Here is a 284,913-nt window from a genome sequence, read left to right on the forward strand (position 1 = left end):
GATTGTAAATCTTATCTGAAAATGGTCCAATAAGGGATTTTGAAAACCTCCTCTCCTCTCCTCTCCTCTCCTCTCCTCACCTCCTTTAATGATTCCCTTGGCTCAGCCACTCATATGTCACTACCCAGCAGTCCTCCCCTCTCTGTGTTCTTCTCTGTTCTCCGCTTCAGGCAAGGCCCGTCAGAATTGCTGACGGAGGCAAAAGTGTTGTTGCCTTCTGTGGAATTTACCATCTATTTGCTTCCTCCTCATTCGTTCGGCAGTGTCTCTCTATTCCTCCCCTCTATGGCTGTGTGTGCCAATATCAGTTAGTATCCCGGTGGCCAGTGCACAGGGCTTGCTTAGGATTTTGAACCTCCGCCAGGATATTTGATGTCATATTATTTTGCGTAGATGATGACGCAGTTCTGTTACGTCTTACGTTCTGATTTTGCCTGCAAGTGGGGGATGTGTGCTACATCAGACACCACGGAGTTTGCAGGGCTACCACTCTCTGTCCTTGTGCTTGGCCAGGGTTTTTAATTTTCTGAGTTATAGCTGCTGGGAAGACGAGGATATACAGGAGATAAATACACAGATAGGCATATAGACATATAAAGAATTCTTGGCTGTATTTTCTTCTGTTGTGGTGACTCTGCAGCTGTAAAAAGTTATATGTGCCACTGGATGAGGCTCAGGCTCAGTTTTACACTTACATGACTGCAGTGTCATACTGCTTTGGCTCCTCTCAGAGGGGACCTGCTGTTTTCAATTAAGAGAGTTACTGTGCCCACTGCGCAGGCTATTATTATTTCATAGTCACCAGTATCATAAAGCTCTCAAAGTCATCTTAAACACCCACATAGAATTAGAAAATGAGTGTTGCCTGCTTGGGGCTTCAGTAATGGGCCTATTCTGGTACAAAGAAATTAGGATAAATGTTCACTGCAGCAGTAGTTAGGGCTGGGATACCTTTAAGTTGTCAACCGAAATAACCCAGTATCAAACAAACAATACCTGCATTTGATCCTTTTTGTACCCAGATCTAAAAAAAAGGACTTTTTGTTTGGTTTTGCTTGCAGCCAGTTATTGTAAGCATTCCTCGATTTATTGCGATGTGTGATTGAATCACTACCGTTGCAGCTACAACCCACCCATACAGTCTGTTGTGGTTGATGGAGTTGGCAGTGTCAATATGTCACCAAAACGTTCAAAAGTATGGCTACACTACACGCCTGTGGCGTCTCCTACAAAGAAATGTGTATGCAGTATTCATGCCTTTGTTACATCTAGGCTGGACTATTGTAATGTCCTGTTCTCGGGGCTGCCTAAGAAAAGTCTGCGAGGTCTGCAGATGGTCCAGAATGCTGCAGCACGTATTCTGACTGGATCATCTAAATACATACCTATGACTCCTGTGCTGGCCTCTCTACACTGGCTCCCTGTTCAGGTTAGAGCAGATTTTAAGGTTTTGCTTTTAACGTACAAAATAGTGAATGGCCTTGCACCATTATATCTGTCCGATCTTTTAAATTCCTATGTGCCTTCACGGTTGCTGCGCTCCCACGGGTCAGGACTTCTGACTGCACCAAAGGTTAGGAAGAAAACGGTTGGTGAGCGAGCCTTCTTGTTTTGTGTTCTAACATTATGGAACAGTCTTCCAGCAGATATTAGATTGGCATGTTCAACTGAGGTTTTTAAATCAAAGCTTAAGACTTACTTATTCACTGCTGCTTATAAGTCCTAAATGTTCAATTGTCTTTGTTGTCTTTTTATAGTGGTATTCACTTTTTACTGTAAATTTTGAATGTACTGTTTGTATTTGAATTGTATTCTTTTTGTAAAGCACTTTGATTGAAAGTGCTCTATAAATTGATGTATTTTTATTAGTGTCACTTTAAGGGTATTGGTCCTGGTATTTTAATTCTTTAAACGATACCCAGCCCTAGCAGTTGTGAACCTGGTGATTGCAGAGCTGGCTTTAGCACCCTTGAGCTGCTGCGACAGTAGTGGTACAGACACATTATCAGTTGTGGCCCACAGTAGGGCTGCACGGTATTAGGAAAATATCTAATTGTGATTATTTTTGACTGATATTGCGATTGCAATATAATTCACAATATTGGACGGAATGATCATTTTTGTATCATTGTTTCATTGAAAAATAAAAAAATGATTGAAGATTTTTTTGCGAGGATCTGTACTAAACAAAGATCTTTTTCTTTAGTCTGTAGGATACGATTTGTAAGCCGGGACGTCTCTGCAACACCGCTATACCTCATTTTAAAATGGTTTGACATAGGGCTGGGGGATGTGGAGAAAATCAAATTCACAATGATTTTGACCAAATACCTGGATATCGATATTGTATCGTGTTGTTATTGATATCTTGGTGCTTTTACATAATATTTACAAAATGAGATTTTTGATAAATAATCATCAGCAATGTGAATATAATGACTAAGTGGGTAAAGGCAAATAATAGAACAGTTACAACACTCTGGTGAGTTCCGAAAATTACATCACTTTACTGTAATGCAGCCTTTAAAACCAGGAAAGGACAACACTTATGCCATATTACGATATGACAAGATCCAAAATCTAAGGCAATATCTAGTATCATATCCCAATATCGATACTTTTGATATATTGTCCAGCTCTAGTTGGACACATAGTTTGCCCCACATTAGTTCATATTGCAATTTCGATAAAATTGCAATTAATTGTGCAGCCCTACCACACGGAGGGCCAATGTAGCACTTTTGCCTTACATTAAGAGTGACCTGGGTTCTAGCCTGCCTGTGTTTGCATATTGACCATGTGTCTATGTTGGTTTCCTTCACGCTTCCTTTCACAGTCCAAAAACACGCATGTAGTCAATGTGTTTGTGGATGTGTGTCAGCCCTGTGATAGACTGGTGACCTGTACAGCATGTACCCTGCTTCTCAACAAGTGCATGCTAAGTTAAGCCCCACATAAGCTTTTTAGAAAACTGATTAAAATGATTAACCAACAGGGCAACCTCTAGCTCACCCAGTAAGAGCGTGCGCCCCATGTAGGCTGAGTCCTTTGCAGTGGCCCGGGTTTTTGTCCGACCTGCTGCGTGTCATCCCCCACCTCTCTCCCACCTTTCCTGTCCATCCACTGTCATTATCAAATAAGGGAAAACCCACCAAATAATAATAATAATGATAAAACAATAAAAAATAAAATTTAAATGACTAACTCATTTTCTTTTTTGTAGTCAGTGTGGGACTAGTTGACAGAAATGTGTCTGTGTTGAATTTGTTGCCCTATGGAAGATTTATTAGGTTTTTCCCACCTTTTTATTCCACCTAGACTCATTCTGTACCTACTGTAGTGACGTGCATTTAATTTATTAAATAGGCATACTGACGTAGAAGCATGGAGCTCGTCGCCTGTCATCTGTGAAACAGCTTACATATAGTCAGTAGGCTTCTGTCCTTTATGCGTACAAGGAAAGGTTGTGCAAATAATGAAAGGAGATAAAGCAGGTGCACAGCCATATTAAGGGAAGGTTGTAGTGCACAGTATAGTTTGACCTGCTCACACCTGTTTCCAGATACAGACCTTCCCATAAAACAGAGTAATTATGTAATAAATGTCCAAATCATTTTCCTAATCAGTTCCTTGGCAATAAACACTACTATTCATACTTGACATGACTGATTTCTATTTCTGTATATATTTTATTTTCTGAGCTTGCTGTTCTCAGTGCTGTTTAATCAATGTAATTGTGTTTTTAGGATGTTGCAATTATATATTAGTGAATACATAATTGCTTTAATATAGGCAATTAATGACATGAATATTGTTAACACAAAGTGAAAGAAAGGTGCAGTGCAAATCTTTGGTATTTCTGGCTCTTGTTGTGTTAGTGATGTGCCAAAATCCCATCAGGGTGTGATTAGTGCTTTCATTGCGCAATATGAAAAACTACTTTCTTCACTCACCAGGCTCTCTCCACAGACAGATATATGGTTCCTTCATTTGTTGACATTCTGGGGTCAGCGTGGAGAAGAAGCTTCATTTTCTTCTAAGGTTTTGAGCTAAATCAGCAGCTGCATGCTGTGGCATTTGTTGCATTGTACTTTACCAAAAGGCTAAGGCTGCTGCCTGCCTTTCAGTTTTTCTGTGCGTATTCATAATCTGCGGAAATGATTTCTCTTTAAAACCACAGGCAGTGCCGCCTCAAACTGTGAATAAGAGATAGAGGCAGCTTTCTTTAGCTAGGATGGGGAATGAGTACACCACGTCAAAGTGTCCTTGGGCAAGACAGTGAACCCTGAGTAGCCCCGATGCTGCGCCATCGGAGTATAAATGTGTGTGTATCTGATGAGCAGGTGGTACCTTGTGCAGCAGCCTCGGCCACAGTGTGTGTGAATGGTGAATGGTTCCTGTACTATGTAAAAGCGCTTCGAGTAGTCGAGACTGGAAAAGCTCTATATAAGAACAGTCCATTTCCATTACATTTACACAACAGCCAGATCATCTGCACTCTGTGTCTATTCAGATGGCTGCCTGCAGAGGTGGTCTGTGTGGCGTAGCATTGTCTAAGTTTATGCTACGACATGCTAGCTAATTTCCACCGGTTGCAGAACGGCTGCGGATCGGCCAACTGCGAGTCGGCTCTGTACTCCGCTATCCGTCAAAACCCACCAGCTCCGGATTGTTACGGAACGGCTGCTGCTATGACTGACAGCTGAAGTCACAAGGCCCCACAAGATCTCGCAAATTCATGTAGAATAGAACCACAAAAAACAACAACAGTTTGTTTCCATCCAGAGGAGTAGAGGGTAAACAACTCTGTGCTGTGTTCTCAAGGTGTAGTGCAGGAAGATATGATCCGCCTTGAGCACAGTCTACTTTATTTTGAAAATAAACAGGATGTTTTATTTTGTTTCTGTGCTCGATTTCCTGTCCCCCCATGGTCTTGTCTATATGAAAATGGTACAATTTTCTCAAGCAGTATCGGCGCTGTTGTCCTTTTTTACAGACAGCTTCAAAATTCTCCTGGAAATTTAATTTAGAGTTGATAATTGTCCCTAGATGTCTATAGGATTCTATATGATCCACTAGTTGAGCATTTATAATTGCGGCCTCAAATCCTGGTGTTTTACCAAAATCAATGCATATATCCTTTGTTTTGGATATGTGCAGTTGAAGGGACAAAGTCTTCAAATATTGGTTCAGTTGCCGTCATTTTTATACTGAAGTTGCATAAGAGTTTGAGCACTTTTTTTTCTGGAAGGACTGAGCTGTTTTTAGCTTTGCCCAGAGAACAGGGTTGCTACTACCCTTCAGGAGCAGCAAAACCTCCCTGAGGGATATGACACACACACACTCTCACACACACAAACACACACACACACACACACACACACACACTCTTGGCATACCAATCTAGTGGTATGAAGCCAGGTGAAAGTGTTTAATGCCATTGTGAATATTACTACAACTCTGGCGTGTGGATTTGTACTGAGTCAGACTGCATGTTGACTAACGCCGTGGGCAGGCATCACATTCCCTCCAACACACAAGCAGAGGTCTGCATAGCTGACGGTCAGAAATCGCTGTTATATTGACTAATGGAGGTGTATGCACACGTTTGTGTCACTTTGGTGTGCGTGTGCGTGTGTGCGTGTGTGTAAAAAAACCAGCTACTATCACTCTGGTGCTCATACTATTCTGTCGGGATCTGGCCGAGCTGCTAACAAAACCTCTTTTTGCATCTCTGCGCTTTGAATTTCCATTTCAAAGTCTCCTGAGCTTTCAGACCTCTCTGAGGAAAAATTACACTTTCATACCCACCTGTTCCATTAGTGTGATCCACAGTGTGAAATGAAGCTGTAACTGTCGCAGCCTCTCCTGAACGGCAGGGAGATTCAGGCTTGAGCTCATCGCTTCTGTCAGTAACTGCCAAACCAGTCATTTCATCCACTTCTCATTGTCAGTTAGAATGATAAATAGGTGGATTTGGATGGTGAAGCATACTGGCAGGTGTGTCATTTTAATGATGTTTACATTTTTACCCGAAGATCTTTGTCATCCTTTCACCTCTTTATAAAACAGAAAACAGCCATTCCCTGCAATCATCCGAAATCATCAGAAATAGAGGACTTTACGGTTGCATTCTCCCTAATACTGAGGAGAGCAGAGAAAGACTACAATCCCCAAAATCAGACAGACAGACGGTCTCTAGACATCCACCTGTCCTTGCATTGTTGCCATCTTATCCTAATAATCCAGACAGTTAGTCTAGGGGACTGGGATTAGTGGTAGTAAAGTAATAGTGACTGTGATTGAACTGGATTTGCATCTAGGCTTCGGTCTGCGTGTGTGTCTGTCTGGGTGAACCACACTCAAGCTTGGCCAACTGGAGTTATGGGAGCGAGGGTATCTGTGTGTAGGTTTTCCAGCTCTGAAATGCTGTAAAACTGATAGTTGCTGGTCTGTTTTGGAATAAATTGTGTTGTTTTTTACTGCTCCGCAAAGGTTTGGCATCTTAAGAACATCAGTGGTGCTTGCTCTTTTAGTTTTTCTGATTTAAAGGAAAGGAAAATCAGTACAGTTGCTGAAGTTTCTCACTTGAGAAGCTTTTGTTTAATTTGCATGCAATTGCATCCTAGATCATAAACCATGAAACTTGGGGAATAATCAATCATTCAGTGGCAGCTCAAACTCAATTGTCAATTTTTTGTTTTATTATTTTAATAACAGTCAAAAAACCCAGAGTGTACTTTATCATACAGTAGTACATTGACAAAAGCCAATATTTGTATTGAAAAGCTGTAACAAGCAACTATTACAAATGATCAGGTATCAAAATAGCATTACTTTACTGTTGATAGACAAATTAGTTAATTGGCAAGTCTCTTAACTTGTATAAAGAACATATTATTAGACACCCATTATTTTTTTTAGCTCAGACGGTTAGTTGCTAAATCAATCAATGGATGGATAATCAAGTACTTATTTAATTGCAAAAATCTCTGGATCCAGCTCCTCAGGCTAGCTGCTTTTCTCTGTGTTCTATGAAAGTAAAGTGATATCAATGGGTTTTCCACTGTTGACTAGAGAAAACGAGGAATTTGACGGCATGAGGAAATTTGACAATAAAAACAAATCAACAGATTATTTAATAATGAAAATAATTACTTGCGGCCCTATTGTATATCTCCCTTGTAAATAAAGCTTCTTATTTCGGACCTTGAAGCAGTTTTTTTTCTGCATGCAGACTGTGTTGTGCATTGCTCGTCACGAAGCTCCACGCTAAATGTCTCAAAGGGATGTTTTTTGAGCCAGCAGAAAGCAGGAAGCTTTTCATTAAGCCCGCTTGCTTTTGTCTGATGCCATTGATCTTAATGGATGACTTGGCATAGTGAAAAGCCTTCCTCTCCAGCCCCTGCTTCCGCCACACATTCACTGTATTATACAAGTGTATGACATGCACTGACAGCAGAGGACGGAGCAGCTTTCCCCCCTTTAGTGCACAGCGCTTTGTTTTGTCAATAGGAAGACTGGGAACTTTTCAGGGAGAAGGTTGAGGATGCTTCCCGGCACCTGCACCCCGGCTTAAGATGTGTTAACGTATTTAGAGATGAGTTCAACCATACTTATTACTGTAGTCTGTAAGTGGCAGGCATTACCGAGTGTGTGTGTGTGTGTGTGTGTGTGTGTGTATTTGCCTGTCACTGTGTGTTTGCTTCTATGTGTGTTCATATGCAGAAGCAGTAAGGATAAGCTGTAATTATTTTTGCCAGAGTGTCATATGTGCCTGAAGCCTCTTTGAAAAGCTTAGAATTTGGAAGTCGATGACTCCTTAATTATAAGTGTCGCCTTTCAAGTAGCCCTCTACTGATCGAAGGGGAATGGTCATTTGAGAGGAATTATTGATACACGTAGATAGAGCACATACAGATATCTATACAGGAGTAGAATGACTCACCGAGTATGTTAACATGCGCGGTACTGCCAGGCTTTTAAAATATCCTGTTCATGTGTTTGTGTATGCTAACATCGTGTCCTAGTTCCAGAAACACAACAGGATTTCTCTGAAAGAAACCAGGATATTGTGGCATGTTACATTAATATGTCATCCATGTTTTAGAAGAATATTTTGAAAATACGCTTATTGGCTTTCTTGCCAAGAGTTAGATGAAAAAGGGGATATGTCCTTATTTTGCATTTGTTTTATTTGTACGCTAACAGAATTATATGAATGACAAGTGGTATTACGGGAGTTTGGTGCTGTAACACCTTTTGATGACTTACTCAAGTCTCTGCTTGTTGCCTGGTGACACATTTTTTTGAACGTATAAAACAAACAAGAAATAAAAGTTTAAATTAGTGAGCTTTAGAGATTCCGGTAGGTGGATTTGGTTACTTTACACAGAGCCAGGCTAGTTGTTTCCCCCTGCTTCCAGTCTTTATGCTAAGCTAAGCTAATCATCTAATGGCCCTTACTTCATATTTAATTATTTAATTTAATTATTATTATAACATTAATTAATGTTAAACAATACAAAGATTAAATGTTGAATTGAAAGTGTCACACGATGCTTCTCCAGTACTTCTTAAAGATAAATACATTCTGACCAGCGGACAGTGTTAAAATCATTAAAATGACAATAAAACAAGGGGGTTCATTTCAAATGGTGGTGTGTTGTGTGTGTGTGTGGTGTGTGTGTGTGTGGTGTGTGTGTGTGTGTGGTGTGTGGTGGTGTTGTGTGTGTGTGTGTGTGTGTGTGTGTTGTGTGTGTGTGGTGTTGTGGTGTGTGTGGTGTCAAGAAACATCATATCCTTATTGATAAGACTCATAAGACTACTGTGTCCAAACGTACTCAGTTAGGCCTCTTTACTGGCTCCACTCTTCCATTCTGGGCCAGAGACAGAGGATGAAGACCACACTAACTGAATGGTGTGCTCATGGAAAAACACACAGCCCACTGGCTACTGAGATCAAGGGTGGTATGGCTTGATGACACAGATTTAGGATCAGTTTGCCTTCCCTCGGTCTGAACCACAGCCTTCACTGTTGCACAACTCTCCAGTGTAAAGTGAACTAGGCTGAGGTTAACCATAAATGAACGTAATCTAAAATAAGGAGGTCCTCCAGTCTGTCTGAACTTCAGCAGCATTTAGCACAAAAGAGAACAAATGACTGTGGCCTCTAAAGCCCTTTTTAACACTGCACTGTACGGCCCGGCTCGCTCTAGTTTTTGTTCTTGATTTTCCATTAGCAAAAGGTGTGGAGAGTATCTGGTTTTTGGACCATATTGATTGAGGTTCCAAGTGACCTTATCCAAAATTAGAAACCGTTTAGACCACTGATTGGTCAGGGAGAAAAGTCACTAGCCTTACATGGGACATCTTGCACGTACCCGTGATTTTTAAATAGCCAAGCTACCGTCAATAGCAATAACTTTATTCTCTCGAAACCAGCTTTTAAAAATTGGCAGCCTGCTTCGGTTCTAATCCACAGCAAACAGTTTGCTGTTTACCTTCATTAAACTGCCTGAAAACAACACTAGGCTGCAACAGTATAATCGTACAGACCTCTACACACATTAGCCTGCTCAGTTATAACCTTTTAACTCGGCTCAAACAGATATTTCTCCGTTCTCAGCTGAGATGGACGGCATAGGCTGGTTTTCACTTCATAAATTAGCCAGTGTGAAGCAACCTTCAGCTAGCGTCTAATGCTGACAAAACACCACGGGAAATCTGAGCCCACATGCACGTTGTTTAAACAGAGCAGCTAAAAGGGACGACCACAAGTTAGCGGACTTCCGAGTTGTCACTCCACCGCCTCGGCTCTCCACCGGGTGTGTGTGCAAAGCCCTGCCCCTGATGAAACAAAGCGGAGCAAAATGAGCAAAGAGAAAGACAGTTAAGAGTCTCTCATTGAGCTGAAATTGAATCACTGCGCTGCAGCGCGTGACTTTCATTATAAATATGATTTGTTTTTAAGGATTCTATCATTCTGCAGTACTGGGTGGGGAAAAAGTCAGAATCGCACAATTAAAAACTTACCCAATGAAGAAATAGTTCAATATTAAGGTCCTGCCTAGGGCTGGGCAACATATTAATATTATATCAATATCGATATATGAGGCTAGAAACCGTCTTAAATTTTGGATATCACGATGTGACACAATTGTTGTCTTTTCCTGGTTTTAAAGGCTGCACTACAGTAAAGGGATGTCATTTTCTGAACTTACCAGTTACCAGTTATATTGTATGCCTTTACCCAGTCATTATAGCCACATTACTGATGATGTTTATCTAATTGTGTAAATATTTTGTGGAAGAACAAATTGTCAAGCCCACAATATTGCCGAAATATTGGTATTGAGGAATTTGGTCAAAAATATTGTGATATTTGATCTTCTTCATATTGCCCAGCTTTAGCCAGCCTAAATTTATGCTATCGTGTACAATTGACAAAGTGTGGACATTCCTCTGTTTGGTTGGCGATGAAAGTCTTCAGCGAGATTCGCATTGAAGATGATGTCATGGCAGTTTCACGCGGCGTCTCTATGGGGATCAGCTGAGAATCCCGCCTACACTGAAGGGGTGGAAAACGAAAAGAGAAAAGTACTGGTACCAAAAAAAAAGTGAGTCGAGTTGAGCAGAGTCGCACAATATAGTAGTGGAAAATTATCACCCGTCTCATCCTCACGCCGTTGTCAGAGATAATATTACAATCCCACAGCATTGTTCACCAAGCAAACACTGACAGGAGCTACCCCACTTTTAATTAAGCAGGCTGCCTTGTTAATGTCCCTGCTCTTCAAAATTGACAGTTATGGATTCCTGCTTTCTATAGGTCAAGTCAGATGCCCTTTGATGAGCAATCACTGCTTTGTTGTGTCGTAAAAAAATCAACAGCCCATCAATAGCGGCCCCATCACTTAGCCTCTGCCAAGATAAGACGGCCTCTTACTTAGCTCATCCTCAGGGAGTCCCAGTATTGAATTTGTTCCAATAAGGGTCAGACATTGCCTTCAGTAAGACACATCAATGCTGACTACAGTGTGTAATGATGTGCACATAGGTGACACACCCAAGTCGTTAGTTGTTTTAGTTTAATTTTGTTGCCAAGAGTCACTAAGCTATCATGTCGATCGGCTGTTTTTTTTGTTGATGTAGATTAAAAACACTTTATGTTAATGAGTGGGTCAATAGTTGTAGTCCATATGCATTGTGTATCTGTGAGTTATATCATATACTGTATTGCGGCGCAGCTGTGCTAATCCCCCCTTTAACAGCATCAGTCATACTAATGCCACACCGAGGCAACCGTCGGCCATAGGTCCAAGCTGGGCTGGCGGTGAGGGGTGATATCATCTAGTACAGTGATTCCCAAAGTGGGGGTTGGGACCCACAGCAAGCCAGAGGGGGGGGGGTCGCGAGTTGATTTCCAGAAATAAAACAAAAATTTAAAAACGATTAGACATTGCATGTGTTAGCCATGATTTTAACACAAGATAAAACTAGAGGCTATGTTTAAAATAAAACCAAGCAAATAAATAAAAAGGGAACAGCTCTTTTGATTTTCACGCCTATAGTGCGTGCGCGGTTGCGCGCAATGTTTATATACGTTTATAGTGGGGGGGTCGCAAGTCACTTGCACCGTTACTTTGGGGGTCGTGGGCTGAAAGTTTTGGGAACCCCTGATCTAGTACACATAGAGCTGGAATTAGACCAATTGGAATATCTATTTTTGCACATTTTTTTATGTATTTATTTGATTAGGACAGTGCACATTAATCAACATTTCTGTAAATGTGCCAGTGTTAGCCAATTGGCTATTTTTCAACTTATGTACATTAGGTGGCAAACGTTGGCCTATGGACACCGAGATACATAACTACTTGGTATATTCACTTCAACATAAACATATCTTTTAAAATATCTCTCCATACCTACACATTACAAAATAACTGCTAACTGAGACTACAAGTTTTAAGGCAGTGTGTGTGTGTGTGTGTGTGTGTGTGTGTGTGTGTGTGTGTGTGTGTGTGTGTGTGTGCGCGCGTGTGTGCGCGTGTGTGTGCGTGTTTGTGCGTGTTTGTGCGTGTTTAGATATATTTTTACTGTGTATTGCCCAGGGCCAGGACACAGAATGTAATGCAGGTTATTATAACAGCTCTGTGTCACAGTCAAATGGTTTTAATGAAAGTGTGCCATAAATATTTAAATCCCCTGTAAATGTTTCCCTTGTCAATCATTTAAAAGGGGGACAAGATCCAGAAAAGAAAGCAGAATCCTGAGTTGGCTTGTGATCTCTGTTTTTTTTTTTAGAGTAGGCTTATTTCTGAAGATGGTTTTTACAGTTTTTGCAGGTACTCTGTACCTTCTAAACACCCCGCTTTCTATCCCATGATAACTCCTTCCTCTGATTTTCCTCTATATGACATAATATACTGTCATCATCTTTATGTCTTTCCATTTCTGGCACCGTCAGGCACCGCCTACCAAGAGCCTGGGTCCGTCCGAGGTTTCTTCCTAAGAGGCAGTTTTTCCTCGCCACTGTCGCACTAATTGCTTGCTCTTGGGGGAATTACTAGAATTATTGGGGCTTTGTAAATTATAGAGAGTGGTCTAGACATACTTTATCTGTAAAGTGTCTTGAGATAACTCTTGTGATGATTTGATACTATGAATGAAATTGAATTGAATTTCTGTTAGAAATATCAGCAAGGCATCAAGGTTGTGTCACGTGCACTCACGATTGGTTGCTTTCATAATGTGATTATATTTCAGTCTCGCGCAAACTTAGATTAAGTGGCTAAAATTTAAAATGGTTCTGTGTGGCTGTTACTCCAGTGTTTACACATCTTTCTTCTTTCATGAGTCAGTGCTGTCCCATAATTTAATTTTGTGTCTGTGTTTTACTTTGTGCTTCTGAGGACAGGGCTAATAGATGAATATTAGAATAAATTACCTGAATACACAAAGGACATATAGTGGTAGGCAAAAATACTTATAAATGAATAAGGTTGATATTTTTAGGCTGTGCCAAAATATATAATCCCGATATTTTCATAGCTCACAGCTTGTATGACATTAAAAAGGGCGCTATGCAGTTTTGGCCATTTCTTTGTTGTTTTCTTGATTTTTGCTTGCAGGTTTCTCTATGCCTACAGCGTCAGAATTAGAGATTTGGCAGCTCCTATGGTTAATTGTGTTTGACCCCTCCCTCGGTCAATCTGGCGTTTTTTCTTTCTCTATTCCTTCGACAATCCCTTCCTAGCTTTCTTTTTTTTTGCCGGCTCCCAATAAAGATAGTCAAAAAAAGCTCCCATGATACCTTTTTGGTAAATTGCGAAAAACCTGATTTTTAAAGCGGACTTCCGCGTTGAGGTGGTGTCGCCAACCAAAAGTTGAAAAAGGGGGGGTTTTTCAAGGGGCCAAGTTGCACCAAAAAAAGTTCCTGTAGGCTATTTTGCAGGGGCCCACAGGGTCCCCCCCCGGCCGTGCCTGGACTACCCCAGACCCTCCTTTTTGAAAAAAGGGTTGAAAGGAAAGTTTTTTTATGTATTTTTTTTGATTTTTTATGTTTTTATTTTTTTTCAGGACTGTTTTGGGAAAGGAAATATTTAAATTTAAAACGATACTGTCATCTACCATTTCGCCCCGTACTTTAAATTTGAAAATTTTACAATGCCCCCCAAAAAAGCTAAAAATAAGTACTGCTCTTGCCCCCTTCATTTCAAAGCCCGAAAAATGTGGAAAAAAAAATGGAAGAAAGGGGGAAAAAAATTTGTTAAACCCCTTTATAAATAAGCGGGCAAAGCATCCATTTGAAGCATTCCCAAATTTTTAAAAAATTTGTTTTAAAAACCCTTTTTCACCGGGACATGGGGGGAACGCAAAGGGAAAAAGAACATTTAAAAAAGTTGAAAAAAAATAGTCAAATGAATGATGATAAATTCCTTTTAGGGTTGACTTCAGGGTCCGGGTTTGGGGACCGGTGGCCCCCCTGTCACGCGGGCGGGGTTACGGGAAATTTGGGAAATTAAAACAAAACAATGAGCTTTTTTAATATGAGAAGTCAAAAGTTTTCTGTGAAAACAAAGGCCTATTATGTGGTATCTGCAGCAGTGATTTTAAAGCTGAGTGGGGTGTGTGGGTTATTATATATGAAAAATTCATCCAACCAAAATTATTAATTTTAAACTATTGGGCCCGTTAAAAAAAAAAAATAGGAATATCAAACAATTTGTCTGTAAGAAGAAGTGAAAAAAACAATTTGGGAAAGTAAAAAAACATAAAAAATTGGGTTTTTGCCCCAAAAAATTTTATCTCTTCACCGGTACTTGGTTTTCCCAATTCAGGGTTTTAAAAAGTGAGAAGTTTTAAACCCAAACTGTTTGTGGATTGGTTTTGAAGGGCAAAGAGAGGGGGAATTCATTTGGGCCCAATCTTTTACGTCTAAGCCCTCTTTTCCCCTTTTTTGTCTCGTTTCACTTTTCCCTTTGCTTTATTTTGTGTTCTCTCTTTTTTGGCCCCCCCGAGCCCGGCTCCATTTTATACTGGGTTATGTCATAAAATTTTTAATCTATTTCAGGCCCTTTCCCGGGCAAAACAGTCCTCCATCCTTTACGTCTACATCCCTGTTTTTAAGGGGCTTTTTTAGGGCTAAACCTTTTTGAAACACATTTAAACCAAGAAACAAAATTAGGTTGGAAAAAACCGCAAAAAAGTAAGAGCGTGTGGGTTTTTGCCCCTTTAGCAAAAAGTAGCAGATTTAAAATTTGCAGAGCCGCTTTTCATTTAGTTTAAAAATTTTAAAATCAAAGGGCCAACTTTATAAAAAGGGGGTTTGAGTTTTTTCAGTCCAGGGTAGGGGATGTTCATGTACGCTTAAAACCCCCTTTCAAATTTTAAGTGGTGGCCGGGCCCCCGCGACAGAAATTGGGCCCTCACAGCATGGCTAAAAAAAGGGAATTTAATTTTCCCCAAACCACACCACAAGCACCCCCCAAACAACACCCGCACGCCCACCCAGACAACACAGAAAGGGGGTTGGGGCTCCCGCGGTTCCCCTTTGGACGGCCACTACTTTTGTTTGACACGGGTTTTTACAAATGGGGATGCTGTGTACCCTTTGGGGTTGTCTTGTCAAGAGGCAAAATAATGTGAGTAATGGAGCCTTCAGGGCGACAACAGTAAAATTTTGTTTCTCTCCTCTTTTTTCCTCTCTTAAAATGCTGCGCGGAAAAACCTTTTATCACAGAAAGGGGGCTACCGGCTTCCCTGTGAAACCCTTTCCCCTCTGCAGCTTTCTTTTTAGGTTTCCTTTTTAGCCTTTACATCAAAAAACATGTAGTTTTAGACCTAGTGAAAGCACTAAAACCCCCAAAAAAGGTTTTATCTGAGGAGCTTAGGGAAAATCATTTTTTATGGACCTAATTTTCACAAAGGGGGGGCAATGCAGTGATTCCACAGTTTTATCCAAAACGTTTTTTTGAAAAAAAAAAAAAAACCATATTACAGTTGATTCGTTTTATTTTTCCCTCCGTAAAGATGTATGTGTTTTGTTGGGGGTGGGGTGATGTCTAAAGGTTTCTGGGACCCTTTAATTCCCTTTGGGGGGCCCAAAAAGGATCTATCATGTGGTGGGAGACATACAATGAAAAAAAAAAAAAAAAAGAATCAATTTTGAATCGGTAGAGCTTGAATTGTGAGTACATTTTTTGCGCACCCGTTCTGCAGACTACAAAGTATCAGAAAGTGTTTAAATATTGCTTTTGGTATTTGTTTGTCAAATACAATTTGCCGCACATTATCTTAAAGTACAACTCTCACCAAAATGCAAGGGTCTAGGGTCTTTTTGTGAATGTAGCCGAGTCTTTTGTTTCAAACCATGAAACATGAAGTAAAGAGAAAAGTTTAACGTTGTGTTGAGCCTTTTTAGTGTTTTAAAAATAGTGATTTTGATGCGATCATAGTAGTACCCCTAGCTCTCCCATTCAAAAGGCTATTTGACCAAAAACGAGAACACACTTAATCTTAAAATTGCGCTTTCGTCCCAATTATACTTTTAAATGACAGTTTGATTCTGGTACGTTCACAAAAAGACCATAGGTTGTATTTTGGCCAGGGGTTACGCTTTAATCCTCCTAATTTAGTATATCCCATCCATCTGGCACACACAGCTGCTGTACTGTACATTAAGGTAAACATTAGAAGTAGAAGAATCATTTGAGTCTGCTGAAGCCATATCATTTCTGCTTAAATGCCAATGTAAACCAAAAAACCTTAATGAACATTACACACAACAAGACCAGAAAGATTTACATTGAATGTACGGGTTTGATATCTAAAACATCCACTGCACTTGTTTTAAAAAAAACAGATTAGATTCCAGAGTGTGTTTTCAGACCTCATGATATGCACAGTTCGAGTTAGATTGATTAATAAGGTAAAGATCCACTAATGAAAGAGCCAAAGTTTGCGTTTTGCTTTAAAATGAACCCCGGGTCTGATCCGTGAATGTCAGTTCCTAACGTTAAAAGCTTAAAATTGCTCTCTCATGCATTAATACTGTGAGATTTTCTCCAGTCTCTAGTATTTGAATAATCAATGTTAATGAACAGGTGTAAATCACCCTGTCCCCATTACAAGTCTCTCGCTCTTTTCTTCTCGCCAGATGCCCTCATCCTCAGGCCAGCCTGGTCAGGGAAAGAAGATTGGCCACAGAGGGGTGGATGCATCGGGGGAAACTACCTACAAGAAGGTCCTGAAGACAACACATGCGAAAACGTGCAAAAAATTAAAAAAAAACTGACTGAAAAACGTTTTTTACTTGACTTCTAACAGATTACTAAACTCAACTAAACAGCAATAAACTGTGCTTTACTATGCAAATTGCAATACCATTTATTCATTTCCAAGTGCAATACATTACATAGTCGTATGGACAAATATGCTACTGGAAATGATTTATTCTGTTTTTGAAATATGTTAATGGAGCTCTATTTATTACCCTGTTTTTAATTATTATACAGAGCCATTTTTATGCTCTACATTTCTGTGTTTTGCTGAATGAGAAGAAAAGGAATGTTGAATCTTGAATATATTTAGCATATTTAAGGTGTTAAAATAGTAAAAGCATGATGCTTGTATTTTTTTCTCTTTAAAATGATCTGCTCCAACTAAGAATAGGACTGTTCATTGACTGTGAGGGTTCAAGAAAGGGCAATTATTTCACTGTACACATCTCTCTCTGCCTTGCTCTCCGCAGACCACATCCTCAGCCTTGAAAGGTGCCATCCAGCTGGGCATCGGGTACACAGTGGGCAACCTGAGCTCCAAGCCTGAGAGAGATGTGTTGATGCAGGACTTCTACGTGGTGGAGAGCATCTTTTTCCCCAGGTCTCTTCTGCAACCAGACACTGAAAAAAAGGCATACTGTAAACATGTAGTATGTTTCCAGTACACATATGAATAATACAATATTAATGCATGTTGCTGGTATGTTGTTCTTAACCTACCTGTTAGCAGGGTTCAACAGCCAATAGCTGTTAAAATATTCAAGTGGCTGGTAGATTTGCTTCACTCACCAGCCACAAAAACAATAGTAATCCATTGGGTGGCTGGTCAAATTTAAACATTCACTAGCCATTTGGCTGGTGGATGAATAACAATAATTTGTAACCCTGCCTGTTGGATATTTATGTGAGAAAAATATAAATTGGATTACTCTCTTCTCATCTTCTGTGCTCTGATTGTTTTTTGTACTTTAGTGAAGGAAGCAACCTCACTCCAGCCCACCATTTCCCAGACTTCCGCTTTAAAACATACGCTCCCGTGGCCTTCCGCTACTTCAGAGAACTGTTTGGCATCAGGCCAGATGACTACCTGGTAAGATCTGACTGTGTGTGTCCCTAAATGAATAAAGTGAATTATCACCACATGGTTAGAACTATGTGGTACAAAATAAAATTGAGGTTGCATTGAGCTGGCGAGCTATGGTGGACATTGAACTACTAACCTCAGTACTGTATCAGCTCAAGAGAGAGCAATGGAGAGGGATGTAGGTAGAAAGGGAAGGGAGGCCAGACTGGGAAAAGACAATGAAACACGTGGAGTAAATTAACAGAAAGAGCTGTTGACAGACATTTTTATGAAGGATTTAATAAAGTTGACAACAGCAGGAGTGAGCTGAGAGGGGAAGAATGAGGATGAGAAGCCATGAAACAGCCCAAGAGAGAAGAGAGGGGAGGAGAGAGGATGGTTGAAGGGCGGGGAGGAAGCTCTGCAGCTTGTCACCCTTCATCTGCGTGGAGGACCCGCAGGCTGCGTGATTCACCGCTCGGCCCTGGGCAGCAGTCTAGCAGAATATACATGTATACACTGTATACTGCTTAGTCAGCGTTTCCGCGTGTTCCATGTGCTCTTGCCTTTAATGCATGGGCTCTCCAACCATGTGGAAACATCCTGCCTTGTTTCTGCCTTCTCTTTTAGCCAGCCTGTGTTCACTCATCCCCATATGGGCACATCTGGGAACTTGCATGTTATCACCAGCAGACTCATTTTTAAGATTTTGACTCTAGGTACACTGACGTTACATGTACCTTGGTAAGACACAACAGATCTCTTTCTTCTGTCTTCATTTATTCTGCTTACATCCATTTAAACTTACTGGCTTATTAAGTCTTTAGCCACTTGTACTACCATTGGAAATACTCAATCTTTGGGGGGGCAGGGTGCTCTAATTGGTCTAATTAGAGAACATCCTAAATTAGAGGACTCAGACTCTCTGTGCCAGTGTTTTTAAGGGAGACTCTGAATCTCTTTGAGATCCATGGAAGCTGCCCTCTACCTGATTCTAAATTGAGACCCCTTGTGAAGGTAGACCATTTAAAAATAATAGCCCAGTGCAGTCAATTAAGTATCACATTACAGCATGGCAGTAGAGTAGCTAACGTTCCAGAAGATTAGTCCACCTGTAAGTGTTTTTTGTCAAAGTTTTAATGAGGGGTTTGGGAGGAGCATCTGGGCACTAGAATGTTTTATTTATTCATTTATGTGTAAAATGTTTAACATGCACTTTGTGTGTAAACAAAACAAATGTCATGCACCATTGAGGGCGTATCAGAAGAGATTTCAAGGTGTTAACATAATGGGCCGCGACTAAATATTTTTAATAAATCATTGCAGAATCCGCCAGTTCCATTTTTATTATTTGTTGTGTCTAAAAAGTTAAAAAATGGTGACGAATATCTATTTAATTCCCACAGCCCAAGGTGATATGATAAAGTAAATTGTTGTATTTGACCTGTCTAAAACCCAAAGATGTTCAGTTTAGTACTATATATATCAAATGCTATATCAAATAGGGGAGGCTAATTATTATATTAGCAGGAGTCAGATCTGTGTATTAAAAAAAGCTAGATTTCAAAAGTCATTATTCAACATCTAAACGCATCTAATCTATATTAGAATGTGTATTCATGTGTGCTTCTGCACGTCTCTACATGATTAGTGGTCTTTTGTGTGATACATTTATTTTATTGATTTTGGACTTTCATAGTGTACACGTGTCTCAACATGCGGTCTGTGTTCACCGTCTTTTAAATAAAAAAAAAATTTAGTATTTACATTTTTTTTGAAAGGAGCAAATTGTCAGCACTGCAGGCAACAGTGTTGGGAGAGTGCTACTGCATATGTGTGAAAAGTCAAGTCCAGGCATATTTTAATGGATTGATGTTGACTAATATAAAGCCCATCCTTTCTTTACTGTTCTCTACTGTGCAGCACGTTGCTCCACACTGCGAGCATTTGGCCGCACATGTAAGTGAAAATTAAAGGTTGGAAACGTGCAAAAATATTTGGTCACCTCGTTGATTGCCTTGGTGATAACAGCCGGGTTCGCAAACTCCCAACGGAAACTAAGCTGTTTTCTCTTCAGCAAAGTGCAAAGAATTCATGCAGCAGCTTTTCATTTTTAGCCGGCGCAGGGCATCTCTTTATTTGGGTTGTTAGGTAGTGTTTGGGTTAATATCAGAATATTTTCTACCCTATATTTGCTGAGATTAACAAACGCAGTCTAATCCACAATATTAGATCATTTTTTGGGGTTATCACTTTGTTTAGGATTTTTGATGATTTGCCAAGTACCTTTCTCTTACTTACTGTGTGTGTCCGTTTGTGTGTTGTTTTTGTGTGTTCCTGCAGTACTCCCTCTGTAATGAGCCTCTGATCGAGCTGTCCAATCCTGGAGCGAGCGGCTCGGTCTTCTATCTCACGAGGGACGACGAGTTCATCATCAAGACTGTGATGCACAAGGAGGCTGAATTCTTACAGAAACTACTGCCTGGATACTACATGGTAAGCTGTGTGTGTGCGTGTGTGTACGTGTGTGTGTGTGTGCGTGTGTGTTGTGTGTGGTATTACTGAGCCTTAACAATGACTTTCAGGTTCAGTAGTTTTCGTCTTTTCCATTCATGGTAAGCATCACACATGCAGGGTAATGCATAGAGAAAAAATATTCCTCATGCTTACAAAGCTATGTGCTCAAACAAAACATATACAAATATATGCTGTCGTTATCAAGGCACATGTGCATATAGTGAACACAGATTCATATTGAGAATTATTTATTTAAAATAGGAACAGTGTATTATAGCCTGTGGCTAATTTACATCTTTAGTCCCTTTAGCAGGTTGAAAAATAAAACATGTTTCAACACAACAACATACTGTACAAACTGTACAAAACGGGGAGAAGCCTGTCAGCGTTCACGTATCTTGGTCTGAGCAGTGCACACACATTTTCATTTGAAATGCCGACCTCCCCCTCTGATGTTCTCGTTTTGAGTCTTATTTTATGTAAGAACCTGGAAATCTCTCTTCCGAGCGTGACATCCTTCTCATATAAAGCAAACATAACAGCTCTATCCTCTCCAACTGGAACCTTGGGCCATGCGGTTTCATAAGAGATGGCCGGTGTGTTTTGCATAAGCCTGTGCCAACAGTACCCTCTCCCCACCCACGCCACAGTCTGCAGGCTCATTCTGAATAGATTTAATCAGCAACCGCTCCATGTATGTCCATGCTACTATTCCAGCTTCTTAAGGCTCATGGCCTTCAGCCTTGTGTTTATTCATGTGGCGACAACCGTGGCCAAAGATCCCTGCAGGAATTCATTTAATCATTTATGGAACGTTAAAGGCTCAGTGCATTTACCGTGACCTTTTCCATTGGTCTTAAATGCCCTGAAGCATTTTTGCAGGTGTAATTAGTCTAAAAAATAGGTTTAATGAAAGCAGAGAGATTCAGGGTCATGTATTGGGGCTCTAGCCCGAGGCCAGAACAGATGAACTGGGGATAAGAGACAGAACAGCACAGACGGACGGGGCAAACCGAAACGCATGCCAAGATAACAAAGAGGAAAAACCACACAAAACATAATTATGGATGCAATTAGACTCACAGAAACAACAACTAGAGATGCAAAGAACAAAATAACAAAACAGCAAAGCGCTGCACACGAAACGGCTAAATGTAGTCAAACAGGCTCATGTAGCAAACAGAACAGATAACACGCAGGCCGTCATTGGTGGAGCTCCTCGTGTCTTCCACAGCTGACTGGCTGATGGTGGTGGGCCGGCTGAGGAGTCTGGCTCTGGGCAGCATACAGATCACAGTGACATAACCAACTCCCCTGCTGCCACTTCTCTCCCTTGTGTGTATTCACCCTTCTATTATACGCCTAGTCTTTCCATCTCCTCTCACGTTTTAATGTCTTATCCCTCTCCCCTGCTGCTATGACGCTCAGTGTAATTTATTTCCCTTTATGTCTCACTGTGCCTGCCTCATGTTCTAATCTGCTGTTTCTCCAGCCTTTCTTTCGCACTCATATTCACACTCTTCTCTCTCTTCTCTCCTCTCCCTCACGTGTCTGTGTTGTTGGCTCGACACGGCTCTGCCCTCTTCACATTGACAGAAGGGTCATGTCTGGCTAAGGGCAGAGGATGCTCTCTCTCTCTCTCTCTCTCTCTCTCTCTCTCTCTCTCTCTCTCTCTCTATCTATGCTCTCTCTCTCTGCTCTCTCTACCAGTTTCTCTCATCTGAAGGTCACTTACACAACTGCTGAGCCTTATAGCCATACTTCCATATTCCTTCTTCTATTTTTTCCACCGTCTGTTTCTCCTCCTAAATGCTGTGTGTTATCACTACATGGATATCGTTTGTAGATATACAATATGCAATAGGTCAATGGTTTGAATGGTGTTATTTAGAAATGTTTGGTGACTAGAATGGGATGTCTAATGGAATGCATGTGGTGTCCGATTAGAAGCACGAGGTGAGAGTCCACTCTCCCAAATACTGAAGAGGATCCCCGGTTGTTTTCTGCAGAAAATACCTAAGATCTTTTGTTTGAATAAAGATCTTATTGCACCATCCGGTCTCCCTGAAAATTCCTTCATTTGTAAAATTGGCCGCTAGGAAATCCACAACACCACCGTTTCTTTCTCTTCCCTTTCATTTCTCTAATTTGGATTTAGCTGGCCCAGGTCCGCAGGTCAAAGCGGGTTTTTAACTGAGTACCCACCCCGACTAACCTCATTTGTTTGGATCGACGATTGAAAAATTCAGTACAGATTGGTTATTGAGGTAAGAGACTGTTTGGCACATTTGTTAGGAAAATTACTTTTGCAAATAATCAATGATCAAAACAATTGATGACAGTAGAAATGTAATCACAGTTCTAACGGGACCACGTCCCTGTTTATAGCACAGCGACTTCTCTTCTGTTTGCTCTCTGTTTTGTTAGAATTTCTGATGCGATCAATAATGGACAATTGTGTGTGGACAGTGTGTGTACACTGACAATTGTGTGTTTATTGGTTAACTATTCGCAGAAAATGTATCACCTATCCATGTTTTTTTTAGATATTTAACATGAAAGTGTCAAGCTTATCTCCTCCTGTAAAGTGTCAACCACTTTAGAATTAAATCCTTAAAATGGTTTTCCCCCCACAACTAAATCCCTCAAATCAATTTCCTCCAATGTTAAGTCTTGCCTCGACATGCTGTCAAAGGACAGCAGCAGAAACCAATTTATGAGACCTTTAAAGACCTTTGGCTTTCTCCTTCTCTTACACGCTCTTCTGCAGAACTTGAATCAGAACCCTCGCACTTTGCTGCCCAAGTTTTTCGGCCTCTACTGTGTCCAGTCGGGCGGTAAGAACATCCGCGTGGTGGTGATGAATAACGTCCTTCCCCGCGTAGTTCGCATGCACCTCAAATACGACCTGAAGGGCTCCACCTACAAGAGGCGAGCATCCAAGAAGGAAAGAGAGAAGGCCAGGCCCACTTTCAAGGACCTGGACTTCATGCAAGACCTGCAGGACGGACTGATGCTGGACCAGGACACATACAACGCGCTGGTCAAGACCCTACAGAGAGACTGCCTGGTGAGTTAGATGGAGGGAGGGGATACATTACAGCTCTTATGTGAGAGAGAGAGAGAGAGGATACTAGGCAGGAATGGTTAGAGGGAAGGATTAGAGGGACGTTAGAAGGAAGGATAAAGTGATGCCATGATGCAGAGTCTCATATGGGAATATTGATAAAGAGAAATTGAGTACAAAGTCCACCAAAGGAAATGGAATGGAGTGGGAAAACCAGGATAGTATGGTTCCCTGATTAAAAAAAGAGCATGATGGATGGATGGAGGTGAGACTGAGGAATGCTGAGAGAGAGAAAAGCTATTTATGAGTGTTTGGCTTTCCCAGGATCCCTGGCTGTAAATTAGAGCTTTGTTACGAGCTGCAGGTTTAACAAGGTGTCTGGTTTGGTAGCAGGCCTGCCCTTGTCTTGTAAATCACCACCTCACATTTACTTTTATAGTGCATGCGCTTGGGAGCGCACTTTTTCTTATTCTTACACATTGTTGATTAATGTGTACATCACTGTTCAGTGTTAGCTCAGTGTCTCCTGTATAGCATTCATTTCCCCCAGTGTTACAGTTCACATTCCCTCTGGTGCTGACACTGTTATTGCACCCTTGATACAAGCTGTCACCCAGATTCATACGTCACGTGTCTGTCAGTCACTGCGCATTGAACACCCGTCTGTATATGTCCTTTGCCCAGGTGCTGGAAAGCTTTAAGATCATGGACTACAGTCTGCTGCTCGGAGTTCACAACATGGACCAGGCGGAGAGGGAGAGGCAGATGGAAGGCTCCCAGAGCGAAAGCGATGAGAAGAGGCCCGTGGCCCAGCAGAAGGCCCTGTACTCCACCGCCATGGAGTCCATCCAGGGAGGAGCGGCCTGCGGGGGGTCCATCGACACTGACGACACGTGAGTTGAGACAGAGGGACAACAGGCTGTTGGCAAAAGAACAAAATAACTGGGTGTTGAATGGGACTGCTGGGACTTTAAAAAAAAGGGCAGAGTGCATCTCTCAGACTTGCATATAAAAAAAATAAAGTGCAATATAAATGAAAAGTAATAACCTTTTATTCATCAGCACTTATTTAGTTGCTTTCATCTGTTACTCTTCTGACAGTTCAACTACTTTCAGTGCTAACACTTCACTCTCCTTTTTCGCAAAAAAGCTTCTTATTAAACAATGAACACTTTTTAATGTTTACACTTCAACTGACACTTGAAGTCCTTTCAACGCTTCATTTTTGACTGACTCCCTTTCAGTGCTTATATTTAAACTGCAAATCCCATACAATATTTCACAAGCAAACAATTGACATCTTTAACCTGTTCAATAAAGGGGGGTTATAAAAGTCGACACGGAATCAGGTTGTGCACTTTAAAATGACCCTGATGGTAAACCTGAGCTTTAGCCGTCAAACAGTCAGTAGTACCAGAAGATCTCAGGCTGTGCTTAGGTTCGGTGTGGATTAAAAGGTTGGCAGTATGGCTGTAGGCCAAAACCTGCTAGCTATAAAAAATGGAGACAGGAGCGAAGGACGGTGCTTTAGTCTATGTGAGATTAGTTTGCATGAATAAGTGAACGTAGTCGGAATGACTCCAACTGAAAACCCTAAATTCTTTTTACATTTTAGTGAAAACTGCAGTACTGCAGGCTTTAAACTGTAAATTAAGAGCATCTTATTGCATAGACCTCATGACATTCTTTTAATTCCGGCCCTATTTTGCTCATCATTTCAGGATGGGCGGTATCCCAGCTGTGAATGGAAGAGGGGAAAGACTTCTTCTCTACGTTGGAATTATCGACATCTTGCAATCCTACAGGTGATCAACACAGTAGTCGTATAGTCGTGTGTGTGTGTGTGTGCATGTGTGTATATATATATATATATATATATATACACACACACACAAACACACCTAACATCACTGTGTTAAACTGTGCTTCTCTTTGTTTCTGCAGGCTAATCAAGAAGCTGGAGCACACATGGAAGGCTCTGGTTCATGACGGGGTGAGTTTTTTTTAGCTTTTTACATAGACACTCATTACATATTTTGGACACATCTTTTCTAATCGGGTAATGGAAATAAATCAAATTGTTTTTATCCTAACTCTCTCTTGTATTACATTATCCAACTACAGTAAGTGACTGGTTTTGCCTACAGACAGTCTGGCCCTCTCTTAGGATAGTTTTAGCGACGCCCAGATCCTTCAAACGATTGCCTTAAGCATTTCTCCGGTTCTTTGTGTCTGTGAGGACTTTTATTAGCTTTAAGTCTGGCAAACTTTATTGTTTTTGAAGAACTGTCTGTGTATTTTCTGTCCCTTACCTCTCCATTTTGCTCTCTTCCAACCGGGACAGCTACATCTCCTGGCCCAGTAGCTCTGCCCTCCCTGTACTTACACACACAGTTATTGGAGAAGTAACAGCTCTATCAAGAGACATTATGGTCTATGGTTGTGTTTGAGTATTAACGCTTATTAGACGTCAGCTCTAAGCAGAGCAATGTGTTATTAAAATGAGAATTTTACGCCCATCACCAGCCACAGTTTTCTTTTATTAAGCTAAAATTTAATATAGCTGTGTGCTCTGAGTTTTGCTTGTATTAAATCAGCTTTATGAACAGTCAGCCTTTATTGAACTTGAATATGTTGCACACTCTCCTGATGACATGAGTACATTTTCACTCTTTAATTAAAAGTGTGCGTATATACAATATGTCTTTTTGGTTTCTGAAACAATCTCCTTATACATTTTGAAAAGAAATGTGTGGGCATCAAAATGCCACATATAAAATAAATCATACATAATATTTTAATATCAACAATATCATGATCACATTCAATTTTATTCTACTTCCATGAACAAACCTGAACCATGAGGATTGGCAGCTCATACCAGCCTACATGCAACATTTATTTGTGGTGTGCTGCCAGGGTTACAGGCTTTGTTGCATAAATGTAGCTGAAGCACATCCCCGTGGTGGGATAAGCAAACTGACGATAGAAAAACACCCCACATCTCTTAATCTGCTCTGGGGTTTACACAATCACCAGATATTTCTCAAGATAGAATCCATCCTCTCAACATCTCCTTACTCACTCCACACTCCAACTCTGAAACACACTCATACGCAAGATATATGTGGGCGAGCAAGCAAGCCTGTAACAGCCTCCTGTGCGTCACTGCTGATTATTATAGGTACTGCACACTCTATCTCTGTTACACGCAGTTGCCTCAGTTAGGGGAATGCCTTCAAAGATGTTAATCATAGTAAAGTCCAGTGATGCTGATGCAAAAAAAAAAAAAAAAGAAACTGCTGTCCCTTCACGTCCTTACTCTCCTCCATGCCTCTCTCCTTCCTTCCATCAGTCCAAACCAAACACCAAGTGTCATCTGTCAGTCTGCTGGCAGTTTGATCTCAGTCTGCTGCAACATAAATAATGAAGAGACGTGTCTGTACCCTTGTCTGACTGCGTGTCTGCCTGTCGTTTGTCTTTTTTTTCTGTGTTGGTTTGACCTAGAGAAAAGAATGACTGAAATAGGGAACTAAAGGGACTAATAGACAGTTTAATCTACTCTAAGCACTGGTTTGATCGTTTTATTCATGCCCTGATTGTCTCATTAATCTCTCGGACTCTCCATCAGGACACGGTATCAGTCCACCGGCCAGGCTTCTACGCCGACAGGTTCTTCAAGTTCATGAGCAGCACAGTTTTCAAGAAGAGCTCCTGTGAGTTTAATTTGCATCGGAACAATGCCTTACATAGTCAATACAGAGCCACAGACGCAAATGTCAGATGCCAGGCCTTTGTCTCTATTACTGCCGAGTCTTGACAGGAAAATCAGATGCAGCCGCTAACTGCCTTATTAGGAGCTGCTTTGTGTCAAATGAGAGTTAAACATCCATTTGATCCTTGTGCGGCTTTCTTTTTCATCTCCTTCCACAGAAATAACTCTTTGTAACGATGAGGAGGAGGGCAGATGTGATTTTGAAACCTTTTAGTGTCTACTGCAATTCACTATTTAATTTGCCTTATTATGCTGCAGCCTTACAATGTAGAGATCCTGTGAATCATGTAGCCGGTCAGAATTATTTTGCCACTGATAAACACGTCACATTCATCTGCTGCAACGACAGCTGTAATCAGTCTGATGTTTAGATGATGCTGAGATTTATGTGGATAAACTTGTTTAAAAACTTTGGGATTTTTTTTCAATTTTTTACAACTTGCAAGTTTTATTTTTGAGGTATAACACCAGAACGTAAATCAGAAAAAATATGTAGTTTATTTATAGACGCAGAACTTTCACAGTTCTCCACTCCAACCCAGCCCAAACCCAGAAATAAGAGTGTTCAAACCAAATACAAAGTGGCTTTTTTTTAAAAGAGCAAAAGGAAAAAAGAACCCAACAGACATCTACTAGAACAGGGATTGTTGTAATAGAAAGTTAATTTACTTAGACATAGGTTTAACCTTTTATTGTGGCAGATCAATATATACCATACCACACGTCCCATGTTTTCCCGAGTTGATGTATGTGTTGTTGTGTATTGTCCCTCAGCTCTGAAGTCATCGCCATCCAAGAAGGGCCGTGTGTCGTTGTCAGTGCCTAAGTTTGCTGGTCCTGGTGCAGCCTGGTCAGCTAGCCAGCTCCCCTCGGAGCGAGACGAGAACATCTACGACCTGAGAGGAGCTCGCAGCTTCCCAACGCTGGAGGATGAGGGTAAATAACTCCTGTTTTCACTGTACACAAGATCACCAGACACAGATAATAGAAAACCATCAGTGGTTAGAGTTCTGACTTTGCCTGCAGACAGATAAAGTCCTGTTTTCTGTACAGTTCACTGCTTCTCAGAGTAAAATTCATTTTTTTTAAACCAGGTAAGTTAATAGTGAACAGATTCTTATTTGCAACAACAACCTCTCATTCACACAGTTCCACACTCCTACCTGGAAGCTGCCCGGTACAGCACCAGTCTGATCTGCTTCCCATTGAGCAGCTCCACTGGAGCTCAGGTTGGGGTTAAGAGCATTGCTCACCTCAAATGCCATTTTTCCACTTTCCCCACCCAGATTTTTATCCTGCCGGTCTGGGGATTGAACCTGTGACCTCCCGACCCAAGCTCGCTTCTTTAAACTTGTCTCTCTTGTCCTGCAGGGCGACCAGATCTGCTTTCATGTACTCCTCCGTCGTTTGAAGAGGCCACCACTGCGTCAATTGCCACCACCCTCTCCTCCACCACCTCTCTGTCCATCCCCGAAAGATCCCCCTCTGACACAGCAGAGAACCCCCGCTACAGGTGCCAACACACACACACACACACACACACACACAAACACACACACAGAAACACACTTTGAAACACACACATTGCAATCAAATAGCATAACATTCATTTCATATTTTTATATGTCTAAGAGAGAAAAATGCATTCACTGGCATGTTATATGTACTAAAAAGTACAGTTGACATTTCAATTGATGTTACTGTATTCTTATTGTTTAAGTCTTGATTCATTGACAGAGCACCTTATGCACAATATATTTGCCCTGTCACTGCAAGCGTCTCCTGCTTATACATCCCTTAGTACATTCATGTGGATTCTTTATTCAGGTTATTTAGTATCTTTTCTTTTATTAGTGCAAATGCTGATTTAGCATTCCCCACTATTGTTATTGTCCATATAATTCATGTGTATTTGTTTGTTTTGGGTTTTTATCATCCTCTTATGTATGGTTATGTTATGTGTGATGTCTGTAAGCCACGGGACCTTGAATTTCCCCTTGGGGATCAATAAAGTATCTATCTATCTTTCTATCTATCTTCTCTATCTATCTATCTATCTATCTATCTATCTATCTATGTATTATTGGGCTGAAATTAAACATTTTCTTTTCTCTCTTTCAATTTTATCTTAAAAGGTTCTACCAGTATTTTGTGTTAACAGGTCTCATTTCCATAACAGTAAAAGATTCTTTTATTGTGGTAATCTGTTGTTGCTCATGTGAGTGTTTTAAACAGCCACACCAACATGTTGTCAGCCAGCTGCTTCTGTTGTCATACAACCTACAGCTTGTACTAACACTATGTTCTCTGTCTCCAGGAGGCACACCCAGTCCCTCACCCATGACGGGAGGTGAGTCGGTGGCATGAATGCTACTTTTACTTCATAAACCTTTTTGAAGCAGCTTTTGAGCTGTTTTTACAAAGTTGTGACGCCCGCTAACTTCATGTTTTCACAGCTTTAGACATTTCTGGGTGTGGTGGGTGGATCGAAGAGATGAATGTGAGGTCAGGCTGTTGGTTGGTGTGTTTATGAGAAGGCCCGTTCTTCCTGTTGCTAAGGTGTGGGCCGTGTTTGTTCTTCACGCTTCACACCTCTGTGCGTGTTGTTTCGTGTGTGTTTGTTTGTGTTCAGGACCCAGGAGGAGCTGCGGGTGCGTGAGGAGGATCAGCAGACCATCACAGTGGAGGTGGAGTTGAAGAGACACGACAGTGAGCCCACCCTTTCCGTTCCACAGCCTTCACCTGAAACCAGGTACACAAAGTTGAACCCAGTGAATTTGCACACTAACGTGTGACCACTTCTAGATCCTACAGTGCATCAAAACATGTCATGAAGTCTAATAAATGAGACAAAATTGACATGAAAGAAAGAAATGCACTGCTGTAGATCTGATGCACTTGTTTGTAACGATAGGGTAGATCACTGCCTGGTTTTCAAGGTATTATTTGCCAAAAAAGAACAATACAATTCACAAATGGTATAATACTTCACAGCTCTCTTCTTTAAATCAATAACTTTGAGTCTTAACTATAACTGAACAGACTGAAGAGACAATGTCATCAAATCCTAGAGCTGCTTCTTAGACAATAACTAATGCAAGAAATCCTTAGAAGCTATGACAGCACCCATGATTATTTACTTAAACATGTTCTGATCCACATCTGTAACTGTAACCCATGAATTAAAAACAATTTATTAAATTAAAATAACTCAATTAAATGAAATATCTGAAATATAAACCAAGAGGCCATGAAGACAATGTTATAGAAGTACTACATCAGTTGAGTACTCTCTTCAATCACAATGCTCTGATAACAAGTCAGTCAGTTCAGTTGTCTGTGTTTGTGAATACTGGCTTTACTGCACAAAAATAGAAGCACAGCACCATGCAAATTCTGTTATGTGATGGATTTTTCCTTTAAGGCTCTAGTGCGCAGTTTCTGTCGCCCCCATGAGGAATTCCAAGTAATGACCCTCCCCATCCCCCCCCAATCGATGCATTTGTTAGCAGCTAAGGAGGAAAGGAGAATATTAAAAAAAAAACATGATGGACTGTTCAGAAGAAGTAAAAATCTTCACTTGAGTTTCTGCGCAGGACAGTCACGGGACGCCATAATCTTCTGAACACAGCCATACTGAGAAATACAGAGAGAGTTGTGTGGAGCTGATAGTCTTAATTAGCTTTGTAGTCTCTCTTTTTGAAATTCCTTGAATGTAACAGATGTTTATTAATATCAAAAAGTTACGCACCAAAGCTTTAGAGCTTTTAATGGCTCAATACAAATAATTAAATTAAAATATACACATTTTCTGTGCATACTTCTGGAACACATGCGGACATGAGACGGTAGTAACAACAGTATCAGATCCTTCTTGTCATGACAGAAATTCAAACTAACCAAAATTACTTACTACTAAAAATATATTTAAATGAAAATGATGTCTCTTTGTCTCCATAATGTTAAATATATAGTATGTCCATATACACTAAATAGATCATAATATAAACCAATAACACACATGTCTGCATCCTTTTCACTGTATAGTCAGCGCTGTATCTGAGAGATATATGAGCCCTACACGACCTCGATCACCAACATGACTCAGTTTGACACTGAACTATGAATAACCTGCTGTCTCATCTGGGCCCAGCCAGCTGTTAGATAAGCACATCACATACACCCCCCCCCCCCACACACACACACCACACACACACACACACACACACACACAGTTCCTGACATATTACACATAAACGCTGAAAGCAGTTTTATTGGACTCTGGGGTCCTCTGCTATGGACAGAAACATGCTGCAGGCATCTACTTTACAGTAATTAGGTCATGAGACATGCAAATGCATGTAAATATTTGCGTTGTACCAGCAGTGCGTGTTTATTTATGGGGCAACACTGCAAGGCAGACACGGGGCCGAGGAGGACATGGGGGAACCAGACAGTAGAAGTAGGGCATTGGGGCGGGATGCCTGCAGGCCCTGGGCTGCTCCCATGAAGTTGGGATGACCTGATCTAACCTGCTTTTATAATTAAAGTTAGTTGGTTTGGCATTTTATATTTTTTTAAAAGTGAAACTGCACCAGACAAAGAAAACACTACATAACACAACAAACCTTTGCATGAAATAAACTGAATTCAAACAGATGGGAACATGGCAGTGGGTTTCACATGTTACGCTGGGGTTGGGTCAGGGTCAGGGTGTGATTGGCGAGGGAAACCAAGGGAATAATTGGGTCTGATGGTGAGAAGGCAGTGGCTAGACATATGGCCGGGGGGTCTAGAAGGAGCTGGCGGGGAGGGGGGGGGGGGCTCAACTGAATTTGACTGAGCCAACTCCTCTGAGCTGCCTCATCTACTGCTGGAAGAACTGGTTGTATGGGTGTGAGGAGAAGGAGATGGAGCTTAGAAAAGGAAATGGGAGGACTGACTGGAAGAGAAAGACAAAAAGAGAAGATTAGACAGAAAGACCGACGTGTGAAGTAAGACTAGGGGGGTGAGAAAGACAAAAATAGTCTTTGTAAATGAGAGAGAAAAACTAAATATAGAGAAAGGGAACAGCAGCAAATGAAATATGGGGAGTGTGATATACAAAGAGACAAAGGTACGGTGTTATGTACAGTTTTAAAGATATGTCTAAATAAAATGAGAGATGGTGAAAGGGACATTCTGGATTGCAACCCCCATCGTGTCCCCTTCAATTATTCAGCCAATCAGTTTTCTCTTTGAGACGCCAACTCAGCTTGTTTGCCTCATTGAGCAACTGCGGGGCTTTTCCTCTGGTGGAGCTGAGCTCAAACTCAGAAGCTGAGAAGCTTTCTAATTGTGGATGATCTGGCCAGGAACAATAAAGGCTTGTGGCAGCACGAACCCAGTTGGCAAATCTTTGAGCTTAAACCACAAACACCCACACACACATCTGTTGAATTTTAGCTCTGATAGCTTGGTCCTGTTCCTCTGTCCTGCTGCAGGTAAGTGGCTTATGTTAAGTGACCCAATTAATGGCTGTCAGTGTTGGCAACTGCTGTATGTGTGTCTGTGTGTAGGCAACCTTGTATATTTTGTCCTTATACTACACAGAGCCATTGTAAGAATGACTACACAATAGTTCTATATAATATTCACAGTATTATTTTTGAAGGAATTAAGGAATGTGCACAGGAATATGGACAGGTGCATGTGTTCTCAAAACAACAGGAAGCTAGTTATTGTAGTTTGGCCTACTTATCAATACAGTCAACATTTGCAGCAGTGGCCGTGACACAGGTCATGGGGACAATTAACGTAACTTAAAGGTCCCATGATATGGTGCTCTTTGGATGCTTTTATATAGACTTGTGGTCCCCTAATACCATATCGGAAGTCTTTTTCACAAAGTTTAGCCTTGGTGCAGAATTACAGCCACTAGAGCCAGTCCCACAATGAGGTTTCCTTAGTATGTGCCATTTCTGAGTCTGTAGCTTTTGAGGAGGAGAAGGGGGGGGGGGGCTTGACCAACTGCCACTTTGCTCGTTTGAAAGCCATGATGTCTCTCCTCTCTCTGGGTGGGGCAAAACTCTCTGGGCGGGCAAAGCTGAGAAAGGGGAGGTAACCTTGCCCATTATGACCTAAAAAGGGGCAAGATTCCAGATCGGCCCATCTGAGCTTTCATTTTCTCAAAGGCAGAGCAGGATACCCAGGGCTCGGTTTACACCTATCACCATTTCTAGTCCACTGGGGACCATAGGCAGGCTGGGGGAACTCATATTAATGTAAAAAACCTCTTAAAGTAAACATTTTGCCATGCCATAGGACCTTTGAAACCCTAGCATGGGCACCTGGGTAGCTCACCTGGTACAGCAGGCGCCCATATATAGAGGTTTAATTCTCGATGCAGCGGTCACATGTTCGACTCTGCCCTGCCTCCCTTTGCTGCATGTCATTCTCCCCTTTCATGTCTTCAGCTGTCCTGTTTGAATAAAGGGTTAAAAATGCCCCACAAATAATCTTGAAAAGAACTAAAAACTTTAGCATCCGTGATTGGAACAATTTCCCCCACAAATCACACTCCTTTTCAGAGTCTTGACTCAGTCTAGTCTGGACACACAGAGATGATACACATACACATATGATAGATTCATTGTGACTTGCACTTACCGGAAATGTCATTATCTCTGATGTTAATTCTGAATAAACATCCATAAAAACGTTTTTAAATCATAGGAAAAATGCACTCCTTAGACCTACAAAACTTGCCTGAGAAGTCAAGCTTTTAAGTTTTCTTCAGTATCAAAGAAATCCGCTGACTGTGTGTACACTTATGCTTGTATTGCAGACAGGAACTGCTAATAGCTATTTCTGATTACTTTTGATGGTGCTAATTTGCCAAATGTAAATAAAACTTAAAAAAACAACTTGTAGCCCAAAGTGTAACTGAATCCTTGGTAATATTACACCCACTGTTTACAGCCCCAAAGCATTATTACAGGGTGTCTCAATTTTGTCTAAGGGGGGTCCCACAATGTCAGACTTTAAAAAAACAAAACAGGGCAACACTAACTCAATCCCATTTCCAGTGAGGTCGAGGAAGGAGCCGGCGCAGAGGCTGCTGATGCTGCTGCAGCAGCACCACCCTCCAGCTCTTCACCAGCACCTGAGGCAGCCTCCTCCTCCTCCTCGTCTGCCCCGGCTGCTCCGTCTTGTTCAGGGGCGGCCAGTGAAGCCCCGTCCAGTCCCAAGGTAGTGATGGAGGCCGACAGGGCCAGCCAGATGTCCGGTTCAGGGTGCACCAGCCAGGCTTCTGTCGATGATGAAGATGACGTGCCAATCACAGATATCTACTTTGTAAGTAAAGTAAAACCCTCAACACACACATACACACACACACACACACACACACACACACACACACACACACACACACATACAGACACACATTGCACATTGCAGTGCATGTACACACACACACGTACACTTTAAGATTCTTTTAAATCCCTGTTAGACAGTAAGCACATCTAGCTCCATCACTTCTCATCTGTTTTTTCTTTAGCCATCCAAACATCCTTCAATGTCAATGTGTATTGGCTGATATAAGATATATTTTTAATAATCAATGTATTTATGATCATAAAGTTAAGGACTCAGCTATATGATCTCCCACAGAGGCGTTAACAGAAGGACCGCAGAAGGGGACTAGCAACTGAGGCTGGTATGGGAACAACAGTGTGTGCAGTTATTGCTTGCAGTGTGTGGTGTATTCAGTTAAAGGAACAGTTTGTCATTTTGAGATATATGCTTATTTGCTTTTTTGCAAAGAGTTACATGTGAACATTGACACCATTTTAATTAGCTTAGCTTAGCTTGTTATAAAAGTGTGAAAGCAGGGAGGACTATGTGCTTGACTATTTGTTGGCTGGGTCTTTGCTGGTTGCCTGGTAACCTCACATTGATGACAAGTGTCCAGGAAGTTACTGCGTCTGGCCAAGAAATATCTGGCACATCCATCCTTCTTGCACTTAGCTTTCTGCTGGTTTTAGTTTGTAATGATGAAACAAACAAATCAAACATGTTAGTTAGCTTTAGAGGTGCTAGTAAGGCCGGTTTTCTTACTTTTGGACAGACCCAGGCTAGCCGTTTCTCCTTGTTTTTAGTCTTTATGCTAAGCTAAGCTAATGCCTGCTGGTTCTAGCTTCATATGTAGCGTACAAACATGAGCGTTGTATCAATCTTCCCATCTAACTCAGAGCAAAAAAGAATAAGAATAGAAAAAGCATATTTCCCAAAATGTGTAATTATTTAGTTAAAAACAGTGTATTGCAGGGTCGCACTATGGTTTGGAGTGATTGCAGAGCATGTCAGCCTGTCAATATCTCTTTGGAGTTCCTGTCTAATATGATCTCCAACAGAACAGAGAAACACTCAGCAGCTCATTTCGTGTGGAAAAACTTTGCAGTTTGCATATGTTCAGTCCAAAAACGTGCTTCTTAAAGCAACTGGCTACCATCAGTTGTGTTGGCAGCTCTTAATGTGCCCAAAGCCACAGCTATAAATGAATGTATGGGTGTCAGGTGGAGGATAGAGAGGGCCAGTGATCGCAGTTACAGATAGAAACATTCCCACCTTGCCGCACTCCTATTGGGTTTCTCTTATCAGGAATCAAACACCCTCTCACCCTGTGGATGAGAAATCTTAATGGCCAACAGATTAGTCAAAAAGCTCCCTTAGTTATCTACGAGCCCTCTCGTCTGACTGTCTCTGGCTGATGCCTAGTTCATGCTTCAAAAGCCAGACACTCTCTGTTGCAGCAGGAGCTGGATGAGGGGAAGTGACACTGTGCACACCCTGACCTCCAAGTGAAAGTAAGTTGTTTCATCAGCTGTTAACTCGCTGCCGTGGATCCAAACTGAGGTTGAAAGCTTCACACGTCTTGCATATGGATTATGGACAGGTACATTTAAACCTTTAGGATCTCTGTGGCTTCACTCAGCAGCTCAGTCAGTCAGCCATCTGATCATCCATGTCTGTTTCTGCTATCTTCATGATCATCATCACTTTTGACCCACACAAATCACATTTCTGCATGGCCGCTCAACCTCGGGTTTTTCCATTACTAAATGCTTTATGTGCGGATCCTCAACTTTCACGTGGAAAAAGCAAGAACCACTGGACAATTTCAGTGTTGTTGTAAAACAAAAAGTATTATTGTGAACTGTCAGTATTTTCTCAAGGCAAAAATCCATTGCTTACATAATTGCTGCTGGTACATTTAAGTCTATTATGATTGGAAAAGAGAGGAAATCAAATTGCACACAATACTGCAAAAGAAAACAGACTGAAGAGTACAATCACATTTAATATGCTTTAACTTGACTCTGATAATAAATCAGATATCCGTCCTCATTATGGCGAGCAACTTGCATTTATTATATACATAACAAAATGATGCTGTGCCACATGTGCAAAACTCTAACTACAGTCTGCACTACCAACAGTCATCTGAGCTAAACGGTTCTCATCAGCTGCAAAACTCATTCACAACAACACAACTCTAAACACGTACCTCAAAACTGGCTCAGCGCACCGAACACTATGAAAAACCCCACACTGAGATAACACACACTGAGATGACACACACTGAGATAACACGCACTGTCACTCAGAACACGCTGAGAGTAAAAACACTAGCGTCAAACACCAGTTGGAACAATTTGAGTGACTTCACACTACTCAATAGTTTCTTTAAAGAAAAGAAATCGATTTTATAATATACAAACTTCTAAGTAAGGTAAACAAGAAGGAATGAAAATCAGCAGTTTGCTTCAATATAGTATTTTGTCTCTTATGGAATTACTGGATAAAACTAAAGTTACATTACAGTGACAGAATAGCGTGACTGATCCTGCCTCTCTCCAGCTTCATGCAGCAAGTTTTCTTCACACTGGATGTCTGCATCATCTCTAAATACTAATTTATGTGGTGTTTCCATTTCTTTCACCTCCATTACTTTCTGAAACACAGTCAGAACGCATATTTACTATTGTAAAGATATAGTGTTTTTCACTTCTTCTTTTCTTACAGCTATATATGTAATCTGACCTAAAATATTGGTATCTTTGCTCTTTTACTTGTTTCTCTCAAACGGATAATAGTTTCATTCTTATTTGGTGTTTGTATACAAAAAAAGGCTTTTGGGGCTTTCTCTCTCTATGTGTTCACTAACTAGTCTAAAACAAGACACCTGTTTAGGCTTTCACATAAAATTGCAATCAGCAGAGTTTGATAGGCACCAGACTAAATCCATTCTGTTTTGAATGTGTGGTTAACCATTTTGACAGCAGTGTGTTAGCATTTGAACAAAGGGCTGTAATTCCACAGTATTGTGCAAGTTGGGGTTAAGACATGGCATAAGTGTGTAGAGTTTTGAAAACTGTGTTCAAGCAATGAAAAGGAACTAGAGTTTGGTCCACATGAACTGCTGCTGTGCAGACTGTAGTTTTGCACATGTGACTCCAGTTTGCGCCCACTGTTGTCTAGCAATCGGGGGGGGGAAGAAAAAAACTGTATATTACACAGTAAGTGTACAAGGAAGTGTCAGTGAAAATGTTTCCCTTTTCATATAAAACATGGCAGCATTTTTGATCATGTAACTCCTTGGGGAAAACACAGCCCATCATTCAGCTGTGAGATTGCTCACGTCACAGAGTGGCACAGGTGTGCGTGTGTGTGTTGTCACTTTACAGATTCCTCAGAGTGGCTCGTGACTAAATTATTCAACCAGCAGTCTCCAGATTCACTTTCTACGATTCTCGGTCTGCCTTCTTTCACCTCTGTCCTCCACATCTTATTTTTTTTCTGCTTTAGTCCGCTCTCCCTCATTGTGTCTTCTTCACCTCCATCATCTATCCTGCTCTACACACAGAATGATCTGGCAGCAATGACTCATCCAGTGTATCTCTGCTGGGTTACACACATTCAGAATAATCCAATTTCCATTTTCACCTCAGCGTGCTTCTTTATTTTCCACTTTTCTCACTCCACCTCACTTCCTGTCTCTCTTCATCGCTTTTTGTTTGTCCCTGTCCCACAAACACCCATGTGGTTGTCAGTTTCCTGATGGGAGGACCTGGGTGGTTTCTCCTTTCCGACAGAGGAGGAAATGCCAGTCCAGTTTACCAGTAAGTGAGAACTGAGTTAGATGGTGCTAGTCTTATAGGTGGGTGCTGTCTTGGTATTAGACTAGATTAATCCAATGCACAGCTGTTGGTTTTACAAAACATATAAATTTCAGTGTTTCTGCGGCTTCTCATGGTTTGTGTGATGTATTCCCTACTGTTTTTTTTGTGAAAACATAATACCTACTCTCCACATTGTGATGTGTGGGAGGCAGGTAAACACAATACATCTTATTTCCCAGTTATTCCATTATTCTTGTATTCATCTTCTTTGTAATCTCTATTTGATTCCTCGCACGCAGACAGCTTCCCTCTTCCCCTCCATTGCACCTGTGTGGATAGACTGTTAGCTCCAACGTGCTGAGCTGTGTGTGGTGTGTGTGTGTGTGTGTGTGTGTGTGTTGTGTGTGTGTGTGTGTGTGTGTGTGTGTGTGAGTGTGAGTGTGAGTGTGAAAAAGAAACTGTGTGTGTGACATCAACCCATCTCCATCCCTATCAACAACATTCCGTGTTACAGCTGCCTCCCTCTCTTAAAGGGACGGTAACTAAAGTAAGAAGAAACCTACTTTCAGAGACATTATGCAAAGAGCACATGTGCTTGTAGGGAAGGGGGGTGGGGGCTTTGACTGAGGATGCTCTCTGTGTCTTACTGTCCTGGCATCCTGGCTCTCTTCCCATTCCCACCGCCTCCTCCCCGCTCCCCATCCTCCCCGTTTGGCTGATGCAGCGACTCATTCCTCGCTCTGCACACTTCACCTTGCTTCCCAAGAGTTATTCCAAATAGGGCAAACACTAAGAAATCAAATTTAAACACGTCAGTAAGACCCATCCTATTATTTACTCACTGCTTACAGCACTTCTCCTTACCGCTACAACCTGTTATTTGCCAAATTTTTCATCTGTGTGTTCAAGTCGGCTAACCTCCAAAAGGATTAACACATCCTTTTACACTCTTAACATTTTTACTTGATATGTCAAATTCACACTTTCCGATGTCTCTCAGCAACATTTCCTCCTATTTGCATCCCTAATTTTCATTTCCTGTCTTGTCTTTTCTTCTCTTGTGATCTCCTGTGTCTTTTCTCCTGCCTGCCCCTGCTGCTTGTCTCTGTGCCTCTGGCCTTTCCTCTGTCCCTCTGGCCCCCTCTGCTGTGGTGGGTGTGTAAAAACAGCCTCAAGACGACAGGACCTGGGTGTACTCTCCGCTACACTATGGCTCAGAGTCTAAGGCCCTGCCAGATGGGGATTGGGAAAGAGAGACAGTAAGTGAGAAGCATCAGACTAAAATATAAAGGACAGGAAGAATTCCTTAGACCAGGAAAAAAAGTCAGTTGTGTTCAGTCTTCACTTGTGGTGACAAGGTTGGAAAGGATCAGTTGTAGCTTTACCTGCGTGAGAAGCTTCTACAGTAAATGTAAAACAAGCTTCTCATGTTCAAAAGTGCTAACTCTGCATCCAGAAACCCGTGCCAACATTACAGCATCCATTCCTCATTACTAAGTGGGTGGAAATGGTCACTTGCAGCTCGCTTGACCATTTAGTCCCCGACCAGCCATCCTGTTCATCGGCCCGCGTGAAGCCGCTACACTCATGCATCACCACATTCCCACAGCTCATGCTGCTAGATGGTCCCACTAAAGATATGTACATTAAACTCGCAGAGGAGTCACGGTTTACAGAATGTGGACATCATTTTGTTCAATCGTAGGCAAAGTGGGTGACTTTTTTTATGCAATTATATATTAATTTAAGTATTTATTTAGTAATTTAAGTTTACTTAAAGAGTTCATTTTCAGTATTACGATTTAAGTGTTAAATGTTCTCACCCCAGATAGAGTTATCTGCTTATGAGACAAAGTGATAAAAACGTGGCGTCAAATGAGTGAGCTCTGACTGTTTTCCTTTAGAGGTTTTGTGTGGGGTTTTGTCTACTCTGTTCAGCATAGCAGCGTAGCACACACTGTGCTCTGATAAGGTGTCATTGACCATTGAATTTTACCCCTTCTCTTTTTATTATTCACCTTCTCACACACATCTTTACACCAGGAATGTCCCTTGCAAGTTTTGTGCCAACATTCCTGATCAAGTCATTTAATAACCAATTCAGTTTTGGTAAACGTGTGTGACAACAGATTTTAGAAAATATTTATATAAACATTAGAAAAACATGCCTAACTTAATTCCTGTTTGATAAAAAACATGACGCCTTATCATATCGGTCATGATGACAGGAACTGGCTGTTGGGCTTCTTTCATGTTTTGTTTTTTTCATTCTTTTATTTTTCTGTTTCCCCTTTTACATTATAAATGCATTCTTATTATACGGCTCACTGTTACACTATCAATTGCAAGTAACGCATGAAAAGAAACACATTTTATACCCTGGGGAAATAAAAACGTGTACACTCTGCCTAACACATGCACTCTGTCTGTCTCCAACAGTAAGCCCTGTTCTCTGGCAGAGAGGAGCGAACGTCTCATTGGAGAGGACTCATCGGTCTGAAGTCCAGACCTCAGCGGTAGCAGCAGGATCTCTGTCTGAACCAGGATTTTAAACATGCATACAGAAACCGAACACACTAAGGGGGAAAGTGACTTGCGTACCAGAAAGTGGGGGAAAATCCTGACAGTGGTGAACATCACTGATTTCCAACCAACCCTGCCTTTCACCCTTGACAAATGACAAATAATATAAATTCAATAATAATGTGTATGTGTGACATACAGTAGTGCGTGTACGGCTGTAGTCTTATATGTTTGACATACAAGAAAGGCCATAGTAACTTACTGTGCCTATGAGAAGTATTCACCCCACTTGGAAGTTTTCATGGCCACATTAAATCCTCTTCAATTCAATGTCATAAAACAATAAATCATGCTAACTTCCAAGTGGGGTGAATACTTTTTTTTAATAGGCATTGATACAAGATGTTCTAGTTCACACAGGCACAGCGCTCCACAGGCTCTACAGGCTTGGTCGCTCACTGCCGCTCACCTGGAAAGCAGTTTAAACATCTGAAAGACATTTTGACAACACAAAAAGATAGATGATAACTTTCATGATATCTGGTGACCTTTGGGTCCAGATTGGCCTCGTCTCTCGCACTGCTGCTGCTCGTCCTGCTCAGGTCTCCTTGCTGCCTGTGACGTCCATCTGAGAGTTTAGGACATGCGGCCACATGTAGGCAGCAGTGTGCTGAGTAAGGAGTGAGTGTTGGGGCCTGTGGTGTTGGAGGGCTCTGCTTGTGCTCGTAGAACTGGAGTTACACCGATAACCATCGTTTGGTCAAAAGAAGCTTTTCTTCTTTCACTACATGTCCCTTCTATTTATTTGTCCGTTTGTATTTTATTCCAAACTTAGTGTTTTCTGTTACTTTTGTAATTTTTTTTATTTGCATCCAAAGAATGTTCTCTTTTTGTTTTCTATACTCCCATCTCTGCAGCTTTTTATTTTCCCAGTTGTAAACTTTAAACTACTTTTTTCACTACATCTCCTGTGTGGAAACGGCTGAGGCTTGTAACTCCTGCCTTCATAACAGAAGGCTTTAGTTGCAACACTAAGGCAACAGACATTGTCAATCATTATAGTAACCTTCACATCATTGCAATGTCTTCCAGTGTTGCCCTATTTTTGGACAGATGCACACAAATCACAATATAAATTCATATTTTATTTTAAGTGGAAAAATAATGAGCATATCAGTGACTGTTGCTATATCTGGTCGCCCTCACCCCATGACAAGAAATCCATTGACTGGACATTTCAAGTGTTTGTAGATGTAGAGCATCAGATGTAGTATTTGCAGTTGATATTGTACCTGTATTCTGTATATTTGGATGAACACACAGTGTTGACTTGGTGAGACACAGCAGTTTGTTAATGGGTTGAATGTTGTTTGCACTTATTAAGAGGACCTGAAAATGAACTAGTGATAGAGGCCAAATAAACATAAATTAGGTTTTCTTTGTTTCCGCTCACACGGGCTGATATTATGGCAGCATTTCTTTTAGGATTATTGTGTGTGGGTGTGGGTGTGGGTGAAGTCAATCAGTCATTGTTAGTGTTTACTGTAGTCTCTCTGTGGCTGACATCTTATGACTCTCAAGTAAGACATGTTAAAGTTCAACAAACTGATTTTTTAAAATCTAACTTACAGAAACCGTATCTTCAGTTGGTTGGTACGTTTCTGAGTGTGTTAGTGTGTAACGGAGGAAACGTCAATGTCAGACATTGTGAAATAGAAATCAATTTGTTCCCATGACGTGCAGTGGCCAATTGTAATCAGTTTGCTGTTGTTCATCAGATGGAGACCATAGCAGCAATATGTTGTACAGTCTAGCTTTTAAGTTTATTTTTATTGCCTTATTGAGAAATCTTACATGTAGGCCTATCGTTTATATTTTTTTTCACTTGTGCTGTTGTATCTATTTTTCTTTCTCATAGTTGTGCTCCTGAGAATGTGTACATACAATTATAAATACATATATAAAGATATACAAATATATTTTCCATTTGAATCGGAGAATATTATTTTTATTTGGTTTTATTTTTGCTGCTGGGCAAGAAATGATTGCAATCTTCATAATTTACTGTACCGTTGTCTTCAGTGTGTTTATTGAGATGCAGCTGCTGTATATTTATGGTCTAAACCACAGCTGTGTCTTCATAAGATATCCAACATTGAACGATTTGTGGGTTTTACTGTACATGCAAATCAATAGGAATTCTTCCAACTGTTTCAGCTGTTTTGTGTATGTGTTTTCAAATCGCTGTGTGCCCTCATCCAATAGGGAGAGTCCTTGACAGAGACATAGCATGATTTCAAAATGAATATGCATATCAGAAATGTGTATTTATGTATATCTGTGTATATTCATCTATTTATACATGAGGATAAATAGATGGCTGTATGTGTGTGCGTGTTTGGACTCAATCAGAATGAATACAAAATAAAGCAGTTCTATGAATTGTTCATGGAGATAATGTCATACCATGTTTTATTGATTCCTTGTTGAAATCATCTAGTCGGAAATGGAAATGAGTCGTTTGTACCCGTATTACATACAAGTACATGACAAACAAAAGCAGTGTTTTGAAGGATTTAGTTTGACTGTATTTTAGGGATCAATTTAGCTCTATTTGTGATCGTATTACAAATCAATAAACTATAAATTATGTAATTCATACGACTAGATGTACATGTATATGTAACAAAGTAGAATTAAATAAGGGAAAAATATAAGCTCAATACTAAACAATGACACATAATACATTGTTTCACTATCAGTTGTCCACACAGCCACTGCTGTATGTGGTTTTCACTTTCTCAGTCGTATTTGTCATTCTAGGTTCAGTTCCAAGAAACACCATAGTACTTTGGGATGTTAATGAACATGACAATCTGTCTATTAGATTTAGAAATGTTGACCTGATGGTGGTGCCACATTAAAGGTCTAGAAAAATGATGAAGTCCTTTCATGTTCATTTGGCCACTAGCTGTTAAGCTATCTTGCTCTCGCCCAAAGTGTTGGACAGATGATTGCTATCCAGACCCGTTCTAATATCTGGAAAATGTGGCTGTGGGAGTTGGTAAGGTCGGATCATTTGAGGCCATTTGGAACCATTCAAGATAAAGTTACTTTTCTCTAGCACAGCCAGAGACCATCAAGTGTCCATTCCTACCAGTAGAGGGTAGCTCTACCATACATCAGATAACCAGCATGCCTGAGGAGGAATCTCAAATCCAGCCTTCCCCTGTAAATTGAGGAATACCGAAATTACCTCATCAACGGTTCCACTCATTTAACAGTGACCGCAACCTGCAAATATGACAATCTACTCGGTCTGTATGTGTTAAGAATTTGATCACAGTAAAAAAAAAGGTGGAAATACAAAGTAAACAGTACTACATGACTTAACTGCTAGTTAATAGCGTGCTTTATTAACAGTGGGATTGTTGTATACTTAGGGGCAATTAATACATAATATAGCCTATCGTATTGGTTGGATGTACAGTATATTATCTCATATTTCCAAATAATACCATATCATTTGTTTGGAGATTGGCTATGTTCCTAAGTAAAATTTAAAGAAAAGAAAAGAACGCACAATGCTGAAATAAATTCTAACTGTACTGAATCTGGTGTTTCCTCACCTTTTGGTCAACATTGTGAAACAGTCAGCATGCTAGAAATATTTTTAGGCTGCTTTGGTTAATACTGCTCAATCTACAGGAAGACACAGGGCGTCAAAGTTTGGAGAACAAAGGGTGTAATGCCTCACCTTGTTCTCTTCTGTGCGCGAGGATTGGACTGCATTGTCAAAGAAAGCAGATGATTGGTTAATTTTTGTGTCAGTCAACTTGTTAACATTTTTGATTGGTCGAAAACGACGTTCCTAAACTCACGTGCTTGTTCTCTTACTCGAAGGCGGTGTCCTTTAGCTGCCGGTGAGGAGGAGTGTTGTTGTTTGTGGGGAAAGTACTTAAAAAGTGCAAAAACTAGTCTTCTACAATGGGAACCCGAGATGACGAATACGACTATTTGTTCAAAGGTAATTTCTATTTTAATTGTGGATAAATGACAGCGTGGTAGTCATCTTTATAAAAGTTCGACGACAGCAACTGAGGAAGTCAACTTAGCCAGCGTTAATGCTAAAGTTAGCTCTACTAGTAGCAAAGTGGCATTCGATAACCTGAAACCTGTAATGCAAAACCTGTACTCGCTATTATAAGTACACGCTATCATAGCATTGTGTAATGCCACTAAAACACTTGGTCTTAAGTAGCTAAGCGCTGTATTTACTCGCCAATAGGCGAATCCAGTGATGGCAGTTAACGCTAGTGACTTGCTAACATTAGGCAAATAAGTAGCTATGTAAGTAAGCTAACGTTAGCTTGCTAACAGGGTAGCTAATGTTACTCAGCCTTGTTAAAATCATTTGTGACGACCTCAAGTGTACTTAAAACCACAAGCTCTTCAACAGCCGCCCTCTGTTGTGAAAGACAGAAGCTTTATTTTAAAATTGGTTCCCTTTACAAGTCTTCTAGCTAACTTTAAAGCTAAGACTGACGTCATTCCGCTATCTTGCTGACGTCGTCAAACAGTGAGCATAATAAATGTTGCTTGAAATATTGATCGAAGCTGCTCCTGCTCACACTATGAGCTGTCATGCACTACTTTAAACATGTAAGTAAGCATATCAAAATACATGTTTTACTTTTCATCTTTAATCAGTATTTTTTACAGCAGAGATGGATAGATACTTTATTAATCCCTTAGGGTAATTTAAGTCTCATACCGTTCATTCACTCAGCAAAAAAGACAACAACACTCAATGAAACAACATCCAATGAAAGCCATAAAAAATAGTCAAGAAAGTCAGAAAAGGAACTAAACTCAAACTAAGACCTACTGTAAGTTAGTACTAAATGTGTGCACCGTACTTTAGTGGGCAAGTAGGTAATATCATGTGCTGTAGAGCAAGCAATCATGATTGCTATCTATCATCAGTGCTGTCATAAAATACTGATTGAAGGTTAAAAGCACCGCTTACTGTTTATGGTTCGTCAAACTAATGTATGGCTAATGCGCAATGTTTTTATTTATTTTTTTTGCTGTGTGTATTTTGGTTCTAGTCGTACTAATCGGAGACTCTGGCGTGGGGAAGAGTAACCTGCTGTCCCGCTTCACAAGGAATGAGTTCAACCTGGAGAGCAAGAGCACCATCGGGGTGGAGTTCGCCACCCGCAGTATCCAGGTGGACGGCAAGACGATAAAGGCTCAAATCTGGGACACAGCTGGACAGGAACGCTACAGAGCAATCACCTCAGCGTGAGTATTATTATTATTATTATTATTTTTATTATTTATTTATTTATTTTTGACTGCAATATCTGCTGGTTTTGAGATAGTCTGGTTTGTCAAAGGCTAGGGCTGTTTCAGCCCATTAGGATATTGAATTTCATGCACATAGTATCCTTTTTTCAATCCCGCCTTGAAACTTTAATTCTAATAAATTAAACATAAAATGACTTTAATTAGTTTATTTTATGTAACATAGTATATAGTAGCATAACATGTGTTGGATTATCTACAGATATATTTCAATTAAATTAGTTTTTCAATTAAATTAGTTTTTTTATATTATATATATATATATATATATATATATTATATAAATCATACATATTGCTAATTTTCACATTTACTATAGCAGTATACAAGCAGATAAAGTTAATTGATTTGAGAAACTGCCATTTTAATTGTTTCTACCTGAAATTATTTGAAAAATGTATGTTTTCATTATAAACGGATCAAATTTGCACATTGCCGTTTTTGATTCATCAATTTCTTTACTCTGCGGTCACCAGGTATTACCGGGGTGCAGTTGGAGCTCTCCTGGTTTACGACATCGCCAAGCACCTGACATACGAAAACGTTGAGCGCTGGCTGAAGGAGCTGAGGGACCACGCTGACAACAACATCGTCATCATGCAGGTCGGAAACAAGAGCGACCTGCGCCACCTCAGGGCGGTGCCCACTGACGAGGCTCGAGCCTTTGCAGGTAAATTATTATTAATGGTTTCTATTACTGAAAAGCATTGCATTTAAAATAGTCATGCAATTTAAGTGTAATATTTTGTCTGAAGCTGAAGCTGCCTGTTGTTAACATGCATTCAAATTGCTTTAATGTGTGAAACACTCCATTCTGTCCTCCAGAAAAGAACGCTATCTCATTCATTGAAACCTCCGCCTTGGATTCCACTAATGTGGAAGAAGCCTTTAAGAACATTCTCACAGGTAGGCAAAGTCATAAAATCAAGATCAAGATAACTTTATTGTCCCCTGAGGGAAATTTGTCTTGGGCATCAGTACTACATTATGCTGCTGTAAACATCATTAAACACAGACTTTACACTCGCATACGAGATACAATCCACCCTACATTGCAGACAATGCACAAGTAACCAATGACCCTCGCCTGTCAATTGATAACCAAGTATATACAACCTGAATAATAAAAACAGATAATTCAGTATAAATTGCACTAGAGCACATATAAAAGAAAACAATATGACAGAAACAAAATACAACCGCCACAATACTATATAACAAAATCACATAAGATCAGGAACAAACCGCTTACTGTGAATCTCCTGGTAATGTAACATTAGGTTTTATTTAACAGTTACTGTTTTCTTTCACAGAAATCTATCGTATTGTATCTCAGAAGCAAATATCGGACAGATCTGCAAATGATGAGTCTCCAGGCAACAACGTAGTAGACATAAGCCTCCCCCCAACCTCAGACGGGCAGAGGGGCAGCAAACTCCCTTGCTGCCAAAGCCTGTGATGCTCTTATCTTCTTTTCCTGTCTGACTCTCTCAGTTTTTCCTCTCTTCACCTCTGGTTTACTTCAGATGTCATGCTGCTGTCATCATAATACCTTCATGGGTATTTAACATTCCTTTTTTGCTGGTTTCTTCTTGTTTGTTTGTCTTCCTCTGGATTCAGAAGAACCTGTCTGCAATCATTTACAGCCTCATAATAACCTGCAGAAGGAGAGAGAGTAAAGCTCTTATGATGTTGATCTTGAAGCTAACTTCTTTTTAATTAACTAGCCTTTATGGTCCCATTGACCTGTTCCTGTAGAAGGAGTGGTGAGGGATCAGTAGACCTGTGTATTACGGGGTTTCTACTTGCTTCCTTTTCTCGGCTTTCAATGAAACAGACTTTTGCCATGATCTGCTACAGTGGAATCCCAATTTGATGTCTGGTTGACCTGATTCTGCCTATCATGCAATACAGGTGTAGAAGAGGAGACGCAAAGACGGTACCACTGGTATATGGATGTGTACTCTGTCTGGAGTTTCTATTTGCCTCTTTAATTTTCCTCTTTGAGCCATGTGTCCACCGTGGCATGATATTAGCATGAGCCAGGTAACAGGCTGGCTGTGACTGTCTGACTTAATATGGGCAAGTGTGAAACAAATTGAGTGTTTTTATTTGTTTGGGAGTGAGTGAGTGTCTCTGTGTGTGTGTGTGTGTGTGTGTGTGTGTGTCTGTGTCTATCAAAGATACCAAAGGAGATGGATGCAATTGTTATCAGTTTTGGGTTTTCTTAAGCATGTTCAAAGCTGCTGAGGTTGCATTTCATTGCTGTATTTGGTAAACCAATCCAGGCTTTTCAAAACAATGTATAATGCTATATAGCAAAAAGTAATGTTCTAAATTGTGGTGTATGATTTATTATTATTGATATTGTGTAATGATAGTATCAGCCTGGATCAAGCCTTGTGTTCCTCACTTTTAAACAGGCTGTCTAAAAATGAAAATGTCTTTTGCACTTATGGCCAATCATTTCAGTGGAACAAATCCCATATATTTTTAAAATACTCCTCAACATCTTTATTGGTAACATTTTCCTGTTGGTTGTAAAGAGAAAACAAAGCACTCCATCTGGTGTGTTTTTTTTTTTTGTGTACATCATTTTCCTCTCATGCACTTACCCTTAGCTGTCATATTAATGTGTTATCTGGTAAAGGGAAATGGAGAAAGATGTAATCTGAAAACTTTTACATGGAAAATTAACTTTAAAATTAAAAATGAAAAACTTACACTCTAGCTAGTTAAGAAAGTGGAACTGAAAATCAGAAATGCAAATTGTTAATATGGTTGGCTGAAATGCCTCCCTTTTAACTCATCTGCGAGAAATGCTTTCATGTGGGATTGTTTCGATGCATTGTTGCGTGATATTTCACATTTCTTCAGAAGTACTGTATGTAAAGGTGGCAAAGGTAAACTTGTTTCTCTACTTTCACATTACACAGAAAATACTGAAGCATAAATAAACCAAATCCACATGACCATATAGGAGACTGACTTATTTTTGAATACATTACTCACTCAGTGTACCCATAACTTAATGCTGTGTTCACCACTATGGTTTAGCAACTCAGGTGTCACCAACCTTTGTAAATCTACACCTATGAGGCTAGGTGCTACAAGTTTTAGTAGTAGTAGTTTTACAGGATCTAATCAATGCCCTTGTGCAATCGCGGCAGGCAAAATCTAATAAAATATTAGATATTTGTTTTTAGAATTCTTTATCCGTTATTCAAAAAAATCTTGTCAATGTGAATGCATATTAGCAATAAATGTGTAAAATGTAAAAAAAGAAAGAAAAGAAACTATATCTAAATTGCTTGTTCAATTCAACATGGTCGGCATTTCTAAAAAGAGTTGATTAAGTAGCTCTCTATAATTAAGTAATCACTATGCAGTTGTAAATTGTCATTTCCAGGACTGTAAAATAAAATGTGGGAAGAAATGACACATTGGCGCTTTCAAGCGTCTGTCTGTGCTGTCAGTCTTTGAAAGTTTTCAGTGTTTTAAATTGTAAATTCTTTGCAGAAATCATCTGGTCCTGTCTGTTTATGGCTTTTGGCGAGTTGCGAATGAGATGTTTTCGGTGTGCGCCCCGCCCTTTGACAAGCTGTTGTTATTCCCAATCACTTTTTAACCCGTCCGGTTTTTGTTTTTGCACTCCTCTGCCCTGTCTCCACCGCAGAGGCAGACAGCTGAGGATGAGCCTCAGGGGGATATTTAAAGCTCTGGGAAAGCGGAAGCCTGGTCTGCTGTGTTATCATCAGCTGAGAACTGTTAGCTAGCACAGCGCCGAATAGCATATCACTGGCTAGCGCGTGGCACTTTATTCAGCGCTGTTTCCTCACACATTCAGCAAAAAATGAAACGAGAATGAAACACGAGGTTGTTCGGGTGGTATTGCCTGCAGCAGTGAAACGTCTTAAGAAGAAGACACGGGGTGAGTAGACATTTAAATGTTACACCAGGCGGGCGGCCAGCGGGCGGTACTGACAGCTGGCAGCTAGCTAGCAAACAACACAACTGGGCAATTGACATTCATTTAAGAAACCAATTGAAATGGAAAGAACTGGATAATTGCTGCTAATGTCTCAAATATGTCACTGTAACATTGCTAATGTATGCAGCTACTGCATGCCGCCGCCACGTCAATCGCATTGACATGATACAAGCCTGTTCCAGACAATAGTCTGGATCACAGCTGGATGCAGTGATGACAAAACCATGAACATTAAAACGAAATTAATTTGTTAGTAGTAAATGTATCATAGCATTATGTAGCTGCACTTATTAACTGAATTAGAAAACCAGGCTACAGTCACATTCACATGGAGAAAAAAAATTACATGAATATATGTTTCTTCACGGACTTCTGAAAATACGTTGGTCTGTTTAATTCCTGTGTTTACACACAGTACGCCACTCAGAAACATTAACTTAATAGATTTAGTTGTTGTCTTGGTTTTTGGGCTACCCTTTTGTTTATCTGGGTCAGGGATTGTGCCTCTTAATCGTGCCCCCACGACGTGTCAGTATCAGTATGCATACTTAATTATACCGAGCCGTGGTAATACTGAAATGTATGGGCTCAGAGGTAATCTGACCAGGGACCTGTGTAATGAAGTTCAGGCCTTCAGGCTTCACCAAACATCTGCAGTCCTTGCTTTGTCAATGTAAAGTGTGACCCAGATATATTTGGGATTTGTTGCAAACAGTCAATGTTTTACACTTTTATTTTGAGTATTAGATCATTGTTTTTTTTTAGAATGGTGAAAAATAACCATATGACTAGTTTATAAGGAGTAGAAATGTTACAACATGTACGGACCAAGTGTGGGAATTTCTATATAGTTTCAACAATATAGAACATTATTTCCTTCACAAGTATGTATAATGTATTTAAATTGCATCTATTGCCCAAGCAAAATTTCCCCATTGAGACAATAAAGTATATCTTATCTTATAATAATCATTGCAGGTCTGTTTTTGTGGATTTAATTGGATCAGATGTTATGTTAAAATGATTGTAGAGTGTAAAATCTTGCATTTATTCATAAGGAAATAGAATAAAGACACAAAATCCCATAAATGAACACAAATTTCTGCACCATCCGCCATGTTAAACCCCCCCGTTTAAAAACAACACAACAGTGTTGAGTACATAGGATTATAGATTTATTATGTTAGTTTGGCTGCAATGCTATGGTTTAATAGTGATGTGTACACAGCCACTGGCCAACTATGAGCACCAGTGATCCAAGATGAAGGATCAAATGGAGGCTCAGTCAGTACGTGAACACAATAAGTTTGTGTGTTAAAGTTACTCACTTAAATGTAGTTCAATCATTGGAATTTGTGAAAAAAATGAGAATCTCATAATTGCTTCAAGAGGAAAGAAGCTACTTCTATGTCATGACATACTTTTTAGAATTTCTTTTAGAATGTCTTGTCATGTAATAACTCATAACTGTATTTTTTTTCATCAAAATGAAAGAATTTCACGAAGAAAAAAAAACCCATTTCCATTTGCCATTGGTCTGTCACTGTACAGGATAATTTCCGAAAAGCAAGACAAATGTACTGTAGTAAATTTAGCAGTGTGCCTATTATCTTTAGTCAGGGGTTATCTGAGTGGAGACAGCTGTTTATCAGTCTGCTGCACATCACACGCGCTGCCTCTGACGATCACAGTTGCTTTTATAATGGATTTGCAGCTGCTTTTGCAAATTGGCCCACATCCAAACTCACAGCATTCTTGTTAATGACATCTTTCTAGATCACCTTAGTATTCTCACATGGCAGGAATTGAATAGTACATGAAGCACTTCCAGATGAGTACTGTCCTAACATAAGATAAGTTTACCTAGAACTAGACTGTATTGACAACATCCATATGTATTTTTACAGTACTGTTGTACTGCTGACAATATGACTGTTGGTCCAACTTTTATTGCTTTCACGCGATATAAAATTTCACTCATCTTGGAACAGCTGAACAGGATATTGTAATGTAATGCTATGTTACTATCACACAATTGTGTTGACCCAAAATGACAGACATTCGGTCAATCTAGTGTCACTTCACATATCTCTACTATATATGGATACATGTCATGTCAGCATGCTTCAGCTGAACGGTATTATTCTGCATTATTTATGTAAATAAAAAGAGTACTTTCTTGTTTTATGTATGAAGAGAATGCGAGTAGAAGCAGCAGTGCTGTGTGTTTGACCAATCAGCGACGCTCATCTGTGGAAACCCCACCCCCGACGGTTCCTGTACTATCGGGAATGCTACAGGGACTTTTTGGGGAAGAAATAAAGCCCCCAGATTAGACCCTTGTCCCTGTTGTCAAAAACACACATCCTGTATTATTGTATTGTTTGCATTTCAGAATAATATACCGGATTATGTATGGATGCATTAGTGTGAAAGGCTCTATTTAATTTTGTAGCTGGTAAAGGCATGGCTAATTTATATACCGCTGGGTAGCATTAGATAGATAGATAGATAGATAGATAGATAGATAGATAGATAGATAGATGAATATAGGAAACATACATCATAGTTTATTTATGAATCTTCAAAGTAACTAAAGCTGTAATAAACATAGCATGGCTCTATAATATAGTGAAGTATAAAGTAGCGTAAAATGGAATTACTTACATCCAAGTCTCTCAAAATTCTAAAATACAGTGTTTTAATTCTCCATCTGTCTGTCTCTACTTGTAGAAACTAACTCCTCCCAACCTGTGGAGAGCAGAGTTTGTGCTTCCTGCTCCTGAAGTCTTCCGTCGCCCCTGACCCTTTTATAGCCTCACCTCCACTGTAACCATGACGACAGGGGGGTGTTGCCACCTGCCTGGCTCTCTGTGTGACTGTGCGGGCAGCACTGGCCTGTGGAAGAGCGTGGAGGAAGCAGGTGGTGACGGGTGCCAAGCGCTCTACGTCACCCAGGTCACCGCCATGGATGGACGGTTGCTCTCCTCTGTGCTCAAACCCATGAGCGTGCAAAGGTAAGACTCACTTGCACTCATGTTGTTAAACAGAAATATGCAAGAAAAGACAGATGTTACTAATAACATTAACGATGGCTCGGTTCTATTCAAGTGTTCCAGTTAGCCGTGACACTGTGACATTGATCCATCACACACAATATCAGGGCCCTGAAGCTGAAGCAGCTAAATTAGGAGATTTATTTATGCATTTTTCTACAGTGACATGTCAGAAATCATGTCTGTGAAAAGGCCTTGTGCTTGTATTATATATGTATTTATTGAATTTTATTTTTGAGGTACACTTTGGATTTTTTTGAATGTTATTGTAGTTATTGTAGCCTCCCTATTTGGTCATCTGATCTACATGTGTTTCCATGTTTGATGTTTCTGCATTCCCTGCAATTTTAACGGAGTTGTGATTCGGGTCCCCTGTAACACACCTGTGTTCTGCTGATTGACAAAGCAAACCAAACGAAGAAGATAGTTAATGTGTATATGTTCTGAGCTGGTCCACAGTTTAGTGTCTTTGGGGTGTTGCAAACCCCTTTTTAGCATTTTTTTCGTATTCTACCTGCATTTTGGCAAAACTATATTTTATTTTGTCTCAGTGATGGTCCCATCTGCCGTATTTGCCACGAAGGAGGCAGCAGCGAGGGTCTCCTGTCTCCGTGCAACTGCGCAGGCACCTTGGGCACGGTGCACAGGAGCTGCTTGGAGAAGTGGCTGTCGTCCTCCAACACCAGCTACTGTGAGCTCTGCCACGCTGAGTTCAGCATCGAGCGCCGGCCGAGGGCTCTCACAGAGGTAACAAAGGTCAATACCCTTTGCTCGTCTGCAACAATCTTTCTGCTTGCCTTTTTTTTAACTTTCAGTTCATTCAACTTGGGTTGAGCTGCTGTTTGTGAATGACTGTGCATATATAAATGTGTAGAGGAGAAGTAGTAGTGTGTTTTTTTTTCTTCTTATCTTTCTGCTTGCTTGCTATTGTCTTTTCTGTACTTGATTGACTTAAGATCTCTCTTCCACCTGTCCACCTACCTCTCTCCCTTCCCTCTTTTTTTGCTTGTTTATTTTCTCCCTCTTCTCCATTTGTCTGTCTCCTACTTCTGATGCCACAGTGGCTGCAGGACCCCGGCCCTCGTAATGAGAAGAGGACGCTGTTCTGTGACATGGTGTGCTTTCTCTTCATCACGCCCCTAGCAGCCATTTCGGGCTGGTTGTGCCTGAGGGGCGCTCAGGACCACCTTCAACTGGGGAGCTGGCTGCAGGCCGTGGGCCTCATCGCCCTCACCATCGCCCTCTTCACCATCTATGTTCTGTGGACCCTGGTAAAAATGAACTCACATACAGATTAGACTGCAGGAATATTGTAATGCACATCTTGTTATCAAATAAAATAAAAAAGAACCTAATTTTTCCCTGTGAGGGAACTTCCTTTGTGATCAGGCCCATTCAGTCACCACATTCAACAATACATACTCAATACAAATACATGAAAATAAATAAACACTTTAAATACTAAGAACTAAAAGCCATGTGGGTAGGAGTAGAGTGGTGGGTTGGGAAAATTGTTCAAAGTCTGGAACGATTGGGGTTCATTGTCTGGATGATGGCACGAAGGTGGACATGGCTCATTTTGACCTTAGGGGCTAAATGCCTGCTATTATTATTATTATTATTATTATTATTATGTAGTAGTAGTAGTACTAGTAGTAGTAGTAGTAGTAGTTGTAGTAGTACTAGTTAGCTAAAAAGTAATGTGTATAATTGACCTATTGTCTTCCGTGGTTGTCTGTGCAGGTATCTTTCCGCTACCACTGTCAGCTGTACTCTGAGTGGAGAAGAACAAACCAGAAAGTGCGTCTGCTCATTCCTGAAGCCAAGGAGTCTAACTCTTCCCAGCATTCCTTGCTTTCTACCAAACTGATGAAGAAGTCTGCCAATGAGAGTATAGTATGAGACCAAATGGAGACGCTTGGTGATCATGGTGTCTTTTCTGTGCAAGGGGCTGAATGTCACCTGCCAACAAGCCTTTAAAGAAGCACTTGTGGGCTTTTTTTGTTGTTGCTTTTCACACAAAAAATGTCTTTGCCCCATCAGAACTTGCATCACATTACTTTTTAAAAGAAAAATGCCCTCCTGTGGGTGCAGAAATCAGCACATTTAAATGGAGTCTGGGTGACCAAGCTTATGCAAAGGCACTGAGGAACGGAGCCGCACATGGCAATGTGCAGAGACATGGGACATCGTCATGGACATAACATGAATAAGACATGACCAAACTAACTTGTTTAGTGGACTGTGAAATGTTTTATTGTTTTTCGGCTTGGTTTCAACAAACCCATCGATGGTCCACAGATGACTGCGGAGTGTAGCAGCTCCATTCAATGTTGTGCTGCAATGATGAAAGTGTATACTGCTCTATACAGTACATGTCATACCTTGGCATGCCCTTACCTACATAGGCCTTGCATTCTTTTAAAACGTTGCCCCTTGGGGAGCGCTTTCAAGCGATTGTGTGATGCCATATTAATCTGGGAAAAAGCATACCTCTTTGATTTATTCACAATTCAGATGCCAATATGCTGTCTGAGATGACACTTTAAATTTGGCACAAGCCTACTGGACTTCTTTCAAGGTTTTATTTTTTATCTTTTATCTGTTTTTACATCCCATTCAAGAATGGGTGGCGGCACAGCATTGGTAAAACCAGAGATTGTGCAATAGAACACTGTGGACTCGAGGTCTTCACCGTACATGAAGAGACCTTTCCCAACATGCACAGTTACGCATGCAAGCACTGTTAATCGTTTAGGGGGGATTTATTTATTTTTATTTTGTTAGTGTGTTGTAAAGTTCCTTTGTGGGTTAACAAAAACAAAAACATTTGTTTAACCACTGAATAATGAAAAGATTCCTACTGAAGTAGGGTTTAACAGTGTCCTCGTAGAGGTTCTCGTATTATTAGCACTATTTTATTATTATTATTAGGTCTTGTATAGATCGATGCAAAACTTCATCAAAATTTCCACAAGAGTTTGTTGGCTAATGCAGTGTACATCATTTTGTTAAAGTACCTAAAGCTTTAGTGCGTAACTTTTTGATAATAATGACCGTCTGTTACATTGACGCCATTGCCAAATGAGTTGCTGTAGAGCTAATTAAGACCATCAGCGCCACACAACTCGCTCTGGATTTCTCAGTATGGCTGTGTTCAGAAGATTGTGGCGTCTGGTGACTTTCAGTTTTGTTGTCATTACTGAGAATTCCTCATGGGGGGGAGGGCGGTAGAAACTACATACACCATAGCTTTAATTCATGCTATTTAATCCTGTTAACAAATTGTTTTTAAACCATACACATTGCTGCATGTGTGGTTTCCATAATCTCACTCAGAATCAGGAAGACTTCCTGCAAGCATTATCATCGACGCTATGGTCAAACATCATCGTCTCTGACCTTGTTGAGGAAAAACACGTTTTCTGTGCTGGTGTTTTGGGCGTCTGCCCGTCGACACTTTACCCACCAACGATGACTGTCATGTTGGGTACATTATGCAAGCACCACTAAGGCTTAATCTGACTTTATCTTAGTTTTCTCGTTTCTTTCAAGGAAGCCATGTGCGTATGTGCTTTTCTACATCCATTTTATGGATGTCAATGTTTTTTGGGTGCAAACCTGCCCTCCTTATGTTTTGGTGTTACTGACGAGACTCATTTGGGTCTGTATTGGTTGTTTGGGAGAGTAGACAAACTTCTCTCTCCGGTGTATATAGTTTGCTGCAGTTTCTAATCAAGTCACTCACAGTGGCTGTTTATCAGTCGGAAAACACAAAGGTGTCTGTCTGGTTTCCAGTTTCCTGGGTCATAACATGGTCCAGTTGTGAACATGGTTTATTACTCACTTAATTTGGATCACAGAGAGACGGTTAATTGACATGTGAACACACTGTGGCCTGTTAAAAGAGAGATTTGAAAAGTGTTGTTAAAACCAAGCAAAGGCCATGGGCTGAAACACAATGCCTTCTGGGTGTTCAGTATTATTGTGCAGATCTTACTACCTGTGTTTCCTCTTTAACTGTGCAAAATAACCTTAGCATAGAAAGCTTTAAGACAAACTTTAAAACCAGTCTAAAGCTTGACTGGTTGATTATTATTCATTTTGAGACTAAACGTCACTCTCCAAGAAAATGATTGGCTTTGGGGTTTTCTCTATTCAGTGGAATGACATTTGTATTTTTAATAATGATTCATGTTGATTAACATACTGATCATGATTTGCTCTTCCAATATGCTTTTTGTTGACCTTCTAGATGTCAAGATGAAGGCATTGGTCCAGTATTGACATTCAGTATTGTCACATTGTAAACACATGCAGTACGTTGCCTGAAGTGTGCAGAGGCCAAAATTCTGGATTTTATGCGCAAATGTGTTATTAATCTTGTTTTTATGTTATATGTATTTACTTTGTAACAATCAGGCTTAACCAAACAGTATTTTACTAAAACTGGTGTATGTTGGTGTGGCATTGTCACAAAAGAATCATCAAAGACCATTTCATACCTGTCCAAAGCAGATTTCTGTTATTGGCTGACAATAATCATCAATTCAAATTACTTTTCTCCCCCCCGCTCTCTGTGTACTTTCCTGCCACGAAACCCCGTGATCTGAAATGACAATACAGGTTTAATGTCTCATAGGCTTGTTATAAAACATTAGTCATAGGAACAGCATCTCAGTAGCACTGCTTGGTGGGAAATTGACACCATACAGTGAGCCATTGTGCAACAATCTTTCTTCTTTTTCTTTTCTATTATCTGTTCTTATCTGACTGCTGACACTGTGGCTTAACTTTTCCACCCTGGTAGTTTCCTTGCCCTGGCCAACATTACACTTTGGTACTTTAGCTCGTGGTGGGTTGTCCCACATACTGTTAGTAGTTTGTTTTTAACCGATCCCAGAACAAAGGATTATATCCTGCAATATTGCGACGCATCCGTGGCGCCTTACAAGCTTATGAGTCATTGGATCATCCATGTGTTTACTGTTTGTCATGAACGAGGCTTTTCTCCACGTACCGGGATCTGATTTGGGGCAACGCAAAGAGCTGAGGTGCAGTTATTCAACAAACAACTACAAACAGAACAGAAGTTGTAGGTTAATGCGATGTGATGTATGCAACACTGCTCCTCCTTTGGCTCCCTGCAGATCCTCGTATCTCCAAAGAGTTGTTACTCCTTCACCACAATGAAAATACTTACTATATATAGTCTCCGCAATTCAAATCCAAAAAGGGATTTTACATTGTTTTCTTTGCTGTTTATTACACCAATGAACACGTAAATAATGTTCTTTTTTTTCCTAAATGTCTTTTTTGGAGGGTATGTTGATATGCATTATTTGCAATTTCATGTAACAATTCTTCAGTATTTAAATTTTTAATACCACAATGTTGATAGTGTGCTGTGGAAAAAAGAAAGATGTCTTCACCAAACTACTGGTTCCTGCAATCAGCCAAGAATTGTTTGCAAAGCAAATAAAACATGATAACTTATGGGGGGGACATTAATCAAGGTGATTTGTTGTTTTGTTTACATGGCTGCGTTAATGCTAATCACTATTGTCTGTTTTCTGCTCATGTAGAGACATCTGTGCTCTAACCTCAACATTCCAGTATACATGCTACTATATGGCTGTTTACAGATCATCCTCTTATTCCAGACAGGATGGGGTGTTATTACTATAAATCTGTTGTTGACCACAGCTGTACATGTACCCCTTAATCCTGACGGAATAACAACTGCTGATGTCAAGTTTTGCTCCGGTAGAGGCTTTTAGAATCTCCTCTTCCCACCCCCTGCATTTGGAGAATATAAGCAGCTTAGTTAGAAAAACACTCGTCCAAAATATTCCATAGTGAACAAACAGGCAGTCGGTTTCTGCTCCTCGGAAGGAAAACAACACAAACTATTTCAGTGGGTCTTGATTAGTGATAAAAAATGATTGTGGTTACCCTGATATTGTCACTGGAATGCTCATGTTCCAGATTTAGGGACATTTCCCAGTTTTTTTTCCATCAAAGTTACAAGTTCAAATCTTAACTTTGGGGGGGGGGGAACAAAAAACAAACTACAATGGAGCTTTACACAACTTGACATTGAAGACGTAGTGAGTCTTTTTAATGAAGTAGCTAAACAACAGTAAAAATGTACTCTATTACGAGTAAAAAGAGCCCACAGTTGTCACCAAAATGAACTTTAATAAGTACTTTTAAAAGTAAATGCTGCATTCAAAACATACCTCATTGGATTCTCATTACTTGTTACTGCTGATGTATTAACAGGTAAGCAGCATTTTAGTGTTGTAAAGCTGGAGCTCATTTAGTAAACAATTGACTAGTTTAATCTAATACACTCACTCATTGTATAAACTGATCACATTTTAATGGTAAAAATTGATCTGAAAAGTAGAGTAACTACAGCTGTCACAAATGTAGTGGAGTAATAATATTTTCCTCCAATGTAGTGGACAAAATACAAGTACCTCAAAATTGGATTCTGGTACAGTAATTGAGTATATGTATTAACTTTCCAGGAATTTGATGAAATGACTAATACTTTTCCTAAAAATCATTAAAACAATTTCAGCAAGAATACATCAATTCAACAGTTAACTTTTGTTAAGGATTTTATTGTAAATGTTTACAGTTTTCAAATTTAAAGTAAAACAATGACAACTTAAGCCAAATATTCTTCAATAAATACATAATGAGGATATTTTTGGCATGATAACTTATCCGATGTAAGAAGAAAGTTGGAGGAACCACGCTGTTAACGCATAATACTGCTTCACCAGGTTGGACTAACTGCCTGTATATTTAAACAGCACCATCTAGTGGTAACCATTGAAATGTATTTTAAAACCTCGCTGTACACGACAGAGTTTCAGTTCAAACAACTTCCCAGGCATTATTAAGACAGCAACGACTGCCCAGGTCCCTGCATTGCAGAAACCTTCACATTTCATTCACAACTCGACAAACCAAGTGACATAAAGGCTTCTGGAAGTGTTCTGTCATGGCAGAAGAGAAGAGCACGAGTGAGTTCAAAAGTCTATATAAGACAGAATGAAAGGTAGAAAGAAAAACAAAAAAAGAGGATAGAGTGACTAGGGAGTTGGCCGTGAACAGAGCAACGGGAACAAAAAGTGCACGGGTGATGTGGAGAGCTGGAGGATGAGTGTCATGGGGTTGAGCATCACAGGCTCTGGCAGCACTGGAGTTCGTTGCCCCTCTGCCCGTCAGTGGTCGGGGGGACACTTATGTCCACTACATTGTTGCCCGGAGACTCGTCGTGGGCAGATCTGTCCGCTATCTGCTTCTGTGAAACGATGCGGTAGATTTCTGCAGAGGGGAATTCAAGAATGAAAAACACAGCAATGTTCTTAATTTGGTCAAAGATTCTTAGAAATGATCTAATGTCTCAGCATATGTAGTTGTGGCACTGGTATTGATCCCTGTTTGTACCAAAATAAAATGGTTCAGTCCCGTATCAAAATAGTACAACATTAAAGTGCCCATATTTGGGGATTTGGGGTACTATTTTGTGTCTCTGGTGCTTCCACACAAACTACAAACTATCCATTCTGTTTTGAGTGAGATCTAGTTTCTGAATGTCCTCCGCCTTCAGTCTCAGGGTGAGCTGTTCAACATCTCCACGGCTTTCTATGTCACTAGCCGAGACGAGGTGGCTAAACGTAGCGTGCTAGCTCGTTCTCAACAGCAAAACACTGCTACAACACACACTAGTTGACCATAATGTCCTAAAGAACTACTTCCATAAGAAGTAAAAACACAGAGACCCAAACACACAGGGTGAAAACAGGACCTGCAGCAATGTGCAGTACAACAACAACATGGCGCTTACAATAAATAAATAAAATGAAACCATGTAATCTGGTATAACCTCAAATTACAATTATGAACCTGAAAATGGGCATAATGTGGGCGCTCTAAGCTAATGTGTAAAAAGTACACAAGATATTTTTGTGAGGTGATGGTACAAAAATAATGGTACAGTGAGTCAGCATCATACTCTGTTTCTAGGGGTGGAAAGACAACAATATTTTGAATGAATGATAATGTTGCTGCGTGACTGCTGGGTGTGTTAACAGGCAACTGTTTAGAAAGGTGTGTCATAACTTAAATGGCGAGGATATAAAGAGAAATTACTTGTGTAAAAATCTACTTAACAAAACTTAAAAATCTGGCCCGATAAAATGTAGACCATAGTTGTTTTTTTCAATCCTGACAAAATATATTTATATGATCTCTCGCCTAATGCATAACAAATGGAAAAATATACATGTATAGCTATTAAATGAAAGAATACTTGAAATAAAAAAATACTAAAGTAAAAGCAAAATTTTTGAAAATACTCAAATATATAGCAATTACAAAAATATTACTTTGTTCCAAAAATGACAGTTAGATGGTTACTTCCATCCTGTCTGTCACTCAATCCCCACCATCAAGTAAACCGCAGGCAGGCTTCAGATAACCTGGTGAAGTTAGTTGACAATGTCAAACTTTAAGCTGGAACCTCTTGTTTCTCTGTTACATGAACAATACCAACCTTCTCTCATTGAACCAAACCCTAAATGACCTAATGATATTATACTGAAAACGATAGATGTGCAACATTGATCTCTTCAGAGTACATCACATGAGATTACCGCTTGCTCTTCCTACCTGTTAAAATGTTCTTGAATGCCTCTTCTACATTTGTGGAGTCCAACGCTGATGTCTCAATAAATGAGATACTGTTCTTTTCTAATGTTGGAAGAGAAGAAACATGTACAAAGTCAAGTATTTTGCAGATTAGAAGACTGGCTTGGACTGCTTCCTTACCACCGTGCTTGGTGATTTACCTGCGAAGGCTCGAGCCTCGTCAGTGGGCACCGCCCTGAGGTGGCGCAGGTCGCTCTTGTTTCCGACCTGCATGATGACGATGTTGTTGTCAGCGTGGTCCCTCAGCTCCTTCAGCCAGCGCTCAACGTTTTCGTATGTCAGGTGCTTGGCGATGTCGTAAACCAGGAGAGCTCCAACTGCACCCCGGTAATACCTGGTGACACCAGATGAATACAATAACTATATCATCTTTATTCAAGGTAGGGGCGCACACAATATCAACTTAATATCGTTTTTGCAACATCACGTTGTTGTCCAGAAGAGTATGCGATATTCCGTTTATATTGTGGAGAGATGCGCCGGTGGCTGTATGTTGTGATCAATTTAGAGCCCGCATACTTCACTGGCCAGTGTCCCTGTCACACGTGCACACTTCGACAGCGTGAGTGAAGAGGGTGAGAGAGACAGCGAAAGAAGCAGGAAGCGAAAGGACAGGAAGAGAGAGTGCAAACTGCAAAGCGAGAGTGTGTGGAGCGAAAGGAAAGAAGAGACCGAAGAGTAAAAACATAAGTGTGGCTTAGGAAGACGATGAAATTATGGAGATTGAAGAGGAAACGTTAGTAGCCAAAATATAATGTCTCCATGGAAGTACTTTGGCTTTAAGCCGACGGATGTTGCTGAAGTTAATGCACTATGCAAAACATGTTGGTACAGCATGTAAGAGGAAATACAATCAACCATTTTTCTTACCTTAAAAAACACCAGAAGACAGTGTGCATAGTGATATCCCGAAAAATAAATCTTTATTTATTTATTCAGGTTCTACTGTAGGTTTAAATAAACCCTTGAGTTGTACAAAAACCTTGATATTCTCTTCATCTATTTTGATGTTTCATCCCATAACTTTATGTTGGTGTATATGTTTATGAATATCAAAATTAATTTTGATATTGCAATATTAAAGCTCAATATTGCAATATCACATTTTGTCAGTATCGTGCAACTCGCTTACGCTAGTTTACACACAGAGGGAATACTCACGCTGAGGTGATTGCTCTGTAGCGTTCCTGTCCAGCTGTGTCCCAGATTTGAGCCTTTATCGTCTTGCCGTCCACCTGGATACTGCGGGTGGCGAACTCCACCCCGATGGTGCTCTTGCTCTCCAGGTTGAACTCATTCCTTGTGAAGCGGGACAGCAGGTTACTCTTCCCCACGCCAGAGTCTCCGATTAGTACGACTGTAAACAAAAAAACACCTTTTAAACCACTTATCAGGGTAATTGAGCAAGGAAAATGTGGTGCACTCAAACTGCCTTCTTTTAATATTTATCTATAAATGCAAATGGAAATAAATGTGCTACATTTAGCCAAATGGATTTTTTTTACTGCAGATTTACAGACATTGATGCTGACAGTTACACAAAATGTACTGAAGAACTATCATTAAAAGTTTGCACTATAGTCAGGTTATCCTTCGGCCATGGCTATTTTCAGGCAAAGTGAAAGTGCTGACTTGTTTTGCTGCTTTCCTTTTCATACTGAAAAAACCTTATCAGACTGGGAGTCATGCAGGAAGAAGCTGACAAAAGCCTGTACTTTGGGAAATCTGACTCAACAGTTTCTCAAGGCCTCTGATCCTGTGTATTTGTAACGAGTCGTCAGTACACAATATGTAATCAGTTTTCCAGCTGTCACACTGGTGGCCTGGGCCTCATTTACTACCATACCATACTTACTACAGTAGATCCATGTGATAAACCCTATGAATATGTACCCTCTTCAGTAAACTCTTTTACATCCCTGCATCTAAACTTTAGTCAACGATTCTGCATAAAATGACACTTGTAACCCTCTCTCTCTCCTTCCCTTCCCTGTTTACTACGGCACTTATTGTTACTAAAACTTGCCTGTAAATCAGTCTTAGAGCAAGTTCTTGGAGCAGATGGTTACTGGAAATTACCTCTGCAAGCTGAAAATGACAGTTAGGTTCTCATCTTTTGAGATCCAACACAGTATGTATAGTATACAGTAGTCCAGTATAACTTAGTTAAACGCCATCATGTGATGTATGTTGTGGAGAGATTGCTTCGACATAACAACACAATAATAAGCTGTTTCTTATTCAGAAGAATACCAGTTCGTCAGCAACATGTTATCAGGAAACTCAACTCCAAGGTGTAAAAGAACCACTGTGACGATCAGTACTCCAATCAGGCCAAATCTACAATTGTTTGGTAGGGAAATATGCCCTTTGCCATCAAACGCAAAATGGTGGTTGGGAAAGTAATACATAACGATACCTGAAGCAGCTCCAGAAAACCAAAGCCATACACGAGTGTCCTCTCCCTTCCTATTAGAAGGAGCGAGTTTCCTCCTCAGGAGAGACAGGTTTAGACCACTGAATAGTCCGCCACAAAGGGAACTCTTGTTTCCATTTCTAATTAATGTATCGGGTTTCAGCCCGCCTGAAGAAAATACGCCACTGTTGGTGCTTTTAGTTAGGGACAACTTATCTCAAATTACAATAAACTAGAACTGAAAAACGTTATTACAATAGTAATAGCTAGCACCATCCGTTTGACTAGCTAGCTACTAGCTTGCAGGGCTAACGTTAACTCACCAAACGCCCTACTTTCTTTAAGATATATTGAGCAAAACAAGTGATTTGTGACAAACCTTGACACTAATATTCGGTAACACACCTTAAGAAAAAGTAAACGTTAGGTTTATTTGGAATGACGAGTCCGAAAAAAACGTTACTAGCTAGCAACAGTGAGCTGCCATCACCAGCTGAAATTAAAACTGACCACTGACGTTTAGCACAGTTAGCATCCATGCTAACCTCAGCTCGGCCAGTTTCCCTGCTAAATGACATCAAACAAGGTTATCTAAAAGCAGTTTTTCTTCCGCTTACCTTTGAATAAGAAATCATACTCGTCGTCTCTGTTCCCCATTGTTTGATACGATCCCCTTTTAAATATTACGGTGATGACAGAAAATATGTTCCCTGCCCTAACCAGGGTGCTGTGCCAAGATGACAGAAGATAATACCATAGACAGTGAAAGAAGTACGCACATTGCGTAGGAAGATCAATGTCGCTGGGAGGGAGAGTTGCGTTAGTGACGTACCGGTACGTTACGGAATGCCATTTTATTCAATATTAAATAAAGAAATGTGTCTGTGAATTAGCTAGCTACTTCCAGAAATAAATAAATATGGCAAAAATACATAATCAAAAACAAATACAAACTAAATAAATGTAAATAAATTAACATAGTTAAATAGCCTAAATAAATAGGATTTACTATTATTTTATTTTAGCAGACTTGCAGTCTGCGTTGGGGATGAATTTAAAGGTGTAAAAGGACAAAGAAACACAGCACTAAACACACACTATACAGCAATCTGGGCCAGAAAGACAAAAAAACATATATATTAATATAATTATATACAGCATATATACTGTATACTGTACATATATGTATAATATATATATATATATATATATATATATATATATATATATATCAGAATCAGAATCAGAAATACTTTATTGATCCCCGAAGGAAAACTCTGTGTTACAGTTGCTCAGATATTAGGAATATAAGAAATATAAATAAAGAAATAAAGAAATATAAGGAGTGTTGATATTTACAGTTAAAGGAATATTATGATACAGTATTTACATAAATAACATAATTAAGGTGTTGCAATGGTGAAAAGTAATAATAATAATAATAATAATAATAATAATAGTAGCAGTTGAGTATTGCACACATTACAAGCCAGTGTTATTGCACAAAACAGATAATATTGTCCAGTTTCAACCTCTCTAAGTGTCTGTGTGCCAGACACTTAGAGGGAGGAGTTATAAAGTTTGATGGCCACAGGCAGGAATGACTTCCTGTGGCGCTCTGTGGTGCATTTTGGGAGAATGAGTCTATCACTGAAAGTGCTCCTGTGATTGAGCAGCAAGCCATGGAGTGGGTGCGAGACATTGTCCAAGATGGCATGTAGTTTGGACAGCGTTATATGGGGGGTGTTGGCTGAGATCTAATTAGATTTGATGATAATAAAACTGAGTAAAATGCGTTTACCCCTGCGATCATTCAGTCTTGCAAGAAGGTCTTCAAATGAGGCAGTGTCTGTCATCAACTTCAGCCAGTCTGTAAAACTAGGCCTTGCTTGGCTTTTTCCAGTGTCTAAGAATGATTTGTGTAGTGATAAACCCAGCTAGTGTCAGAGCAGACTCTGCTTTAGAAATCTCTGGCGGAAAAAGGGACCTATCACCAAGTAGACACAGCTGGGGAGACTCTGGCAATGGTGTGGCTAACCAATCGGCAATAGTTTATATGATTTGTTTCCAAAAAGGAAAGACCAGGGGGAAATCCCACAAAAGATGAAGGTAGGATCCTATGGCATTCATACACTTTTCGCAATTCAAACACGGATTGTCCTGCATTTATCCCATTTTCTGATGCTTGGCTGGTGTATAATAGCCTAATAACAGTGAACAACCTTATAATGTGTGAATTTGCTAATCACATCCCTCACCGGCCACCCTGTATTGGAAACCTTATCCCATGCCTCTTCCTCAATGGTTGAGTTCAAGTCCCTCTCCCATATTAACCTTTAGTGTTTATTTTCCCCCATAAAGGTTGATCAGTTTTCTACTTATCCAGGTTAAGCTGAAATAATGGAGAAAAATAGCAAATTGTTGATAGCTGGAGTAAGACAAATCCCAAAATACTGCATACCTAATTCTATCCACTTAAACTGAAATGCATTATTTATTGTTGGAAGACAGGTTGTAGACACTGGCATTACTTCAGACTTCAGAGAAGGTTTCCATGAGCTCCAAGAGCCTGGGAGCTGGGGAGCCAGGATCTACAGACAGCCAAAGGATGTCGTCTGCATATAGAAACAGGTTTTGCCCCCCCCCCCCATGCTTGTATTTGATCTGAATGCCATTATAAGTGACTAAAGAAATAAGATAAACAATAGTGGAAAAAGAGGGTCTCCTTGTTTGGCGCCTCTTGATATATTGAGAAAAGATGAAACTACTTCATTGGTAGAGACAGTAAAATTAAGTTTTAGATTATATTATATTAGTTTACGTTGATAGCGCCACCAGAAATTCCTCCAGCAGAGGGAGCCACCATCTCTTCATCTTGACATTAATGTCAAGGACTCTTGCCTATCCAGGTAATTATGCACTATGCACTGTCCTTTACGAAAAGCAGGTTTCTACAGTGGTGAGATTGATAAACTGTCATATACAGTTAGGAGGATTTTTAGGGCGGAAGCGGGTATAGACCTGTCAGTGTGTTGCTTCCTTTAAATGTAGAAACTGTCTTCTCCACATATTCACAGTTCTGGTGGTCGACCTATATATATATATATATATATATACAGCCTACATTATAATGTATAAAAACCCTAACAAGCCAGATACATGGCCAGATAGTTTGTTATGTGTATAGGTTATTTGACCTCGCGATAACACATCCATGAAGCCACGCAACACAGTGCAATGATCTATAGTAGCCTAGCCTTGTATCCTACTTTCCTCACATAATAATTTACTGCACTTTTGCATTTTGGTAAGCTAACAAAACATGTGTTGCAAACGACAACATGAGGACGCCATTCCTAATATTTTGTGGAAAACACACTTGCGTGCCTGCTGGTATATCTGTCTTTTTTTCAGATCGGTCTTTACGCATAAACTTGTTCAGCCAGTTCATTTTAAAAGGAACACAGAAAGGACAGACTACTGATCTGAGTTTCAGTGAGGGCTGGAGGTGATTTCCAAATCTTGAGAAATAGGTCGACCACGTCAGAAGTAGGCTAGTCCTGCTGTCTATGCAGCCTATGGGCCATGTAGTTTTATGATCCCACCCAGACCGTAAAACGTTCCCACAATATTTATAGTCTCTGAAAACACCCGCCCACTCCACACATGGACCAATCGGCGGCAAGGACGCTCCCGCCTACCTGCGACACAGGTTGCCTCTCACTTTATAAAAGCAAGAGGGCTTTACTGCAGATGAAGCAGAAGCTAGATGTTATGTTGCTGGTATCTTAATCAGTTTATGAATTCGGATTTGTTGTAAACATTGAGACCGTCGTGATGGCACTGCGAACAGCGCGACAGAGGAGCCAGCTACCATCCTGCTACTATGAGGGATACCTGGAGAAGAGGTCCTTCAAAGATAAGGTAATTTATTAGATCGTGTTGTGTGAGAGACAAGTTTGTCTTTTTTGTCTGCAACAGGTGAAATTGAATTGCCAACAGTTCTAATTCTTATGATTCTTTTGTCTAGGTTTTTTATTTGTTACCAAAATGTGTCAGAAATAGAAAATAATCTCACCAAACCAGTTCTGTCTGTGTGTGTGTGTGGTGTGTGTGTGTGTGTGTGTGTGTGTGTGTGTGTGTGTGTGTGTGGTGTCGTGTGTGTTCATGTGTTAACTTTGCATGTGACATTATAAAGGGCTTAGGCATTCTTGTGAATAACAGAGCCCCAAAAGTCCTACTGATAATTTATGGTAAATGTCTTATTTATAGCCAACGTTTTTTTGTTGTTGTTATTATTATTACTGTTATTACTGTTATATACTCCTCTTTTTTCTCTCTATACTGTATAGTTCTTGCTAAAAACTGCTGCTGGAAATCTCAATTTCCTTGCTGGAGTCATCCCAAAAGCATTTATAGTGAGAAGTCTAAGTCTGAAAAACTGAAGGAGTAGCCTCCACATCCAGTTTGAAGATGTTACAAGAAAGAAACCATCATGATAGTTTATCCAGAGGGCTTTAGGGGGGCTGAATGAGTACTCTACACAGTATGGGTCCTTCACCTATGTGGGGAGAAATACAAAAGCAAGTTCCAATAAAAACCTCATAATTGTTGTTTTTAGGGTTGCACGATGTAAGGAAAATATGCAATAACGTTGTTGAGTATCACAATACCGATATTACTTGCAACAACACATTCAAAATGTACTCAATTCTGCCTTTTTGCTGCTTTCTGTATAATGCTTTAATGCAAGAAATAGCTTTTTGAGTAAAAAATACTGAAAGGAAAGTAACAAATTACAAAGTACAAATTGAACATTATTAACTGAACAGAAAAGGCCCCATTAAAAAAAAAAAAAAAAATTAAAGTGCAGTTTTCTATTGATACTCTCTTTTAACTAACTAATGAAAACCCTTAGTGTCTTTCGAGATGTGTCGCAGTCCTTCACATTGGGTTTATTGCGCAAGTTGATATCATGATGACAATAATATAACCCTAGTCATCAAGTCCTGTTAAGATGGGGTGGATGATATGTCTTAGTGCTGATGATAATAATGTGCCATTGGCGTGAACTGTGTATGTGCGCTGTAAATCCTGTTGAGGTACAGGTGGATTTAGTTATTGTGCACTCTTAATGCACAGCGCCAGGTAAAGGCAGGTTATGTGTTCGGGTTCTCTGTGGGTGGAGTTGCCTGTCATATAGTTTTATGTATATTGTGAGGACTTTGACTCTCAGCACTATCCATCTGGTCTGACTGCTATTCTGCGTATTGTGCCATAAAGATTAGAAGAGGCCAGGGACTGACGGGAAAGTAACGTTGCTAACTGGAAAGGCAGGCTTTGCAGACAATGAATCATGTGCGCTGATCTGTCAGGGCCTACCTGACAAGAGAGTGAATGCACTCCAATGAGAGCATATGAAATCAAAGGTGAAACTTTTTTCTGAAGACACTTTAAATCTATCCCAGTCTTGGATAAAATGTAGTTTGCTCAGTTACATCAAAGTCCCAGTTTTACAGATCAGTACTTATAGTTTGGCTGTTTTGAGTTCAGTGGGGGTGGGGGGGTTTAACCTGAAACTGCCCTACAAACATCTGAATTATTCAACACTCACAAATCAGGTCCGACCAATCCTAACGCTAAACAACAGCTGACAACATCCCACATTGCTTTAGGTTTCTTTGGTTACAAAAGCTGGACCCATAAAGTCTGATCCAAGAATGTCACCTACGCAGACAGTTCATTTCCTTGTTTTGTTAATTTTGTATCTTTTTACTTTACATTCTGTTTAACACAAATGAAAAACCTGTGTTCTTCTTTAATGTTCATCTCCATATCTGTTCTTCTTCCCTGCTTGGCGTGTTTGTGCAGGCGTCCCGAAAACTGTGGACCAGCCTGTGTGGAAACACGCTGTTCTTCTTCAACGACATGAGAGACACTGATGTGAGTTATCTCAAAGATTTGGATTAATACAAGCCGGATATTTGGATGATTCTTGATCAAAACCAACAGGAATTATATGTCACTCCATGTGTCTTTGTGTGTTCAGTACATAGAAAAAGTGGATCTCAGTGGATTTATCTCAGTAACGGATGACGGCAGCCAGGATTGTAACTTGGATGCAGCCAGATTCATCCTCCAGATAAAGGATATAAATTTCAAATTCACTGTGAGGAAATTAACCTAACCTATTTAAAGCAACCTCATTTTTTTCAGAGTAATTCCTAATTTTACAGTTTTTCTCTCCTTCGTTGTGGCTACAGGCTTCTAGCGCAGAGACTCGGGAGTTGTGGAAGGGCTATATCCAATCTGTGGCTGAGGTCAGTGGTGTATAACATTTGGCCAACTTTATGGACAGAACAATACCGTTTTTTTTTTTTTATTATTGTTTAAATTTAAGATGGCCAATGTTTGGTAGTTAACATCAGGCCCTCATTTGCACAGATATTTTAAAGCAGAAACTGTGTCTCCTTGCAGCTGTCGGTACCATCCTCCCTCAACCTGCTGCCAGGCCAGATCCACAGGCTGAAAGAGGCAGTAGAAAAGGAAAAGGAAAGAAAAATAGATGTCTCTCAACCTGCTGTACTCAACAACTGTGCTTACATCAGCGTCCAAGCAGACATGCCACCGTGAGTACAAACAAGACGATTTACTATTGAAACTCACGCTCAAGTAAAATACTTGATATTCCTAATGTAGCTAAAAGAAAGGGCTGAAACCATGATACACATGACCAAAATTCCTATTTAGCAAGAGCATTTTGGAGCACATTAAAAAAGTCTTTTATTAGATCTAATAATATTTAATGATTCAATTCTGTAACTTTTACCACTGCAAAACAGGTAAAGGGCTACAGTATTATCAGAATCCAGAACAAAACAGGCACTATGTATCGACCTTGAAGCATTCTGGTGAAAAGAAAATGGAATATCTAAATTCATCTTAGAATCTTCTGTTTCTTATGAAAAGAGACACCTACCTTTCAGTCTCTGCACCTTTACAGTCGCGTGGTCCCATTTTTTCATAGCAATGCTGTACATGGAAGACTCATGTTTGATGATTTCTTTTTAGGTTTTCAGATAAACTGAAGCATTAAATGCTATTTTATGTGTTCAGAAATCTCAGACAAGACTTTGTGCATTTTAATCCACCCTTTCTCCTATATACAAACTCTGTGTCACTACTAAAATCAGTTTGAGATGAGTGATGGCTGAAGTTTTTCCTTTTGTCTAATGTCGGTGTTTTTTTGTGACGTCATGCAGGTGTTACCACCGCGTGTCCCGTCTGGAGGCAGAGCTGCTGCTTGTGAAAGAGGCCAAGAGGGGAAACCTCCTGCTGAGGCCCGGGAGTAACGGAACCTCTTTCGCTGTCAGCACCAGACAGGACCTTGAAGGGTACACACACCCAAAGTATAAACACATCATCAAAATATGTCATCTTGAACAATGTATAATCTGTTTGTTCACTGGATCTGTGTCCTGATTGCATGCCTTACTCTTCCTGCATCAGCTCTGTATTCAGACACTACCGTGTGACTCGTAAACATGAAGGAGGCTTCGCCATAGACGTAGACAATCCGGTGAGTATTAGAAATCACGCTTAAGGTACTTTTGCACTGTATGTGCCACATAAAAAGGTCTGAGGGCTGGTCTTTGCAGTGTTAGGCAGGTACACATATCAGTAATAAAACAAGAATCTTTTTTCATTAACATAATCCAGGACAAAACAGGTATTATGTATTGGCCTTAAAGAAAAATATTTTTATGCTTTTTTCCTTTTATTACAACAGCTGAAGAGAGACAGGCAATGGGGGGGGGGGGGGGTGACAAGGGCTTGGCACAAGAAAACCAACAGTGCTATTTATTGCTTGATCAGATCAGCTTCAATAAGCTTTGCCTGCGAGTAATGTGAGTCATGACTTTACATGGCAGTGAAGAACAGGATGTGAGATAGATAGAGTTGTTCTTTAATAGAAGTAAATACTGGAATTGGCTCATTACATTTTGTACAGTCACATTTGCTCTGTACCTGGCCTATGTTCTGTGGAATTTTATTCCGCTGCCAGTGACACGGCTCACGTGTGTGTGTGTTTTACCAGTTTCCTTCTCAGCACTAATGACATCTAATGACAATAATTAAACTCATTTTGTTCCGAGAATAACATTGATATTGTGGTAATTGATGTTGAGTCAAGCCCAATCGGAAAACACAATACGTTTTATTTCCTTTGTGTATTTTATTGTGCTTAAGTTGCTAAAGAAAAGCTGTTGTCGCTGCAGGTCCCATGCCCCACGTTACACGATGTGGTCAACTATTTAGTGGAAAAAACGGACGGAGTTCTGATTCCTCTGATCATTGAGGAAGCCTATGACAAAAACATCAGTATGTACAAAAACAGAGACTTTTTTAAATCGTATTTATTCTTCTCTGTGTTCGCTTTCTTTTGCTCACTTTGTATTTAAGGTCACCTTTTAAGCTTTGTGATTATTATTCCATATACCAAACATATACATTTACCATAAGGTATACATGACTAATTGAAGTTATGGCTTTTTCACAGCTTTTATCAAGACTGATAATGACAACGGAGAGACGAGCGTTCAGTGTGCCTCGTCAAACCTCATTCTACCAAGTTTACCCACTAAACCAGGTACTGCCGTTGTTGCAGAAAGTCCCAAACATGAACAGTACAGGCTAGCCAATAAACTGTCGGCACTTCATGCCACTCCCTTTGACGCATGCAGTTGTCGGAAAATTCCATTACACGTAATTAATCTTGGACTTTTTCCAACAAGTCAAAGTCACACAAAAATGGACTTTAAGTTGATAGTTGTAAACACTTTGTCAATAATTAAAACTATTAAATAATTCTTTAATATTGTATTATATATTGTAAACCTACTAAATGGATTTTCTGGATGAGCAACATATCTTGAGTGGTTGTCATGTTTACCTTTATTATCAGAATTATTGTCTCTATTATCATTGTAAATACACACACCAACTTAAAAGTGCTACTCTACGGTATGGTGCAAACATAAAAACATACATATTCAACTAAGACATTGGAACATAGAATGTGAAGATGATAAAAATAATGAAAACTAGAGTAAATAGTAAAATAGTGAAATTATTACGTAATTGTAGTGTACACGTTTTATTTTCAAAACCTGCACACAACCAGTGTTAATTACTGGGACTGTAATGTTGTTGTCATTATAGCAACCCTGTAATGACTATAATTACCTGTTTTGTTTAGCAGTCGCTCCGAGAGTACCGAAAACTAAACCAGTGGCGGTACCAATTGAAGAAAAGCATTTGTATCAGAATGAAAAACGTGAGTACAACTCTCCTGACAAAAACCCCATCAAACATCCTCTCATTCCTGCTTTGCAAGGACAAACTGGTGTGACTTCATTTTTCCATTGTCATTCATCCAACAGAGGAGGACAAAGACAAAGAGACAGAGGATGCCCCAGCTGTTCCAGTTGCACGTAAGTCACCCCTGTCTTATCTTTTCATCTCAGGAAGTCGTCTGTTCCCTTTATGAACGTGAAACATTGTGTGTTTTTGGTCTTCCACAGAAGCGGAAACAAAAAAAACAAAGAAAGCAGTAATGCCTCCAACTCCTGTTCCTCGCAAATTGACCTTTTCTACATCACCCCCGTCCTCCACCACCACCACCACCACCACCACCGAGGCTGTTTGTATCTCCAAAAACAACCTGGATGTGAGGATGAGCAACTCCACAGACCCTCTAGGACAGAGTAAGTCAATCAATCAATCAATCAATCAATCTTTATTTCTAGAGCACATTTAAAAACAACCTGGTTGACCAAAGTGCTGTACATAGAACTGGAACAATAAATAGACAGAATACAACACCAGACAAATACAACATACAGTTCTCATGCTGTATTAAAAGCCAGGGAATAAAAATGTGTTTTAAGTCGCGATTTAAAAAAAAAAACGGAAGGCTGGGGGCCAGTTTGACATGTAGAGGCAGCTCATTCCAAAGTCTCGGGGCTGCGGCTGAGTCCACACTGCTTCACTGACAACAAACCCTGCCTCGAGACATTATTTAAATAGCAGCTTGTGCAGATATATTTCTCTGTTATGCATTATTTTAGTGTCTGTTGTGCCAATAATATTAAAGCTTATTGTCTGGTCACTTGCAGCAATATCGGAGCTGAAACTCAAACTTCAACAAAAGGCCAGGTGTTGAGAGTGTCCTCTGCTGCTGGGAACCTCTCAAGGCGTCTGAAAAAAATCTACGACAACCAATGACTCACACCAGTACAGACGGAAGATTTACCAGTCTGTCCCAGCAAGATGAACCAACACATGGCAGCTTTCCACACAAACAACCTCTTTCCTCCTCGTCAGCTGGCTGTTGGCAGTAAAGCCTCTCCCAAGATTAACACTTCATTGATTCAGACACTCAATAGCAAATTAATCTAGTGTAACGAGGAGTGTACATGTCACATTATCCTCGCCCTGTTTGTATTGCATATATTTACATAGCTAATTTATATACTGTGTATATATTTATATATTGTAAAACACGTATTACTGCCCATCTATACAGTGAAGTATGAATGAAAGAAAAGAGTGGGCTTGGGGTTTCTGTACCTATTGTATTCAAATATAGTTTCTTTTGCTTTTGTCACATCCAATCAAATACATGGGACCAAGCAACATTTATGTATGTGCCATGCACTGCAACAGTTAGAAATCAATCAGTATCAGTTTTATGATGTTCTGTACAAGTCTATTTCTTGCGTTACAACTGTTTTTTTAATTAAATTGAGATTTGTTTCTTATTTTGTTTTATTATTTGTTGAAGCAGAAAATTCATAATAAAAATGCTCTCGCTCTTTTATGACTCATAAATACTCAATGACTGGTAGACTATAGTGGAAAAATGTAATTATTTACAATAAAATTGTGACATTATCAGTCAGCATGTAAAATATATTGAGGAGCCTGACTGTCAGATTAAACGCCACACCAAGCACTGACTCGGTTTTAAAACTAACAAAACTTCAGCAGAAGGCTTAATGATCTTGCACGCAAAGTGTGGGACCCGTCAACAAAAAGGGAAAGTTTGCATGCCTTGGCAAAAAAATACAACATCCATGAGATGTGTTGTTCTCATGATCCATTAGTTCCTGGCAAAGTAGAGTTGAATAAATCCTGATTTAATGAACTGCCTTCTATTCAGCAGCACTGTCTAGGAGCAGGTTTTTATTTGGGTTAAATAGGTTGGTTGATAGGTAGAGGGCAGATTCAGTAGGTGATCATTTACCAATTAGTCTTGTTACAACCAGGTTATAATGACACTGATACAATAGTATCAGTGTCAGTAGAACCTTGGTTTTTATCAGATTGGATGTGAACAACCAAAAAACTACCGTGGAAAGAGTCCGGGTCTGTCCGAGGTTTCTGCCTAAGAGGGAGTTTTTCCTTGCCACTGTTGCTTGCTCTGGAGGGAAACTACTAGAACTGTTGGGTCCTTGTAAATTTTGGAGTGTGGTCTAGACCTACTCTATCTGTAAAGTGTCTTGAGATAACACTTGGTATGAATTGATACTATAAATGAAATTGAATTGAAATTGAATTGAAAGCAACTCAAGTATTCTTGACTATTCCTCAAATTTGCTTTTCAAGAGATGGAGGACAAAAACCGAAGATGCAATATCCGAATCATTGGGTTGAAAAAGGGGTTAGAAGGTGCTAATGCGATCCAGTATCTTTTGTTCTTCCTGGCTAAGTGGTTCCCGAATCTAGCAGATGTTCAGATATAGATTATGAGAGCCCACCGAATTTACAGTGATAGCCCAAAGAAAAATACCACTACTTTGCTACACAACCAGGCAGACGGTTCTACAGGCTGCGCAGACATCTCTGCTCATTATTGAGGGTGGGAAAATTTTCTTCTCCCCGGATTACAGCAACTTCCCGGTCAAGCGACGCCAGGCTTTCTATCGAACCACGGATTCAGCATGACGGTGAAGTTGCTGTAACAGAAACAAGGGTCTGGATTTTTTCTGCTTTATACGGCAACACTGAAGATCCGGGAAGGCGCGCAGTTCAGAGCATTCCCCTCCGCCAGGGATGCTGGGGACTATGTAAACCGGGCTGCCCCCCGTCCTCCTGCTGCGGTGACCCACCATGGATTCTGGCACTGAGGGCACCCTGGAGGTGGATCAGGACTGACACAACTGCCTGATGAACATGAACCATTGGTAAGTCTTGCTCTCTTATTTGATTACAGAGTGTTTCTGTATGCTATGTCAACCTGGTTTAATATGGTCTACATTATGTTGGCTGGGCCACTGCTAGGTTAGAGTTTCCTTTCCAAGGTGCTTGCTATCTTGTGCATTTTGTTTCTTGTTTTTATTGATTAGAAATGGGGAACCATACTGTTTTCAACCATGTATTTTGGCTGTGTTCCTTTGCTGGCCCCCTACCAATCTTGATCACGGACCACCTTTAAGTGTTAGCCTTCGGGCTATGTTTTCCCCCTTTCTCTCGTTTCCCCCTTTTGTGTCCTGTTTTATGTTTTTTCTGTGTTTTCCGTTTGTGTTGAGTGATTAATTTTTGATGATTTTGTTAGGTTTTAAAAAGAAAGGCAGTACAATTAAAAAGCTTTCATTTAGAACGCACTTTTTTGATAGGGGTGATTTATTTTCTTTTGGAATTGTGACGAGAATACACGAAAAAAAGGCCGAGCCCCTGAGTTTTATAAAAAGCAAAAGGGTGCATTGCTTATTAAAGGAGGACTTGCCGATGCCCCCCCCGTATCCCAAATCTAAAAAAACAATTGCATTCCCCAGCATGTTCTAAAAAAAATTTACCCCCGAGACGGAAAACTCATTTTTCGGTTCCGAACAGTTTCATTCGCAAATTTCTTGTCGCACTGTTTTCTTTCTTGGAGGGAAAAATATAGAATGTGGGCTTGTAAAATTTTGGAGGTGGTCTATCTGTAAGTGTCTTTGGGTACTTGTTTTGAATGTACTATAAAAAAATGAATTGTGAAATTTCCCCTGCCCTGACAGACCCCGTTGTGTGGTTTTGTTTGGGTAGTTTCTAATTTCCTTTTCAGCTTGAAAAATTTGGAAAGGAAAATTGGGAAAATCTAAATTCATTGAGAATCTCTGTTTCTTTGAAAAGGACACCTTTGGTCTCGACTTTTTCGCGCGGGTAAATTTTGTAGCAATGCTGTAATGGAAAATCTTTTTTGATTTTTTTAGGTTTTAGATAAATGGCATTAAGTATTTTAGTCGAAATCCAGACAAGACTTTGTGCATTTTAAATCCACCCCTTTTTCCCCATATCAAAAACGGGTCACACTAAAACTTTTTGATGATGAGGCTGGTTTTTTCCCTTTTTTTAATGTCGGTTTTTTTTTTAATGTCATGCAGGGGTTTTCCCCGGTGCCCGTCTGGGGCGACTGCGCTTAGAAAAAGGCAAGAGGGGAAACCTCCTGCTGAGGCCCGGGAGTAACGGAACCTCCTTGCTGTCAGCACCAGACAGGACTTTGAAGGTACAGTCACTTACTCACACACAGATCTAATACATAAGTGAACATACATATCAGAAACTTGGACATGCTAAAACACAACTTCTGTGTCTTCATTTAACGCAAGACTCAATAGTTTTACTTTAAAAAAACATGACAAATAACCAAATGACAGTTTAAACACAGTGAGTCTGTGTGAATGTGTTGTTTCATACTGTCATCTTGTACAATTTATAGTCTGTTTGTTCATTTTATCTGTGTCCAGATTGGGTTGGATTTTAACCCGTTGCAAAGGACTATGCCTAAGTGGGGTGCAATCTTTACTGCAGTCTCTTACTGTATAATGCATTAGAATAAAACCAACGTTGCTTTTTATTGATCAAAATCGGCTTCAATGAGCTTTGCCTGCAAATATTGTGAGTAATGGCTTTACATGGCATTGAAGAAGAAAACCTGAGAAGGAACAAGTTGTATTTAATAGCGGCTAAATACTGGTACACGGGGTTGGCAATAGAAATGGCCCAAATGGTTCTGTACATTTGTAAGTACAATCACATTTGCTCTCTACCTGGCCTATGTTCTGTGGAATTATATTCCGCTGCCAGTGACACGGCTTGTGTGTGTGTGTGTTTTACCAGTTTCCTTCTCAGCACTAATGACATCTAATGACAATAATTAAACTCAATTCGTTCAGAGAATAACATTGATATTGTGGTAATTGAGGTTGAGTCAAGCCCAATCGGAAAACACAATACGTTTTATTTCCTATGTGTATTTTATTGTGCTTAAGTTGCTAAAGACTATTTAGTGGAAAAAACGGACGGAGTTCTGATTCCTCTGATCATTGAGGAAGCCTATGACAAAAACATCAGTATGTACAAAAACAGAGACTTTTTTAAATCTTATTTATTCTTGTCTGTGTTCGCCTTTCTTTTGCTCACTTTGTATTTAAGTTCATCTTTTAAGCTTGCCGGGAACCATCACCTTATCGTGGTGGAGAGGTTTGTGTGTCCCTATGAACCCGAGGGCTGTGTTGTCTGGAGCTTTGTGCTCCTGGTAGGGTCTCCCATGGCAAAGTGGTCTCAGGGGAGGGGCCAGACAAAGAATGGTTCAAAAACCTCATGGAAAGTCAAGGAAGGGGTCGAGGGACCCTGCCCGGTGGAAGCCCGGGGCCCCCGTCTGGAGCCAGGCCCAGACGGCGGGCTCGTAAGCGAGCGCCTGGTGGCCGGGTCTGCCATGGAGCCCGGCCGGGCACAGCCCAAAAAAGCTACGTGGCACCTCTTCCTCCAGCCCATGGGCCCACCACCTGTGGGAGGAACCAATGGGGTCGGGTGCGTTGCCGTAAGGGTGGCAACGAAGGTCACGGGCTTCGACAGACCAGACCCGGGCGGCAGAGGCTGGCTCTGGGGACGTGGAATGTCACCTCTCTGTGGGAGAAGGAGCCGGAACTTGTGCGGGAGGTGGAACGCTACCAGTTAGATCTGGTGGGGCTTACCTCTACGCACAGTCTCGGTTCTGGAACCGTACTCCTGGATAGGGGTTGGACTCTGTCCTACTCTGGAGTTGCCCAGGGTGTGAGGCGCCGGGCGGCTGTGGGGATACTCACAAGCCCCCGGCTGAGCGCTATGTTGGAGTTTACCCCGGTGGACGAGAGGGTCGCCTCCCTACGCCTGCGGGTGATGGGGGGGAAAACTTTGACTGTTGTTTGTGCATTTGCACCAAACAGGAGTTCGGAGTATTCGGCCTTCTTGGAGACCTTGAATGGAGTCCTGTATGGGGCTCCAGTAGGGGACTCCATTATTCTGCTGGGGGACTTCAACGCACACGTGGGTGATGATGGAGATACTTGGAGAGGCGTGAATGGGAGGAACGGCCTCCCTGATCTAAACCAGAGTGGTTGTCTGTTGTTGGACTTCTGTGCTAGTCATGGATTGTCCATAACAAACACCATGTTCGAACATAGGGATGCTCATAAGTGTACTTGGTACCAGAGCACCCTAGGCCAAAGGTCAATGATCGATTTTATAATTGTTTCATCTGATCTGAGGCCGTATGTTTTGGACACTCGGGTGAAGAGAGGGGCAGAGCTGTCAACTGATCACCATCTGGTGGTGAGTTGGGTCAGGGGGTGGGGGAAGACTCTGGACAGACCTGGTAAGCCCAAACGGATAGTGCAGGTAAATTGGGAACGTCTGGAGGAGGCCCCTGTCCGACGGACTTTCAACTCACACCTCCGGCGGAGTATTTTGTGCATCCCTATGGAGGCGGGGGCATTGAACCTGAGTGGACAATGTTCAAAGTTTCCATTGTTGAAGCTGCGGCGGCAAGCTGTGGTCTTAAGGTCTTAAGTGCCTCAAGGGGCGGTAACCCACGAACACCCTGGTGGACACCGGTGGTCAGGGAAGCCGTCCAACTGAAGAAGGAGTCCTTTCCGGGATATGTTATCCCGGAGGACTCCGGAGGCAGTTGCAAGGTACCGACGGGCCCGAAGGGCTGCGGCCTCTGCCGTGACAGAGGCAAAGCAGCGGTTGTGGGAGAAGTTCGGAGAAGACATGGAGAAGGACTTTCGGTCGGCACCAAGGTGCTTCTGGAAAACCGTTCGCCACCTCAGGAGGGGGAAGCGGGGAATCATCCAAGCTGTATACAGTAAGGATGGGACGTTGTTGACCTCAACTGGGGAGGTAATAGAGCGGTGGAAGGAGCACTTTGAGGAACTCCTAAATCCAGCTGACACGCCCTCTTTGGTGGAGGCAGAGCTGGAGGATGATGGGGGATTGTCGTCAATTTCCCTGGTGGAAGTCGCTGAGGTAGTCAAACAACTCCACAGCGGCAAAGCCCCAGGCATTGATGAGATCCGTCCAGAAATGCTGAAAGCTTTGTGTGTGGAGGGGCTGTCTTGGTTGACACGCCTCTTTAACATTGCGTGGAAGTCTGGGACAGTGCCTAAGGAGTGGCCGACCGGGGTGGTGGTTCCCCTCTTCAAAAAGGGGAACCAGAGGGTGTGTGCCAATTACATGGGTATCACACTTCTCAGCCTCCCTGGTAAAGTCTACTCCAGGGTGCTGGAAAGGAGGGTTCGGCCGATAGTCGAACCTCGGATTGAAGAGGAACAATGCGGATCCCGTCCTGGCCGTGGAACAACGGATCAGATCTTTACTCTCGCAAAGATCTTGGAGGGGGCCTGGGAGTATGCCCAACCAGTCTACATGTGTTTTGTGGATCTGGAGAAGTTGCAGTTCGGTGGGCTTGGGATCTCATCGCTGCTTTTTGCAGATGATGTGGTCCTGATGGCGTCATCGGTCTGTGACCTTCAGCACTCACTGGATCGGTTCGCAGCCGAGTGTGAAGCGGCTGGGATGAGGATCAGCACCTCTAAATCTGAGGCCATGGTTCTCAGCAGGAAACCGATGGAGTGCTTTCTTCAAGTAGGGAGTGAGTCCTTACCCCAAGTGAAGGAGTTTAAGTACCTTGGGGACTTGCGAGTGAGGGGACCATGGAGCGTGAGATTGGTCAGAGAATTGGAGCAGCCGGTGCGGTATTACATTCAGTTTATCGCACCAATGTGACGAAAAGAGAGCTGAGCCAGAAGGCAAAGCTCTCGATCTACCGGGCAATTTTCGTTCCTACCCTCATCTATGGTCATGAAGGCTGGGTCATGACCGAAAGAACGAGATCCAGGGTACAAGCGGCCGAAATGGGTTTCCTCAGGAGGGTGGCTGGCGTCTCCCTTAGAGATAGGGTGAGAAGCTCAGTCATCCGAGAGGAGCTCGGAGTAGAGCCGCTGCTCCTTCGTGTCGAAAGGAGCCAGTTGAGGTGGTTTTGGCATCTGGTAAGGATGCCTTCTGGGCGCCTCCCTAGGGAGGTGTTCCAGGCACGTCCAGCTGGGAGGAGGCCTCGGGGAAGACCCAGGACTAGGTGGAGAGATTATATCTCCAACCTGGCCTGGGAACGCCTCGGGATCCCCCAGTCGGAGCTGGTTGATGTGGCTCGGGAAAGGGAAGTTTGGGATCCCCTACTGGAGCTGCTGCCCCCGCGACCCGATACTGGATAAGCGGATGAAGATGGATGGATGGATGGATGGATTTTAAGCTTTGTGATTATTATTCCATATACCAAACATATACATTTACCATAAGGTATACATGACTAATTGAAGTTATGGCTTTTTCACAGCTTTTATTCGGACTGATAATGACAACGGAGCGACGAGCGTTCAGTGGGCCTCGTCAAACCTCATTCTACCAAGTTTACCCACTAAACCAGGTACTGCCGTTGTTGCAGAAAGTCCCAAACATGAACAGTACAGGCTAGCCAATAAACTGTCGGCACTTCATGCCACTCCCTTTGACGCATGCAGTTGTCGGAAAATTCCATTACACGTAATTAATCTTGGACTTTTTCCAACAAGTCAAAGTCACACAAAAAAGAACTTTAAGTTGAGTCTTTTAAACACTTTGACAATAATTAAAACTAATAAATAATTATTTAATATTGTATTATATATTATAAACCTACTAAATGGATTTTCTGGATGAGCAACATATCTTCCTCTGATCATTGAGGAAGCCTATGAGAAAAACATCAGTATGTACAAACACCAGAACTAAACCCAGCTGAATTAGCACAACTTTCATGCATTTCTTTCACAGAGTCACTGTGTTCACTCGGAAGGAATCACGTCACATGGGCAGGCACTTGTAATGACATTTTGAACATGTTTAGAGGCTAAAACACGTTTAAAATTTGCCCTGTTTAAGCCCGTTGGGTGCTAACTCTATCAGGAGGATAACACGGTGTAGGCAGGACCGATTGGTTCATTTTCCTCTCTACTGACAGACCTCCAAATTTACAAACAACAGTTACGTGTTCGTAATCGACCGGAATTCTCCTTTAGGTGTCCTCTGCTGCCGGGAACCTCTGAAAAAAAAATCTGTGGCTCACATCAGTACAGACGGAAGATTTACCAGTCTGCCTCAGCAAGATGAACCAACACATGGCAGCTTTCCACACAAACAACCTCTTTGCTCCTCGTCAGCTGGCTGTTGGCAGTAAAGCCTCTCCCAAGATTAACACTTCATTGATTCACCCATCTCAGACACTCAATAGCAAATTAATTAAGTGTAACGAGAAGTGTACCTGTCACATTATCCTCACCCTGTTTCTATTGTATATACTGTATTTACATAGCTAATTTATATACTGTGTATATAAAAGTGAGCAAACAAAGTAAAATCACATCAATATTTGACCGTTACTACCTTTTGCCTTCAAACCAGCATCAATTCTTATAGGTACACTTGCAAAAAGTCGGGCAACGTTGAGGATTGTAGACGCAGCGGTCGGCCAAGGAAACTTAGTGCAGCAGATGAAAAACACATCAAGCTTATTTCCCTTTGAAATCGGAAGATGTCCAGCAGCGACATCAGCTCAGAACTGGCAGAAACCAGCGGGACCCAGGTACACCCATCTACTGTCTGGAGAAGTCTGGCCAGAAGTGGAAGAGTTGTAGCCAAAAAGCCAGACTTCCAACATGGAAACAAGGCCAAACGACTCAACAATGCACGAAAACGTAACTTCTTTTTTTTTATTAAGTCGACATGTGTTTCTTACTTTGTTTTATTATTTGTTGAAGCAGAAATCCAAGAACAAAATGCTTTTGCTCCTTTATTACCTCAATGACTGATACACTATAGTGGAAAAATGTAATTATTTACAATAAAATTGTGACATTATCAGTCAGCATGTAAAATAAAGTTAACATTAATCTCAGTTTCTTCAAAGCATTGCAGGCTACAGTTATTCATGAGATACATACAGAGGGAGCAACGTGGCAAAACAAAACTGTTACCATGTGTAACTTAGACACAGACGCTACTCAAAAGGTTGGGTTGTGCACAAATAAGGACTCCATAACATCAGTTTCCAGAGTTTCTCCAAACTGGAGAACACTCATCATACAATTTGTTAGCTGAGGCTACTTGCTAGCTATTGGTTATATTTGGACTATAGACGGTCCACTACTCGTAATGGGATTCCTCTTTAGCAATTAAAGTGATGTTATTACTGTACAGTGGCTTGAGAAAGTTTACACACTCTGGCTAAAGTTGATTAAAAAGAAGAGTAAAAAAAACATCTTTTGGAAATTGATCTTAATGCCTTACTGAAATAATTTTAGGAAAATCCAACCCTTTAAGGACACAAATCTTCTTTGTGAATGAATAACGTATTGTAAATGAATAAATGTTCTTTCTTAAAATACAGGGAGCATAAGTATACACACCCCTATGTTAAATTCCCATAGAGGCAGGCAGATTTTGATTTTTAAAGGCCAGTTATATCATGGATCAGGATACTATGCATCCTGATAAAGTTCCCTTGGCCTTTGGAATTAAAATAGCCCCCCACATCATCACATACCCTTCACCATACATAGAGATAGGCATGGGGAACTTTCCATAAGATCATCTCTTAATGCAAATCAAACCAGCTATTAGGCTAACTGAAATAAAACCATGCCAAGAAAGAACATTTATTTATGTACAATACATTATTCATTCACAAAAAAAAAAATTGGTGTTGGATTTTCCTGTTTCTTTTTAATTCAGGCATTAAGATCAATTTCCAAAGATGTTTTTTTTCTCCTCTTTTTAATCCCCTTTAGCCTGGGTGTGTAAACTTTCCCAAACCCCTGTAGGTAAAGACACATACATACTGTACAAACAGGCATGAGGGTGTAGTCAGGTGAATAGAATGAATACAGTACAGCCATTTCCAAAATTCCAGCCATTTCTAATGACCTACATCTATATGGAGTTACACTGATTAAAAACTCCCTTCTAAATTTCTGAGCAGAGCCTGGCTGTCAGATTAAACTCCACACCAAACACTGACTTGGATTTAAAACTAACAAAACTTTAGGAGGAGGCTTAATGATCTTGCACGCAAAGTGTGGGACCCGTCTACAAAAAGTGAAATTCAGTAAACACTATTAAGTTTGCATGCCTTGGCATGAAATACAACATCCATGATATGTGTTGTTCTTATGATCCATTAGTTCCTGGCAAAGTAAAGTTGAATAAATCCTATAAATTTAATGAAAATCTGGATTTAAACAAACTTTAATGAGCCTTCTATTCAGTAGCATTGACTAGGAGCAGGTTTTTATTTGGGTTAAATAGGTTGGTTGATAGGTAGAGGGCAGATTCAGTAGGTGATCATTTACCAATAAGCTACGTTACAACCAGGTTATAATGACACTGACACAATACGTTGTTTTTTTTAAATGGAAATGGGGAGACAATATTGGTACGGATCACCCGATTTGGCCTATCGGTTTGGAAATGAGAAGAAGGCACAGGGAGAGAGCAGACAGGACAGGCATTGACCAGGACAGGCCTTGACCCAGCACCTGCAGCAGGCTGCGTTGACAGTACGACTGACAGTTTTAGTAATGGCAAGGAAGGGAGGGCAGCGGCCAGCGCTAAATCTTTGCTCTAGCAGCAGTGGGACAGTGCTAAATGATATGTGAAGGGAGAGGAAAAACTAGAAAGACTAATGCGTCCCAATCAACAACAACAACAACAACATTAACAGCCGGAGTCATACACCTGTCACTGTCACTGACAGCACGATGACTCACTCACGTTTTTTGTTGTTATGCAACACAGACACTGGACCAGGTTAGACCATCATACTCCAGGGAGGTAACTTTTGCATGGTATGGCTTGGACTGCAGCCAGGGCAGAGGCAGATGTTTTGCAGCGGTGACTGTGGTGGGGCAGAGCTGAGTGGATGGGTCTAGGTGAGGCTGGCGTTGGAGCTGCTGGTGCCGCTGTTCTTCCTCTGGCCGCTTTGCACCAAACTGGGAACCTGTAGGCCCGTCAGTACTGAAAAACTGCCGTTCCACACCTGCAGGGAGCACCACATAATCCCCAAGTTTAAAAACTAAAAACGTCACGGGAAAAATAGAGCAGTCCTTTAGATAACAGATGTATAACGTAGGATCTTAAAAGGAAGGTTTCTCACCATGAAAGCTGGTATTACCGGCTGCTGGAACTTGGTTTTAAAGGTGTGCATCAGCTGTTTAGTTTTGGAGTTGTAGAAAGACAAAACACCTGGAGAGAATAAAGAGGGAAAATCACACATACGCACTATATTTAAAAAGTAAAACCCATGTCCATTGTTGATTGTGCTTAAATATCAAAGACATATATAACAAAATTGTTCAGTTTATAAAAAGTCTTAAAATTGCTTGTTTACATTGGTCAACATTCCAAAACCCAAAGATATGAAAATTACAATTTAATGTTTTAGCTTTAGTATTGCTTTTGTAGCGGAGTTAATAATTCCACTTGCCATTACAAGGTAACTTTTCATTTGGCTAGTAGTTTCCATATGAGACAGGCTTTGGTCTGTAACACAGGCGCCATCTATTGGTGCTATTCTACAGACTTTAGGGTAAGTTCTTATACACCATCATCAGTCTGGAGCCTTTTCATGGTAAGTCGCATATTCTGAGCTCCACTGTTATAGTTAGGGAAACGTTTTCATTGAGATAATGCGTTAGTACGCATGCAGTACACTCAGAGAGGGAGGTCTCTAATTTTATATTAGAGACTATGTTTGTTTTGTTTCTTTGTTTTAGCTTAAATGGAAGTTTGACACATTGTGCTAGCTTGCTAGTCTGGTTGGGGCCAAGCTTGATAGCCTAACTTTTACGATACATTTCTGTTTTCATTTAGCTAACTGGAGCTCTTTATAGCGACAAACGTGATTGTGAAACACTAATCTGCTGTTTATCAGGTACAGTTTCATACTGGTAATTTGTTAATGTCATGTGTAATACTGTTAACCAGTCTGACGTAGCCTGTTTTGTGCTAACTGGAGCTCTTTATAGCATTGAACATGATTGTGAAACACTATTCTGCTCTGTATCAGAATAAACGGTTGTGATAGCCAACAAAGAGAGACGGCTTCATCTGTAATACAACAACACAAGAGAGAGAGAGTACACACCCGCTACACTTTGAATGCAATGTTTTTTGTTGGTTTTCTGGCAGGGTTTTCCATTCAAAAGATGTTTCTATCCTTACATCTGAGAAGATGGAGCCCTGGATTGTTTGCCAATTTTGATTGATAAATGAATCATTTATTCATTTGTTGATTCATTTCCGACCACTGACTTCATTGTTTCAGCACAAAAAAACATTTAAAAGTACTATTGTCACGACTTCCGGTTAAGTGGCCATGAGGTCAGCAGCGTACCTTTTGGCAATATAACGCCGTCCTTCAAAGGCTTAAAACATTCAAAGAAATATGTGATATTGATTTGGTCTAAATGTTATGAAAGGGAGATGTAATATTGCCGTTCAGGTGAAAAAACAAGCTCCTCCAATCAAAGAAAAGTCCATGGACAAAACAGCTCTCGTTGGCGGCTGCCGTATTTACCTGAGGAATCATTGCAACAGGTAACTGACTTCATGGCTGATTTACAAATGATACTTCAAGAACTGAGAGACTTTTGCCAGGAAAACGGCGATGCTTTCCAAGAAATTAAAGAGGACAGTAAAATAACCAACAGCAGAGTCAACAAGGCCAAAAAACGGATCTCTGAAGCAGAAGAGAGAGTACACGTGGTGGAAGAAGCTGAAACTAGGCTACAGGAGAAACTGGAGGCCAGGCTCACGGATCAGGAGGGTCGGTCAAGAAGGAAGAACATACAGATTCATGGTATAGTAGAGAGGGCTGAAAATAATTCCACAACAATTCATGGAAAATTTACTGAAAGAAAAACTCACCGAGCTTAAGATTGAAAGATAACTGGATTGGGACAGTGGTAGTAGAGCAGGCACACGCGGTCCAGGGTTTAAATCCAACATGTGACAATTTCCTGCATTCCCCCTCTCACTCCCTTTTCTTGCATAGCTGTCCTTTTGAGAATTAAAGGTGGAAAGCCCAAAAAATAATCAGACAGGATTAAATCCTTGATGTGACATCCTCAGCCAAACTCTCCCAGCTCACTGTGCCAGCCTCCACCTTTCAGTGGATCACAAACTTCCTGACTGACAGGAGTCAGCACATGAGGCTGAGGAACATTTAGACTATTAGTACTGGCGCTCCCCAGGGGTGTGTGCTCTCCCCACTGCTCGTCTTCATCCTACACCAATGACTGCACCTCAGGAGACCCATCTGTTAAACTCCTGTTCAAGTTCATTGACGACACAACAGTCATCGGCCTCAACAGCCCTGTGTCTGCTGTGGAATCCTCCAGCTTTCTGGGATACACTATATCCAAGGACCTAAAGTGGGAGCCCAACACTGACACCATCATCGAGAAGGCCCAGCAGAGGATGTACTTCCTGCGCTAGGCCAGGAAGCTCAACCTGCCTAAGGAGCTGCTGATCCACTTCTAAAGTCTGTCCTCTGCACGTCCATCACTGTCTGGTTTGGGTCTGCCACCAAAAAGGACAGGAGCAGACTACAACAGATCAGTTACGACTGCAGAAAAGATCAAAACCTGCCCTCCATTAATGACTTATACACTTCTAGAGTCAGGAAACGGGCAGGAAACATCACTGCAGACCCATCTCACCCCGGACACAACCTGTTCCAGCTTCTCCCCTCTGGTAGGCGCTACAAAGCACTGTACGCCAAAACCAACAGACTCAGGAGCAGTTTTTTTCTAGAAGGCATCACTCTGATGAACAGCTGACTTCTGAGATAAATCCTCAACACTTAACAGACCAACAGTGATTCTATCTGGGATCATTCAAACAGTGACTCTAGGGTCCTATCTTGCAACCAGCCCAGCGCAAAGCCCTGTCTTTGCTAGTTTAAGACCAACGCAGTTGTCAGTTTCCCATCTTCTTTAAATAGCCAATGCACCAGCGCTCATCTTTGCACCCATGGGTGTGCTGGTCTTACGGTAAGGTGTGTTCAGGTGCATTCTTGATGTATTACTATCTTGAGGCAGCGGGAAGTAATCGTGCCATTGACCAACAAAAAACAGGTCTAACGTCAATGACGCAGCATTTCATTGTTATATTAACATCAAATTAGTAAAATGTGTCTAGGCTTATGCATCTCACACGCACACGCACACGCACACGCACACACACACACACACATAAAAGATTACAAATATAAATATTACGGTGCAATTCCGCCATCATAACAGCAATGCGCCAAGGGACACGCCTGGCTTTAAATGCAAATGAGAGGGACGGCCTCTAGCTCACCCAGTAAGAGCATTCGCCCCATGTTGGCTGAGTCCTGCAGCGGCCTGGGTTCGAATCCGACCTGAGGCCCTTTGCTTGGTGTCATCCCCCATCTTTATCCCCCTTTCATGTCTATCCACTGTCATTAAAAAAATAAAAGGGACACGCCCCAAAAAATAATCTTAAAAATGAATGAGAGATGACACTCTGATTGGTTTATTGCATGTAACGCCCAAATCACACCTATGAATTAATGAAGACACTTAATACAACCCTTTTGAACCATGTTTTGAGACCCTTTTTTCCTTTGCCAAACTAGCAAAAGTGGATTTGGACACACCCTGATTGCACCTGCGCTTAACACCGTGCGCTTGGATCATTAAAATAGGGCCCTATGTGTGTTTAATCGTACCTTCGTCATAGTTGACGTAGACTCCTATAGTGTTTGGGATGGCACAGTCCAGTGTTCGAGCCTTGTTGTTGTGCTTTGCTGTGAGGCTCTGCTGCAGCCAGTTGTTCAGATGGATGCACCAGGAAGCGCTGCTTTTCCCCAACTGGTCAAATTTTCCGAGGCTCCGCAGGGCTACACCCACAGCGAAGGCTTTGCTCTCCTTGTCAAACCGTACCTCCCAGTACTGTTGGCCAGAGTCGATCATCGTGTCAGCTGTCATGAGACATAAACCCAGATAATGTGTTGTTTGGTAGTTGAGGTTACATGTTTGTTTTTTAGTAAGTATTTTGGAAAGAGACAATCAGACTTCAGTTCTGTGAAAACATTTTGTGTTGGCAGTTTTACAGAAGAAACATCCAATGAAAATCATGAGTTGGGTTTGACATGTACAAAATCGTTGAATGGCAACAACAAACAATATGTTCCATACAGGTTAGAAGGAATATGGAAGGTGCAAAAGTGGGAGAGAGTCGGGTTTAAGACTAGGGATGCAGCAATTAACCGATTTCACCATTAACCGCGCGATAAAATGTCACGATTAATTAATCGTAAAGGCTCCGAGCTACAATTTTAACTGACTGCATGTTATGTGTGCAGTTCTTATTAAACCTTGACAACATAAACGCTGGTGTGCGCACACGCGCTACACACAGGAAATCAGACGCCAGTCAGCGCGAGTGTTGACTGTCACGCTAGGTTTCCACCATGGACAGTTAAAGAAGGTTTCCACACAGCAAAACACCTCGCAAATGTCGGCCAGCAAAATTTTGCCTGGGGGCGTGGTCGCAAAAACAACACGCAAAACCGCAACAGAACATCGGCTGCTGGGCTCTACTCCGAACATGCTAGCAATTGGCCCGTCGGCTAGCTGAAAAGAGTGTTTAAACTAACATCTTCACTGGTCTATTTAGTGGTGTATTTGCCCTGTTTAAGTTTGTGTGACATATTGTACCAGCAAAATCTATTTAATCGTTGCATCCCTAGTTTAAACGTGGATAAACATTATGAATACAAACAACTATTTCTCCCTATCTATTGAGTGAAACATTCATTTTGGAAGCTAAGCAGGCTAGCTAACCAGCCTACCTGGGTAGCAAAAGGCTAGTGTAGCAAGGCTAATAAGCTAGCCTGCAAACCTAGTAAGGTGAGATGCATTTAAAGTGTACAAGGGCTCATAGTATTAAAGGTATCTCTTTTAACGTTGTCCCATTTTTACTGAGTAGTGGATGAAGGCCTAATGCTATTTAGTTACTTGTTCCACCCACTGAGGTTGAACCTAAAGCAATGAAATAATTCATGCTGCCAGAACGGCTCAGTTTCAGTAACTGTGCAGCTACAACTCCAGTCTGTTGGCGTTTAACGCTATAGTTTTAATCCTAGAGATGTAGAAATACATGTATTGTGCTGTGTTTTTTTGTGTGTGTTCTCTCACCCAGCACTGTGTAGGACTCAGCTGTGAATCGGTCTCTGCCGGGCCGGGCTGTCGGCGCTCTCTTAGGTGACATCAGGGCTGACCTGATTACAGATGAGACAGATGGTAGGCAACAAACACTAAAAAGCATATTATATAAATAAATAAATATAAATTCATTCTTAACGACAGTAAGTACAAGCCCAGGTTTAAAGACATTGCAGTTCACAATAATACACACCTGGCTGGAGAGTGCATTGGGGAGTTGGTTCGGGTCTTTTCTTTGCGGATGTCCTGTATCTTTCCTCCACAGCTGTCCCACTCCACACTCAAGTCCTCCACCTTCAGGTTCTGGTGGGAAGAAGCAGCATCCAGTTTGAAGGTGAAGGCTGTAAATAGAAAATGAGTCAGGTCTTTATATTAGAAACCTGATCCAACAATCACATTTCTATCAACTTTTGTGCGTTGTCAATCATAGTGAAATAAGAATACAACCTTACATAAAACCTTGTTTGTGTATTCTCACCGTGGGTTTCTAGTGTGACCGGCTCAGAGAACTCTCCTGCAACGGCCTTGTTACACGCTCTCACTCTGAAAGTCATGAACCGGGTGTCAAAGCGCAGACCTGAGAATAAAAACACAAGTATCCTTTATGAGTCTTCTTCATCAAAGTTCAGACAACAAAATGTCAAACACCTCCTTTCAATGCTCCTCCTACCGGTGAGTGTGTGCTCCAGCTCTCGTATCCCCTCTACAACCATCCAGGGGTAGTCCTCTCTGATGCGCGGCGGACCCTCGTGGTTTGTGCGTCGATGCTCCAGAATGTAGTGGTCTATCTTGGTGTCGGGCTCCGGTAAGGTCCAAACTACTGTCACCGTGTTGTCGCAGACCTGGCACTCTGAGACCTGGATCTCTGGAGTGGCTGGAACTGAAGAGAAAAGACAGTTTAATTTTCCAAAATCCTCTCCTTCTACTCTTGCACAACACTCTTAATCTTTTTTTCACTACAGAATCAGCTTATTGGTGAAATATTATATAATGAAACATGAGCAGGTTCAAAATGATTTTAAATCAAATTATTTTACAAAAATGTTTTTATTATTATTTTCTTTTTAAATAGTGGATTAAGTTTAGAATTTATCATGACGTGAGGTTGTTAGATGGGAATAATGTTACAGCTGCATCAATTTTTTAAAGCAAGCTGTCAGAGCACAGCCCAGCACATACATTAGCTTTAGTTAGCAAACAATTTTATATTTGCACAATTGAAAGTAAGCACAATATTCACTCTCGGGGAGGTAATTATCCGTCTCTTTAGCTGCTAAATGTTAAAAAGTCTAAAGCCAGACGCTAATTTCTCTCTCTTTAGCAGTTTGGTGCTAAACAGGCGGCGTACAGTGGCTGCATGAGAGCTTTTTTGCTTAAAACAGCTGCTAGCGAGGAGACTGAGCCCTACAGTAAATATGTAGGCTGCAAAACCACACCAGTGCCTTGAAAAGGGTTCAAAGGCCTCACACAGCTGCAGCGTTGGCTGATAATTCTCTGTGGTTTCATCGCTGTGTGCGACCCCTTTTCACATTACATGTATATAAAATAATGATAAGGAGTTTATTGAAACCAATGCAACATGCAACTCGTTTCACACGGTCATTGTTTTTGATGTGATTAGACAGTGTGACAGTGTGTGGTTTGAAACAAAGGCCCAGAGTCACTGCTCAAAGTTAATGCCTGCGGAGATACTACTGATTTTTCCGTTTCTACTAATTTGTCTATATAAGAGGACATTTCCCAGCATTTGTTGACCACTATTTTTGTGTCGCAATCATCAAAATTAACATTAAGTATCAAAGGTATAAGTATATACAGGTATATTCAGGTGCGTTTGGCAGTTTAATCTGTAACTGTGCAAAACCCCCAATTTTAAAAAGACAATTCTGGCTTTAATAGGAGCCTTAAACCTTTTTTTTCTCAAAACATGTGAAAATATATGTTAATACAGTAAGAATAGTTTTGATTCAAACAAAATCTGTCCAAAGAACAGATTGGAGCTTGAAACAACAAAACTATGTGGGTACCGGAAGCAAATTGATTTGCATTGCAAACAGGCTGGTATACTTTTACTGTAAGTATACCAGCCTGTAACTAGTAACTACAACTTTTAAATAAATGTAGTGGAGCAAAAAGTATGATAACTGAATATGAAGCAGCATGAAATGGAGATTTAAATGTACTTGTTTACATTACACCCCTGCTGTAGTCACCGTCTGTATTTCTTTGTATTAAAAGTGGAGCAGACCTGGGAGAAACTTGAGGCCCTGCAACACCCCCCTCTCCTGGCTGAAATCCACCATCAAGTGACTCATGTTGTCACTGGCTTTAGCCTTCAGGGAGAGGCGAAAGGCTGGAGCCATTGTCACGCTGCGGACAAAGAGAGACACACAAAAACACACAAACACACGGAGTGGAAACAAGCGTTGTCCATTATTTAACTGGATCGGAGGGAAAAACAGGAGATTCTAATACAGCTCACTAAGGAAAGGCCACTAACTAGACTTCTGGTACTACTGGGACCTCATCAACCTAATCAAGGTTTAAAGCAAAGCTAGAGAGGGAGTTCATCCAGGGAGGAGAGGAGGAGGGGGGGGGGGGGGGGGGCTGACACAGGATGACACAGTGGGAAACAAAAGGCCCTTGAGTGGAAAGTTTTCTATGGTACTTATTGTCTACGACATGGGTGTGGTACTGGCTACTGTGTTTTGAAAGCATGCATGCCACATTATGAGTTGGCTCAATGCTTACAGGACACTATGACAAAAGGAAAGCAATGGATGGCTGAGTACTATACCTATCCTTAATGTCTTTGGCCGCCTGGAGACGAGAAGCAGGAAAAAAGACAGGAGAGAGATACGGAGCGAAGAGAAAACTGAGTTGTAGCCCATCATGTTGTTAACACAAAATGTTACTGGTGGCTGTTAAAATAGCCGCAGGAAAGACAGATTCAATCATATGCATAATATGGACACTGAAATTCACCATCAGTCATTAAAAATAGAGTTATGAACAGACAACAGCAGATGGAACAGTGCGACATTACAACATCAGCTGTGGAGTGAGTCAGTTACCTGATTGAAACCGTCCGTCGTGGAGGAGCAGAGCGTCTGATTGGCCAGCTCCAGCAGCTCCTCTGAACTCTCCAGGGCTTTGGAGCAGGCACTCAGCTGACTCTGAAAAATGACCAACACACACAGTCGTCTTTAATATAATGGGATTACTGTGCTCCCTGCAAAGGAGTTTGCTACATCATTTGAGAGTCATGGCTTGGTCCTGAGGCTGAGAACTTTAAGAATTAGAGAACACCTTGTTTACAGTGCATGTGAGCTGGAATAGTTGCTGTAAAAAACTACTGCAAAAACTGGATCAACTCAAAATCAGCTGTTTGGTGACAGAACTTTAATTTGATAATTAGATCTCTTTCTAAATGGCCTGGAACTTAAAAGCTCCTTTTGTGATCTCAAGAATTTGAAGAAATAGACTAACATTTATCAGGCATCTTTCCTTTGGTAGTCTGGATCAACAGAAGTACATTTTCAAGGATCCCCTCACCTACCGCTCTGTGTTGCCTATAAAAAAAACCTTTGATGCTGGAAACAACAAACTTTGAGCTAGCAAGCTACACGCTGAAAATGACAAGCTTTAAAGAAGATTGGGATTCTGCTTGGTTCTCTCAGGGTACAGTTGTAAAGATTTACAAAGAATATGTTTACGGCATTTACTAAGTAATTTACTAACTGGGATTTTTGGGACTGATTAGCGGGAACAGCAGTGCACAAAATACACACATCGATATACTGGTAAAATAAAAAATATGTTTAACCATAATCCAGCTAATTTAAATAGCTTGTTACTATATTAAGTGAATATTGTATGTGGGATTTTCTTTTGCAAATGTTCCACCAAAACAGGTTCCTTCACAAGACTATTTTGCAGAGCCACAGTTGCTGAGACCAGGGCTTAGCGACAATTGTGATTGGTTTAAAGAAATTCAAACAACCCAGAGCGTTTTTTTTTCCTCATATCCCAGAATGTGTGTGTGGTGTAGCCAGGCCTCACTCCACAGCTCTGTGGACATAGGTCTGGCTATGCCACACTATACACTAAGATATGGCAAGAAATGATGTACAGAGAGAGAATGTCAATTAAATTACATAAATGTGTTATTCATTTGTTAGTCCAAGAAAAATACAAAGACAACAGCAGCTACCTGTAGCTCATATGTGCGGCTGGCTCTCTCCTGTTTGATGCGTGTCACCATGTTTTCCTTCATCTCGTCCAGGACAGAATGGAGAGAGGCGAACTCAGACTCCAAGTCCTCCTGGACTCGGCTGGAGTTTGCCTGGTGGCGTCACAACAAAAATGAGTGAATACAGGACGTAACCTTTTTTGTGTAGCTGGATGAATATACCTTGTGCAGCCATGTGCGGTTTTTTTTTACCTCTAAGTTGTCGAGGCTCTGTTTGAGAGTGCAAACAAAGTTTGAAATCTCCTCATTCTTCATGGCCAGCGTGTGGGTGATCTTACGCAGAGATTCCTGAAGAAAAGGCAAAACCTGATTTTTGAGTATTTAACATTTCGTCATGCCTGAAAAAAGACCAAATCTGCTCCTTTTAGGCCGTTCAAAGCAAAGCCTATACAGAATACGTGAATTGACCAGCTCATATTGGGGCTTAGGTGCATCCTCATGGTGGAGGTTGTGCTAGTCAGTGTTTGGATGGAGAGGACACAAGGAGCTTAAGGCTTTGAGCTCCCTTTTAAACATGATTAGCATTAGTTATTGAGTACTGGATGGGATCAGAGAGGGACCTAGCCTCAGTGCACAGAGTGGGAGGACACTTCACGGGCGGAAGGATGCGCATTTATAATTTAATAATGCAGCTCCACAACCATTGAACAGCCGACTTCAAAGGACTGGCTACACACTAGGTCGACTGTTATACTGTTCATTCCTCTCCTATGTTACCACTCCCGTTAGGCTATATTTCATCTAGTTGATCATTCATGTGGAAGACTGTGTAATGTTTGTTGATGCGAGAGGAACTGCGCCAAGGCCCCCCGTCCCTGACTATACACCGATACATCGATAACAAAGTCAACGATGGCATGCTCAAGATAAACCTCACCTTGAACCGGAAAAAAACACTGATTCAAATATAAAACATCACTGGGGAATACGACTCCGTACTGCATCCACAAACTCCCCAATTCTGCAGCTTGTCCCCCTCCTTCCTTTGTACACTAACGTTACGCCCTGAAACGGCTTCCCCCATCAGAGACACCTGTTCCTCCGGCTCCGGCTCACCTTCTGGTCTCCCATCTCGCCGCTCAGATGCACCGGCGCCGCTCGAGCCGCAAACACCGCCGGTATTTCTCCTCCGTCCGCCGCTGTTGTATTTATTGGCACGCCGGAGCTGGTACTGATGCTGCCGGCGGAGTGCAACGCATCTTCGGACGGACACTAACCACCAACGCCTTTGGGCCGTAGTGCGTAGCGCGCATGCGGCAGAAGAGGATTGTGGGTACTGATGTTTCTGTTGCGCGGGTGAGTGATGCTGCCTTCATGTACTGTCGGAGAAAAGTAGATTTCATGATTTCATGTTATGTTTTTGCAAACTACCAACCGTGGGGTTTGATAATCAGTGTATATCTAAATCAGTCAAAAAAATCGCAGATACAGTATCATATTGAGAATAAATATTTGTGTACTGGCAATGGGCTTCTAAAAACTTCAAATTGTCATTAACGTTTTGTAAGCGAAAATGACCAATGTCATACTAAAGGGAATTAGGGTGTAAAATGATTGATTGATAATTGATGATAATTAAGACCAAGGATGCCCCCACCGGGTGCAGTGCACACAGCACACTCTAGATGTTAGCTTCACTGTATTTTGTAGAACCCAACCAACACTTCTACACTAATAGCCTACATTGCCCCAAGTATCTTTGACAGTCAGTTTGTGGTAGATTGATGAATTATACATGTATATCTTATAAACTAGGGAATAACAATAATATTATGTTATATTATATTATTATAGAAAAATGTACCCTGAGAATAATATGTAAACTTTGTCATTATAGTAACTATTTATGTAGAACTCAGTCAATATTTTAGTCTACTTTAGTGGTGCAACTCCCTAACAAGTTTACTAATTAACAAAAAGCAACTAGCAATCAGGGTCTTTTTTTTCTTTTTTAATTCTGGGGCTTTCCTTGGTTCTTATTTCAGACTTGCTGATATGAATTTGTTTACAAGTTTGTCAAATCATAGCTTGACTAAAAAAGTTCTATGAATGTTGAAAATGTGTACATTTATATTTTTTTGACTAGGAAACTTTGTAACCACTGCATCCTTAGCAGCATTATGAATAAAATTGTGTTAAATTAGTTTGTAACATATTGATACTTTATTTCATTATGGTTACATAAAACAAACTACCCCAAAATACCTTTGCTTGACACACAGCTGTAAACAAATTACAACCAAAAGAAAAGATAAAATACCAGAACACACAAGGAGATGGATCTCTGTAGGCCTGCCTTTTAGTCCACCAACAGTATAATGATGGGAATGTTCGATATTTTCAATTTAATTGAAAAACAGATGAGCTACATTTCAAACACAGCGTCCACTCAAATCTCAACTACTGTCCCACTAAACAAATGATTTATGATCATTTTTCTGATCATTTCTCTGATTACATCACAGGCAGGACCTACTTTCAGTCTCTTTGTGAAAAAGAAGTTCACATGGTTGATGTTAGAAGTTTCTTCTTGTGGCCTTTTGTCTTCACTGTCACGAACAGATAAAACCCAGACACTTACTATCACGCTGCATCCTTTGACATTGAGTGAACTAAAGTTACGTTCTAGATATCATAGTATGTCATCGCTAAATAGATATCATATTTTAACCCTAACTGTAAAATGTCACAAACCCCTCACACATTATTCTTGCTTGGCACTAGACTTTCCATTGGACCTGTTAATATCTTACAACCACAAGTGAATATAATGTAACACATGTTTTTATTTCTGATAATGTTTCTTGCCTGTTACACTGTTTTCATTTCATTTTTCATTTAACGTTCATTTGAATTTGGATGCTTAGACATAGACATTTGAGCAAAAAATCTTCAATATACAAACATCACAGCATTTGTAGCTTTTGCTAGTTTCCAATGCCTGTCAGGCTTATAACTAACTAACTAACTAACTAACTAACTAACTAACTAACTAACTGTATGGCAAAACAAATGTAATACATCTTGACTCTTACAGTATTTCTGTTTTCATGTCAACTCTCTTCCATGAAACTATACTCTGAGAATGTTGTCACCTACTTTATAACCTCTCATCTTTGTTGTCTCTCTTGCAATTATCTTCTAGCTTGTGGTTTGAGATTGAATCAGAAAGTTTATCTACCCCATAATACTCAGTTGTGTCTGTCACAGGAAGCCAAGCACTCCTGTTCTTGTACACCGCTGTGGGGACAAGGTAAAATGCGTTTTAGCACCCTTGCACCAAAAACCACCAGGGTTTCACAAACCCCTGGTATCATCGTTGGGTGCCCTGTTCTTACTTTTATTCAGCCAGGCGGCGCCTGCACAATATCTCACTGAGCGACTCCCTGTCTGCCTCTAATCTGCAGAAGTGTGCCCCCCCCCAGCAGGATGTACATGTTTAGCAGTGAGGTAGCAGTAGCAGCCTGCTTTGATGTTTTTTTTAAAAAGCAATTGAAACAATGGTGTCAGGTTAGAATTCTCTTTTTAAAGCCTACACTATTTTCCATCTTCAGTTGTTGTTTATGCAACCTCCACTACAGTCAGTAACCTCACCATAGACTGTATGAAACCATTCCCTCCCCAGTCAGCACAATTACAAATTTCTCAGTAGAAGAAGAAAAAAACGAAAACTCCTCCCTCCCACCCACACAGACAGTTTTTTTGTGTCTAGCTCTGTCATATGTGGAGAAATACAGCAGAGACATGAGGAGTCTGAGGCGAAGGAGACCACCTCTTTTATGAAACAATGGAAATGTGGTTGACTCTGCTGTTACTCACAGGTAAGGCCCTTAAAAAACAGATAAACCATATATGCAAACCATATAGATGTAAAATGAGGCTGTTTAATAGAATATTGAATGAACAGACTGAAACGTAATGTGTGCAGAGCGACTGAAAAATGAAACACATTTGCCTGTATGTAGTTTTTTCTTTCTCGCTAACTGATACTGCAAAGCATAAGACTGACATCTATCCATCTATCTATCTATCTATCTATCTATCTATCTATCTATCTATCTATCTATCTATCTATCTATCTATCTATCTATCTATCTATCTATCTATCTATCTTTTGCAGCCCTGGTGATATCTGATCAAGCATTTGTGATTCTGGATGGATTGCGGAACAGTGTGAACGTTTCTTTTGGTGGCTCTGTGATTTTTGAATGCGGTTTGAAGACTGAGACCAAAAGCAGATTTAGTGTAAAATGGTATTTCAACCCGTCTGGATCTTCGTTCAATGGATCAAAGCCATTCTGTGAAGAGATCATTAACAAATCTGCAAAGTTCTCCACCCTGGGGTCTAATCAGACAACGCAGGACCCGAGTAACAAAGAGCGAGACGCTCAACGTTGCAATATATCAAATGTAACGGAGCAGAACGACGGATGGTACTTTTGCGAAGTCACAATAGATATTCCCATATTAACCTATAATCACAGCAACGGAACGAAATTAATTATTTGTAAGTATTGTGTGTAACTGATAAAGATGGTAACCCTTTACTTTAAGTCCTCCTGTGTAGAAGTAGTCTACAAACATTTCATGAATGGTTTAAATTACAATACAGTTTTTGTTGTTGTATTTGTCAGAAATCATACTTCCTCCCATGGAGACATGTTTTACATGATTACAAATGTGTTTTTACTATATTGTTTTCCATTATCGGTTTTTACACCAGCCTCTACTTATTAGTACCTATAGCAGGGGTTAATAATAAACTACGTATCTGCTTACAACCACTTTTAAGAAGCTTTCAAACCATTTATTATTTATTTGCTATGCTTATTACTGCTAAATGTAAAGCGTAATATGATGAAACATTACATCCTGAAGGGATTCATGTTCTGGCTAAATGAAAGTATCATTCTGTTTCCTTTGTGACAGCAAAGAGCAAGGAACATACAACGCACCCGTCACTACCCCTAGTGACAGGCAAACAAGGTGTGTGTGCATGTGTGTGCGCGCATGTATGAATGTGTGCATGCATGTGTGTACCTAGCTCTTAGAATATTGCACCTTGCCTTTTTACTACTCAGCACAGTCTGAGGTGTTAAGCGAGGACTTTTCGGTGGCCGCTCTGAAGTGACAAGTTTTCACATATAGAGACCTTAGGAGTGAGAGGTCAAAACTATTCAAGGTGTCGTACTTCCTTCAGTGAGGTGTGAACCTGATCGCTTGACAAATACACGTTTAAAGTGCTCACACAAACTATTTTACATTAGTCTTATTGTTGCACATTGGTCATTGTGATAATGATTCAACGTCTATTATAAAGAACTATTGTGTGCACACACATTGGCCTACCTATTCACACTCTGATATGGTTAATTAATTGACATAATTGGGATCACATTTCAAGATAAAACTTTTCTCTCCCACAGCTACCGTGTCTCCCACAGACAACTTCTCGCTGGATGGCCACTGGATGTGGATCCTGTTGGGGGTATCTACTTTCATCCTGATTGTCCTGCTGGTCCTGTGTGTCTTGCTGAGAAGAAGACTCCGCAGAAGCAGAGGTACCAGTCTTCCGTTTTTAGCAGGAAGGTTTAGATAATCATCTCGACCTACTGGTGAAGCTGCAGTGAAAATCTATAGATTTGAGACAAGCTCTGTAGACAAGAGAAGCCGCACGACTGTGATGAAAGATGATGAGAGACAATCACTCTCACAGAAAAGTTCAGTCAGGTCAAACACCACTGCTGGTTTCCTTTTGTAAATTTGAATTTTACAGAAGAAATGATTTGATGAGATAATGTGTTGCTTTGTGTCTCTGTAGTTTGAGTGAGAGAACAAAAGAAGCATGAACTGTACATCTGTCCAACTCGTGGCTGGTGAATGCAAACTGAATGAGCAAGTGGTTTGTGTGGTTTAAACTGCACAGTGTGTGACAATCTAAAATGGCTATGTAGGACACACGTCTACTGCTGTGTGGTTTAAGTAAAGATGTAGAAAGATTTTAATTTCTAAAACAGCCCACAGTCTTCGAAGACAAGGCCCCTTATCTTGCAGGCAGAGCTCAGTGCACGAAGAACAAAAAGTAATTGCCATCAAAACGCCATTTGTCCTTTGGCTTAGGCCGCGCCTTAGGAGCCTATATACCGCACTACCCCACCTCCCCAAAATATTTTTTTTCTAAAGGCAATAATGACTATAATGTTAAATTAAAATTTTAATGTTGAAAAATTTGGGATGCACCTGTTTCAGCCACATTTATGCCCATTGAAAATGAACGCATTTTAGTACAATGCAAGTGCATTAAAGAACCTTAAATGGATGCATTAACATGTGTTTCATGGAGCGGAAGTTGCTTATAAGTATTGTAATGGTGCAAAAAAATCAAACTTATAGGCATGTCATCAATAGCCTTTATTGGAATATAAATGTACTGTACATCCAAGCTTAGCTGCAGGAATCTGTGAGGGCAACGGGTTCATTCTATCTGGATGGCGGCATTTTTTTGTGTTCTTTGTGTGTTTTGATGACCAGCCGGAATAAAACAAGCCAAACTGAAATAGGAGAAGCTAACTAAGACTATTTTTTTTTTTTAAATATAAGGAGTAGAAAGTACAGATAAATGTGTGGAAATGTAAGAAGTAGAAGTAAAAATTCTGCTGTCAAATAATTACTCAAAGATACTCAAAATTTCTACTTAAGTAAGGAAACAAAGTATTTGTACTTCGTTACTTGACACCTCTGATAATACATTTCTACGTAGACTGTCACTAAAGAGTTGCTTTCTCACTGGGAGATGTTTCTTCTTCTTTATTAAATATCCCTTTCAGTAGAAACCAACATTTACAAAATTAAGACACCCACTATTAGCGTTTTTTCTTAGTTGCTTTTGCACGATCGTCAAATGAAAATTATTATTGTCAAAATGTTGTGTGAAATCTCACATCTTTCATTAATTTTGCCCAGAGGTGAAACTATGAGTCGGTAAATTGCTCGACTGACAGCAACTATTTCACAAATTGACTGATTGTTTGAGTCATTTCATCAAACAAAAACGACAATAAGTATCTGTTAGTTTTTATGTCATTGTAAACAGAATATTGTGGGTAGTGGAGTGCTAGTCGGACAAAACAAGACATTACAAGACATCAGCTTGTACCCCGAGAAACTAAGGAAACCATTTTATAAACGGTTAATCCACGAATAAATGAATGGATGGTCAGATTCATTTATTCACCACTCACGGCCTTTTTCAAACACACACACTTTTCAAAATTTTTCCCCAGTTCCTATAATGTCATTATGCCAAAAGAATTAGGGACAGGTGTCTTTTGAAATTCAGTTACCTTGTTATTATCTTGATATTTAGCTTACATGTGTAACGCTGTTACATGTCATCCACATTTAAAACATCTTTCACTTTGATACAATAGTCACATCTCAAAGCGGCCACTGGACGCTCATTCAGTGGGAAAGATGTGTGAGCAAGCAGCTTTAAATGTGATGGTTTGGTCACAGCGGATGAAGCAGTTCGAAATAGGACAGAGGTTGCATGCTGCCTATATACAGGGGATGTCGTGTCATGCCACAAGATTTCTTTGGTGTGAGTATTATAAGTGTGAATATCTGATGCACAGCAGGACAGGAGTATTATTTGTTTGTGTATTTTACATTACAGTTACTGTAGGCAGGGGACACACTGGAAAACTGTGTTTGTTTGATGGACAGATTTCAGCGTACTATAGGAGGATTGGATACTTAAGAGTACCATATTTGTGTTGCTGAACGTAACCTTTTAGGGGGAGAAATGAAACATAGACATTTCAGCAGTGACTAAGTTTTTTTTATATTTGGAGCATCTTGACTATAAAAAGATTTTATTTTTATTTTGGTGGCATTGATGCCCTTATTGATTCATTGTTTTACTTATGGAACATCAGTGAAATATTTTGAGTGAGTGACAGGGTTGTGCTGCAGAATGTTACTGATGTGGTTTTTTCGCTTCGTGTTTTGAGAATGTTAGAACAACTGGACAGGAAAGGTTGTTAAGGGGTTCCAGTGTAGTCACTGTCGGTGTGTCTGTTTGTGTGTGTGTGTGTGTGCGTGCATGCGTGTATGGGGGTGGGCTGGATAGGGTGATTAATGTGTGTGGGGAAAATGTTTGGAACCACAAGCCAAACTGTATTTATTAAACTAAATTAGACTAAACAGATGACAGACCATTCAGTTTAAAATGTTCAAATCTCTCCACAAAAAGAAACAGCTTATGAAATGACCCAGGTTTTAATTTTGTGTATGATTTTGGAATAATTTGCTAAAAGTTAGAAATAGAGCTACATTAGTTTTAGAACATTCTGTCTGCAGTGTGACGGAATAGAATAGTAGCCTATATATATGTATATATATATATATATATATATATATATATATGTATGTATATATATGTATTATATATATATATATATATATATGTATATATATATATATATATATATATGTATATATATATATATATATGAGGTTAACATGATATTTTAGGTGTGTGCGGTTTATGGATGTGAGAATTACAGCACGTGCGTGTAAAGGTGTGTGTGTGTGTGTGTGTGTGTGTGTGTGTGTGTGTGTGTGTGTGTGTGTGTGTGTGTGTTTGTGTGTGTGTGTGTGTCTCTTCCAGACATAGATAAATAGATAGTGCCTGATTTTAAATAGAAATAAAATAAAACTAATAACCAGGAAAATTACATGATGTTTTATTTAAGTCAAAAGGATATCATTCTTATTATATCATGTATTTCATAACTGGTTTTTTCTTAGAAGTAAATGGCTTATATTATATCATTATATTAAGACAATCTACCTTCTACTAATGTCAGGATCCAACTGTATTTTCTTTTTCAATTTTTACCCAGAACACATTCTGTCTATATTCAAAGCAAATGTTCAGTGCTGTATTTTTTTTAAATTTATCTTCAATCTTTATCTAGTCCCACTGAGGAGTGATTCATCTATTCTGAGGGAGATTTGGTTGAGACAGCGTCATAAACATAAAGAAATAACAAAATAAACAGACCAGACAAAGAATAAATAGGCTACTAAAACCAATATCATTATTGATTCTGTTTTGCAATTTAATTGTAATATTCAAAACATAAGGAATAGTAAATTCATCCTATCAACTGAAATGAATCCTGTTTTTGCTTCCTGTTGCAGGAGAAGATCCCATCTATGCAAACACTCGTCCTGTGGCCAACAAACAGCCTTCACCTCGGCCGGCGATGCTGGTGGGCAACCTGAAGACGGCTTCTTCCTCTCAAAACCTCCACAACCCGAGTCCAGGCCGGAGATACCACGATGGCAAACAGAGATACAAACAATGAAGATGTCATGGACCTCACAACACCTCCTCACATTTAGCCATGGCCTTTACCTGCAGTCTATTCACTGCGGTGCAGGTTCAATGAACAGTCTTTTTATTGTTATAATGATTTAGATTCAGATGATGATGATTCAGACAGAAGTGGAAATGTGTATACAGCCTTCTTCTCAAATCTTTGCTGTAAAATAATTAGCTATGAGCCACTAGGTGGCAGATTGAGGCTATCAATAGGTACTTTCAAAATGTTGTTACCCTTTTATCTTTTCTTTTTAGTTTGTATTTCAATTCCTAAAAGTATTAGAAAATGTCGCCAACAGCAGCCTTTGTATGGTGAACAAGCAAAAAGTGCTGTTGCAAATTGTTATTTCTAGTATGACTTTCATATGGGAGTGACATGTTAATGGTTTTTTTCAACTGTGTGCATATTATAGATTTTATATTAAAATGTTAAAATATTAAGATTCTCACAATGCAGTTTGTAATATGTAGAATGTTAGAGCCCTCAATGGGGACATTCTGTCGTGATATCACAATTCAATTTTGCACTTCAACGTGGGGTTATACCTTGGATGGGATTAATACACATCACAAAGAAAACAAGTGCACAAGTCGTTCAAATCAAAGGGAACATTAATATAGTTTTAAGGTTACAGCTGATTGGCTGTTTATTTTATTTTTTTATTTAGAAAAAAAAAAGAAGGTGTAATCTAACGTCACGTGACTGCGCGCTGCCTACCGCTGCGCTCCCTGCAGGATTCAGATGCGGAGTGAACGTTACAGGTGGCGCACGGAGCGCCGAGCTAGATCCAAGACAGAAATAACAGCAGCAATCTCAACGGTTTCTCATGTAGATCCTGAAAACTCCAGGTGAGTCTGATTCGGAAATCTGACATGTGACTTTATTAACTTGTTTGTGCGCAGTCCCCCCCCCCCCCAAAAAAAAATGCTTATTGTTTTTTTTTTTCCGCGGACCTCGGGCTGGTTGTGGGAATTGGTCTGGCAACCTGTTGGGGTTGAGAGGCGCACACACTGTAACTTCTCTGTCTTATCTAAGATTATAGGATATATCTAATAATAGCAGGCGAAACTAGACTAAGCAGTAGTTGGATACGCGTTTAGGCTGCCGTGCAAACACTTCCCCACCGCAGACAGACCGGGAGAGACACTTGAAGGGTTGCTGCTGGTAAAGCTTCAGGGCAAGTGGCAAAGCAGCGGATAATGTGGTTAAATCCTGTGGGGAAAATGCTTGGAACCACAAGCCAAACTGTATTTATTAAGCTTAATTAGACTACACAGATTTTTTTCCATTTAAAAAACAGTAACAGTGTACTATGCAGTTTATTGTGTGCACATCTCTTAGTAAATAGTCCACAAAACGAAACAGCTTGTGCATGTAGAAATGATCCAGGTTTTAATTTTGTGTATCATTTTTAGAATTATTTGCTAAAAGTCAATAGAGCTACATTATTTATTCACCAACAGAACATTCTGTCTGCAGTGGGACTGAATCCAACCGAATAGCATATGTATGAGGTTAACCAGATATTTTAGGGTGTGCAGTTTTATGGTGAGAATTACAGAACATGATGCGTTTGTGGCTAGAGGATATACTACTTATTGTCAGTGCACTTGCTCAGCTGTCATACTGCAGCTCGGTGGGGTCGCTGGGTGTCGAGGCAGGGCTGCACACTGCTACACCACACAATACACTGGAACTCTGTGGTCTCTGAGCTAGACTTGATGCTTGTTTCCTTTGTGTTTTTACTGTAAGCTACACACACACACACACACACACACACACACACACACACACACACACACACACACACACTCTATTTGCAATGACTACAAAGGTGAAAAGAAAACTAATTAGTTTCCCCTTGATATTAAGTGATAAACCAAGTCCAAAACTCACTGGATGTTAACTGAACTCCTGCTTCATGTCAACCAGCAACAGTGGGAAAAAAAAACAGCTTTGCGGCATCTCCTGGCAAGTGACAACGTTTTTCACAGGTCTTCTACACAGGTAACACAGTGCATTTAAATTTGCAGCATCGCTGACGCTCATGTTACATAAAGTGTGTAACTGCTGTTATTGAACACACATAAGAAGGCTCATAATCAGATGGACTAACATGGTCAGTAAAGTGACTTTTACAGATTTGATAAGTTTGGAGAACCACAGCAGGAAAAAGCAGTTTAATGTCGGTACACACACACACACACACACACACCACCACACACACACACACACACACCACACACACACACACACACACACACACACACACACACACACACACACACACACATACATACATACATACATACACATATATATATTTTATATATATATATATATATAGGTCAAAGTTTGGACACGCCTTCTCATTCAATGCGTTTTCTTTATTTTCATTACTTTTTACATTGTAGATTCTCACTGAAGGCATCAAAACTAAGAATGAACACATGTGGAATTATGTACTTAACAAAAAAGTGTGAAATAACTGAAAACATGTCTTATTTTCTAGTTTCTTCAAAGTAGCCACCCTTTGCTTTTTTGATTGCGCTTTAAACCCTTGGTGTTTTTTCAATGAGCTTCATAAGGTAGTCACCTGAAATGGTTTTAACTTCACAGGTGTGCCTTGTCAGGGTTAATTAGTGGAATTTCTTGCCTTATTAATGGAATTGGGACCATCAGTTGTGTTGTGCAGAAGTCAGGTTGAACACACAGCCGACGGCCCTGTTGGACAGCTGTTAGAATTCATATTAGGGCAAGAACCAATCAGCTAAGTAAAGAGCAACGAGTGGCCATCATTACTTTAAGAAATAATGGTCAGTCAGCCCGGAAAATTGCAAAAACTTTGAATGTGTCCCCAAGTGCAGTCACAAAAACCATCAAGCGCTACAGGCTCAGGTTTATATAATTGTACAGTGAATATCTTTTGTTATAGACTGCTGCTCAGACAAAATGAGAAATCTGAAGACGTCATCTTGGTCACTTTGTACTGTTTTCTGACATTTTATAGACTATTAAAATGATGGTTATTGCAGCAGCCGGGGTATTGACTCTATGAAGTTGGATACAAAGACATTCATTAAATCGGTTCATTGGTTTTGATTTCAAATCCAAACTGAAGTGCTCACCTCATTTAGTTTTCTTGGGTATTCCCATGTGTCAGTGAACTTGTCACAGAACACAGGTAGAGCAGGCAGAGATGTTTGTGTGTTCATATTTTTCTTTTGTGCTCCAGCTCCTGCTGAGACTTGCTTGGGTGTGTTTTTTTTTTCTGTGTGTATGTGTGTGTTCAAGCGTGCATTTACACTCAACCAGACTTGTCTCATTAATGACAAGTAATTTGTCAGAGCAGAGAGCATAGATTGTCTATCTAACTATCTATCTGTCTATCCAGCCATTAGCATAACGATGAATGTGGTAATAGACTAAAAAACTCTACACACACAGCATTGTTTTTGAAGTATTGTTTTCACCTAATTACAACTCTCCTGAACATTGCATGCAAACAAAAGCTGGCCAAGCACTGTCATTATGATAAAGTAATGGGTTTGTTTGACCCATCTGAGCTTGCAAAAATATAACTCGCTGCTGAACTGGGGTGTGTTTTCCAATGAGTGTTTCACAACACAGTCTGTGACACAACAAGGAGTGTCAGAGGTGAGCAGCCTCCCACAACCAGTTTCCTGTTTAGGTCAGTGTGATGGAATAGTGTATTACAGCACGCTCACCAGCCAGCCTGTCAGTGGGCCACTCGGCATACGTCTTGACTGGCACCAAGGCTGAACGATTAATCGGTTTCAAGCCATGGCTCTGTCCGGCGCTTAGCGCCACCTATGACAATTGTGATTGGTTTAAAGAAATGCCAATAAACAAGAGCACTGTTTCGTCCCATCCCGGAATGCTGTGTGGACTGCAACGCTGCAACGCTTGGAGGAGGGTCTGGCAATGCAAGAATAAAAACATTTTTCATTCTTCTTTGTATTATATTTACTGTTTTTTCACAAGATAAATGCTGGAATAAGGTTACATATCACAGATTGTTTACAGAAATGTCCAATTTTCAGTGAATTTCTCATTTATTTTTGTTACTTTATTAAACATGATTGTAGAAGGTGCAATATGTAGATGCTGCTATTGAAAAGAGGCATATCAAAAATTTCAGTTTACGGGAATTGTTTTTGTACTATAACTATAGCTTTTGTGATAAATGTTCTGTGTTTGACTGTTCAATGTTCCATGCTTATTTAAAGAATAACACTTGATGTTCTCATGCTTGCATAAGAATATAGAGCAGTTTTGATGAGGTATAATGTTAATATGCCCCATGACATGTTTTATCTGTTACACAGTGAATTTTGCAAATCGAAATCGCAATATCTGTCTGGAAATTTGCTTTTTTTTTTTCTATCAATTCCCCCCCCCCCCCCCCCCCCCCCCCCCCCCCAAGGGAAAAAAAATCGTTTTGCCCAAACAGGCACACAGGCTGGAAAACAGGCGCACTGGCAACAAACCAGTTGGCCAGTGATTCAAACAGCATCAAACCTGTAGACCAGTTAGTCAGCCACTCAGGTAAATCCGGATTTAAACCAGCCGTTTGACTGTTCACATGACTTTTTGGATTTGGATTTGTTATGATTCACAGTAATGACAACAGTGTGCAAGTCTGTGCACGTTTCAGACACCGCTGTTTGGAGGTTGTAATGTGTACTCATCAAGTGAGAACCCATCATAGAGAATTGTAGAGATGGTGAATGCTCCTGAACAGGCTATAAATATCCTCATGCTTCAAGTGGTTGGAGTGTTTGGAGATACCGCTGGAGGGCTTCTCGGACGTATTGTAATAGTTTGTGTGCAGCCTTTGCAACCCACGGTTGTTTATAAGTGAAAACCCACTGCCACAGCGCTAACCTTTTCAGGATTCTGCTTGGCGTAAAGGTGCATGTGGGAGATGTAAAGAGAAACTATTCACGTCACACTGTTGTTGTTCTTGTTTTTGTAGAAGCTCATTATCCCTGACGCTGACTTTGTGGCTGCTGTATATACATGCAACCACGTAGACAATGTTTCATAATTTTCTTCATTGTATGCAGTTACGGTACTATTTTTGTCATAAACAATGCCCTTCATAAATATTACACTTCTTTTATACTGTGCCTGTCATGTGTAATGACAGCCCTACAGGTTTTGCTGGCTGTACAGGAATCAGCATTGATTCCCCATAAACAAAAGACAGAGCTGGATTTCACAACATCCCATTAGCTTCAGTGGAGAGCAAACCTAACTTGATGGTGGTTTATGATTATTATTATTATGGTCACTAGTACTGAAAGAGAAAACAAATATGTTCTAAACTTCAATGGTTAATGAATCATTCATGTGTGAAACATAATGTAAGGACCCTTTATACACAATGTGCTGAAATCCACCAGCCTTCTTTAATGATTTACTTCTATTAATAAAGGTGTGTGTGGTTAATAAAAGTTAGGGTCATAAGCCACTTTGTAAAATGCCATCAAGTCTGCAGCTATTAATGCTAGTGCGCCATTAACAAATAAATTAGATTTTGGCGATGACGTTGTGAGCCTTCCTCCATCAGGTAAGGAGGTCAAATGGTCCATGGGATGGTCCTTCCTGATTAATTAAAAAGAACAAAGAAGCAGCAAAGGTGGAGGACATAGACAAATAAATATGGGATCATAATCTTACTGTCCAAAAGTAACTTTTAGCCATGAATTTATTTCATCCAATGCATTAGTGTTGTTTTATAGGGATAGTCCTTTGGTTTCACCCACCATGTCCCACCCTCAACACTATGTGACTATCTAGAACACAGAGGTCGGCAACGTCCCCCAGCTCTATGGAGAGTTTTGGCTTCTTTTAGGTAGTTTGGTTTTCTGGCCCTTGTTGCTAGGCGGTCGCACCATGCAGCTTTTATTCAGTAAATACATTCTAATAGCATTAGAGCATTTAGTAGTGCGGCAGAATATGAGGAAAATATTCAATGTATTAAATATGTCAATAACTATATTACTTGCAATAAAGAGATATTAGTGTACCTAGTTCTTTAGTTATGCACAGTACCTGTGCTTGTTCCATGACATCTCTTCTGTATTCAAAATATGACAGCTAGATGGCTTATGTGCTATTTGTTTTAGGCACCAGTTGCGTCTCCCCTCATCTTGTCACACTTTTCTCCTTCAACAATGCAATGTAGTACTGCAGCACTAGATTGTTATATTATATACATTAATAAATATACAGTCTATGACTGCAGTACTAGTTTAATAAACCTCACTCACATACATGCAGATTCTGACAACAAAATAGTGCCTACAGACAGTATGTAACTTAATACGTTGCTACTATATATTTTTTTACTTTCACGGTGTATTTATTGTGCAAGTTAACATGTCGATGGCGATGAAAAACCTAATATATTGTCCACCCCTAGCGTTTAGCAGCTAAAGAGACACCTTTTTCCCTGTGGAGAAAAATATTTGACTTTGACATTTGTCAGGTGGTCAAACTTAGAACTCTAAATGTAAATGTATTGTTGCTCGGTGTCTGCTGGATGTGTCCATAGGCTGCTAAAATGTTCCCCATTCACCAATACATTTACAGTGTAAAGTGATAGATAATATGTCATGTGTCGTTTCCTTCAACATTAAATGTCTTTAAATGGCGTGAAAGAGGTTACGATTTTTAAATGTTCATACTAAAAAAAGACTAGAAAAGAAAAAGCAGCTGTGTAAAAGCCTCAGCTGTGCATACCCCCCCGAACCCTCAAACACACACACATATCCACGTGTCAGTGTGTAAGTGTGACCATGGATAAACAAGGAGAGAAACAGGAACAACTGTGGCACTATTTTATTGTTATAGCCATACCTGTCTGTCTGCACTGTTTGGAAGTATCTGTCAAATGCTGTGAAAAACAACCTGCAGTCATTTCATTCAGCTGTAGCGCTCACCCTACAGCCCCCAACCCCTCACAGCCTGAGGGGCAAAGTATGCAAGACATCGGGGCTCTGACAACAGATGAGCAGTCCTATGCATGCAGCAGCTCGTCCCACTGTGTCAAGTAACAACAAGGTGGGAGAATGGCAGTTTGTTGCGAAATGCACATTAAAAACTGAGGTTGTTCAGCGGCACAAGGGAGCAAGTGCCTGACTGTCTCTCGAGGAAATTTGGATGCTGTCATTTTTGCCGTCTGTCAACAGGCAAGGACTTTGTGGTGTGTATCTCAAAGGATCTGTGCGTCTCTGTGAAATCTGATGTATTTTCTCCTCTACGAGCTAAAAAATCTAAACAACATTTGCACAGAAGCTGTGTGGTGCGGCTGCTTTATGAGCAGTGTGCACTAAAAAAAGATAAAAGTAGAGTTTTACCTTGTGAGTCTGCTCTTAAGTATGCTTTGTGTGTTATTCTGAGGAAAAAGTGCCTTGATGAATTTTGAATGAGGCCGCGCTGCTCAGTTAGTCAAAACAGAAAGAAACTCGCCAAAGAAATGGTAGGTCTCAATTCAGCTTGAATCCCAGGGTAGGGAAGGAGCGTTAAAGTAATGAATTGTTGTGATCTGCATACATGCCCCAACTTGAACTGATCCCCTCTGCCACGTGAACCCCCGCCGAGCCCAGAGGAAGCAGGTTCTTATCAGGGAGGAGGACAGGAAGAGACAGAGAGTGAAGGAGGAAGAGAGAGTGGGGGTTGGTGGGCAGCATGGCAGCATTGCACTTGACATTAGTTTCCTCTGTGAAATTTACAGTTATGACTTTTCAAAGTTCTGGCTAAGTGGTGCTAGACTTCTCTGATGTAACAACGAGGTCATATTTGTCAATGGTTTGCATACCATGTCTTTTTGACATCTGAAAATCTAACTACTATTTTTAACAGTAAGCCAAACAAAATTGGGTGAACTCTGGAGTTTGAAAGATACATATCAGACGGGGAGAGTCTAATGAAAGCTGATTTAAGTTGCTTCATGGGAATTGTAGGATCCAGTGTTGTTGGCTTCACACAATGCATTGAAATTCAGGATATTTTGGTCGATTTTGATCGTTCTGGGTTTTCATCTGCTTCTTGTGAGTCCCCCATTCTAATGTAAGTGCAATGCTAATTTGCTGCAGTGGCCCTTTTAGGAGGAAGCTTATGGTCAGTTCTCTTGTGAAAGATCGGAATGATCATCTGATGTCTCTTTCATTCCTGCTTACTGTCAATTAACTGCATAGATTTTCATTTTGATAATTATATGATGTATTTCTTTTAAAGTTATTATGTTATCCACTTTGCCCACTTTTAATGTATACATCATTCCAAGTTTTTGCATTAAAGTCAGTCTTTTCATGTCATGGGTATCTTTAATAATTTAATGCATAGATGTTTTCATATCTTTCCTAGAGATGTCCATTAGGATGATCTCCTCCAGTATTCCTCACCAGTAGCTGGACAGCATGGCTTCTGCTCCTCCTTCCAGAGAGGACACCAGTAGCTCATTAGCACTGCGCTGGAGGCTAACGCCGACATAGAACCACAACCCCCAGGACACCGACTTCAAACTGAACCGAAATCAAGCTGAGCTACGCCCCCCCACAGACCTGGTTAAACGTGCTTATGAACTGCCTTCAGAGGATGACTCGTGCCAGAGAAGCACATGTCCAGGACAGTGACGTCACCACAGTGTAACAGCAACAACATCTGGACTGAGACCCTGGACCATGTTCTGTCTCTGATTGGGTGCTTTGGTGGCAGAGCTGGACTGTGCAGCTCTTCCACACTTAGACAAACCTGGACTCTGAGCCATGTCTTTTCTCTCAGCCCTGAGCATCATCTGTGGATTGATGCTTCATGTTTCATTAAGTACACTCAACAATCAATACTGTGTCCCACGAAAGACTGTCCCTTACCAGAGTAAGTCACAAATTCTAAATGCTTCTCCACTAATATGTCATGGGATGTTTGAATGTGTCGGTACAGTGTTTTAGGGCGTTTCTGGAATTTTTACTCCTTGGTTCGGGAATATATACACTACCGGTCAAAAGTTTGGGGTCACTTCAAAATTTCCATTGCACTCCATTATAGACAGAATACCAGTTGAGATCAGTTGCATTGTTTTTTTAACCAGCGCAGCAGTTTTCATATTACATTATGTGCTTACATAATTGCAAAAGGGTTCTCCAATGTTTTCTCAGTTAGTTTTTTTTAAATGATATCAGATTAGTGAACAGAATATGCCTTTGTAACATTGGATGAATGGTTGCTGATAATGGGCAATGTAGATATTGCATTAAAGATCAGCCCCCCACTCAGATCAGCTGGTATTCTGTCTAACATCGAGTGGAATGGAAATTTGTAAGTGGCCCCATACTTTTGACCGGTAGTGTGTGTGTGTGTGTGTATATATATATATATATATATATATATATATATATATATATATATATATATATATATATATTATATATATATATATATATATATAAATAAATAAATTAATTGTTAGACCACACCACTGGTTAGAAGCTTGTCCCAGACAGCACTCCCAGTTTCACTGCTTGTTCACATACAGTGGTTAAAATACTCAAATGCATACTTAAACTGACTATGTGTGTTTGTCTGTGTGTCAGAATCTGCCTTTGGGGAAGGGGGGGCATATCATAGTGGGGGGTCTGGGTGTCTTCCCTCAGGCAAGTTTTGAGCCTCAACAACTTCATTTTATGTATTTGGATACTAGGCCTACACGATTAATCATTATAAAATCGCACTCTCAATTCACCCTTGTTCCGATTTTTTGTTTTTTTGTTTTTTTTTTAAATGACTTTGATTCTCATTTAATTTCAAACGCTACTACTTTCTTCTGTAAGTTTTAAACATAGACGTATAAAATAGGTTTTAAAGCACTCCCAAGCGCTGCAATGCTCTCCCTTCACTTCATTGAAGCCGCTGTAGTGTCAGGCTTGTGGTGATGTGCTATAGGTGCCAAAAAAAATCAGTTTGGTACTGCCAACATGTTTTGTTTTGTCATGGTTCATGTGTGCAATAAACATTACGTTTTGTGAGGAATCGTGACAGAGAATCATGATATCAGTTCTGAGCTAAAGAAAAAAATCATGATTCATATTTTTTTCCCCGAATCGTGCAGGCCTACAAGATACACGTTTATGCACCAATTTACGGTGGTAATACCTCTATTAAGCTGATGTGAAGAAAAAGAACACAGATGCCAGTTCAAAATATATATAAATATAATGGAAAGTATGTTGTTGTGTGTCATGGGCATTTTTAAGTGGGTATATGGAAAACCTGGAGCTTTCTTGGGTATACTGTGTATACCTGCGTATCACGCAGACTACACCACTGCTTATTAAATTTCAATGAGTTTGCATTTGGGTTTTGCTGTTGGAACATTTTTCCAACTGCAGAGAGTCACAGCAGTTAAATCTAGAAAGTAATGCAGATGCTTATCTTTTTAGACGAGCTGAAGTTCTTCAAAGAAGAGGGGATCTTCAACTACTCCACAATGCTAATGAGAGACGACTTGGGTGTGCTGCTGCTGGGGGCCAGAGAGGCCGTCTATGCTCTGGACATCGACAACGTCTCGGTCAAAAAGGCTGCGGTAAGAACATGTGAAAGATCTGTTTGTACAACGTGAAGGTCTGCCACTCTGTTCTGATCAACTGTGTTCAGTTTTGAAGCTATTGTAAAATAACGCATAAACACACACACCTGCAGAACCGTTACTTATTAACATGCAGATTCTCTTTTGCTAGATTAAATTGCTATTCATGAGCTTTTAATTATTGCGGATTACACATTGTGACGGAGTGCGTGGCTGCCCGTCACGGTAGCGATGCGCTACCTATTTTATCTCTCAAGGACTGAGTCTAAAGGTTGTCTGTATGTTTGTTTAGCGTGTCGATATGTTCTGTTACTAATCACATGGGTTTCAAATTATCTGTTACCATTCCTCAAAATCCCCACAGTAATCCCGTAGCTTTCTTGCGCACATATTTAACATCCAGTACTGCAGTGATTTTTATGCTATATAGCGACATCCATCAATACATCTTTCTCCATTGTTTAAACCCATATAATTTATTTCCCAAACATGACCAGTTATAATACTCACGCAACACTTATGTCTTTAACTATGTGTCAGTTTAAAAGGGTAACAGAAGTTAACAAGTAGTCTTTGTGTCTTACCAGCGTCTGCTGCTTTGTGTGTAAAGGAAAGTTGGTGTCACTCCCCGATGTAAGTCGAGGGCAGATTTTAGTTGCTCATGCTCAGATTTTAACGCTTTACGGCATAACGTGTCATGCTGAAATTTGTGAAATCCATGATATAATAAACCTCTCTCATTACAAACAATAACAGAAGATAGGAGTTGTTTCAGAAACGTTTTAGCTATTTATGATTGTTTGATTGCTAACATTAGCTCAAAACGTCATTCAACTCACAGCCTTTGTTGTGTTTGATTGCTGACTTGTAGCCAGTAGTGAACGAACCTCGTTAAGTTGGTCCATTTGTATTGTATTGACATTACAGAAGTCTCTGGTTAGCTTTTTCTAGGCTACTCGCAAAGTGACGCATGCGCGACTCAAATCTGACAGTTGTGACCGTAAGGCCGTGCACGGAGTGTTTAAATGATGCTAGGATATCCGGGGGTAACAGGATGTGACTTGGAATTTGGAGTAATTTTTTTATTGGCTGTCAAGTTATCTTGGGTCTTTGTGAAATGTTTCTGTGAATATGTAGATAATGTTTGGTAAATTTCCAGCTTTATTAGGTTTGGCTGTTTTGAGTTTTGTTTTCTACTCACCTGAGCCACCCCTGTATTGTACTTTTGTGTTGGTATGTTCCAATCCCATGGTCTCGCTTCAGGTATATAGACTGACAGTTTCAGTTGTTTGGAGAGCTAGAGGAGGGAGGACGTGTGTTGAACACTCTGAGTTAGAAGACACAACTTGTATACAGCTGTATTTTTGTTTAATTCAACCATTTTTGACTCTCATGACAATTTATTTTATTTTGTTAAAGTAATGTTTTTTTCTTCATCTCTTTAATTTTGGTTTTGTGAATGATTCATTTTGCATGTAGGCCTTAATTGGGAAACAAATAAATATCCCATCCTTTCAACTTCATCTTCAACTCATTCTGAGTGTTTTTCACCTGCTCACGACTACTCAGTTACATCTACCCTCAACAAACATTGAAGATTTATTGAACATTAATGATATATTATGGTGGTTCAATTCAATTTATAGTATCAATTCATAACAAGAGTTATCTCGAGACCCTTTACAGGTAGAGTAGGTCTAGACCACACTCCAGTGGTTAAAGGCATTTCATCAAACAACCAGTAAGCCACTCAAGGCCGGAAGTGTCTTTCCCTGTCATGGATTATATCAGATGTTCCTATACGTTTTTTTGGTTCATAATTTCTTAAAATGAAGTCAAGTCTATTTGTGATCCCACATAACATGTGGGCGTGGTGGCTTACGACTTTTCCCTCAGCATGTCTAATATGAAGGATTATTTGAAGACTGACAAAGTGAGTGTATCCTGTATTTCACAAGAAATCAAGCAAAAATTGAAGAAAGTTAGAAAACAAAAATTGTGCAACAGAAGTTAAAATAAATTACATTCTTGTACCTTTTTGATCAGTTTATGACCCCTCAGATTTATCTTGGTCACAAGAACATTTCACTAACATTTCATAATCAGTTCCAGTGATTCTTTCTCTGTCCCCTTTCACTATTGAGTGTATTTTGGCTGAAGATCGCTAACAGAAACGCATTCGATTGCGTAATGAACTGCTCTCACATCAGCAGACAGTTCAACACTGTTTTGTATTTGGAAATTTGCATGAGGAATTTGATTGACTATTGACCTTGTTGAACTTGAGAGATAGTGGTGTGTTGACTTTAAATTGTAGTTAGACAGCCAACAGTCACAAGTAAAGAGGGACTTGTTGTCCCAGCCTGCAGGTAGTCCCTGACTGAACTGACTGGCCTTGACGTTGGATTAAACAGTGAGATGTGTTAAGGTAAACGCGCTACAGCTTCACTGCCGTGCTGTGGGTTTCAACACTCCTATGTGCCTCATATTCCTGTGTGCTTTGACAAGACATTTTCCCCTCTGTTGTTGATGCAGGTGTATTGGCGAGTTACTGAGGAGAAGCAGAGGGAGTGCACGTACAAAGGAAAACATGCTGAGGTTTGTCTTTCGAAACAGAGCTTGCATACGCTAACTTTTACATCTTTAAAGGATGGCTGAAAGCAGTTTACTCCCCCATGCAGTTTATATCTCTGCATTTGTAAATCATTTATATGGGAGTCTTTTTCCTTTTCAAGTCTTTACACAGAACTTTCTTTGAAGTGCTTTGCTTACAGCTTTATACTGAATGTCCAAATAAAGGCAGTAGAAAATGTACACAGCCTTGACCTTTCGTCCTGTCACCAACTCAACCCCCGTTAGCCAGTGCAGTCGGTGTACATGTGCGGCGTGTTTGTGTTTTTGTGGCTGAACTAACAAAGCTCTGACCTTGCCATTCTCTCTGCTGGATCTTGTTGCAGGTGGAATGCCGTAACTACATTCGAACCCTGCACAAAGTGAATGACACCACAATGTATGTTTGTGGCACAAATGCTTTCAGTCCCTCCTGTGATTATATGGTGAGTAAACTGTAGAAATGTGAGTTGGCTTAAAAGATTTTGGTATGCAGGATCTCTGTTGATTAGCTGAGGCAGTGGCGGTGGTTTGAGTCATTCCAATCATTTGCAAACCCTTTTCCTTTACTTTGATTATAAACTCCTCATTGGCTTCAGTGCCCCCATTTAAAGGGATAGTTTGGATCTTTTGAAGTGGGGTTGTTGTTGATAGATGGATAGATAGATCGATGGATAGATGGATTTTCATTGATCCCAAAAATGGGAAATTACAGTGATACAGCAGCAACATATCAAACACACAGCACACACAAAGAATATACATGAAATAATAGGATAAAATATGCATGAAAGAATAAGTAGGATAGAATATAAGAACAAATATTTTAAAAAATGAAGATAAACTAAATTTACATATATACAAGTTATTATAACAGTCTTCAACTACTTAAATAGTATTAATAAAGATGTAAGGAAACCTGTGCAAGTTGCAGTTATGATAGTGACTTATATGAGTCTCATCTAACACTCAGTAATGAAGTGTTAAAAAGTTTTATTGCCTGTAATAGGAATGATTTCTTGTAGCAGTCAGTGCGACACTGAAGCTGTCGGAGCCTTTTATGGCGTTTTTACACTGCATGGTACCTCCTCAGCTCGCCTTGACTTTACTTGCCTCATTTGAGGTTTCGAGCGAGCTGAGGCGATACCAAAAGGTGACGTGAAAACCTGCAGACTACTGATTGGTCGGAGAAAATTGTCACTATTCACTGCATCATCATTGCTACCGCCAGCAGTGTTCTTTTGCTGCCTCCAGCTTCTTTTAAAACTAAATTTGTCTTCTGGCTGTGGCAACAGCCAAATGCAGAGAATCAAAAACAACACACATTCAATGTTCTGTGTGTGTTGCGTTATGTCACGGCAGTTTCCTGCTATGACGACCAGCCACACGCATGAGGCGGTGCTAATCTGCAGTGGAAAAAGGAGGACGGGGCACCATGGTTGAGGCGAGTCGAGCAGGTACCATGTAATGGAAAAAAACCATTAGAGAAGGTGCCCGTCTGTAGGACCAGTGTGGGGTGGAGAGGGTGGTCGGGGTTATCCATGATAGACAACAGTTTGTTCAGTGACCTCCTCTCCATCATAGCATCAAATATCTCCTGTTTGCAGTCGATCACGGAGCCAGCCTTCCTGATCAGTTTGTTCAATCGGTTTGTGTTGCTGGCTCCAATGCTGCTGCCCCAGCAGACTGTGAAGGAGAACAAAGCGCTGGCCACAACAGACAGGTAGAACATCTCCAACATTCTGCGGCACACGTTGAAGCATCTCAGCTTTCTCAGGAAACAGATTGTGCTTAACCCCTTCTTGTAAACAGCAGTGCTGTTGCTTTTCCAGTTTGGCCTGTTGTCGATGTCGACACCCAGGTATCTTCACTCCTCAACCATGTCCACATCTCCACCCAGAATGCAAAGGGTGGGGCGACCTCTAGCTCACCCAGTAAGAGGGTGCGCCCCATGTAGGCTGTAGGCCCGGGTTCTTATCTGACCTGCGGGCCTTTGTTGCCTGTCATCCCGGAAAATCCCGCCAAAAAATAAGCTTTAAGAATGCAAAGGGGCTGCGGAGTTGTTCCCTTCCTGCTGAAATTGATCACCATCTCTCTGATTTTATCCACATTCAGCTGCAGGGTATTCTTACCAGACCACTCCACAAAGTCATCCACCAGCACCCTGTACTCTCCCTTCTGTCCAACCCTTATACACCCAACAACTGCAGAGTCAGCAGAAAACTTCTGGAGGTGACGTGACTGAGTTGTATTGAAAGTCTTTGGTGTATAAGGTGAACAAAATAGAAAACAGCACAGTCCCCTGTGGAGCCCCCGTACCACTCACCACCACATCAGGCAGAACACGGTCCAGACGGAAAAAACTGTGGGCTGCCTGCCAAGTAGTCAGGGATCCAGGAGACTGTTGACATACCGACACCCATCAGCTGCAGCTTCTCACCTGGTAGCAGTGGCTGGATAGAGTTGAATGCACTTGAGAAATAAAAAAAAATGTGATTCTCACAGTACCACCATCAGCTTTCAAGTGCAAATTAGCTTGCTGCTGAAGAAGGATGACAGCGTCATCCACTCCCAGACGAGGCTGGTAGGCAAACTGTAGAGGGTCCCAAGAAGAGCTCAACTGCGGCCTCAGGTAGGCCAAGACCAGCCTCTCTCCAGCACTATCATCACATGGGATGTGAGAGCCACTGGGCTGTAGTCATTGAGGCCATATGAAGTTGACTTCTTGGGCACCAGGACAGGGCAGGATCTCTCCCACAGGAGCGGCACACTCTGGAGGCTTATGCTCAGGTTGAAGAGATGCTGGAGAACAGCAGACATCTGGCTGGCTGTCTTCAGGACCCTGGGGCTGATGCCGTCCGGGCTGACAGCCTTGCGCTGGTGAAGCCTTTCCAGCTGTCTCATCACCTGGCCAGGTGTGATTGAAAAGCAGGGGGGATTGGTTGAATTGCTGTGGGGGGAGAGGAAATGTGCTGTAGTGGTGTGGGGGGTTGGTGGAGTAGTAGAGGAGGCAGGGGATGCCTGTGAGCTAAACCTGCAACAGTTTACTCTCTCACGGCTGCCTGGTGTTTGTCTTCTTCTCCCCCCTCACCCGGTGATCTCTTTCATCCCTGTCACACCTCCCGGATATTATTCTGTGGCAGTCTGGCCTCCAGCTTCCTCCTATAGGAGTCTTTACACTCCCTTGGTTTCTCCCGTAGTTTGTGCTGTACTTCCCTTAGCTCTTGTCTGTCTATATGAGGTACGTATCCATAGTCAGTGTTTTATCTACAGTAGATGGCGTTTGGAGAAGCAGACAGCGCTTCGATATGGGAGCTAAGCAATTTACTGCTGTCAACAGAGCCACACAGTAAAACATACTTTAGTTACCTAGACAAATCAGTATATGTTTTCAGTGTGCACTATATTTCACCACTTTGCCAACGACGGGGAACTGAAGCTGTTCTATTGCTCTTTTCGAAGTTAGACTCCTACTGTACTAACCAATCAAGGCAGCAGTAGACCAGCAACTCCAGTGTTCTTCAAGGTAAAGTTGCTAAATGTCAAAGGAGTCTGGTGGCTTTGAAGAGAGCATAGATGGATATGGATGGATTCTAAATATAGCATATACTAGGGCTGCACGATTATGGACAAAATGATAATCACAATTATTTTGATCAATATTGTGATCATGATTAATTATCACAATTATTTGTTGATTTTAACCAAAACATATTTTATTGTCACAAAGGCTATTTATAACTGCTTTCATGTCCATGTAATGCTAAATTCTTCTTATGATGAAGTTGTATGTTGTATAGACATACAGCTGCAACACATGTAAATGAAAATTAGCTATCTGAAATAAGTACGTAGTATATTTTTTTTAAATGTATCTCTGAGAAAGCTCTTTCACTTGTTTTCAACAATAACTGATTAAAAGAGTTACGGCTGACTTATTATGAATGGGTCCAGCACGGGTTGAATGGTCTGTATCGTCACTGCAGCGGTAGACATGAACTATGGTATTCTGGCCATGTGTCACATCTCTTGCAGGTCCAGCAGGCTCCATCTCACACAGTATTGCTTTTGACATTCATTACATTCAACAACTTCTTCTGTGTTTTTTGCCGTGGCGGCCGCGATAGCAGAGTTACCCACGGAAACACTGGTACAAAAACAGGTTAGCCTCTCCGGCTTAACAATATACAGCTGTGTTAATAACAATTAAAACTGTGGACAAATGTCAGAAGTGTGGACCTGCGCTGTGTGACGGGGCTGCGCGGAGAGTAAGAGGAGAGAGAGTATAGGAGAGATGTGATTAAAATTGGATTAATTGTGCAGCCCTAGCATATACTTAAACAGATATAGATTTTTGTCGGTGGGTAAAATATGTTTAGCCATGTTTAGCTGCTGCCCCTGTGAACAGCAGTACATTCTCTGCTTCTCCAAACTGGGGGCGTGCCGACTGCCATCTACTGTAGGTAACACATGGACTATGAAAAGGTACTTCATACAACCCCACTTCAAAAGATCCAAACTATTTCTTTAAACTAATGGTAGTAATGCTTATTTAAGGTCCATACAGGTGGTTTTGCATGATTAAAGGATGAGGTTGGCATTCTATATTTTTGTCAGCATTTGTCAGCAAATCCATTGACGTGTCAGTCTATACTTCCCTACCTCACTACCCTGTATGTGGGATTCCAAGCACATTTGTTCCTACTGAAAAAAGTCTATAGAAACGGATTACAAAGTATAGTTTCATTACTTTTTCTTAGTGATTTTCTAAAATGGCTACTGTAGTTTTTAGCAGACATTTCTCGTACAGGGTAAATTTGTCGGGGACTATTTTATACATAAATATAATTGGTGCTTTAGTGAGTATTCACAGCTGCGGGACAGCGTATGTAGGATTGACTCAAAATAAACTACACTGGCCCATGTTTAATGCAATGTCAACCAATGCAACAGTGTGGCTCATTGATGCATTTTGGCCAACAATGGAGGTCTGTGGCACACAGGAATAAGCTAAATCATATTTTTCATGGAATTAGTTTACAAAAAGAGAAATATAGAACATCACCTCACTCATCCTTTTAAGGCAAACAGCAATAATTGTGGTTGAATATTGTAGGTAATATACAAAAGCCTTAAGATGCAGTTCCTTTAATGACAACTGTGCTTGTCATGAAAAACGCCAATTGCATAAAATTAAGAAAAGTCCCCTTCTCTGTCTTGTAATACTGGGTCAACCCATCTTACTCAGCAAGAGGCCGTGGTTCCCATTTTCTTCTTCTAATGTGAGTCTTCCTTGCGATAAAAAAGAAAAAGTATACCCCTTCATAATGGTGTTGTTTGCTTATTTATTGTCTTTGTTGAGTTTGATTGTTCAGCAACACCCATTAGCTTATGAATGCAGTGTATTTTGCCAAGGAACTCAAATCTCAGAGGGCTGAGTCTTCTCAAATGGTTTCTATGTGCAGAACCACAACACAACAACCTAACTTTTATATAATTCAATTCAATTTTATTTATAGTATCAATTCATAACAAGAGTTATCTCAAGACACTTTACAGATAGAGCAGGTCTAGACCACACTCCAAAATTTACAAGGACCCAACAGTTCTAGTAGTTTCCTCCCGAGCAAGCAATAATGCGACAGTGGCGAGGAAAAACTTCCTTTTAGGCAGAAACCTCGGACAGACCCAGGCTCTTGGTAGGCGGTGTCTGACGGGCCGGTTGGGGATAGTGGAAATAACAAAAATAGAAAAAATAGTAGTTTGTAGCAGTTCTTTGTACTAGTTCATGGTATAGCAGGGCACTGTGCGGCACTACAAGGCACCGCAGAGTGTCCCTGATCCTGATCCGAGGGAACATGCTGGGGAAAAAAGAACATAAGAACTCCAGGGAATGATTCCCCAGAGCTAGGTTAGTAACACGCATTTCTGGGACATGGATGCACATAAATGAAAAGATAGGAAGATAGAGGAGAGATGAGCTCAGTGTATCAAAGGATGTCCCCAGCTGTCTAAAACTATTACAGCTAAACCAAGAGAGACAGGGTAAAGAGAGGAGCCTGGTCGGGCTAGAACTCTCCCCAACCGGATATAAGAAAATAAGATGGTATATTAGTACATTACATGTCATTTAGCTGACGCTTTTATCCAAAGCAACTTTAAATTGCTATATATTTTAGAGGCTGCACGGCTCTGGAGCAACTAGGTGTTAAGTGTCTTGCTCAGGGACACATTGGCTGATATATCACAGTGGGAACTGAACCCAGATCTCCCACACTGCGCCATCACCACCCATATATGTATACTTTAAGTGATGGTCTATCTCAATAATTATTTGGCAAGATGTCATTTGAACAAAAAAAAAAGATACAATTGTTGAAGGTTGGAAATATATTTAAAAACTTCTCAAAAAGTCTTTTTATATATTTGGGAAAACGGTGAGTCATAATGGAAATATATGCAAATTGGAATTAATTGGCTAAAATATGCAAACCACTGGTGAAGTGGTAAAGTCCCAATACTGTTCCTCAATGAAATTGCAGCATTTATCTTTTAGTTTTCCTCAACCTGTTTTCTTTCCTCTCTCTCTCTCTCTCTCTCTCTCTCTCTCTCTCTCTCTCTCTCTCTCTCTCTCTGCCTTTGTTTCCGACAGACGTTTGTTAATGGACAGCTGAGGCTGGAGGGAAAGCAGGAGGAGGGAAAGGGGAAGTGTCCTTTTGATCCCTTCCAGAGATACTCCTCCCTCATGGTTGGTGAGTGTCTGAGTCAGATTTGCTGCCAATAGGAACAAAGCACAGAATGAGGCTGAGGGTTCAAAGTACACCAACAGAAAAGAGCAGCATATGATAACTCATATGTGCAAATTTTACGATGCCACAAGACCTGAGCACCGAATGCATTACAAATGTCACCCAGTATCTCCGCTAGCGCTACCTGCTCACTCAAAATATGTACTAATTAGTCAGAAAAAGCCAGTTGGCATGTTTCCATCAGTGCACATATAAATGATTAGATATTGTTCTAGCTTAATATGAATAATGGATTTCCAGGAATTTTTCCTCACTCCTTGTTCCTGTCCAACAGGAAATGATCTGTATTCTGCTACGTCTATCAACTTCTTGGGCTCCGAGCCAGTGGTTCTGCGCAGCTCAGACTTGGCTCTCCGCACTGAGTTTAAGAGCTCCTGGCTCAGTGGTGAGTTCTTCCTCTGCAAAAACAAACTAAAACTGCCCATTTAAAGTTTTATACACAGTAAAGGTGTGCATAATTGGAGCAATTGACTGCGGCAACAACCACACTACTTATGTACAATGCAGTAGATACCCTTTTAATGTAACTGAGGCAGGACTTTTTTAGATTTTTTTTTTTTTCTGTGTCTGCCCTAAACATTTTTTTTTTTTTTTTTTTTTGTGATTTCAGAGCCAAACTTTGTCTACATGGACTTTGTGGGTGAGAGTTTTGGTAGTCCGGATGGTGACGATGATAAGGTGTACATGTTCTTCAGTGAGAACGCCATGGAGTACGACTTCTACAGTAAAGTTGCAGTGTCTCGAGTGGCCCGTGTCTGCAAGGTATAATTAAGTACTGAATAAAAACTTGCAGTCTCTGCAAGACCTTTTGGCATCTTCAGAGACTTTAAGAGAAAGTAGGTTTGATAACACTGCTGTTTCAAAACATGCAAACTTTGCGTTTGGCCTCACGCTCCCTGTCTGACACTGGTCTGGTAGTTGTGGTTGAGAGGATTGTCTGCAGAACTGCACATGACCGAGCGCCTCTGTCTCTGTGTTTAGGGGGATATGGGCGGCCAACGGACACTGCAGAGGAAATGGACGTCGTTCCTGAAAGCTCGTCTGGATTGTTCACTCCCTGAACCCAGCCTGCCCCTCATTGTCCAGGATGTCTTCCTGCTGAAAGACGAGGACTGGAGGAAGACAGTCTTCTACGCTGTCTTCACTCCGCAGTCGTAAGTACTTACAAATCCTGTAGTTTTATGGCTTTGGAAGGATGTTGACGTGCATCAAGGTATAAAGAAAGCTCATGAAAAAGGTGTCTATATTCACATAAATATTGGTCAGAATAAATTTGTCATTTGTCTGATACAATATGTTAACATAAGTTATTTTTTTATTTGACAGTTTGCTTGAATAAAGGTGTTTGATTTGATGTTTCCAGGAGCTTGTCCCAGGTCTCTGCAGTATGTGCATATAGTGTGTCGGCCACTCGAGATATTTTTAATGAGGGCAAGTTTAAGACACCCGTTGCTGTGGAGACATCTCACGTCAAGTGGGTGATGTACACTGGAGAGGTGCCAGTCCCCAGACCAGGAGCCGTGAGTCTAAAGGCTGTTTGTTGCGACCAGAAGTGCTTCTGGACATTAAAGCGTACAAGCACATCTGAAAAACCCACAATTCTGAATTGATGTTTTGTATTTCAGTGCATCAATAGTGTGGCACGTGAACTGGGGATGAATCGCTCGCTGGACCTTCCAGACAAAACCCTTCAGTTCATTAGGGACCGCCCCCTTATGGACGAGGCTGTTCGCCCGCTGACAGGAGGGCCGCTTCTGCTCAAGACGGGAGCTTTGCTGACACGGATTGTCGTGGACAGTGTGTTGGCGCTGGACAGACAGAGATATGTCGTCATGTTCATTGGCACAGGTAAACTATGGGCTGGGATCTGTAACAAAATAGGTGTAATTTTACAATGATGAACGCAGACCTAATCTGATGTCGGAGCTATAATAAGCCTCTTTCTTAGCTTAGTTTTCTGTTTAATTGTTCTGGTTAATTAAACTTAAACCCCCTGAAAACTTGTTTTTTTAAATCTTAAAAAAATCTCTGTAATATAAAATGTTTTGTTATACTTATTTGTCAAATTAACACTGTGTAGTTTGTTCCAATTTATCAACGTAAACCCTTGTCATCCAGAGTTCTTTGTATTTGCCAAGCGAGTTACTCTGGCATTGAGTAATACTCATTAACTATGTACTTTAATCTGGGCTGCACCAATCACATCAGTGTATCTGACATAGGCGGGACAGAGGCGAGTTAAACAGATGACGACAGTTTAATCTACAGCTCTGGATCTGTCACCCCGTGTGTTGTTGTGATTGGTCGTAGTGTTATCTAATTGCGTGCAGTGAGAATTTCAAATGCACGCTTGGTGCCGCCCCTGAAGATGGCCGACTTTTATTACTAGATGTCAGACCCTTAATCCTTTTGGATTTGGGTCTGGATTTCCAGGCTAGACAACGTAAGCAAGCAACCCCACAACTGTCATCTTGTTTTTATTCACACTCTGATTGCATATCACCTTTTTCCAGCTGAGCCCCGCCTACTTTAAACCAGTCTTAAAAGCCAGGGCAAAAACATGAAATACATGGTAAAAAACAAAAGAAATTGTTCAGACTTGGACCGAAAATAGTTTTTTCATGTAATAGTTGGTTATAGAAAGAATCTGATTGAGAAAATTTCTTTTTAATTTTTAATGGGATGCTTTTTAAAGCCACCACAACATTTGTTTGATGTAGACACACACTTGTAATGTGCTTATTATGTGGGTATTATATGGTCCTTTTTTGTCTCCTGATAGAAAACGGTTATGTACAGAAGGCTGTCAACTACGCTGGAGAGATGTTCATCATTGAGGAAATTCAACTGTATGAAAACCCAGTTCCTATTAGCATCCTGCGTCTCTCATCCAGCAAGGTGACTCTTAACGGTTCAATACAGTGGCAATACGGTTTGTTAGCTCAACATCATCATAGGTTATGGTCATTTGCTGATTTATTTCTTGGCAAATATTGTACAATGAGCTTTGTTTTGAATTTATATCTCATTTTAAATATGTTATCACTATAGTGCTTCTGACAGACAGTTGAGAGGCTTCAGTGGTAATAAAGATGAAGTGTGTGTGTGTCTGTGTGTGCCTGTGTGTGTAAACATAGGGCCAACTGTATGCGGGATCAGAGTTCGGTGCTATCCAGATGCCGGTCAGTAACTGCAGCCGCTACGACACTTGTGTGGACTGCATCCTGGCAAGGGATCCTTACTGTGCCTGGGACTTCAACACCCAGCAGTGCTCCTCAGTCTACAGCTTACCACCCCCCTCAAGTAATGCACTACAGAGCCTGAAGGAGGGAAACGTCTCACAATGTCCAAGGCCAGGTACATTTACAACAAACCTCTTCCTAGCCCAGTCTTATTCATTAGTATGCAGGGAGACCAACCGTATGTGTGTCTGTGGTTTGTATTTAGATCCAGTAGCAGCTGTGGACTTTACCCTAGTTCCAGACAACAATATTCAGCTGCCTTGCCAGCTCCACTCCAACTTGGCACAGGTCCTTTGGCGATTCTCTGGCCAAACACTTCACTCCAACAATAAATACTACATCTACAGCGGGGGCCTCCTCATCCTGAGTGCCACTGAATCGGACGCTGGCCTGTACACCTGTGACTCAGTAGAGCTGATCACCGGCAGAGCATACAACCGGACTGTGGCGGTTTATCATTTACAGCTCTACTCTGGCGCAGGAGCCGGGGACTACACTACTCTTGGCAATCAGGTAACAAATTCCTCAAACTCTATTCACAGTCTGACTACAGCTGCACCAGGGCTTGTACTTACGCCAAACCTGGTCAGCGAGGACCCGTTGTCTCCCGAGACCCAAAGCAACACTAGCAGGGTGACTCATTTGGAGGTGGCGGTGGCTCTGCTGTCGCTGCTTTGTCTCTCCCTGATGGGAGTATTATTTTGGGTGTGGCTTCAGGGACGCTGGGAATGCTTCAAGTTTGGGAAACGGCCCAGCGAAAGCGAGCGGAAAAGGCAGTCAGCTGAATACATGCACATCCCTAACAGAACTTCAGAGATTAAGCTCCTGGGGCCTGAGTCTGGAAGACCTTGCAGAGCCAATAATAATCACTCTGCTGTTGACTTCAAAGGGAACGGGGAGCACCACTTCACACCTATGGCCACCATTTCAAATCTGGACGGGCTGGGATACATAAATGATGAGTCAGAGATTTGACTCTGCTGAGGTATAGAATTCAGCCAAAGGCTGACAACAGTGCACTAATTATCTTCCTATAGATGTGCTGCCGTAGAACACATTTCACATTATAAATTCTTGTTCTTCATGTTTCTTCTTGCCAATATCCTCCACTGTCTTATCATTTCTGTTTTGACTGGGCAGCTGATGATGAGACTTACCAGGATTTATGATGGAATTTCACTACTGGAAATGGTTAAAATGTCATTTTATATATGTATTTTTTTTGTACAATGATAAATTGTGAATACACACTGTAATATATTGTGTACAGGTAAGAGCTTTTCTTTTCAACTACTATTTATTATGCACAATGTTTTTAATCATTAAAGCTTGTAAATAGTGTCAGCAAGTAGCACAAACTTTGACCTCTGATTTACAGGCAGTTTCATTTTATGGACTGTTTTATTCAAGACAGCATTCATCAGCCAGAGAGCATATTGGCCAGTCTTTGGCTGTGGCGTTAATGATTGACTCTTTTTTGGGACGGATGTCCACCTTTCCCTTTCTTTGTGTTGGAATTCTAAACTCCGGTGGAATTACTGCTCCTCAGATCTCTGCAGGGTATATCCAGACAGCTAGCTAGACTATCTGTCCAATCTGAGTTTTCTGTTGCACGACTAAAACAAGCTTTTGAACGTAAACATTTCCACCAAAACAAATTCCTTTCCCGAGGCTATTTTGCAGAGGCACAGTGGCTCTGAGCTTTGCTTAGCGACGCCAAAGACGATTGTGATTGTTCACGATTGTGCATGTTTTTCTCCCAAACTGGAATGCTGTTCCTGCTGCTAGCCAGACCCTCCTTTACAGCGCTGTGGAAGAAGGTCTGGCAAAGCAAGACTGAAAGATCGATCAATAGCCTACTGCTTATTTCTGAGTCTCTGTTAAAAAATGGACTACACATTTATCTATGCATTTAAGGTATAGAGTGAACTCCATACCTCTATATTCCATAACAAAAACATGAGAGTATTTCTCTCCAGTAAATATATCATCATTGAGAGGGAACTAGCATGTCATTTGAATGTAGAAGTGTGGGTGTCGGTGAATTCACTCCTTGCATCAGAGACAGCCCAGATAATAATTTTGTTTTTTGGTGTCAACTTTTTGAAAACTGCAGCCCTTGTTGATTATTTAAAAAAAAAAAAAAAAAACTTTCTTGGGAGTTTGACACGTGTCTAGCTGTCAGATTACCTTCTCACAACACAGCTGAGCAGTGAATGTGTAAGCGCTGCTGGGAGTTCACCTTGGCACGCTTGCTTTCTTGATGTTTCCAACTGACACTCCCGTGGGTTGCGTGACGGGATGATGTCAACAGAAAGACACACTGACTCCAGTTACCTCAGAAGTGTTTGTTTTTGTCAAAAACGTCTGAGACCAAACTAAATTACAGGAATGTAGCCCGAATCTGCTGTTTTTCACACTCTGTCATTAACTGTGCTCAGAGCCGCTTTGTTTTAGCTCTAACAAGTACTGTAGAAATGAGAGGGTTGAAGTGGGTTTCCGCTCAATTATTCAGCAGTTTATAAGGAAGAGGTTATATATTGATCTTATCCGGTGATAAATTAATAGAATATTGCTGATGCAGAAAAAAAGTGTTTTCATACCTAGGCATATATAAATATATATATATATACACACACAGACTGTGGAATTAAGTCAAATCACTTGCCAATGATTGTTTTCAGTTTCTTTTTTCTAAAAAAGAAGCCAGTGAGCATACACTTGGCTGTTAAAGTTTTTGAATCTTTTTTTTTTTTTTTTTTAAAGCTGCCCTCTCTCCTGTTCATTAGCCCTTCTTTTCCTCCTGAGATTTAATGAGCTCTCACTCTTGGTTCAGGCTGTCTGGTACGTTACCGCTGACAGGCTTCTTTATCGCGGACGCAGTTTCTTTGAACAGTTCTGACTTACTTTTCTGAGTAAATCAATTCGACAGCAGCATCTCTTTTCCAGTGTAAGGGATTTTCCACTAAGGACATGAGATAAAGAAAAAGAAACACAGAAAAAGTGGACAACCAGACCACACATGGGCCCAGGGGTGCACACAACCGCCCAGCAGCTGGTTAAAGTTGAAGCCTGTTTTTCAGGCTGACCATTATTTTCATTCTTGGTTATTTTCTCAATTAATCAATTTTAGTAGTGTGAAAAATGTTGATCGGTCTATAAATGTATTTTGTCCACAACTGCTATATATTCTGTTTACTGTCATTAAGGAGTAAACATTTAGGAAGCTGGAATCCGAGACTTACTTTTTTGTTCATAAAAAATGACTCAAACCGATTATCAAAATAATTGGCAAACAACTAGTCGATGAATCTGTGCAGCGCTACTATATTTTGTATATTTGATTTAAAAGAAAGTTTGAAAAGCTTTAGGATAAGAGTTGTCTAATTCCACAGATGATATTTAACTTCAAACAACAGATTGTTTGGAAAGTAAATTTAACACATAACCATGTTACCGTCGGGCCGTGAAACTGGATGTGCTACACGACTGGATAGGAGAACGGGCAGTTTTGAGTTCTGAAGTCAAACAGAGCTGATCTGCTATATTCCATTCTTTTATGGCCATTTCTCAGATTATCATCACAAATTCCAACCCTTAAACTGTATCTTACATTAAACTAGGACAGACAGGATTTTGGGAATAGTATTTATTGAAATGTTGCAATATTTGAAGGTTACTTCAACATATCCATTTTATCTTGCCACTTATCAAATAACACAAATTTAAATACTAATCTTGGCAGTTGGCCATGAAGGACACTTTTGTAAAAAGAAAATAAATCAAACAGTGAGGCACCTTTTACTGCCGCTTGGTGCTTATATACGTCATATAGACTTTTTGGATCGTTAAGCCAAAAATGAAAAGTCACATTCAATGGGTTTAATATGATTCTTTCCCAATGTTTGTTGGGATGACAGTAAATTAGTCCACACTTTGAATATCAGTCATTTAAAAACACGGTGACTACTCTTTAATGCAATATTTCACTTCACCAATGAGCCATCTGCAGGTATTCTTTCAGTCAGCCAGTTGAGTTGTCTGTATTAGTTACATGAGGTCAGTTCATTTGAAATAAGAGAATCCTGTTTAGTCCCGGTCCCATGATAGGCTGCATGCAAGCACACTGCAGTCACCAAACACAAAAATTCAGTGTATCTGTGGGAAAGTAAAAGGGACTAAAACATTGACAAGAGCAGATAAGGTTCTTTCATGGCTGGGCGCTGACCACTAAAAGCAAACAGTGTAGCTTTGGAAGTACAGAAACTGAGTACGACACGATACTTTGGGTGTGACTTTTTCAGTTTCAAAATAATGGAAAGAGGCTGAAGGGTTTTTGGCACATCAGTGCTCACAGAGGAGGATTACGCAAAACCTTATAAATGTCTCCACATGTTGCTTCACTGAAGCATAAGTCCAGTTTAACAAAAAAAATAGCATTTGTTAAGGCTAAAGTCAAGCAAGTTATTTTTCTCATACAAAATCTGCAAGTAGTATTAAGGCGTATTTCAAGAAAGCACAGCCAAAGCAGCAAAGCACGGAGATTCCAAGCACAGCGTATCAAAAATAAACAATTCCTGACAGAAAACACCTCATACACAGAAAAGAATTCCACCAGATAAAAATCGTGCAGTTTGCAGACGTTCTCTTGTTGCGGAAGAAAAAACAAACAAACAAACCGGTTCTTCAGTACACTACGGTTTCTATCAAGAGGATTTGGCTTAACATAAAACTATCCATAAGGCACACATACTGCTATCCTGAAACAGTTCACTCTCTTCGCGTTTCCAATTGCATAGTCACATAACTTAAGAGCATTAAAATTGTAGTTCTCTCTTATTCATTTTAATAAACTATATGTAAACAAATGTTGAAATGGAATGGCATAGTGTGAAGATAACCCTCTACTACAAGTGTAGTAACCTTTTTTTTTTTTTTTTTAATAGCAATCCTATCCTCTCATTCAAAAAAACATGTCTATGCATTTTGTGATGTAAGGGAGAGATGATGGTCTTTTGAAGTGTGGTCTTGTACACCAAAGGACGACCAGCTATCTGTCTCCATCTCGAGGCGACTCTGCGCTATCACCATTGACTGTTGTCGGGATAGCTGGGCACTGCGGCAGGGTACTGGGGCAAGCTTGGGCCTTGGGCTGTCTGAGCAACAGTGTTAAACCCTGCTCCCCTCACTGGTGCACTCTTCCACAAACCAGTGCTCCACTCTTCCTGAGCACGCTCCAAACTACCGCCGCCACCGCGGTACATTCTGTGCACCTGCCACAAGAAAGAAAAGTGGGAGAAAAAAAAGAGGTTCATAATGAGTATTTGTGTCTGATTTCAAGCATTGGGTGTGGGTTCATACACATGAGGGGATCAACTCTAAATGCAAGTGTGTGTTTTCAGCGCGTGGGTTCACTCACCTTAATGAGAACCAGTGCCATTAAAGCAGTCACCACAGTGAAGAGTAGAGTTGTGATAAGCATCACTATAGCGGAGCCCACATTTGTGCTGAAAAACATCACTGTTGCAATCCAGCCGCTTTGATGTATTGGTGAGATGGAGTTGTACGGGTTAGTGTATCATACAGTATGCAATTAGAAGAGTGGATTCACTACAAAACATTTACAAGTTACTAATCAGCCATGAAGCAGTGAGGAAACAGATGCAGGGGCCAACAGCCTACTGTGATGATCAGCGTCAAATTAAATTTAGATCATATTAGATCGTATTATTAATAGTGTTATTATCACAAGCAGCTGTTCACTCATTGGACACAAATAAATTGCTCGGTTTAAGGAAAACAGTTTGTGTTTAAAACAATTTTCACATCTTTAAAAGAAAGAATAATGTGGCATTCTGGCTGTACAGATTTTATAATGTACTCAAAAAGTTTTAAAAAAACTCAGTGAGAGTATTCAAAATCCACAGAATTTAGAAACCTCAGTGTTTATGGAGTTGAGTTTTTCTGCAATTCAAATGTACCTCCATTCAGACAATATAAAAATAAAAGAAATATTAGACTTACCATACCTAAAGAATGCCTCACCTAGTTTTAAGATCGTGGCTAAAAGCTTTCCTCCACCATTTATATTTATTAATAATAATAATAGTAATAGATTTGTACTGCACTTTACGTTACAGCAATCTCAAAGTTATACAGGGCATATAATATTACCACATTTAACAAGAGGCTCATTGTTCTGCCAACGCCAAGTCAGCGAGTCAGAAACAGACTGTAAGTAGCAATTAATAGAAACAAAAATGTAAAAGGCTCCAAATAGTGTATGACTACTCGATTCATCATGAGTGAAAATGCAAGTCTGATAGAAAACACCGTTTTCCAGCAGCCTTGATCATTTGACAAAAGCCCTTATAACCCACTCACTGGTAAAAATAAAACTGGCGGTTGACTTCAAAGCAGGTTTGGTTCAACTCACCATGTTCCCCAACCAGAGATGCCTATAGTCTGGATGAGGGCCAAGACACACTGAAGGAAGAAGATGAAGAAGAAGGCCATGAAGTTGAACGAGCTATCCGCCCTATAAAAAAAACAAGAAAACAAAGGGATGATACAGCAGAACACAAACAGGCCAAGAGTTGCTTTGTTTTTGTTCTAATTCTGCTTCCTCCTACCAGTTGTCAACATGTGGCTATCATGTTGCTCTTTAATACCACATAGAACAACTTCAAACTTGTTTCACAATCATACTGTTTAAGGTATTAAAGTACAATAGAAAATCAAATCAGTAGGGGCGATATGGCTTAGAACCATTTATCATTATAATCTCATTATTTCTAATACTTCCCAGCATTACATAACAATAATTCCTAATAATATTATTGAATAACACAGCCTGGACCCAGATAGGCCTCAAGTTTGTTCTAAAACTGACCCCTGCCGATTAAGAGGTGAAGAACCTCCAAGCGCCTGTAGTCCCCAGTAGTGACAGTGCTTTTAATAGGCCTGACTCAAACACTGTCTGAACAATCCCACTTTTACTTTGTAGGTGTGTAACGCTTCCCAACAACCCTTATTGGACACAAACACATTTTATGGCAGACATTACTCCTGACTTTTGGGAATTAAATGTAAAAAAAAAAAATGTAATAGGTTGTAAGACTTTTTTTTAAGAAGCTGAATTCAATGATTTCAAAGACTTTTGAAGACCTGCAGATACCCTAATAATGTTGAAAAAAAGATGGCATAAAATGGAGGGTAGGCAAGTTTTCGGCAATGAATTTTCTGACAGAAATCCATTCTCATTGAGTCACAGATCGTAAATCATTCATTTTACCCATTCCAAAACATGGACAGTAACTCTGTATCAGATCTTGTGGAACGGTGCTGACTGCACAATTATAATTGGAGATTTTTATCAAAATATCTATTTCAAAGACATCAAATGAGCTAAATAGAGCTTTTATAACAATCACTGACACAGAGTTTTCTTAGGCTGTCTCTGAACCGACGCCATTGACCTACTTCTACTATGTGGTCCTCCAGTCAGTCGCATCTTCCCCCTACTGTAAAGCGTTTCTCTCGCTCGCCTACCCACGGCAGCAACAAGAGCACTAACAAGCTCTAAGCAGGCGGATCATTTAACACTTCTCTGGCTCTCTTTACATTAGATACTAATACAAATGAAGGCTGATTTCAGAATCTTGCTTTGGATGGATTGACTACTTCATACATTTGTCTTCTCTTCGCTTTGTATCCTCCGATATGTCTTTTACATTCTCTTGATTAAAAAGGTCCCATGTAAGTTTGGGGTCCCCTGGTGGAGCTGCTCCCCCGCGCAACCCGATACCAGATAAGCGGACAAAGATGGATGGTGCCATGGCATGAAAATTTCACTTTATGAGGCTTTTTAACATTAATATGAGTTACCCCAGTCTGCCTGTTATCCCCCATTGACTAGAAATGACTATAGGTTGCTCTGCCTTTGAGAAAATGAAAGCTCAGATGGACCGATCTGAAATATTGCCCCTTATGAGGTCATAAGGAACAAGATTGCCTCCTCCTTCTCTGCTTTGCCCCCCCCATGGGAGAGAGACATCAGGCTCGTTCGAGATGAACTGCGCCTCGCCAGTAAAGTGGACGAGAGCAGGCGGCAGCAGCGGGGGGCGGGGACAAAAAGCTGCGGTAAAGTCGGACAGTTTCCAGCCGCCTTCAGGCTGGACAGGAAGTGACAAAAACACTGTGGTGCGATTCCGATTTAATAAAATCTAATCAGACCCACATATCAGCTTGTACACAGTCTCCAGTTGTTTTAATTATGACAGAGTAGCTGGCAAAATGCTCTAAATGCCATCTGTTGCTGATTTTAATGAACAACACACTGTAGATGATACGTGATCTGATCAGATTTAGTCTCTCTGACTTCTAAACGTAACTATCAGCCACACAACATGTGTTCTGGACAGAATAAGTCTTTAAATCAGACAAATAGCAATTAAAATCCCTCCGATTCAAAAACGATACAAAAGTTTATATAAAACGTCATCATGTTGTAAACCAATCAGATTTTAAATCAGCTGAGAAGCCGGCGTTTCCCAGCTTGCTCTGGGTCCGCCTGGGTCCGCCTGGCTCTTGCAGTCGGTGAAAAGCAACTGCGCCACCTGCGTCTCAGAACTGCGGCCGCCTTGCTCTCGTGAGATTTCCGTTGCCCACGTGTGCATGACGTCAGAGCAAGTCGGGATCAAGTCAGACACAAATCTAACCGGCATGCAACGGGCGCCGATCGCCGGTGATCGATTCTGCGCAGACCTGGCTCATCTCGAACGAGCCTATTATGGCTTTCAAACGAGCAAAGTGGCAGTTGGTCGAGGCCACACCCCCAGCCCGTTATATTAGCATAGCATTGCTTGGTATTCTGCGTGTATGCATGTGTATTTTAAAAAGTGATGTCTCCTATTTGTGTATAATAAATATATTTTAGATTTTATTTTACTTTCATTAGATGGAAACTAACCTGAAGGCTTTGTAGAGTGGTCTGAACCAGCAGGTGTAACTGCACGGGCTGAAGATGATGAGCCAGAGTAGGGAAAAGCCGAAGTCTGTGGCTTTTCCACCCCCAGCCCACCAAGCGATACATGAGATCACATTTAAGCACAGCGTGCCAGAATACACTGCGAGGGAGAGAGGACAGTGGACAGACGAGAAAAGGAGAGAAAGGGTATTAATTGATGTTTCAAAATAACACTATGTTTTTCTTCCAAAGAAAATGATTAACACAAAGTTAGGACAAGTAGCTACAGAGGCTCGCATAAGTTTACACACCCATGCTAAAGTTGATTAAAAAGAGGATTAAAAAAATATATATCTTTTGGAAATTGATCTTAACGCCTTAATTCAAACAATTTAGGAAAATCCAACCTTTTAAAGACACCAATTTTTTGTGAATGACTAATGTATTGTAAATAAATAAATGTTCTTCCTTAAAATACAGGGGGCATTAGTATACACATCCATATGTTAAATTCCCATAGAAGCAGGCAGATTTTTGTTTTTAAAAGGCCAGTTATTTCATGGATCCAGGATACTATGCATCCTGATAAAGTTCCCTTGGCCTTTGGAATTAAAATAACCCTCCCCCCATCATTACATACCCTTCAACATAGCTAGAAATTGGCATGGTGTTATTTCACTTAACTTAACAGCTGGTTTGATTTGCATTGAGAGATGATCTTATGAAAAGTTCCCCATGTCTATGCAAGCTACTGCATGTAAAAACACGCACTCATCCAAAGTGTGTAGACTCTGCGAACCAACTGCTGGTGGGGTGCGGGAATTTCCTCTTCAATGTTGTGATAAAAGCATGGCTTTATTCTCATGAACTGAGGCAGGGGAGGAAAGTTATTCACCCTTTCTGAAAGAGGAAGTAAAGTGTCATCATAATATATTTGAGTATGTTGCAACATGCTTGATTTCAGGGTAGAGGAAAAATGAATGAGGAAATATGGAGTATATTGATAGATAGATGGATAGATTTTTTTTTAAAAGGAAGAAAGAAAAAATTGACAAACCTGCCATTTTGAAATCCCAATTCTTTCCTGGATAATAAGAAAATACAAAAATAAGCTCTTATACCATATTTTGATACAATTATAGACAGGAGACTTTATAAACCAATTTCACTTGTATGTTTGCTATATAGCTAGCTACCTAATAATAATAATAATAATAATAATAATAATAATAATAATAATAATAATAATACGTAGCGTTAACTATAGTTTGTGTTCATTTGCTTAACGGCTAACAACCTTGCTAACATTTGATCAGCATTCTATCATTAACCGTCAACCAGTTTAACTAGTGACTGACGGTAAACCGGTGGCTTTCCCCAGCTGCACATTCCAACTTTGGTCAAAGTGTTAACTAATTCTTATAAAAAACATGAAATTATCCCGTTTTCTTTCTAACTATACCTGTGTGAAGTTATCATGTATTTGCTTTATGTGTGATAATGTAGCTACAGTAACATTAACGTCAGATAACTAGCTAGCTAAAGCGCGTAGGCAGCCCACTAACGTTAACGTTAACAGTAGCAGAGGTAGCGTTAAGCTTAATGTATCTTTGTATAACGTTGACGTTGTTGCTTCATTTGACTAGTTAACTTGCATACAGTTGATGAGGAGTGAACGGCTGCTACAGCTCACGAGTCAACGTAAAGCGTTATATAGATATGTCAATATTACCGGGTTAGCGTTGTTCTCCTCACGTTTCCGTCGACAACTGCAGGAATCTTTCAGGATGCGCTTTCTCTACCCCATCGAACATACTGCGGCTGCGCTAAACCGTAACATTTTGTAGTTTTCAGCTGTTTATATTCAACACATTAGGGAGCCTGAAGAACTACAAGACCCAGGATTAATGTGAGCGGTAAACGGGATACGCGTGACTCCAACATGCATGACACCCGTTGAGTGGATCCTTTCTTTAACTGAGTGGACCCAGAGAATTTCTGGTGGACCCTAGAAGAAGAGTATCCTTGAAGGATGTAGACAACTTTGTGAAAAAGAAACTGAATGATGAATGTTTGAATAAATATGTTTGATATGATGCTATATTTTAATCAAGATTGAAACTAACTTGCTGTACATCATGCAACTATTTGTCAAAATGGTCCGAAAGAAACCAAGCCAACTTTCCTGTAGGCTACTTTATTAAATTTCATTGAATTTATAGCACCACCATTTAATTTATAGCACAATCATATCTCATTTTAAAAACAAAAATCCATTAAATTAGATGATTAAATTTAAATTATGTTAATATGATGCACATTATTGAAATTATAAAATGTAAATGGAATATGTATGCTATTGTGTTCTTTCTTGTTCTTGATTTATGTTTTTATATATATATATATATATATATTATATATATATATATATATATATATATATATATACACACACACAAAGTATTTCTGTTTGTATCTCTGGATAGGAACTTGTTTGTGGGGGGAAACGGTGGATCCCACCCATGCAAATTATGCCGATAGGAAAATAGGCTACATACAAAAAAACAGTTCAGGACAGGTCATTATCATTTTGGAGCAGGTGGACTTTTTTTGCCTTCAATGATGAACATGTATCAGTAATACTAACAAAACTGTGGGTGGTGAGAGAGTGAGTTAGTAAGTGAGACAAGCATGTTTTTAGACATTCAAAATGTGTAAAAGTAGCACTAGAATAAATAATGTACACATGTATTGGTTGATAACAAGTGCCATACATCTAATTCATGATAAGTATTGTTGAGAAAGCAGCAGCCTAATGTGACGTTCTGACTCCTTTCGTTCATTTTACTATCCCACAATCAACAGACACTGAAGAGATTCAAACTTGATATTGAATATTTTTGTACTTTCTGTGAACTAGAAGAAGAAACAATCTGTCATTTTTTTCTTTCATTGTATGTATACTAAAATATTTTCAATTGATGTTCAACATTTTATCAGAAGGAACACAGGGCAATCAATTCAATCTAAAGATAAAGATTTTCTGATTTGCTTTGAAGGCAGTGAGAAGGATAAAGATGTTGTTTATTTTATTCAATTAATCTTGTCATTGGGAAAATTCAACATTCACAAGAAGAAGTGGGTGGACTCCAAACCATGTTTTGAACATTTCGTTCAAGAAATGCACAAGTACAGCAACACTATAAGAGGCATTAAGAACAAGAAGGCAATTAAGACTGGAATTTTGTTTGGAAAAAAGTGAATGTACCGGTAATACATTTGACTTTATTTGTGCTACACTTTTCTCTTTTATTTTTATTTATTTTCTACACACATATATATATATATATATATATTTTTTTTTGGTTTTGACTTATGAATTATACATACTGGCTATGTAACTGTTTTTTGTTAATAAAAAAACAACAACAACAAAAAACATCCCACAATCAACATGGCACCCCTGACTTCTGAAAGTCAAACTCCGCGGCCAATCACAAAGCCCAACAACAGACAGAAGGCGTGTCCTGTGAGATACAGCTGACATCCTTTGGTTTATAGAACAGGCTGTCCCGAACAGGGTGGATATTATCTTAATTAAAGAAAAGATTTAGACCACTGAATAAAATGAGCTCACAAAATTTCGTTTTTCTAATCAAGAGTTCAAGTATGACGCCACATTTGAAACTCTAGTGCTATTTCATTATGTTCCAAGTCGATTTACTGTACGAAACAACAACAACGTGCAACGCACATAGTAAAAACAAACGCCTCCACCGGTGAGCAGAAACTTGCCTTTGACCAATCAGCGACGGTTTTTGATGCAAGTGACACACTCCCGCCAATTCCGACCAGGGAGCGCGAGGCAGGCAGCGGGGTAAACCGGAGTATGTGGGAGATGCGGAAAAAGAATGCGTTATGTTTTATGTGAAATAAATAAGAAATACATGTCGTTTAAATAACAGCATACTTTTTGGTCCGTTGTTGTGGCATTCTCGCAACCTGTACCGTTGTTTTAACGTTGAATATCGCAAACTAGAGGAGCCCCGGCTTAGTGGTTGGGATGTTGGCGGCGGAAAACCACCCCTCTCTGGACGGACATCTGGCAGCATCGACTCCCCGCAGAAGAGGTAACTTTAATGCTAATGCCATTTTTAGCAAGCTGTCTGTAGATGGTTCTATCAACTTGCCTAAACGTCTATTGCTATATTACGGACGCAGTGTAGTTTGAACTACAAGTTAGTGTCCTCAAAAGAATGACAAAGACAAATGAATGCTGCTTAACGTTAAGTTTTGCCACCTCGTTTTCCTACCGATATAAGTCAACGTTAGCTAGCGTTAGCTAACTTAGTGACATTGTTATTAGGCAAACGTTAACTAATTAACATTAAATCAGCGCTGACTTTCCAAACATTACAGCTAGCTATGTAAAGCTAACCTGCTGCCCCAGCTTGCTAATGTTATCATGTTACCAACGGTAGCTAAGTCAAATGAGTTACACTAACGTTATGTTAAAGTAGCTTAGTCCTGAAAATACCATGGGTTTTCCCGTCACAAGGCTGTGACCTTAACATTAAGTTACGGTTAGAGAGACTTTAGCTTGTTGGCCTAGCGTTAGTGGCAAACTTGGCTACAAGGCTTGCTTGCTCTGTTAACGTACAGTTGCTATGTCATTGCTTTGGCCCATAGGCTCTGCCCCGAGAGCTGTCTAGCAGTAGCTCATTTTGTTAGGTTAGCAGACAAGCTAGTCGCCTTAGCATTGGTGAGTTGGTTAACAGTAGCACCTCACATGAAAGCTGTTTTCTGAGGTGGAACTCCAGAGCTGCTCTGTTGTCCTTAGTATTTTCACAGACCCACGTTTCTTGTGGTTATAGTAACTTAACGTATATGCAACAATTGTCCCCAGTGCGAAGTTTTAAATATTGTTGTCGGGCATGCATCCTTTGCCTGACAGCCATATAAAGTGTGTGCTTTGCGGACTCGACCGGGCCTACAGCACCTACTCACACAATGGTTGGCGGGAGAGCAAACCAAACAACTATTAAATGTATTGTAACACTGTAACGTTAGCACACCGACGTTACAAACTAATGTGACATTTCATGCAACACCTTAACCAATAATACTCTCTGTGCGTTGATACTATTCGATAGACTTTCACATCAATACAGGGTGATTGCTAGATATACAATTGCATGGCGTTATTATAGTAGTAAACTAATATCGGATTGCTGTAAGCGGAGTCTTAACCGTAAAAAGTGGCTTTGTTGTTAATGCATTAAATGTGTGCTCCGGGCCTAGGTTGTTGCTATTTTGAAGACAATAATTAAAATGAGTTGTAATCTATCAGCTTAATTGACAGTGGTTGTTATTTTAAATCCTCCTTTTGTGTTTTCATAGCCTACAAACAAACTTCAGTTATCAGTTCCACAGTTGTCATACCTTGTTCTCGATGGATTTGCTGTGACCAGTATAACAGCCATTCAGACATTATTCCAAATGTTAATGGTCGATATTTTGTAGTGAAGTTTTGGCTTAAAGTATTATTTTATGATTGTATTTATTCGTTTCAGGCATGGATTGTAAGTCAAGTAAGAATGCCAACAAGAAACTTATCCAAGGTAATTATGTTTTATACTAATAATTGTAATACTGTCCATTTCCTACATACCTTACATTTACATTGCCTGTTAATGATTGCTGCGCCTTCTCATATGGTTATAGTTGTCCTCTACAGCAATGAGACCTACATTTGTTAAACCCTTCAAATCTGTATTGTCACTAACATTATTTTGATTAATTAACACATTCAATAACTTTTACAAATATTTTTAATTTTTGATGCTCTCAGATTGCATTTTGATGAACATCTTTGTAATAGACCCATCATCTGTTCTTCATTATTTAGACAGATACAACACAACAGCCATTATATTGACACAGTTTGTTTTTTACTTTTCCTTTAGCTCGTCTACCGTTCAAGCGCCTGAACTCCGACCCTAAAGAGAACCAGCTGCCCAAACGCCCCTGTGCACATGCCTGCCCTGAACCAGGAGTCTCAGACAGGGAGAATGATTCCTCTGCACTCCCTGTTCACAATGGACCACCCTTGGTTAATGGTCGCGGTCCCCTTGATGGTTTCCTGAGCCGTAGGCGCCCTGGCCCGTCAAATGTGAACATGATTATAGATCTGACTGAGGACAACACTTTGTCTCCCGTAAAGGGCCTTGTGCCACCTACTCCAGCCTCTCCCTGTCTCCCAACAAAAGACAAGCATCAAGACAAAGACAAAACTGCATCTTTTGGGAAATCCAGCAACATTGATCACACTCCTGAAAGAGACACTTCAGACTGCACAGTAGACAGCAAAGATGAGGAAGAAGATGTGGAGGAAGAAGATGGTAATCAGACGGCATCTATTTCACTGCTTGATACAACACAGGATTCTGAAAGTGAGCCAGAGGAGCAGGATGAGTCGGAGAACGTTTCCAGTTTAGGAAACAGGTCTATGCTGTCAGCTTCATCTGTCAGCTCCACATGTGAAAGCTCACCAGAGAAGCCCAAGACTGATGACCCTACCCACACTAGTACACCTACAGTATGTACTTCTCCCATTGCTTGCTTTTGTATAGTATTAATTGATGCAATATCACATAATATACATTTATCAGTAGTCCTAAGAGTTTGGTAACGTATGTGGATACATCACACAAAAACAAATGGTTTATCATAAATTACCACATGGTAATACAAAATTTGATGGAAGTAGTAGTTTTTAAATGATAAGCTCTTAGTGGTTTAGTAATTAGAGATCTTTGATGGTAGCATTTCCTTTCTACTATCAATAACATAATTTGTCAGCTATAATGCACACAAATTAATCAATGATAAGGCTTGATAACATTGTCAAACAAATTTGACAAGGACTATCAGTTTTTATTTTATAATTTTTCCCATCCATATAGGAGCCAAAGACCACCCCCAAGATACCATCAGATCAGAAACAGATCAAAAGACGCTCATTGAAGGTGGGACTTTGATATATACACTGCAAATTCTGTTATTTTTAGGTGCCTGTTTTTTAACATTGTTTTAAATGCAACCTGTCTTGTCATGTGTTGAATTTCTAACACAATTTGTCATTTATAAAAAGTAATTTGAAGAGAGAAACTGACGGAAATGTTGCAATTTATAGAGTTTACAAGAACAAGAGGAGAGACTTCTGCTGCAACGGGAGAAAGAACGACAGAAGGAAGAGGCTAAAGCTGCAAAAGAGAAAAAGAAAGAAGAGGCACGCCGACTTAAGGATGAGCGAGAAAGGGAAAAACGCGAGAAGAAAGAAAAAGATGAGAGAGAGAAAAAAGAGAAAAAGGAGAAGGAGGAGAAGGAAAAGGCAGACAGGTTAAAAGCAAAAGAGGAGTTAAGGAAATCAAAGCTAGAGTGAGTAATGAATGGTTCATGTTACTCCTAAGTTGAGACATTTGGATGTTTTCAGTTCCAAGTCAGAGTTGGTTAAAAATGCAGTTACATACACATAGTTTTTTTTATGCTAAGTGTTTTGCTTAAATTTGCTCCAGGGCGAAACTTGAAGAAAAGCGGAAAAAAGAAGAGGAGAAGCAAATTAAGGAAGAAGAAAAACGGTTGAAAGAAGAGAAGGATGTAAGTTTATGTAGTAGAAGCTATGACTTTTGTGTTTCTGATTTGTAATGGACAATTTGACTGAATAGCCTGTTAACCAATGTGTATCTGTTTACAGCGCCTTAAAGCTGAGAAAGCTGAAATTACACGTTTTCTGCAGAAGCCCAAGATCCAACAAGCTCCAAAGGTTAGTAGTTATCACACTTTAATTATATATTTTTTTTAAGTTTGGTTTTTCAGGTGAGTTTATCCCTCTACAAACGGTTTTGTTCATAACTATAGTGCTCGTTGGAGCTTACTAATTATCATAATATCATTAACATATCTTTTATTGCATAATTATAAGTAGCATAAAGGTTCTTTGCTTGAGTTGCAACACATGCTGCTATCACTTCTACACCCTCCTTAACTAAAGATAGTAATTTGTAATATATAATAAAAATATATTACTGCAACTTTGCTGTTTCAGACACTTGCAGCTGCGTGTGGGAAGTTTGCACCATTTGAGATAAAAGAACACATGGCTCTGGCACCGCTATGTCGCGTTCAGTGTGAGGACTCTGTTCTGGAGGAACTGGACCGTTTTTTGTCGAACCCTGGGGAGAACTTGAATGGACTCAAAGACTGGATCGGGCAGGGACATCGCAGCTCGGGACCCACCAAACCCAGAAAGATGAACTCACTCAGGTAAAACTGGCAATAGTGGCAATTATTTTTGTGCACTCTGTTTTGTCAATGTCCAGTTTTGGTTTTCTCTTTTTTCTTTTTATTTGGTTTTATTAGAAAAATGATGGTATTATAATTATTAGGAAATATCGGTATGAGCTGAATCAAATGACTATCAAAATAATAAGGCAGACAAACATTTATGTATCCACTGATTACATTTTTTTTTTCTTAAAAAGCTCTTTTCCACCAGATTTAAAATCTGTCTAGCCGCTGTGCGGAGTTGATGAACATCATTCTTCTATGTGTTAGTGTTGGGCTGTAACCCATTTTTTTTTGCTATAACTGCAGACATCCATGCACTATCTTGTTTTGCAAATTTTGGCTATAATAGATTTTTTTTGTTTTTTTTAATTGTCAAGTAAATTAGTTTTTATACTACCTTAACAACAAGGCAATTCAAAGAGGTTTATGTACAACACAACGGAAGTGCAATTCTGCATTCACTGTCTTCTGTGTATCCATAAGACAGGCGGAAAAGGCTTTACTGAATGTAACTAAATATTTAATAAATCTCTACTAGGCCTGCACGATTCAGAGAAAAATCTGAATCACGATTTTTTTTTTTTTTCGTTGCTTAGGATTGATATCACGATTCTCTGCCACGATTTTTTTGACCATGACAAACCAAAACAGATTGGCAGTACCAAACCAGGGTTATTATAGTTTGCATTTTTCATTAGTTTTTATTTTTATTTTTTAAATTCAGTTTAATTAGTTTTACTTAGTTTTGAAAGTGGGTTTGCTAGTTTATTTTTTATTTTTGGAAAATGCTTAGTTTTAGTTTTTTTTTTTAATTAGTTTTAGTCTTTTTTGTAATATGGATTATTTTTCAGGGGATTCAACAAGGTCAGAAAAAGTATTGTGTAGTAATAACTCAACAAAAACAATACAATTTTAGAAATATGTATTCAACAATAACACCAGTACTATTTATTTTTATTTTTTATTTTTTTTTAACCTTTATTTATCCAGGTAAACTGTTTGAGAACCAATTCTCATTTACAAACATGACCTGGCTACTAGTACTATGTACATATGATGATGTAAACAGTCAACACAAGACGCCGCAGTAAATGCAGAATGTGTTTGACGTGTTCCAGGAGAAAAACCTAAACAGCCAACAGAGTAAAGAAGACCGACTTCAACAGGTGTTTTGAAATTTGGTTTGAGTAAAGTGGCGAACTTTTCAAATGTCGGAATTTCTGGGTTCCTTGTCAGAAACAATATATGTCTACGGGAATGTCATGGTCAGAAAGATATAATGTTACTTGCTCTATGAAAGACATTGACAGAGATGAAACCTAAGGACATTTACTCAATTTTAACCAAACAGATTTCTTTTTGCACCTATAACAGATTGCGCATCACCACAAGCCTGTAAACATAGAGGCCTCAATGAAGAGAAGGGAGAGCCTATTTTATACAGTCTATCTTTAAAACTCCCAGAAGAAACTAGTAGCGTTTGTGATGCATTCGACTCGTAAAATTAAATGAGAACCAAAGTCATTAAAGAAAATCGCAATTTAATAAGTAATAATCGTGCAGGCCTAATCTCTACACAAAACCACTAAACCTGCACAGTATGCACAACTGTCTTTTTTTCCCCTCGCAAACAAAAAACAATATGATAAACTCCATAGCTTCTCTATGGGGCGGCTGTGTCCTTGGGCAAGACACTCAACCACGAGTGGCCCCGATGCTGCGCATCGGAGTGTGAGTGTGTGTGAGTGTTTATCTGATGAGCAGGTGGCACCTTGTACGGCAGCCTCGGCCACAGTGTATGAATGTGTGTGAATGGTGAATGTTTCCTGTATGATGTAAAAGCGCTTTTGAGTAGTTGTTAAGACTAGAAAAGCGCTATATAAATATAGCACATTTAAATTTACATCTATAGTGATTAGATCTAACATCTGTCTTCCTTTTTCTCAGCTGTTTTCATTTATCAATCTTTGTTAATCCTGTTATAAAATATGTTTTCTCAGTGAGTGTATAACAGTAGAAGGGCCACCAGATGGTGTGCCAGATCGTAAACGTTATGGATCCATGAAGCTTCTGCAGTTCCATTCAAACTACCGTCCAGCCTACTGGGGCACCTGGAGTAAGAAGAGTTTACACATTTCACCTCGCTGCCCCATCCGACAAGACAAGGTAAAACTGTTTTGAAGGTTAACTAGTCCCCCGTCAAAAGATTCCAACTGTTCTAAACATAACCTACTTTTTTAAGGATAGATGAAATGGATTATTATTATTAGAATTGGGATTGAATTTTTTTAAAACTTTTTCCAAGTATTGTATTTGCATAGCTGTGACACTAATCACTGTGTTCTGTCACCATAGGATTTGTTGGACTATGAGGTTGACAGTGATGAAGAATGGGAGGAAGAAGAACCAGGAGAATCCCTGTCACATAGTGAAGGGGTGAGTTTAATTGAAGGGTCAAAACGCATGTGTTGTAGTTTAAAACCTATGCGAAAGTACCTCTGTGTACACTTGCATCTACAAATGGTATGTAATCAGCACTATTGCCAACCAAAGCATATACGCTTTTAGATTTCCCATGTCTCAGGCAGCCACCGGTTTACATTTCTCTTAATACACGAAAATCAACTTGTAAGCAGTGACCATTTTATGGAATAACCAATTGGCATACATTCATATTTTGTAAAGGACAGTGAGGACTTGGTTGGTCCATTGAAAAATTTGCTATTCGACTGCTGACTCTAGAATTTTAAACACATCAAAACCAACAAAGAGTTTACTAAAACAGTCCCTGGTTGCATCTGCATGTAATGCTAATGTAATTTGGACAACAAAAAAACTAAAATAAAAAAGGCAATTAAATGTTCACTGATGTGTGCTCTTGTGAATTTTGAATTCCTAAAAAAATGCAACAACTTTTGCATGATACTCTTTAAAAGCTTTGTAAAAGTTTTGAGTTTGAATTGGTACCTTAAAGTGCTTTCACTTTAGGTATAGCTGACCTTTGTTAGTGAATCTGCATCACACCAAGTAGTCAAATGAAGTGTAATATCTGAATATTTAAAGCATTAACAAAAATTCTAAAAGCCAATTGCCTTCCTTGTTGGTTTTGTTTAACTTGTGCATGCTACAAATTACACACTGTTACAGTGCCATATTTATCTTGCATCTTCCCAACGAAGAAATTGGTATGAGATAAAAGACAGAACTAATCAATTTCAGGAAGACGAGGAGGAAGGAGGTGAAGATGATGATGATGATGACGGCTTCTTTGTTCCTCATGGCTACCTTTCAGATGATGAGGGGGCTCTAGAAGAAGAGGTATGAAGGGTGCTGCTAAATTGGTTGTTTTTCAATACATTTTTATTGGGTCTTCTAAAGGCTGTGATAGGCAATATATTTTTGGCATTGTTGTGCAAAAATTCCATTATAACCTTTCAGCATATTGTAACTTGAATGGTCTGACAGAAAACTAGTTTACAGGCTTTAGAAAATCTAAGATCAGAGAGAGTTAAGGCTGGGCCATATGGAGAAACTCAAACATCACAATATTTTTGACCAAATACTTAAATATAGCAATATTGAAGTGTTGACTATAGGTGCTTTCACAAAATATTTACACACTGATATTTTAAATAAATAAATAAACAGTGATCAATAATGTGGATATTATGACTAAGTGGGTAAACAGTCTGGTAAGTTCAGAAAATGACAACTTTACTGTAATGCAGCCTTTAAAACCAGGAAAAGACAACACTTATTACATATTACGATATCCAAAATCTAAGACAATATCTAGTCTCGGATCACGATTTCGATACATCAATATATTGCCCAGCTCTAGAGAGAGCGACACTTTAATCTGACAGACTGGAATTTTCTCATTTCAAAATATGTTTTGTATGTTTTGTTTCCTGTTTTCACCACTATGAATACACATTCAACCTTCCAGGAGGGTGGTGACCTGGAGAAGCAGAAACTACGTCAGAAAGTGAAAGCAAGGGAGTGGGATGAGCTGATGTCCACCAAGAAGAAGATGAAAGTGCTGGACCCAGTGGTGAGGGGCTGCGTCTGGGAGGGAGAGGGACCTGGTTTGCAGCTCTTCCAGCCTTTTGCTCTGTGTCTGGTTGAGCCTTTACCCAAGGCAGACACCAGCCCCAGCCCAGAGGAGCTTTCACGCAAGTGTCAGAGAGAAGCACAATGTAAGTGTGTGTTACATGATTTACTTTGATTCAAGTTGGGAAAGATTTCTTTAGGTGATGATCCATTGGGGAGTTGACAGTTGTGTGAACAGTGTTGTTGGGCTGTGAATGCTTGGAGTTGCCTGGAATGAATACCTCACATACCTTAGTATGTATATTGAGTATATGAGACATTTTTATCCAGTTCACATTATCTTGAAAATGTTAATTGGTTTGTCCTGATGTGTGATATCTGAATTGGAGGTAACTTATCGTGATTTCTTCCGAAATTCTTTGTATTATGGTGCTACAAATTTCAAAGATGTGTACTACCGTTACATAAGTATGAGACACTGATTCAATAATCACAACCCACCTATGACTATTACAATCATCTATCACTATTATCATTACATAATAATTCTAATGAAACAACTCCCATGGGCCCTTTTTCTGCTAAGTGTTTTACTCTGTTAGTAATGAGCAGTTTTTTAATTTGGTTAAAAAAGGGCACCTTCTATAGGGGAATCAAAATTAAATTCTGTGGAAGTTGGGATACTTTGTATAGTTTGTAAGTTGTTTAGGGTTTCTAACAGTTACTTTAATGTTTCTTATTTATGAGCTAATAATGCATTCAAAAAACCTCTAATGCTATTTTTACCACAGTACTCGGCCAGCTGCTGCCTCTGCTGCACGGTAACCTCAACAGCAGCAAAGTGATCATCACTGAGTTTCAGGAGTTTTGTCGTCAGCAGACCACCTCCTCGTCATCAGCTCCTGAACTGTCCAGCCCTCAGAGCTCAGCAGAAAACATCCCCACCAGGTGAAGCCAAAATATTTAGTGATAACAATATTATGTATAATGTGATCCCCCCAAAAACAAAACACAAACTATTTAAAAAGGACAGTTGTCTTTACCAAATATTAAACAAAACACAGTATTATCAATATATAAATAGTATTCATCAATTACTGGGGTGGCCTCTGGCTCACCCAGAGGGAGCGTTCGCCCCGTGTTTGCTGGATCCTGCAGTGGCCCGGGTTCGGGTCCACCCTGCGGCCCTTTGTTGCGTGTTGTCACCCATCTCTCCCCCTTTTATGTCTATCCACTCTAAATAGGGAGAAAAGCCCCCAAAAAATAATCTTAAAAAAATTATAATTTTTTTTATTAATTACTGACCAAAACAATCAGGGGGTGATGTCACTGATGCCATGTCCATTATTTCTATGGACATTTCCCTTTCATCAGAATACAGGTGAAGCGCCTTATCAAGAGCAATGCTGTTTATGAGAAGCGCTCAACCTACAGACGCTGCTGCTGGTATGTGCACACAGAGGTCCTGTCCCGTTTTGGGCAGGAGGCTCTTCCTGTGCCCTGCCAGTGGACCTACCTCACCACAGGAGCTCGAGAAGAGTCCCGTGAAGAACCCCAGGTAGCCACAGGCTCTCAGGGAAACTCTCCCACTACGCCACAGACCTCCTCCACCACGGCTTCATCCTCCAACAAAAGAAAAAGCACAGGCAGCATGTCAATCACCAAGTTCATGAAGAAATGTACTGACTCTGAGCAGGTAGAGAAACACACTTCTAACATGTTTTAAAATTGCAGACTTTACTGCCATATTTCTGTTCTGTTATTTATTTATTTTTTAATGTTTTTTTGTTTTTTTTAAGACTTGCATCTCATAGAAATATGCGTTTCACATGCTGATTGTAACCTATTATGATCTCAAATGGTCTTAAATCCCTGTATTTGCCAGATGGAAGTAACAGAGACAGATGGTTTTCAAGCTGACACTGAGGAAGACGACGAGGAAGACTGTGTCATCATCGCCACAGAGAATAGTGAGTAGAGGAATAAAAAGCTGATTGTCAACTTGTAACTCAAACAATTTTTGCATGTTTGTGTTTTTTAAGACACATATTTCTATTATTACCAGCTAGACGCATACAAAACAAATTAGACATATGTTCCTAATACAGATATGTTTGTGTTGCCAACACTTTGATTAGTTACTCTCATTCACTTTCTTACTGGGAGTTAAGCTAGATGTATGCTTCTGCGGCGATGCATGTGTACGTCTCTGAACATGTGGAGAAAAGGGTGTTGTGGTTAATATTTGGTCGAGGAGGAGCCAATTTGCACCACCTAAATCTCAATGTGTTGTGTTGACTTGCATGTCAAGCAAGCTGATTAGTTAATCCACCTAAAAATAAACAAATGTTAAAGTAGTGAGTAATGTAGAGTATAAGTATAAAACAAACAGCCACAATAACCTCTCCGCACAACCCCCTGTGCACATTCACCTAAATGCAACTTGGGGAGCCATGTTCCACTCATTAGACAAGTGGGTTGATACCACTGTCATGTCTTTGTCAATAGCATAGCTGAAGGCAATTAGCCTAGCTTTGTGCAAGGACTGGGAGACTGTCTAAAGTAAAATATTTAAAAAAATCTGCCTACCGGCACATCATAAGTGTGCTGCTTTGCAGAGTGTCTTTGGCTACACTAATTGCCCCTGCAAGCCTTTATTAATGTACAGATACAACGGCAGTATTCAGATTCCAGTTAAAAAACAAGTTTGGCTATGGTTCCCTTTTGTTTTAAGCACCTGCCTCATTCATTAACAAGCTCTTGATAGAATTCAGTTTAAAATTTATTTTTCATTATCTAATTGAAACCTAATTAATTACCATTACTCTTACTATTGTTTTAGTCCCAACGAGAAAGAACTCCTCCAGCGAGGGAGACTGTCTGATGGAGGTCACCCCCTCTGACAAAGCTGCTCTCCCTGTGGCCTGCACTGCTCCTACACTCGCCACTGCCTGAGGACAGGATAGGCCGTCTCCTCTCACCAAGCTACCCTGTTATCCTCTTAAATGTCTCCTTCCTGATTCTGAACTCTGTGTCCAAGACAGAATCAAGTCTTTAATCAAGATTGATCAGCAGAGCAGCACACTCTGGTACAGGCAACTCACAGCTGGTGGCCTCTGCTCAGTATTATGAGTTCCCTCTCACCTTTTTTTTTTTTTTTTTTAAAGGAGTCTGGAGTCATCTTGCCTGTAAAATGTAGTTGTGCAATCAGGCGTGTCTGACTTGATTATTGAGGGCAGTTTTGTCCATTGTTAATTAACTATCCATCTGATTGATTTTTGCATTGAAGTTTCAGTCAGATGTGTTCAGCATGGGCCTCTTTAAGTCTCTCAGGCACTGCTTTACCTACAGCAGACTGGGTTGAACAGAGGGGAGAGCAGCATTGAAATGCCCACAAGAAGAAGCATCCAAGACATCAAAAACAGCATTATTTACGGTTCTTGAAATGTTGAATATATGACATTATTGGATATCTTCTAGTCTAAATGTATATAGTTTACCAGAATTAAGAGTAAAGAAATGAGAGGCTGGAAGTGATCTCTGCATTTCCCTTTGATTTCAATGGGTGCATTTATTCTGCAATTTCTAACTTGGACAACTCAATGGAGTAGTTGCTAGAGCTGTACTTGTACAGTTAGGTCCGGTGTCACAATGTTTTATAAATATGTATTTTCTGTTTTGTTTTTTTTCAAGAATACTTGAACAGGATAAATTCATTAAACATGAATAAAAGTGCCGCACTTTTATATTCTACTCATTCCTTGTATTATTTAAGGATATAGGAGATGCTGTAGTGCCTAAGGTGAAAATAACAGTGACTGCTCAAGAGTAGTACTCTTTTAAAACTGCACGGTGTATTATCACTCTGGTCCAGTATTTTTGTTTGGATTGAGTAGAAAGAAAAGCTCTCCACTACTGAAACCTCCTTGTTTAATTTGCAGATGTTGAAGGTCTTGCTTTGTTTTCAATAAAACATTTAAATATCCTAGAATACAAGACATCTTTCAGTCAAAGGGTTATTTGGAGAAGTAAGCTTTGTAATGGATCTTGTAAAGTCACTATGTTGGGTGTTCGTTGTAAAGCAGCTTCCCTTTAGGTAATGATTGAAGTGAAACACTGACTTGCATCATAATTCTTTTTATTAAACAAAAGTAATGATGCAAGCAATCTATTACAGGCAGGTTAAAAAGCAACAGAATACATCTCAGACCATGTGGACAGATCACTACTGCTTACTATTTAATGCTGATAAACCATTTAAGCCCTTCCATTGAACACCTGGTGGGCAACCGGTGGACAGGCTGAACGAGACGGCACAGAAGTCCAGAAATGTTGCTTATGGCCGCCTTGGCCTCACAAAACACGTTAAATTATAACCCAGCAATTATGTGTTGCGTTTTTTGGTGTGCCACTAATAGTACAGGTTTAAAGTGGTGACAATTGTTTCTACTGTTAAAACAAACGAAAGATCTATTTGTCACATGTTTGTGTACAGCTCACTTGGGATGTATTAAACATAAGCAATGAGAGGTAGGTCGTTGTCATCTTAACCAACCACAAGCAACTATAATTAGCTTTTACAGATTTACCTGGTATAGATTAATGTACAGCAAAACCACTACCAAAATACATGAATTAACCTTCAATGCATCAAGGGAAAGGGTAGCTCTAAAACATTTAACTGTAATTATGGGATACATTAAAACTCACAACTTTGATTTCTCATTGCATTCAATGGACTGGTACATAACATGAACTGCATTTTCATGTATTCCCACCATGTTTGACATATACACCCTTTTTATCTCAAGGAAATGTGTTTGATACAAACAAATACAAGACTCAAGATTAATTAAAACTACTATTATGAAGACAACACGGGTCCACGCTGCAGACATGTAATTCATGCATGCCTGCCAGCCAGAACAGGTTGGTTACATAAGGTTTCTGGAGTGAGCCTCTGCAATTAGTAGTGGAGAAAGTTATGAGTTGTTTGTTATTTTACATTTAGAGCATCTTTAGTGTTTTATAAAGTTTTAAATGATCCCAAAAAGCTGGTAACATACAAGAAAATATTTGTATATAGAATCCATCCTCAACACTGTCAACACATGGCTGTTTTGAACCTCAATTTTAAGTCATCAGTTATGATTTGGGTTTGTGCTCATACGCATACGAATGTTGTACAACAGGGAGTGCAAGGCCACTGCAGAGCACAGGACGAACCAGACTAATATATCAAATCCCATCCATCAGTCAACTGACAAAAATAAACACTGCTTCAACTTGAACACCGCCAAACAAAACCAATAGCATGTCAAGTCTTTTAAAATGAAGGAATCTAGGCGCTGAGACACCAAATACATGTCCTCAACAGTATTTTACCAAATTTACTTGGCTTTAGTACTTTGAATTTTTCTCAGCATGACTGTCCAGCCACACTGTTAATCCAACTGTTGTGGGAGCAACGTGGACTGTTTACTTTAAACAAGGGGACAAAGTGTCAACATAGCTAAAACCAGGTCTCAACATGCCACCTGAGGTATACCTGACTGGTAGATTGTTGGTTCGTCTGTTGTCTACACAGCATGTACATTCAGGATGCAGCACAAAGCACTTGTCCCTGGCTTTCTCCTTACAGCTGTTAGTAGAGCTTCCTTCAGTACAGGGTGCTGCTGAGACTGTCTGTAGGGTGACGACATCCCCACGGCGAGAGAGAGAGAAGGGGCTGCTCAGCAAAACAAGCGCATTAGAGTAAAGTTGCCCCCTAGTCTATTGTTGCTACTGACTTAAGTTAGCATTTGTAAAAAAAAAAAATTAAAAAAAATAAACTCATCACTAGTCATTTGTAAGGGGCACTTCCACCCCAGTAGAAGTGCCAGCGGGGGGGAGGTAGCAGGGAGAGTTCAGGACCAGAGGGCCTGCTCAGCTCAGGGTCCGAATGGTTTCTAACAGCTCTGGTTTGAGGAGGGCGGGGCTCTTTCCGCCTGCGGCTGCAATATCCGCCTGCACAGCTGCATCCCAGGCAAAGGTGAGCACAGCTGCAGGGACCTGAGAACATACAGGCACAATTTGACCTCAACTTTAGGAAACGGCAATACAAATATTGGATTGTATAAAAGATGACAACACACTTGCTATTGGGACTGCAACTCACAATTATTTTCAATGATATTGAAATGAATCATTGCACTGCAGATTTGTCCAGGTCCGCATCGCAATGCAGTGACAAACCAAACTTGATTATGATGTCGTTTGTTGATTTTTTGTCTGCAATTTTTTTTTTTTTTTATGTTTTTGCCAGTTTGTCTGCTGTGTTCAAACTTCCATTCAGAAATTCTTTTTTAAGAACCGATAAAATAAAAAGGGGAGTTCATACATATCTGACTTGAATTTGTTGATAAAAACCACGTGTAGGAATATATAATCATATCGAGGATGTGACGCGTCTCTGATATCGAATCGATCCAAATCGTTAATCCATCATCGTAATTACATCAAATGGTGAGACCAGTGAAGTTTCACACCCTGACTTTTGATGATTGATATTTATGTTAGTTATTTGTGTTGTGACAGTTAAACAATGCATCGTCTAGCACGAGGTACTAGAGCCCACATTTATTCAATATCAATTATCATAGCATGGACAAGCAACACCAAATGGTTGGTTTTACTAGATGAAGTATTTCATCACGACTGTGGCGCTATATAAAAAAAAATATATATATATATATATAATATATATATATATATATATATATATAATATATATATATGTTGGTCCATCACCTGTTTGTGGCACAAACTTAATTTGTTCCTACTAAAGATGCATTTAAAAAAAATAAAAAAAATAAAAAAATAACTCCTAAAACTTGCTGGGCTAGTTTTTAGCAGACATTGCTCAAACAGGCCCAAACAGTGCATTTGTTTGGGACTATTTCCAGCAGTGGATGAATACACATTTGGAGCTTTTGTGTGTATTTACAGTACTAAGACAATGCATGAAGGATGTTCTTAACTGTTTTTGGTACAGAGAAACATGCTCTGCGTTTTGTTCGTGGAATGGTTTTGGTCTTTTCATTGAATTTGTTTACAGTAGAACAATAAAGAACATCACCAGCCAAACTGTCTGTATCTTAGATGCGATACTGCATTTGGGCCAGTTTCATGAGGACCCTTGGTGTCCACTCACCAAATTACACTCTGCGAGAGCGACTTCTTCGGACTCTTGTAGTTTCTGGCCTCCAGGAGCGATGAGTTCGAAGGGCTGCCAGCCGTCCACCAAGGACTCCCGTAGAAACGCAAACAGCACAGGCAGCCGGTCCCACGCATAGAAGGTCCCTGGGGTGACACATCATCTTTACTGAATCACTTCCATTTTAATAAGGGCTCATCAGGTTGTTGACTCATTTTGTATTGATATGAATGGATTTAAAAAAAAAAAAAAGAAGAAAAAAAGAAGCTCCTACCTTGTAGAATGCTTCCATCAGGCAGTCTGATCCTGAGCAGGGTGTAGTTGTATTTCCTTCTCTCCCTCTGCTCCTCTTTCTCCCTCATGGCTTTGGTGCGCAGCATGGCGTTCTTCTCCACCAGCTCACTCCTAGGAAACACACACACACAAGACACACAGGTCATTGAGTGCAGGTTGATGGTCCAAAATGATGGAAAAACACCACTAGACCACAGTCTGGAGAGGTGTGTGTGATGCATAGCACACCCACTGAGCACTGAAAAGGTCTACTATCATACAAATAGCAGTTAACAATCATGGCCAATTACATCTGCTTTTGTCCTCTTGTGTATGTATGTGGTTGTTGTGTAACACCCTAGTTCTGCTTGTGCAATGTTTAATAAGCACAATGATCAGGGTTAACCCCACGTAGTCAAAGAGCATGACTCAAACAAGAAAATGCAGACGTTAAGAATCAGATATGGGTCTTTACTAGTGCTGTCAAACAATTAAAATATTTTATAGCAATTAATCGCATACATTTCATAGTTAACTTGCAATTAATTGCAATTTTTTTTCCTATTCTAATTTATTTATTCTATTCTAATAGTCCCTTGATTTATTTTTGTCCCATTATTTTTTCTCAAAAGTGGATCGGCTTGCTTTGTGCAAATGTAAAACAACACTGGCATAAAGCCAACTGGAGTGCTCAATTTCACATTTACATTATCACTTGGAGCAAGTAATCTCACACACAGTGCAACACTGTCCATCAATAAAAGGGTGAAAATAATAATTTGATGGGGGGGGGGGGCAATTGGCATCAGCTGTGTGCTTGGCCATCAGGTGGTATTCCAGACTGGACGTGCTGTGATGATAGCTCAGTTCACAACGACCAAACACACACATCACTTTGGTCTTGTCAATGGAACACTTAGCAACTTTTTCAGAATCTTATTGGCGTCCATTTCGGCGTCTCACGCTCGCCATCCACTCAAAACGTAACGTTACTATTCTTTGGCCGGCTCGCAAGCCCAAACAAGTGTGTCCGGCGTGCCTGTTGTTTTGTTTCTGGTCTAGCTAGATCCAGTGGTTGTTGTAGTTTTTCTAACATTACTAGTTGTTGCAACAGCATGTGAAAAAAACTAAAAAGTTTGCTTGGCCAAAAAGAACGTTAATCTCAGGATTAAAAAAAATTGACGCAGTTAAAATGGGTTTGCGTTAATAACATTTAACCGACAGCACTAGTCTTTACTCTAATGTCCTGGCATCACTATCACAATCAGAGAAAAAAAAGGCAGTTTTTCAAGGAAATTAGACATCTAAATACACAATGCCACTGGAATGTAATTGTGTTATTTTTGCTAAAAATCAAAATTTGAATATTTTTTTGGGGTGGATCGATTTATAAATGTAGTTCTTATAACCTATTCTGTACCATCCATTACCAAGGAGTCTGTACCTCTGCTGTTGCTCCCTCTTGAGCTCCTCCGCCGTCAGGTTGTAGAATTCGGGCGGCAGCTCGAAGCGTTGGGCGTTGGGAGAGGATCTGAATGCTTGAGGCTGTCGGTCCAGCTGAGCTCTGACCGGCTCTCCTCTCTGGAGACGATCCCTCCTCTCCTTCATCAACTCCAGGGCGTCGGGGCTATGCTCTAATAACACCAGGAACTCCTCTTCCTCCTCTGATCTCCAGGAAAAGCAAGCACAAATTGTGACAAATTGTTAGCCGGGTTGACTTTTTAAAGGAGCTGTTGACCGTGACAACGGCCCGTTAATAAGGAACTTATTGTTTATTAATGTAGGCACATTTACCTTGACCCTCTACAGGAAGCATAACGCTTGTGAAGCCCAGGGCCTCCAGGAACTCTCTGCTGCCCTCCACACAACGGACTTTCTCCTGAAATAAATCAAAAAGAGGGAATGATATAAAAGAAGCCTTAACTTATACTCAAAGGGATGATGTCCCCGGTACTGAGAGACCCCAGTTTCAAACTCACCTGGAACACCTTGTTGCTGAGTTTAATCTTCCTGTATTTCTCCTCTGTGGGATTCTTACATATATTCTCAATATACCTGGTGATAAAGCAATGACCAAACATACAGTTACTGAAGATATTTGACGCTGTGACAGCAGAAAACGTCAAAAATGGAAGTCAGCATGATGATCAGCCACTACCAAGTGTCTTACTTGCTTATGATGTCCACGGCAGCCTTCACTTTCTCTCGGTCTTTGTTAAATGTGTGGATCATCATAACAGAGGCCTCGACTCTATCCTCCTCAAACCGCTGCCAGTAAAAACAGACTACATGTTTTATCAACAGTACTTCTCAGAATAACATTCAGTCATATTCAGGGGAAGTTATTATGTTGCAAACACATTCCAATTCGAGCGAAAACCACAACAACAAGTGAGAATATCTTCAGACGTACCATCAAAATGGCTTCTTTAATGTGTACTTCTCTCTCACTCTTAGTTAGAGTTGCTCCAGTTAGCGGACATGTGAAATACACACCTGACACTGAGAGACAGGCGGGATCTTTCACTGACACTTTGGCTCCCTGGAAAGAATAGTCAATCACCAATATCGTGAGCTAAGCATACTCTTAATAATGCCATTTCAAAAACCTCGATTTAATCTGATCACTGTGATACACACCTCTGCTGTATCTGCCTTTTCTTTCTCAGCCAGTGCAGCCGCCTCCAGTTCTCTTTTAACTACAAGCAAATACAGAAAATCATGCAATTATATGTCTTTTTGGTAACACTATAAGCAATCTAAAACTACATTGTTATTCTTTAAGCAAACTGCGAATTGGAAAAACCAAATAATCTGACGTGAGGAGACTACAGTAGTTTTTGGTCTGTACAATAGAAGAGAGCACACAACCATGATCTGACAAATAGTTTCAGTCATAATGGTATCAGGTTGACACTAGGGCTGCACCATGTGAGGAAACTATCTAATTGTTAATTATTTCGATTGTGATAGGATTCACAATGTTGAAGGGAATTATTGTTTTTGTATCATTATTCTCATTTTCACTGAAAATTATTAAAATGAGTATAGTGTAATTTTTGTGGGTATCTGTATGAAACAAAGATTAGTTTTTTTTCTTTAGACTGTAAGATTTGATAGGACACATATTTTGGTATTAACAAATATTGAACCGCCCGCAATTTGGATATTGCACAAGTCCACATTGCGATATCGGTACAATTCCGATTAATTGTGAAACACTAGTTGACACTAATATTACTTTCTAAAACTGAAACAGTCGTATGGCATAAATGTAGGTTAAATGAATGCTCACAACCCTAAACATTTTATGAGAATTGCATGTAACAACACAAAACAACATTACTCAAAGCATACACACCCCATTATCCGATAGTATGTAATGTTAGGCGGGGTGGAATTCAACTCATTGTTGGATTAGGTTTGTCTGTCTCACCCTGGTTCCTGATGGCGTCCTGAGAGGTGTAGACCTTCGGCCGCTGATGCTGCTCTATCCTGGCCAGGGCTGCGGCTCCGGCCAACTGGGATCCTTCACTGGGAGCATGGCGATTGTTCTTGCTACTGGAGCTGCTCTGCACGACCTCGGGCTTGCTACTACAGTGTTAGGGAGACAGAAATGCGAAGTGAAGAGACATCCCGTAGGGCCTCATATCTTCGTCCCCAAATAGCCAAAAATGTTGCTTAAAAACATACAAAATATGCGGGTTAGCTAGCTAACGTTAGGCTATCTAATGTGCAAACGGACGCCTAGACGCCAGTGATACTGCTATCTATTTGCAGTCAGCAGTTCGGTGTAAAAATCCCTTTACGTTACTAAGAGCATTGGCTAAATACGATTTGTGTAGGGATTACCTGTTGTCTACCCTAAAATTAGATGAGTGACGGTTATTATATAATCCAGCTGCTAACGGTGGAAAACAGTAAACGATAGCCCATTTACGTTATATGCTACCTAACACATAACGTTGCAGTGATAATCACTGTCAACATTGTTTTAGGTAGCTTTACGACATGCTAACAGTGACCCAGCGGCTAGCTGTTTGCTAACTACATTTTGCAGTCTTTAGACAGCTAGCTAGCTAGCACTGCGGCTTGCTCCAGCACTGTTGCAACGGTTAAAAGTGAAGTTTGTTATTTGCCTGGTATCTTCTGTTAGTTTCTTCCCAGGTCCCGCAGTTTTAAACTTAAGGTCTTTCTTAATGCCATCGAATAACTTCTTCATTTCCGTTAGCTGGCACAGAACAACCTGATCGCAGAAACACAAATAGATGACGAGCACTGAGCTGGACCTACTGGAGGAGGTGGGACCAAACACATTCTGTCAGCTGACAGAGAACTGCTTCCGCCACTATCAGTGAATATATAATTGAGCACACTGGCCTCAGAAGCCTCTGCTTTATATTTATATGCCTGTAATGGACGTTCAATATTATCAAGATGTGTGCAAGTCAGTATATAGATATATAATATAATATTATATATAAGACAATATATATAATATATTCATATAGATATATATATAATTATATATATATATATGCACACTGGCCTCAGATCTGCAGTCTGCCCTTTATATTTATATTTCTGTTCATGGATGGAATATGTGATTAAGATGTGAATGTCAAGTTTAAGTTATTATGTATATTATATATATAATAATATATATTATATATTATACTACAATTATATGTATGTAATATATGGTATGATATATATTATGTATCATATATGTATATATATATATGTATGTATATATATATGTATATATATGTATGTTATATATGGTTGTATATATGTATATATATATGTATATATTATATATATATATATTACAGTATATAGTATTCCACGTTTAATTCTGAACAGTTGCCACATCTAATTTGCCTAATCGGTACATGTGCAGTAAACTGGATTGATGCATACGACTCATATGGTCGTGTTGGCCTTGTTTACTTGTGGATTATTTTGTTCCTGAAAGGCTGTATGGAGAAATCCATACAGCCTTTACATTACCTGACACCCACAGTGTCAGGTTCAGTTCTGGTCAATAACACTGTAACACTGTCTATACAGCACCTGTATTATTCCACTTATTTAGTATTACTCATCATTCCCACTCTCACATCTCAATTATATATTTTATTATTTATTCATCATTCTCATTTCCTATTTTTCAGAACTGTTCATATGTTCATACTTTTCATACTGTTCATATTGTAATATAATAACATAATACTATTTTATCCCAGTACCCTTGCACTACGCACATTTAAATAATTGTATTGATCTCTTCATTGCACTCATGCCTCTATATTGTTTCTGTTTAGAGTATGTATATATTGTGTATATATTAGTGTGTATATTTCTGTTTTGGTTGATATGTATGTGTAAGCACAGTGTGAGTAACAATGCTCCAAAGACAAATTCCTCGTATGTGTCCTCATACCTGGCGAATAAAGCTGATTCTGATTCTGATTCTGATTATTTAAACCACATCTGGATATCTGTTTATCTAAAAAAAAAAATACATCACTTTAAATAAAGCCCAATTACAAATTGCCGTGGATTTATTAGGATTTGTTTTTTGAATGTCTTGTGAATGTATGGCTGTGCATTTTGTATGAATAAAAAAGGCATTTAAAGCAAAAAAGAATCCCGAGCGTTCACTGCCGACAAGTGGTCAAAGTGAGGCAACACAACTTTAAATTCAACGCAGACTTGACGGCATAATACAGTTCTTGAGTGAATGTACTAAGTTACTTTCCACTTCTGCATATTGACATTTAGCTTCTCTGACAAGCAGACAATCTTTTCAGAATTCCTTGGTATGTGGTCTTATCATACACCCATGATGTGCGGAAGCATTGGACGGACAATTCCTTCTAGTGTGAGGACACATACATTTACGAGGATCATATGAAGGCAGCACTTCATGACCAGTGGCGACACACGCCCACGTCACCGGCGCTTGTGCCACGTCAAGCTTGACGTAGCAGGAGGTGTAGTCCGGGTGGGAGGCGACTTAACGAACACAAGAAACCACATAACGATTGGCATTAATGGTGTTAAACTCAAGAGGAGCACTTGTCAGAGGTAAGAGTTTAATGTTTCAGTCATATTGTCTTTTATGTTTTCATCGAGCTATGCTTAGTGTTAGCTTCACAGTTAATGTTAGCCTGTTAGCTGCCTGCTAGTAAATATGCTCGGCTCTGGAGCCGCTGTCACTCGCGTGCTGCTCCTGCTGCCTCTAATAATTGATTAATCTCGTTTGCATAGCAACCCACGTATTGTGAGCGCACATCATAGTAACAGCAACCTATTTCATTAAACCAGGTTTACACTAAATGCCCTCTGCTACTAATGAAGAGGCACACCTGCTGTGTTTTGGTAAGAATAGCCTCAACTTCAACATCCTATTGAAGACTTGACACAGAAACAAAGTTTGAAAGTAACGTTATTATGAATACTGTAAGTAGCAAATGTGTTGTTGCTGTATCCTTCAGCATCCCATTCAAATGCTGAAAGATCCCTTCCAGTAGTGGTGTGATTATTTCCTCGTCCAGCAAGCTGCTCATTGTGGGTGTGTAGGTTCAAACAAATATTTGAATTAAACATTCCAGTAGTTATATTACCAAGGCTTTGCATATAGTTTCGCTATAGTTTCATGCTGGGTGTTTCTATGTCACTGGTTGTGCTAGTTTTACCAGCCAGATGGATTGTAGAAATACTGAGGTCATGAGTCCCAAGGACAACCCCACCCACCAAAAAAAAGCTTTTGCTAGCCTTCAACCAAACAAAATGTTATGTCTCCTACATTATGGTCAGGTGCGGGGCGTGTAACTCTGGTCAGGATTACCATATTTTTTTCATTATGAGTAAACTTATGTATTTTTTGGCCTAAAACCAATCAGATTGAACTAAAAAAAAGTGTGAATTGTAGGATGTAAACTCTATGACATGACCTACGTATCCTTTGTTGCAGCTATCGTCCTACTCAAAAGTAAGCATTCATCCCCATTTTCTTTTTTATATGCGTGTTTCAGTGTGGCAGAGTTAATCAAAAACACTGTTCATCATGGACCCTAACGCTAGCGGACTCGCCATGAGGTTGGCTGAAGCCGGCCAGTCTCACCTCCTGCAGTTTTGGAAAGAGCTGAGCCCTGAGGAGCAGGCCGAGCTGACCCTTGACCTCCAGGGGATGGACTTTCAGGAGATCAACGGGTTTTTCAAGAAGGCCATGGAGACGTCCGGAAGTAGCAAACAGGAAAAGATGGACAGCCGGATGGAGCCGGTGCCCCGGGAGGTGCTTGGGAGTGTGACTAGGGACAGGGCGAGTCTTAAAGACTGGGAGGTAGCAGGTACGCTTTATCAAAACGGTTTCTGCCCCCGCAACTTGTATTCATGGAGCTTCTGCCTTAACCCTCAAATGTTTCCACCTGTACTTTACATTTCTACATGCTATTTATTTATTATTTATTTATTACAATGTCATATAGCAGAAGTTAACACATGATACTTTGCCTAGTTACTGCAGGAACAATAGATCCTCCAGAGAGACTGACACTTGGCAATTAAGTCTTGTTGTTAAGCCACTTTCCAAAGTAGTGCGCCACAGGTGAGGGAGAGGAAATATTTTCTGGTGTCAGACTGAAGAGGATTAAAACATCACATGGTTAACCAGATGCTTTGATGTTGAGATGGTGAAGTGGGTGTTTTCCTTTCATTGTTTAATAAAACCTTATCAAGAAGTCTTCATTATGTAGCATCAGAAATTCCCCTTTTGCTCGCTGTGTGGTTGTAAAACTCAAAACTACTCCCAGTTGCAGTCTCCTGCGTACATTTGAAATATGAGTAAGTTAGCTTGCGTTGTTCATTAGACTTTACACAATCTCCCTTGCAGTGGGGGTCTGACCATTTAGCAAGTCTAAGTTTGAGGTCTTTTTTTCACTGGGGGATGATGACAGTGGAGGCGGGCAGCAGAGAACATCTGGTCTTGATTTGTGTCTGACGTGAATAGAGTTGCTGTTTGACCCTCATTTATGAAGTCACTCTGCTCTGTCAGGCCCAAGCGTGCGTGCGTGTGTGTGTGTATGAATGTGCATTTGGGAGAGTAGTCAAAGTCTAGCAGGCCAGCCCAGTCGGCTGGTATAAACCTTGTCTTTTGGCACTTGTAAGAACAAAAAGTTACGCATATCAAGGCACGTAGCAGCACTTCATGTAAGATAAACTGTAACCATTATGAACCATAATAAAGCAATCAAAGACTCATGTAAAGTTATTAGATTACAGTTTATGGCGTACATATTATGTCAGCAAACTCCTATAGGAATATTTTGAAAATGTTGGGATGGTTTAATACATTTTATTAGTGCATTTTTCTCAGCGTTGTTTTGATGATTATTATTATTATTATTATTTGTATTTCTAAAAACTGCCTTACAAAGGCAATATAAATGCTCTATGGCCATTAGTAAAGATATCGAGCCTGTGTATCAGCATGTACGTCTACATGTGTTTCACCAATTGAATCGACTTTATAGGACAAATGTTCTTGCTGCTATTTATAAAAAAAACTGTTCTGCTCTGTGCTCCTTCAGGTCTACACTGCATCTCTCAGAGTAAAGTGGCGGCCCTGCTGCTGGCTGGGGGCCAGGGAACCAGACTGGGGGTCTCTTACCCCAAAGGCATGTATGACGTGGGACTGCCGTCTCACAAAACCCTCTTTCAGATCCAGGCCGAGCGCATATTGAAGCTACAACAGCTGGCTGAGCAGAAGCACAAAATCAAGTGCTGTATTCCCTGGTAAGATATAATGTTTGGCTTTGGGAGGTTGTTTAGAAAAGAGATGACTAAGACGTTTTAGTTAGTGTGCCTGTCAGTTGAATTGCTGTTTTATTTGAAGGAAAAAAGGATCTAAGCCACCAAATGCTCTTTTCGTAATGAGAACTACAACCATTTGTTCTAGTTGTTTGCCTCATGATTAACTGGGTCAAATCATTGCCTCAAAGGAAACAGCCAAGGAAGTTGTATTACTGGAAAAGGATTAGTTCCCTGTGGTGCAGATCAAAGGACAGTTTGGAAAGATGAATATAAGTGGTGGAGTGCACAAAGTCTACATGACACTGTAGGTGGGGATCAACAGTCACTGAATTATGTCGGAAATGGCATAATTAAATAATCCTCAGCAGTTCTGATTCTGTAAGGAAGTTGTTACATTTTGATTCCCCGCCATATACATGAACTCTATATGGCTCTGGTTTGGGGAGACGTCAGCTTCGTTGTGTCATTTTATGAGTAGGCACTGAAGACATTTTCTACAGAATTTTAAAAGATTTAAAAAGATAATTTGTATTTACTTCTAATGTGAGTCCCCTCTTCTCTCAGCTACTGCTTTCACACTTGTTGTATGAACAATTTATGGAGAGGAAAACAAATTTTGCATGAATCAGTACTAAGTTCCTTCTTTTTTGTTTTGATTGTTTTTTTGGCATTTTGGGCCTTTTATTCAGGACGGATAAAGAAATGAAAGAGGGGAGAGAGGGAGGGTGCCTTGTTACTAAGTTCCTTCTGTGTTGCCTTCAGGTACATCATGACCAGCGGACGGACAATGGAGTCCACCAAGGACTACTTCTCACAACATAACTATTTTGGCTTGGACAAGAACAACATCATCTTCTTCCAGCAGGGCATGCTACCAGCCATGGACTACCAAGGCAAGATCATCCTGGAGAACAAAGGAAAGCTCTCCATGGCCCCTGGTAAGCCCACTCGGGATTTGTGACTTTTGACTCCATTCAAAGTGTTGTTTTGTTGAATTTGTGTGTTTCAAACCAGTGTTCTCTGTGTCTGTATTTCAGATGGGAACGGGGGTCTTTATAGAGCTCTGGGGAACCAGGGCATCATAGATGACATGGAGCGGAGGGGGATTGAAAATATCCATGTGTACTGTGTGGATAACATCCTGGTCAAAGTGGCAGACCCCTCTTTTATTGGTTTCTGTGTGAAGAAGGGAGCCGAGTGTGGAGCTAAGGTTGGTCACACCTCCTGCTCTTTCTGTCTATTCTTGTCTTTTTTTCTTTTTCAAGGTCTCTGCAGCACTTTCTAAGCACATTTCAAATATGTCTTAGTATGTTAACTAAGTATGATCATTATTAATAATTATTAAAGATTGTAGTCTGCCTTTTTTAAACTTTAAAGCTCTTAATATTGTGTTACTTTTAAACAATCAGCCATCTTGATCACAACACCTGAATCATGATGCTGCTTAAAGTGTTCACATTGAAACTTTTTTAGGATTGTTTTTTAGGATATTAATGGTCTTTAATTTTTTTCTACCCAGCATTACAATGCATGTCTCTTATGTCCTATGCAACGTTTTAAGAGAAGAAAAATGAACAAAGGTTGAGACGGCAGCAGGTTAAGCTTATATATTCCTGTCATAAAGTTGATTGATACAGTGGTTCCTCACTGTTGTGCACCTGTAACACTGATAAGCTCCGTGAACTCACCTTTTATCAGACCAGGAAGTAATGATAACGCTGTTAGGATGCATGCATACATTATAAGCTAATGAATAGGGTGAAGAAACCTCCATACTACTTATACAAATATGTACTAGGTGTTTAATAATAAGTCTGCAAAATTGAAACAAGAGAACAAACTATGTCTAAGGGCTAAATGTGATCGGCCTTTTTATTTTTTTATTCCAGGAAATCCTGAAGTGTGTGTGTGTACGTGTGTGTGTGTGTGTGTACGTGTGCACGTGTGTGTGCACGTGTACGTGTGTGTGTGTACTAAAAGGTGTGGTCAGTTTTTAGACAGCCGCACCTTCCACAACTCTCCACAGAGTGGCGATATAGGACACTTTGTTTCATCCTGAAGTCTTCTTGATCATTAAATTGGGAATTTGAAAGAACTTTTCATGATGGTCTCAGATGATATATGTGTGATGTGGAGACGCCACAGGGCGAGACTCTTTGCCCCTTGATAAAACTGAGCCAAAAACAGGTGGTGGACGAACTGTTGATGATGACACCACTACAACTAAAGTAGGCATGCTTATAGTGTATGATTGCATTAGTTTAGCCAAGTGCGCGGGTGTAGGGTGGACATACATTTGACTAACCATTTCTGCCTAATTAGATTTAGAAAATGTTTCATGCCATAGCAACTTTGTCAAATACACCTTTTCTCGTTTTCTCAGTTCATTCGATCAGTTTTGCTTCCACTCTCTATATGAGTCTTCCAAATCACATGAGGTCATGTTTGTTAGATGTTCTTGTTACCTTACTGAGACTGACTGTGTCTAGGCACTTTATTAGCAGTGCCACAGTGAAGTTGTGTTTTTTTTTTTTTTTTTTTTTAATCCTACTATGTGTATTTTCCAGCTAACCAAATATTTGAATATTTAACTGTGGAACCTCCAGAGCTCTGCTCCTGTTTGACATTATGAGTTATGCGGTAATAGGAGATGGAAGGATCAGAGCAAAGCAGAGTCCCACCCTCCCATCATAAATTACTAAGCTCCACTACAATTCATGTGGCTTCACCACCACCGCCCCAACCCCTCACTCCACCCCGTTCACCAACCCTCATCAGGTCTCCACTCTGTCATTAGGAAGAAGCAGATGGAGAGAGGGTTTTTTTCATTCAGTGTGCAGACTTTAACTTGCTGGCTGTATAAAGTGGAATACACTTAAGAAAATCTGATCTGTAAGTCTTAGTCATACATTAAACTTACCTAAACTGTTGGTTTATTTTTACTCTTACCTCTACATTTGTTTTTAAAGAGCAATTTCAGGTTTCCCATTTTAGTGAATTTCTTATTTGTGAGCAGTTATGCCAGTTTGAAACTATGTCAGCCATCTGTGGCTGTTTGGTGTTTTCTTAAGCAACAGCTATTTGGTTCTCATCATCTCTGCCACTATTACAGAAGATGTGATGTGACTGGACATCAATGTTTTTGTCTCATTTTGTTGTGTGTTTTGTTATGTTTAAAATACATGCTTGGTAGAGCTTTATCTACTAATCTCCAGCATATTGCACCATTCAGACATGTGGATCTAATGTGTTAATAGTTCAGTTGTCTTCTTTTGTCATTGTTTCCAGGTGGTGGAGAAAACCAATCCAACAGAGGCCGTGGGCGTGGTCTGCAAGGTGGATGGGCGTTATCAGGTGGTGGAGTACAGCGAGATCACCCTGGCAACAGCTGAGAAGCGCAGCGCTGACGGCCGACTGATGTTCAACGCAGGAAACGTGGCCAATCACTTCTTCAGCTTTGGCTTCCTCAGAGACGTAGTACAGTAAGACTAATGCACAGTGAACATACACACACTTCTTTTGGCTTTCATGCAGTTTGTGCTCTTCTCCGTCAAAATGAAATCATTAGCTTTTCAGTAGTTGTGGTTTCTTGTAGCTAGATCAGCGGCTTCACACCATTATAAAGTAAATGTGCTGCAATGAACCAGCTTCTTTTCTCTGTTTATACACCAGGAAGTACGAGCCAAAGCTTCAGCACCACGTGGCCCAGAAGAAGATCCCATATGTGGATGCCAAGGGCCAACTAATCAAACCAGACAAACCAAATGGGATTAAAATGGAAAAGTTCGTCTTTGACATCTTCCAGTTTGCCAAGTGAGTTAGAGTGTGTTTTTTTTCCATAGAGGGCACCGAGTGTGTGACAGCACCAGCCGACAGCCTTCCACCTCAAACTAAAAGGCCTTAAAGTACTCCGAATACAATGAATATCTTATGCTCCTTTTTGAGAGGTGGCTGGATTGCATATGTTCTTCTGGCAGCTCTTTGGGTTTAACTGGTACTTGGTTTATGCATGGATCTGTCCTTCCATGCATAAACCAGCCCCCTTCCCCCCCGTCCCGATCCCTATCCACCAGCCAGTATCCAACAGCTAGGTCTGGTCCAGCAGACTGAGCCTGCCAAGCTCTCTGCAGGAGGATGGAGGTATATGAGCTGTTCACTCATTTCACCTCCTCCAGTGTTTCATGACATCAGCTTTGAGTCACGTCGTTACTAATAGAACTATATATCTAATGAAAGGATTCCTGTAATGACTGACTGATGGAAAAACACTGCAGACATTTCCAGCTTCCTTTAAATTTTATTTGTTGAATTAAAAGTAAAAATGTTGGGAAATAGTTTTCTGTGTTGCTGAGGAGGTGGATTACAGTTGTGTCCGGATTGGCAGACTGGCAGCTTTAGCAGAATCCAGATGGGCTGACTCACTTTGCACCCGGATTTTTAAAAAGTCCCACTTTTTTCTGTTTCTGTTTTTTTTTCTTCTCAGTACTGTTTGGCCAAGGATCTAATAGTGTACCGTGTGGCCACATGGTCCATATATTATGTACGGTTGCCGTTCATCTGCCAAGTGTTGATAATGTCGATAATGATAATTCCATTTGCTTCTACTAATGTAATGCATCATTTTTGACTCAGGCATTTGGCCCCATTATCTGATTATTTTGGATTAGGTTCCCAGCAACAGTGTTGGTCTGTGAGGGGATTTTGGCGTAGTAGACACACTCGATATTGTTGGATCACATGAAGCACACTGGCCCAATAAGACTTTTTTTTCCTATTACAAAAAGAGAGGCTTTAAATGAAAGGACACAAATGACGATGCACAACCAAAAATGCAGGACCAAATTCAGAAAAACTTTTAAGCCGCCTGTGCCCAGTGTGCAACTTTTCCATTTCTGAAGGCTGGGTATTGTATAATAGCTTTGTCGTACCAAGACTAGGTACCATTGTCCACTCTTTGCTGCGTTTGCCTGTATGCTGATGTGCTGCTGTGTGTGTCCAACAGGACATTTGTTGTGTACGAGGTGCTGCGGGAGGACGAGTTTTCCCCGCTGAAAAACGCAGACAGTCAGGACGCAAAGGACACGCCCACCACAGCCAGACACGCCCTCATGTCCCTCCATCACCGCTGGGTGCTCAACGCTGGGGCTCACTTTATCGATGAGAACGGCAGACATGTGCCCGCCATACCCAGGTGACCACAGCCAGCCTGCTAACACACAGCATCATGCATGTCATGGTCACCTCACAAGACACAGAACACTCTCTCTCTCACACACACACACACACACACACACACGTTTGGCATGAACACCGAAACGGGTTCTTTTGTGGTTATCCCACCTCCCCTACACTTTGTGTACATACTATATGTATTGGCTTTTTTGTTTGTTTGTGTTCTAAACATAATATTCTTTTAGCATCACACTCTCACTTCCCCTTCTCTCATGCTTGGTCTTGCTCCTGTGTGTCCTGTGCAATGTTTCCAGAGACGGAGCAGCAGGCAGTGTCACAGATGATGGCAACAGAAAGTAATTATTATCCCCCTGCAGTACTGAGTGCATGGTGATGGGGTTTCGGCTTTCTTTCCCGCTCGCTCGGACGCTATATAACATTACTTCTGATCCCCTTTCCTTCATTACCACTAAAAAGAGGAATCTGAGCGTACACATTCCAGGCGGCAGCCATTTTTCTGTCTCTTTACAGTCAGTGATGAAGGAAATGATAGCGAGGATCAGTTTAGACGCCTGAAAACGCAGTGCTCTTAGCGTCCTGGTCAGATGACCAACAGTCGCAATGACCTGCTGACAGATCATTTTCTCCTCAGATGGTTGCTACTAATATTCATATTGTATTGCATGCTGGGTAATGGGCACAGGTCACACTTTCTGGCAAACAGTGACAGCTCTACAATAGAAGAGTAACCTGTTGATTTGTGTGTAAAATAGTTACGACAAGCCGAGCCGTTCATTGCTTGCGCATCAGCTTTTGAGTTTAAATCCACTTGCTATTTTTCTTTTTTTTCTTTCAAGACATAATGATAAATGAGCATGTGCTTCAGTAACATTCATGGCATCCGTGAATGTTATTCAGGCTCTTAAAGGGTGTGCTTTTTCCCCTCAATCATTCAACTTCTTCATCTTTCTAATGATACGGCTGTGTGGGCAGATGCTCAGAAAACACCTGATTAGTGGTTGTTGTCTGTAATGATTACCTAGAAGAAAACAAGTCGAGGGACGGGAATGTGGTCGCAAGATCCCCCAGTTTCTCTCGGAAGCACTTGGGAGGATGTACAACCACATTACCCGCCGTTCATCTGTTTTCTTCTAGAGGAAGTCTGTTACAGGTCAGAGGGCTAATCACTGGTCATGTTTGGGAATGATGAAGCTCTAATTCTCTCCCTTTGAACTCTAATCACAAGCCGCAGAACAGCTGTAGGATGGACAGCTGCTTCTCTCAACTACAGTCCCTGTGTCTTTTTAAGGGACAATTACTCATTCTGTTTGATTTTTTTTTTTTTTTTTGCTGATCCTCCCTGAATTTAAACGCAGCCTGAAGGACGGAACAGACCTGCCAATCAAATGTGAGATCTCTCCACTAGTGTCCTACGGGGGAGAGGTAAGGAGACGGGGCCTACTGTATTCAAACAACGACTCTTGTTGTCGACCTGAAATGATCTGTATTCCACCCACTAACAATGTCCTGATGGTGTTGTTTGTTCCTTTAAGGGTCTCGAAGAGCTGGTGAAGGGACGAGAGTTTCATCCAACCCTGATGATCGACGGGGCCGGAGTCCATGAGCTGGTGAAGAATGGAGTTTAGACAATGAAGGGGAGAGGAAGAGAGAGAGGGACAATCCAAAGACCAAACTCCATTTGTCTCATAACATTTGCGAGAGAAACTGTGATGTCACCACTGTGCAATAACAAATGTGGCGTGCAGATGAAGCACGAGCCAGATGAAGTGTATTGTTTACTTTTCAGCGCCAGTTTTCTCTGCTTTGTATGTTGATGTCATACTATCTTAATATTTGTTTTGAAGAGCACTTGAACACAGCATGAGATGAAGGATGAAATCCCTGTCACACTGACTGGATAAAGCAGTCTTCAGGTGCATCTATTTATTTTGCTTATGAGACTTATTTTTATATGTACTGATAGATAATCTATAGGTGGAAATGACCATCTACTCATTTTACCTGGTGATTTTTATACAACATACTGTAGGTTTGAAATGATCAGAATGACGTTTCTGACTAGCATGTAATTGAGCTACATGGTACGGGCTGTGGGGGGTATTTATAACATCTGCTTCTTTTCACCTTGTAATCATTGAAGATTAGAAATTCAGTTTTAAGAGATGCTATGATTTCTATCATCTTTATTAAAGTAATTTCCTAATTGGAAAACTTTGTGTGTGTGTGAATTAGAATACAGGATATGATTGATCCCCTCAAGGAAATGATTTAGAAGCTCACAGTCAAATTCAAGGTAAAATAAGAGTAAGAAAAGAGCAAGTCAATAAGTATAGGCTATAAAGAAGCATAGCTACAGTAAGACTTAAATAAGGTTAAAAGTGTGTGGGTGTGTGGTAGGTAGAGTTCAAGAACTCATCACAAAACAATAACTTTCCAGCAATCCTTAATCCCTCTCTAGCAGCAAGGCTACGGACATAACGCCCAAAAGATATCTCTCCATGCTATATATAATAATAATAATAATGCTTCTCCGTGCTTCGTACCAGCTACTCCACTGCTGGTTGTTGCAAAACCTCACCTCTGAGTTTGCGACAAATCTGACATTTGCGAGATGTTCGGTGGAAGGATAGTCATTAACCTCCAGTAGGTTAGGATAGGGCATAGGGCAGCGAGTCTCAATAGAGTTTTTCTAGGATTAAATGTGCTCTAAGTGGATGTTACGCGGGTTTTAGACTACATTTGTTGTCACAGGCAGCAAACATCTCCTCACTATCTGCTGCTAGCTGCCTGTCCTCAGAACACACTGTAAAAACATCTCCTCACTGCTTGTCCCCTGAAGACACTGTAAAAAAAAAAAACCCAGCTCCTCACTATCTGCTAGCTGCCTTTCCCCTGAACACACTGTAAAAAAAAAAGGTCTCTGTAGACAGCCCAGGGTCTACAAATGGCAACAAAAGCAAACTAGGCCCACCTGCTTCACGAAGCATGCACAAACAGTGTTCCAGCGTTCCAGCCAATAACCAACAAGAAGGATTTAGGGGTGGGGGTGAGGGGATGAGGAGGGAGCTAGTTTTGTTGCCTTTGAAAATACTTTGAATGTCAACGAGATGTAACGTCACCCAACATCGCTTAGAGCACCTTTAAGATCTAGACATAACCGGAAGTTAGCCCACTACAACAGTCAGAGTTCTTACTAGGGCTGCACTATACATCGTTGTTTGTATCATTATGCACATAGTAAAAGGCTGCGACATATTACAAAAGACAATTGGAGATTTTCTGTTAGTTGAATGAAAATAAGACAAGAACCCACTTTAAAATCTAAGTCTTTTTTTTATGCTGCCTTTTGTATTCAATTTAGTGTTAAATATGTTCAATAAAAGAACATTGTGGCCTGGTTAGTGCATTTGGTAGAGCAGACACACATATATTGAGGTTTAAAACATGCAGCCCTTTGCTGCATGTCATTCCTCCTCTCTCTCCCCTTTCATGTCTTCATCTGTCCTCTGGAAATAAAGGCCTAGAACTAATCTTAAAAATGTCACAAACGATTTCCTTTTCGTTTGAACTCCATACATTTTAATATCTGTTTATGTATCGTGAGTAATATAGCAATATTTAACAACATTGTTGCTTATTGCATATTTTCCTCATATCGTGCAGCCCTAGTTCTTACACATTAAAAATGGCTGCTACTCGGACCATCCTGCAATGTTCATTTGAATGGGATTGTCTGGTCTACTCACATCTATTTCTATGGTAGTACCATACAGTCTGTGATCGGTAGGCTATGTTTTCTGACAATTCAGCAAACAATATGTCAATGTGTGTGTATAACTTGCCTTGCATGTGTCTGCTGGCTGTTTTATGCATAATAGCTGCTGCTGGTATCCTAAATCAGATGTTTCCAGCACATGGCTTAAGTTTAAGATAGGCCAGAGCATGCAACGCTGCTGCAGCTAGGAGCTAGGAAATATTCTTTGGGGCTACTTTCGGACTCATTTTCTTTCTAACTCCAGCTCCATAACTGCACTATGAAGTGAAATAACTGCAGTATGGGTACTTTAGCAGAAAGAAAAAACACTTCATCTGGCCTAGTCTGCTTATGGATCTTTTTCATGGATTTAATCTACTGTGAAAGTTCCACTACAGAGATCTTCTGTTCAATGAGATTAGTATACTTTGGCACAGTGCTTTCAGCTAAATGCTAACGCTTGCCTGGCAACATGTTCACACTGACAATGCTAACATGCTAATGTTTAGCCGGTGCAATGCTAACTGTGTTTACCATCTTTGGAGTGTTATCATGACATAGCAGAGCACATAACATAAAATTTGCCTATCAGCGCTAAAGAAAGTGCAGGTATTGCAGGCAAATGTGCAGAAATTAAAGTGTATGACCAGGGTTATCACAAATCATCCTGAGGGGAACATGAATGTGTACCAAATTACAGGCAACACATCCAAAATGACAAGTGTCAACCCTCAGATGTCAGAGGAAAGTGAAGGTTCACCAAAGTCAGAAGGCTTTATCCTCTGGGGACCCTGAATGTCTGTACACATTTAAAATGTTAAGGAATCCATTCATTAGTTGTTGAAATATTTCAGTCTGGATCAAAATGGTGGACCCACAGACCAACATTGCCATCCCTAGAAGACTAGCATGCCTTAATATGTGGAGCAGCAATTAAAATAAGCAGTAAAATCCTTAGATTCCAATAAATTCCTTCCAGTCATTAAACAATACTGGATAGTATGGCTTTCTCCTCTGGAAACACTTTGCACATCAAGAAACAAGAAAAGTCACAAACCCTAAGTCACAGTGTCTTTGAATGAAACCTTCGCATTTCATTTCTTTGGTCCGGTCAAACGGTTCAGGCCACATCAGCAGCAAAACACACACTTCATGACGTCAGTAGAGGACAACCTCTCTCTGACACTTGACTCACACTTTTCATGGATCTGGTTTGACTATTACCACTTAGTTTCATTAAAAGAGTAGCTTTTGGGGTATTTCTAGCACATTTAAAGATCAGTAGTAGTTTTATTCATATGATCATCACATCTACAGAACGATTTGTTGTGTATAACACAGTAGCAACAAACACTTTCAGTTCTACAAATCTGTTATAAAATGACAGAGAAACGAGTGGAGCGGACAGCAGTACAAACGTTACCTTGAGTTATGTTTGCTTCAGCCTCTAGCTGTCAAAAGAAAGGCTCTTTTCAAGAGGAAGAAAGATTTCTGATTGAGCGTTGGATTTGGCCTTAATTGAAACCTTATGTGTGGCATGTGGAATTCTGGGACTTTGGCACTCTCCCAGGAATCCACAGAATGCAAAGATTTTTTTTTTGCCTCCCTCTCTCTCTCTCTCTCTCTCTCTCCCTCTCTCTCTCTCCTCTCCCTCTCTTTTTTCCTATGTGCAGAGGTGTCTTACATCAGCCCAGAGAGCCCTGGTGAAGGCAACTGACGGACTGACAGTGAGCCAGCGAGCAAGAGAAAGAGAAGGGCTCAGATTGTAACGTCCGGACGTCTTGACTCTCACTGGAATAATCTAAAACCCTCTCTGAACAAATGGTCTGAAAGGCTGAGACATCTTAGAAGTAAGTCATTCTTTTCTTTGACACTTTTCAGCATAACGCTCTCCTGTTTTCTATCATCGATTGGACTGTAAACTCTGACCCCCTTTCTCTGAGCCTGTGTGAGTACCTTAAAGTTCCTTTGGAATAGTTCATAGTGGGAGCCTCAGCTGCGTGTTTGAACTCCATGTCCCTTTTGTGAGAAGTAGCTGCTGTTTGCATGGCCGACTAAAAGAGTGGACAGAGGGGCAGAGCAGAGCGATGCCAGATTCAAACTCCTCTTTGCTCCGCTGCAGATCCAGCTGTCGCAAACTGAAGCCATTACTTGCTGTTTTACTTTTCTGTGGTTGGGTGGAATTGAGGCTCATTCCTTTAGTTAAATAATAATCAAGGTTGAAGAAAAGAATACGAATGTCATGCAAAACTCCAGCAGAAGCTTATGTCTGTAACCTTTAAATAATATTTTTTTTCCCAAAGATGCATTATCATTCAACGCCTTCCTTAACAATTTCAATTAACAGACATGTTAATGATTCAAGTGTCATTCTGTCTGGAGATGGGAATGTTTACTGCATCACGTGTCTGTCTGTTGTGCGGAATGACACAAGTTTGTCTTTCAACAGGCGACAGAAGAAGTGGAACTAATGTAAAAATGATGTGACTCTTATTTGAATGTCTTGCATCAAACAAACACACACTTTTGTTAGCTTTATTGTGGTGGGGTAGTCCGGGGTATGTTTTGGAAAAGTTAAACAACTGACTCGCTTATTGTTTGCTGTGGTCAGCTGATGATATGTTGAGTACTCAAGTTACAGCTTTGAAACTGATTTTTGTCCCTGCCTTACACGTCGTGCTTTTGTGTGTCATGGAGGTGGTGTGTATGTCGTTCAGTGTTAGGTGTTACGTAGGTGGTATGTGTAGGGGGGTCCTCGTGTGGTATGTGGCCAATAGGTGTTCCACACAGAGGCCTCTTTTCTACCTTGTTGAAGTTATTTGGTAACTCAACTCGACACAGAATAGTTGTGTCAATAGTTAAGTAAGAGCTAACAGCCTTGACATTTGGTCAGCGAGCGACTCGGGAGAGGCGGTCAATCTGATCAATGGAGGCATTGTTAAAGAGAGGTCAAGCTGATGCTCAGCATCAGGTGGCTGTGTGTGTGTCTGTGTGTGTGTGTGTGTGTGTGTGTGTGTGTGTGTGTGTGTGTGTGTGTGTGTGTGTGTGTGTGTGTGTGTACAGGGTTTCCCCCAGTCACAGACTGATGGCAGCATTGATGTTCAGCCCAACAGTTTCTCAATTTTCTCAGAATCATGGATGGAATCGTGAAATGGAGAATTTAAAAAAGCTATAAGACCGACTCCAAAAGGCCCTACATTACGTCAGAGCTTAAAGCTAACTGGAAACTAAATTTCCATCTGTTTTTAAAATTGTGTGTGACCAGGATATCTGGACACACTGATTCTTGTTTTTGTTAATGGTTTTGTCGAACTCAGTGTCTTCATACTGTAACATGAGTTGAACTGATGTTCTGTCTGATTAGTCAATTGCAAAAGAAATCACCTATTGCAAATTTTCAGATTAATTGTATGCCATTTAGCATGTAAAAATGCTAAACATTTGTTTTTTTTTCCAGCCACTCCAATATCATTATTTAGTCCTTTTCTCAGTTTTGCATCATTGTTATCTAATACAAAACCGTTTTGTCTTTAGATATAGACTTTGTGCTCTGGTAACTTGGTGACAAGTCACACAATGTACTGTAGGATGTCAGATCAGCATTGTGTAAGATGTCTCTATCTAGCAATCAAAAACATCATTAGTAAATCAGAGTCATAGAAATGTTTAATATCCCTGTTCATATTCAGATTAAATGGTTAAATGCAGCACGGGGCCATGATCTGTATTGTGATTTTAATGAGGAGTGTAAGTTATTTTGTCTCATTTTGTTGCTCTTCTTCCACTATCAGTTCTCTCTTCACCCAAGTGCAGGCTTTCTTTCTGCGCCGCACCAAATCCTGGGGAACAAAGAAGTAATGGAAGCGCAAGTAGACAAAGCAAGCTGAGGAAACAACAAGTGAAATTGCAAAACTTGACCACAAATTAAGTTTGGAAACCTACTGATCCCTGCAGATTGACGATGTTTAATAAGATTAGAGAATTTGGGCGTGGAGTATTCCCTGAAGGCATTTTTGTTTTGTGCTCTCTTGGCTGGATGCATAAATAGGAAACAATCTTTATCAGGGTAAATAAGCTCTTTGTCAAAGTCGAAGAAAGAACTTATTGCTTATGACAGGGAAATATAGTATATAAAAATGCCTGTGGTGGATGTCAGAGGGGAGTGGATAATGTATTCACATTCAGTGTTTTTTATTTGTCCAGACAAATGGAAAACAGAGCAGGAGACACTATTGAACGGGATTTGATCCCACGCCATCGCTCCATTATCTGGCTGTAATTGATATTACAAACACACACACACACACACACACACACACACACACACACACACACACCACACACACACACACACACACACACACACACACATTCAGGGCTTGATAGAACAAGAGAGAGTATAGAAGAACCACAGGAGTGTGTTATCACTGCATCTTTCTGACATGTCATTTCAATTAGCAACCCTTCCCTCCAGAGTTTGGAAGCTGACTGACATCCTCACATACAGACCCTAATCACATACCACAGCAAAGGCTGTAATTTCAACCCCACATTCAAAACACTGCACTGGAAGCACCCGGTGCTTACTTAGCTTAGCTGTAACTCAACGCAGACATTTGATTGGAAGTGTTTTCAAATCAATGCCTCTGGCAAGAGAAAACCAGCTGTGCACTCGCTAGCTGAGGTGCATGCTGTAATTTGGTATAAATAGTGGCATTTCAGGGAACATCATACTTTAAATACCGCGCTGTTGACTTTCCATGCCGCACGTGCTTGAACTTTGACCCTGCCCAAACCAGCACCCCACTCATCGCCTACCATTTAAGGGGGATTAGGTTACTCGTAGCCTAAAGCAGACTGCATTTGTCCTCCTATTTCTTAGCTTTAATTACTTGTTTATCTCTGGCATGGGTTCTGCGTCCAAAACCAGAGATGACATGGTGATTTTTCTTTAGTGACAGCAAATAGGATAAAAATGAAAAAATAAAATCAGTTTCTTCCATTGCGGAATAATTAATGAAGTTAATGTGAGGTTGGTGCTTTGATCCAGATTACAGAGAAGGCTGCTCCAATCACGAAAACCAAATAATTGTAGAGGAGCTAGAAGATAGATTAGAAGATAGAAGCACATTAAAACACAGTAGTCAGTGCCCAAAACGTCTCCTCTATGTTTGCACATGTGGCCTCAGTCATTCCTTCATCTCTCTCTCCTATTTACGAGTGGCAGTCTCTTTTTGTTTGTCACTCAACCCCCCCCCCCCCCCACGCTTCTCTAATTACAAGCTGTCAGGGAAGATCTGCGGTAATATTTCAACATCAAAAGGACCTCATGACGTGCCGCAGGCTGCCGCTGTGTACAAATGACAGTGAATGAGTTGTCACTGCTGACGTATCAGGCTGAATGGGCAACTGTGGCCTTTTTATAGAACTGTTACTATCTACTCTCATATTGTTTTTATTTTTTATTTGAATGTCTATGGAGTGGATCTATGTTTTAACAGTGGTGAAATATGACGTACAATACAATTTTGAGATGCTAATATCTAAAATATTAAACCATCGATTCCCATCCTTTTTGGCCCATGCAATAAAAAATTAAAAAAGTGTGAGGCTGGGGCCCATTGTCACGCTGCAGATGTCTGTTTGTTGTTCGCAGTTCCACTAAAGAGGCTAAACTTCTCTCACAGCTTAATTTCAATGACTGGTCAGATTATACAATATTTACACAAAAAAATATAGGATTAGAGAAGTCCAAAAGTGGAACACAAATGTGTGTAGCAGGACTGTTTTCTTTCCTTTCCAACTCCCGACCCCTCAGATTTATATTGTGAGCTTTTTAAGGGGGGCGGAGCCTTAATTTAGGAACAACTCAAATACTTTAAACTAACTTCACCTCAACCAGCAACAGTGAGACACTACTTACACATTTAGCTGACAATAGGTTTGTACTGCAGAATAGAGCAGTACACATTAGTATAGAATATGCTATTGTCCTTAACAAAGCTAAAGCTCTTTACTCTGTTTGAAAAGTGGTGAATGCACATTAAAATGGGGTGTTGGTATTCTTTGAGTCATTATATGCATATTTTAAGAATACAGGTGTATTTTTTTTTGTTGAAATTAGAGAAAGCACTTCTCATCTTAGCTGAATGCACAAATGCTCTTGATTTAAGCAGCATGCAGGGGATGGACTTCTGCTTTAATGGGGGGAAATGGAAAAAAATAAGTTTCTTGGCACGGACCGGTGTTTTTCCAATCTGACAGTGTAGCTGTAAAGTTCCGGGCCTGGATATTCAATCATAATGGATTTGCAGTGAAAGATTTTACTCCTTACACAACCCTTTTCTCAGTCATTACTCGGTATTCAACAGTTATGAGTCTTTGTTGAAATATTTGATAGATTTAGCAAGAAAATAAAAATACAGCCTCTCCCGCAGTTTCTCACTTGCTTTCTCCCTTGTGGCCACTAAGCATCAGCTGGTCGCCTTCACGAGCACCTGCACACTAGTGTGAACAGTTCATGTCCTCAGGCAATTATAGGTTCCTGTTGGCAGCATCAGTGAGGAGCTTACAGCAGCTCTGTAGTATGCAGGCAGGTGTGCTCCTGCCAGAGACTGTGGAACCTCAACGAAAGCAGTTACAGTGTTAAAGACAAACCTCAAACCTGAACCAGATGGATTCAAAGCCCTGCAGCTCCGCCTGTGAATCAGTACACAACCTTTGCTTCTCAGCTTTTGGTTTCACGTTACTGTAAAACCATTGCTTACGCAGCAGGTCGGTGTGGTTATCCACTCTAGCATGCAGTAATGCTAAAGATCTGCCTTGTTCAACGTGCATACGTGGTGTAAGATATCCTATGATTAAGTGTGTCGACGGGAACATTTCTCCACAGGTGTCGCATCTTACCCAGACAATAGAGGATTGTTTCTTTACCAGTCAAGAATTTAATAATTGCTTATGTGTGTGTGTGTGTGTGTGTGTGTGTGTGTGTGTGTATATAGGCCTTTATGCATGCATCGTTCTGAGATTTTACTGCTTTGTGTTTACATGGCTCCACCTGGGTCTGATTGGTAAATGTTTTTCAGATTTTATGCATTCCCATAAAAATAAAATATCTGTGATGTTATGTTACAGCCATCAGGGAGAAAAAAGAGTATATAATAGAAAGCACATGTGAATGGTTACGGTACACATCACAGCATACGGGCACACTGTGTAGCAATCAGGCCCCAGCACCAACAGGGCCCATAAACACACATACACACCCTTATACTGTATGTAGAGCTTAAAGCTGGGAAGCCTAGGCATGGTGCCTGGGTTCAGGAAGGAGATCTGAACTGAGTTACAATAGTTGTTGATATTGTTTAACTTTTTGCAAATAACACCTGCCTTGTCATCATCAGCTCATATACGCAACATGTTTGGCACTTTATTGGTTATTTAACAGGGACAACAATACCTTGTTTTGTCATTTTGGGGCCCAAAGCTTTTCCATCCACAAATGAAGCGGGGATGTTGTGGTTATATGGTATGGGTGTTTACCACCAGGCCCACGCAATACATTTATGGCATCAGACAGAGCTAGAAGCTAACTTTTATCTGTGGTCCCTTTCGAAATGTAAGCAATTATGTGGCACTTCTATTAATTTTTTTTTTATTATAGCGTCCAACACATTTTACCAAAATGAATTGTCAAGTAGTTATTAGTACATGTAGTACAAGAACATGAGTTGGAATTCAAAATGTTAAAATATGTTGAAGACAAGATGTTTAATTAACTTGTCACATTTCTATTTGAATTATGTGAAAGTCTTGCAGTTACATTTCCATTGACAGTCAAACAGTGTAACAGACATGATGACCTGCGTTTGAGCATTGTGATTATGAATGAATGAGATGGAATCTTCTAGCCTCCGCCTCTTAGGCAATCCTGGGTAGCGTTGAGCTGTTCTTGACCCTCCACAGGTTGCTCACTCTTCTGCAGAGGCTCATGTGAAGCCTTAAGTGTTGACGCTGCTCTGTGTGTGTGTTTGGGTGTGTGTAGAGACAGAAGCGGGGAACAGATCCAGGTAAACCGTGTGTGTTGACTTTACAGACTTTCCCAGGGTGCAGGGCCTGGTGGTACACCAATGTTACTCTGTATGCTGGGCTTGACCCTCCAAAAATAAATCTGATTTATTTATACAAACAAGAAAGCCTGGGAAACCAAAATAAAAACCACCGGAGGACATGGCAGCAAGCTCTTACTGGATGCAGCAGAATGTTCCTGGGGTTATAAGACGAGGAAGAGGTGGATGAGTGTGAAGTTGCAAGAATATTTTTGACCTGAGTAACACTTATTTGGAATCTCATCTGTGAATCTGAGATGCATATACTTTGTTTTTCGGATTCAAACCGTAGGGTACAGGTAACCACACTATGTGTGTTTCCTGCTTGAGCTCTGGGGGCTCACGGGTTTCTAAGGAGTGTATCTGTCCTTCACCACTTCCTGAACTAGCCAAGAGGGAGCGGATCTTATCGAGGGAACAGACTATTTTCTTCTAACAGTAGAAATTCAAGTCCCTAGTCAATTTTGCTCCAATTTCACACAATAAACTCTGCTTGTGTTTATGGGGTAACAGTTTGTATGAGCTCACAGCTTTGATACAGATATCGATGATGTTTACTTCCGAGATTGTTCAGGTGCTGACGAAAATTCTGTCCCTCATTTTAGGCCGGATGTCCGTCACCTTGCATTTAGCACCACCCAAGATGATTGTAATTGTTTAACCCTCCTGTTGTCCTCGGGTTAAATTTGACCCCTTTAAATAAATATCTATATCTGAAATATGGGTTTCTTTTTAACCAAATTACTACAAAAATGGATTGGATTCCATACAATGCTATTTGCAAAAACAACTGATAACTTTCATTCCTCTGATCTTAACTATTAGTCAAAATAATTCATAATTTCTGCTTTTTTAACTCATATATTAGGTATAATTCTATATAAATGAGAGATATTGTCCATGAATTCCAAAAACTACTGTAAAACTAGTGGTAGTAAGGTGGTGTTGGTGAAAACTAAAAAAAAAAAAAGTCTGAAAAAGGGACAAAAATGTCAAGTTTTTGTCCCTTTTTGACCCGGGAGGACAACACAAGAGTTAAAGGTATGCCAATAAACCAGAGCACGTTTTTCTCCCATCCCAGAATGCTGTGGGGACTAGCCAGACCCCCCCAGCAGCTCTGTGGAGGAGGGTCTGGCAATGCGAGACTATGTTTATAATAAGGTGTCTGAGTACTGTCCAGTCTGAATGGAGCTGTGACGGAGCACTTTAGCCTAACACATCTGTGAATACATTTACAGACAGATATTAATCTAAGTGAGCAACTGTTAGATATTATGTTTACCTTGGAATTACATGCCATAACTCCCACTGGCACAGTAGATACAGTCATTTTTGTCATGGGGTTCAGGCAAAATGGCGGACCCAAATTCAGAGACAGCAGGCAGTGGTGAGTTTAGGATTTAATAAACTAAAATCCTTACAAAATAGGAGTCCTGAAGACAACAGACAAAATAATTCCCAAAAAGTCGTGGAGGGCAAAAACAGAAATCACAAAAAAAACAGAGACACAAGGAGTACTACAAACACTCAAAATACAAAACAGAAATAATGACCTGACAACAGACGAAGAAAACACAGAGACAAAATACAAGAGTTAATAAGCTAAAAAAGGACAGGTGACACTAGGACTGAAGACAGGTGAAACACATCAGGGTGGAAAAACACAGGACATGACGTAAAACAAGACAGAAAAATATAACAGGAAACAGAAACATACACAACCATAACAACTTGTCACCACATCCAGCAACATATGGATCCTCTGGGAGAAAAGTACTGTAAACTGCTGTCGTGCGATAACATAGTTATGAAAAGATTTTGAGAGATAGAACTGTTGGTTGTATATTTCTTATTTATTTTGTCTCTAAAAGATTAACATTACATGTTTGTTTTTTTAAATGTACCCACATTTGCAGCCCACTTAAGCTTATATTGTGTTTCTGTTTACCAAGTACAAAGGACATTAGGCTTAGTGTTACTGATAGTGCCCACAACGTTCCCTGGGCACAGGAGATATGTTTGTGCATTTAATACTTGAATATTAGAGAATTGTTGGCGATATAATGTGAAATAAATAGAAAAATATGATCTGGGTCTTTGGCCTTAGGATACTTATTTTACAACATCAAGGTTTGTAATGACAGTGTATGGATATGTATAAAATCAGAGTGAAGGGCCCTCTAAAGACGCTGTGCTCAGGGGCCTCCTCGTTCCACATCAGGGTTAAGAATGTCTTTTTTACCTTTCCTTTATGAGTTATTCCCTAGACATTTATAACACATCGTCTGAAGGTACAGCACAGAAAAGGGGATCATCTCTGTCCTCTAGAGAAACAAACTGGTTCCCATTCTGCTGTCTTCTCATCTCAACATGTAGTAATTTAATTTGATGAGAAAAATGCTCCTTTGGACCTTTGAAATGTGTCAAACATGCTTCTCTACTTTAAAGGACCATGTTTTGATCATCTTATACACTTTCAGCCTAAGTTTATTTTTTGTTTCTTTTCTGAAAGCTTTTCAAAGTGTCAGTGGACCTGACTTTGGTTTATTTAGATAAATGTGACCCTGGAATGAGCCGTGCTGTGGTGTAGACTTTCATGAAGGTTAGCTGTATGACAGATATGAGATCAGAGTCTGTTTGGATTTTAGAACTTGACTGAAGAAGAGTCTGCAGCCATGCTAGCAGCTCTGGGAGGCTGTACTTATGGACTTTGAGCTAAATGCTAATGTCAGCAGCTAACATGCTTACATGCTGATGTTTAGCTAGTAGGCTATGCTCATTATTTTAGTCTGGCATGTTAGCATGCTAACATTTGCTAATTAGTACTGATTAGATCATTAGTACTGACGAACAACTGAAGAACCTTCAAGAATACTCTTTTGAAGTCACAAATCCCTCTTTAGACATGTCAGCTCAGGGATGGCTTTTTTTGTTGTAAGATCATTTTTTGGCCAATTTAGGCCTTTAATTGACAAAACAGCTGAAGATAGGGAAGGGGAGAAGGAGGGGGAATAACATGCAGCAAATGGCCATGTGTTGGAATCGAGCCCACGGCCGCTGTGGTAAGGATCGAGCCTTTGCACATGGGGCGCACACTCCTCCAGTTGAGCTGCCAGGGTGCCCCAGAGATGCTTTTTTAATATGTTTTGCAAAATGTGGTGCACAAATACAACTGTCAAGAGAAACATATTCACATGTGTACTCTCTGTAATACCCAGTGGCCAGAAAGGCAGGTAGTACTTCTCTGTCTGAGTACAAACCTAACATCCTTGTAGGTCTCGGGGCCTCACTTTGAAAGAAAACCCACTCCTTGCACTTTACCCTGCATTACTGTGTTAGTAGTCTCACATTGCCAGTCCACTAAGCATGGGGATAGGAGAACAACGTGCTCTGGTTTATTGGCATCAATTGTCTTGGGTGGTGCTAAACGTCCGATGGAGCAACCTCCCTAAAATAGCCTCGGGAAGGAACTTGTTTTGGTGGAACATGTTTACGTTCAAAAGTTGTTTTAGTCGTGCATCGGAAAACTCAGATTGGACAGATAGTCTACCTAGCTGTCTGGATTTACCCTGCAGAGATCTGAGGAGCAGTCATCCATAAATTGACCAAAGTTTAAAATGCCAACACAAAGAATGCAGAAGGTAACAAACATCTGCCAAAATGAAAGACATCCGGCTGAACTTCTGTCAGCACCTGAACAATCCCGGAAATGAAACGTCATCGATACAGACTGCTGTGGTAGGATTTGTGGACAGGTATCTGTACCTGTACCTATACATGCCTCCGCCATGTTTCGAAAGCCCCCTAGCTAAAGCCCGGCATGGCATCTTTACTCCCCTTTATAAACTACACTTCTCCCCCATCTTACCTCCTCTTATTTCCCCTTTTGACCCTCCAGCTACCACTTTATGTTCGACGGCCTGCACCGCTTTGTTAGTTATCTGGCTGTGACAAACAGGGAGCTCAATTCTCATCAAAAAGTAAGTGCACCCAGTTTACCTGGGCACCATGGTTACAGAAGAGAGCAGACTTTACCTCAGACCAGTGATATCCAAACCAAACTTTCCCTAGTAATGTCTGCTGGTCATTACTGGATAAATTGTTTAATCAGCAGTAAAGTACCAGTACATTTTTCTTTCGTGAAAATAAACTTTGAAGCATTACTTCAGCATCACTGACCCACAGTATGTGCTCCTGCACCACAGGCCCGGAGGTTGAACCTATACTGTATATCCCTCTTTCCTCTGCTCCTACATCCAGGTGGGGAAGGCGTCTGCATGTGACCTAGATCTCCTGTTGTTGTCCTGCTCCGTCTCTCAGGAGCTATGAGAATAAATTCACCTCTGAAGGGTTTATGCAGCTGCGGGTCCTTATTGTGGTCTCCAATCCCACCAGCTCTCTTTTACCAACACTCATTGTGTTTTCAGTTTTTAAAAAAATCAGTTTTACTGCAAGGTGTAGTTGTGGACATTTATTTTAAAGACCAATGCCCACTTTTCAAACACAAATTTGCACGAACTATGAAATTATAAAACTTCTGTGTGGAAAAACTCAAGTTTAACGACAGGAAGTGCATACCAAATACAAAACCTCCTGCTTCAAATGCAACATGCAAATAATTAGACTAATTTGTAATTTTAAAATTTGTTACTGTTGACCCCCTTTCTAGAACTGTGAACCTGTGCCTGTTCTGTAACAGAGGCCAGCGGGGGAACAGCTGTTCACTTCACACTGGATCTATAGGAGGCAATAGCAATACAACTGATACACAGGAAATCCATTTTCACATTTAAACAATTACTAAACCACGAGTATCTAGAAAGTGTACTGTACACTCAACTTAACATACACTCAAAGTATAAGACTATCAACAATGGCTTGGATCTCGTATTTGCAGCTTTAACTCTGAGGATAAAACAAAGAACAGTGAAAAACGTCTTAAATAATCTATAATAATGAATAATCTTGTAAGGGTCCAAAACGATAAGTATTTGAAGGTTAAAGCCTACCAAAGGCTTTTAAATTGGAAAAAAGTGGGGAGATGCCGAATTGATTGATGTAGGCATTTTTTGAGTTGTGTGTGGTACAGCAACCAAAGTAGGGATAGTTTTTGAAGAGTCTACCAAGTGGATGTCTTCATGTATTTATCATCTACGGTGTACCACTTGGAGCAAAACCCTAACATTACAAAAAGAATTGATTTGGCTTGAGATGCAGCCTCTTGGGCTCAGCTGTACTATATGTTTTCAGATTTGGTCATAACTGTATTAAAGTTTGTCAAGCTTGGATCAGCTTCCGCTGTCATTTATAAAGCTCAGCTGACTTTACCATGTTAACATGTAACAAAAGCTCAATAGCATATTATGTCATTGATCTCAAAGTGCAGCTGAAGCTGACAGGAGTTTGATCATTAGAGATATTGTAATTTCTCATGAACTAATGTGTTGGAGAAGTAGACATTTTTTACCTTTTTGATACAAAGTCAAGAGAAGTCATTCTCTTGGGACCTATGCTACATTTATGATAATCAATCCAACAGTTTGGGGTATATTTTAATCTGGACTAGAAAGTCCCCACCAGGACATGTAATCTTTGATCAAATGGACAAATCATGTATGACCTTTCCCCAGTGCAAACTGTCTTTGGTGAAAGTGCCTTTAAAGTTTTTGCACCCTCATTCTGGTATGAAGTGCAGAAGCATTTTAAATTAGACTACCTACCAACAATGACACAGTTTAAAATTAGGATAAAGAACTATTTGAGTCCTCCATGCACACGTTCTGTTATTGGGGGCTGCTGGTGATTATGTTGAGATGTTGTAAAATGTAAAATTACCAACTGTCTTTTTTGTTTTGTTAAATATGGAACTATTGTGCTGCTGTCTTGGCCAGGACTCCCTTGTAAAAGAGATTCTGAATCTCAATGGGATTATTTCTGGTAAAAAAAAGGTTAATGAAAAAAAATGAAATGGAAAAAATGTTAAAGACAAGGGAGATTGACCCACATCCCCAGTTATAGCATGCTTTGGAAAACAGTGAGCGGAAATGCAAAATGTATGTGATAAATGGGCTTAAACATGCAAATGCACCATTATGGTCCTTTGAGAACCAAAGGTCAGTTCTCCCCCCTGATACAGCACAAGCAGTCTTTACATAAATGTTCTCCAGCATATGGTAAACACACTTTTTGACTTCCAAATACACACAAGCCATCAGGTGTTTATGTTTCATTAGCTATGAAAAGCCAAAAGGAGTTGAGTTTAGTAAAGGCGTCTCAGTGGGAAGTGGCTGTAATCTGAAGCTGCAGGAAACAGAAGTAAGAAAAGCAATAAGATTATGTGTTAAGGCACAATGAAAGAGGCAAGTCAGACCTTAATTAGGGCAACAAAAATAAAACAGGTGGGCCATCAATGTGGGTTGCACGAGATTAGTTGGAGGTAGCTTTACTACAGAATTACTTTAAAGGTCGACTTGAGCATTTAGCTTTTGATTCAAGAGAGTTTGGAGAATCAATTTGAATCCACAGTGCCTGTCTATGGAAAAAAACATAAATATCAAGATATCAAATACACATGTCCAGGCATTGTAGCCAGGAAATCTTTACAAAATCAAGCCTGCTGGTTAAAAATAGATTACATTTTGGCATGAACTCAAAATCAACCGGTCTGGACTTGTTTCCCATAATGACATGTATGTGAACCTGCTGCTCATATATGCCAGAGATTAATTTGGACAGAGGTGAACTGGAGCGTTAGCAGACAAAGTCTCTGCTGGTGGAGACCTGTTGAACATAAGCAACAAGAGATAAGCATAGAGATGATATTTTTGGAATAATACTCTACAGTCACTGACAGCACATTGAACAGTATGTATGAAAGCGTGTACTGTAGTCCAGTCATGTCCCATTGACCGGAGCAGAGCACTGCAGCCCTGAGCGGCATGCTGCTGATCCTTCTGTTATTTCAATGGGGCAACGTCAGGAAAAGGTTGATTTTGGCCGGTGATGAAGACCAGGAAACGTCTGACACACACACAAACACACACAAACACACACACACACCCTGAAAATTCCCACAGTCCTCTGGTAGTTTTTGTTTTTTGGGTTAAGATAACCCTGCTTTATTGAAGTCTTTAGTATTTAAATATTTACATTGGGGTTGTAGCACAAAGCTAGTCGCCTGCACTACAATAAAGACACAAAATCATTAGATAGTGGTAAAATAACACAAAAGCTGTGGAAAGCTAAACTAAAAAAATAAGTGTAAAAGTACACAAAACATGAACACTTGATTTATCTCTCTACTAACACCAAAGTGTCTCATTTGCTGCAGTTTTGTTACATAAGATGCAAATAACATGGTGTGAACAATAAAACTGAGTTATATAACAGAGACTTTGAGCAGCAGTAAAAGTGCCCCCACTGGTTTAACTCGGTCAGTAACTACACTAAGCTGTTTAAGTGAAGCAAACTAAGTGGAAGCTTTTGCTAATGTGGGTGTAAACTGCACATCCTCGTCACATTGTCAAAAGTTAATAAGCAAAGTTGTGTGTGAAGTTACAGAAGGGTGTATGCATTGCCATGTTAGTCCGTATATTTTTCATTTTTTTTTTCAAACTCAACATTTTTGAAGTCACATCACAAGGGAAATGTGGACAGAAACTCGTTGAAACTGGTTGTTTTGCTCTGCTGTTGGACTAAAGTGGTCAGATGGAGGCGGCTTGTTGGCGCTGTGTCTTTGCAGCTGAAGTCATGTCTATGACTCAGTGTCTCTTTCTCCCCTTCCTCCATCATTTATTCATTCATCAGTTGTTCTTACAATTAGCGTGTAATATCTCAAATTATAAAAAATTGAATTTATTTAAACTCAGACTATTGTGTCTTGTACGGTTGATATTGAAATATTGCCACTGTTAGATTTTAATGGGCCTTCTCTCATAGAGTGATAAAGCACTATGTAAATGGAAAAATCTCAGTTTGGTGGCAATTATTGTGTCTTTTAATGAGTGGAACAAAAACAGGCTTCAAATTAAACTCCCATTTTTCCCTTGTATGTGCAAATAAACGTTTGGTTCCCATGAACACCGAGTCGTGATTATAAAATAAAATGTGCTTACGGACTGAGCTATTTTTCCCAGTTTTAGCCTTTTGGTCAAACTGCATATTAAGCTGTGTATCAGTGTTTGGTGTTTTTTTGGTTATGTTTAGGGTTAAGGTTTGGGTTAACTGACTGGAAGGCAACGTTGGAGGCAAAAATAACACCATCGAGCCTGCGTATCGCACATTTGCGTAACCTGCTGTGTCCATCTTGTCTTTCAGATTGGAAGCCGGACTCTGTGCGTGTGTTTGGGATGAAGCACCTGTGGGACGTTCACTTCCTCCTGCTCATCCTCCTCTACCTGTTAGGATCCGTCACATCACAGGTCAACCCAGGTCTGTGCTGCCGCGAGAGGGCAAACCGCATCTCCCATTTATCAGTGCTATGATTTAGGTGTCTCACGTCTCAGAATGCAACAAGATCATAATGGAGAGTTTGTGAATACTGTGAAATGAGTTTTGTGAGTTTTGGGTAGTGTTTGGTGCTCCAGTCCAGTCTGAGTTGGATTTTGGATAAGTGCTGCTTTGTGGGAGCCATGCTGTCCCCTCTCTCTGGTTTGGCCTCTTTGATCCCAGCATGTCAATAAAAAAGGACCAGTCCTTTTTTAACAAGGCAATAGAGTAGCAGCATTTTGTGGACAGAGACAGAGTCAAACAGGAACCAGAGAGAGGTTTTTGGTCATGGTTGACAATGTAGACATACAGCAGATATTTGCCAATATAAACCTCAGCTTCTAAGCTTCTGTCATCACGCTGAGTTTTCTTCATCTTGGAAGAGATAATGAATGTCATGTGTTCAGATCTAAACAGTAATTAATGATGTTTTTTGTCAGAAAGGTTCAACGCAGAGTTTACGGGTCACCCTGACCTCACTCTGCCAAGCAGGGTTTAAAAAGAAAGAAAAAAACAGTGGGAAAAAAACGCCCGGTCACTTCCACATCCTACCGCCTTACTCCATCCCACTTCCACTTTCAAAATAAAACTTTTGACTATATATACCATGCTGGTATACAAGTGTAAATTCAATTTCTTTTTAAGAGTGTATGAAAATAAAAACAGACATGAGGTCATGATGACAGGCCTGGGGTTTTTCTCAGTCAACAGTGCTGAATCAAACCTGCGTTTTTTTTTTAACCAAGACCGAAAACAAACAGCGGTTGTTTTCTTGAGCGCTTGCCCATAGAGTACCTTGAATCATTTGAGCTGTACAGACGTGCACAAATACACACACACAGATCAGTTTTGGGCATAAACACACACTCAAAACCTGGCTTTTCCTGTTTGTCAGTCAGTCGTTCTTTGTGCCAAAGCGAGTAGAATAAAAGAGTGAAGAATTTTATGAGGGGTTTTAACAAAAAACTAAAAAAGCGAGGAAAGAAATAGAGAGGGTGAGCAAGATAGAGATCACACAGCGCTTTTACAGAAGGAGTTTCAAGGAAAACAGTGTGTGCATGCTGTGGTTACTTTCAGGCGTATGTCTCCTTACACATACATATTAATAGCTACATGTTTGGTCTGTTTAAACCAGATGTGAATGTAACATAGGATATTTGAAACATTCAACTGCAGTGTTTGTAAGTGCAGTGTTAGCTCTTTAGAATTATTTCAACATTTTTGATTGTGGACATTTTATGAGGCATCTCTAACTACAATTAATTTAGGATTTCAGTGTTTGACAGGGGTAGTGACTTTCTGTGCTTGTCTGTCTTCTTACTGTGTGTGTTTGTGTGTGTGTGTGTGTGTGTTTGTGTATGTGTGTGTGTGTGTATGTATGTGTGTTTGTGCGTGCATGCTTGTGTGTGTGTGCCTGCTTGCATGCGCACTGTATACTCACATGCACACGCATACTGTGGATCGAGCTATCCCACTGGAGTCTGTGGCTAATGCATACCAGACATTCTGACAGAAGGAAAGTCCATTGAAATAGGCTCTGTCTTTCTCCCCAGCACTGTGTGTGGTGTGTGTGTGTGTGTGTTCCCAGTATTTTACCACTCATAAGTCATGAAAAGGACTACTTCTGCATCTGATCATGGTCAAAGTTCAACAAGTTCACCATTTAAGATGAACGTTAGTATCTGTAATCAAACCCAAAGGGATTTCTTCACTTAAAAACCGCCAACGATTATTTAAAAGAAATAAAAATCACCTCACTAAAAGCTTAAATCTCAACCTGCTCTAATATATGGAAACAGGATATATCCACCTATAATTCTGTCTAATGCTTTAGTTCTGCTGCATTGAGAAGAGAGTCATTTTTCCAAGGTCGGGAAAATATTCATGGCTGAAGTTAACTGAGATGTTGGGTGATGCCAACTTTCCTCTGTTTAAAATTCCCAAGCAATTGAGTTATACCATCCCTGTCTTTCCCATTTTAATCGTAAGTGGGCGAATTTTATTTCACTGTGGAGGGGGAGGAGGTGTGGACATAAGCAGAGGCCTGGGCACAGCAGCCAAATATTAAGCAGTACTATTATCGGGAGGATGTTTAGAGTAAACCTTGAATGAATGAATGAACGAGTGAATTATTGGATTAGAACATTCTCTTGGAATCACACATCGCTGTGAGGCTTTGTCTCTTTTTGGGCATTTTTAGGCTTTTAAGACAGCTAAAGACATGAAAGGTTAGAGAGAAGGGGTATGACATGCAGCAAAGGGCCGCAGGTCGGAGTCAAACCCAGGCGTCAAGGAGTAAACCTCTACATGTGGGCGCCCGCTTTACCAACCGAGCAACCCGGGTGCCCAGACCTCTCTTTTGAGGTTATATCTTTTTAAATACTCATGCTGTGTTTAGCATGTCACAGGTAAACATCATATGGTTTAATTACAAAGGTACAACACACCGTACCTCACCATGAAACATGTTGGTTGTTTCATGTTTGTGATCCCATTCCAGTGTTAAGAGCAACTGACTGAATGTAACAGCATGTCTGTAAAGCAGTGGTGTGAACACATTTTTTCCCTCTCACCTTGTGAAGTTGTTGTGGCGACCGTGTCAGCTGACAGTCGTCTATTTACACAATCCATACTGTTACATAGTGTTGTTTTTTTTATTCAGTCAGTAAGTTTATAGGTTATTACGTTTATATATTTTATAGTCATAGTTAACATCTTATCATGATCTACTGCATTGTTCAATCCCTGCACTGTTCACTTTTTTACTTTTGCACTATCATCATTACACACAGTCTCCAATAGTATCTCACCTTATCATAGTCATTGCATTTCTGTGAGTGATTTTTATTCTTATGTACAGTATGTGTGATATATGTGTGTATATGTGTTTGTTGTGTTATGTTGTCTTGCTACTGGATGCCTACAATTTCCTTCTTGATGAATAAAGTATCTATCTATCTATCTATCTATCTATCTATCTATCTATCTATCTATCTATCTATCTATCTACATCCAGCAGACACAGAAAAAATAGCATTCATTTGGAGTTGCTGTTGGATGTACGTTCAATTATCACTCTCTTTTTACCTTTGCTTTGCGTTTCCCCAACTCCTGAGGAAAAAGTATAACTTTTTAGCTGCTAAATGCTTCACTATGTTCACAAGTTAGTCGCTGACAATAGTTTTAACTAGTTTTTTGCGAAACAGAAAATGGATTAAAAGGCGATAAAAGCACTAAGTAGCTGATTAAAATTGCTGAGCTGTGAGTTTGTCACTACTAGTGACCCCTGTCCTATTACATGTGGTCATTTAATTTTAATATAAAAAATATGAATCAGTGCAGCTTTCAAAAGACAACAGAATCTTGAGTTGTGATCCTGTAATTTCTTAAAATGTAAATTGTGGCAGTGGTGTAGATGTAATACTTGTAATAAAGCAGACAGTACATTTATGAGCAACACAACCAATACTGCCCTTGATGGACAGCTATTATCCAGCAGAACATCAACTTGCGAAACGACGAGTGTGTGTGTGTGTGTGTGTGTGTGTGTGTGTGTGTGTGTGTGTGTGTGTGTGTGTGTGTGTGTGTGTGTGTTGTGAGTGTGTGTGTGTGTGTGTGTGTGTGTGTGTGTTTGGAGCCAGCAGTTGGACAGCAAACACTACAGAACAAACCTGCCTTTCAGTAGTCAGGGTGCGGTTAAAATCAAGAGTGGTGAGAGAGAGGGTTTGGTCCATTACTCCTTCAACTCTCTCTCTCCCCCCTCTATCTCTCTCTCTCTCTCTCTCTATTCCTCCATCACACAAGGCTGGTATTTTTCCACCTTTTTCGGGGGTGATATTTTTAGATACTGTGGCCAAATGTTGAGCCTTATGGGTGATGTGTGTTTAAGTGTGGGGGAGAATATCTGTGTATGTGTGCGTGCGTCCAAACAAACACACTCGCCTGCCCCCATAGCTCACCCCAGGGCTCACCTCTGAGTGGGTTGGTTGGATAAATAAACACAGCAAAAACCAACGTTTTGAAGAGCGGCCACACATCCGGCACGATATATATACTGAAACCCGTCTCTCTGACTCTCTCGAGGATGTGGTTAAAGACTCTGATAATGACTCCCATTTTCTTCAATTATGTCCCAGGCAATTAGTCAACGTTTCCCTAACTCGTGATGTTGCATTATCTCTGTGTGTGTAAATATCAGTCTGTTTTACTGGCAAAACGTCATAGCAAAATGACACTATTTATGTCACCACCTGTGTTCCTTTTAGTCTTTTTGACACGATGAGACAGTAGGAGTCAAAGATGCTGCACTCTGGTCATCTCATGTCTGTTTGCACTCTTTACCTCTGTGTGAATGAGCCTCATGACTCTCACAAGTGCAGTAATGCCAGTAACCTCAAACCCATAACCTCTGGACCAGGCGTCAACACTGCACCAAAGACACACACAACATTTCAGCTACTCGATGCCAGTGATTATCATTCCAGCTTTTCCATTTTCAAACAATAACGTTCCTTGTCATCTTATCCTGGCCTGAATTGATTTAAAAATCATTTATTAGAAATCTCTGCTGTTTGTCTTGAAGCGTGTTCTGATAATTTGTGTTTTACTACAGCTATCGTACGCGCACTTTGAGCACCGCACCTATCATTAAAATGGTTACGTAATTATGCAGCCAAGGATACTGCTAACATGCTGAAAATATGAGAAGAGTAAGATGATTTTTGGTAATGCGGTCTGCTCATAGCCAATGCGATCTGCTGCGGGGAGAGAAAGAGGAGTGCAGTGGAGGGGTGTAAACATTTGGGGATAAGTGATGAGGGCTGCAGTGAAGAGGGAAGCATGGAACAAAGGTTAGAAAGGACAAGATGAAAGGAGGACAGAGGAGGCAAATTTAGACATCTGGAAGAGTTTTTGTTTGTGTCTCCTTTAAGCTGTCACTGTGTCACTGCCAAGATGAAGCCTGCCTCCGTGCGTGTGGTTACATCTACGCTGGGTTTTGCTTGCACAGATATGTGAGCGGCCTATCAGGTCATCAGTCCATCAAGGGATTTTCACATTGTGACTTTTAAGCAAATATTTGGAGGAGATCAAGTAAGAGGAAGAGAGAATCACAGAAAGATAAAAAAAAGGAAGAAATAAAGAGTAGGAGAGGGACAGAGAAGGCCTTGAACTTCGAGCTCTGCTGTTGCTGGCACTTGCTCAAAGGTTTTATAAGTGAGACAAGAGGCCAGGTTTTGCCTCAGTCTCCCTTCCTCCCACAGCGCCACTGAAAGCTGCAACCCAACGCTATCACAAACACAGAAATCAAGTTTTTCCAAACGCTCCTTCATCCATAAATGAGGCTAACTAGTGCTAATATCCTGTTAGGTGGAGTTATCAATGTTAAGCCTAAACATAGATCAACTCAACCCTGCAGATAACACGCAATGGAAAATGCCCTTTCATTTTCGCTCTTGGAAACAGCCAGAAATCAGTAGATTCATTCAGAGCCTTGTAAAAGTTAATAGATACCATGTTGACTGTGTCACGCTCAGTTAGCCACTAGCCAGCTGAGTCCTAATGAGATGAAGTTTTTCTAAATCGCGCTCTTAACTTTTATCACCTCTTGCCACTGAAGGAAACAAAAGAAAAGAGTGAGGGGAGAGACCACACAGGAGGAGTGAGAGGAGGGCAGAGGAGACATGAGGGGGCGGACGGGCATGCAGGAAACAGAGCGGGGCATATTGCTTCTGTTGGCCGCACAGTGGGGGTGTGATGGGCTGAAACCTGCCAGCTTTACCACACACACACACACACACACACACACACACACACACACACACACACACACACACACACACAACACACACACACACACACACACACACACACACACACTAACTCCTGTACATGTGCTTGATACCAGCACTGTTTGGACTGGCAGAGACACTGAATGGATCTAGCTTATTATTTCAATAAAACAACCACAACTTAAGTGCAAAGAGTGTGTAGTGTGTGTATGTGTGTGTGTGTGTGTGTGTGTGTGTGTGTGTGTGGTTGTGTGTGTTGTACCCTCACATCACAACCCACAACCCCACCCCTTCATTCAGCACTTGCAGGTTTCTTGAAAGAAGCTGGGAATTAAACAGTTCTGTCTTAGACATGTGTGCAGTTTCGAATTTACAACTACAACAAGCCGAGAGGAGTGGCGTGTTTCAGAGTGACATAATCCAGGTAGCTTCAAATACCAGGAGTTTAAAAACTACTCTGCATAAATAGAGACATTGTTTAAGATTTTTGCAAGTAGAAGTAAAATTACTTTCCTCAAGTAAATGTAAAAAAAGAAGAGGAGGATTTACTTGAATTACACTCTTGATGTAACTATTCACCTGCTGGCTGTAGCTTCGTAGTGTAACATTACAGACATGGGAGTGGTGTCAGCATAGATAAATGTCCATGGGTATCAATCTAATTATCTAGCTTACGCTAGCGGCTAACTCTCTGCAAAAAGCTAAAGAGTATTCCCTATAACATGGCTGCGGGAACATATTTTGAGTTGGGGGTGCTGACAAATTTCTGAGAGTAACTTTTTCAGCCAAAGCCAGCCACCACACACCACACTACATCCATCACAACGCTCCAAAAGCGGAAAAATAAAATCCAAGTCAGGGCAAAACTAGGCACGGGTAACACAAGATATAGGCACAAATCTTCAAACACTGAGCCACAAAATACAAGGATATAAAACACATCACTGGATTAAATTAAATCAAATCAAAAGTTAGCTGCCTTGTCGTCTGTTGGCTAGCAGGGTGGCTGTGGGAGTGACAGGTGGAGAGGTGCTGCTGCTACTTCTTTCGGTTACAGTTGCTGGGTTTTCTAACTCAGGTCTATTAGGCTTTTTAGCCTGTGATTGATTTATGAAGAAATCCAAAATGCGCTTTGTGCCATGTTATAGGCAAGCTTACTTCTGTACTGTTGACCCACCAGGAAAGTTTCCACCACTATCTTCACGGATGAATGAGTGACAGAGGAGCGCAGTGCGCCTCGCTCGTGGCTAACTTGGCAGATTCATTCTGATCAAATTATTTCTTACCATCCCAATTTTAAAATCAAATTACATTTAATTGTAATGGAAGGTAGTATGTTAATGTCAATAATCTATTCATTAAAGCAAATATGTGTAATTTTGAATTATGGTTGTAGTTTTTCTACCTTTTGCTAAGGGGGTGCTGCAGCACCCTCTGCACCCCTAGTTCCTGCGTCCATGCCCTATAATGTCAAACTACTCCTTTAAGTAAATGGAGTAATACCACAGTGTAAAAAATGATTAAATTAAAGACTTTTCTGTAATTCTGGCCTTTCCAAAACTACCTACCGGTAATCAAACAAGGACTTACAGTAAATTAGAATATAATTACTACTTTCCAAATGTAAAAGCACTGGTAAACAGAGCTGCTTATTATCAACAGCACTTGTAATTAGTAGAAAATACAGGATAATTGTTGCTAAACATATCAGGGCACTGAGTGGATGTTCATCATGACCTTATTTCTTCTAGTCTTTAAATCAGAAATGTTGTGTCTCAGGTGTGTGTCGGTATCCCATGGGCATGTCAGGAGGGCAGATACAGGACGAGGACATCACTGCCTCCAGCCAGTGGTCTGAATCCACCGCTGCTAGATACGGCAGGTAGGTCACACACACAGACACACACACACACATTTGCTAGTATGTTTACCCTGATAATGAGTGTGTGGGTGGCTTATCCTGCAAGGTGCCTGTTTATTTAAAGTAAGCCACAAACTACGGTATCAGTTCTACTTAAAGCCATATGATTAGGGAGGTGTGTGTGTGTGTGCGTGTGTGCGTGTGTGCGTGTGTGCGTGTGTGCGTGTGTGTGTGCGTGTGTGCAGAAGAACTTGGGTGGCCGTCAGTAAGTATCAGAGTAATGATGTAATACACTTTCCCCATCCATACCAGCTGTGTTTTCAGTCTCACCCAGCTCCCCCTCGCCCCTGCCAGCCCCTTGCCCAAAGTTAACACTTTAAGATGAATTTATGACGCAGGCTGTCTCCAAGCTGTTTTTATAACATGCTATAAGAACTGAAATCCACCACCACACTCATTTTAACTTTCCTCTCACCGTTTCCTCTCCATCCTGTTCTAATTTCTCCTCTCCGTCTTGCTCTTTTCCATTTCCTGCTGTAATTTAAATATGAACATCCTTTCCCCCACCCTGCATTTTCTCTCGGTGTCTCTCCCAGGTTGAACTCGGAGGAGGGCGATGGCGCGTGGTGTCCAGAGATAACAGTGGAGCCAGACAGCCTGAAAGAGTTCCTTCAGATTGACCTGCGCTCGCTCCACTTCATCACCCTTGTGGGCACTCAGGGGCGTCACGCGGGAGGCATCGGTAATGAGTTTGCTCAGATGTACAAGATTAAGTACAGCCGCGATGGCAGCCGCTGGATCTCATGGAGAAACAGGCAGGGCAAGCAGGTAAGTGGACCTATCAGCCTTTGCTGGCTGGGGTGTATCCTGGCTTGGATGTCACTCCATAATCTATTTGGACCTTTATAACAAACTTGTAATAAAGATGCCCTGTGTACTGATACTCATCATCTGCCTTTAGGTTATGCTTTTATGGCCTGTCATTGTTTATACCTGGTATGACTGTGTTTATAGTCATAATAGAGATAGTATTTAGACTGATTCAGTAATTCTTCATTATCTATGAATGATAAAAGGAGGCCATGGGTCAGTTGGATCCGTCCATCCTGATCTTCTTTATGAAGTCAAGGTGTGTTTGTTTAATTTAATCTGCAGGTGATTGAAGGAAACAGGAACGCCTACGACATTGTACTCAAGGACCTCGAGCCGCCCATTATCGCTCGCTTCGTCCGCTTCATGCCCGTCACAGACCACTCCATGAACGTCTGCATGAGAGTGGAGCTCTACGGCTGTGAATGGCTGGGTAAGCGGTGGACAACAACTAAAGAAGGGTTATGTAAGGGCTGATGAGTCCCTGCCAAAAGTGCAAAAATGACAGCTGAGCTGAGGCTCCAGTTCTTACCTTTGAGCCTGTAAAGACAGAAAGGATCAGCTTATTCTCTGTCTCTTTTCTATAAATGGACAGTTTTTTAAACACAAACACATTTGCCCTACAATAATCATAGCACCGCCTCACCATTTCAAATATACAGAGATTTATTTGATGCATGGCATATACAGTACATGAGCATTTTAGATAAGCATGCGTGCCCAAAATGCCCAGGAACCCATGTGTGTCAAATTTAAACTTGAGATTTAGATCATGGGACCTTGTGAAATGTGAGGTCAAAGTGAAAGATTAAAAGGAAAAGAACAAAAGTAATAAGTTGTAGTAGTACTGCCTCCTATAGCTGGGAGAAAGTTTGTCAAGCAAATGGCTTAACAAATGTGTGGATATGTTTTATATGTATATTTTTTAGATATTTCTTACAACATTACAACATTTTTGAGTATGGAAACCTGGTGAAATCTGAGATCCAATCAAAGTAGAAGAAGAGGAAAAAGTGAAAAAAAACAAAAAAGTTAAATCACAGGCCCTCTAATAAAACGTTTCTGCATACTGTTTGAAAACATCACATATTCTGCATAGTCTGCATCTGTATATTTAAACACACAGTACATACTGGAAAATGCTACAATTCTGAAACAAACTTTGGGCAAGGATTCCTTGCATAGCATGAGTTCAGAATCATAAAGGGGTTGTGGGGTTATGTAATTCATAAATGAATAATTGTCCTTGCTTTACAGATGGTCTGGTGTCATACAACGCTGCAGCAGGACAACAGATGAGCTTGCCTGCTTACTCAGCTTATCTCAACGACTCTGTCTATGATGGAGCTGTCAGCTACAGGTGTGTGTGTGTGTGTGTGGTGTGTGTGTGTGTGTGTGTGTGTGTGTGTGTGTGCGCGCGTTTCTGTGTGTGTTCTATTATTCCCTTCCTCTCTCTTCTTCAAACACCCACTACACTGCTTCGTCATCGCTCTCATCCTTCCTCAGTACTTTTCCCCCTCACCTTGTTGTTGCCCTGTCACCATGGTGAAAGCAAAGAGACAGTCGGTGGAGACGGGGTCATGGTAGTTTACTTAGTTAGGCAATACCTCATAGGAATCATTGAGTCAACCATGCTTCTAAAGTTCAGCAACCGGAATGAACCAATCAGTCTTTTGTTGACAGGAATGTTTAAATTATGGAACGGTGAATAATGTCTTCCATGACAAAGGCCGACTTCCTTCTCTTTGTGGAGGCAACTGGACAGAGGGAAAAGAAAATGGCTTTTAGTATGTATTTTTTAACGACATCACAGCCAACAGCAGAAGAGGAATTGGTTTTATCAATGCTGCCACCTAGTGTTTAATGGTTTTACTAAGTGCTTTCTTTGACCATAAAGGATGTTTCTCTGTTTGCTGCCTCTCTTTTACACTTCTATGTTTCTCAGTATGACAGAGGGCTTGGGCCAGCTGACTGATGGAGTGTGTGGCCAGGATGATTTTACACAAAGTCTCGACACTCACAATGTGTGGCCTGGATATGACTACGTGGGTTGGACTAATGAGAGCTTCTCCAATGTTGAAATCATGTTTGAGTTTGACCGCATCCGCAACTTCACCACCATGAAGGTGAGGCTCCTGATGATTAAAGTTAATACACTGTGTGTATATATATATATGTGTGTGTATATATTATATATCTCATCCGCACTGAAAGTCTTCTCATGTGTCTTTATCTGCGTCTAGGTCCACTGCAACAACATGTACTCACGACACGTCAGGGTCTTCCGCCAGGTGGTGTGTTACTTCCGCTCTGAGGCAGACTGGGAAGCCACGCCCCTCTCCTTTAGCCCCGTGGAGGATAATGAGAACTCCAGCGCCCGCTTCGTCACCGTCAACCTGGCCAATCACATGGCCAGCGCCATCAAGTGCCAGTTCTACTTTGCTGATGCCTGGATGTTGTTCAGCGAGATCACCTTCCAGTCAGGTATAGACTGATGAATTTATGTTTAAATTGAATTACAGTTATTTGTTATTATTACTGTATTGAAGTCTGTTTTGAGGCTTTCTGATTGAAGATTTACAATTTCATTTCTGATCCGCTCTATGTCTTTGGCCTTTCAGATACAGCCATGTACGACACAACACTGGCTCCTCCCGTGCCAGGAATGACACCTGACACACCACTAGGTCAGTGATTGCCACACACGCACACACACACACACCACACACACACACACACACACACACACACACACACACACACACACACAACACACACACACAAGCACACACACACACACATACATTTTGTGACGTGCATGACAAATAAAAATATGGCGTCTTCAACAACTTTGTCAGAGGATTTGATGAAGTTAATATGCAGACACAACACATAAGGAAGAACAGTTCACTTCAAACTTTTATTGTCCTGTAAGAGATTCTTTTTGCAGCAAGACAGCGTAAAAAGGACAATAAGACAATTGAAGACATTAAAAGTGCTGTTAATATACATATAGGACAGACTACAATCAAAGGTTCATGTGACAAAAGCAAAATTCCTTAAAGAGAGGATGGTCAGGATTTACGATGATGGAGAGATTATTTTCCTTTCAGAACAGTAATCAAACATTCTCTTGCTCCTGATAAGTGGAGGTTTCTCACGGTAGACATTTCGACTTGTCACAGCAGGAAAAGCACAGGTGGAACTAAAAATATAAATGTAGGTGTGTCAGCATGCAAAATAGCAGCATGGTATTTAAATTTTATTAGTTACACCTGTTTGACAAGTCACACTACCTGTCGTAGTTTATTCAATTTTTTACTTAAGGTCTATTCTGCTTTTGCAACACATTTCAAAGAAATTCAGTACGTGTTTTTGTAAATCCAAACTATTGCTGAGTCTAGTTATGTGCATACCTATACAGTGTGTAATGACTCACTTTTGAACGAACATGACTCCTGATGAAATTGAGAAGTACAGTATGGTCCCCCATCATGCATGCAGACAGTAAAATGTCTCTCTTCCTGATTCCTCGCCCAGAGGATGACCCCACCCACAAAGTAGATGACAGCAACACCCGCATACTGATTGGCTGTTTAGTGGCCATCATCTTCATCCTCGTGGTCATCATTGTCATCATCTTGTGGAGGCAGGTGTGGCAGAAGATGTTGGAGAAGGTGAGCTCATAACTGATGTATTACTGTGGATCAAATGTGTGCGCCTGTGCATGTTCAGTCATTTTGTGCATTTCCATTGAATCTTCTTTTGGGAGGTGGTCAGATCTGTTCCTTCACCCCCCCACGTCCTTCATTCTAGGCCTCTCGCCGGATGCTGGACGATGAACTAACTGCTAGTTTGTCAATACAGAGTGAGACGTTCGCTTACACCCACAACCAGTCGAGCACAACCAGTGAGCAGCAGTCTAATTCCACCTATGAGCGCATCTTCCCCCTTGGTCCAGACTACCAGGAGCCATCACGCATCATATGTAAGCTGCCGGAGTTTGCTCAGAGCTCCGAGGAGCCTGGTAGGTGGACACACACGTCTTTTTTTATAAACACATCCATTTCAATTGATATTCAACATGGTGAGTCCCTCACTTTATCTATTTGACTTCTTAGTTGCAGTTTCCCGTACTGTGTTTCAGCTTCCTCCAGCACAGCAGCTTCAAAATCCACCACATCTACTGCAGTCCAAGATGGCGCCCCTCACTACGCAGAGGCAGACATTGTAAACCTGCAAGGCGTAACCGGAGGCAACACATACGCCATCCCCACATTAACTATGGACCTGTTGTCAGGGAAGGATGTTGCAGTGGAGGAGTTCCCGCGAAAGCTGCTCACATTCAAAGAGAAGCTGGGAGAGGGCCAGTTTGGAGAGGTGTATGCTCTATTCCATTCTTCTACTGCTTTTCTCACAGCTTTAGATGAGCTTAAAAAAACATGTGTAGACTAATACAAAAGGAATCGCTCTCAATCATCACTTATGACCAACGAGAAGTGGTGGTGTCTGTATCTGCAGAGACCATGCCTTCTGCCTGCATTTTCTCTCTTTTTATTTTTGTGAGTTGGGATGTTTACGGGCGTTAGCAAAGAGCCTTTGGGACCCACATGGGTGTGAAACCCCAAGCCAATAACAGCGTAACAATGGTAAACCCCAATTTAACTGACACATACACAAAGAAACTGACAGGATGAAGCTCTGCATTCACACAAAATCAATGCAATGTGGCACCTTCCTGCGCAGGTGTGTGTGTGTGTGTGTGTGTGTGTGTGTGTGTGTGTGTGTGTGTGTGTGTGTGTGTGTGTACATAACCCCATGAAACAATAAAAAAAAGAGTGTTATACTTGGCGGTTTTATTGATATATGATTATATGTATACTTGTGTGTATGTATACATGTATATGTATATATACAGTATATATATATATATATTATATATATATATTATATAAATATATATGTATATTTACATATATGTATATATACATATATACTGTGTGTATATATATATACATATATATGTACATATATACACACATACATTAATATACATGTTTATATGTATGTATATACATATGTATGCTGTATATATATATATATATATAATAATATATATATTTCCTTTCCACCCCTTCTCAGGTGCACCTGTGCGAAGCAGACGGAATGCAGGAATTTATGAATAAAGAGTTTTTATTTGACATCCCAGAGGACGTGCCAGTTTTAGTGGCTGTGAAGATGCTCCGTTCCGACGCAAACAAAAATGCAAGGTATCACCTTTATATAATTTCATATATATTCTGATGTCTTTCTGTGTAAAGGTAATCACTTACTTTTTGTGTTTTGGTAGGAATGACTTTCTGAAAGAGATAAAGATCATGTCACGTTTGAAGGACCCCAACATCATTCGCCTGTTGGCTGTGTGCATCTACAGCGACCCTCTCTGTATGATCACGGAGTACATGGAGAACGGAGATCTCAACCAGTTTCTGTCCCGCCACGAACCCGAGGGACAACTCGCTCTGCTCAGCAATGCGCCTACAGTCAGGTGAGTGTGAACAAAGCGAGAGGCGGCTGTACGTCTAAGTGTGTGTGTGTGTTTGTTTTATTCCCAACACATGACCCTGTTTCTTTACTCTCCCCTCCAGCTTCAATAATCTGTGCTACATGGCCGCTCAGATAGCGTCGGGGATGAAGTACCTCTCCTTTCTAAACTTTGTTCATCGAGACTTGGCTACACGCAATTGCCTGGTGGGCAAAAACTACACGATAAAGATAGCTGACTTTGGCATGAGCAGAAACCTGTACAGTGGTGACTACTACCGCATCCAGGGCAGAGCGGTACTGCCGATACGCTGGATGTCATGGGAGAGCATCCTGCTGGTAAGAACCACTACTTCACAAAAGATCTGACTTTTGACACACACAAAAAAATCTTTTATGTCATGTTTTCTTGCCAAGTTGCTAGACATATCTAGGAATGTAATTAGTTTATTTTAATTTTAAATGCATTCTGACTTTAATCTCACAACTATGACTTTAAACTGAAATACATTTTCCACATGTGGCCCTAATCCTCTTCCATACATACCAACATCTTTTGTTGTGCAGGGTAAGTTCACCACAGCTAGCGACGTGTGGGCTTTTGGGGTGACATTGTGGGAGATACTAAACTTCTGCAAAGAGCAACCCTACTCCCAGCTCACCGATGAGCAGGTGATAGAGAACACAGGGGAGTTTTTCAGGGACCAGAAAAGACAGGTGAGTGATGTTACAACCATACCATAACATACCTGTTTTTAACTGCTCTTTAATGTTTTATGTAAAGCACTTTGAATTGCCTTGTTGCTGAAATGTGCTATACAAATAAGCCTTGCATGACCAATGATCCACATATCAAAAGGAGTGGCGAGGAGGAGAATCCCTGGCTTTAACGTCTCGTCCCCTGTTGTACAGATCTACTTGCCTCAGCCTGTGCTGTGTACAGACTCGCTCTACAAGATCATGCTAAGCTGCTGGAGGAGGAACACGAAGGAACGGCCCTCCTTCCAGGAAATACACCGAGCCCTCCAGGAAATACAGCCTTAAGCCGGGGACTATGTTAAAGACATTGATTCCCAGATAGATCATCTCTGGAAGAAATGGTGCAAGACAAGAGTAGACCGTGATTCAGAGACAAAAAAAGGTTCAAGCCTTCTTGTTTCAGTAAAGAAACTGGATGAGAGCCACCTGTGGGCTCTAAGCTACGATCTGGGAAACACTGTTTCATGGACTTACACTCTACAAAGATGGAATACCAGTTGGTGTGTGCCAGTTTGAGTTTAATTGGCCCAATCACGTTGGCTAAGATGTTTATAGACATACAGGTATTCTTAGAAAAAATCTATTCTGTTTTATAACACATGCAGAAACGTGATTAAGGTGGGTTGTCACGTGATGAAGCCTAAATGAAATGTAGCAAGTGACGTTCGGCACTTTTGAAATGTTTTTTTTTCAATTGCTTTTTCTTTTCTTTTTTTTAAAGATGGGTCCAATTTTTCCTGTTACAGTGTTTAAGAACAAACTTGTGCAACATTGTTGAAGAACCTTCTTGTGTTTTCTTTTGGAAGACTGCTTGAATGTAGAGCAGGACAAATGAAACCTTTCATTATATATTTCAAGTATTTCATCTCAGTTTCTCAGACATACTCCACACGTTTGGAATAACAAGAAAATATTAAGTATCATCTCATTTTGTCTCAGATTTCCTTCTATAATTTGAACATGAAGTGTGTCTGAACTGGGTATTTTCAACAGATAGTTCTCAAATCTCAAATAGTAATATTTTGTATTAATATTTATGTTCATATGTGTTTCATCTGGTTATGTTTTGTTGATATATTTTGGGGATTATTATTCTTTCCTGGTTGACGTGTTTGGAGCATCATATTCGATGCAATTCAGTAAATCTGCCACTCACGTTTTAGGTCTAAACACCAAACAAACTGCTTCAGTGGATTTCGTTTGTTTACCACTGCAAACTGTTATTATTCTTTCTTGCATCAATCACAAACTAATATTACTCTCTGATAATTCAAGATGCTAATCAGGAATTCCGGCTGCGTTTTGCTACGTCGGTTCAGTATGAACAGTATGAATGCTTCAGGTTAGTTTATATTAGCTTGTGAAAGCAAACACGGCTAACGACTCATCTACTTTAATTATTATTTTGTTCTTTCTTTTGTTGATGCATGCTGGATTCTTTCTCTCTTGTCCACTTCTGTGTATAACTCTCTAATAGCTTGAATTTCATACTGCATACCACTGTTTTTCTGCCACTTTAGCTGGATTTACAGGCTCAAGCCCTTTTATCAGAGGCCTTTTTCCCATTTAACTCGTTCATAAAAGACCGTGTGCACAATATTTTCAACTTTTCATTTGGAAGTCATCCATATCTTTCTGTGTTTTGCAATCTAGGCAACAAATCCATCCATGTAAGTTTAATATGACATATAATACATTTGGGTATTTGTGAAGCATGTGGTGATTCCCATCGGATAAAGACATCTTTCCTTCTCTCTGTTATAAATGAATTTGGGGGGCAGATGTATAGCTGTAAAAAGGTAATGGCACCCTGACAGATTCAATGATTGGTTTTATTACATATTTGGTTTTATTACATATATGTTTCAGTAAGAATGTTTTTATACACGTTGTAAACAAATGTTGTACATTGATAGACAAATTACAAATAAAACGTAAACAGGGAATTCTATCTCTTTGAGAGCACTTGCTTCATTCCTAAGTACTTTAATAAAATATAATCAGACCCACATATCAGCTTGTGCACAGTTTCTAGTGTTTTTAATCATGACAGAGTAGCTCTCGAAATGCTCTACATGCGATCTGTTGCTGATTTTAATAACAACAGACTGGAGACGATCCGTAATCTGATCAGATTTAGTCTCTCTGACTTCTAAACGTAGCTATCAGTCACACAACGTGTGTTCTGGACAGAATAAGTCTTTAAATCAGACAAATAGCAATTAAAATCCCTCCGATTCAAAAACAATAAAAAGTTTATATAAAACGTCATCATGTTCAGTCGATCAGGAACCATTCAGCTGTTAAACCAGTTGAGAAGCCGGCGTTTCCCAGCATGCTCTGGGTCCGCCTGGGTCCGCCTGGGTCCGCCTGGCTCTTGCAGTCTTTTTATTTTTTTTTATTTTTTTATTAACAAAGAACACTTACAATGCCAGTATGTATAATTCAAATGTCAAAACCAGAGTTGCTCATACAGAGAAAAAAGTATAGGCTATATAAATAAAAATAAATAAGAACAAAAAAAGAAAAGTGTGGTGGAAATAAAGTCAAATGTATCACCGATACATGAAAAATGTATCAAACACAAATCCAGTCTTAATTTCCTTCTTGTTCTTAATGCCTCTTATAGTGTTGCTGTATTTGTGCATTTCTTGAAAGAAATGTTCAAAACATGGTTTGGAGTCCGCCCATTTTTTCTTGTGGATGTGGAATTTTCCGAATAACAAGATTAATTGAATAAAATAAACAACATCTTTATCCTTCTCACTGCCTTCAAAGCAAATAAAAATATCTTTATCTTTAGATTGAATTGATTGCCCTGTGTTCCGTCTGATAAAATGTTGAACATCAATCCAAAATATTTTAGTTTACATACAATGAAAGAACAAATGACAGATTGTTTCTTCTTCTAGTTCACAGAAAGAACAAAAATATTCAATATCAAGTTTGGATCTCTTTAGTGTCCCTTTTGCTGGATATATTTCATGCAGAATTTTAAAAGAAACCTCTTTTACTTTATTATTAAGACAAAATTTGTCTCCAATTAACCAGATCTTCTGCCAGTTCGTTTCTCCATACATTGAAGCCCAAAAGAATCTTCCTGAGGGCAGAGTTACCTCTTGCATACAATTCCTGATGTGTTTATTTGAACATTTATTCTTGGTAATGTCAATTCCTCCAAGGAATATACCCGTGCTGAGTGGATTGACCCCTGTCATTACTGACCCTCTGAGAAGTTGCAGTACACATCTCGGCACAGCATCAACAACTATCGCATGTTCTCTCGGCGTGACTGCTAACTGGAATTTGGAGAGGAACTCATCATACGTTAGTAATTGCCCGTCAGCATTAAGGAGTTGTCTTACCAAGACAATACCATTATCAACCCATCTTCCATAATACAGAGATTTGTTTTTGTGTTGAATATCCCTGTTATTCCAAATGTAGTAATTGGTTGGTGTAAAGTTATGCTTGTAAATTAATTTCCAGGCCAGCAAAGCTTCTTTATGAAAAGCTGACAACTTCACAGGTAATCTATCAATTTTATAATCACAAGTTAACAGAAATTTGAGTCCACCAACTAAACCAAATACATATCTAGGGAAAGTATTCCAAATACAATCCTTTTCTTTAATCAAATTAGTTAACCATTTCACCTTGAAAGTATTATTTAAGGTTTCAAAACTTAAAACTTCTAGACCACCATGTCTTCTAATGTTAAACAGGATGTCTTTTTCTTAAATAATGGCATCTGTTCCTCCAAATAAAGTCAAATAAGATTTTATCTAATTTTTGGGATATTTCGGAAGGGACGTTCAATGATAATGATACATAGACAGATCTGGATATTCCTTCAGCTTTAGATAACAAAACTCTACCATTCAACGACAGATCTCTCATCAACCATGTGTGGATTTTTTATTGCGACGTTTTTCCTTCTTATCAATGATAACACCCATATGTAAAAGTATGTTTCACAGGGATTCCTTCTACTTCGGATAGGTCACAATCCTTAAGTGGTAGTAAAACAGATTTACTCAAATTCATTCTTAAACCTGACACATCAGAGAATTCCTTAATACAACTAATTGCTTTTGACACTTCATTGTCTATTAGCTAGAAAAATTGTTGTATCATCTGCTAGTTGGGATATTTCAAATTCTCTACCTTAGGAAATTATACCTTGGAAACTACCTTTATGAATATGTATAGCCATAATTTGTGTAACAAGGAGGAATAAGAATGGGCTAAGTGGACAACCTTGTCTTATGCCGCGACCAATATCAAATCTAGGAGTTGTACCATGAGCTAACTTAATTGAACTGTTGCAGCCCTTATATAGCGTTTTGACAGCTTTCAAAATTTGGTTACCAGAAACTCAATAACTTTAAACATAGATTGGTGACTTATGGTATCCAATGCCTTGTAAAAATCTACAAACAAAATAAAGCTCTTGTCCAATATATATTCATCATATATCATATCCAATACTAATCGTATGTTATTACAAATATTTCTTCCCGGCATAAATAACGATTGTTCTTCATCAATAATATCATCCAATCCTGATTTCAATCTTTTAGCAAAGACCAATGCGAATATCTTAGCATCATTATTTAACAAACTAATTGCTCTCCAATTCTCAATGCAGTTTATCTTTTTTTGGTTTAGGAATCAATTTAATAAGACCTTGTCGAAGAGTTGGAGGCAGTTCACCTTTTCCTGTGGCTTCTACAAACGTAGCCACTAGAAAAGGTGCTAATGACTTATTCTATATATACTTTGTAAAATTCACTTATCAGACCATCATTCCCAGGAGCTTTGTTTTCTTTAAGACAGTCAATGCATTTTTGTACCTCTGTTAAACTAATCTCCTGGTCGCAAATTGATTTAAAACTGTCATCAACGCATTTCATGTTCCATCCCACATTTTCCAGAAACCTATCCATATCTCTTTCATTTTCACATTCGGCTGCATATGACTTGTGATAGAAATCAGCGACATATTTTGAAATACCCTTAACATCTTTGCATATTAGCTTATTAATTTTAAGTTTACACAGGGAAGACAACTCAAAGTTTCTCTTTTCCAAATTGAAAAAGTATTTAGAGCATCTTTCACCTTGTTCAAGCCACTTCCTCCTAGACCTTATAAAGGCACCTCTGGCCTTCTCCTCGTACATTTTGTCCAGTTCCATTTGTAAAGATGATAGCTTAATTACTTCTTCTCCGGATAAACTTATTTTCTCTGATAATAACGTTATCAGTTCCGTAATTATTTGAGACTCTCTTTCTTTCTTCGCTTTAGCAATTAGTTTCCCAAAAGATAACGCAGAATTTCTGATTTCACATTTCATTAATTCCCAACAATTTCCAAAAGTATTGATTCATTTTGCTTGAGTCCAATATCTGTCAATTATTGTTTGGATTTCTTTTTTAAATTCTTTATTTTGTTAAAGTAATTTATTTAATTTCCAGTAATCTTTGTTAAGGTTGTGTCTACCCATCCCAATATTGATATTGATTGTTACAGCCTTATGATCTGTAAAAACTGTGGGTTCTATCAACACTGACTCCACCTCATTCTCCAAGTCTGAAGAGACCAACCAGAAGTCTTTACGGCACTGTTGAGATCTATCCTTATTATTCCAAGTAGGCTATATATTTTTTGGTTTGGGTGTTTATGTCGCCAGATATCAATTAGGTCTAATCGACTGCATATATTTCCTAATTCATTTGTTGCTCTGTCTTTGGGTGGCCATCTATCCATACTTTCATCCATTACTGTATTAAAGTTTCCTCCCCATAAAACTCTTGCTGAAGCTGGCTCTTGCAGTCGGTAAAAAAGCAACTGCGCCGCCTGCGTCTCAGAACTGCGGCCGCCTTGCTCTCGTGAGATTATCGTCACCCACGTGTGCATGACGTCAGAGCAAGTCGGGATCAAGTCGGACACAAATCTAACCGGCATGCAACGGGCGCCGATCGCCGGTGATCGATTCTGCGCAGACCTCATCTCATCTCGAACGAGCCTTCTGACTCCACATCAGGAACTGGACAAAGAACTTTTGAACAGAACCTTTGGCAATGAATGTAGTGTTTTCTGTTTGCAGTTTGCTTCCAGTTTGGACCAGAAAAGATGAATAAGGTGGTTTTGGTGACGGGGGCAAATAGGTAATGTCTGTATTTATTGTTTTGACTTTTTAAAATCTCTTTGTCAAGACAGTCTTGGCCCAAATGGCAGTATCATTTTGTGTTACACATGTAGTATGTGGAATTATTTTTCAATGATGTCATCAAAGTACTGCACATGCTGTAATAATAGATATTCCATAATAATTATAATAAACTGTATTTATATAGCACCTTTTAAAACACACTAACAAAGTGCTTTACAATAAGGCCCTATCCCCTCTGAATCTGGACTTTGTAACAGCAAAGATCCCGTGGTGGGGACATAGGGCAACAAGACATGCCTCTCAGGGTTTTGTAAGTGATCAATAATATCTGGAGATCAATTAAAGCAACAGGTATGAAGGGTGGCAGCAGAGTTTCGGATGAGCTGGAGGCAGGAGAGGGATTTTTACTGATGCCACAGTGGAAGGCATTGCAGTAGTCTAATTGACTAGTTATGAAGACGTGGATACAAGTTTCCAGATTTGCGTTAGAAACTGATTATGTCTATAAGGCGACCCTTACATCCCATTATGTCTCCCTGCAGTGGCATTGGCCTGGCCCTGTGTGAGCGTCTCCTGTCGCAGGACACCGAGGGTCTCCAGCTGTGTCTGGCCTGCAGAAACATGCGGCGGGCTCAGGCTGCTCGCTGGGCCCTCCTTAGCTCTCACCCCGCAGCCCAGGAGGCCCTGCTGCAGATGGACACCAGCAGCATCTCCTCCGTCCACACTGCTGCTCAGGAGGTCAAACTCAGGTGGAAGGATAGACTCAAAACAGCCTGGCACTCAAATGCACCTTTAAAACAAATACTCATCAATAGTTCATGTCCTAGACATTGTGTGTTTTATGTGTGTCCAGAAGTGAATACTGTATGTGTGACTTTGCCGTTTCCAATGTTTTTAGCTCGTCTTTTAGCTTCTGGTTCAGTGTGGCAGGCGTACCTTGTGTTGTGCTGTCAATATTTTATGTTTGTCATGGTCCTTGAAGTGATTTGATGCCTGCTGCAGATCAAATTTCCTTCAGGACAATAAAGTTGGAAGTTGAGGTTGACTTTGATCCCCTGCAGGTATAACCGTCTGGACTACCTCTACCTGAACGCAGGCATCATGCCAAACCCCCAGTTTGACGTAAAAGGCTTTTTCAAAGCCTTCTTCTCCAGGTACTTCACATGCTCACATGCATGATCTGTTGTCTACGCTGGATGTGTGTGAAGCTACTCCAAATCACTGAGCTGCATTGGTGGCTTTTTATACTGTGACCTATGTCCAGCCTATAGACAGCAACTTTCAAAATTGCTTATTTCAATCATCTCTTCTATCTACTATGCGGCCTTTCTAGAGCTCAGGTTTCTATCTTTTGCAGGTGTGTCATCACCATGTTTGCCACTGGCGAGGGTATTTTGACACAGAAGGACTGTGTCACCCCTGATGGCCTACAACAAGTATTTGAGACCAACCTCTTTGGTCACTTCATACTAGTGAGTAACTGCTATTTAGGCTTTTGAATTATCTCGCAGTATGGTTTGATTCCCACATAGAATCTAATTAAAAATGTTTCCTTTAGTTTTCTGCAGGGACAGTAGTTCTTTCCAGGTGTTTACCCTTGATGGAATAAATATAGGTGATACTGGATCTGTCTGTCACTTAGCAACGATGCTCATTAAAAATTAACAGTGCGTACTGTTCAAGGTCACCACAGACAGTATTGTGCTTACTGTGCTTTTGCAGATCAATTCTGGTGTGTATTAGGTTGCCGTTAAAGAGAAACCTTCTCAAAGTTCCTGTTTAGACTTTAAACATAAATCCATCTTTGCTGCTGTATTCACGCATAGTTTAGAGAGGAAAACACATTTACTTTTGCAAAAGTGTTTTTTTTTTTTTAAGCCTTCAATACAATTTGGAAGGAATTTAATGTTGCTGATTAGTTCAAGGTCTCTAAACTGACTTTGATGGGATGATCTACGTGAAAAGAGATGCCATTATCGTTGCTATCTTACATCTTTAGAAAGTCTACGATATATATAAGATGTATAAAAGTGCATTTGTATGTCAAATAAAATGAGTAAGATCCTATGTTCACACCTGTATCTCACACAAACCAACAACGTTTCTAAAATTAAGTTTAATTTTCTAACTTCAATACAGCAATCTGGCTTTTTCTGCCCTGCTGTAGAAAGAAGTAGAAGCAGTAGCCCTTTGTTATATGAAAATTATTTAAGGCTGAAACTCAGCCTTTGTGACTTTATGACTAAGATGATGTTGTTGTTTTTTAAATGAGTCTTGTATTGCTGTGTTGTTGCCCAGATCAGGGAGCAGGAACCATTACTGTGCCATGCGGGCCGGACGTCCCAGCTGATCTGGACCTCCTCCAGTAACGCTCACCGCTCAGCTTTTAAACTTGAAGACGTGCAGCACCAGAGAGGCACCACACCCTACAGCTCCTCCAAATATGCCTCCGACCTGCTCAGCCTGGCGCTCAACACACACTACAACAAACAGATCAGCGCCCTCTCTCTCACACACACCCACACAGCCCTCACATGCTGTGTATCACCCATACCTGCGAGAATAATATTTTTTCAAAACCTTTTTTACCTCCCATGACGTTGATAACTGAAATCCTGCTTTCATTGTGCTCTGTAGGGTTTGTACTCATCTGTCATTTGTCCTGGTTTTGTGATGACCAATCTGACCTACAGTATCCTGCCCTCCTTCCCAGCCTTCCTCTGGACCCTGCTTATGCCTGTCTTTTGGCTCGTGAGTGCAACTCTGAAATGGCCAAATATGGTCACACACCGCTGAAATAATTCCCCGTATCTTAATGCATTTTTCTCTGGTAATCTCAGATAAGAATGTTCACCAATACTTTCACCCTGAGCCCTTATAATGGAGCTGAAGCCCTGGTAGGTAAAACTATATTCTCGTTTCCATACCCAGTTCAGAACAGATTATTCATGAGTACTGCTCTTTTTTGCAGCTCTGGCTATTTAAGCAAAAGCCGGAATCATTGGACCCTCAAGCCAAGTACCACAGCTTAACATCTGGGCTAGGAAACAACTACACACAGCCACAAAAGGTACGGCAAGCACTACTATCCAAAACTTCAGTTAAAATAAGAATTCTTCATGTTGCAAATTATGTGTCTTCTGTCCTGCTTTACAGATGGACATTGATTTGGAAACATCCGATGCTTTGTATGAGAAATTACTGCAAATTGAAAGTGAAGTAAGAAAGAAACTGAAGGAAAAAACAAAAGGTTTGCAGTACTCCTGCAGTACCGGGATCATGTTGACACACAATTCTGGGATGGAGAGTATTTATTCCTGTCAGGCAGGTGACCAGTAGTCTGACCCCACCAAATAAATGATGTTATCTGACTGACACAATAACATGCAAGCCTGAATTCAGAGCACAACGAAGAAGTTACAGTCAATACAAGCATAAAACATCAATATGCTGTGATGGTTTGAGAAAGAGTTTACAATAAATCTAATCATTGTCTTTTCTGTTTCACTTTATCTTACTGATTCACAGTCTATTCACTGCGTAAAGTATTATAATGAGAAGGACACCAATATGCAGACATGGATAGGCTATGTCACCAACTTTTCAGCCTGTGCGGTCCAGGAGGGACTACGTCCGATTTGGTTGTTAGTTCCATCGTCGTCGCGGCAAAAGGCAGTGCAGTCTGACAGCAGACTATCTGTGTCATCCCAAAAGTGGACATAGGTGGTCTGTGTGAGCCCCTCTGCGGTGTAAGGCGGTGCCGGCACATGCGTACAGGCGCACCTGGAATTCCGCTTTGGAGGATTTGGGGCACAAACCCAGCAGTCGTCCCCGTGTTCCGCTGCTTGTTTATCAGTCCCACACGCCTCCTCTGCTTCGCTCAGTTTCGGGTTGCAAAAAGCCCACACCATCCCACAGAAATAGACGAAAAACGTGCCCATGACCATGACCATGAGCGCGTAGGACTCGATCATGGCTTTGGCGACTGGAGACGTCATCTTCAGATGCGCAGGGAATGATCGGCTCCCGAAGTGTGTTCAGGAGGGACTGCCCGTCTGACTGGGTCGGATCACTTCAGCACCAGTTCAGTAACGCGAGATAGAGACAAGCAGACAATAAGCGATTGTTTTTGTTGCTACCTCTCTCCTTAAACTAGTCCCGCTTTGAACAGGCTGTGGAACGGGGTTCACAGGTAACCACTATGACAGCAACAGTCTAACTGTAGGTGGTGGAATAAACCCATTTTAATGTTATTAAACAAAATGAACATTGCAGAAAAACTCCTATAGTTAAACATAGGCTAGCATATACAAAGAAAACCACTCAATTATTATTTATTATTATTATTTCATATTTTACAATTATTTTACAATACAGTTTGAGGGTAAAACTAAATTCCAGTGAGAGTGAAAGTTTGGAATCACCTGACATTTGTCTTGCAATGGAAATTTTAACAGAGATTCAGACGCCAAATGAATTGTTTATTTGAAAGAGTTTTGCCTTAAAAGAGAAATTATATTTAATGATTAATAGTCCATTGAGTCGATTTACCTACAGTTTTGCATGCCATGAGATATAACTTTGGATTTTGAAATTGTTTTCCAGCCCAGATAAGTGTCAAGCAACACACCTGTTACACATCTATTTGATTCTACTTTCTATAACCTAAAAGCTGTACTCCAACCATTCAAAAATATAGAGTAGTCCACTCATGTGTACAAATGAATATTTTGTGCCAGGTGATTCCAAAATGAATCTCATGAAATATGACATGGTGTATAAGTCTTGTATGATAATGTGACAAAGTAATGAGATTAGTTTCACCTTTAAAATCCAGGCAGTGAAATACTTCTGCCTATTGCCTGATAAAAACTTTGTGGACATTAGACTGAGACCATTCTGGACAGAATTGAGGACAACCGAGTATGCTGAACATATAGGGAATTCCAAATTATTTCAAACACTAAACACTAATTTACTTCTTAAAGGTTACTTTTTTACCCAGCGTGTGTTTCTCTACATATCTAATTAAAATGTAAATAAGTGAACTTAAAGAATCATCTTTGTATTTATATTATACATTTAAACAGACCTTCAGTGCAAATGTCTCCCTGCTATCACAGAGATCAGTTGTCTCTAACAAGCCCAGCAGCTGCATGGCAGGAGTTGACTCTCCTTATAAGGTCAAACTCCAGCTCACAACTCCCAAAATACTACACTATAAACAATGAGAGCTTGGGGTTAATGCCTTTTTTTGGGGGGGGGGGCTTTACATATTAGACCAAGTTTTAACCACTGAGTCAAAAACTAGCCTTCCTGGGTAAATGACATCATCCTATTTGAATGGTGAATGGACCAATGATACTCTGATACAAATAATATTAAAATGAAAGCTCAACGTGTAATAAAGAAATGTAAAATATGAATTGATCAGAGTCGTCATGAGGCATAAAAAACACAAGCAGACATTCATTTAATTGTATAGGCCTACACATTTTTAAAGTGTTGCTAAAATAACTGTTGGTAATAGGCTGTAACTCTTGAACTTTTTCAGTTACCTTCAGACTTCTTTTGCGGTCATTTTTTCACCCAGTCAGTTTCCGCATATTTATTTGAAAAACACTCAAAGTTTGGTTACAAATATTTAGAAATGTCTTCTGCTTATGTGTTGCAACTTTATGAAATAGGTTGTAACGTTATAAGGCAGCAGTGAAAACGGATCAGGATGTCTATGTGGTGACCAAATGCTTTTCCTGTGTATGATAAAGAAAAACTGATAACATCTGCTCTACTACTAAAAGAGCACGGCCCTCCTCCACCACCCAACATACTAAATGCAAATGCAGTGCTGTCTCAGAACAGCAGCTGACTAAAAAAACTCCCAAGTGCTGAATTTTCCCAGTAGCACCTGAATGCAAGGTAATGTTTACATATTCATTTGTTGTGTAGGCTACATCCCACATTCCCACCCCAAAAACACACCCCACTGTGTCTACTGTCACAGACAACTTCATTTGAAGTTTTTCTCTGGTAAATTTTGCCTTTATTTGGCAGGGATAATACAGATATAACTGAGGAGAGAGAGGGATGACAAGCAACAAAGGTCCCTGACCAGAATCAAACAGGGAACATTGCGGCCTAGGCCATAGACGCCCCAATTTGGAGATGTATTGCTAATATACAAATAGACAGATCTATGAAATGTGTGTGTGTACGTGTGTGTGTGTGTCTGTCCACAAAATGCAACGTGTAATGTGCTATTTTATTGTTAACTCTTCATCCTCTGGAAAATTACTGTGGCTGACAAATTAGAGATGTCCTCTAACCAAACTATTGCTTTCTAAAGTCACCATGTATCATTGAAGCACATTTGGTATGGATCAGGTCAAATTACCCTAGGAGTGGTGCTAAATATCTAAGTATAAGTGTGAGATATGGTTTACAATAGCAGTGGACTACATGCAGGGTTTGAGGGCCCGGGCCTCATGGTGTGAAAACTTGTGTGAGCCAGAATTAAATGACAGGACAGCCAATGAGTGTAGAGTCTGTCACTCTTTGATGAGTTTTACTGAATATTTTGTAGTAGTAGAACTAAATCATATGTTGAACTTTCCTCACAACACATCTTCTGATTTAACTGAAACATAGGCTAGGCCTACTAGCAACAAACAGATGCACCTGCTGTCTCCCTAGAGTTTTGTGAAGGTATTTAAGTGTGTATACAACAGGCCTGACAGAGCAGTGGAGCCCTCTCTAGTTTTAAACTGAGGCCTGAGGAATCAAAACAAGAGTGTGTATGAGGGCACCCATGCTTGTCTTTACAGAGGCAAGCAACACTAGAGAAACTGGCATTGTGGGTAGTGTAGTTTCTCATTGATCTATTCCGTAATTAAGTCGATTGAGCTCATTTCTCAAAAAACTACACACCCCATCCGCGCCAAGCTCGAGGTCCCGGATGTCTATCGCACCGGAAGAGAAGAACGTCCTTTTCCCAGCCATCTTGTGGCTTCATCTAGCGAAGTGTTCGCACCAAGCCTCGTAGAATCGGAGGAAATCCTGCTGAAGGGGCGCCATCATGCCCGGACAAATGCAAGAAGGTTTTGGCTGTGCCATAACCAATCGGTTCGACCAGTTATTTGACGACGAGTCGGATCCGTTTGAGCTGCTTAAGCAAGCTGAAGTAAAGAAGAAGGAGGCTCCTGCTCCTGGTGCCGCCAAGACTGCAGCCCAGGCTGCCAAGCAGCCGAAAAAGGAGTCCCAAAAAGACAGAAAGGTCCCCCTTACTGATAAGAAGGAGGAGACCCAGGCCCCCGTCCCACTTAAGAAAGATGGTAAGATTTATTTCTATTTTTGTCACCCTTAGCCAAGCTGCAAGTAATAGACTTTAGGCTAACAGGCTAAGTTGCTTGCTTACTAGCTAGCAGCGGTTCCCAAGCCCCCGTAACATGAGGTCCGCATGGCTGCTTTTGTGCCCGTGTTTGCTGTCAGTTGCTGGAACTATAGCATTCATAAAAACGTGTAAAGCAACGGGATGTGTGGGGCTTAACCGATTCGGTGATGAACTGTTTGCAGGCCAGCTTGTTTTGGCTTGTCCCCCACCCCCACCGGCCTTGTTGAACAAGCAGAACCCGAAAGCCTGGCTAACTGGAGAAAGTGGCCTGGAGGTGTTAAAACGTTACTCCTGTAAAGTCGTGACCTTCAGTAAACACACGTATTGCTAATTTTATCCTAAATTGGTCGAACAAGAAATTTTCTGTTTAAAAAAAAAAAAATTTTAATTTTTAAACGTGATTAAATAGATGCCGCGTTGCGAAGTACTATCTTTCACATTGAAATACAACACACTTGTCAAAGTGAAGTAAATGCATCATGTTCCTCGCGGTGGATGTGTCTGACATTAGGAGCAGCACTCCTCTCACGGTGATGAACCTCGTGGTTGGAGTGTGGAGCTGTTAAAGCACAGCCTCCAAACTGCCACTTCCCATTGGCGCACATACATGCTCATTGCATGTGATCGACCTGCCTCAAATCATTTAATTTCCTATTTCCTCTATGCCAGATAGTATGATCTATGAAGATTATCATATTTTTGAATTTAACGTGTAGCCTGTAAACATTTGTTCAAAGTGTACATTTTGGTGCGGCGTGTTCATACTAATTTAGTAAGTTCGAAGCATCCAGTCACCTACGCACGGGCAGTTAGTTGGCCATTATTATCATGTAAGTCTGCCAAGCGAGCTTATATCCCTTTGCTTAAGAGAAGATGAGACAGGTGCGCCAACGATGATGCACCCAGCTGCTGCTGTGTAGTGGAGGGTGTCTATTTTGGTAGCTGGTGATTTAAGCAATGGGTGGGACTTGTTGTGTCACACTGGGCCAGCAGCAGTCAACCGTGTGCCATGGCGGGTTAAAAACTATGTAGGTGGTAATTCCAACTACAGTAACCAAGTGATTAAAGGGATAAGCACACTTTTCAATCGGACTAGGAAATAATGGGGGATTCTACTCTTGATCCTATTATGATATAAGATTACTCACCTGCCTCATCTAGCGAAGAGTGTGTTTAAAACAAGTCTACTCAATTGGCTTAAGCACATGCTCACTTAAGCACATGTTGCTAACTTGGGTCTACATAAGATTACTCACCTGCGGGTTCTGTTTTTGTGTACGCTGTAGTTTACCCCCTTTTTAATCATTGGATTCCATTGCAGATAAAAGGACGTTGCACAGTATTTAGTAAATGGATCCTACTAGCTGCTTCTTTTATTCTGCACAGTAATTGCAGTTATTTGCTCCATTTAAACTGAACAATCACTTCCTCTTCTTTCTCTTGTCTGCGGCTCCTCAGTGGGTCCTGATCTATCAGTGCTATTGGTCCTCTAATCCTCCTGTTGTGGTCAATCCTAGGTGCCGGCATGAGGAGAATGGGCCGCAAGCCAGAGGGCGAAGGCTTCAGACCCCAGGGCGGCCAGGGAGAGGGGCGCCCCACCACAGACAGGCGGCCCGTGGACAGGCGGCCCCCACGCCGCTTCGACAGGCCTGCTGGTGATGCGGGCGAGAAGCCAGAGGGAGGTGAATTCTCAGTTGAGAAGTGAGTTCATATTCTAATCGACAGACATCTTAATTGAACAGCAATCATTTTTGAAAAGAGGAGAGTGAATCCCCTATTATTAGACGTTTTTGTTTTCTAGCTCCACATGAGGAAAACGCAACATTCACTATGGGGTGGGGTAGGGTCAGCAACCGTTAAAGGCGTTGCTTACAGTGATAAGGCTTTGTAACTTAGTTTTGCTCAAATTGCTGTAGGCTCATGTGGTTCCTTATCAGTTTACTTGTGTAAAATTGATAAAACTAAACAAACTTAAGTAAAATCGTGCTGTCCACTTTATAAGAGAGAACAGCCTGTAGATGACCTGCTTTAGATCAAAGCTTCTGATAGGGAGAGACACCCATGCTTTAAATTGGATTTGACAATGTTTGTCCCTTTCATTAGATCTATTGGTGATAGGCCGATGAGAGGACGCGGTGGTGCCAGAGGCGGCCGTGGCGGTGCCAGAGGCCGTGGGGTTGGACGCAACGATGGCTTTGACTCCAGAGGAAAGCGTGAATTTGATAGACACAGTGGCAGTGACCGATCGTAAGTACATTTTAGTTCTTATAAAAGCCATTAAATAAAATATTCTTTTTTTTTTTTTACAACAGGTCTGTTAAAGATGTGGTGTGTTTGATGCAGTGCGTGTGTCATGATCCTGGCTAAAGCTAATTTTCTTTCAGTAGTATGAAGGGTGAGGAGAAGCGTGGTGGAAGTGGATCTCACAACTGGGGCACTGTTAAGGATGACATAACGTAAGTTCTTATACATGCAAACAGAAACTTTGCATGATGGGAGGAATAGAACACCTGAACTCAAAATTATTCATGCAATATGGGTTTTCCTTGTATGAGTTTTTTAGAGAACACTTGATAGTGTCTTGTAATAGTCTCATTTGGAGATGCATTGGGTAGGTAGGTCTTGGTATACTTTGGTATTCCAATTTTCTTTTTTCCCAGTTGTAATTCTGATAATCAAATGGACTCCTAGTTCAGAATTGTGTCAAATTATTTAAATAGAATAAGTCAAAATACACCAGTTTATCAGTTACCCTTTGCCAAATTAAGAATGACTTAACCTGATTGGAAATTAAAAGAATTTCAGTAAATTATTTTCATTACAAAAATAAGGAACAATGCTGTATGACACTGCACAACACTAAAACTCTTTCCCAAAAGGCAACAGGTCACAGTAGGCAATCAAATAATTAAAAAAAATCCATAAAATAAAGAACATTTGCGCGTTTGGAGGAACGTTTCAATTCGGTCCACCGTGGCTATATGCCAATGTGAATGTCAACTGCTTCAGTAATTGTATGATCTCGTTCTGCTTTTGCGCCTAAAGCCTGCTTGACGCTTGCGTTGAAAACAGCTTATTTTCCTTGTCCAGGTGACAAGTTTTCGTTCTCATGTCCTACGGCGGTCGAGCAGTGTTGACACTTCTTGTACACAACTGTCTCCGTTGCTGTTGTACCTGATCAGGAACCTGCAAGCGGGCATTCCAGCTCCATTTTGTTTGCACTCACCATAGTTTGACAGACCCGCACGCCAATTAGCTTGTGCGCTCTTCAGCACATGTGGCTTATCGTTGAGTGAAAACCTTGTGAGCTTTGTTTGCCATGTTATGATATAATGTGAAGTTTGGTAGGGTTGGCCATCGCTCCCTTTAATAAAACAATTTGATACTTATTTAGATAAGTGGGCTAAGATACGGTTCATGGACAATACGTTTTTATTATGGAACAACTCAATGAAATATGATTCAATCTGATATACAGTTAATATGCTTTGAATGTTATCACATTCATTTCCCATTATACATTAAATTAGACAGTTCTATAAAAGAAGCATTTCCTTCTTTAAATAAATATATATTTCGTAAAAGGGACCCTGTAATAAAGCTAGGATATGATAATAGTACAACTTCAACTTGATAAGCTAGCCACTGATAACCAAATGACAAACGCATCGGCTCTAAAGTAAATGAAACGGCCTCCTTGCTGCTGTGATCTGAGACAGTAACCCAAATATTGGTCCACGTTAGTCATTGTGAGCCCTCAGATAATCATCAATCATCCTATTATATTATAAAATTAAAATAAACCAGTCTTCTCACATGCTAATAAACACAAACACACACGGATGGATGACTCACAGACCCTAGCTAGTACAATTTTCAACATCTACGATGTATTCCTCTCACCACTAACTCAAAAAACAAACCTACAGTTGGCACGTTTTTTTTCTTCGCAAACCCAAACAAAGGCACTGATTGGCTCATCCCTGCCAACCCAAACATTAATGACCAAGTCCAAAATCCTACAGAACCGGGCCATCAGCCGACCCGTGGTCCGTTTAGACCGATCAGGGGTCCGTGTATCGATGTTGTCATATCTGTGATAATACGTGTGTGTTTGTGTGTGTGATGACCGAGTGTAACTTGTATTTTCCCCATTGCAGATCAATAAAAAGTGTAAATTATAAAATATCAATTTGTGTCATTGCATCTTTACACACCTAGAGGTTGGATAAGCATATTGGACAAGAGGATATATTAATTCCCTAGTTCTCCATACCAAGTCTTTACCAGAGATTTCTTTTCTTTTCTAGCGAGCTTGACCAATCGAACGTCACTGAAGAGAACCCTGAAGGCGAGGAGCATCCACCGGCTGACTCTGAGAACAAGTTAGTTTTTTTTTTTTTTTTTTTTTTTAATAAAGCATTCATAACATGTAATTAGTTCGGACTGCATAGTCGTTGCTGTTCAAAGAAAGACAACCAGCCACCAAGCCCACATTTATATTTAACATTAACGCTGTGACACTGTGTGTCTGTGTGTGTGTTGAAGGGAGAATGAGGTCGAGGAAGTAAAGGAAGAAGGTCCCAAGGAGATGACTCTGGATGAATGGAAGGCCATGCAGGACAAGGAGAGGGCCAAGGTGGAGTTCAACATCCGTAAGGCCAATGAGGGAGCTGATTGGAACAAGGATTTGTGCTGCACAAGTCCAAGGCAGAAGTGAGTCAAGCCCATAGCTCTGCTCTGAATACATCCATGTTTCACATTCAGTTTTGGTGATTAGTTTGGTAGACTATGATAAATTTGACTTTGTAGACAATATTTTAACTTCTTGGGGTCATCCAAAAAAAGACAGTTCTTTTTCTTTCTTTCTTTCTTTCTTCAAATCAATGTAATAAGATAAATGTACAAATACTACACCCTGCCCCTTTTATCAAGGAAATCTCATCACTTTTGAGTTGTCAGTGAGTAAATTGCAAGGCAGTCTGTCTACGCAGATCAGGCAAACAAGTGTTGCATCAGTTTCCTGTGAATGACTGCGGGTGGTCAGGCTCAACTCAAACTTCACTGAAATTAGCTGCTAAATAAAAGCGCTAAAGGTCCTTAATAGCTGCACGTCACATGCTCCACTCCAACCACAGGACTAGGTGGAGTTTGTAGCTGCCAGCCTGTGGTAATTCACTTTTTAAGAGAAATGTCATGCAGAGAATGTATAAAGCATCAAAACAAATATAAAGAGAAAATAACATTAACCCCAACCGGTCATCAGACACCGCCTACCAAGAGCCTGGGTCTGTCCAAAGTTTCTTTCTAAAAGGGAGTCTTTCCTCGCCACCGTCGCACTAAATGCTTGCTCTGGAGGAAACCACTAGAACTGTTGGGTCCTTGTAAATTATGGCATGTGTTCTAGACCTACTCTATCTGTAAAGTGTCTCGAGATAACTCTTATGAATTGATACTATAAATAAAATTGAATTTAATTAGTCACTGACTAGCATAGTTCTGCTTGATCTCTGTGTGCGTTAAACACTTGTCTTTCATTCAAGATGTAGAACAATTCAAATTGAAACTATAAAATGGGAAAATGCTTACTGCACCAATGACCTTTACAGAGTGAGCCCAGAAAGGGATCACTTAGGAATGGTGAGCCCCTTTTGAAAAGGAAATGTAGGTCTTGATAGGATTTTTTTTTTTAAATGTATAATAACAATGTGTCTTTGCACCAACATGATTTAGCGTATTATGTTGTGTAAATGTTTGTTTTGCATTTCTCCAACACAGGATAAGAAAGAAGAAGTGATTGACCCTGAGATTGAGGAGTCAAAGGTAAAAGCTTTGCTCTTGCACAATGTGCTCAAAATAAACCAAACCTCAAAAATCATACTTGGCTTTTTACTTGATTTTTCAAATTCAGATTGAGGATGAACATCACTTCCGGAAGCCAGCCAATGACATTACGTCCCAACTGGAGATCAATTTTGGAGACCTGGGCCGTCCAGGTCGTGGACGCGGGGGACCACGTGGTGGCCGGGGCGGACGTGGCCGCGGCAGTGGCAGCGCACCCAGCGCTGCCCCTGGCGAAGTCACTAGGCCGGTCCGCGGAGGAAGGACTGATAAGGTAGATCATCTTATGGTGTCATGTCATTAGCACGTCTGCGCTTTATCTGCTTTGTTTTTTTTGTCTCCATGAATACAGCATCACACTTCCAAGGGGTAAAGTGTACGTGTAAGAATGACTTGCCAATGAAATTTGAAATGTTTTATTTATTTATTTATTTTAGCCAAAGGGCACATCTTCAAATGTTAAATTTTCTAACTCCTACTCAATGTTGACTTTTCCTCAGTCATCTGCGTCTGTGCCCAACGTGGACGACCCAGAGGCCTTCCCAGCCCTGGCTTAAGCCCAGGCTGCTGTCTCTCAGGCCTACAGGAGCCCCCTGAGCACCTCCACTACGAGGCTTGCATGTTCCTGGATCCTTCAGCAAAGTCAAATGATGGAGAAGACTGTCATTAACCATGACACTCAAAGTGAGGACTGAGTTTTACCCAATAAAAACAAAACGAAGATGGAAAAAAAAACAGAAATTAACAAAAAAAAACAAAAAAAGAAAAGGACTTCTTGCTACTCTGGAGCAACTTATTGGTAGAGGTTTTGTACTTGGAAACAAAGTAGCAGGGATGTTTTCATACAGTATTTTTTTCAGAGGTTATGCATTGTCCATTGATACATTTTTGTAATTGCTGCTTGAAAATGTGCATTTCAAAATGTAAGAATAAGAAGGGTGTCTTTAGCTTGGTGTGAGCCATTGCTTGCTCACTTTGATAGCCACTGTTAAGCTCCAACCCAAGCTCATAAGCTCTGCCGCACCAGGTATTTCTGATGAGGTTACTGCATTGCTTAAGATTTATGGATTATTATTTTCTTTAGCACTGGGATATTGTTTTATATTTTATACAGGAGGTCTATTCTTGTATGATCTTTGGCCTGTAAATGTTAACTATTTTCATAAATTCTTTCAGACTGTTCACATGGTGAAAATAAGACACGCCTTGATCTTGGATCAAGTGTTGCTGCCTACATTTGAATACTTTGATGGAATGGCGCCTAAATCTGTATTAAGGTTGTTTTTAACGAAAATGTTCTAAAGGAAAAATATTGGCTCATTTTTGAGGAACACATTGGTGGTTACTCTCCTAAATTTGCATTTATCCTGAGAATTGTCAAGTGGAAAGCGGAATGTTATTCCATTTGTTCTGTATTTGGGATGCTATTCACCATCTAATATCACGTTCTCGCTGCCCATTTCATCTTTGATTACCAGCCAAGTGCAACTCAAATAATGGCTTTGTTTTTACTTTCAAGAGTGATAAAGAGAGGAAGTGTCTTTACACAGTTGAGATGCGGCTGTAGTCTTCTGGAAGCCCTCAGACCATCTCCCGACTGTTAACACACTCCACTCGAGCATCCTTCCACACATGTAAACTCAGCCTAGCATCAGTTTGTTTTTGCAGTCTCTTCTGTGCTGATATATTCCTCCCACGGTTGACTTGCCCTGTAGCTTCCACAGTGGTACCACTGCATAATTGCTCTGAAAGAAATACAGTCGTTCATTGTGTGGAACAATTAAAGTGCTTTACAAATGTGTGAATTCTTGCCCTGCTATTAGAGACCTCTGTCGGTAAATAAAGATGGTCGCTAAATCTTTTGCATTGTCATTTTATTTTAGCTTGCCTGCACACAGGTTAAATTAATTTACAAGTGTACAGTACCTACTTTAAACCCTATTAATTTGCATACATAATCTCTGGTATAAAACACCATTGTGCTATTTAAGGTAAGTGTCCACACTGACACCTTTACTGGGTAAACTTGCAGTATGTCTAATGGTCACCTCCCGCCTTTGTAAAATGTGAAATTATAAATTCTGGTATCCAGAGCCTTGTGTGCTGCCAACACTGATATATCCTGGTACTTCACCCTAGCAATCAACCTACCCTGATTCATATAAATAGGATTGCATCACACATTTGTTACAGATGTGGCGGCTGCACATACATGATGCTAATCTCTCTTCCACCACATCCCAAAGGTGCTCTAATGGACTGATCTGGCGACTGGAGGCCATCTAAGTACTGTGAACACACTGTTTAAGACGATTGGGCTCGGTGACATGGCGTGTTATCCTGCTGGAAGCAGTATTTTAATTAAATGTATTTACTTTTTTTTTTTTAGTAATTAGTGGTTTGCTGGACAGTTTAAATAAGTTGGTTTAAACTGTAAAATGAAGTGAATCCTGTGGCGTGTCCTGTCCGGTTCAGCAACAGGCGCAATGTGAACCACCCCTGGACTGCAGTGTGGGTGGGGGTTGGGGTTATTTTGTGCTTTTCATACTCTGCTCTAAAGGTACTGTTTGTTGTCTTTTGCACTTACTCAATGTGTTGCTTGACAACATGGGGATCTTAGAAATGTATTTACTGCACCACTTACTGCATTTTTATGCTGCTGCTAAACGCCCAGTCTCATTGTCATCTTCAGTTACAATTCAATTGGATGTTTACTCAGTCCTTCAGTGGTGTTGCTTTGACTGACAAAATTACCCAGCATGCACCTCTGAATTTGCAGCCTGTGGTCATAAAGGGATGGCCACAGTCAGCAACAATACTCTGTGGCGTTTTAACAATGCTCAATTGGTACTAAGGGGCCCAAATGTGTGGCAAGAAAATATCCCCCACACCATTACACCACCACCAGCCCTTTCCGTTAAACAAGGCCGAATGGATCCATGCTTATATGTTGTTTATGTTAAATTCTGACATTATCATCTGAATGGTGCAGCAGAAATGGAGACTCATAAGACCAGGCATCATTTTTTCCAATCTCCTACTGTCCAATTTTGGAGAGCTGTGCTCATTGTAACCCGAGTTTCCTGGGGGGTTGTACCTAATAAAGTGGGCAGTGAGTGCAGAGGAGGAAACAACTTGTTTATTTGCATTGACATAAAATCACAACATCAGACTCTCCCATTAAGTAAGCAAATAACTGAATCAAACGTTTCTATACAAGTTAAACTGATAGAATAATATAGAAAGGGACAGTTTCCAGTCTGTTGATGAAACTGTAAAGAAATACAGTAAACATACAAACATTTTTAAAACATCTGATTTTCACCATGCTAGCAGCCTGGCTCTAGGGATAGCCAACAAATGTTTACTATTATGGCGACTTCATTGGGTTTATCGCTTTGAACAAACTGAAATATAGTCTCTCAACTGCAACAACTACTCTCACTAACTGCCATGACGTTTTTATAGACATTCATGGTCCCAAGTGGATGAATCTTACCTTGGTGTTTCCCTGATTTTTCCTTCTAGCACCACCCAGCAGGTTCTCTTTGGCTTCTAGTGAAATGTCTTGTAAACTATTGGGTTAATTGCCATGACATTTGGTACACACATTGACCGTTCACCAGTAGGATGACTTCTAATCACTTTGGTGATAATCTAGATCCATCAGGTCCCGATTTAAATTTGTCCAATACTTTGGTTTTATGACCAAATAGCTACAAAACTAATGACCTTCAGCCTCACTTTACTTTGTGTTGAGCGCTAATTAGCAACAACTAGCATGCTAACATGCTAAACCAAGATGATAAGCCTAACATTAAACCTGCTAAACATCAGCATGTTAGCATTGTCATTTTTGCGCATGTAAGCATGCTGACGTTAGTATTTAGCTCAAATCAGGTTGTGCCTTACAGCCTCACAGAGCTACTAACATGGCTGTAAACTCTTCATCCTGTTTCCAAATATTACTAAATGTATATACAGTGTTACAATTGATTGATCATGATTCGGATCCAATCAGTCTTCAGCAAAATTATAACGAATCATCTGTCATCCTGCAGCAATATTACCCGCCCGTGCCACTAACAAATCTGAGAGACAATTTCCTATTACTAATTCTCACTATCTATTGTTTTTGATGAGCTAAGATTGAGGTAGCATAGATGTATTTAAACTGTGATAGAGTATGTATTTGTCCTTTTACATGCAGGACAGGAGACATTTGGACATGTCACACTAGGAAAAGTACAGGTGCAACTAAAATTGCTGCTTCAGTTTCAGGGTGTTGTGCATGCTTGTTCACTGTCACACTGCCGTGGCTTACTTATACACTTGAACACAACGGAGCCATTGTTAAAGCTTTACTGCATAACCCTTTTAAATTAATGATCGTCCGTTACATTCAAGCCATTGCCAAATGAATTGCTACAATGCTAATTAAGACTATCAGCTCCATACAACTCTCTCTGTGCTTCTCAGTATGGATATGTTCAGAAGATTGTGGCGTCCAGAGACTTTCCCGTGCAGAAAATCAAGTGAAGAAAATTACCTCTTCTGATAAGTCCATCATGTCTTTTTAATCCCCCATGTCCTCCTTGGCAACTAGCAACTGCGTGGAGAAGGAGTGGGGGCGCGTGCCTGATCACAGAAGGCTGTATCATGTCGACGCGTTGTCACTACTTAGAATTCCTCATGGGGGCAACAGAAACTACGCACTATAGATTTAATTCTATTAGTAACACCTGTGTTTTTCCTAATATGACAAGTCAAAATGTCTGCTGTGAAAAAAGGGCCTTATCAGCGCCGTCAGTGTATGGGTGTCTTATTTAAAGGTCCCATGACATGGTGTTTTTTGAATGCTTTTATATAGACCTTAGTGGTCCCCTACCACTGTATCTGAGGTCTCTTTCCCAAAATTCAGCCTTGGTGCAGAATTACAGCCACTAGAGCCAGTCCCACAATGAGCTTTCCTTATATGTGCCATTTATGAGTCTGTAGCTTTTGACGAGGAGATGGGGTGGGGGGGGGGGCAAGGGGGAGGCTGGGGGGCGTGGCCTTGACCAACTGCCACTTTGGTTGTTTGAAAGCCATGATGTCTCTCTCTCAAGGATGGGCCAAATTCTCTGGGTGGGCAATGGGAGGTAATCTTGCCCCTTATGAGGTCAGATCGGTCCATCTGAGCTTTCATCTTCTCAAAGGCACAGCAGGATACCCAGGGCTCGGTTTATACCTATCGCCATATCTAGCCACTGGGGAACCACAGACAGGCTAGGGGAACTCATGGTAATGTTGAAAAACTTCATGAAGTTACATTTCATGCCATGGGACCTTTAAATACTTTAAATCAGGCAGGGAGAAATTACAATATCTGAAGGACATAGGTAATGGTGTTAGTGTGTCCGATGCTGCTCTGAAGAGAAAACAATGGTAATGCATTAAATGAAAGTACTTTTTCAGTCAAACATTATTCCTGCACAACAGCTCTGGAAGACTTTAGCAAGAGAGCTTTTTGTAACAGTTCAGATTTCAATGAGCAAAGAGGTAGTTCATGCAGCAAGGTGCGTGATGCAAAAAAAAAGAAGAAAAAAAAGAGGAATCCAGTCACCAGGTCCAGTCATTGTGTTCGGTGTCTTTTGTATAGGTGCTGAAACCCCACCTAGCCGTCCTCTTCCCCAAAAAATCGCTTTCACTCAAACCTCACCTCACCAAAGAGTTCTGGTTTCAGGTTAACACTAACTGTTCTTAAAGATGTCACTGCAGTCAATTTTGACCGCACTCAGGGTCAACTTCCCTCCGAACTCCAGCGGCTCCATGAAGATGTTGGGACTGGGGAAGAAACCCAGCATTCCTACAAACTCTTCCTCATCCTCGTCCTCCTCCTGGGATTCCTCGTCCATATTTTCCGGCCCGTGTGATGAGATGTAGCCGACAGTTGTGTTGGTGTCCAGAGATGTCTGGGTGTGGTCGGAGCTGTCTGAGTCGTGGGAGAAGCTCTTGATGTAGGTGGTCAGAGGGTAGGCCAGTCTGGCCGGTGTTGACTCGGGGCTCCGACTGGTTTGAGGAGAGAGTGTAAGTGGGCAGATGTCACTGCTCTGCTTGGGCAGCTCCTCCACATCCACCAGGATGGGCTCTTCTTCCTCCTCGGTCACACTGGAGTTGCTCAGCAGCAGCTGGAGGTTCATCTTGCCCTGTTTTGAAGGGAGATACAGGCTTAAACTATGAACAGCGAGTTGCAATTTACAGCAGTTTGTATTTTATCCACTTTTACATAATCACCTTCTCCTGGGTACACTGTTGTGCCCACTTGCTGTTTGCAGGATCTGGCACATCATCGAGCATGACGCACTGTAAATACACCCAGAGCCTGAGGGGGAATGTGAAAAAAACAACACGGAATGGAAAGTTTAATGGCACCACAATACATTTTTATTGCAACACAATTTCTTAGGAAACAGTTGTTGTGTGGTTTCTGCAGAACTGTAGATGGACAAAAAATAGAAGGCGTGAGCTTATAAGTTGTTTTCACATCCATAGAGAGCTACTCACATACCTGTGCTTTAAGGCTGAACTCTGGTACACACACACCAGAAACAACGCGATTGTAACGACGACTGCACTCACTAGTAGGAGGGATAGTTGGGTCTCCTCTGCAACAGTGATAGTGAAACAGCAAGATGTAAGACTGCAGCATATATATTCAGCTACGTAGTAAAAAGGAAAGAAGTAGGTGATTATCTATCGAAAGACTTTTTTTCAAATCACATCAAAATTATCAGTGTATATAACATTTTTTAAAGGATGGGTTCAAACCAAATTCAGGTCCCTAAAAGATAACGTGTTTTCAATCTGAGGGATGGGGAACAAAACACCCTGTCCTCGTTTTGTCAAAAAGTGCATTAAAAGTTTAGATATATAAGGTGTCAGCCACTTGATAAGGCTTCCAAATCTTCCAAAGTTTCTTTCTTTCTTAGGAAATGTGTGTTTCTTTTCCCTTCTCTGCAGCTCAGTGAGGAAACAATGAGATCATTTGTTTTAAAAAGACTAACTTTAATCTACTTTCTTTGATTACTTCAGACAGGTGGAGCCTCATTTTAACTTAATATAAACTGAATTGAACACAATTTCTTTGGACAAGGCTGGTCTTTATATTATTAAATACAGTTACTCAATACATTTTTTGTGGAGTCTTGAAGGGGAAAAAAAAGATTTCAGTGCCAGTAGCTGGTGTGAAACACATGTAATCAGCAGAACTAGTTTCCTCCAATGTTAAATAAAGAGTTTGACCTTTTGGGAAATACACTTAGTGTTTCTTGCACAGAGTTAGATAAAAAAGACCAATTCCATTTTGGCAACAGCCAGCAGCCAGTTAGCTTAGCTTTGCATAAAGACTGGAAACAGGGGGAATCCACTAAGCCTGGTTCCAGCCAACAAAATCTCCCTACTAGCAAATCTATAGCTCACGTAATAACACCTTATATGTTGTTTGTTTAATCTGTTGAAAACCAATGTTTAAAAGCCATGATGTTTGGGGCTTTATGTGCCTATTTCTTGGCCAGGAGCAGACCCGGCAACCAGCGCAGACTCCAGGAAGTCATTTCATATTTGCTGTTCAGACATAAGAGTGGTATTGATCTTCTCGTGTAACTCTTGAGAAGAAATCAAACGAGCGCAGCTTCTAAAAATGTGTCAAACTACGGCTTTAAAGAAACTTGGAACGCTGCTTACGCTGGATGAAGAACTTGACCTTTTGACATGCTTTGCCTTCTCCTTTAGCCGTTGAAGCAGTCATCCACAGAATGTAGTCAGCTGGAGACAGGTCTTTGATGGTATGCATCCTCTCTGAGGCGGGTATAGTGTCTGTAATACAAATTCATATACATACAGCAGAAGAGAGGTACTCATGTGACTGCGTCCAAATAGACACGTTGTATGAGACGTCTCAGTAAAGATAAATGCTTCTTACAAGACCACTGGCGTCCGTTCTCTAAATAGATGGTATAGTTGGTTACACAACCCCCACGCTGATCCCTGGGAATCTCTGTCCAGGTCACTTTTACTTTGTTTCCCTCAACCGTCTCTTCGACTCTGGGACCCACATCCGGGACTGCAGGCAACAAGCAGAGCCCAAAAAGACTATTCAGGAGTATGTACACAGGAGGGATGATAAAGGAATTTTTGAAACTTTAACTTTAATACTCCTGCTACTAATTGAATTTTCTATCAGTTATGTTTGAGTTTAATAAACTATAAATTATCAAATCAACACCGGGTAACTTTTCTTAGATCTTACCTGATTCCGAAGTGGAGAATCTGATCCTACTCACTGAGCTCTCATTGTTTAAAACATATACTGCTCCCTCGTAGCACTCATTTGACTTAATACCTGCGTAATGAAAGATCACAATCACAATCAGAATCAGAATCAGCTTTATTTGCCAGGTATGAGGACTTTGGAGCATCGTTGCTCACACTGTGCTTACACATACAAAACAACCAAAACAAAAAATATACACACTAATATTTACACAATATATACATACTCTAAACAGAAACAATATAGAGGCATGAGTGCAATGAAGAGTTCAATAAAATTATTTAAATGTGGAGCACAGTGCAAAGGATACGGGGATAAATAGTATTATTGTTATTATATTACAATATGAACAGTATGAACATTGTGAACGGTTCTGAAATAGGACATGGTGAATAATAATAAATAATAAGTGAGACGTGAGAATGGGAATGATGAATAATACTAAATAAGTGGAATAATAAGTGGAACCAGTAAACAGGTGCGGCATAGATAGCGGCATAGCAACATTAAAATAGCTAGATAAAAAAACAATTACAAAAAAGGAAAAGGCGAGTATTTACTGCACCTGTAACAACAGCATGGTTTTGGTTCCGGCCCAGTCTGACCCATCTGAGCTCCTCCAGCTTGTGGCCCTCTGGGTACCACTCCAGCACATATGCTGAGCGTAGGGGTGCAGTGTCATGCTTTCTCCAGGAGATGGCGACACTGTGGTTGCCTGCAGTTACTTGCACGTCCTGATGGTGCTCGAACTGCGTGCTCTTCGCTGCAAAAGATCATTATATAGACACCAACTTCACCTTCAGTATTACAAATGTGTCTGATATTCTCATGTAACCTCTTAACATGGCTGCTCACCCACAAAGAGAGGCCCATTCTGGCTTCATGAAGCTCCAGACATAATTAAACATGCATTCACTCATACAAAGTTTACTTCTTTCTTTACCTTTTGTGTGATGGATTTTAATTCTGGCAGCGGGGGATGGTCCTTTGGAGTTGCGAGCCCACACTGCGACTTCACAGTCGGCACAGAACGGGACTGAATAATCCCTGGCATCGGCACTAATTGGCTCTGGATTGACGAAGACCAATCCAGAGTTTGGGCTGTAAACGCTGACATTATACTCTATGATTTTCCCTCTAGCGGTGGATATGTTCAGCTCCTGCAGTCAGAGAAATTCATTATTGAGTTTGTCACCATATATTTGCTTTTGTTCAAGAAAAAGAAACAACATGAGCATTTACAGTACATGATCATTGGATATGGACATCTTTACAGGATGCTCACAATCAAGACACTGACACATCATTTCTGCTCAGCTCCTCTTTTCTTGTAAACTGAAACTTTGGTGTCTGGCAACAGGTTTCACTTATCTCTCATGTCTTTATGTGACATTAAATGAGTGTGTGTGTGTGTGTGTGTGTGTCTGTGTGTGTGTGTGACTGACGGTGGGGATGTGCAAGTGTGTGAGGGTGTTACACCTCAGAAGTGGTCAAGGGGTGACCTTTAGTTTGTGTAGAAAGTAGTAGTGAAGCGGGAAGATCAGAAAGGGCAGCTATGGTGACAAAACCACATAGAGTGAGAGAGGGGAGAGGGAACACACGAAAATGTACAGCAGAGCAGCGTTTTGTGTAATTATCCTTCACAATAATTCAGAATAAACAATTGGAATGCTTTTTAAAGACGTACCTTCCAGTAAACTCTCAGTGATTTTGAGTCAGGCTCAGCGTACCACACATCCAACTCTTTGGAAGGCGCTGAAACGATGACATAATCTGTTACTGGACAATAATACTGAGATATTAAGAAGGTTGATATTTGACTTTACAGACTAGAGTTGAGTCAGAGTTTTTTTTTTTTCAATGAACGAGTGAAAGACATGTTTATAGAATTGACGTTTCTTAAAAGTTATTCGGAATTGATTTGGAAATCCTGTGAAAGTGACACACATCCGACATGCTTGAAAATGAAAAATGTCCTTGTCTTTATTGTCGAAGTTAATTGAAGTCAGTTGGTTAAACGCTCGCGTTTGAAGAACACTTCCCTGTTGGCGAGTTCAGGGGCTGTTTGAAAAGTAAAACGTCAGTGTTAGCTATTCAGCTGCAATGCAAGAAACTACACGTTTACTTCAATATATTGTAATGATCCACATGCATAATTGTTGTTTGTCTTTTGGATATGACCCAAAAATACCGGATATTGCAGATTAAAGTTTTTTACGTTATGTTCTGTTTTTGCAGTCAGAGAGCCCAACAGTAAAAGTATGTTCATGTGTTGGTTTGGGTGTTGTGCTTTGTTTTCTTTCCCTCCTTCTTTGGTTTTTTGGTCCTGTCTTGTCTCCTCCTGTTTATGTCTTAGTCTCCGTCCCAGTCTTGTGTGGTAGTCTCTGTCTTGTGTTCCTCTGTGAGTGTCTGTATGTTCTGTTTCCTGTTTTATGTTGATAGTATGGTTTCCTGTTCTGTCTAGTCTTGCCTAGTTTTACTTTTTGTCTGTCTGATTGTCCTGCCCCGCCCTAATGTGATTCACCTGACGTATCACCTCTTCCTCGTTACGAGGAAGAGGTGATATGTCAGGTGAATCACATTTCGCCCTAATGTTGTATTTAACCTCTGTGTCCCCCTTTTGTCTTTTTTCCGATCATTCTTGTTACTCTGTGTAGTGCTGTGTGTCTTCCTGATGGAGCGTCCCATGTTTTGTTCCTGTTCTTGTGGCCTGTTTATCCCCATGAGTTTTCCCCTGCCTTTGTTCTCTGTTTTTGCCTTTCCTTTTTCCCCTGAACCTTTTTGAAACTTTTGCTTTTTGGGACTCTGTTTTGCATCTTGTGTTTGTGTTACTTTCTTTATTTTGTGAAAAATAAAGTCTTGGAAGCTCTCTCCTGCCTGCCTGCCCCTCTCTGCTTTTGGGTCCTTATTCCGCTCTAATAACAGTTCATATATTATCATTTACATCATATCCCTCTGTGATTGACGTTGACTGTGCTTCTTACTCGGCACTACCCCTCAAATTAATCTATTAGGATTTTTCTTATTGGAGCTTTACAACAGTGTGTTTTTAGGAGACCGAACGGGCAGTTAAAAGAAAGGACTTTTCACTTCAATACATGTTTTGTTCCCATAAGGTCAGGAGAAACGGAAACATATATTTAAAGTAAACGTTTAATGGATTTTGCAATGCCAACCTAGTTACACATCAAATCCATGGGACCTTCAACAATGAAAAGGTAAATCCAATTTCAACAAAAGACGATGGGGAAGATTTCAAATCAGCACCTTCTCACAATTGCTCTTCTTTTAAAGGTCCCATATTGTAAATTATGTACATTTGTAATATTTCCATGTCTTTTTTAAAATTTATTTTTAATTACAATAGTGCCGTCAGGACTTCTGTATGGTTGTGTAAAACGTTCTGCTTCTGCGCCGTTTAGTCATTCCCCGGCTACAATAGGAGTATATATCAGTATGAGAAAAATATAGTGTTTTTGAGTATTAAAGTATGTAAACATGTTCTTGTAGAAACTCAAAATACAAGTATGGACCTGAAAATGAGCATGATAGGGTTTCTTTAAAGGATTTTATTACCATCACAGCAAAACTAATTATTTATAATAATAAAAAGTACAATATTTGCTTCTGACATGCAGTTGAGCAGAAGCATAAGGTGCATTAAATGTAGCCTAGGTAGGCTACAGTACTCGGGTAAAACTACTTAGTTACGTTGCACCACTGCTATAATCATCAGTAGCTTGGTAGTGCGTGTGTGTGTGTGTGTGTGTGTGTGTGTGTGTGTGTGTGTGTTTCTCACCTCTGGCTTCAAAATGAACTGAAGTGTGTCACTTCACACACTGCAGACGGAGGCGGCAGTGTGTGTGTGGTAGAGGGTTGGGATGTGAAAGTGTGTGTCTTTCATATGTAACTTTTTATTTCTGAACTGTATACTGTGCAGATAGTTATCTGAATCTTCGGGTTTCTGCTCTAACTATCTCGGTTGTAGGGCGAGCCACACTAGCAGCTAGGCGAGTTTTATAACGTGTAACAGGTTGACGCAAAATGTCGTGCTTTTGTTCCAGAAGTAAAGGCTGGATTACAATAGATCTGTTTCAAGCAGTCGGTGATCAGTGTTTTCTGTGGTGGATAGTAATTCCCTTTGCGGTGGGCTTTAGGCTTTTTCACTTTGTAAACCCACTACATGCACAAAAAGATATGTAACACAATAAAGTAATGGGAAAAAGCCAAAAAGCGTAGTATGAGCACTTTAACATACAGTACGGTTTCAGTGGCTTACAGGTATCCTGCAGACTGTCAGTGAGCTGATAACTTGCCTCACAAAAACCCATAAGAAAGGAAACAGTACTGCAGTATCTGATAGATTACATAGATAAAGTGCCACAGAGATATTGTAAATCCATTCAGACCAAACTGTTTGCCTGTAGACAGAGTCAGTGTAGTGCTTTCACTCAGGAAGTGCAAAAATAGTCTTCAGGAGCTGCAGGTTAATATATTAGCGACGGTTTGTTTACCTTCCTCTTGAGTCCAGCTTGAAATGTTTGCGCTCCACGGACTCCAAAAGCCGCTGCTGAATTTGGATCGGGCTCTGAAATGGTACAACATGTAGGGCTCCAGAGAGGAAATGGACCGAACCTGTACTGAACTCATCTGCACACCCTGTAAGTTGAAATAAGTGTATTTTAATTGATTAAAACACACTTCAACAAAATGCCATTTAATATCACATTGCATACCATTGATGGTCCAATTTCAGCTTGTTTTTGAGACTTATGCAACATTGTGAGCACCTTTGTGCACGTCAGCCTGACACTCATATCTGCCTTTGGCTTTGAATCAGCAGAAGACCTGTGAGGTCTGTTCAAGAGTTTTCAAAGGGCTGAAGTAACCTTTCGCAGCACCTCTTGCAACAACTCATTGAAAGTCCCTAAATGTTCCAAATTTGAGCTGTTAAGACTTCTTACTGTGTCAGGAGAAGATGTCCATGTCTGTGTTTCTGTTCTGTATTGGATCTCTAGGTGTTGAGCCTTCACAGGCAGCTCCACTTTGACGATGCACTCTCGGGAAGAGCACTCTGGTTGGCCAAGAGCAGGACTCGATGGCATCGCTGCTCAGATCAACACAGAGTGGTCATGTACAGTACATTAAAAACAAAACAGACACAAAGGGCACACAAGATGACCTTTTAAAGTTTCCTTTGCTATAAAATCAGCAATTGAAAATATAGGATTCCACTGCACCATTACTAGCCATCAGAGGTAGTCATCGCTTTTTTGGTTGGGAGGGCTGACGGAGATTATTAACCATCATGAACATCAGGATTAGAGCATAAAAGGACACCTTGCAAATCTGATTTCAAGCCACAATATCATTGTACTGAGATTTCAATACCAAATTGCCTTCTTCGTATCGAGTATTGAACAATGCCTTGTCATAAAATTCCAATACCTAGGAGTAAATTTCATCAGCGTTACATGCTGCTGTCTTACCAATGTCACTGAGGTTGTAGGTGACTGGGACTGACACTTGAGAACCCAGTGGATTTTGGGCTAGGACCCGCACGGAGATCATCTGGACAGAGCTGGTCACAGGGAAACTAGCCGATGGAAAATCAGTTCCTCTGCTGGAGACATTGAACCGTGTATCTGCGTGGCTTTTAGATACAGTTCTCACACTGAAACACACAAAGCCACGTTTCATTTGACAGTAGGTATAAACGATGTGTTATTGTTCTGATGACTTCTTGATTCAATTTTGGTTTTTAAACTTACCACAGCTTTGAACTGTTCCTAAGAAAAGTATCTCGTCCTCTGTTCCAAGTGCAAGACACAACTCCGCTTTCATTATCTTTAACTTTGTGGACGCATGAAATATTTGTTGGCCTCTCTAGTAGATCTAAGGGACAAAGAAAATGAATAATTGAATAAAAAGAGAACATAAACCTAACCTAATCAGCCTAAAAAAGGCTTTTCATTTTTTTTAAGCCGCAGTCATATATTGCTGGTACGTCATTCCAACACAGGAACATCAAATTAGGAAGTAATATTATCATTAAAAACTCAGATGGTTGTATCCTCAAAAAACACACATGGGTTTACAGTAATCCATGAAATGTACTGTTCAAATAAAATCCTTTTTAGTATTGGATGTGTCATTTCAGAACAAGTTTGTGTTGACAATATTGTGTGCACTTTTCGTGATCGGGAAATGGCATGTTGCATGCGTCAAAAAACATGTCAACTCCATTTGCAACAGCTCTGTGGTCAGAACCTAAAACGTTGTGTTAGCTTTGAGACTTAGCTGCACCCAGCCCGCAACATGCAAACAGTGTGTACTCTAAGTATAAAGAGAAAGCAGAACCAGCTGTGCCTTTTTTATCATCTCTTGCATCTTGAAAAGTTATAGTCACGCCTAAAGATATGAATGTCTCATCTTGAAACACCACACCCCATGCATTGTAAACCATCCTGCATCACTTTTTCTGAGGACAAATAGTCTGACATTCACTAAATGTGTGGTTTAGGAAACTTTTTTGTGAAAACATATTTCAGAGATTAATGCTTTTTTTGCTCTTTGGTTTCATACTCACATCCAGCCGAGATGTCCAGTCCACAGGGGTCCAGAGCAGAAGGACACTTACAATGACAGCTGTATGTTCTGTTTTTGGTTATGTTTGCTACATTGAAATATATAGTTGTAGAATTAACTTCGTTGTGTTTCTGTAGTGTTGGCGGATGGTCACTGTACATGGATCCCTTGCACTTGCAGTTAAAGGTGCAGTACACCTTAAAGCTGGTGCCTCGCTGCACCACAGGTCCATGGCTGGACCAGATGGCACAGGATTTCTCAGGATATGTCTCACCTATAAGCAGAAATGATGATTTATATGTTCATATCATCTAGTTGTGTGAATGTAAGAAAGCCATCGATCATGGATTTGTTGAACAAAACACTTCCTTATGCAGAGTCACAATTTCACAAACATCACTGACATCTTTTACATGATAAATACAACTGTCACACTACACACACTACACACGCACGCACACACACACACACACACACACACACACACACACACACACACACACACACCACACACCACACACTGTCAAAATAACTTTAGGGTTTTTTTTCTAGAAAGGCTTTCCATGTAGCCTATATCCATTCATCTTTATCTCCAAAAACTTGATGACAATATACTTCACATGAAACGAAATATTAGAAATGTGTCCACACGGTAAGTCTGAGCTTACCTATGCAAAGCTGCACGGCCAGCCCAGTAACAACAATGAAGATGGTCCATGTTTGGGACATTATCGCCATGAGTCATCAGTAACTGCCTCCTGATATGTTTCTTACATCGCCGCAGGATCTGCTATCTTACCTTAAAACAAGGAAAAGTGCACAAATGCATGAGGTCAAAGTTGTTGTTTTTTTGGGATAGCCTACATCTTTTTCTTTTTTTTAAATATCTTAATGTTCAAACGTTTTTATCTGGGAAACCACTCGGTGCTTCATGATTTTTCCTTTCTGGTAGCTTGCGCAAATAGCATATTGATATGAAATCATAAGGACGGCCATGTGTCATAGCTACCGGTCACATAGCAGCTGCGTACAGTCAATAATGACGGTAATAAAAACACGGATAACAAAGTCATACTCACCAAGACATCACATCCCAGCATCATATTAATCCTTAAGCCTTCTAAAGACTTTTGATATGTCATCATTAAGTCCTTCCTTACATCGTTAGTTAGAGCAGAGGACCCAGACTGTGGCAGGCTGAGACTCCGTGCTGGCTGACTGCCGCCCGTCTGCACTGTGTGTGTGTATGTGTGTGTGTGAGCCAGAGGTGAGAAACACACACACACACAGTTAGACACTGTGCACTACCAAGCTACTGATGATTATAGCAGTGGTGGAACATAACTAAGTAGTTTTACTCGAGTACTGTAGCCTACCTAGGCTACGTTTAATGCAACTTATACTTCTGATCAACTGCATGTCAGAAGCAAATATTGTACTTTTTAATCCACTACTTTTCACTAACAGCTTTGGTTTCTTCCCAGATTAAAACATTTTGCATACCCCTCATGTCTAGTGAAAACCATGTATCTCCAAATTGGGTGATATCTTTTGATTTTAATAAAAAAAAAAAAAAAAAAAAAACTGGGACATGGTATTTGTTTCTGCATAGTAGCAGATAGTGTGGCTTGGGAAAGGGAAGGTATGGGGTCCCCTGCTGGAGCTGCTGCCCTTGCGACTTGACCCCGGATAAGCAGATGATAACAGTTAGATGGTAGTTTACATAAAAATAATTTGATTGCAAAAAAGTAGTCTATCTACAGCAGTAAAATGCAACAAATACAATGCAGCAATACATAGATCCAAAGTATCATATCCTACTAGTCAAACACTGTCTGGAAGATTTTTCTTTGTGCAGAATGTACTTTTACTGTTAAAACTGACTTCATGCAAGGTTTAAATGCAGATTGTAGAGCTTGCAGTGCAGTATTTCCACATTGTGGAATTAGTACTTTTACTTAAGTGAAAAATCTGATACTTTTATATAGCCTTTACAGCTGACATGATGTCATACAAGTCCCTGTCTGGAAAAAATAAAAGCCTACTAATTTCCTCCAATACTGAGTTGTACCACCCACTCACTAGATAACCATTGTTTTTGTTGGCTGACGGTGGGTGAGGCAAATCTAGCAGCCACTATCATATTTCACCAGTATTTAGTTGGTGGATGGTGCTAATTTTGGACCCTATTCATAGGCAGTTCACTCCTTGCCAATAAATGTCAATAGCTCAGACAATATCCTGCCGTGTTTGTTTGTTCTACTGTTAAGCATTTTACCCAGGATGAGCCCCCAAATTGTTATAAACCTGGCACTAGGCCATGACAAAAAGTGGGAAGAAACACAGAAATGACAATATATTATTTATTACCAAAAAAAGAATAAATGTTTAAACTAAATACAGGAATGAGGTGTGAAAATCAGTAAAACCAATAGTGGAGCAACAGGAGGCTGGGACTTTTATATCCTGTGAATCCTAGTTGCTCCAAATCAGACCGCAACAGCTGGCACCTTGAAAACATTATGCATAGAATGAGAGCAAGCAGGCACACATCTAGGAGGGGCTGCCACTAGATAAAGTGTAGCCTGTTTAAATATGTGCCCGCTACCGAAATGAAGAAGATAGATGCAGGTTTGATCCCATATATTCCTGAATCCCACATGGAAGATGAAAGGACTGATTTCTTACCCTGACACATTGAGGAAATTCTGCAGGCTGATGTTTAGATTACATCTTAGAGTGCATGACACCTGTGAAAGGAGGATCTGCAACAGCAGAACAACCCATCAAATGCATCTTCATCATCACATTTTCCACACAGCACGAAGTCTCTCATAACCTGTGTAATGCAGTGGGGGACTTTCCCCACCAGTTGCACCACATTTCACCTTTAGAAGTACATGCACAATACCATGCTCAAGATTTATAAAATTACTGCAGTGGTACACAAAAACATCAGTAGGAGGGATGACAGACGTTTTTTTTAAACGAGGCCAGTGAAGATTTATTAAAACTTCAAACTTCTTTCAGTGGAGGAGAGACCCTTCTAAAATTGTAATATTAAATGAGGAAGTGAGACAACTCTCAGGAAGTCTTAAAAAAACTATTGTTGTTGTGTGTTTAACTGCAGATGGTGACTATGTGAGTAAAACTTTACAGAGCATCCATTACATTACGTTACATTACAATTCCATCCAACATACAGAGAACATGCCCTTATATGAAAATAACAAAAAGACCCATTCAGCAGTTTATCCAGAACAGCAATTTTGACCTGACATGTGCAGGATGAAGGCTCTTAACTCCAAGTTGTGTATGTACATTAGTTGGTTCAATAAGTTGTTAAGGTTTTATTAATCGCTGATAACTAAATTCTAAATTCTAAATCAGTAATAACCCAGCTGAAAGAAGCATATTTTGGTTGCCAGGTTGTGAAAAGTCTAGCCTACTTAACTGGTATATAGGGGTGATCCGAGTATCCGGCTGAAACGAGTATCCGGTACGGATAAAGCACTTTTGCCGAGTACAAGTATTATCCGAGTAATATGAGTCATTATCCGTGCTCGGATTGAATAAAACTCCTCAACTGGCCGCGCAGCGTTCTGTGATAATCACAGCGCCCCCCCCCCCCCCCCTACAAACCCGCTCGGATCAATCACACACAAACACAGAACATGGAGAAATGCGCTCCCTCTCTCCCTCTCTCTCTCTCTCTCTCTTTCTCTCTCTCTCTCTCCCTCTTTCTTCCTCTCTCTCTCTCTCTCGCTCTCGCTCGCTCTCTCTCGCTCTCTCGCTCCTCCGTCAGGCGCGTCTGCGTCCGTCGGTACGTTGGGTTCTCCGTTCGTTTCGTTTAACGTTAGGTTTTTCACTTCAGGTTTAGTATTTACTTCGGTTTAATAGTCCTTACTTGTAACCTAAATTCTGGGAACGTGGGTTTTGTGTCTTACGATGTAACCGTAGATTCTGGTGAACGGGGTTTGTACCTTACATTTGTAACGTGGGTTTTGCTAACTGGGTTACATTGCTTCTGAGTAACCAGTGATTTCGGTGAACTGGGTTTGTCCTTATAAGTAACCGTAGATTTCTGGTGAACTGGGGTTTGTAGTCCTTTCATAGTAAACCGGTGACGTGGTTCTGTGACCTGGTTATAGTTATGTTTGTTGACCATGGACGACACCTTTGATCTGAGCTCAATCTGTCCAGTAGATTTTCTAATCAGCAATAAAGCCATTTTTGAATGCACTCTATCCATTGCTCTTAAACACATGCGGTTTTATGTCTCCTGCACTTCCACAGAGCACCCGCCTCCTTCCGTTTAAAGACCACATTCCGGTTTAAGGCCCCGCCCAACCGAGTACGATCCGAACAATAAATCTGGGTAAACAAAGATACAGAACAATAAGATCCTAAAAACAAAAATCCACTACTGTAAAAAATAATCGTTCTAAAACAGTTATGTCTGTTTAAATTTTAATTATCGAAATTTTACTCATATTCAACCAAAGTTGACTGTAAATTGATTTATATCTAAAAACCATTGATGCTGAATTCAAGTATCTTCACAAATCTTTCAAAATTACTAACTAATATTTTGTGTAGCTATCATGCATACCTGAACGTATTCTTCAACTCTTCCTTGTCCCCATAAACCGCCTTCCGTACAAACAACTTCCAGTTCAAGGCCCCCATCCTTAAGGCGCGGATACAGTATTCATTGTGTAACATCCAGTATGATTAACAATAAGGTTGTCTCCCAACTGATTAGTTCCTCCTGCAGCATACACTTAATCCTCTGTTTTTATTAAATTCTCGAAAGAACTACCATTGCAAAAGATTGCACACGTATTAAATCTTAAAATGACATTGATAGCTGCATTAATATCTTTCCACAAAATCTTTAACAATTACTAACTAATATTTGTGTGTATGCTGATTCAGCAGCATTACCTGAACTGTTATTCTTCAACTTTCCTTGGTCCCCTCTAAAGTCTGCATATGTTCAGCTACAAAACAACATTCAAATATCAAAATGATTAGCTCTTTAAGGACATGATGGCTACTATTCATCTTTTTTTCTCCTGTTTATGGTTTTAAAATATTAAGGTTTTTTTCCCAGAAAAATTACATTGAGGTTTTTGGAGCAATCTTCAAATCCTCTTCAGGCTTCTTCCTCTCTGAAATGCTACTCATTTCACATACTTTCACCAACAAATATAATTCAAACTTGAAACTATTCACGTTTTGATATCCTTTATAGTTTTTGTTATTACTGTTTAAGTTTATTGTTTTATTCAGCCTTTTTCTGTGCTTGTAGCAGAGTGTGTATTGCATGACTTAGACCTTTTGTGCGGAGTTTGGATGTTCTTCCAGACTTTCTTTGACATTCTATTTCATAACTTGTTTATAATTTTTTTGACATGCTATTCTATGACTATTTTTGACTCACAATTTACTGTTTGATATGATATACTTTTTCGTCATACTTTAATTCATGGCATAGACGCTAAGTGGTTAGCACTTGATGGGCTTGACATTTTTGTTTGGAGTTTGCATGTTCTTCCAGACTTTCTTTAACATAACTGTTTTATGACTTTTTTCAACATAGTATACTATGACTTTTTTGACATACTATAACTATTGCTTTTTAAAATCACTTTTTTTGACATACTATACAATGATCTTTTTTGATCAATTTTGACATTTTTATCACTTTTTTTCAACATACTACACTATGACTTCTTATCCTTTTCAGTTTTCATTGTTGCTTCTGCTTCTTCTTCTTCTCTGAGCGCCATGCATTGTGATATATGCCAATGAATATATTGCCAATGAACATCTGAATGATTCAGAGGACAACTGGGTGAAAGTGTTGTGGTCAAATAAGACCAAAATGAAGCTCTTGGGCATCAACTCAACTTGCCGTGTTTGGAGGAGGAGGAATGCTGCCTATGACCCCAAGAACGCCATCCCCACCGTCAAACATGGAGGGGGAAACATTATGCTTTGGGGGTGTTTTTCTGCAGGACAGGAAAACTTCTCTTCATCAAAGGCACAATGGGGCCATGTACCCTCAAATCTTAGGTGAGAACCTCCTTCCTTCAGCCAAGGCATTGAAAATGGGTCGTGGATGGGTATTCCAGCATGACAATGACTCAAAACATACAGCCAAGGTAACAAAGGAGTGGCTCAAGAAGAAGCACATCAAGTTCTGGAGTGGCCTTCCAGTCTCCAGACCTTAATCCCATAGAAAATCTGTGGAGGGAGCTGAAGGTTCCAGTTGCCAAACGTCACCCTCTAAACCTTAATGACTTGGAGAAGATCTGCAAAGAGGAGTGGGACAAAATCCCTCCTGAGATGTGTGAAAACTTAGTGGCCAACTACATTAAACTACTCTGTGACTGCCAACAAGGATTGTTTTTTTAAGATAATTTTCTGGGTTTATCTGCCTTTTAGTTTCTGACAGGACAGTTAGGTGAGAAAGGGGAGAGACATGCAGGAAATCTTCACAAGTTGGCTTCAAACCCTGGACCTCTGTATTTAGGCATACACCTCTCAGTACATGTGTGCCCGCTCTACCACTGACCCAACTGGCCACAATTAAAACATGTTTGACACGGGTTTGTCTGAATTATTTTGGTTGTTATCCTGTCTTACACTGTTCAAATGAACCTACCATTGAAATTATAAACTGACCATTTCTTTGTCAGTGGGCGAACGTACAAAATCAGCAGAGGATCAAATACATTTTTCCCTCACTGTATATTACCTTGCAAAAGGGATTTTTTTTCACAACCTGACAACTCACAGAAATGCATTTTTTTTACATTAACAAAATCATTAGTTACTTTATAAAGTCTGTGTATATGTAAAATTGGTGCCAACATAACTGTAGTGACTATTAAATACTTCAGTCAAATTCAACATAAACATTTCTTATGCGTTTCTTAAGTTTTTATTATGAACAACAGAGCTGTTCATAATCACAGATCATCTGAAGCTGGATTGAAGTGGTGCTTGGATATAATACTTTCTTAAAAATCTGTTTAGGAGTGCACATTATGCTGTTTGTGCCATTCCTATCCCTGCTACCTCTGTGCATCACAGAGTGCAGTGCTGCTCACAGTAGCTGCTTGGGGGAAATATCCACTTTTCAGTGTTGTCTCAACTGTATACTGAGATGAACAAGTGCCCGCTGTGTCAGGATTCATTATTTCACGCTGCTGTAAATCCAGAGAGAGTGAGTCTGCTTCTACATCGTTCTCAGTCGCCCTCCTCTCCAGAGAGAAGCCTCCATTAGAGGCAATTGTTGCTTTGGGAGTTGTAGGCCACAGAAGACTGCTATCAGAGCTCAGAGTCAGCCCCAGAGGTGGATAAGTAAAACCCACCTCCACACTGGACAGAAAGCCTCCCAGTAATACGCCAAATCTCTCACATTTGTCTTCCTCCCAGAATGAGGGTACGTCCCTTTGCTCTTCTTCTGTCTCCTTCACCTCTTCTCCCTGTGGAGCCAATGGAGCAAGCTGGGGTTTGTAGCTGACATGTTCCGGCTGGCTGTCAACAAGCAATCCGGGATCTGACGTTAGCAAAGGTGTCTCTGCTGTTGGTTCTGTGGGTCGTGATCCAAGTTGGGATATTTCGACGTGGATGGTGGGGTACACGTCGTCCCTCTCCTCCTGAGAGATCAAACTGATGGGTGACAGCAGAGGGTCGCTTTGGGTGGACGAGAAGGACAATTCCCTGTCATACTGCTGCTGACCAAAAAAAACAAAAACAAAAGAAAACAAAGGATGAATATATTGCAAGCATGTTTTTAATCAAATTCCTGGTGTTCACTTGCAGCAGCTCACAAAGTTGCACGTTGCCAGAGTGACAGCAGAAAGTGACAACTGACATTACTTCCTGCTGCAGTCCTGACTGGAGAACCTCTCAAACTACAGTGGTTTTTTAGCATGTTTAGAAATTGTATTACAATGTCAGTGAATTGATTTCTGTCTTTCAGGAAATATCTTTGATATCATTTCACTATGCTTGTGTTGTTGATGTTGTTGCAGTTGCTAACTGTTGCTGTTTTTCACACAAAGTTAACATTAAAAGAGGGAACCATGAATGTCAACACATCTGGCTTCATCCGCTCAAATTGATTACCTGCAGTAGTCTGATGGCGTTACTGTTTCCTGGTTTTGGTAAGGTTTCAGTAAGCCAGGCAGGTCCACATGACATACATTTCTGTTTTATCCTGAGAAAGAAAGACAATTAAGTTTTAAAAAGGCAGAGCAGTTTCCCATTACTGATACTTATACCATAGTTTATTATCTGATGCAGTAATGATGCAAAATGTAAAGAATTTAGATTTTTTTTTTTATTCCACTGCTGTTTATTACAGTGATGGCAATTCCATATTTCAGGGGTCTTTTTCAGTCCAAGGACCCCTTAGCTAAAAGAGAGACAGAGTAGGGACCCCCTTTTACATATACAGTACAACATTAAGTTGCACTAAACTGGGCTGCATGGATGAAAATCAATGGCAGTGAATCCTTAAGCTTAACTGTATGGCTACCATATTAGGCAAAGTCAGCTTATCTTCAATGTTTACATTACATAAGTTTTACAAAGAGGACAATTTATCTTTGCTATTAAATGTTTCAGACATATTCATTTTTGAAAAAAGATAGTTTTGAAAAAAGGTTTTTTGTAAACAAATTATTTGACGGGCCCCCTGCACTAACTCTGAGGGTCACGGACCGCCTGTTGAATATCTCTGCCGTATTTCATAAAGCACACACTCAGTATCTCCACATCTCTAACCACCATCAGATTGGGGTGCTTTGACCACACATGCAGAGTTTAATCTTCAACACGGTTTCTATTTATGTTAATCGCGTGGCTTCTTCTTCATCTGCTAATGTTGCGGTGTGGCATTTCATGAAATTAGCCACAGTGGCATTCATCCTGGTTACTAGTAAAACAAAACCTATGCACATTCAAAATCAGTTGCAGGAGATTGAGAAAAGTGGTTTGTTTGTTTGACAATGGTATGAAGGCATAAATAATGCTTAAAAATACCTTTCCCTCACACATCTCCAGCACATCAGGTTGGCTATGATTGCTATAAAGAGGGTAAGGATGAAAACAGTCCAAATCACCAGGCCTACTACAGGATAGAAGAAGAAAAAACACAACAGTTTAGTAGAGTAGTTGTCAAAAAGTTAAGAAAACAAGGTTCTCTTTAATCTTTTCATCTAATGATTTCTTGCTTGACATAACATGGAGGGGAATTGAAGTTACAGGCAAATGCTTTCACAGAACAGGCATCATGGGTTGATGTTTGGGGACATGGGGTGGCAGCAGGAGACTGACCTGCAGGGGTTTCTGGCTGAGAGCAGATCCGGTTCCCCCGCTGCCCTTCTCCTGCTGAGGTAGATGCAGTCAGCTGCAGAGCCAGAGCTCCTTCAGGACAGTCCATCCACATCTGTCTAGGGCTGGAGACAGACACCGTCTCTGGAAGAGGAATGGTAGATGGACTGCATTTATACATTTTCTTTTACACACATTACATGCAACATTCATCCAACACACACACAACACACACACACATTCATACAGTGGTGGCCGAGGCTGCCATACAAAGTGCCACCTGCTCATCAGATTAACATTCACGCACAATCACACGCTGACAGCACAGCAACAGGACACATAGCCATGTAGAAAGAGGCCAGGAATTGAACCACCAACCTTCCAATTGGCAATACACAACTTCCTGAGCCACAGCTGCCCACAAGAGGAGAAAATGTCAGTGATGGTTTTCTTTGATTTTAGTTTGATGTAACTTTTTTCTCTCCCGCTGGCCGGGAACAGAATCAGAAACTCGTGCATGCACACTGACTCTCGCTAACACAAGCAATACAATCTATTATAAGCTAAATGTATCACTAGTACAGTCGCTGTAATGTCAAAAACACTCCCCAGTCTATGTCATTTTATTTTTTACATGCTTTTTGACTTTTTTCACCACAACCGTCTGTCGACCCATGGAAATGATCTCATGACCCCCTTGGCCATCGGGACCCCCAGGTTAGGAACCACTGTTTAAAAAAAAAAAGAAATGATAGGCAAGATCAACTGCCTTAATTCAATAGCTACGTTCAGCTCATGCTAATGTCTCACTCTCAACCTGAGTTCAACTTTTTAAAGAACTTCAATAAAAACCCAAGAATGCAAGAGTATGTAGATAAAGGCTAAAATCTGTTTTTATCAGTGGGGTGCAGCCATACATGCTATCTCCAGACTAGCAACCAATTTTGATAATTCATTATTATGTGACAATTTATGTTTTGAGATATAAGTAACTGCAAAAAATTATAAGAATAAATTAATATTTCAGCAATTTTGAGTAAAACTTTAGATGAAATTGAGATTGTATGCAGTCTGACACATGAAATGTCACATAAGAAAGAGAAAAAAAGAAAGCTCTCAGGTGTTTTTACACTGAAGCTCCAGAAATAGTTTCTGAAGCAGGAGGGTTAGTAACAGCTAAACGGTTGCATGTGTGCATGTAGCCACATGGCATCCTGTTTGTGGTCAAAGACAGTTCTAGAAAACTCTATGATTCACCGAAGGCACTGAGAAAATGATGACAACCAGTGTTTAAAACATCAATTTGCTCACTAGTGAACATCTGCATTCCTCAGTTATATGTCAACAACATTGCCAAATACATATTCAAACGGACAATTACTTTGGAACAACAAGAGGTTTATAGGGTATAACTAAAAGCCGGGCTTTCTGAAACAAAACTGTCAACGTAAGGAGATTCATTGTCTTAATCAATGTTTTAACATGTATTATGCTGCATTGGCCCTAGTTCTGATGTGGATATTGGCTGTAAACTACAAACAAATAACAAAAGCATAAAACAAGCAAGCATGAGGTTGCTGTTCAACTTTCACCACATTACTGGAAGTGAGAGATGAAATACCCTGATGATGCACTGAAGCTTTGTGGGAGGACAGCATGAATGGAATGCTGGCTGCACACTTTCCTTTATGTAACAGTGGCTTGTGAAACACAATAAATGCATACTACTGCATATGTTATTTCCCCACACGTGTGCACACACATAGGCACGCTAGGTGTACACACACCCACCCACCCACCACACACACACACACACACACCCTCAGAATGGAGGTGAACAAACTATTGTTTGTGGTGCTCACAGCATTGAAAAAGCAGATGAAAATGCAGAACATCTTTTGTATTATGGACTGGCTAGAACAGCCTACATGCGTCCATATGTTCACAGGGCTGCATCTAACAATTACTTTCATTGCGAATTCTTTCTTGATTAGTTATAAAAAATGTTTTTCACAATGTCCCAAACACAAAGTGGATGTCTTACAATCACAGTGCTTTGTTACCTTACAATTTAAAACTAAAGTATTCTGTTTTCAATCACATAAAACAAATAAAAAGCTAACATTTTGAACCACTGGTTGTAAGAAAAACTTGTCTTAAGCAATTTATCGATTATCAAAATAGCTTCTGATGATTTTTCTACCGATCCACTCATTTGTTACCGTAATTAATCAGTCCCTTCAGCTATATTCCGTGGTGTAGTCTACGTGATAGGCAGTTATACGCAGTACACCCACTAAGAAAGCTCCAGGATTTCCATACGTCCACTTAAAAATGTGTAATGACAGGTAACAACATACTTTCCATTAAACTTTTGATATATTTTGAATTGTCATCTGTGATTTCCTTCACAAATGCTAAATAAAGATAATTCTCTGTACATTGTACCAAAAAGTCTACCAGAATGCAGGAAATAAAGTCTGGGATGCACAATATTTTTCTGGGGAGGGACACCCAGACCCCCCCCCCCCCCACACTTTGATATGTCCATTCTTGTCCATATATTTATATAGTACAGTACACCTGCTAAAATACATGAGACTACACCACTGGCTATGTTCACATAAATACGACAATCAAAGGGACACGGTGCAACTGCTCACTGCTGAGTTGGGTGTTGCTGAAGTCCAGCATCTGGAGATAGATGGTGTAGTTTATAATGAAGCCTCTCTGCTTGTCTACAGGCAGCTCCTCCCACTGGATCCGGATCCGTCTGGCCTCATGGACTAGTACTGACACACTTGGACCACACACTGGCTCTAAAACACGTACAAATGAGACAGCTAATGAGACCGGACAATGACCGTAGATTAAATATATAACATGGGTTTTCCAAATCCCTCGTATGCAAAATCTATCACATTATGTAAATGTTAAATGTAAATGTTTAACATTACATGTAAATGTAAATGTTATGTTAAAATATAGGAATAAACTGTTTTTGAGACATGAGGCATCTATTAACCTTACTCTGTTCTTTGGAGTAAACCAAACGGGATGATGGAGCACTGACCCCTCTGGTGGTCACGGCATACAGAGAGACGTTGTACCTCACACCTGCAGTCAGGCCTGAAACAATACCATCACCTTAGCTCTTCTATATATCACATAACATTCAACTTCGCTAATGAATGTTGGCTGCAGTTGAAGTGAAATTATTTATTTAAAATTCTCACCAGTACATTTTATACAGTAAAATTAGAAAAGCACACAGTAGTGTAATTCACCAACTGCCCACAAGAGGACACTGCTTTATCTCATGTGGAGTGTATGTCTTGTGCCTTGTTATGAATAAAAGCTTTTTTTTATGTGATGCAATTGTTTTGTGTTATTTCATAGATTGTCTGTGTGTTGTGTACCTGTGATTGAAGTGTTGTTTTGATCTTTAGACACTTTTTGCCACTGCAGCTCTGCCACAGGTACACTTGTCCATTCTATCACATAGTGCAGTGGTTCTCCTCCAGATGTTGAGCGGTGTTTCCCCCACGGCCATGACCAGGAGACAAACACAGCACTGCCATTTGCTGCAGGAACCAACGGTCTCAAAACCGGTCTGACATCACCTAAACAGTTAGATGCCAAAAAATGATTACACTTTAATGGTATGTTTTTCTTGACAACTTAAACATGTTTTGCTTGGTTTTTATCTTCTGTGTCTAATATTTGTGTACCTGAGAGTCTGAGTGGCACATTAGCCGGTGGAGACATTCCATACAAGGTGACAGCACTGATGCTTACTGCCTGGACCTCTGCTGGTACCTGAACTGAACATGGGCTCACAGCTGCACAACTGGTCACTTCTTGATTCTGATCATTACCCAGAAAGATCCTGTACTGTTGCACCGCACCAGTGTAATCATCTGGTGATGGAGGCTGGGGAAGAAGTCCATCCATCATAATCTTTTCGACATCATCTAGTAAGTACGTTTTATAGAAATACATTGACAGTTTAGGAAATATGATTCTTCTTTGCCAGGAGTTTGATGAGTAGATTGACATCACTGTCATATCATATCTGCCAATTACATACAAACCCACAGCTAACAGATGGGCAGCTTAGCAATCCATAAAGACTGAAAACATGACAAAACAGATAGCCTGGCTCAGTCCAATGGTAAAAAAAGCACATTTAATGCTCACTAATTAACACATACTGTAACTCCTATGTTTAATTGGTACAAAAACCAAAGTGTAAAAACTTTCTTGGCTAGGCACTGTTCAGCAGGTTAGTGCCAAGAGAAAGTTATTTTCACCATACAGATATTTAAGTGGTGGCAATCTTTTCATTCAGTAAGTCAAAAGCAAATAAGCATGTTTGCCAAAATAGCATTTAAAGGTCCCATATTCTAAAAAGTGAGATTTCCGAGTCCTTTGATTATGAAGCAGGTCGAGGTGCTATATAAATACTGTGAAGGTGTCAAAACACTCAATTCACAGAGAAATGCACACCATTGTATTCAGAAACTAGGCCTTTAAACAAGCCATCAGTACTCCCGTATGGTTGTGATGTAACTATAATACATATAGGTAGAAGGTGCCGCTACAGTATCGTTACAGTTATTTCTTGGCTGGAATAACGATGCAAAGACGCCAAAAGCGCAGATACAAAAGACCCAGGACTGGGCTTTGTGGGAAGAGGGCTCAAAGAGACAGCCGTTAAAGCAAAGCATTTTAGACAAAAGTTGAATAGGTACAGTATATAGTCGGACTGACAGTATGAGAAAAATGTGTTTTTAACATTAAAGCATGTAAACATGTTCCAGTAGAAACCCAAAATATAAGTATGAAACCTAAAAAGGAGCATGATGTAGGACCTTTAATCAATAAGTAGTGTTCCTCGATGAATGTGTCATATTTCTGGTATTTGGTATAACTTTGTATTACAAAATGGGCAATGTCAATTTTTAAAAGCCAGAGATAATGAGTAGCTATGACGTATTACCTGCCATAAAACAGTCACCATCCGCAGCCCATTGGTACCCAGGCTGCCTAACTTCCTCCACGCAAGCAACTGCTGAGATGGACCTAAAGATAAGATGTGGGTTTTGTATGAGTGACACAAACTCACATTACCACATTCAGATTGCCTCATGATAAATAAGTATCTGTGAGCTTGCCTTTTCCAGGACTTCTCCCCACCACAGATGAGCTCCATTTGCTGCACAAGGATCTTTTGCTGGAGTTTGACCTGGATGTGTTACATGTTCTCATCTGGAACTCATAGTCAGTCAGAGGCCTCAGTCCGTCCACTTGTATCAGACCCTCACGGAGTTCTGTTTCCTCTCCCATTTCCTAGAAAATGTGAAGACATTGCATCACCACACATTGCCCGATTCTGCATTTAACCCCAAAGCTATCATGGGTGTCATAAAATCAATTTACCCAGGTGCCAGTGTCTGTGCGTAGCCTGACATCAGATCTGAGATGCACTGAGGATTCAGACGTTTTCCAATACAATATGGCTGCTATGGAGTTATTTCCAAACTCTATCTGGGTGATACATGGTGTCTCTGGAATCACTGCAACACAAAAGAACATAAAAAAGCATCCACATTAAGGGCAATGATTATCCAGCATGATGATCTCCCAGCACAACCAACTAACTCCAAAACAAAAAATAAAACAGTGACTAATTCAGCAATGACTCAAAAGGTCAAGTCTGTTGAAACAGATGTCAAAACTCTAAAAAGAACAGCGATAATTGTGGGCCGTGGCAGCGGGCCAACTGTTCACTTCAAAGACATAATACAAAAACAGCGAAACAGTTCCCAGGTCAAATTAGTCAAACTGTGACAATAGAACAAAACGACACTGGTTGCCTTATTTCTCCAGAAAATACTTACTACTACTGCGTAGACGCACTCGCCTTTATAGAGATAAGTGTATTCAACGGAAATTAATAAATGTATTCAACAGAAATGAGAGCTTACCTATGTCCTTAGCAGAGAAGGTGAATGGATCAGATTGTGATGCTCCAAAGTGGTTGTAAGCAGTGATAATCAACTGGTATTTAGTATTTTCATCAATCGTTGCTCGGGGTATGTGGATTTCTTCAGCATCCTGGATTTGATCTAAATGTATCTTGGTCCCATTTTCTCTGATAATAAAATGTGTTAAAAATAAGGTTTGCTCTTGTCAAAAGAAAACAATAATAACAGCTCAATTTGACCAAAATATAACACCTTACCTGTTGACTGAAATGTTGTAGGTAGTAAGGATGTGTGTTTTCTGTCCTCTCTCCCATGTGCAGTCTATGAAATCTGAGCTCCTTGACATTTCACACATAACATGTTCAGGTTTATTTGGAGGGACTGGAAACAAAAGAGACAAACAATGAAGCAAATTACCGTAATTTTTGTATTCCCATTGAGAAACACAAAAACTCTGTCTACAATATTGCTTGGTGACAAAAGGTGACAAAAGGTGTAATATCACCTTTTCCCACTGAGAATAATAGGAGCTATTCTGCAAATGAGATTCTAACCAAATCCTTTCAATGTGTCTATAGCTTCCTCAAAATATAAGACAATAAGGTCAAATAAACTTAACATTTTAAGAAACAAAATTAAGAAGAAATGAAGTCCACTGTGGCCTAAGTGCAGAATCACGATAGCATCCACCCGAAACACTAACAACTACCTGGCAATAGTAGATTAATTCTCTTCAGACGATATTGCCCTTTCTTTTAAATTTTTCAATTTTCAATTTGCCTACTAGGACTGTAGACATGAAAGCCAACTGTACATACGCCCGCCATGTAGGTCCAGTCCATTAACAGGAAGCTCCCGATCAACACTCTTCAGCTTGCAGATCAGTTGAGATTGTGGCATCCGGACATTGAATAGCCTGAAGATCATCGTGGTGCAATTGACTCTCTCCAAAGAATTCACACTCTCACCATTCAGCTCCAGGGATATTCTGAAACTGGAAAACAGTAACATAACTGCATCTGAACATGCATTAATTAACATGAATTAATTTTATACATATATGTAGGTATTATATACATGTATTTTTTATCATAGTTTTACCATTCTTACCCCTGTTTACATTCATTGGAGTGGCAGAACACAGTCAGGTTTGAGCCAATGAGGAAGGGTGAAGCTGGTTTTACTGTCAAGTTGCCAAGGGGAACAAAAAGCTGGCAACCAGCAGGGAGAAACAAAGGGAAATCTGTCCAGAAAGAATTATGTTTGGTTTTACAAGGTTTCAAATTAGATGGTACATTTGCCTTACGGTAAACATCTTTAAATCCCAAGATGCAGGGATGTGATTCTGTGATGCAAACTATCCCCTCTTCCCGTCAATCCCCATTGCTTTCTTTGCAATATCATGCAAAAAAAAGTTTGACAGAAAAAATTGGTTCTTTTCATGGTTATTTAACATCTATCCCAAAAAATAAATAAAACCCTTTTTACTTGATCAAGGCTGCAAAGGTAAGCTCAAACCTACAAAAGGTACCAAACTGCGACCCTGTTTTACTCACTGAATCAGGAACAAGCTAGTTGAAATGATGTGGATAGATCGATGAATGGATATATATATACGTAGGTACTGTAATACTCACACTTAATGGAAAAACTGAGAAGTAAAATAATGAATCTCCAAAGGTTTGAGGGGAGATTCATTTCCGCTCATTGTTCTCTCAGCATTACTCAGAAGCTGCAAAAAAAGTTATTTTGTATCATAATCAACAAATTCATCACCAATTTCTTTCTAAAGAATCACTTCATGGGATTTCCGCATATGAAGTGACCTGACAATCTGTGTACAGGAGATGTTCTGGCTGACAATAGGAAGAGACATGATGTTTTGTGGAATTTCAGCGCTACAAAACCACAACAGGTCAGATAAGAGAAAAAGACATTTGTGACACTGGGTTATCCTGCTGATCAACTGACATTAACATTCATTGCGTCATTTGATTTTAGAAGACATCTTGAATGTAGATAATGTTCAATCCAGTTATCATTACACCTTTTCTACACGGCCCCCGCAAACCAAGTTACGTAAGTAGATATGTTCAGATAAAGCTCACCAGAATTCATGCCTTCTCCGTGCCTTTGTAGTGTCTTTAAGGTTTTCTTATCAAGACACAATCCAACAAGTTTTTAGCCATTGTTACATCTCCCTCAGATGACTTGTTTCTGAGATGCATCTGACTTAAGTCATTTCTGTTGCGTGAATTAAACATCTTAAAGAGGCCAGTGACCTAGTTTGGTGGTAACCCAGAACCTTTGAACATTGGATTCAGTACTTTGGTGCCCTACTTCATCACCACAATGGTTCCGTTGACTATACATGTTTGCTGAGAACCTGCTCTCATTAAACCTGCTGCTGTCAGCACCAACATGTAACATTCTGAGTGACACCAATGTTTTACTTTGAAAAATATGCTGATTATTATTATTACTATTTTTGTTTCCATTAATGCTGGTACTTCTTAGTTAAAGTTTTTTTTATCAACTCTTAATGTGAACACACTACACGGTTTTAAAATCCTTCATTAGCTCCCAGTCTGTCTTAGAATGGATTTTTTTTTAAATTGTAATAATCACTTTAATGACTTGTACAGGGTTAGCTCCTATATATACTGTATATCTGACCTCCTACAAGCCTAAATGCAACCTGTGATCATCTGGCCCCTCAGTTGTAGAATGCCAGGGCATCAAACACTTTTTTGTAGCACCTGCTTATTAAAATGGATTAAATAGGACTAAGGATTATTTTAGGTATTAGTCTAGGTTTAGGGCTTTGAAATGCTGAACTGTACGCCCACCATCTTGCGTGCCTCTTTAACAATTTTAGCAAGGGAGTTTTTATCTTTTAGATCAAGGATACCACACCAACAGATGATTCAAAATGAGATGAGACTCTATAAAAGCTCCGTAGAACAATGTCATCATGGTCTTGTCAATTTGGAATTTGACAAGCTTTTCTAAGCAAAAAAAGTGCTGCTTGCCTTTTTTGTGTGTGCATATCAGTATTTGAATTGAATTTCAGACGATTGTAAATTGTAGTGCCCAAATAGTTAAAATTCACTTAAAACCGTTTCCACTGTCTGACCCTGGAAATTAGTGCTTTGAAGAGCTGTGATGGTTCGCCTAAAATCTATATACGTCTTTTGTTTTAGAAACGTTAAGTTAAAGTTAAGAAAGCATTTTTGCACCAGGAAACAAACTAATTGACATCTGGGCCATGACCAACTTAATCATCACTAAGAAGGCTGACTGTTGCAGTCATCAGCATACTTAACAATTAATCCATTATAACAATGGCTGCAACAGTGTGTAATACAAACACAAGAGGGGAAAGAACACAACCATGAGGCATCCTGGTGGAAGATGTAAGCTCAGTAGTATTTCCCATTTATCCTTACTCTCTGAGTTCTGTTAGTAAGAAAATTTAGAACCCAGCCAACAATACATCAGTCTAAGCAAACATCAGTTTCTTAACTAGCACATGTGGCCGTATAGTGTTGAAAGCAGATAAAAAGCCAACAAAAAGCAGCACGGTTCCCACCACCCTCTTGGTGTTTATCTAGAACGAGCATTAAGGTCATTGGTGCCTCCTGCACACCCCTCTTAGCCCTATAGGCAAATTTAAATGGGTCTAGGAAACAGTATTTGCTAAGATTTCTTCATTGACACACTTTTCAAATGACTACACGACAAAGGATGTTAAAGCAACCGGCCTGATGTCACTAAGGGCTTTACGTTGGCTACACTTAGCAACCGGACCCACAATAGCCTGTCTGAACTGACAATACATACACCTGCCTTTTAAGTAGTTAGGTTGGTAGAACAAACTTACACTCTTAGTCTGAAAAAGGTTCCTTCAAAATAAAATAAAAATCAACCCCGATCTTTTCTCATTTTGGCTCATGTTCATAGTCCCTCAGTGTCGACTGTGTGAGAAATAAGCAGAGACTGAGACTTTCTCAAGCTATCGTAGTTTTTGTGATTTCCTTTTGCACTTTATTTTCCATCTCTAACTTCAAAAGCTTTACAGGGAAAACCCAGAAGGTGAGATGAGGTGCATGTCAATGTAAAGATAAAAGAGACCTCAAGTTTCAGGTTTGCTTGTTTTCAGAATATATATAAATAAAAAGGTGAAATTTTCAATTTTAAGACATTTTCTGTCACACAAACACACACCAGAGCCAGTCTGAAACATTTAGTATACAGCAAAATAGATTTCTATATTTCCGAAATCGGCAGGTATCAGACACGCTCAAGTTGATAAACAGCACTGAGACTGAGTGCATGGTGTCCTCTAATATGTGTTTACCTCCCCTGCCAAACCTCAACCTGTAACCACAGTGAGAACATAAACACACAGTGGTCTGAATTAAGATCAGTGATTTTTTAAACTGGAAAAGATTTAACTGCATATGAGTAGATTGCATCAATAACATAAAATGTTTAACAAAAAAGTCTATTGATAGAGAAAAAGAAAACTATGTTTTAGACTTATAATATATACTGTATATTGGAACACATTGATTCAATTCAATTCAATTCTATTTATAGTATCAAATCATAAGAGTTATCTTTAGACACTTTGGTCTAGACCACACTCTATATTTTACAAAGACCCAACAATTCCAGTAATGATGGGCACAATTAATATAAAGCAAAATATAGAAATAAGAATACCATATTAATGCTCAGATGATAAACAGCAATTGCTGCATTTTATTCTCCAATATGATTGTTTCTTACCTGCCAAACCTCAGACTGTAAACACACAGCGGTCTAAATGAGAAACTTAATCTCAGTATCATGTAATTAAATACACGTCTCGTTTAAGCTAATGTGACAAATCCAATATGCAGTGGTAAGGACCATAGGAAGTAAGATCACAGTGATTTTTCTTTTTTTTTAAAAGCCTAAAAGGCCTACTGAGTAAGGAAAAGAAAACAATGTGTAATGTATGTAGAATAACAGTAGATAGTTCAAATCAAAGTGAAAACAGTGATTCTTTTGTTTGTGATGGTACAGTTTGGGACATTGGTGGTTTATCGTGGTACGGCACAGAGGCGGTAAGGTTTGGGACAGAGAGTGCCCCCTAACTTAAACTCCAGAGTGGGCGGCTCTCCAGCAGGTGCTGAGAAAGAAAATCTCTGAAGGAGGCAGGTGAAAAAGAGGAACAACTCCATCCTGGCCAGCTGCTCCCCAAGACACACACGCTTCCCTGAGAATACACAATACAGCAGATGAGTTGTATTCCCACAATATTTATTCACTTTGACCTAGGGCTGCACAATTAATTGAATTTTAATCGCGATCACGATTTTGACTTCCCACGATCAAATTTGTGTGATCGAGCTCCGGGTTTTTTGCATAGCGCATCTACCGCTACTACCATCTGATCATGAGCCAGTCAGAGTAGTTCCCTGCACCCAGTGCAGCTTAGTTTCTAGATTTAGACAGTCACAGAGGACAGAGTAACGGGGGGAAAACTCAACAGAGCAGTCGATTGTGCGTTGGTCTCAAGGTTTACCAGTTAACCAGTAAACGCAACATTTTTTCCCGTCTGTTTTTCAGACAACAGCAGTGAGCAGTGCTAGTCGGTGCTTGTAGCGTCGGTTAGCTGTTAGCTCCTCTAGGACGCACCGGTGCTAATGTCCTTGCATCCGCATCAATGTTGTTTATGTGTATATGGTTTAATTTTGCGTTACATGACCTATTTCTTCTGTAAAGCCGTGCCCGTGTTGGATCTCTCCTCTACTCTCTCTCCTCTTACTCTCCGCGCAGCCCCGTCCACACAGCGCCGGTCCACACTTCTGACATTTGTCTACAGTTTTTATTTTTTATTAACACAGCTGTCTATTGTTTAGTATGAGGGGGCAAACCTGTATTTGTACCAGTGTTTCCGCGGGTAACTGTTATCGCGGCCGCTACGGCGAAGAACACAGAAGAAGTTTTTGAATGCAACTAACTTCAGTTGGTAGAGTAACAGCGTGTGAGACGGAGGCTGCTGGACCTGGACCTGGACCAGGACCTGGGCCAGAGATGTGACCCATTGCGAGAATATCATAGTTCATAAAAATGCAGCGCAGTGAACATACAGATGTTTCATACACACGCCGTGTGTATCCGCCGTTCGACCCGTGCTGGACCCATTCATGACGAGTCAGCCGTCTCTCTGTGAGTAGCGTCCATCACACTCCCTCTCGCAGTTATAAATAGCCTATGTGACAATACAATTTGTTTTGGTTAAAATCAACAAATAATTGTGAGAATAATTGCGATCAAAATGTTTATCAAAATAATCGTGATTATCATTTTGGCCTTAATCGTGCAGCCCTACTTTGACCATCTATTTCTGCAGCTTTGAAACAACCAAAGAACACAAAAACCTGATTCCCTCCGATCTATAGTAAATGGTTAATTCAGTTCAATTTTATTTATAGTATCAATTCATAACAAGAGTTAAAGAGACAAATGAGTTTTTATTCACTTCTGTGATGCCCTTTAAGGTTTTAGCAACATATGAGTGAACTTTAGAGGGTCTGACTTACCTGCTGAAAAAGGAAGGAAGGCTTCTCTCTTTCTAAATTTGCCGTCCCCATCCAGAAAATGTTGAGGGTTGAATGTGTGTGGAGTTTCCCACATCGACTCATCACGTAGAACCGAGACCAGTGTGGGCAAGACAAGGGTGCCCTGAGGAAAGACCATTGATGAAAACGGTTAATCAAAGCAATATCTCTTTTTCGTATTTCTTCTTTTTCATCTTGTTTTAAAGTGCCCATATTATTGGGAAAAAAACACTTTTTCTGGGATTTTGAGTTATTTTGTGTCTCTGGTGCTTCCACATGACTACAAACTTGGGAAAAAACTATCCATGTTGTTTTGAGTGAGATACGGTTTCTGAATGTCCTCTGCCTTCAGTCTCAGGGTGAGCAGCTCAAAATCAGCACGGCTTTCTACATCACTAGCCGAGACAAGGTGGCTAACCGTGGCGTGCTAACTCGTTCTCAACGGCAAAACACTGGTACAACACACACTAGTTGACCATAATCTCCAAAAGAAAAAAAACTTCCTGTCCCTGTTTCACAACAAGTGGCCCTCATTTAGTCTCCCAGCTAAACCTGCCTTGGACTGACCAAAGTTGGAAAAATAGCAGCTAGCTGATGTTACCACTACCTAGCTACTGAGCATGTGCGACTCCCAACAAAGATAGTAAAGAAATGAGATGTCTCACTCTGTAGCTGAAAAGGAGACCTAAACACAGGGTGAAAACAGGATCCGTTGCAATGTGCAGGACAACAAAAATATGGTGTTAAAATGAAAACCATGTAAACCTATTCTGGTATAACCTCAAAATACAATTATGACCCTGAAAACAAGCATAATATGGGCCCTTCAATAAACCAAAATTAATATGTAAAATGTACAAAGTTCAAAAAGCAGTTGGTAACGATAATTATTGGAAAAATATATTAATCAAAATTGGAGGAATTATTTGCTCAATTGTTGTTTCCAATGTCAGTAAAATATTTCTATTCTCTATTTCTATTAATATTTCTATTGCCCCCCCCCCCCAATATTCTATTATTACAGATGTAGCTCATTTTAGGTCCAAACTCAGAACGTTTCTGTTTAGTCTTGCTTTTAATACGTACCAGTGGTGTGACAATTTCATTCTTATGTTTTTTTCTAACCTTTTCTGATTTGACTGTTTTCTATGATCACTCTTTCTATTGTATGATGTGTGTTTTTACTCTTGGTTTCTGATAAGCACTTTGGATACTGGCTGGTTGCTGTAAGTGCTATATAAAAAAAATTGATTGATTGATAGATTTTTTATTAAAGTTATCTTTACATAGTTTAAAGGGAATGGTTTGAGTCTTTGTGGGAAATGTGTTTTTAGTAGGTTGCCAAGAAATAACACATCCAAATGTTATGCTGCTAGAAAGTCCAACTTGGAAAACGAAGAAGAGGCAAAATGCTCACATGAAAACAGTAATTGATCACGTGTACCTTTGGAAGCTTGTACTTGTCGAGCACAGTGTCCTTGCTTGTCATGCGAGCCACATTTAGGGGAACGGATGTTGGCCATTCTCTGGATTTCATGGATGACTGCATCAGTATAGGGCATCTTTTCTTTGTCCGTCATAGAGGGCTGTCTGGATGAGCCAACAACAGTATCTATCTCAGCCTGGACTCTCTCTGCACACAGTGAAAACAGGAAACAATGTGAATCTGTGAACCTCATAGATGGCTGAGGGGAATTTGACGTGCATCCCCCACACTTACTCTCCCAATGCAGGCCAGACCTGTGAGAGTCTTCTGAAAGACATTGAGTCAAGCCACGTACAAACCATGCAGGAATGGAGTGGGACAGATATTACTCATACGCACACCTACACACCTTGAATGTGAGGGTAGTAGATCATGTACAGCAGTCCCCAGTGTAAAGTAGTGGTAGTGGTTTCAGTTCCAGCACCAAACAGGTCCATAGTGCAGATCTTTAAATTATTTAAGTCAAAACCAGAATCGTTGTCCTTCATCTATCAATAACCCAGAGAGACAATTTTTAGTATGAGTTGACATATGTCATTAAATACAGAGAACAAACATAATACAGACAGACGCATGAAAACGATCACCTCTCCCATCTCTGTGAGGAAGCAGTCGATGTAGTCTCTCTGTGATGAAGGGTCAAAGCTTTCTCTGTGTTCTTCGATCTTGATGTGTATGAAGTCAATTATATTTTGTGTCAGTGTGAATATCTTCTGGTGTGGTCCAGGCAGCCACTTCATCAGCCAGGGTAACGTGTTATAAACCTAGAGCATGAAGACAGGTACCAGATCATTTGGGGCAATATACTCAGGATTATCTTTTAGCCTATGCTTGCCTTTCACATATTTTAAGTTGTTCTTTTTCTTTCAATGTATTCTAATGGTGTACCACATATATATAACAAGATGTATAATGTATGTTTCTTTTTATGCAGGTTACTGCTGTAGAGGGCATCCCCTGTCATGGTCACTGCCAACTGTTGCAGCTTTAGGTCTGACTGTTATTGGTCCCAAAGTTTTGATTCAACAATCGAGAGTGAACTGGCAGCTGCAAGCGTAAAACTTAACATAGAGAGAGGGAAAGAATGGCACCTGCCTGTATAAAAATCTTTCTGCACAGCCGCATGAATCTCACTTTTTACATTTTGTGGCGGAAACCAAGAAGGCACTGGCCATCATCTGATTGGTCGCTTTCATCATGATCCCACCAACGGACCTCCTCAGTTTACCATGATCAACAGCTTTAATTCAGGAAACTGAGTTCCTGTCTGGCGACGAACAGTTTTCCTGTCTTTATAACAATGAAGCGCAAGATAGCACCATAATAAAGGAATATAGGCTCTCATCAGTTCTAATGCTGGAATATGTGCAAAGCTTTTTCGTTTTTCAGGCCCTCTAACTCCAAAACCATATGTTGGACATCCAAAAACCATATATCCACCCACTCCTCAAAATCAGCTGACTCTCTCGATATAGGCCACTAAGACATTTTGCCGCAATGTGCAAAACCAACTTTTTCAAACTCCTCCTACTCGACACATAGAATCTGCAGATGGAATTGACCAAATGTTACCAAAAGAATTTTGCTGGGTTAAACTATGCGCAATTTACGAGCAAACACAATTTTGTAGCTAGCTACAAAACACAAAACTTAGCATATCTCAGCCAAATTAAGGCTAGCTTGCAAAACTTAGTATTGCAATAGGCTAGCGTGCAAACTTAGCATATTGCCAATTAAAGGCTAGCTGTGCAAAACTTTAGCATATTTTGGCCAAATTAAAGGCTAGCTGTGCAAAACTTTAGCTGATGGATTCATTCCACCCTGAGCAGCTGTAGTAAATTTGACCAAGATCGGCCATTAGAGGGTGCTATAATCAATGTAGATGTGTGTTGCCAAAAACTCAAGGCATGTGAGTGGGGAAGACTTGGGGAAGCCACAGTAACTGTTATCAAGGAAAAATGTGCTATTATTGTTTGACATGCCACTATGAGGATCTGTACTGTATCGGTATCTGGACTGATTATACTTTACTCGTTTAAATTCAGGACTTTTTCTTAGAGTGTTTTTACTTCTGTCTTGATCATTTTTAGGGGTGCGATGAGACACCCAACTCGAGAGACGAGACTAGACGTGAGATTGGGTTCCCAAGATCAAGATGAGATTTTAACACTATTTTAAAGAAAAACTTAATTGAAGAATTAAGACTGGAAGAATAGTTAACAGTTACATTGTTACTTATTCCATATGTATGGTGGAGAGATGGTCTCTTCACCTAGAGAACCAAGGTTACAACGTAACCAAGCCTTTTCTGGCAGTAGTTGTTTGTTTTGTACTTAAATTTGTCATACAGTAGACAGGGAGAGAAATAGAGCTTATTTTACTATTGTTTCACATTGCTTATATTCTAAAGTACAAATCAGTTACCATCAAACACTCAAATTGTTTTTGTGGAGACAAATTCTCTTCTCTCCTCCTCTGCATTTTATTAATTGCAGCATTAAACAAGAAAGCGTAGATTACTCTACTATTGGTTTGTGACTATTCTAGGACGAACGGAGAACATTTTTCTTTGTTTAATATCATTAAAAGTAAGATAAAGTTTTGCTGTCCGCTCCCTGACTCATTTTAAGGACAGAGAAAGAGAGCGATCTGTGCGCCACAGTGAACCGAGAGGGGGGGGGGGGGGGGGTTACTCTCTAACGTTCCAACACTGGGGTTTACAGGCAGCCTCTAGTCTGCCATCGCTCTGCAAAAGTTAACTCTGAGTCAACTTTGGAGAACGGGTGGGGGGGATCTTCTATGCTAATTTTGAGGTCAAAGTCCGACTCATCCGTCATGCTGGCTGCTGCCCTGCACTTGTGTACTGATAGTACGGTCCATCTACCTTGGAACTTGGAAGTCGTGCTGGGAATAATGTCACACCCAAGTTGAATGAGTTCCATTTACAAGTCGGATTTTCATTTCATTACATTTGCTCTAGCCCTGTGTGTTGCAATACCAGAACAACGCATTACACCGTTTTTTGTGCATACAAACAGCGTAACAACATGTCCACAGAACTTTAAAGGTGCCATGCCACTTGTATTTCATTACTTTGTGGTAATGTCTGAAGTTCTACCATGGACTCTGTAACATTTTTTGTGGGATAATGTTATCTGTTTTTGTATTTTAAGCAGTTTTTTACTGTTCTTTGATGTTTAATTTATCATACTGAATGGTAACTTTCTTCTCATATTTTAACTGTTTTTGAATTTTTCTTTTAATCATTTTCATGTAAAGCACTTTGAATTAACCTGCTGCTGAAATGTGCTATACAAATAAAGCTGCCTTGCCTTGCCTACATTGTTTCAAGCCATTCTAGTGTGGTATACAAAACTTGCAGGAAGACTCCATTTGTGCCAGTTCTTATTAATATTCAACTAGCTAAGCTTCTTGACTCTGATTGGCTAACAACTAGCCAATGAGAGCCTGGCAATCAATGTCTTTTACCCAGCGAGCTCATGAATAGTAATGAGCTAAGCCAACATGAAGTCAGACTGACCAGCTTTTGTAATTGGCCTGATTTCTCCTTTTAGTTCTTTCCCATGGCTAGAGCTGACAGAGGAGGTAGCAGTTTATTTTCATATTCACCACATAACACAAACACATATGGACCGAACATCTTTCAATAAATACAAGTAAAACAGTGTTGTGTGGCAGGGCCCCTTTAACATGCCTGATTGAATGACCTAGACACAGTGAGACACAAATAAGACAAAAGTGCTTAGACCTTTGTTACTACAGCTTTTACAACTATTGATACAGGGGGCAGCCATGTTTCCAACTTTGACCCAAGGATGTATTAAGAGAATGCATACAGCATTTGGTGCAAAGACCCGTTCATTCCAATGTGAATTGCTCAAAAGTACATAAAGCAGTCATGGAGCCTGAAAATACTCAGATGTTCTCATGGTTGTAACTTTGACCCATGGATGTACTAAGAGAAAAAGTTCTGGAAGTAGTGGAACGCACTATGATATCGCAAGACACTTTTAACCCCGACAAGAAATCTCGTCACGTTTAATATCGCGAGATCTCGTCACACCCCTAATAATTTTACTTTAGAAAAGGGTCTGAGTGCTTCTTTCACTAATGGTCCCACATTTGTGTCACAGTTTCTCATTTCTCATTTTTTAGGTTTGTTTTATTTAATTCCATACACTCTTGACTTATGGGGTCTGGCTGGATAATTCCTGATTTAAAAAAAAAAAGGTTACTGTGTGCTGCATCTCGTTTACAAAGGAGGCTCACCTGTGCCCAAAAACCTCCCTCCAAGTACAGTAACTCATTGAAGGTCTGAAGAATCATGTGGTGCTGCTTGTCAGTGTACTCAAAGCGATCCCCAAACACCAGGCAGCAGATGATGTTGGACACAGCACTGTTTATCAGTGACTGGGCATTAAAAGGCTTGCCTGTTAAATAAAGAGAAAATGTAGATAAGACACACAGAACAGAAAAGGACAAAGTCTTTTTGATAATGAAGCAGGGAACTAAAGAGTCACATGCACACGATCTAAAGGCCATTACACACCAGGGATGTTTTTTTTGTTTAATTAAATTGCACATCAATATATTTTTTCGAACCGCTTTTATCACCAGTCCTTTCAAACGTGAATATTAAGCGGGATAAAGCAACATTTTGTTTTTTAGCAAATAAAGAAATCAACCAATCACATTGTGCAGAACTTGCAGGAATTAAAAGAACAAGAAGAAGTGCAGGAGTCTGTGTAAGGCAAAATATTTGCAGACAATTATTTTGCATTTTCACGTTGCTTATTCATCACGGCCTTGGTGTGTAACGGCCTTAAGGTGCATGGTCCAATGCACTAGGCTGGGGGTGCATGCTTCTGTGTTGCAAGGCTAAAGATAAAAACACATGGTCTGAAATCAAATCTGAAACCATGTCATTCTGCATAATGAATACTTTTCTCTTACTTGAAGTACTTAAAGTAGTAATATACCAATAATTTGATGCTAACACTTAACATTTTACTTCAATAAACAGAGGACTTTTTTGTATTTCTACATTGACATAGTATTAGGCTACTTGTACTTTTAGTTCTACTTATAGTAAGTTTTTATATCTTCTTCCCACTTTTACAACTTGCCTTTTTATTGCATTTTTCATGTTTTTCCCCCCTATTTATTTTTCTGTATTTTTAATGCAATACTAAAGCACTTTAAGTTGCATTTTAGTCAAGAATCATAAAAAAATGTGTGTGTGTCATGACAAAAAGAAAAAGCGTATTGCCCTTTAACTAGTTAAAGCGTAAAACACTCACCAAAATGCAAACTAGGATCTTTTTTGTGAATGTACCAGAGTCAAACTATCGTTTAAAAGCATAATTAGGACAGAAACACAAATTCTAAGATTCACCGTATTCTTGTTTTCAGTCAAATGGCATTTTGAATGGGAGAGCTAGCAGTACTACTGTGATAACATCAAAAAAAATCACTATTTTTAAAAAACTAAGAAGGCTCAGCACAACATGAAACTTTGCTAGAAGTATCACTACTCACTGTAGCTGTTTGTTTTTACGGTCTAGCCAGACAAAAATAGTCAATCTCTGAATGCAACGAAACAGAGAGGAAGTAAAGATGGAAAGCTCCTGAAACTTAGAGAGCCAAAGTTACGCCCTTCTACTTACGGTCTATGGGACCTTAATTGAGCCATGAATTACAAATACGAGGTTACTCAATTTTAAAGATAATTTTGTAATCCATGGCTCAATTCAAACAGGATCAAAAAATAATTTGCCTGTCCCCGTTCACATTTGATTTACAAATTAAGGTCCCATGAGTTCCACAGGAAGGAGCGTGACTTCGGCTCTCTATAAATGCACGGATAATTAGTTGTTTTGTCGTTAGTGAAAAATAATATTGACCAAAAAGGAGCCTCATATAAGAATGACATGTCCTCCTATGGAGTCCGTTCATTTGCATTCGACACTTTTGACTGACAAGATGGCAGATAGTACCAACTGCTAAAGTGAGTCTTTCAAAATCTTCCTTTTTAGTAAACTCTGTGTAAACAGAACATTTTCTCAGTGCTCAAGTTCATATGTAGAGCCCCTGGTGATAGCAAAGTTTCATGTTTTGACTGAGCCTTCTTTGTGTTTTAAAATTAGGATTTTTATGCTATCAAAGTAGTACCCCTAGCTCTCCCATTCAAAAGGCTATTTGACCGAAACGAGAATACGGTAAATCTTAAAAGGGGCGTTTCCGTCCTAATTATACTTTTAAACAAGAGTTTGACTTGGGTACATTCACAAAAAGACTCTAGGTTGCATTTTGGTGAGAGTTAGCTTAAAGTAAGGGTTATATAGCATAGCAAGACCCTTCTCCACATTGCTGCGAAGGAGGGTCTGTCTAGTCCACAGCATTCCAGGATGGCAGAAAAATGTGCTCTGGTTATTGGCATTTCTTTAAACAAATCACAATCGTCTTGGGCGGTGCTAAGCACCGGACAAAGCAACCGTGCTTCTGCATAATAGCCTCAGCAAAGAACTTGTTTTGGTGGAACATGTGTATGTTTAGAAGTTATTTTAATTTAACAGGAAACTCAGATTGGACAGATAGTTTAGCTAGCTGTCTGGATTCACCATGCAGAGATCTGAGGAGCAGGTAACCTTAGTACTCATAAATTGACCGGAGTTCAGAACGCCAACAGAAAAAAAATGGAAGGTGATGGACATCCGGCCTAAATGAGGGACATCTGGCGGAATTTTTGGCATCAACTGAACAATCCTGGAAATTAAACGTTGTTGATATACAGTAAGTAAGGGTTAATGCCAGAAGAGGGGCTACTATCATGAATTAATGAACGTGGAGGTCATCAATCACCTGATAATGGACACTTTGAAGGGCATTACGTGCTTATACCATTGTCATTTGTCAAATCATTTTTAAAAGAAATGTCAATGTATAAAAATTATTATATTTAATTTAGCCAGTTTATGTCAGTTTCAAGTGAACTTCTTAATACTGTGTCTTATATCACTTTCTATGGACGCCTTGCAGTCAATCAGAATTTAGTATTCACTCAGACCATGGTATAAGAAGCATTAGCTGATTAGTAGTTTGATGAAAAGCCAAATTTATTTAGTGCCTTGTTGAAGGGCATATGCCTCAGTGAGGAAATGGCACTCCTGCTGGATGGATGGCTCCAGTGACTTCTTGCCCAAACCAAAGTTTCTGAGCGTACGAAGAGCAAATCTCCTCTGCTCCTTCCATTGATTTCCATTTGATACCACCAGACCTATCAGAAACACAAAACAGCATTGGAGAAGTAACTGGAAACAGGTTTAACTAACAACTAGCTAAATGCTACTATGCCAGTCTGATGCCAAAAAAAACTTTTGAACAAAATGTAATACACATTACCTTTATTTCCAACTAAAGCGTGAAACAACGGTATGGCAGGACGATCCATGTAGTCCTCTCCTCTTTGGACCAAGGCCTCTCTCACAAGCTTGTAGCCATTGAGGACCACAATCCTTCCACCAAAGAGTCGAAGGCTAAAATGTTTCCATATTTCTCTGCAAACTGAATACAGAAAGACACTTGAGTCGACATACATTCTGAGGATGTCAACAACAAATAAATCAGTCTAGCTTTAGAGGGCTACTGCAGAAACATGCACCTGGCTGATGTGGCTCACTGTTAGCGCTGCATGTTAAACAAAATGGACATTGCAATATATTTTACCCCTGCTTTATTGGGATATGAAACATGAAGGCATGAATTGTACCCGATGACTTGAAAAACTATTTGGAAATACAAAATTGGAACCATAATCACTATTTTTTGTGCTTTATTGAGTCAGTCCTGTTCCTTGGTGTCATAGTTTAGTCATGCATCCTTAAAGGAGAGAAATTGTAAATAGTAAACAGTCCAGTTGGCTGATTGGGGAGGCAGAACTTTACCCAGCGTTCCTGTATACCAGACAGTTATAGAGGATAGCTACCTCTATTTTAAATGACAACTCCCATTGATGCTGTCACTAAACCATTTGCATAAATATAAAAGGAGCATTATTTAGTTGGGGTTTAAACCTGCTTTTATCTTGATTTGAGAGAAAATTAATTTAAATTATTTTACTTCACATATGTATTTCTCTGTCTGACGTCCTGATTGGTAGAGCCCTGACAATTTGTATTAGATTTTATGTACTTCTATCAGTTTTAGAATGGTGTTTAGTATTTTTTAAAAGTTGTGCCATGCTACATTCTTTCTTGCTGCAGAACAAATGTACCTTGTACCATGTAATGATGTAACCAGTACCTGATATACGGCGCCGCTCTCGCACTTCGGCAGTAGCAACAAGTCTGTCAGACGTTTGGATGTGGGTGCAAAATTGTCTTTTTTGTCCACCAGCCAAATGGCCAGTGACTGTTAACATTTTACTAGCCTCTCAATTGATTGGTGAATGAATCATATCAAATAGCCACATAGGCCTAAAAAATATCATGATCTCAATTCACGAGATCACTTGAATCACTTGAATCACGAGATTCACAATTTAATTTTTAAATAATTTAGATTTTTATGTATTTATTTATTTTTTGTTAGTTTTTTTAATGACTTGGATGCTAATTAACTTTACGAGCTGACTGCGTCACAAACGCTACTACTTTCTTCTTCGAGTTTTAAACATAGACTATATGAAATAGGTTTTAAAGCGCTCCCAAGAACTGCAATGCTCTCCCTTCTCTTCATTGAAGCCTCTATGTTTTCAGGCTTGTGGTGATGCACAATGTGCTCTAGGTGCCAAAACAAATCTATGTTTGGTACTGCCAACTTGTTGTGTTGTGTCATGGTTCATGTGTGCAAAAAAACATTACACTTTGTATGAAAAGAATCGTGGTAGAGTATCGTGATATCAATTCTAAGATAAAAAATGATGATTCATATTTTTCCCCGAATCATGCAGGCCTAGTATGTGTAAGGAGATAACATGAGCACAGGCTAATTATTGCTAGCTAAAATGCTGGTTAACATTAGTAATTAAACCAAGACAGCTAATGTAAGTCCAAAATGCCTGTGAGCTTATCCTGTACTGTTCGGTAATGCCTTTACTATGAGAGAGTAAGTTGCGTGCCTATTTTTACCAAAACATCTGCTACGGCAAATAGAGTCTTTAAATGTTTCAGATGTAAAGTTATTAGCTGTCAAAGTTGAGCCAAAATGAATGGCAGTCAATGGAAGGCTAACGGTTTGTGGATGCTTGCTGAGCTCCTTGGAAAGAACTTCCACTCTCTTGATACTTCCGGATTCTGAGCTGGTTGCGGTTCCACCAGAGTTCCAATGGGGGTGATCGCAGGCAAGTGCAGAATGAATGAGACTCTATGGAGCAATACCCCTCAAAATCCACTTTTCTTAGGACATAATTAAAAAAAAATTGAAAGGGATAACGACACACTGCTGGGAGTTAGATTTTCTTTTAAGTTGCCTTTTTAGCATTCAAAAAAAACTTTTTTATGAAAGACCATTGAACAAAATGACAAAAATGTCCAAAAAAAGCTTCAAAAACGTGGGAAAAAAAACCAACACAAAAATGTCAAAAGGTGCAGAAAAAATAGACAAAAACACCAGGGGGAAAAGCAACAAAGGTTTTGAACAAGACAACCAAAACGTTGAACAAAAGGTTTCAATTTTGACCCTGAAAAACAAAAAGTTGCACGGTTGACGGGAAGACAACACAAGGGTTAACTGCAGTCTTCTCCTGAACAGAGATGTTGCTAATGAACAAAGCTACCGACATTGCTATTTCTACGGACTAGAAGAAAAAACAGGTAAACAACGGCAGAACTGGCAGCAGCATTGACATCAATGCTTCGATTTGATTCTATGACCTACTTTGTTGAATCAAGCCTTTCGTTTACCATAAAAGAACTTAGATCTTAACCCAGTAAGTTTACAAGAGAGACTTGCATGCAGTCACTCTGAGAGTCCTGGCATCCGGTTACCCTCGAGCTCCTGAGTTTCCTGTTTCTGCTTTGTCATGCGCCGCTTAAAAAATAGAGTGGTGCGCACCACCAAGATCTACACGACAAAGTTTTTCCTCGCCACTGTTGCACTGTTGCATGCTCTGGAAAAACTACTAGAACTGCTGGGTCCTTGTAAATTATGGAGTGTGTTCTAGACCTACTCTATCTGCAAGGTGTCTTGAGATAACACTTGTTATGAATTGATACTATAAATAAAATTGAATTGAATTGAATTTTGCTTCTCGCTATTTTTTTTCCCTTACTTGCTTAGACCATTCAAGAATTAACAGGTTGCAAGACACCAGTACACTCGTTGATGGAAGCTTGCTCAAAGGACACTGCTGACTGTCAGCCAACAACAAAGTGAAAAGATGGAAGAGGAGGAACGAGACAATGGAGCAGCAATGGAGACATGGCAATGTTGTTTCTGACTTAGAGGTTACAGAACAAGGGGACAGAAGCAACTCAGAAGAGACGGAAGAGGACAGGGAGGAACAAGTGGGTGCAGTTGCTTCTCTGGCCTCTGACTTTGACGCTGCATGTCACAGCAGAAGCAAGGCGATTTGGATGTCTGGAGGCTTGCAGTGCACTTGTGTTTGAGAGTTACATGCAAAGAATAAAAACGGCATGTGAGATCGGGAAAACAGCCACAGGTAGCAAAGAGGCTCAAAGAGAGGAAGCAACACCAAAGGAACATCATACTGCGAGAGAAAAGTATAAAGTGTCACAACAGCTTTGTTATCGATTGCAAATGCTACAAGGTCTTCAAAGAAACAGACAATTTATTATTATTGTTATGTTGGGCTATATTAATCATTAGGGATGATCCGAGTACCCGGCTGAAACGAGTATCCGGTACGGACAAAGCCCTTTTGCCGAGTACAAGTATTATACGAGTAATACGAGTCAATATCTGTACTCGGATTGAATAAAACTCCTCCGCTGACCGCGCTTTGTTCTCTGATAGTCACAGCAAGTTGAGCATGATAACTCTTGTTCATTACATTTTGCTTCATAATTTCAACCGCATGTGTTGTATTCATTGTTGCAAAACTTGTTGTGTATATAGTTTGTTTGTTACCATGACAACACTATTGATCTGAAGCTCGATGCTGATGCTGTCATGTAGTTTTCTAATCAGCAATAAATATAACAATTTCTGATAAACTCATATCAATTGCATGCTTAAAAAACATGCTGGTTAAAGCCAGAGATGGCAAAAGTACTCACTTTCCGTACTTAAGTAGAAGTACGGATTCTTGTGTTAAAAAATACTCTGGTAAAAGTGGAAGTACTGACTAAACTTCTTTACTTAAGTAAAAGTAACAAAGTACAGGCTTGGAAATTTACTTAAAGTATAAAAGTAAAAGTAGCCTTGCGAATGACAACAATGTTTTATGCAAAGCTACCTGGAGCACACAAATGTTACTAGAGAGCACGCTGAGGAACTTCAGTGGACATGGAGAACACAGTCTTTATATTGCAATGGCTACATTTTAAATGGATGTGTGCCAATAGGCCTAAAACATAACATAATGGTTATGATGACAGAAACTGGGACTCCAGTTCAATAGGATTCTGACTGAGTAGCAAGATATGAATTCAGTGGTGATTCTGTGAGAATTCACAGATCCAGTTTCTGTTTTTTTAATCTTCCCCTTAACATTTAAATGAATCTACATGTATGTGTGTGTGCTCAAATATGGCTTCTGGAAAGAAAGTAAAGGATTAAAATATGAATGACTAAACAGACATTAAGAAGTTCCCCAGCACATTGGCCAGGAGTCCTTTTTGATGCCTACTGTCTCAAACAGCTCTCTCTGTTAAGGCCGAGGATGATGGGAATGTCTTGCTGCTTGTCTGACAAATCTCTGACAAAAAGTTTTCTTCATTTTCAATCATGTTGCCCTCCATACTGCTAGGCTATGTGTTAACGTTAGCGCCATCAAGCCGCAATGATTTGCTGTGAATTATTGCAAAATGCTGAATCTGCTGAGTTGCGTCAAATGCAACGCAGGCCTACAGTAGATATATTCCCATCTATTTAGATTGAATATGGTATTGATGACGTAAATAATAAGGATAACTCCAGTGAAATTATGTGAAAGTTGAGAACTAGATTAGGACTGTATTAAAGCTGATTCTGGTTTCCAATTGTGCCCCACAAGTGTCTGTTAAAACACGGACGGAGACAACTTCTCTCTGGCTAAATTTCTATCCACTTGTCAATTGAATTACAGTATCTGAAGTTGGTGAACAGGTGAAGAACACACCAAAACCACCAGCTACCTTACTTTAAATGTGAAGAACTACAGACCAATAACAGTCTTAAGTGAACTGACAACATGAGTTATACGACTTACAGTTCTCAAAGAGGCACACACACAATCTCAACTGATTATCCTCCGGACAGCTAGTCTCCTTTTCATTTCTCTCACTTTTTTCTCCGTGCTGCGCGCGCACCCGCTCGCGGTGTGAGGCGCGTGTCGGCGCTATTTTCTGACATAACAACCTCTTGTACAAAACGAAAGTAACGAGCCAATTTTGTAAAATGTAAGGAGTAGAAAGTACCGATATGTGTTAAAATGTAAGGAGTAGAAGTAAAAAGTCAACACAAAAATAAATAGTAAAGAAAAATATCTGAAAAATCTACTTGAGTACAGTAACGAAGTATTTGTACTTTGTTACTTCCCATCTCTGATTAAAGCCCCGCCCATTTCAAGACAACCCGACCCACTTCCCGCCCAGTCCGAGTACAGATACGGATACAGATAGTTCATGTGGTAAACAGATACAGATACAGACACAGATAATGCTGTACACGCTCATCCCTATTAATCACCTCTTCCCTTGTTTTTGAATCCTTGTGACGCCCGCATTATTTGGTGTTTCAAGGTGCACTCGAGGCCCTATTCAGTAATTATGATTTTAGAAGCCTCTGCACCAATAGAGCTATAATAGTGGAAAACACAGATGAGATTGTCTTCATGAAAGTCATCCACGCAACTTAACCACACAACAGCTGAAACTGTTGCTGAGTGGATCCCCAGCAATGAAGAGTACTGTCACAAGGAGTGTTTATGTTGTCACAGGACAGTGTACAGGACAGTCGTGGAATCACAGTACAGTAAGTATTACCAACTATATGGATCGAAAAAAGGAGAATTCTGGTCGATTCTAACCCTTGGCTCTGTTGTTTGAAATTGGGTGCTGTCAGTAGAGAGAAAAAAAACCAATTGGTGTTCTACACCGCTATCCTCGGGCGGCTGGGCTCGGGTAGGTTTCCCTCATCGGAAGGTTTTGGTTCGTCCCTGCCCCTGCAGCATTGCGAGTTCCTTGGCAAACCTAAACCCCGGGATGCCCCGTGCGCCATCGGAGGTGAAGTTATGAATTTTTCGGAGCAGGTGCCCCTTGTATGGCAGCCCGGCACATTTATGATGTTTGAATGGTGGTCCTGTATGTAAAGCGCTTTGAGCGGGTGTAAGACGGGAAAGCTTATAATACGGGACTTTAATTTACCCTGCAAAGGTTAACCCAACAGGTTAAACAGCATCCCTTGTGCATAGATTCCTTTTGAGGAACAAGTGATCGACTGCGTAGTTGAAAAAATGCATGAAGTTCTTTATCAGCTGTGTTATTTCTGTTTGATACTGCGAGGAGTGCTTCTACAAACAACAAGCGTATCAGAATCAGAATCAGCTTTATTTGCCAGGTATGAGGACTCATAGGAGGAATTTTTCTTTGGAGCATCGTTGCTCACAATATGCTTACACATACAAAACAACCAAACAATATATACACACTAATATATACATACTCTAAACAGAAACAATATAAAGGTATGAGTGCAATGATGACTTCAATAAAAATTATTTAAATGTGCAGCATAGTGCAAAGGGTACTAGGATAAATAGTATTACATTATTGCATTACAATATGAACAGTATGAACGTTATGAACTGTTCTGGAATAGGGAATGAGAATGATGAATAAATAACAAATAAGTGAGATATAAGAATGAGAACGATGAATAATAAGTGGAACCAGTAAACAGGTGCTGTTAGAAAGTGTTGCTGGGTTATTGACCAGAATTTAACCTGACACTGTGGGTAAGAAATCAGCTATTCATCAGAGAGATGGCTTGTGGGTAGAAACTGTTCCTGAGTCTGTTGGTTTTGGCGTGCAGCGCTCTGTAGCGCCTACCAGAGGGGAGAAGCTGGAACAGGTTGTCCAGCAAGGGGACTGTGATGTCCTTCAGGTGGGCCAACACTAGTCTTTCAAAGGACTTCATGACTACAGATGTCAGGGCGACAGGCCTGTAGTCATTTAGTCCAGAGATGGAGGGGTTTTTGGGGACTGGGATGATTGTGGAGCAATTGAAGTAGGAGGGAACTTAAGATAGCTCCAGAGATCTGAGTGAAGATGGGGGCCAGCTGGTCTGCACAGATTTTCAGGCAGAATGGTGACACACTGTCTGAGCCAGGAGCCTTTATGGTCTTCTGCCTCTGGAAGAGCTGGCGCACATCCACTTCACAGATTGTGAGTGCAGGTGAGGTTTCGGGGGGGGGGGGGGGAGGTGACAGCGTAAGGGTGGGGAAGGTGACTGACTGAAGGAGGAGTTGGTGAGTTGGCGTGGGGGAAGGGCGTGACTGTGGGCTTTTCAAACCTACAGTAGAACCTGTTCAGCTCGTCAGCCAGTCGTTGAGAGCCAGCAGTGTTGGGGGATGGTCTCCTGTAGTTTGTGAGTGTCTGCAGGCCTCTCCACACTGACCGAGGATCATTGTTTGTAAAGCAGTTTTCCAGCTGATTAGCATAGCTCCTCTTAGCTGCTTTGATCTCTTTGGTAAGTGTGTTCCTGGCCTGGTTATTCAGGACTCTGTCCCCACTTCTAAAGGCCTCTTTTGACTGACGGAGCTGCCTGAGTCTTGCTGTGAACCAGGGTTTTTGGTTGTTGTATGTGCAGCAGGTTTTAGTCAGCACACACCTGTCCTCACTAAAGCTGATGTAAGATGTCCCAGTAACAGTTAGTTCGTCCAGATCAGTGGCTGCAGCCTCAAAAACACTCCAATCAGTACAGTCAAAGCAGGCCTGTAAATCCAGCTTTGACTCGTTGGTCCATCTTTTCACCTTCTTTACAACAGGTTTAACAGATTTTAGTTTCTGCCTGTATGTCAGGACAAGATGAACCAGACATTGACCAGAGAGTCCCAAAGCTGCACGTGGGACAGAGCGATAGGCGTCCTTTTATGTAGTATAGCAGTGGTCCAGTATGTTAGTGTCCCTGGTGGGACACTTAATATGCTGTCTATACTTTGGAAGTTCATGGCTGAGGTTTGCTCTGTTGAAGTCCCCAAGGACAATGAGCAGGGAGTCAGGATGTTTTTTCTCAACATTAGTAATCTGGTCGGCCAGGTGCAGTAACGCCTCATTAACACAGGCCTGAGGTGGAATGTGGACCAGAATGGACGAGGAAAACTCCGGCGGTAAATAAAAGGGTTTGCAGTTTATGAATAGTGACTGAGTGGGGTTACATGATTTTTTCAGCACTGTGACATCTGTACACCAACCTTCGTTTATGTAGAGATAGACTCCGCCTCCCTTTGCCTTCCCCGTGAGCTCCACAACGCAATTTGGTGGATCCCATAGAGAGCTGCTGCGCCTCCAACTAATAACTCCATGAAAGTTCCAGGTTTGGAAAAGAGCAGTGGAATAATATGAGGAGTTGAAAGTCTAATATTTAAGAGCTCCTCTCTAGTAAATGTTACCAGAGAGTGTTGGTGGAAAACAGAGATAATGAACAAAAACACGAAAAGCAAAATGGAGCGTAATCCAAAGGGCGGCCATCTGCGGCGCCATCTGGCAAATATGCTTATTTTTTTAAAGTAAGTGCTGTAGTACAACTAGCAGGAGACAAGTTAAAATTGAGAAAAGTGATAAATCAAATGTATTATTATTTTGCCTACTTTGCCTTGAAAGTGAGCAGAGGGAATTAATGTTCTACGGGAAATGTATCCTAAGGACTTAATTTAAAAGCCCTTATTTACAACATGAGAACATGTTTCACAAATTTATCCACAAATCTCTATAAGCTATGTCTAATTCTTTGTACAATTAATGTTCATACAGAACAATCAGAAAGGGACAAAAACTAGAGAAGGAAGTAAGGGACTTCAATACATGCTGTAGGCATATACTGTATGTAAAACAATATTCATGCTTTTTATTCTTTTGACAAGTGACATCACCAAAATAAAAAGATTAAGAAGCATTGTGGTGTTCCTGGTGTGATGAATGTAAACTACACTATATACGTATATAGACCACGTTATTGGTCCAGGGATGTGAGACTAATTGAGAAGGTTATGAAACCAAAGTAAGCTATAATAAAAAACATTAGGCCTACATATTAAGGAGTATAACTTTTATAAGAGAAGGATAAGCAACAAGAAAATGAAATCATGAATGTATTGGTCTCTGACCAGTCTGGCATTAATGTCATCTTGGAATATCGCCGCATTGTCTCCGGAGCGTCCTTTATAAACCTGAAGCTGAGACTACAGACGCCGCGCTGCTCATCTCTACTTTTACAGAGAGAGTGGACAGTGATGCGATGTGCAGGTCTGCCACCGGGCAGCGGCCGCACGCCAGGCGGCCTCGACACACTACCGTCCCACCGGGTAAAGTCCCGACTCTCCCGATTGCCACTCCGCATCTGGGTGCCAGAGCAACCATTTCTAACCATCAAAACAACTGCTATTGTAGGGTTTAAATCAAACTCGTGACAACAATAGTGACAAGTAATGCATGTTAATCAAAATAAAGAAAAAAATATTCACAACAGAATAACTGTTCAACACGTTTATGTCGGATAAGGCCGGCATCTGATTTAACACATGAGACTCCAAGATTAATAGCCTGTTAGCCTGCTCTGGACCAGGCTAGCCGCAAAGAATAAATCCCCATGGTCACTTGGCTGGGTTTAATTTAACCTGGTTTCGTGCAACCAAGTCAAAGCTAAATTCATCCAGGATAACTTGATTATCCCGGCTTAATCCTTTATCCTGGTTTCGTGCAACAGGCCCCAGGTCTGAGAGGCTTTTCAACGGCTGCATAATTAATCAAATTTTAATCACGATCACGATTTTGACTTCCCACGATCAAATTTGCGTGATCGAGCAATTTCTTTTTTTTAAATAGCCCATCTACCGCTCCTTAAACCACTGTCTGATCATGAGCCAGTCAGAGTAGTTCACTGCACACCGTGCAGCTTAGTTTCTAGATGTAGACAGTCACAGAGGACAGAGTAGCGGGAGGAAAATTCAACAGATAGCCGTCGGTCTCAAGGTTTACCAGTTTTCAAGTAAACGCAACATTTTGTCCTGTCTGTTGTTTTCAGACAACAGCAGTGAGCAGTGCTAGTCGGTGTAGCGTCTGTTAGCCGTTAAATCCTCTAGGTCGCACCGGTGCACCTAATGTCAACGTATCCGCTGCAATGTTGTTTATATGGATTTGGTTTAATTTTGCGTTACATGACCCATTTCGTCTGTAAAGCCTCTCTCCTCTACTCTCTCTCCTTTTACTCTCCGCACAGCCCCGCCACACAGCGGGCGCCGGTCCACACTTCTGACATTTGGCCACAGTTTTAATTTTTTATTAACACAGCTGTGTATTGTTAAGTATGAGGGGCAAACCTGTATTTGTACCAGTGTTACCATGGTAACTCTGCTATTGCGGCCGCCACGTCTAAGAACACAGAACAAGTTATTGAATGCAACTAACTTCAGTTGGTAGAGTAACAGACGGAGCCTGCTGGACCTGGGCCAGAGATGTGACCCATGGCCAGAATATCATAGTTCATAAAAATGCAGCGCAGTGACAATACAGACGTTTCATACACACAACGTGTGTATCCGCCGTTCGACCCGTGCCGGACTCATTCATGATGAGTCAGCCGTCGCTCTGTGAGTAGCGTTCATCACACTCCCTATAGCAAGTTATAAATGGCCTATGTGTCAATAAAATTTGTTTTGGTTAAAATCAACAAATAATCGTGAGAATAATCGTGATCAAAATTTTGATCAAAATAATCGTGATTATCATTTTGGCCATTATCGTACAGCCCTAATCCACTGGTAGTTCTGTGTGATATTGCGTAGTTGAATAATATTTAATTTGTTACGTTAACATAGCTGACACCTAACGTATTCACCTTGTTGTTCTGTGTGCTATCGTATAGCTAGTTGAATAATTGTTAATGCGTTACCGTAAACATAACGGACACCTATCCATATGAATGCGACTATAGTCCAGTGTTACATGTTACAATAATTAAAATGTATCATTTCAATATACATCTTGCACACTACATTTGCACCATTATGTGTCTATATTGCCAATAAAGCTGATTCTGATTATTGTATATATGTTTATTTTATATTGTATATTAAAGTTTTAAATCCCATCAAGTTTGCCTCTTCATTAATTCCTGCTAAATTTAAAGTAATGATACAATTGGTATATGGTTGTCAAAAAATGTTAAAGGTTAGGGGAATGTGAAAAAGAACGTTAGAGGAACGTTCTCTAAAGGTTGCAATGTTTAGATAACGTTAGGGGAACGTTCTCTAATGATTGCAACGTTAAGATTACGTTAGGGGAACGTTATCTAAAGGTTGCAACGTTAGGATAACGTTAGGGGAACGTTCTGAGAACGTTTGATGTAACCAAAAACTAACGTTCCCAGATCGTTAAGGAAACTTAAACACAACCAAACCTAACCTTCAGGGAACCAAACATTGTTAGCATGGGTGGCATGCAACTGCGCGGACCTGGCTCATCTTGAACGAGCCTGCTGGTGCATACCTCTCTGATCTGCAGGTGGAGTCGTGTGGAATCAACACGATGAAGGTCTCCAATAAAAGGAAGAGCCCACGGTCCTGGTGGAAAGTTTGGCGACACCCTGTTCTTCAAAACATCAGCCAACAACAGAAAAACAAACAGAAATATCAAAATACTCCTGCCGCCTATCCACTCCAAGCCGAGTACACTTTGTATTGTGTCCATTTGTTAACTTATGCTAGCTTGTTTATTCTACGGCGCTTATAGTATATCTATCGGGGTTGTTATGATTTATCAAAAAAATAGGACAACTTCCTTTTTGCATTTCTGTGACCTTCAAAATAAAAGCACGTCCTGCATCAGATACTCAACGTAGCCTAGTAATGCAGAATGGCCAATTTCATGATTGAAATCCTTGGATTTTAACTATAGATGCATTAATTTGTAGGCAAGGCAAGGCAAGGCAAGCAGCTTTATTTGTATAGCGCATTTCAGCAACAGGGCAATTCAAAGTGCTTTACATAAAATCAGTTAAAAAACAGTTAAAAAATAAAAACAGATTAAACATGTGAATAAACAGTTAAAAATAAGAATATTAACACATAAAACACAAGAATAAAAGTTACAGTGCAGCATAAGAAATTAAACATTAAAGAAATGAATAGTCATTTAAAGAAAGGCAACATCAAAAAGAAAGGCCTTCAGCCTTGATTTAAAAGAACTGAGAGTAGCAGCGGATCTGCAGGTTTCTGGGAGTTTGTTCCAGATATGAGGAGCATAGAAACTGAAAGCTGCTTCACCCTGTTTAGTTCTGACTCTGGGGACAGAAAGCAGACCTGTCCCAGATGACCTGAGAGGTCTGGGTGGTTCATAGTGTAGCAGCAGATCAGAAATGTATTTTGGCCCTATACCATTGAGTGATTTATAAACTAGCAAAAGTACTTTGAAATCGATTTTCTGAGACACAGGAAGCCAAGGTAAAGACTTCAGAACTGGAGTGTTGTGATCCAGTTTCTTGTGGCGGTTTTCCACTGCGTGGTATCTACTCGACTCGCCACGGCTCTACTCGCTTTTTTTGGTTTTCCATTACAAAAAAAAGTCCCTGGGACCTGCTACCAGGTACTTTTTTTAGTACTACCTCAGTCGAGGTTCCAAGCGAGCCGAGGCGATCCCAAAAGGTGACGTGGTTACCTGCAGACTGCTGGTTGGTCGGAGAGAATCGTCACTCATGACTGCGTTGTTAGCAAACGAGTGCGGAGTGTGTGTCCAGAACAAACGGGACATTTAAAACAAATCTAGCCGGACACCGACAGATTATCTACTCTCTGCACTATTCTCACTTTTCAACTGTTCGGGCTACTAGCGGCTTCATGTCGTTTCCAATATTGCACACTGTTACTTTAAAAAACAAGACAATATATATAACAAAAGTTTTTATTTAGCTTTTCAAGTAGCGCATCAAACCCTCCCAAACATCCCGATCTTCTTCCTCTGCACCCTGTGACAGTGTCCCCCCCGGCTCTGCTGGCCCAGATGCATCCCAGTCGTTGTCATAAGACTGTCCGTGACTCTCATAAAGATTATACGAAGCCCAGTAGTCAGAACCAGAGGTTTCACCAGTCGGACATCGCCCACCAGACGTTCTGCGGCGGCGATTTTACAAAGCGGGAATGCTCTAAAACACAAACAGTCCACATCAGTCATGTTGGTGTGTAATCATGGTTGTTCATGTACTTTATAGCATATAGTAAATACTGACTGCGACGCTGAACACATGCAAATGTTAGCTAACGTTACCAGGAAACTTAACTTACCCTGTTGTGTCGGCGAACAACCGTCATGTCGACGTCTGAACTCCGTCAGAATTCCCAAACTCCCGTTTTTTTAGCGGTGATTTTTGTTGCTTCCTTCAGCTTCTTTTGAAACAAAACACTTCTTCTGGCTGTGGCGAGTAGCCGACGTGCTGTTGTGAGTCGCGCTGAAAATTACGTCATCACGCGTTGCTATAGTGACCAGCCACGCTCAGGCTTTACGCAATCTGCAATGGAAAACGAACATAGAATGGGCCGAGGCGAGCCGAGCCGAGCCAAGCCGAGGCGAGCCGTTACCAGCAGTGGAAAAACGCCATTGGTCTTAATGAGGACCCGAGCAGCAGCGTTCTGAATAAGCTGCGGCTGTCTGATTGATTTTTTAGGGAGACCTGTAAAGACCCCGTTACAGTAGTCAAGTCTACTGAAGATGAA

General features: G+C 40.3%; 18 protein-coding genes and 2 long non-coding RNA genes across 48 annotated transcripts; 11 read left to right on the forward strand and 9 right to left on the reverse strand.

Annotated features, from left to right (window-relative positions):
• Positions 1-16,615: 16,615 nt before the first annotated feature.
• On the forward strand, positions 16,616-43,360 carry pip5k1ca (phosphatidylinositol-4-phosphate 5-kinase, type I, gamma a). 7 transcript variants are annotated; one of them, XM_032526851.1, is made up of 17 exons: positions 16,616-16,750; positions 17,258-17,388; positions 17,760-17,877; positions 20,194-20,346; positions 23,138-23,437; positions 24,119-24,327; positions 25,156-25,239; positions 25,379-25,427; positions 27,066-27,150; positions 27,984-28,145; positions 28,581-28,722; positions 29,527-29,559; positions 29,842-29,961; positions 34,277-34,544; positions 38,306-38,374; positions 39,544-39,633; positions 40,814-43,360. In XM_032526851.1, exons 1-17 carry the CDS (start codon positions 16,664-16,666, stop codon positions 40,814-40,816), a joined length of 2,103 nt encoding a protein of 700 aa, XP_032382742.1. In that variant the 5' UTR covers positions 16,616-16,663; the 3' UTR covers positions 40,817-43,360. The 7 variants fall into 7 exon arrangements, with proteins under 7 accessions (XP_032382742.1, XP_032382746.1, XP_032382745.1 ...); XM_032526855.1 differs by lacking the exons at positions 38,306-38,374; positions 39,544-39,633 and adding an exon at positions 34,863-34,908; XM_032526854.1 differs by lacking the exon at positions 39,544-39,633.
• Positions 23,189-28,612, reverse strand: LOC116696112 (uncharacterized). The gene is made up of 3 exons (XR_004333624.1): positions 28,373-28,612; positions 27,928-28,165; positions 23,189-24,353 (listed from the first exon to the last, which is right to left on the reverse strand). It is a non-coding gene; the product is annotated as an uncharacterized LOC116696112 (long non-coding RNA).
• A 1,401-nt stretch (positions 43,361-44,761) lies between the features above and the next one.
• Positions 44,762-49,708, forward strand: LOC116696110 (ras-related protein Rab-11B). The gene is made up of 5 exons (XM_032526860.1): positions 44,762-44,924; positions 46,009-46,204; positions 46,744-46,937; positions 47,093-47,173; positions 47,581-49,708. Exons 1-5 carry the CDS (start codon positions 44,885-44,887, stop codon positions 47,724-47,726), a joined length of 657 nt encoding a protein of 218 aa, XP_032382751.1. The 5' UTR covers positions 44,762-44,884; the 3' UTR covers positions 47,727-49,708.
• Positions 49,709-49,929: 221 nt separating this feature from the next.
• Positions 49,930-55,795, forward strand: marchf2 (membrane-associated ring finger (C3HC4) 2). Of its 2 annotated transcripts, none has more exons than XM_032526858.1 (5): positions 49,930-50,198; positions 52,992-53,275; positions 53,866-54,070; positions 54,376-54,585; positions 55,058-55,795. In XM_032526858.1, the coding sequence occupies exons 2-5, from the start codon at positions 53,094-53,096 to the stop codon at positions 55,214-55,216; spliced, it is 756 nt and encodes a 251-aa protein (XP_032382749.1). In that variant the 5' UTR covers positions 49,930-50,198; positions 52,992-53,093; the 3' UTR covers positions 55,217-55,795. The 2 variants fall into 2 exon arrangements, with proteins under 2 accessions (XP_032382749.1, XP_032382750.1); XM_032526859.1 differs by having other exon boundaries at positions 49,934-50,198; positions 53,866-54,061.
• Positions 55,796-59,925: 4,130 nt separating this feature from the next.
• LOC116695884 (ras-related protein Rab-11B) lies at positions 59,926-65,293 on the reverse strand. The gene is made up of 5 exons (XM_032526409.1): positions 65,078-65,293; positions 63,206-63,401; positions 62,185-62,378; positions 62,006-62,086; positions 59,926-60,658 (listed from the first exon to the last, which is right to left on the reverse strand). The coding sequence occupies exons 1-5, from the start codon at positions 65,115-65,117 to the stop codon at positions 60,513-60,515; spliced, it is 657 nt and encodes a 218-aa protein (XP_032382300.1). The 5' UTR covers positions 65,118-65,293; the 3' UTR covers positions 59,926-60,512.
• Positions 65,294-68,179: 2,886 nt separating this feature from the next.
• LOC116696095 (signal-transducing adaptor protein 1) lies at positions 68,180-74,723 on the forward strand. Of its 4 annotated transcripts, none has more exons than XM_032526819.1 (13): positions 68,180-68,384; positions 70,332-70,403; positions 70,510-70,629; positions 70,724-70,780; positions 70,938-71,089; positions 71,723-71,869; positions 71,970-72,039; positions 72,740-72,842; positions 73,021-73,110; positions 73,720-73,797; positions 73,904-73,954; positions 74,045-74,227; positions 74,639-74,723. In XM_032526819.1, the coding sequence occupies exons 1-13, from the start codon at positions 68,298-68,300 to the stop codon at positions 74,683-74,685; spliced, it is 1,257 nt and encodes a 418-aa protein (XP_032382710.1). In that variant the 5' UTR covers positions 68,180-68,297; the 3' UTR covers positions 74,686-74,723. The 4 variants fall into 4 exon arrangements, with proteins under 4 accessions (XP_032382710.1, XP_032382712.1, XP_032382713.1 ...); XM_032526821.1 differs by having other exon boundaries at positions 73,723-73,797; XM_032526822.1 differs by having other exon boundaries at positions 71,723-71,854.
• Positions 74,724-75,121: 398 nt separating this feature from the next.
• Positions 75,122-84,048, reverse strand: LOC116696098 (uncharacterized). Its single transcript, XR_004333623.1, has 3 exons — positions 83,555-84,048; positions 83,140-83,146; positions 75,122-75,237 (listed from the first exon to the last, which is right to left on the reverse strand). It is a non-coding gene; the product is annotated as an uncharacterized LOC116696098 (long non-coding RNA).
• Positions 84,049-84,673: 625 nt separating this feature from the next.
• On the reverse strand, positions 84,674-96,616 carry fsd1 (fibronectin type III and SPRY domain containing 1). Of its 2 annotated transcripts, none has more exons than XM_032526817.1 (13): positions 96,420-96,616; positions 95,556-95,651; positions 95,325-95,456; positions 94,186-94,287; positions 93,909-93,931; positions 93,360-93,481; positions 91,782-91,991; positions 91,590-91,688; positions 91,305-91,452; positions 91,085-91,167; positions 89,614-89,865; positions 86,011-86,099; positions 84,674-85,893 (listed from the first exon to the last, which is right to left on the reverse strand). In XM_032526817.1, the coding sequence occupies exons 1-13, from the start codon at positions 96,432-96,434 to the stop codon at positions 85,783-85,785; spliced, it is 1,482 nt and encodes a 493-aa protein (XP_032382708.1). In that variant the 5' UTR covers positions 96,435-96,616; the 3' UTR covers positions 84,674-85,782. The 2 variants fall into 2 exon arrangements, with proteins under 2 accessions (XP_032382708.1, XP_032382709.1); XM_032526818.1 differs by lacking the exon at positions 96,420-96,616 and adding an exon at positions 96,241-96,413.
• A 2,157-nt stretch (positions 96,617-98,773) lies between these two features.
• LOC116696096 (uncharacterized) lies at positions 98,774-105,183 on the forward strand. 2 transcript variants are annotated; one of them, XM_032526824.1, is made up of 5 exons: positions 98,774-99,184; positions 99,484-99,870; positions 100,293-100,349; positions 100,790-100,924; positions 104,571-105,183. In XM_032526824.1, the coding sequence occupies exons 1-5, from the start codon at positions 99,151-99,153 to the stop codon at positions 104,735-104,737; spliced, it is 780 nt and encodes a 259-aa protein (XP_032382715.1). In that variant the 5' UTR covers positions 98,774-99,150; the 3' UTR covers positions 104,738-105,183. The 2 variants fall into 2 exon arrangements, with proteins under 2 accessions (XP_032382715.1, XP_032382716.1); XM_032526825.1 differs by lacking the exon at positions 100,293-100,349 and having other exon boundaries at positions 98,777-99,184; positions 104,571-105,182.
• Positions 105,184-105,473: 290 nt separating this feature from the next.
• si:ch211-129c21.1 (semaphorin-4E) lies at positions 105,474-130,614 on the forward strand. Of its 2 annotated transcripts, none has more exons than XM_032526814.1 (14): positions 105,474-105,603; positions 113,153-113,662; positions 115,225-115,367; positions 117,906-117,968; positions 118,328-118,426; positions 124,633-124,732; positions 125,064-125,174; positions 125,400-125,551; positions 125,771-125,943; positions 126,153-126,309; positions 126,415-126,637; positions 127,572-127,687; positions 127,927-128,146; positions 128,237-130,614. In XM_032526814.1, exons 2-14 carry the CDS (start codon positions 113,554-113,556, stop codon positions 129,004-129,006), a joined length of 2,436 nt encoding a protein of 811 aa, XP_032382705.1. In that variant the 5' UTR covers positions 105,474-105,603; positions 113,153-113,553; the 3' UTR covers positions 129,007-130,614. The 2 variants fall into 2 exon arrangements, with proteins under 2 accessions (XP_032382705.1, XP_032382707.1); XM_032526816.1 differs by lacking the exon at positions 105,474-105,603 and adding an exon at positions 111,582-111,847.
• Positions 130,615-132,332: 1,718 nt separating this feature from the next.
• On the reverse strand, positions 132,333-138,977 carry scamp4 (secretory carrier membrane protein 4). The gene is made up of 7 exons (XM_032526826.1): positions 138,732-138,977; positions 138,057-138,083; positions 137,771-137,899; positions 137,003-137,159; positions 134,468-134,569; positions 133,451-133,568; positions 132,333-133,304 (listed from the first exon to the last, which is right to left on the reverse strand). Exons 2-7 carry the CDS (start codon positions 138,061-138,063, stop codon positions 133,116-133,118), a joined length of 702 nt encoding a protein of 233 aa, XP_032382717.1. The 5' UTR covers positions 138,064-138,083; positions 138,732-138,977; the 3' UTR covers positions 132,333-133,115.
• A 1,849-nt stretch (positions 138,978-140,826) lies between these two features.
• chaf1a (chromatin assembly factor 1, subunit A (p150)) lies at positions 140,827-153,147 on the forward strand. Of its 2 annotated transcripts, none has more exons than XM_032526828.1 (16): positions 140,827-141,129; positions 142,573-142,620; positions 142,966-143,591; positions 143,965-144,027; positions 144,195-144,439; positions 144,577-144,658; positions 144,756-144,824; positions 145,107-145,324; positions 147,349-147,514; positions 147,704-147,784; positions 148,568-148,666; positions 149,298-149,547; positions 150,193-150,349; positions 150,776-151,097; positions 151,287-151,371; positions 152,244-153,147. In XM_032526828.1, the coding sequence occupies exons 1-16, from the start codon at positions 141,063-141,065 to the stop codon at positions 152,354-152,356; spliced, it is 2,691 nt and encodes an 896-aa protein (XP_032382719.1). In that variant the 5' UTR covers positions 140,827-141,062; the 3' UTR covers positions 152,357-153,147. The 2 variants fall into 2 exon arrangements, with proteins under 2 accessions (XP_032382719.1, XP_032382718.1); XM_032526827.1 differs by having other exon boundaries at positions 140,828-141,129; positions 142,966-143,597.
• A 700-nt stretch (positions 153,148-153,847) lies between these two features.
• ubxn6 (UBX domain protein 6) lies at positions 153,848-161,228 on the reverse strand. 3 transcript variants are annotated; one of them, XM_032526831.1, is made up of 12 exons: positions 161,009-161,228; positions 160,306-160,463; positions 159,510-159,568; positions 159,283-159,411; positions 159,040-159,137; positions 158,849-158,924; positions 158,664-158,748; positions 158,314-158,533; positions 156,871-157,001; positions 156,594-156,742; positions 155,327-155,452; positions 153,848-155,284 (listed from the first exon to the last, which is right to left on the reverse strand). In XM_032526831.1, exons 1-11 carry the CDS (start codon positions 161,089-161,091, stop codon positions 155,327-155,329), a joined length of 1,314 nt encoding a protein of 437 aa, XP_032382722.1. In that variant the 5' UTR covers positions 161,092-161,228; the 3' UTR covers positions 153,848-155,284. The 3 variants fall into 3 exon arrangements, with proteins under 3 accessions (XP_032382722.1, XP_032382721.1, XP_032382723.1); XM_032526830.1 differs by having other exon boundaries at positions 153,848-155,452; XM_032526832.1 differs by having other exon boundaries at positions 153,848-155,452; positions 160,306-160,460; positions 161,009-161,195.
• Positions 161,229-162,826: 1,598 nt separating this feature from the next.
• Positions 162,827-173,099, forward strand: uap1 (UDP-N-acetylglucosamine pyrophosphorylase 1). 3 transcript variants are annotated; one of them, XM_032526839.1, is made up of 11 exons: positions 162,827-162,962; positions 163,913-164,227; positions 165,467-165,671; positions 166,452-166,627; positions 166,727-166,899; positions 168,978-169,171; positions 169,362-169,502; positions 170,692-170,880; positions 171,176-171,217; positions 172,238-172,304; positions 172,415-173,099. In XM_032526839.1, the coding sequence occupies exons 2-11, from the start codon at positions 163,945-163,947 to the stop codon at positions 172,505-172,507; spliced, it is 1,563 nt and encodes a 520-aa protein (XP_032382730.1). In that variant the 5' UTR covers positions 162,827-162,962; positions 163,913-163,944; the 3' UTR covers positions 172,508-173,099. The 3 variants fall into 3 exon arrangements, with proteins under 3 accessions (XP_032382730.1, XP_032382731.1, XP_032382732.1); XM_032526840.1 differs by lacking the exon at positions 171,176-171,217; XM_032526841.1 differs by lacking the exons at positions 171,176-171,217; positions 172,238-172,304.
• A 3,151-nt stretch (positions 173,100-176,250) lies between these two features.
• Positions 176,251-208,006, forward strand: ddr2a (discoidin domain receptor tyrosine kinase 2a). 5 transcript variants are annotated; one of them, XM_032526833.1, is made up of 17 exons: positions 176,251-176,486; positions 191,061-191,174; positions 198,800-198,902; positions 199,478-199,709; positions 200,037-200,184; positions 201,009-201,111; positions 201,697-201,877; positions 201,995-202,235; positions 202,373-202,438; positions 203,292-203,428; positions 203,568-203,778; positions 203,899-204,131; positions 204,894-205,021; positions 205,102-205,299; positions 205,400-205,634; positions 205,863-206,012; positions 206,208-208,006. In XM_032526833.1, the coding sequence occupies exons 2-17, from the start codon at positions 191,093-191,095 to the stop codon at positions 206,337-206,339; spliced, it is 2,580 nt and encodes an 859-aa protein (XP_032382724.1). In that variant the 5' UTR covers positions 176,251-176,486; positions 191,061-191,092; the 3' UTR covers positions 206,340-208,006. The 5 variants fall into 5 exon arrangements, with proteins under 5 accessions (XP_032382724.1, XP_032382727.1, XP_032382726.1 ...); XM_032526836.1 differs by having other exon boundaries at positions 203,619-203,778; XM_032526835.1 differs by having other exon boundaries at positions 203,316-203,428.
• A 4,091-nt stretch (positions 208,007-212,097) lies between these two features.
• hsd17b7 (hydroxysteroid (17-beta) dehydrogenase 7) lies at positions 212,098-215,558 on the forward strand. Its single transcript, XM_032526887.1, is given in 10 exon segments — positions 212,098-212,225; positions 212,773-212,979; positions 213,292-213,384; positions 213,588-213,702; positions 214,529-214,723; positions 214,868-214,981; positions 215,071-215,127; positions 215,202-215,300; positions 215,387-215,470; positions 215,472-215,558. Coding segments are annotated over 10 exon segments (1,044 nt in total). The 5' UTR covers positions 212,098-212,190; the 3' UTR covers positions 215,517-215,558.
• Positions 215,559-219,194: 3,636 nt separating this feature from the next.
• serbp1a (SERPINE1 mRNA binding protein 1a) lies at positions 219,195-227,323 on the forward strand. Its single transcript, XM_032525630.1, is given in 10 exon segments — positions 219,195-219,561; positions 221,138-221,321; positions 221,724-221,867; positions 222,008-222,076; positions 223,931-224,005; positions 224,169-224,296; positions 224,299-224,336; positions 225,399-225,443; positions 225,532-225,735; positions 225,962-227,323. Coding segments are annotated over 10 exon segments (1,200 nt in total). The 5' UTR covers positions 219,195-219,305; the 3' UTR covers positions 226,019-227,323.
• A 3,330-nt stretch (positions 227,324-230,653) lies between these two features.
• Positions 230,654-241,663, reverse strand: il12rb2 (interleukin 12 receptor, beta 2a). The gene is made up of 16 exons (XM_032525631.1): positions 241,443-241,663; positions 241,032-241,162; positions 240,365-240,637; positions 239,547-239,670; positions 239,265-239,449; positions 238,740-238,882; positions 238,290-238,434; positions 235,463-235,530; positions 234,719-234,935; positions 234,341-234,538; positions 233,752-233,844; positions 233,425-233,565; positions 233,187-233,318; positions 232,012-232,108; positions 231,738-231,825; positions 230,654-231,649 (listed from the first exon to the last, which is right to left on the reverse strand). Exons 2-16 carry the CDS (start codon positions 241,099-241,101, stop codon positions 231,194-231,196), a joined length of 2,430 nt encoding a protein of 809 aa, XP_032381522.1. The 5' UTR covers positions 241,102-241,162; positions 241,443-241,663; the 3' UTR covers positions 230,654-231,193.
• Positions 241,664-247,003: 5,340 nt separating this feature from the next.
• il23r (interleukin 23 receptor) lies at positions 247,004-258,155 on the reverse strand. Of its 7 annotated transcripts, none has more exons than XM_032525075.1 (18): positions 257,816-258,155; positions 257,534-257,605; positions 257,345-257,439; positions 256,818-256,950; positions 256,526-256,701; positions 255,965-256,088; positions 255,708-255,874; positions 255,160-255,296; positions 254,895-255,069; positions 254,720-254,802; positions 253,449-253,677; positions 253,137-253,340; positions 252,748-252,846; positions 252,381-252,536; positions 249,721-249,861; positions 249,427-249,511; positions 248,509-248,599; positions 247,004-248,111 (listed from the first exon to the last, which is right to left on the reverse strand). In XM_032525075.1, the coding sequence occupies exons 3-18, from the start codon at positions 257,403-257,405 to the stop codon at positions 247,449-247,451; spliced, it is 2,724 nt and encodes a 907-aa protein (XP_032380966.1). In that variant the 5' UTR covers positions 257,406-257,439; positions 257,534-257,605; positions 257,816-258,155; the 3' UTR covers positions 247,004-247,448. The 7 variants fall into 7 exon arrangements, with proteins under 7 accessions (XP_032380966.1, XP_032380965.1, XP_032380963.1 ...); XM_032525074.1 differs by having other exon boundaries at positions 247,004-248,114; XM_032525072.1 differs by having other exon boundaries at positions 247,004-248,114; positions 249,427-249,514; positions 257,534-257,563; positions 257,816-258,154.
• Positions 258,156-260,763: 2,608 nt separating this feature from the next.
• On the reverse strand, positions 260,764-282,971 carry LOC116695040 (cytochrome P450 2J6-like). The gene is given in 11 exon segments (XM_032525078.1): positions 260,764-260,973; positions 262,304-262,445; positions 263,766-263,831; positions 263,833-263,954; positions 264,157-264,295; positions 264,395-264,571; positions 268,098-268,258; positions 270,955-271,104; positions 271,230-271,367; positions 271,370-271,391; positions 282,695-282,971. Coding segments are annotated over 11 exon segments (1,494 nt in total). The 5' UTR covers positions 282,896-282,971; the 3' UTR covers positions 260,764-260,797.
• Positions 282,972-284,913: the final 1,942 nt, after the last annotated feature.

Source organism: Etheostoma spectabile, chromosome 9 (genome assembly GCF_008692095.1).
Source record: "Etheostoma spectabile isolate EspeVRDwgs_2016 chromosome 9, UIUC_Espe_1.0, whole genome shotgun sequence".
Lineage (NCBI taxonomy): Eukaryota > Metazoa > Chordata > Actinopteri > Perciformes > Percidae > Etheostoma > Etheostoma spectabile.

What these genes read in the sequence shown, in the direction of transcription:
- LOC116696110 (XM_032526860.1), top strand. Translation starts at nt 44,885, where the DNA reads ATGGGAACCCGAGATGACGAATACGACTATTTGTTCAAAG. An exon ending in ATACGACTATTTGTTCAAAG is followed by an intron (nt 44,925 to 46,008) that starts GTAATTTCTATT and finishes TTTTGGTTCTAG; the next exon opens with TCGTACTAATCGGAGACTCT. An exon ending in CTTTAAGAACATTCTCACAG is followed by an intron (nt 47,174 to 47,580) that starts GTAGGCAAAGTC and finishes TTTCTTTCACAG; the next exon opens with AAATCTATCGTATTGTATCT.
- fsd1 (XM_032526817.1), bottom strand. An exon ending in GGTCACACTAGAAACCCACG is followed by an intron (nt 91,453 to 91,589) that starts GTGAGAATACAC and finishes TTCTATTTACAG; the next exon opens with CCTTCACCTTCAAACTGGAT. An exon ending in CCAATGCACTCTCCAGCCAG is followed by an intron (nt 91,168 to 91,304) that starts GTGTGTATTATT and finishes ATCTGTAATCAG; the next exon opens with GTCAGCCCTGATGTCACCTA.
- chaf1a (XM_032526827.1), top strand. Translation starts at nt 141,063, where the DNA reads ATGTTGGCGGCGGAAAACCACCCCTCTCTGGACGGACATCTGGCAGCA. An exon ending in AGGGGGCTCTAGAAGAAGAG is followed by an intron (nt 148,667 to 149,297) that starts GTATGAAGGGTG and finishes TCAACCTTCCAG; the next exon opens with GAGGGTGGTGACCTGGAGAA. An exon ending in GTGTCAGAGAGAAGCACAAT is followed by an intron (nt 149,548 to 150,192) that starts GTAAGTGTGTGT and finishes TTTTTACCACAG; the next exon opens with TACTCGGCCAGCTGCTGCCT.
- LOC116695884 (XM_032526409.1), bottom strand. Translation starts at nt 65,117, where the DNA reads ATGGGGAACAGAGACGACGAGTATGATTTCTTATTCAAAG. An exon ending in TACAGAGCAATCACCTCAGC is followed by an intron (nt 62,379 to 63,205) that starts GTGAGTATTCCC and finishes TGGTGTCACCAG; the next exon opens with GTATTACCGGGGTGCAGTTG. An exon ending in CGAGGCTCGAGCCTTCGCAG is followed by an intron (nt 62,087 to 62,184) that starts GTAAATCACCAA and finishes TTCCAACATTAG; the next exon opens with AAAAGAACAGTATCTCATTT.
- il12rb2 (XM_032525631.1), bottom strand. Translation starts at nt 241,101, where the DNA reads ATGGCGATAATGTCCCAAACATGGACCATCTTCATTGTTGTTACTGGG. An exon ending in TAAAATCCATCACACAAAAG is followed by an intron (nt 234,539 to 234,718) that starts GTAAAGAAAGAA and finishes GATCTTTTGCAG; the next exon opens with CGAAGAGCACGCAGTTCGAG. An exon ending in GAACGGACGCCAGTGGTCTT is followed by an intron (nt 233,319 to 233,424) that starts GTAAGAAGCATT and finishes TTTGTATTACAG; the next exon opens with ACACTATACCCGCCTCAGAG.
- LOC116696096 (XM_032526824.1), top strand. Translation starts at nt 99,151, where the DNA reads ATGGAAATGTGGTTGACTCTGCTGTTACTCACAG. An exon ending in CGGAACGAAATTAATTATTT is followed by an intron (nt 99,871 to 100,292) that starts GTAAGTATTGTG and finishes CCTTTGTGACAG; the next exon opens with CAAAGAGCAAGGAACATACA. An exon ending in CCTAGTGACAGGCAAACAAG is followed by an intron (nt 100,350 to 100,789) that starts GTGTGTGTGCAT and finishes TCTCTCCCACAG; the next exon opens with CTACCGTGTCTCCCACAGAC.
- ubxn6 (XM_032526831.1), bottom strand. Translation starts at nt 161,091, where the DNA reads ATGAAGAAGTTATTCGATGGCATTAAGAAAGACCTTAAGTTTAAAACT. An exon ending in TTAAAGAAGCCATTTTGATG is followed by an intron (nt 159,138 to 159,282) that starts GTACGTCTGAAG and finishes TTTTACTGGCAG; the next exon opens with CGGTTTGAGGAGGATAGAGT. An exon ending in CTCTCGCAGAGTGTAATTTG is followed by an intron (nt 155,453 to 156,593) that starts GTGAGTGGACAC and finishes GTATGTTCTCAG; the next exon opens with GTCCCTGCAGCTGTGCTCAC.
- il23r (XM_032525072.1), bottom strand. Translation starts at nt 257,405, where the DNA reads ATGAATCTCCCCTCAAACCTTTGGAGATTCATTATTTTACTTCTCAGT. An exon ending in TGGTGACTGTTTTATGGCAG is followed by an intron (nt 253,678 to 254,719) that starts GTAATACGTCAT and finishes GATGTCGAAAAG; the next exon opens with ATTATGATGGATGGACTTCT. An exon ending in TGGAGATGTGTGAGGGAAAG is followed by an intron (nt 248,600 to 249,426) that starts GTATTTTTAAGC and finishes TTTCTTTCTCAG; the next exon opens with GATAAAACAGAAATGTATGT.
- si:ch211-129c21.1 (XM_032526814.1), top strand. Translation starts at nt 113,554, where the DNA reads ATGTCTTTTCTCTCAGCCCTGAGCATCATCTGTGGATTGATGCTTCAT. An exon ending in ATACTCCTCCCTCATGGTTG is followed by an intron (nt 124,733 to 125,063) that starts GTGAGTGTCTGA and finishes CCTGTCCAACAG; the next exon opens with GAAATGATCTGTATTCTGCT. An exon ending in CAGTCCCCAGACCAGGAGCC is followed by an intron (nt 126,310 to 126,414) that starts GTGAGTCTAAAG and finishes TTTGTATTTCAG; the next exon opens with TGCATCAATAGTGTGGCACG.
- marchf2 (XM_032526858.1), top strand. Translation starts at nt 53,094, where the DNA reads ATGACGACAGGGGGGTGTTGCCACCTGCCTGGCTCTCTGTGTGACTGT. An exon ending in AAACCCATGAGCGTGCAAAG is followed by an intron (nt 53,276 to 53,865) that starts GTAAGACTCACT and finishes ATTTTGTCTCAG; the next exon opens with TGATGGTCCCATCTGCCGTA. An exon ending in CTCTCACAGAGGTAACAAAG is followed by an intron (nt 54,071 to 54,375) that starts GTCAATACCCTT and finishes CTGATGCCACAG; the next exon opens with TGGCTGCAGGACCCCGGCCC.
- ddr2a (XM_032526833.1), top strand. Translation starts at nt 191,093, where the DNA reads ATGAAGCACCTGTGGGACGTTCACTTCCTCCTGCTCATCCTCCTCTAC. An exon ending in GACGCAAACAAAAATGCAAG is followed by an intron (nt 205,022 to 205,101) that starts GTATCACCTTTA and finishes GTGTTTTGGTAG; the next exon opens with GAATGACTTTCTGAAAGAGA. An exon ending in TCAGGGACCAGAAAAGACAG is followed by an intron (nt 206,013 to 206,207) that starts GTGAGTGATGTT and finishes CCTGTTGTACAG; the next exon opens with ATCTACTTGCCTCAGCCTGT.
- uap1 (XM_032526839.1), top strand. Translation starts at nt 163,945, where the DNA reads ATGGACCCTAACGCTAGCGGACTCGCCATGAGGTTGGCTGAAGCCGGC. An exon ending in TTCCTCAGAGACGTAGTACA is followed by an intron (nt 169,172 to 169,361) that starts GTAAGACTAATG and finishes TTTATACACCAG; the next exon opens with GAAGTACGAGCCAAAGCTTC. An exon ending in GACATCTTCCAGTTTGCCAA is followed by an intron (nt 169,503 to 170,691) that starts GTGAGTTAGAGT and finishes TGTGTCCAACAG; the next exon opens with GACATTTGTTGTGTACGAGG.
- pip5k1ca (XM_032526850.1), top strand. Translation starts at nt 16,664, where the DNA reads ATGCCCTCATCCTCAGGCCAGCCTGGTCAGGGAAAGAAGATTGGCCAC. An exon ending in GAGAGCATCTTTTTCCCCAG is followed by an intron (nt 17,389 to 17,759) that starts GTCTCTTCTGCA and finishes TTTGTACTTTAG; the next exon opens with TGAAGGAAGCAACCTCACTC. An exon ending in TCCATCGACACTGACGACAC is followed by an intron (nt 24,328 to 25,155) that starts GTGAGTTGAGAC and finishes TCATCATTTCAG; the next exon opens with GATGGGCGGTATCCCAGCTG.
- LOC116696095 (XM_032526819.1), top strand. Translation starts at nt 68,298, where the DNA reads ATGGCACTGCGAACAGCGCGACAGAGGAGCCAGCTACCATCCTGCTAC. An exon ending in ATATCCAATCTGTGGCTGAG is followed by an intron (nt 70,781 to 70,937) that starts GTCAGTGGTGTA and finishes GTCTCCTTGCAG; the next exon opens with CTGTCGGTACCATCCTCCCT. An exon ending in GAAGGGTACACACACCCAAA is followed by an intron (nt 71,870 to 71,969) that starts GTATAAACACAT and finishes TTCCTGCATCAG; the next exon opens with CTCTGTATTCAGACACTACC.
- scamp4 (XM_032526826.1), bottom strand. An exon ending in CCACTCTACAAAGCCTTCAG is followed by an intron (nt 134,570 to 137,002) that starts GTTAGTTTCCAT and finishes TTTTTTTTATAG; the next exon opens with GGCGGATAGCTCGTTCAACT. An exon ending in ATCTCTGGTTGGGGAACATG is followed by an intron (nt 133,569 to 134,467) that starts GTGAGTTGAACC and finishes AATACATCAAAG; the next exon opens with CGGCTGGATTGCAACAGTGA.